The 277,817-nt window shown below is 52.6% G+C and overlaps 9 protein-coding genes and 1 non-coding gene across 18 annotated transcripts; 4 read left to right on the forward strand and 6 right to left on the reverse strand.

Annotated features, from left to right (window-relative positions):
- Positions 1–31,386: 31,386 nt before the first annotated feature.
- Positions 31,387–71,722, reverse strand: TMEM40 (transmembrane protein 40). Of its 3 annotated transcripts, XM_072941892.1 has the most exons (12): positions 59,734–59,810; positions 59,247–59,410; positions 45,405–45,476; positions 44,627–44,758; positions 40,042–40,095; positions 37,719–37,754; positions 37,303–37,341; positions 36,875–36,922; positions 33,410–33,481; positions 33,256–33,330; positions 32,719–32,781; positions 31,387–31,968 (listed from the first exon to the last, which is right to left on the reverse strand). In XM_072941892.1, exons 3-12 carry the CDS (start codon positions 45,466–45,468, stop codon positions 31,949–31,951), a joined length of 603 nt encoding a protein of 200 aa, XP_072797993.1. In that variant the 5' UTR covers positions 45,469–45,476; positions 59,247–59,410; positions 59,734–59,810; the 3' UTR covers positions 31,387–31,948. The 3 variants fall into 3 exon arrangements, with proteins under 3 accessions (XP_072797993.1, XP_015096882.2, XP_072797992.1); XM_015241396.3 differs by lacking the exons at positions 59,247–59,410; positions 59,734–59,810 and adding an exon at positions 71,286–71,722; XM_072941891.1 differs by lacking the exon at positions 59,247–59,410 and having other exon boundaries at positions 59,734–59,860.
- Positions 71,723–71,966: 244 nt separating this feature from the next.
- Positions 71,967–97,650, forward strand: CAND2 (cullin associated and neddylation dissociated 2 (putative)). 2 transcript variants are annotated; one of them, XM_072941894.1, is made up of 16 exons: positions 71,967–72,092; positions 77,055–77,198; positions 79,821–79,975; positions 80,698–80,821; positions 82,777–83,042; positions 83,709–83,814; positions 83,996–84,138; positions 85,860–86,152; positions 87,278–87,419; positions 87,763–88,079; positions 88,251–89,265; positions 91,225–91,320; positions 92,873–93,042; positions 94,131–94,295; positions 95,233–95,340; positions 96,638–97,650. In XM_072941894.1, the coding sequence occupies exons 1-16, from the start codon at positions 72,025–72,027 to the stop codon at positions 96,863–96,865; spliced, it is 3,540 nt and encodes a 1,179-aa protein (XP_072797995.1). In that variant the 5' UTR covers positions 71,967–72,024; the 3' UTR covers positions 96,866–97,650. The 2 variants fall into 2 exon arrangements, with proteins under 2 accessions (XP_072797995.1, XP_072797994.1); XM_072941893.1 differs by having other exon boundaries at positions 87,763–89,265.
- A 1,036-nt stretch (positions 97,651–98,686) lies between these two features.
- Positions 98,687–103,422, reverse strand: RPL32 (ribosomal protein L32). The gene is made up of 4 exons (XM_006206794.4): positions 103,351–103,422; positions 101,924–102,024; positions 101,149–101,330; positions 98,687–98,864 (listed from the first exon to the last, which is right to left on the reverse strand). The coding sequence occupies exons 2-4, from the start codon at positions 102,017–102,019 to the stop codon at positions 98,735–98,737; spliced, it is 408 nt and encodes a 135-aa protein (XP_006206856.1). The 5' UTR covers positions 102,020–102,024; positions 103,351–103,422; the 3' UTR covers positions 98,687–98,734.
- Positions 102,093–102,234, reverse strand: LOC116284069 (small nucleolar RNA SNORA7). Its single transcript, XR_004193853.1, has one exon. It is a non-coding gene; the product is annotated as a small nucleolar RNA SNORA7 (small nucleolar RNA).
- A 1,342-nt stretch (positions 103,423–104,764) lies between the features above and the next one.
- Positions 104,765–122,810, reverse strand: EFCAB12 (EF-hand calcium binding domain 12). Its single transcript, XM_006206793.4, has 9 exons — positions 122,695–122,810; positions 117,327–117,775; positions 114,569–114,751; positions 112,695–112,851; positions 110,365–110,561; positions 108,921–109,134; positions 107,605–107,764; positions 105,948–106,007; positions 104,765–105,272 (listed from the first exon to the last, which is right to left on the reverse strand). The coding sequence occupies exons 1-9, from the start codon at positions 122,741–122,743 to the stop codon at positions 105,014–105,016; spliced, it is 1,728 nt and encodes a 575-aa protein (XP_006206855.1). The 5' UTR covers positions 122,744–122,810; the 3' UTR covers positions 104,765–105,013.
- A 2,938-nt stretch (positions 122,811–125,748) lies between these two features.
- Positions 125,749–134,150, reverse strand: MBD4 (methyl-CpG binding domain 4, DNA glycosylase). Of its 2 annotated transcripts, XM_015241392.3 has the most exons (8): positions 133,873–134,150; positions 132,134–132,364; positions 130,863–131,716; positions 128,311–128,385; positions 128,095–128,229; positions 127,289–127,438; positions 126,744–126,847; positions 125,749–125,833 (listed from the first exon to the last, which is right to left on the reverse strand). In XM_015241392.3, exons 1-8 carry the CDS (start codon positions 133,959–133,961, stop codon positions 125,756–125,758), a joined length of 1,716 nt encoding a protein of 571 aa, XP_015096878.1. In that variant the 5' UTR covers positions 133,962–134,150; the 3' UTR covers positions 125,749–125,755. The 2 variants fall into 2 exon arrangements, with proteins under 2 accessions (XP_015096878.1, XP_015096877.1); XM_015241391.3 differs by having other exon boundaries at positions 125,749–126,847.
- A 159-nt stretch (positions 134,151–134,309) lies between these two features.
- IFT122 (intraflagellar transport 122) lies at positions 134,310–197,673 on the forward strand. 3 transcript variants are annotated; one of them, XM_006206788.4, is made up of 30 exons: positions 134,314–134,474; positions 140,757–140,823; positions 142,159–142,243; positions 146,566–146,644; positions 148,258–148,334; positions 150,445–150,511; positions 151,459–151,605; positions 152,662–152,838; positions 154,670–154,745; positions 159,670–159,861; positions 160,019–160,157; positions 160,391–160,593; positions 161,498–161,635; positions 162,936–163,100; positions 165,200–165,397; positions 169,878–170,018; positions 173,481–173,534; positions 176,302–176,463; positions 180,223–180,389; positions 182,754–182,925; positions 184,287–184,389; positions 186,092–186,232; positions 187,282–187,376; positions 190,583–190,683; positions 192,610–192,775; positions 193,682–193,793; positions 194,548–194,673; positions 196,210–196,289; positions 196,589–196,753; positions 197,230–197,673. In XM_006206788.4, exons 1-30 carry the CDS (start codon positions 134,434–134,436, stop codon positions 197,317–197,319), a joined length of 3,726 nt encoding a protein of 1,241 aa, XP_006206850.1. In that variant the 5' UTR covers positions 134,314–134,433; the 3' UTR covers positions 197,320–197,673. The 3 variants fall into 3 exon arrangements, 2 of the variants coding, with proteins under 2 accessions (XP_006206850.1, XP_006206851.1); XR_012060805.1 differs by lacking the exon at positions 197,230–197,673 and having other exon boundaries at positions 134,310–134,474; positions 194,548–194,732; positions 196,177–196,289; positions 196,589–196,725; XM_006206789.4 differs by lacking the exon at positions 152,662–152,838 and having other exon boundaries at positions 134,315–134,474.
- Positions 197,674–198,405: 732 nt separating this feature from the next.
- RHO (rhodopsin) lies at positions 198,406–210,645 on the forward strand. 3 transcript variants are annotated; one of them, XM_072941898.1, is made up of 7 exons: positions 198,406–198,500; positions 202,704–202,789; positions 204,272–204,663; positions 206,348–206,516; positions 207,828–207,993; positions 208,100–208,339; positions 209,187–210,645. In XM_072941898.1, exons 3-7 carry the CDS (start codon positions 204,303–204,305, stop codon positions 209,292–209,294), a joined length of 1,044 nt encoding a protein of 347 aa, XP_072797999.1. In that variant the 5' UTR covers positions 198,406–198,500; positions 202,704–202,789; positions 204,272–204,302; the 3' UTR covers positions 209,295–210,645. The 3 variants fall into 3 exon arrangements, with proteins under 3 accessions (XP_072797999.1, XP_072797998.1, XP_072797997.1); XM_072941897.1 differs by lacking the exon at positions 202,704–202,789; XM_072941896.1 differs by lacking the exons at positions 198,406–198,500; positions 202,704–202,789 and having other exon boundaries at positions 203,012–204,663.
- A 5,183-nt stretch (positions 210,646–215,828) lies between these two features.
- Positions 215,829–224,341, forward strand: H1-8 (H1.8 linker histone). Its single transcript, XM_015241344.3, has 5 exons — positions 215,829–215,931; positions 220,490–220,749; positions 222,481–222,844; positions 223,634–223,698; positions 224,111–224,341. The coding sequence occupies exons 1-5, from the start codon at positions 215,829–215,831 to the stop codon at positions 224,339–224,341; spliced, it is 1,023 nt and encodes a 340-aa protein (XP_015096830.3).
- A 3,657-nt stretch (positions 224,342–227,998) lies between these two features.
- On the reverse strand, positions 227,999–277,015 carry PLXND1 (plexin D1). The gene is made up of 36 exons (XM_072941899.1): positions 275,526–277,015; positions 260,178–260,354; positions 257,498–257,629; positions 257,099–257,199; positions 256,876–257,005; positions 255,384–255,558; positions 255,162–255,270; positions 254,666–254,768; positions 249,379–249,483; positions 246,770–246,859; positions 246,492–246,585; positions 245,393–245,547; positions 244,534–244,685; positions 243,600–243,699; positions 243,364–243,503; positions 242,474–242,641; positions 242,303–242,393; positions 241,856–242,119; positions 241,624–241,773; positions 240,650–240,764; positions 239,101–239,208; positions 238,899–239,011; positions 237,973–238,077; positions 237,322–237,452; positions 236,775–236,973; positions 234,678–234,824; positions 234,432–234,588; positions 233,945–234,048; positions 233,809–233,872; positions 233,157–233,191; positions 232,786–232,890; positions 232,074–232,237; positions 230,873–231,020; positions 229,644–229,784; positions 229,409–229,483; positions 227,999–229,183 (listed from the first exon to the last, which is right to left on the reverse strand). Exons 1-36 carry the CDS (start codon positions 276,840–276,842, stop codon positions 229,067–229,069), a joined length of 5,781 nt encoding a protein of 1,926 aa, XP_072798000.1. The 5' UTR covers positions 276,843–277,015; the 3' UTR covers positions 227,999–229,066.
- Between the last annotated feature and the right edge of the window lie 802 nt (positions 277,016–277,817).

Raw genomic sequence — 277,817 nt, forward strand, 5'->3', positions numbered from 1 at the left:
TCAGAATAGATAATGACAGGAGTATGTGAACCAACATGAAAATAAAAGCAGGAAGTGAGGAGGGTATAGCTCAAGTGGTAGAGCACATGCTTAGCATGCAGGAGGTCCTGGGTTTAATCCCCAGCACCTCCAAAAATAAAGTAGACTTAATTATCTCTGCCCACCAAAAAACATTTTTTTTAATTTAAAAAAAAAGAAAAGCAGGGGAAAAACTGGAAGGCATTGAATATGGAGGGACCACGAGGAGATTTTTGTTTGTTCTAATTAGGAGTAATAACAATAATACCTACCTCACAGGATTAAATGAGATAAGACAGGGAAAGCCCTTAGCATAGAGCCTGGGAGTTGAGGCTGACTGCGAGGCTCAAATTTGGACTCTGCCACTTCCTCATCTGTGACTTGGACAAATCATTTAAACCTCGGTTCCTCAATTTCCTCATCTGTGATGAAAAAGTGATGGTACCCACCTCTTAGAGTTACAAGGATTTAGTGAGTTTAAGGTGTAAAGTGCTTGGAACAGTGCCTGACTCATATTAAACATGATAGAGGTGTTAGCTGTAATTATTATGATTATCTCTTATCATCGCATCATTACTGCTCAGGGCAGAGCTGCAAAGCCACCCTTGCTGACCCCTAGGGCATTCCTTCCTTCAGCCGCCCCCAGCTGGTGTTTGCCCTGCACTTCACAGCTTAGGCAGCTTAAGGAGCCTGTGCCTCACTCAGACCTCCAGTAAGAGTAGCTACTTCATTTTTTCAAAAATAATTTATCAGGGTGAAGTACACATAACATGAAATTAGCCATTTTAAAGCGAACAACTCTGGCATGTAGTACATTCACAATGTTATGCAACCACCACCTCTAGTTCCAAAGTAAAGCCCCTTACCCATTAAGCATTGTCCCCCCGGCCCCCTCTAATCCCCACCCAGCCCCTGACAACCCCCAACAGGTGTTCTATCACAATGGGTTTATCTGTTCTAGATATTTCATATAATGGAATCATATAATGTGTGACCTTTTGTTCTGGCTTCTTCCACTTAGCATAATGTTTTCCGGTTCATCCAGGTGGTTGCACATAGCAGTACTTCATTTCTTTTTATGGCTGAGTATGTAAGTATATACCACACTTTGTCCATCGATGGACATGCGGGAGTGGAATTGCCAGACCATCCTGCCAGCTGGACCAACACCACTGGGTTGCATGTCCCCTGCTGTGGACATCTCTGGTTTGGTGGTAGGTGGTCAGGAGAGCTAGAGTTATTCGGAAAGGTCTCCGAAGAGGAACAGAGGAAAGGAATGAGTCAGAGAAGGCCTGAAGGAAGAACAGATGTGCCCTGATCTCAGGTCAAACAGGAGAGGGAAAGAATGGGAAGGGTCTGTTGGTGGGGGGAGGGCACAAGGTGGGGCTAATGTGGAAATTCTCCTGGGTGTCGGACTGTTGGACTGTTCTGCTTCTTAATTTGAGAAGTGGTTACATGGGTGTGTGTATACACATATATACATAAGTATATATACACATACATATATGTAGAAATCGATGTGTGCAGTTTTTTATACATTTGTTACACCTCAGTAAAAAAATTCTTTTGAAAGATGGCAATAAGGCCTTTAAGCCTGCCAAAAGGGATGCATTTGGCAGATGAAGGAAAGAAAAACTGCACAAATAAGACCTAGCACTTTGGGAGCTTCTTCATGTCATCAGGCATTTCACATCATCTTCAATACACATCACAACTTGAAAGGCCTGATCGTCACATGAGGAGCCCTTCAGAGAGGGTAATTAATCCCAGGACAAAGCTGGGAAATGGGAGCAGGGGTCTGGTTCAGCTGGTCCATTCATTCTTCATCCAGGATGAAGGAGTGAAGATTCCTGTTGTGCCTAATATGTGCCAGGCCCGGTGCTTGCCCCCAGCCCACAGCAGCGAACAAGCCACAGTCTCTGTCCTTAAGGAATGCAGGGTCTAGCAGAGGTGACAGGCAGCTCACAAGTAATCCAAGAGATGGATGTGAGACTCAGAACTATGGAAAATCTGAGAAGAAATGGGAGGGGCTGTGCCTTTAGACCCAGCAGCCAAGGAAGGCCTCTCTCAGGAGGTGATCGTTAAGCTGGGCACCGAAGTGAGGAGCCCGAGGAAGAACGTTCTGAGCAGCTGGAACAGCACGTGAAGGGCCGTGGAGTGGGGAAGGAGCGCAGGCCAGCGTGGCCGCAGCGCAGAGGAGCGGGGGGGAGCTGCAGCCAGCGCGGTGGGAAGAGGATAGAGGATGGAGTCAGACTGGGTCTGACTCCCACACCCCTGACCTTTCCATGCCATCCTGCCTCTCCAGCGTGTTTAATCTTAGTCACAGATGAGTCTGAAGTGTGGGCCCAGCCTGGGCTGGGTGCTGGAGAGAGAGAGCCATGTAAACAAACAATTACCCCACAGGCTGGTCCCAAGGTGCTCTAATGGGGGAGGGCACTCGGGGGAGGGAGGGAACGACCAGTTCTGCCAGGGAGGGTCAGGGAGGCCTCTGCAGAGGCAGCGCTTAAGCTGAGTCTTCAAGGAGGAGTCAGAATTTTCCAGACTGCGAAGGGAGGGAGGGCAGGGCAGGAGGTAGGAATAATGGGAAACAGCAAGCAATCCTCCAGGTTGGAGATGACCTCCCTGGGGCAGGGAGCCCAGAGAGAATGGTGAAGGGGAGGCCTGCAGGGGATGTCTGGCCAGGGCCAACCTCCCTCCAGCCATAATAGGGGGGTGAGGGGCTAGCTCTCGGGGTGCTGACCACACTTCATGCTGTGGTATCACATGCAGGGAAGCCCAGGGCAGTCATGCAGTTACAAATTCAGACCTGGGCACTCTCATAAATTACTTGGGGCTTATAACCTGGAACAGTGTCTATGGGAGTCAATTTGGCAATATCAAAATTATAAATGTGTAAACATTTCGCCCCAGAAATTCTCTTTCTGAGGATTTATCCTGCAGATAGACATGTAAAATGATGTGAATGTGGAAAGATGTCCAGGAAACACTGTAGAATGAAGGAAAACAAAAAGAACCAAGGGACAAAACAGTCTGAACTATACACCACTTTCTGTGGAAAGGAAGGAAAACATTTGCTGGTCAGGCTTAAATTAACTCTGAAGGACACACAAAACGCTACTAATGTTGATCACAGGCTAAGGGGAGGGTGGGAACCAAGTAGATAAAGTGCTGGAGTGGAAAAAATAATTTTCACTGCCTAACTTTTTATGATTTTTATTTACTTATTTTCATGTTGGAGTGGGGTTTTTTTGTATTTTCTTTTGAATTTAATTTTTTTCTTTTTTAGATCTAATTTGTATTCATTTAGTTTTCTTGCTTGTTTCTTGAACTTTTATAACTTTTTTAAGTTGGAAAACTTTTATCATTTTAAATTGTTGAACCACATGAGCGTGTTAGCCACTCACAAATTTAATAAACAAAAAACAAAAAACAAAAACCCAAAAACAAAACAGGCCTGGAGGTCAAATGAAATGGTCCACACTGGACAAGGAGGTTAGGGATGAGGGAGTAAGAGATGGAGCAGGGTCTATAGTCCATCCGGTGGCACCCTGTCCATGGTTCACCCCCCTACCCACAAACTCAGTGTGATCTTCACCAGGACACTAACCACCCAGGACTCCAAGGGCTAGGCCTCAAGCAATGCCCTCTGGGTTGCCTGGGCCCCTGGGTACCTGGCCAGCTTCTCCACGCTTCCCAGGACCACATTTCTTTCTACTCTAGCTGCCCAGCTACAGGGCCCAAAGATAAAAGGTACCCTGACTGGTCAGCCCCACCTACAGGGGCTGATGGGGGCCTCGAAGTGAGCTGGCCACTGGAGATATAGAGATGCCAGCATGGTCCCTGCCCTCAAGGGGCTCACTGAGCAGAAACAAAGGAAGTACAGCCACGTGCAAGGAACTCAAACAGGACAGTCTGCACAGGGCTCAGCCCTTCCTGGAGCATGGGAGTCAGGCCTGGCCAGAGTGGTATACGGCCCTGGTCACTGAGATTGGTTCAGGGATGAACACATGACCCAGCTGGAGCCAATCAAAGTGTTTCTCAGGATTTTGGGGGATTCTCCCAAATAAGTCTTCTGACTTGAACCCTGGGGTGAGGGAAGGCTGGGGCTGCCTCTGCTTCCCTCACACCATGAGAGCTGGGCCTGGATCCATGAGGGCCCTACTGACCTCTGCTGAGCACTGAAACCAACCAGACCTGCGCTTTTCAGTTCCTTGTAGCATGACATTCCTTTTTTTGAACTTAAAACCACTGAGTTGTTCCGGGGAATAAATTAGGAGTTTGGGATTTGCAGATACTAACTATATCAAAGATAACAAGGCCCTACTGTATAGCACAGGAAACTATATCCAATATCTTATAATAACCTATAATGATACAGAATATGAAAAATAACATATGGATGCATAACTGAACATGCTGTGCACCAGAAACTAACACAACAATGTTAATCAACTATACTTCAATTTAAAAAAAACACATTGAGTTAGTTTTCCTATCACTTGTACCAGAGTCCTAACAGATGCTAGGGTGATTACCTGTGGACTTCCTCTCTGGCAATACCGACATCCAGTTAAAGTCATTTCTCTTCCTTCTTCCGCAGGGAGATCTCCTAGAACGTGGAAATCACTGGGGGCTGGTGCACACACTTTCAGTGGGAGAGTGTCTGTGAACTGAAGTACAACCGAGGGAGAGGTCACCCAGTGTCCTTCAGCCCTCTGATGCTCTGTGCGCTCGGATGGCCTGCTTCACCCCTGCTGGCCTCTGAGGCTCTTGTGGATTCATGGTTTGGTACTGGAGAGGCCAACTGGCCATCTTCGCCAGACTGGGTCCAGCATGTTGTGAGAACTGGGGTATTACTATCATTATCATCAATATCTGCGTCCTTTACAAGTAGTCATTGGCCTTATAACCTTGAGTAGGTTGGAACCGAGGGGCTGTGTTCAGTAGGTGGGATGGGACCCTCCGGTACCTGTACCCCACCCCCTACCTCTCCAGAAGGGAAAGCCCTAGAGATGATACAAGAGGTCAACCTTAGCTAGAACCTTCCGACACCAGATTGAGAGCAATCAGGACTACCTGTGCGGCCCTTTTCTCGGCCTCCAAAACACTGTGCACATTTAAAATTCTAGAGATGGTTTTCTCTCAGTTCATTTCTTCATTATGGTTCTAGGCAACTTGGCTTTATCTTCCTCCTCGGGCTCCTCCTCGTAATGTTGGAGTCCTGTCCACATCTGCTCTATCAGGAAAGTCAATGCTTTTCTTTAGAAATGATTTTGGAAGGCAAACCAACTCCAAAGCAGGTTGGTTAACATAGAAAGGAAATGAATACTGACAGCAATAGCTAACAGTGATGGAGCACTAACTATCTATCAGGCACAATGCCACAGGCATATGGGAGTAAATCATATGAGTGGATCCTGTAACAACCCTGCTAGAGGGGTAACAGCATCATTCCCTATCACAGGTGAGGGGCCTGAGGCAAGGACCCACCACTAACAGCAGGGCTATTACAAAATATTGAATATAGTTCCCTGTGTTCCCAGTCCTTGTTGTTTATCTGTGTTATGGTAGTGTATATATGTTAATCCCAAACTCCTAATTTATGCCTCCTCCTACCACACCTCCCCCTTTATTTTTAAGAAAATAACTATTTATTTTGACATCATTTCCAAGACAAAATTCACAATAATACTACAAGAAACGTCCACACATAGAATCTGCACTTATAACCATTGGAATATATTTGTTCACTGAACAAATAGGTACTCAAACATAGCAAGTAGCTAATCTTAATTAAGAAAACACCAGTATACCCAAAATGAAAATCCAAAACAAAGATTAATCTTGGCTGAAAGTCCCAAAGCTAGAAGGGGGAAATGAAGGGTGTCTAATATTTTCTGTACAATTCTTACTCATTTCTGGTTTTATCCTTCCTGAGGCTTACTTGCAGCAATAAATAGATTTACAAAAGCTCAGCACTTAGAGAAATCTTAGAGACCCTCGTGTAAACCTCCCCACCTCCCACATTCAGCAGATGGGTGCGTTGGCTTGACAGCGGCGCTGGGGTGCTCTGCCTGCCAAGCCCCCTTGGGGAACTGAGAGCCCAGATGAAGGCCGGGCTCTGTCACTTACAGGCTGTGTGACCTCGGACAAGGGCCTAACCCCACAGAACCTTGGTTTTCTTGCCGGTAAATGGAGCTAAGAATGCAGACCTCAGGACGTTTCAGAGAGAATTCAATGAGATAGTCAATGCAAAGATCTCCGCATTTAGCAAGGATCCAATGATTGTTTCTTTTCTCTACCTTTTCAAATAGCTTTTTCCATTCTTCAGATGATTTTCCTAGACTAGAGTCCCAGGGGAAAGCATAACTCAATGGTAGAGTTCATGCTTAGCATGTGCGTTCTTGGGTTCAATCCCTGGTACTGCCATTAAAGAATCAATCAATAAACCTAATTACCTCCCCTTAAAAATAAAAAATAAATAGAAATTAGAATAGAGTCCCAGAGGTAGGATTATTGCCTCAACTGGAAGAAACATTTTTATGACCTTGGGTCTCTATTCCCAACTTGTTTTACAAAAGGATGCTGCCCCTGGTGACATGTGGCCTTGCCAGTTTCGCCACTTCTTTGCCAGTGTAAGATTTTTTTTTTCCCTTTTGGATATTAGAAAAAGAAAAGCTCTGTATCGCTGTATTAAGTTGTATATCTTCAATTAACCGGCAGTGAATATTTCTTCATATCTGTCTTCCCTGTTTTCTGGCTGATTTGATCAGAACCTTTGACCATTTGTGGCACTGGCGTGTTTTTTTTTTAATCAATCTGTGTGAATTATTTTTTATAATAACAAAATTAACTTCTTTTACAGTGAGTGCAAATGTTTGTTCCAAGTCTTTTGTTTGCCTTTTATTTTGAAGCGTTTCATTTAGTTTTTAGAGATTTCTGTTGTTATGGTGGTTGTGGTGGTGGTGGTTTGGGAGGTTTTTAAGCCGCAGAAGTCTTCCATTTGTATTTTGATGTTTTTCTTTGCAATATATTCTTTAACTTCTAAGCTGTCCTGTCTAGGGATTAGAAACTTCTGAGGAGCCAAATGTTATGGGTTGAATTGTGTCCCTCCAAAAGGGATGTTGAAGCCCTGACCCCCCAGAACCTGCATGTGTGGCTGTAGTTGGCAATGGAGTTTGCGGGTGTAATCAAGCTGAGATGAGGTTACCCTGGAGGAGGGTGGGCACTAGCCCAATATAACTGGTAGCCTTAGAAGAAGCAGAGAAGACAGAGACACGCAGAAGGCCATAAACTGGAGGCACGCAGCCACAAGACAAGGAGCGCCAAGGACTGATGGAAACCACCAGAAGCTAAGGGAAAGGCGAGGAGGCATTCTACCCAGAGTCTCAGAGGGCACTCGGCCCTGCTGACACCTAGATTTCACACTTCTGGCCTCCAGAACTGAATAACTTTCTGTTGTTGTAAGCCACCCAGTTTGTGGCACGCTATTATGGCAGCCCTGAAAACTAATACACCAAATTAAGGCCATATTTTCCTATTTAAATTGGACCCAAGGAGAACTGGACAGAAACTAGGCCATGCTAAAGGTGGACGTGCCAGGCACGTAGAAGAGAAGTGCTGTTTTCCTACCGTCTAGAAAAAAGGGAGGCAGTTTGAGCTCTACCTTGCAGATTCCACAGACATAAAACCCAAATGAGTGAGCGATTTAAATGTAACACATGAAACCACAGGCATACTAGAGGAAAGCATGTGGGGAAAAAAACTGTTTTTCAATGCAGAGAAGGCATTTCTAAGTATCATACAAACACCAGAAGCTGTAAAAGAAAAAACTGATACATTGAACCACATAAAAGTCAACTTTCTGGGTGGTAATAAATACCTTCAGCAAAATCAAAGGTCAAATGGCACCCTGGGAAACAATATTTGCAACTCAATTCACAGACAAAGGACTGGTCTCTTTAATAGAGCTCCAAAAATCAGGAAGAAAAAACCAAGCACCCAACAGAAGAACAGTCAAAAGATACAAACAGAGGGTTTACAGGAGGGAACACGCAAGTAAAGCAAACAAATGGAAATACCGCCACCATCACGGTATGAGAAACTATGCTGAGAGACCACTTCTCACCTACCAGGCTGGGCAAAGTCAAAGTGACCTCCCCAGTGTCTTCAATGTGCTCTTGACTGAGAAAGGCAGAAAGTCAAGACTGCAGTTGCTGACTGACGTCTTAAGTTCCTTTGCAGGGGTGGGGCCCTAAGGCCATCATAATTGTCCTTGTCATTGTTTTCACCTGTTAGCATTATCTGAGGGCTAAGACATCAGTTGTATTTGAAAAGGGAACTATAGCCAGATGGTTAGCTAAAAAGTGTAACAGTTAACCGCCTGGGTATGCTCCTTGGTTCTCCCATTTGCTAGCTGTATGACCCTGGGTAAGTGGTTCAACTCGAGCCTCAGTTTCCTCGTCTATAAAATGGGGATAAAGTAGTGCCTACTTTATAGTGTTGTGATGAAGAACCAATGAGTTGATATACAGGAAGCATTTTAGAGCAGCGCCTGGCACGGGGTAAGAACCACATAAGTGCTAGCAATTATTATCACCACAGGGTGACCCCAAAGTCTGGAAATTGATCATTTTTTTATGTTATCTGAAAAACACCACTTATTCTGAAAATTCCTGTGCTTCCAGATTTGGTGGCCACTGTATATGTGCTAGATGCTTCTAAATGCATTATCTTCTTTCATCTTCCCTGGAGGACTGTAAGGTTTGCTTAATTATCTCTATTTCACTAATAGGAAAACCAGGGATCAGAGAGATGAAGTTACCACCCCAGTGTCACAAAGCTAGTAAGAGCCAGGGCCAAGATTCAAACTTAAGTCTTCTTAGGTTATTTCCACTCCCCCTCAGCCCATCCCCTCCGGAGTGCCTTTCTCAGTCCCCGGGCACACTTTGGTTCACTGAAGATGGAAAATTTCGGCCTAGTTCCTCCTGGCAGGTTCAGTCGGATGGCAGGCTCCTCCCTGGCTCTGCTGACTTATCGAGAAGGTGGGGAGCATTCCCCGTATTCCAATCCCACCCTGACCCGGGATTCCTAAGGCGGGGAGAGAGGCAGACTGCTGGCTCCGCCCCCTGAGAACCCGCGGGGTAGGGCGGGTGGCGGGAGGGCGCAGGCCCGGCGGGAGACGCCAGGCGTAAACAATGGCCCGCAATCCTCTCCCGCTCCGCTCACCGGCTACAGGCCCCAGCGTCTCTCAGACGCCTCCATCCAGGCTCGTTCTACCGGACGATCAACGCGTGCAAAGTGTGCAGGGCGACCTGTTTCTAAATAGATCTCATTTGGGCCGTGACTTTGAATGCGAGCCAAAGGCCCCAACCTAAAATAGTCAGCCTACTGCCCTGTTATTTTCAAGGCTTAAAAAAAAAAAACCCTTCCAAAGCAAAGCAAGTATTTTTATCACAGGCCTGCTTAGAATAGCAACACCTATTTACTTGGAGGGAGGAGGCTGCCAGGCGAGTTTCAGCGCCCGGGTGACTCTCCAGGCCCAGAGACCGAGTGCACTCAGTTAGACAGAGTCCTCCCCATCACAGGGCTGACTGCTAGGTCTTTACCCCAGCGGCGCCCCCAGCCTCCACCCCGACCCCAGGACATAGTCCATATCTGGGCAACTTCTGAACAGCGCCTAGACCTCCGGGTCCTGACCACAGGCCTGGCCTTCACTGCTGGGTGCCTCCCCTCCGCAGCCTTCACCCTTCACGTCTCTCCGTGGCCGCAGTGTGGACCATCTTGGCCCAAGACTCACCACCTAAGGAGCAAACATCAGTCATCAAGGGTCATCATCACAACTAAATTTGTAGGGAGTGCTCACTGGCTGCCAGGAAGTCGCCGAAGCATGTTTCCCGTATCATCTGGCTGAAATTTTAGGCCTGTTCTCTGGGGTTCCCTTCAGGGAACACTGAAGCTGAGCTGCCCTGCCCAGGGTCACCCAGGCAGAGGACAGGCTGGAGATGTGAGCCCAGCTGAATGGCCCCCAGTGTGAGCTCTAGAGCATTCTCTCCCCGTTGGAGGTTCTTATCACATTTGTGTGGCATTATTCCATTTTGTATAACGTGTATTTTTGCACATCCGCTGAAAGGACCCCCAGGTGCTAACTGCTGGAGACAGGCGCGGAGCGGAAGTTGGAGCCATTGTTTACTTGCTTCTCTAAACTTTCCTGTATCTATTTTTTATGTGCATCTATTTTGTTTATTGTCAGAAATACAAACGCTAATTTGAGAAAAATAAACACGAGCAAGCGCTCAACGTCTCTGGCAGAGGCAGTGTGTAGTGGTTAACAGAGCGCAGGCTCAGCAGCCAGATCACCCTGGCACTTCCACTACCTGGCTGTGTGACCTTGGGTAAGTCACCTAGCATCTCTGTGCCTCTGTTTCCTCACTCATGGAATGGAAGCTTATAATAGCATCGACCTTATGAAGGACGGGCAGGAGGAGAAATGTGTTTAAAGTGCTTCAGGCCGTGCTCAGGCACACAGGAAGGACTTCAGGAGAGCCTGCCGTCATTAGACATCGCAGACTGTAGAGAAAAGACAAGGAGATGCAAAGGCCCCCAGGAGCCCAGCAGGCGTGGGGGAGAGGGGTCAGTAGAGCAGGCTTCCAAGGGTAAGGCCTATGGCCATCAGGAGAGTGCAAAATTGTGGATGGAGGGGGCAGCAGTGTTTTAAGATCCAATGCATTTTCTGAAAGAGCTATAACTACAGGATTTTATTAGAAGTCCCTTAAAGTTTAATGTTCGCTCATATTGAACAACGACAAGGAGGGTCTGCAGGCCCTTGGGTCCCAGGCTGCTAGCCTGCAGCCTTGCTCTCATGGGCCTCCTGCTTCAAAGGTTCTGGCTCCCAGGGGAACCCTAACACCCAGCAGCGAACAGTGAGAGGCTGAATGAGTCACAGACACCCATGTTTGGAGGGAGGTGGCACCTAGGAAGAGATCGTCACCTCCATTTTACAGATGAGGTAACAGAGGCTCAGAGAGGGGCAGCGATTTGCCAAAGGGCATACAGCGTGGTGTCTGATGGAGTCAGGATTCAAGGCCAGGCATTTCTGATTGCAAAGCCTGTGCTTCTAGGACTATTTATGAGTCTAGCAATTTCCTTCTCTAACAGTTCCTCCAACTTCAGCGTTCTGACAGCAGTCATTAAGAAAAACATTTCTCTCCCTGTAGCATTTCTTTCTCTTTTAAAAAAAGTTTTTGCCTTGAAATAAAAACTGTCAACTCCCAACATCGTCTTTAAATCAAATGAAGTTTTTCTCCGCAGAGCACACAGATGGTTGGATTAAAGGGGCAGCTGGCCCCATGCCCTGGCACTGGTCTGCAGTCATTTGCCTCCACTCAGCATCTCTCTAGACAAGTCAGCAACCTCTTGAGGTGCCCACGCTCTGTGAAGGACCCTGCTAACTGGTAAGAAACCAATCAGAGCCCTGCAAGGAGGGGAGGCTACAGCCGGATGAGACTGGATGAGATGGGGAAGGAAAGAGAACATTCAGTCAGCCCCTACTATACGCCAGGCACAGTGCATCTTCGCCACAACCCACTTTGAAACTGCTGTGTAACTTCCTGGGTGTTACCTGTGATGTGGGTATTACTAGCCCCATTTTATCACTGATAAATCAAAAGGTCTGAAAGAAGAAGAAATTTCCCCAGGGTTATGTGCATTGTTAAAGAGAAGTGCTCTCTCTCTGGATTCTCCCTGTTCCAAGCGTGGTCCCTGGACCAGCAGCATTGGAATCACTCACCCGAGATCTTGATAGAAATGCAGCCTCAGGTGCACCCCAGATCTGCTGGTCAGAAGCGGCGTTTTCTAGGACCCTCTGATGGGTCTCGTGCACAGGGAGTGTGAGAGGTGCCGCCCTAACCAACCCCTCCTGACCTCTGGCTCCTTTCTGCTCCTCGCGGTGGGGGGGGGGGGCTGGGGGGGAGGTGGCTTCACTGTGCATTTCAAACTCTGCTGAGATGCCCCAAGCCAGCTGGGGTACAGTCAGCAGCATTATGCTCTTTATTCCCTAAGTTCAGAAGTACTTTGGCTTCACAGCTGACACTTGAGGGAAAATTCTAAGGAGAGGCACCACAAATCAGCACTTGCGTAGCATTTCCTTGGTGGGCGGGCCAGTTTGCCCCGCTGTGAAGGGCGTCTTGGGATGCAGGACTTTCAGCGCTAAAACTGGGGCAGTTCTAGGCAAACTGGGATGGTTGGTCACCACACCCTTCTCCCAGACTCTCCAACACAGGTAATTCATTTAGTGGAGTAGTTCTCAGCCCTGGATGCACCTTAGAATTACCTGGGAAGTTTGGAGAAAAATGAATGCCTGCTCACTAACCCAGATGAATGGAATCAGAACCTCTGGGGGTAGGTGTGGCCACTGGTATGTTAAAAAAAAAAATTCCTCACGTGATTTGAATGCACAGCCAAGGGTTGAAAGCCACTGTTCCTGCCAAAAGTTATTTTTTGCTCTGAGTAGCACATTTTTTCAGGAACATAAAGAATTGGCTGAAGGAAGGAACTAGCCCTTACCGGGTCCGTGCCTCTCCTGCCTGGTCAGCACCCAAGTGCCAGAAGCCAAGCTACCCGTGCAATAGGAGTTATTTGTGTCCATTATGCAGATAAGAACACTGAGCCTGAGAGAAGTTAACTCGCCCAAGTTCACACAGCTAGGAAATGGTGAACTGTGACTTCAGGTCTGTCTTCTTTTATAGCCCAGGGAGGGTGTTCTACGTCCTATCTCCAAGATATCTGGGCTTTAACTTTGCCACTGATCATGATGAAATTCTGGGTGCCTCCCGGCTGTGAACGATCTTCTGCAGAGAAGATGAGGCCGAGGTGTACAGGTGGACTGTCTTCATGCTGGAAATCCCTCCACCAGGGAGCCTTTCCCCTGGACCCTGTAAGACCCAGGTAGACCCAGCAATTCCACTCCTAAGTGCCACCCCAAGAGAACTGTCCGCATAGAAACCTGCACACGGATATTCATAGCAGCATTATTTATAACAGCCAAAAGGTGGAAACAACTCAAATACCCATTACCTGGTGATTGGATAAACAAAATGTGGTATCGCCATATAATGGAATATTATTTGGCAATAAAAAGATGAAGTACTGATACATTCCACAACATGGATGAACTTTGTAAAAGGGCTCTATTTACTTAAAATAGTCCAGAAAAGGCAAACATCCAGAACACGCAAACAGAGACAAACAGTAGATTAGTGGTTGCCAGGGACTGGGATGGGGAGGGAAGAAGAGAGGAATGGACGTCATTGCTAATAGATATGGGGCTTCTTTTTGGGGTGATGAAATGTTTGGGATCAGTGGTGATGGCTGTACAACTGGGAGGATACTTAAACGGCTGAATTGTACACTTTAAAAGGGTGGATTTTAGGGTATGTGAATTATCTCAGTCTGCTAGTAGGAGCTCTCATTGGTGGCTGGTGGGAATGTAAAATGGAGCAACAGACTTTAGAAAACTGAGGTTTCTAGTCAGGTTAAATTTATACCTACCCTGTCAGACAGCAGACCTACTCCTGCATCTACTCCCAAGACAAATGAGTGCTTAAGACCATCCAGAAACATGAACGAGAACGTCCGTAGCAGCTTTGTTCATAATAGCCCCACACTGGGCGCCACCCAAATATCCACCCACAGGAGAACAGATAAATAAATTGTGCTGCATTCACACGCTGGAACAACACATGGCAATAAAAAGGAACCACTTAACTACTACTTGCCTAACTAGAATGAATCTCACTGATACAATGTTGAGCAAAGGAAGCCAGACCTAGGAGTCCATCCTTTGTGATTTCACTTCCATGAAGTTCAAGAATATGCAAAATGGATTGATGACAATAGAACAGAGGAGTATCTGCTGGGAAGAGGCCCGAGGGAGCTTGTTAGGGAGCTGGAGGTGCTCTACATCTCCATCTGCACTGGGGTTGTTGCACTGGGTGCACGTATGGAAAGATCACTGAGCTGAACAGTGAAGACGAGTGTGTTCCGTGCACTTCACCACATGCACATTATACCAAAAATATTCCATAAGCTCCTCAGCCGACAGTGACTTTGTCCTGGGGCTCCCTGACTGACCCTGGACATCTCGATAGTGAACTGAGGAAGCTGAGACTGGAGTCAGATGTACGTGGATTTCAGTCCAGCTCTGCCCCATCTCATCCTGTGACCTGGGGCAAGTCACTTAACATTTCTCAGTTTTATGAAATAAGGAAGCAATGCCTACCTAACAGGGATTGCCTTGAGGATTAAGAGAAAAAAATACGTCATGTCTGGAGCACAGGGCTCAGCCCAAGACAGGACAGACGAATTCCAAGTGTCAGGAAATGGTGGCTCAAACAAGACGTCTGCTCTGCCAGGAGGAGGCAGAGTTGAGCCTTTGTGCGGGAACAGGGGCAGCTGGGGAATGGGGCCAGCCAGGGACAGGGTTTATGAAACTCGGCCGGGTTGTCTGCCCTGTTGAAGGGACCACCAGGAGACATCACATGAAGAAGCCAAGGAGAGAGAGAAGAGAGGCCCAGTGTCCCAGGGCCCCCAGCTAAGCCCTGCCTCTGAGCTGTCCCCACCAAGGCAGCCATGTGAGTGAGCCATCCTGGGCTGTCCAGCCCCACTGAGACCCCAGAGGACTGCCACCCCAGCCACCATCATGCAAGACTGAGCCACAGTCAATCCACAGAACTGGGAGGTCATAAATCGTTGCTGTTTTAAACTTTGGGGCGATTGCTGTTCAGCCAGATACCTCCAGTACAAGAATTGCTGTCTAAAGGGGATTCCAATAACCAGCACTGAAAACACGGGACGTGGGCTCAGGAGCAGGGCCCTTGAAGAGATTGTTACTGGGACCTAGAAGACTGTGAGGGAACTGTTCCAGGAACCTGAGTCCAGGGCACTCGACTTATGTATTGACAGTACAATTTAGTATAGCTGTTCCCTGTAATAACACAGAAAACAGAAGATACAGTTCATGAACTTGTTGCTCTGGCTGAGGAGATTTCAAGGCAGTATGTTGAAAGAGCCACCTGGTTCATTTTAGCTGATTTATGGCTGGAGAAGGATGAGCTAAAGAAAGAAGCACTCCTTACTGCCGAGAGATCTAAAGGAAACGCTTCTCACTTCAAGTGTGTTGGGTTGAAAAATGAAACTGTTTCTCATTCCCAACTTCTAAAGCCCAATAAAAATTCTCAAAGAAAATAAGAACCTGACGGAGGGAGAGAACCTGGTTAGCATCACATCCAGGGTGCTCCCCATGAATGTGGCCTTCGGGTCAAGATCAGATCAAGAATGCAGTTGTAAGACCTTCTCTGGAGACCTACGATGCGTTTCAGGGTGTGTCAGGTAGACCCTCTCAGCTAGACAAAAGGCTTCTAAGAATCTCTGAAGACGTGTCCCTTAGCAGCCTGTATGTGGCCCAAGGGGTCTGTTTTGGGAAGAAATGTGGCCTTCGTCTTATGTAGTAGCCAATTAAACACATAGGAAACACATAAAAGTTTTCATTTTACTAATTTGGACTGAGGGGAAGAGACATTATATACAGTTTGTATACAGTTGTCTGTTGGTGTCTATAGGGGATTTGTTCTAGGACCCCTACAGATACCAAAATCTATGCATGCTCAAGTTCCTTATACACAATGGCTCAGTATTTGCACATAACCTACACACATCCTCCTGTATACTTTAAATTATCTCTGCATTACTTTTAATACCTAACATAATGTAAATGCTATGTAAAAAGCTGTAAATACAATGTAACACTATGCAAATAATTGTTGGAGGGGCAGTGCACTGGCAGTCCCCCGGATGTCTCTAGCTTCTACTATGTTTGCACCAAACAGAACCAGGGACATCCCTTCCTCCAGCCTTGACCACCCTCCAACCTCTCTTCCCATCACCAACCTGTCAGCTATCCTCTGCCTCCGGGACCAGCCAACACCTTCTTCTGAGCTTAGCTGCTAATTGCGGATCAGCCATGAGCTCCCAAATCCATCAGAATTATTCCACCGCAGTGGAGGCTGCCATCAACTGCAGGTCAACATGCATCTGCAGGCCTCCAACACCCGCCTCTCTCTGGGCTTCTATTTCCACTGCAGCCATGTGGCTCTGGAGGGCATGGGCCACTTTCTGCATGAGTTAGCAGAAGAGAAGCGGGAGGGCTCAGAGTGTCTCCTGCAGAGGCATGGCTCCCAAGCACTCTTCCAGGACATGCAAAAGCTATGGAAGCCACCATGGCTCTGGAGGAGGACCAGAACCAGGCGCTTTTGGATCTGCATGCCCTGAGTTCTGCCCGCACAGGCCCCAGTCTCTGTGACCTCCTGGAGAGCCACTTCCTGGATGAGGAGGTGAAATTCATCAAGAAGATGGTGACCACCTGACTCACCTCTGCAGGCTGGGCTGGGCGAGCATCTTTCTGAAAGGATCACCCTGGGGAACAGCTCGGAGCCTCAGGAGCCCAGCGGACTTTGACCAGCCCCTCTGGCAACCCCCCTGGTGTCAGGGCTTCTGCCTGCAGCCACTAAGCAGCTTTTTAACCACCCTTGGAATCCTCTCCCAAGCTGTGGATCAAATGGAAACAATAAAGCTTTTTGCAGGAAAAAAAAAAAAGTTATTGGAGTGCATCAAATTCAAGTTTTGATTTTTGGAATTTTTTTTCTGAATAATTTGGATCCGTGATTGGTTGAATCTACAGACGTGGAAAATGTGGATATGGAAGGCTAACTGTATGTGTGTATCTATACATCCACATGTATATGTATATACACATGTATTTTTTATGGGTAAAGGGGGTCAAAAGGTTAAAAAAACCCAACTTAAAATAAAAAAGAGAATACAGACGTTATAAAACAAAAAGTGGCCTTTGTGACCCCCAACTGCTTAAGGGCAGGAATCAGGCAAACATGAGCCATTTCTTAAGGAAAAAAAGGATGACTCAGAGGGTGGGGCCCAGAGCTAAACAGAACCAGTCCCAGAGAGTAGACCTGGGCCCCCATCAACAGGCATTCCCTACCACTGGGGCAGAGAGAATTGTACCTGGCAGAAGTTCAGAATTGTGACGGACCTGTGACTTCTCTGCGTCTCCCCTTTTTGAACAGGAGTGTATATTGTGGTGGTGCAGTTCCTGTCTCATCTTTATGTGTTGTGTACAAGGGGGCAGATAACTTCTTAGTCCACAGGTCTTCAGATCAAGAGGAGCCCTGCCCAAGTGCCTCATCAGCAATTGGATCAGAAACTGGATTTCCAGCCTGCCCCTGAGGCCGAAATGGGATGAGAGTTTGGAGGGTGTGGGACGTGGGGGAAAGATTCATCCTGCACGAGGGAGGCAGCTTGGGGACGAGACTGTGGCTAGTCTCCAAAGATGGCCCCGAAGGAATCATGCCTCCCAGCGTTCCTGCCTTCGTGCAGTCCCCTCCCACGTTGTATCTGGGTGGGTCCTGTGACCTACTTTAACCAGCAGAAGGCAGCAGAAGCGATGCCACGCCAGCTCAGGGCCCAGGAATTAAGGGGGCCTGGCAGTTTCAGCTTTTGCAGTTTGAGGAAACCTGAGCTGCCATATAAGCAGTCTGGCTCCCTTGGACCAGAAGGACTGTGGGAGGGAAAGGCCTGAGGGAGAGGGAGAGGCCCTGAAAAGCCTTGGAAAGAGAGAGAGTTTCAGCCTTCCCAGTCCTGCTGAGACCAGACTCCTAGCAATCCCCACCAAGCTGCAGACATGAGCGCACCATCTTGGATGTCCTGGTTGAGTCCCTAGCGGACTACCTACCACTGCACTGACGTCAGGTGGAGCAGAACTGACCCCAGATGATCCCAGTCAACCCGAAGAATCATGAGAGATAATAAGATGGTGGCATTTTTCAACCTCTCAATTAGTAGGTAACCTGTTATGCAGTAAAAAACTAAAACACCACTGGCCCAACCCAGTCAGAAATTAAAGAACACGCAAGCCCACTCAAGGTGTCCATGTGATCGGCTCTCCGAGGCAGAGGGCAGGATGGTGAAGGGTGGAGAGCAGACCTGGAAGACAGAGAAGATCAGGTTAAGACGAAAAGAGGGCCAAGGACTATGCCACGAAGAACCCCAACATTTTACAGTTAAGCCTTTGCAGGAGGTCGAGCCTGCAGAGGAGACAGAGACGGTGCAGCTAGAGAGGCGGAAACTACTAGGTACATGCACTGTCAAAGAAGCCAGGAAAAGAAGGTGATGGAGGGAGGGAGTGGTCCGCCAAATCTCACACTGCTCAGATGCCAAGTCAGAGGAGCGCGAAGGCGTCATTGAGTTTGCTGGACTTCAGAAAAGCCATTTAAGCTCTCCTTGGGCTTAATCCTCCACTCTTTCCTTGGTAGACAGCCTTCAATGAGGGGCTCTGTGAAACCAGAACTGAAAAAGGAGCTGGGGCTGTTCCCAAAGAGTGAAAACCCACATGGCCAGTAAACCCATGAAAAGGTGCTCAGCCTCATTAGTCATCAGGGAAATGTAAATTCAAACCACAATGAAATTCCATTTCACACCCACTACACTGGCTATAAATAAAAAGTCTAACAATACCAGGATTTGGCAAGGATGTTGAGCGAATGGAACTCTGATGTGCTGTTGGTAGGAATGTAAGTTGGTACAACCATCTTGGTAACGGTTTGATATTAACCAGCGTGGCTGGGGATGTGCACAGTGTATTGGGCTACGTTCCCTGGGAAACAAATTCTAAGGAGGTTTGTATGCAGGAGCTTTCCCGGGAGAAGGGGAGGGGAGGTGCTCTCAGGAACAACACCGGCAAGTGAGTGAGGACAGCAGATTCCATACAGGGAGAAGATGAACTGTGATGGAGTTGTCACAGAGACCTCAGTCACTGGGGGCTCTGAAAATAGGCTGGACCAGAGCTTCACAGTTGTCCTGACTTGATGGCAGAGGGTTGAGCCCTTGTACCCCTGCTTTGGCTAGTCATTGGCTGGGGCTGCCCCCAAGGAAGGGTCCTTCCCTTGGACAAGGCAGCCCCATCCACTAGGGGCAGGACTCCTGGCAGCTGGGGAGTGGTGGTGCCTCGGTCCTGCGGGAGACCTAGATGCACATACCACAGCATCACTACAGTTCCATGCCATCTGGACCTCCTGCTTCATAAAGTAAGTTAACACCACTTGAGAATGTCTCCGCCAGGATTCTGATTCACCTCTTTTTCTGGGGAAACCTACGGTTAGTGGAATTAGCTACAGCTGGCAAACTCATCAGCTCCCTCCTCTACTACTCATTCTAGACCCCTAGGCATCAGCTGGCTCCTCTGCTGGTCTCAGCGGCTCACCTAGCCACGTGACACAGACCCCCATCCTTGAGAGGTCTGATGCCCTGGTCACCATGCCTTTCCTAGTTGTGGCTGCTGCACCTGTCTATTTGGCATCAAAATTGGTCAAAGAAGAACCAAGAAACACTCAAGAGGGTCACCTGGAGTGTCAAATGTATTCTTCCCCCTCCTGTTGTGTAACGACCCCGTCTCCTCCCGATGTCACGGTCAACTCGCCTGCTAGGAGGGTGACTCCTCTTCTTGCTTGCTGGTCTCTTGGCACAAGCAGCCTGAAGCAATCCAGTAGCAGCTAAGCTTACAGTTTCATGCGACTCTTGTGCATCCTGGTGGAAGCATGTGCCTGCTGGGAACCCAGGCCCCGAGACCTATAGAGCCTGGAGTTGTGAGGATGGGAAGCCCAGCTTCTCCCAGTGGCTCACTCAGTGCGGTGAAAGGAGTCACTCTCACTTCTACTCCGATGCCCAGATGTGCGTATTCCATTATTGCAGGCAGGGCCATCCGTGGCTTTTGGCTTAAGGTGAATTCTGGGAGATGATGCTCTGTCCACGCAGAGTACCATTCCCCAGGTTGGTGCCTCAGTTGCGTCTCTCTTTCTAGCTAAAGTTTTTTACTTTTAGGCCTATTGAACATTTTTAATATAACGGTAATTTAACATACAAACTTCAATCACAACTGCATCCACAGAACAGGGGGAGGGAGGGCGGCGGGTTTTTGGGTCCCTGACCGCTTCCCTCACCCACGATCACCCTTGTTGCCTGAGAGAACATGGTCTTAGCAGAGGACAAGGCAGTTCAGCCAGAGGCTCGGGGCCGTACAGCCCACTCGAAGGTGGCCGGAGTGCAGTCAGCCCCTCCAACACGGCGTCATTGCCACCTCTGGGAAAGCCAAATCCAATTAGGAGACAATAGGAAAGTCATTGCTCCCGAGAGGAACCTTATTGTCCCTCAGTATTCTGCCAATCATGCCTTTTGGGCACAGAACGGAGTTTTCTGGAGACTGCTCAACTGAAAAAAGCTAAAACCCACCTGGGAGAAGAACAGAAATGAAATGTGAGCCTACCTGCTACCAGGACTCCTTGCCTGGGACTCTAGAAAGCCGGAGTCGTGGATCTGCTCAGATGTCTGAGAAGCGAAGGAATGACAGAGCCTTTGGCCCAGCAGGGCTGGAGCCTTGCCGGGTAGTGACCGAGAAAGCCTGCAGGCAGGCTGGGGAGGTTTTAGTGGGAAGCAGCTTTTAGCCAATTGTTCTCCAGGGAGCCTGGTGGTACAAGAGCTTTCAGGCAGAATTTATTGCGTGTGTGGAAGAGAGAAAAGATAAAAGTCAGAAAGAATTAAGAACTAAAGTACCTGCTTCTTACAGGTCTGCGGGGGTGGAAATAAGCTGATCCTTCTGGGTGGGGGGAGACCCCAAACCTGTTCTCTTTTAGGGGCCCAGTTTGACTGGCTCAGATGTAGGTGTTAGCCCCAAAGTCCTCATAAGTCCAAAGTTCCCTCAAAACCAGCAGTTTCCGGGCAATGTGGTGTGTGATAAGTCAGTGGACCCCACGGTCATATGCCTCTGCTGCACCTTCTTTGCTGTAAAGTGAGTCCTTTGATCTAATGTGATGTTTTCTGAGTCCAGATGGCAGTGGGTCAAACACTGTGAACCTTTAGATGGACTGGGACCTTGTCACCAGGCAGGGTAAGCCCATACCCAAAGTACGCGTCAGCCCCAGTCCGGACAGGTTGCGTCCTGGTAGAAGGTGGCCAGTGTAACTGACTTGCCCCCAAGTGACTGGGGGGGGGCGTCCTTGCAGGATGGTGCCATGTTGACAGCTCCATGTTAGTCTTTGTTGCTGGAAAACTGAGCACCCAGCAGTGACAGTAGCCGATCATTCTTAGTGAACGCAGGCTTCTATCCCTCCCTCCCTAACTTCTCCATTCATGAGCCTGTTGTGCCAAAACTGGGGTGGCGGATAACGGAAGCTGACTGCTGGCCTAGCTGAGTCACTCTTTGTTTGGTTGCTTAGTCCCTTTTCTGTGATGAATGCTTTCCGGTGGACACCAATACGTGGTGCAAAGATCTTCACATTTTGTATCCATTCTTGTGGGTCCACACACATCCCTCTTTCCCAGACCTCCTTGTCCCTGGTCTTCCAACATTGATCCTTCCTTTTTTTGCCACCGCCTGTAAATCTGTGTTTATTCTCACCTCTGGCCACTTCTCTGGCCTGCAGAGTGGACGCCCACATGCATTGCCCAAGCCCTGCCTATCGGGAAGGTTCTGCCTCATCATTGTCTTTAAGGGTCACTGTGGAATGAGCTGTAGTGTGGCCACCCTCCGTTTCCAACTCATCCCCATATACCAAACAGATCCACCTATGGGTCAAGCTTGGCCTTTTCCCTCCTTGTCAGGTGGCCCTAGGGACATGAGATGGAAGCGTGCTGGCGCAGCACTGGTAGTTGACACGGGATGGGGTCTTGGCCACCTGCTTGTGCAGCTTACTTGTGCCCTCTGCCCGGCTTGTGCCTGATCCCTGGTGTGCCGCCTGACCTTATGACATGGTGAGTCTGATCCCTGCTTGGGAGGGGCTGTTTAGGCTGCAGGATCCCTAATGTTCCATGGTCAGATGCTCCATGTCTACCAGGGCCTACCCCAGGAGGACTTTCTCAGAAGTGAGAATTCCCTGCTGCAGACTGAAAGGCCTCGCTCCAGAACTCTGGGATCTAGATTGTGATTATCTCGCTGGGGCTTACCATCAAAATGTGGCGTCGTTTCCCTCTAATACCATAGGTTCTTCCGGGTCTTAGGTCCCAAGAGGCAGAACTGCTTGGAGTACAGCCTGGATCTTCTGCAGAGCTCTTTTCTGCCCAGGACCTGCTCAAAGCTGGCAGCCTTCCATGTCACTCACAAGATAGGCTGAACAGAGTTCTCAAGTATCCAAGATGCTAAGTCCAGCCTGCAGAGGTCTGCCAGGTGCTGTCTTCCTTCTGAATGGTGGGAGGTACAAGATACAATCAGATGTCCTTTACTTTGAGGGGCTTGTCCCAGCATGCCCCAGACCACCAAAGCCCTCAAAACTACTGATGTGGTGAGCCACTGGAACTTAAGAGAGTTCATCGACCATCGACCTTGAATTCTTTTTGTTTAATTTTTCTTTTTTAATTTGGCATCCTTGAGTTCTTGTAGGGTTTATCTCCTACCCTCTGGAACCATGTCTTGTTCATCCAGTCCTGCGAATGCTATTTCACCAATAGAGTGGAACAATGTGATGTTTTGCAGACTGCCCAGAAGGACAAGTCCCTTTAGGCTGCATGATGACAGAGGACAGGAGAGTTAACATAGGCTGAGGTAGATCGTAAATGTGTATCGCTGTCTGCTCCACATAAAAATGAGCTGTTTCTGGTCCTTTTTCCTGTTAGGGATGGAAAAGAATATATAAGCCAGGTCAATGGTTGGGTACTGTGAACTTGAAGCTATGTTAATCTGACCAGCAGAGGTACCACAGCCAACCCAGCAACGGCAATTGGAGCTACTACGTGGTTGGGTTTGCAGTAGTTCAGTGTCAGCCTCTAGGATCCACCAGGTTCAGCTGGTTTTGGGTTTTTTTTTTTTTTTTTGGCCTGGTTTTTGCCTGGGTCAGATTCGTGAATTAAAGAGGGGACAGATGGTCAGATGGTGACCACTATCCCTGAACCCTTTAGACCTTACCTAGAGATCTCTGAAGAAGGTATTCTTAGACCCATTTGGCAGATGAGAAAATTGAAGCTTTAAATGAAAGCTTTGAAGGAAGTTAAATCTTTAAACTCTTAAAAGTTATAAAAATATTTTATTTTTTATAAAACATTCTGCTTAGTCAAATCAAAGCATTTGCACTTAACCACTAAGCTACCCAGCCAAGAGTTGTAATTAGAGTGCATTTAGGAGAGTAAAAAACAAGATCTCACCGAATCCTCACGTCCACACACACCAAGCATGATTTTTGTTAAAAGTTTTGGATCAAAGGGGGCTCATTTTACCTAATTCTTAAGAGTGGGAAATCAAACTCAGTCAAGAAAGTTTTGTTAGCTTTTATGCCTGGCAGCTTTAGGATGAGCTTTATTTCCAAAGCTGTACGCCAGGATATTTCCTCATTTGATTTTTCCAGGAGTGCGATGAAAAAATAAAAAAAGAGGAAAGAGTTGCCACCCCAAATTAAAATATTCCCTTCCAATGGGAACAATGCAGTATGAGGCTGTCTAGAGCCAACAGATGATGTAAATGATGAAGCAGCCCTGAGGTATCATGACTCTGTGTCGTCACAGGCAAGTCACCGGATGGGTCTCAGTTTCCTCATCTGTACAACGGACATAATGAGCAAATCTACCTCATAAGACTGCTGTGTCTTGTTCACCTCTGAGCCCCTAACATGTAACTGAGCAGGGTTAACTCAGTTACAGACCCTTCCAGGGTCAGACCCCTCCCCCATATCCCCTGCTATACCTTTCCTCTGAAGTACCCAGATAATAGTATCTCATGCATATTTCCTGAGTTTTTCAGATGCTAAAAACCACCACCAAAAGGAAGAATTTAACTGCTTGATGATGGAGAGCATGTGGCCCCCAGGCCTTCTGGTGCCTAAGGGTTGATGGTGTTGACCGCTCTGTTCCCTCAACATCAACCAAGCAGAGCATTGTGCGCAGGCTGATCACGCATCCTGCGACCCCCTCCCTCACCTGGCCTTTAAATATGCTTTGATGAAACCCTCTGAGGAGTTCAGGGTTTTCTTGGGCATGAGCCACCCAGTCCTCCTTGCTGGGCCGTGCAATAAGTCTTTCTCGGCTCCAAACTCCGATATTTCAGTTTGTTTGGCCTCATGGTGTGGCTGGCACATGAACTTGCCCTCAGTAACAAACATACCTAGTACAAAGTAGCGTTCAGTGAACGTATGCTGAATGAATGAATGAATTTTGAAGATTAAATGAAATGACACATTTGCCCAGCACATGGCAAACATTAAAATCTACAGTGGCAATTTGACAACAGATATTAAAAGCTTGAAAAACACACAGGTCTTTTGACTCAACAATTCCACTTCTGGATTTGGAAACTTAACTGTAACAATTTTAATAATTAAGATAATGAATTAATAATGATGACAATCTTAATTATTCAGATAATGAATAATTAAGGATGCACCAAAACTACAAGAATACTCTTGGAAAAACAACCTAAATGTTCATCATTTTTCAGTGAGGCATCTAGACGTGTGACACAAAGAAAGACTTCATAAGGCTACACACTAAGGCAGTGGTCCTCAAGGTGTGGTCTGGGGACCAGTGGCATCAGCATCACCTGGAAACTTGTTAAAGATGTGAATCAGAAATTCTCAGGTGGGGCTCAGCAAACTGGTTTTTAACAAGCCTTCCAGGTGATGCACCTTCCAGTTTAAGAACCACTGCTCTAAAGTGTTACTAGAGACGGTTTCTTTGTGAGTGGGAGCATTTCAGCGTTCTTATATTTTCTAAGTTTCCTGGAGTAAGTAAGTATTACATTGCCAACTGACATGAGAAAAACACTCCACAATAGAAAAAAAAAAAAGGAAAAGAAGAAAAAGGAAACTTTGAGTGGAAAAGAAAGGGGAGAAAAGTTATGGAAAAAACAAAATTAACCAAAAAAAATTCCCACCTCCCTTGTTTTTTTCCTTTCCCCCATCTTCCTTCTACCCTCACACCAATGGGATGTTATGTATTTACAAGCTTAATTAGTGTCCAGGCTGTTTTGTAGCTGCTTTTTTATTTTCATTTAATATGAGCAGCATTTCCCAGGCTTCAGAATTATCATTATAAAGTGGAGGCATTAATGTTAATTATGACTGTTCCCTTGGCCACCTAAGTGTTCTGCTGTATTTTCAATTTTTTGCTCATAAATAATGCTGCAATCAATATTTGCACATACACTTTCCCCAAATTTCAAATTGATATTCAAATAGGTTCTCAGAAGCGGAGTTGCTGGAACAAAGGGTAGAAACATTTTTATGACTCCTGCTAGGTGTTGCCCGACTTCACTTCCAAAAACTGGCTGCTGGTTTCCACTGCCACTAAGTATTGTAAAGACTGCCAAACTCCAAACCACCTCCCTCGTGTGAGGGGTTATGATTTTAAATAGCTTTGTGAATTTAATGGAGAAAATAAGTTATCTTCCTGTTGTTTTAATGTTCATTCCTTTATTAGAAACAACAGCTTCCCCTCTTTAAAAATAAACTAGTAAATATTTATTCTTTTGTGAACTGGATTAGGAGGAAAGCTCTGGACGTCTCACCACTTAACATATTCGGGCCTCGGTTTTTTCATTTATGAAACCGACTGATTCCAGAGTAACTATGAAACCAAGTGAGACAAAGTATGGGAGAGCTCTTCTTAATGTATTCCTTACTATTACCCACCCAACTTAGCTTCAAGTGTTCCTATTTACCGATTTATTTTAAAACGTTCTGTTTTGTCTACAATCCAGAAAACTTCCATTACACCACAAATCTTGAAAGCTTTCTTTTTTGCTGCCTGGTACCTTCGAAGGCTCTGGACAAAGCCCCTTGTTAACTTCCTCCGTTTTTTGAGGGAAACCCTACAACATGTTTGGAGTTTTCCGGAGAAGAGCCCTCAGTCCTTATCTGACATGAGCAGGAAAAGAGCTTGGCGATGTGAGATCTCACCTTGCGTTTGGAGGAAGAGCCCCTCATCAGGAAAGGTCAAGGATGCTCTGAGACCCAGCAGAGACGCTCCGGGTGCCAGAAGCAGGGCTCGGGCACACCTGGCAGGTGCAGGAGCCGGAACGCCCGAGTTACCTGCTCTCAGGGAGTGTCCTCCTCAGTGTTTTCTCCGTTGCTAGGAAACCTCGCCTCACGGAGGCTCACTGGTTAGAGCCCCCCTGGTGTCCGTACCCCGTAATAGCACCTCAATCAGTGACTGGAACGTGCCGGTGGGCTAAAGTTCATCGGAAACCACCGGGGAGATGGTGGTGGCATCAACCCTCCAAAATCCGTTAGGTTCAGGTTTTTGTGGTGTGTGTGTGTGTGTGGTAAAACATACATCACATAAAACTTACCATTTAACCATTTTTTAATGTATACTTGTCATTTGTAAATTCACAAGGTCTTCTAACCATCACCATTATCCATTTCCAGAACCTTCTCATCACTCTAAATGGAAACTGTGCCCATTAAGCAATAACCGCCCTCCCCCCCTCCCCCAGCACCTGGTAATTTCTATGATACTTTTCGTCTCTATGAATCTGCCTATTCTAGTATCTCATGTAAGTGGAATCATACGATAGCCATTATTTTATGACTGGTTTATTTCACTTGGCATAATGTCCTTCAGGTTCATCCATGGTGTAGCAGGTGTCAGAATTCATTCCTTTTTATGGCTGAATAATAGTCCATTGTGTGTGTTGAGCACATCTTTTTTATGCATTCACTCGTCCGTCATTGATGGACAGGTGGGCTGCTTTTACAGTTCAGCTGCTGTGAATAATGCTGCTGTGAACATGGGTGTGCAAATATCTGTTTAAGTCCCTGTTTTCAATTATTTTGAGTCTATATCTAGGAGTGGAATTGTTGGGTTCTTTGTTTAACTTTGAGAAACTGCCAAAACTGTTTTTCATAGTGGTTGAAGCATTTTTTTTTACATTCCCACCCTCAATGCACCAGGTTTCAATTTCGCCACATCCTCACCAATACTTGTTATTTTCCCTTTTTAGAAAATAAAAGCCATTCTAATGGGTGTGAAGTGGCACCTCATTGTGGTTTTGATTTTCTTTTCTCTAATGACTAACAATGTTGAGCAAAGCCGACTGCCGTCCCCAGTGTGAGTAAGCCTCATCCAATCCATTGAAAACCTGCTCTCTTGTGCTCATTGGCCATTAAAAAAATAACTTCTTTGGAGGAATGCCTATTCAATTCTGTTGCCTTTTTTATCTCTCATTTTTGAATTGGGTGGTTTATTTTGTTACTGTTGAGTTGTACAAGCTTTTTTTAAAAAAAATATATTCTGGATGTTAAACCCTTATTGGATGTCTGATTTGCAAATACTTTGTCACTCTACAGGTTGTCTTTTCACTCTTGATCATCTCCTTTGATGCACCAAACAGTACAGGTTTATTCTTCAAAGGAAAATTGTGCGGGAAAAACACCGGGGCAATTAGCAAATATTGACTATAACCATCCACCATTTGGTCCAAAATGGAGCTCTGGGATCATCCTCGACCCCTCTTTTTCCCTTCACTTCTTTCATTCACTCACTCATTTATTTATCGAACAGACTCAGAGGCTGGCTGGGGAGACCAATATGGACAGAGAGGGTTGCCCTGCTGCATATTAAAAACTCCGACCACGGGGAAAAAGCCGGGGGGCTGTGGGTGGTGCACACTTCCAGTCAGACTGTGGGCTAGGCTTCAATGCCTCTGAATCTACCTTCCCGCGCTGCTCTCGGGGCCCTGCCTCTCATCTTATCCCGCTAGCTGCGCCTGCTGAGAAGCCAGCACCAGGATGAGACGACATAGGGAAGGATGTCATTAGGGAAAGCACCTGTAGCAGAGAAGACGCCACAGGAGTGGCAGGCTGGGAGGGCCTCAGGCAGATCCGGCCCCAGGTGAAGGAGAGAGGGAAGGAGGGCTGGGGGAAGGGCTTAGTAGGCCAGCCAGGGAGTCTACGGACGGTTTGGCAGGTGTCGGGGAGTCTAAGGGCGGTTTGGCAGGTGTCGGGGAGCCCTCAAGCCAAAGTGTGCTGTCAGAGGCAAGCCGTGCCTCCCAGGAAGGGGTCTGCTTAGCGTCCCTCCCATCTCACTAGGTCTGTGGCTGGGAGCAGGGCCTCGGTGCAAACACAGATCCAGGCACCTCTTGGTCAATTACCATTCCTGTAGCTGGAGGTCATGCTCGTCCTCATGGCCCCACAGGGCCACCAGAGGGATTTTTCTAAAATGCAACCTCACGGTGCCACTCCTCTGCTCGGACACCTTCCCTGGCTCCCCAGTGTCCTCAGGCTAAAGTCCCAACTCCTCATCCCAGCTCTCAAGGTCCTGCTGGGGGAAGGGGGCCATTTCCCCTGGGTGTGCCCTGGCCCGCTGATCCTCGCTCCTCCTCAACCACGCTGCACTCATACCTGTTGCCCCCAGACGTGCTAGCCTTTCAGTCCTCCCTGCCTGCGTCCTCTGCCTGCAAAGCCCTTCCTTACATCCTCCTGGCAGAGCCCAGCCCCCACGTCAAGCACTTTGCCCAGCTAGCAGCATTTCTGGCTCCATCTCTGGTCCCGCCCGCCCAGGTCCCCTGGAGTAGACAGAGGGCTCCCGGGCCACAGCAGGAGAAGCAGACAGCAACTGCCCCAGCCCTCCTGACCTTCTCTCCTTTCTCCTCTCAGCGCGAGGGCTTGGATGGCCTCGAAATACTCCCACACCCGTGTCCTCCCTCCGCTGTGGTCACAGCAGAAACCAGCGCAACCAGAGACAGCCGCCTACTCCACCCAAGCCCTCCGCCCCCCTCCCCCCGCGCGTCGCAACCCTGCCTGCCTGGACTCAGGATTCAGCGCTTTATTTTTAGACTGCTTGTTGGACTGGGGCTCCCAGAATCTGCTTGACGCCTGAGGTGTAACCAGACCCCGCTGGCACTGGCCTTGAGCTGTGGCTGGGCAGAGAGGTGGTGAGGGGGTCCAAGGGCAGTGCTGGGGGCTGGGGCCCCAGGGTGGCAGCGCACTCGAGGGGGCAGACCCGCTGCTGTGATCCTGGATGGGGGGCTTTCTCTGCCGGGGCCTGAGAGGCTCCTACAACCTGATCCACCCGAGCCCCTCCTTTAATAACTGGGCCCAGAAAGGCAAGGTTACCAGCAACATATCCCCACGAGGCAGTCGGGCTGCCCAAAATTGGAAGGTCGAACAGAAATGACGGTGGCCTTCATCTTGCCCTGGCTTTCTCTTCCATTGCGTGCACCTCCTTCGGCTGCTGTCTCCAGCTTAACACTATGGAGAGCCCCCCAGGGCATGGTTTTATCTGACCACCAATGATTTGAAATGTTTTTTTAAATCGTGGTAACATACACGTAACATAAAATTCACCATCTTAACTGTGTTTAACTGTACCATTCAGGGGCATTAAGAACATTCACACTATTGTGCAACCATCACCACTGTTCATCTCCTGGACTTTTTCATCTTCCCCAGCGGAAACTCTGTCCCCATTAAACACTAACTCCTCATTCCCCATCTCCCAGCCCCTGCACCCACCATCCTGCTTCCTGTCTCTATGGGTTTGACTCTTTAGGGGCTTCATATAAGTGGAATCATCCACATTTGTCCTTTTATGACTGGCTTATTTCACTTAGTATAATGTCCTCAAGGTTCATCCATGTTGTCGCATATGTTGGAATTTTATTCGTTTTAAAGGCTGAGTAATATTCCATTGTGTGCATAGACCATATTTTGTTTATCCTTTCATTCATCAATAGACACTTGGGTTGTTTCCATCTGTTGGCAACTGTGAATCATGAATTACGAACATGGGTGTGCAAATATTTCTTTCGATCTCTTTCAATTCTTTTGTGTATGTATCCAGAAGTAGATTTTTTGGATCATAATGTAATTCTATTTTTAAATTTTTTGAGGAACCACTATACTGTTTTCCATAGCAGAATTTGGGATTTTAAAAGATTAGTAGCAGGGGTTGGGTATTGCTCAGTGGTAGAGTACATGCTTAGCATACATGAGGTCCTGGGTTCAATACCTGGTACCTCCATTAAATAAATAAATAAATAAACCTAATTACCTACCCCCCAAACAAAAACAAAACAAACAAAAATAATAAAATTTTAAAAAATTTATTGTTTAAGAAAATTAGTTGCCAACATTAAAAAAAAAAATCTGGGTTTCCTGCTTCTGCTGAGAAATTGGAGGTCTGACATCACTGGTCCTGCATTTCTAGAACCAGCCTCATCAGGCTCCTCTTAGAGACATTCCCCAGGCAGGGCCCCTCCTCAGAGGTCAGGGTCCTAGCTCTGTGGGGCCCTCTCCCCAGCTTCATAGTTCTCTTTCCTTTGTTCCCCCAGCCCCAACTGGTGGCTGCCTCCCTGTCAGGCTCTGTGATTCCTCGGTGGTCCCTTTTTGCCTTTTCAAAGATCCTGCACCCACTTAACATACCCACTATAAATAGATCTCTCTGTTAGAACACCTGCCAAGTTCTGTTTTCCTGGCTAGCCCTGGCTGGAAATCCCTCTGGTCAGGGATCGGCTCTCCTGCTCCCTCTCTCCCCTGCTCCCCATTTTCTACATTGGGCTGACTTTGCCTGACTGACCCTAAAGGCTTGGATGTGGCCTCTGCCCAAATCAAGTGCCTCCCACCTACTGAGCCTCTACTATGTGCCAGAAAGGCAATTATCTCCCAGAACCCTCACCATGCACTGTGAGGTGGGCGCTACTGTTAGCCTATTGTCCAGATGAGGAAACTGAGGCTGGACAGGGAAGGCTACCCTCACCGCCCTCCAGTCAGCAAGTTTATGTTTCTATTGTGAAACCTTGCATTCTATTTGTACATTTGGTAAAAATCTTATCTGTGCACTCCAGGCTCCCTTTTGAGGAAAGTTCCCACTTCTTCAATTATTCTTTATATCCTTACTCTGGTTTCTTTTGTGTATTCTCTAGTTTGTCATTGTCACTCTTGATATGCAACTCTAGAACTGAACAAGAGAACCTACTATCACCTCCTTCAGTCTAGACTCTATACCTCAATTAATGCAACCCAAGTTTGCAATGGATTTTGTTCTGTGCCCTTATCTCATTTCTTTGGTATTTGTTGAGCTTCGAGTAGTACCTAACAGCCCCCGATCTTTTTCACAAGAATGTTTGCGAAACCCTGTCTCACATTCCAAACCTATGCAGTTGAAGTCGTGGACCTAAAATGAGGGGCTTTTTTACATTTATTCTCTTTTATACTTTATCCAGTAGGACAAGGTACTCTATCTGACAAGATAGGGTCAAAGAAGACCCCAAATGTATCCTTGCACTCAAAAAACCTAAAGAAATACTTAGCTGACTCTTTTTAGTCCAGGGAAGAGAATGTTTATTTGAATCTTGATAGAGTCCAAGGGTAGCAGGGCTGGCACCAGGTAACAGGACTGAGGGAAGATGCCTGGATACTGTGGCTTTAGTCCTCAATATCTCACCTGTATCAGGTTCACCCCAGGGGCCCGATATGGTGGTTCTCTGCCTCTGGGCAGTCTGTCTGTCCCGGGATAGCCTGGGGACTTCAGAGAAATCACAAGCCCAGACAGATTACAGCTTGCAGGGACCAGGGGTCTCCTCCCGTCTCCTGAGAGGAGTGACGTCACAGGGTCGTCCTGCTGATCCAGGTCCCGTGAAGGGCGCAGGCCCGCACCCCTCCCGTCCTTACATCCTGCAGCTGGGTTGGGGCCAATGCTGCCTGAAGGGCACCTTGGCCAGGCTGGTGCCAATGTTCAGACCACATGGAAGAAAAAGCGCTGTCTTTATTGCTCTATCTTGTCCCGCCCACGTGTCTCCTGGAACGTTGCGCCATCCTCATGTGCTGAGAGGAGGTAGGGGTGGTCACGCAGAGGCCTGGCCTGGAATGCCCACCCTGCACTGGCTTCAGTTGGTCCTCCTGAACCCTGGAAGGCAAAGCCCGCAGGATGGCATGGGATTCTGAAAGCAGCCAGGACTCCTCCCTACCGTTACCCCAGATGCCCAAATACCCCTCACAGCTGGGATAAGGTAGTCACCCCAGAGGCCACAGGTCTCCATGCCACAGCTATGGCAACTAATCACCCCTTGATGAATGAGACGGATGAAAGGAGACAGAAGTCCCCGGCAGAGACACACAGCCCCTGGCCTCTCAGGCACAGAGCTGCTGGTCAAAAAAGAGGATGTCCTTTAGCCCCGCCCAGCCACTCTGGCTGTGTGATCCTGGGCAAGTCGCTCTACCTCTCTGAGCCTCCGTTTGCTCCTCAGCCAAGTGTAAGATAACTAAAACCCACTCTCACCCCCAGTTGTTATTAGGGAAAGAAAATCACAGAGAGGATATTGTTTGGAGAAGTGCAAAGTTCCATGAGAGAAGGAGGAATATCAAGATTCCCTCTACTTCTCTACAGTGGTCCAGACTTAAGGACTTCAACATCCATTCCTCACTTGATTTTCACAACACCTTCGTGCTGGAGGTATTATTACACCCATCTTCCAGGTGAGGAAACTGAGGCTAAAAGAGGCTCCAGGGCCCCAGAAATGGAAAACTGGAAGAGGAAGGACTGGAACCCAGGCTCCGACCGCAGGCCCCGTGCTCTTTTCTATACGCTAAGCCTCTTCTGCAACAGAAGACTCCGTCAGGAAGGGGAAAAGTGAACACAGGAAAAACGTAGAGTTACCTATCAGCCTAAACTTCTGCAAAAGAGGGATGAAGCCATGCAGGACGCTGTGGATCCGGTACACTGCTCAGAAAAGAGAAAGGTGGTTGAGCTTTGTACCCCGTGGGGGGAGCCGGGGTCAGCCCTCCCGCCGCCCACCCCTGGACAGGGGCCCAGTCCACGCAAACAAAGCTCTTCAGCTTAGATCATAGTACTAGGCTTATTATTATTAAAAACAACCACGAACAGCAGTAACAATGCCAGGAAACTCGGCGAATTCAGGACCCAACTCCACCGACTGACTTGTTTTCAGTATCTGACTAAGTCTGTTGGTTTGCCACGTCAAACTGTTTGGGTTGTATTTTTATGGAGCAGCCCATTTTTTCCCCCGGGGGTTTTGCCAACGACCTCACACTGACCTCGAAAGCGGTCAGGAAGAAAACACGAGCATAAAGAAATCTTTACAAAATGTTTAGGCCGTGGCCTTCTGGTCCCTGCTGGGCCCTGTGTGGCCGGTCCAACCACCGCCCTCCCAGAGTCCCTGTGTGGGGGCCTCACCCAGGCCAAAGTAGATGCCGACGGTCTCCAGCGAGGCGAAGGTGAGCAGGCCGACCCCAAGGGACATGAACCAGTCTGCACGGGTGGCGAGGACAGAGCGGTCAGCCGGATGGTCTGGCCCCCGCCCCGTGTGCCCACGCGGCCCCCTGCTCACCTGTGTAATAGTGATAACACACGAGCAAGGCCCCGATGGCAAAGCAGAGGAGGATGAAATGGAAAAACTCGTCTGTAAAGGCAGAGAGGGGGGTTACTGTCTGCTTCCCTCCCTCTGTTTTTTTTTTTAAATAATTTTTAATGGCTGCACGATAAGTTATTATTTTTTTCTTTTCTTTATTTATGTATCCTTGTTTGGGGGGGCTAGGGGAATTAGGTTTATTTATTTATTTGTTTGACAGAGGTACCGAGAATTGAACCCAGGACCTTGTGCATGCTAAGCACGGGCTCTACCACTGAGCTCTACCCTCCCCCTTTTTAACTACTTAAAGTATTGCTGCCTCTGCTCAAACGGAACTTTGTTCAGAGAAACTGCTCCTGACCCTGAGCCCCACCCCTTTCAGCTCTTATCTCTCGTTATTTTTTCCTAACACTGATCACCACTCAACTTGTTAGATTTTCATTTCTGTTTCTTCTCTGACCCCTTGGTTGGACGCTCAGGGACTTGGCCCAGGCTTGTGGGAGGTGCCTGATGCTTTCTTTGGTGAATAATGTTAAATACAATTGTAAAAGGTGCAAATGTGTCTAGTTTAAAAGTTTCACATTGCTCCATTCTCCCTTCCTCATCGAACTCCTTAAAAGCAAGCAGTGATTGGCAAAATGTTTCCAGGCATATAGATGCACTTGTTTAAAAAACAAAAGCTGGATCAATTTGTAAACCTGCTGCTCTGTCATTTGCTTTTTTCCTCTCAGTGATAGATTGGGGCCATCTTCCCATCTCAGAGCATATAGATCTGCTCTGTGCTTTTTGATGGCTGCATAGTATTCCATGGTATAAGCTTATCCTAATTTATTTAATCAGTCCCCTATTGATGAGGCTAGAAGTGTCTGATTTTTTGCTCTTACTGCAGACAGTGCACTAAACATCATGACACATGAATGTGTCTGGCCCTTGTATGTGTGTTTTTGTGGGACTGCAGGCTCTTCATCATAGTTAACGGAGGTAGAGAATGCAGTTGGAGGGCAGGGCCCATGCCTTGGGCAGGAATTTAGGGGTGGTTTGAGGACTCCCCCCACCCCGGCCTTTTGTCAGGCATCAGGGGAGAGAACAAAGGGGACTTGACCCAGACAAAGGGCTGCGATTAGGGGAGATGCAAAAAAGATTTCTAAAGGAAAGAAAGAAAAAGGGAAAAAGTGAGGACAATTCAGAGACGGTTTCCTGGAATGAGGCTGGCTCTCTGAGTGGGGAGCAGAGGCTGCTGGGAATGTGTCCTAGTTTAGGCCAGTTTGGTCACTGATGTGCTGTGAAGCTTTGGACAAGTGTCCTGGCCTCCCTGAGCCTCAGCGTTTTCATTGACAAAGTGAGGAGAGCACCCTCTCCACCACTGACAGATGGACGGGGGTCTCGGATGGGGAAGTGCTTTGCAAATAGTAAAAGGCAGAGTGGTATTACATGTCACTGCTGTCAAGGGCATTTGGAAGGCAAGTGAACAGACGTGAGGAGGCTATTTCTGGTTTTGATTTTGTTGTTGTTGTTTTCCCCCTAGGGAAAAAATAATCAACAGAGTATATCTAGAACATTCTTGGTTCTGAAATCAGTTTATCCTTTAGGGAAAAAAGTACATTATGCAGAACTAGACGTAGCAGGCTTAGGTCTCTTCAGAGTTGTGACAGCCTAGGGGGGAGGTGGACTGCAGAACTCTTGCCTCACCAAAATTTTCAGAAGTGCAAAATGAATCTCTAACAGAGAATTTCTCCCTGAATCTTTTCCCCATTTCCTTATGAATAAATATTTAGAAAATACAAGTGTTTTTAAAGACCGAGAGACAGCAACAAAATGCAAGATCAGAGGACTGGATGGGTAGGACAGCTTAGTTTGAAAGAGTGAAAGAATTAGAAATAACCTAGAAATCTGTCAAGTGGGGGATGGTACCTATACTGTGCATCATAAGGTACCTATACTGGGAACTGGATGCAGTTGTAAATGTCCTAGATATTCAGGAGTCACCATATCTGGGGCAGTCCAGGAGGGCTTCCTGAAAGAATGAGAGTTTGCACTAAGCCTTAAAGACTGTCAAGGAAGCAGGAGTTGGATGGGGTGGGGAGAATGTGTGTGCGTTCACCTACCATGTCACGTGGGAGGCAGGGAGGCACAGTATGAGACAAAGTTAGAAGTGAGACCAAAGCACAGACCCAGGACAGCAAAGGGTTCCACCAGGTGAGTGGAGGGGCTGTTGGGAACTAGAAGTTTTGGGGGCTGAAGAGATCAGGCCAGGATAAGGACTCCGAGGTGTATTCAAACCAGGAGGGACCTAGGGGGTCACTCTCATCTGTTTTCTCAGCTCTCAGCCATCCACACACCACCTTTGTGGGTTCTGGGCTCTGCCCTTTCTACGCAGCACCGCTCACAGCCTTCACAGCTTCGTGCTGTCCAAGGACCATCTGTACTAATGTTTACTTAAAGTGTTTCTTTAAGCAGATTCCTTTTTTCCTTAAATAGATTTACCTTGGAAAGGAAACTTTATGTCACAACAGTCAGTGGAAAACTAGGATCCCATGTCTTAAAAGCAAACACAAGGCGCACAAAGCCAGACGGGGAAGGCCTCGCCGCCCGCCGCCCGCGGAAGGCTCTGCACACAGGACAGGCCTGCCCTGTGTCCGAAGGGCAGTGAGCAAGGGTCAGAGAGGCATTAAAGGCACGGGGGCTCCAAGCAGAGACAGAGACTGGGAAAGGCAGTCACCTTCTCCACTGGGGGTGTGACACCACATCCTGAAACAACATGGACACGGCCCACGCTTTGGGAATCTCGGTTTCAGTCTGGCGAGGCTCACTTCTCAGCCCGGGATGGCTGACACGTGCCCAGGCTGTGTCTAGCTGGACAGAGGCAGCGCTATCCAGCTCGACACAGGCCCAGGTCGCCCCCTCCCTAAAGGTGGGCTTTTGCAACAACTCAAGATGTTTCTAGAACAACTGCCATTTGTTTAACCAAAAACCATGGTCTCCCCACCCCCCACCCCACTGAAGCCCCCACAATTCCGGGCCTGAAGCAGACGGGGTCCCTCTGGTTCTCATGGCTCCTTCCATGGGGTCCAGTCGGTCTAACCTCACGGCCTCCTCAGCCCGGCCCACTCCCAGGTCCCTATCATGGCCGGGAGGCCTGCAGGGCCTTATCACACTAGGGACTCCGCGCACAACACGGAGAGCACAGGGCCAGGGGCCAGGGCCCAGTCCCGCCGCTCAGTAACTGGGAGACCACTCCCCACCCTGGAGCCTCAGCTTCCGTATCTGCAAAACGGGAATCACTGGACTGCTTCTCAAGGTGGTTCTAAGCGGAGGCGTTTGCAAACTGCAGGGCACACGAGAAAAGGGGGACGGTTACTGTTGGTCCAGGCCACCAGCAGACTTTCCGCCCAGAGGAACCTGGAGCAGACCGTGCAAGCGGCTCTGGAGCACCAGTTTCCTTACCATCCTTCTTTATATTCAGTCTTCTTAACTGAGAGGCCTCCACTTCTCCTGAGGAACAAGAAAGAGACAGGCGTTTACCTTTGATGTGGGACAGCAGGTGGGGTTCTCTCTCCCCCGCCTCGCTGAGAACGGCTCTCCTGGCTTCTGCTTCCTGGGTCAGAGGGCGCCCACTGCAGGACGGGTCAGGGCAGAGCTGGACGGTGGGGTGGCTGTCCTTGGACCCCGGTGACTCCCTCCTGCACAGACCTGAGTCTGCTCCGTTCCATTTCCCCCGAGTCCAGAGGTGCCTTTCCTGAATTACAGTGACAGTCTGGCTGGTGATGGCACCGCTGCTGGGGCTGTCCCCCGCCTTAGACTGTCTGTGGTCCCGTCCCAACCCCCGGAATCCAGGTCGCCTCCCGCTCTCCCCTCAGAGATTGTGTATTTACCGCTGGCTGGGTCAGAGCCTCTCCTTCGGAGTATGAGTCCTGGAAATTAGAAAGTCAGCATTAGTGCCCAGGCCAGCTTGGGTCCTTACAGGTGCCTCCACCCCACAGAGGGACGCCACAGGTGGCCTCTGAAAATGCCCGTGTCGAATCTCCAGCCCCCAGGGGACCTATATATAGCTTGCTATTTACCATCTCTTTGCTCTTGCCTGGACTCCCCTTCTAACCTCCACAGGTCCCCGGCCTCATGCCACAGCCAGCCCTGCCTGTTTGCTGAGCCCAGGGCGGAGCCCCCAGCCCCCGAGTCATGTCTCTCACAGCCGTGCACCTGGCAGCAGCTGGCTCTCTGAGAAAGGGATGATGCCCAGACCTTGTTCTACACCAGCACCATCACCCCCGCTCCCCTAACAGACACTCACCTGATTCTCCGGAGGGCACCACCTCCCCAGGGGCACCTGTGCAGAAGGGAAACCAGTGACCACGTACGCATTATCCTCTGGGTGGGGGGGTGGGGGGAAGTTACACCCCAGGGAGGGTGAGCCTCTCTCACTCAGAGACTTTCCATTGATCTGCAGTGGGGACTGGGGCAAACTGAAGGGTTCCTCTCCCACCTAAAGGGGCAGGTGCCACCGAGCATCCCTGAAAGCTGCCGTAGGAACGCTGCCCCACGTTACAGGTCTTCTAATTTCCCACCAGAAGCCAGAAATCCTGCTTTTTATATAAACTTCTTTTTGAAAAAACTTACTTATTTTTATTTATTTTATTTAAATTTTTTGGTGGGGGAGGTAATTAGTGTATTGTTTTTTTAACAGAGGTACTGCGGATTGAACCCAGGACCTCGTGCATGCTAAGCATGTGCTCTACCACTGAGATATACCCTCCCCCTCATATAAACTTGATTATTAAAAAGTTGGCAACTCATGTTCCACTGAATCAAAGACGTCATGGTTTGTGAGAATGACATTATTTGATGCAAGAAAAACTACTGCCCATTATTTAAGTGGCCAGTGATTTTAAGATGCATCCTGAGATCACAGATGTCCAGACGTGAAAAACTGTTAGTCGTAGAACTGATGAAATGTACTAGTAATAATAATGAAGACACTCTGTGAACCAGAGAAAACACATCGGCACGCACAGGCCGCCAGTCTGCAACCTGGGCCGGCCTGCTTACTCCTATCCAGATGCAGGGGCCACGTGGCCCCAGCCCCACCAGGCCTGTAGCTTGTGGGAGCCACGCTGGGCTGTACACTGGGGGCCTCAACCCCCACCCTCCTGAGTGTCGAGCTCTTGTCTGGGCTGCCAAGGGCAAGCTGAGCCCTGTATACCTGCCCTGAGCTGCAGCCTCCCCTTTAATCTGGCCTGGAGGGGGGGCCCTCACGCCTCATTCACCTCCTGGTTCCTGGGCCTGTTCTCTTCCTAGTGACCTCTCTCCTAGCCTGTCATCTTCCTGCCCTCGAGGGCAGGCAGGAGCGCCCACTCAGAAGGGGACACTTGGCTCATGGCAGTAAACACTCAGTAAGATGAACTGTCTTTAGGGCTAATGTGCAGATGGGAACCACCCTCTGCTGGTGACCCAAGAGAGCCCAGCACCGAGGGTACAGAAAGCGGTATGAAATGAGACTCCAGCAGTGCCATTACCAAGTACCTCCAACGTCTTGGGGGTAATTCATTACCTGGGGGAAGTAATTCACAAATACATGAGGATACCTACGCTTTCTACAGTGACTTTGACTTACTTTTTGATGAGAAAAAACATTTAAAAATATTATGTATGTATGACTGAAACATTATGCTGTACACCAGAAATTGACACAACATTGTAAACTGACTATACTTCAATTAGAAAAAGGTTAAAAAAAGTATATGTAACAGTTTTTTTCTCATTTTACACCCAAAACCTTCCTTATTTATTCCTTATTTTACACCTTTAAACCTTCCTTATACTACTTGAATAATTAAAAACATTTTTCTGAATCAGGAAATGTTTTAGGTTAAAAAAATTAAAAGAAAGAAAATAAGAAAATTCAGATCAACACAGTATAATGACTACTTACAATGCTGCCACCCAGTGGCAGCCACTGGTAACATCTGGATGCAGAATATTAAAATACTTCATTTACATTTCTTTGAACGCATACCTGTTTCCCATTGTTTCTCTTGGGTTATTATCAGGCGTTGGGAGGTTAAGCAGAGTTGGAAAAGTGGGGTTAAACAAAGTGAAACAGGTTTTCTTTCTGGCAGTGTGCATTTGTGAGGCTTTCTGGCAAACTGGTTCATTCCTACAAATTCCCCCAGCCCAACAAAGTGCTCCCAAGCAAAGGGCCATACTATCCCCATCTCCTTGCTGTAAAAATGACGATGCCTGGAGGCAATTATTCCATAAGATGAATTCTGTAGAGATCAGATCTTTAATTTTCCCTTGCACGTGTCAACAACCCAGTATTCCAAGAGCAACGGTACTGATCACATCCCACTTAGCTAGTTGGGAAGCTGAGACCTAGAAAGGTTGGGGTTACAGTTCTGGAGAGATCCCAGGACAGTCTCAGTGGGGGAGAAAATGCCTGCCCCACCTCCACCTGCCAGTGTCATAACCACTCACCTTGCAACATCTCCTGGATCTGCCCAGGACCTTCAGCTCAGGAAGCACCCTCATCACATTGTGTCCCCCCAACAAAGCCCTAAGCCTTCACATCCTTTGTCTAATTCTGTTTCTCCCAAGGCCACTGGACAATCAATTACCTCCATAGAGTTGAAGCTCATCCTTCAAAACGTCAGGCTCCCCGTGCTCTGCACCTGGGTGGAGACACACCCCATTAGTCAGCTCTCCCCAGTCACCACACCTCAGGGTGGTTTCCTTCTCCCAGAAGGTTTGAAATCCTAAAGAGTGGCACAGCCCTTGTGCTGGGGGTGAGGTGGTGGTCTTCCAGAGGCAAGGCAGCCTTACAAGAGCTCTCCCTCTACTCTGTCTGACACCCCCCCAATAACCCCAGGTAACTGTGTTCAGTTGACTAAGAAGGAATTGGGGGCCTGAGTGGACCTGGGCCTCATAAGAAGTCAGTAATAAGACTCGCCATTTATTGAGCACCTACTATATACCAACACTGAACTAGGTAATTTGTAGTTAATGCTTCATTTGGTCCTCATGGAAATGTTGTGAAGCCGGTATTAGTATCTCCTCCTCCCCCATTTTACAGATGAGGAAACTGAGGCTCATAAAAGTTATTCCCTGAAGGTCACATAGCCAGGAAGTAGCAATTGTAGGGTTCAAACCCAGGTCGGTCACCAAAGCGTGTATTCCTAATTATTTATGTCCAGAAATAGAACCCAGAGGGCAGCTCCGGTGTCATGGGAACATTTATTAAACACCTCATGTGTACTGAGATCTGTACTAGGCATTAATCCAGGCTCTTTCCCTCCCAAGCTCTTTTCTTTCCACAATCAATTTAGGTTGATATTTATCAAAGTTGTTTTTTCAAAAAACAAAATTATATTCTCCTGGTTATAAAAATAAAACATGCCTAGTGTAAAATATAAAGATAGATACTTTAGAGGAGAGCTTAAAGAAGTGAAAATAAAAATCAACCATAATTTAACCATCCAGAGATAACCAGATTTCCTTCCAGTCTTGTTTATAAGCAAGTATGTGTGAATTTTTATAAGGTGTAGATGAGATCAAGCAAATTCTAGATTTGAATCTCTCTTTTTCACTTCAGAGGTGTATGAAGACCAGAGCTCTAACCCGGACAGCTGGCAGCATCACTGATCTATGTTGATGTTGTTGGACGTTGGGTTCTCATTGCCCTACTATAAACAATGCTGCAAGGGACATCTTCACTTGGACGTGCTCAGTCCCACTGAGAAACAACCGTCAGTCAAGTGGCCAAAGAAGAAGTGGTGAGGCCTTCTGCCTACTGGATGAGCCGTCCCTGTGGGGGTGTCCAGCCCCCTGGCTCTGCTGACGTTTTCCGTTTACTTGGGGGTGCTGGTCCTCATCACTGCTCTTTGCAGGGAACAAACACAACTGTAGGAGAGCCCCCTTCCGGAATGAGCCTGGAACACCTCGTTCTGGTGTTCGTTCTCAGAATTATTTATGTGAGGAGTGTGGTCTGGGAGAAAGAGTTCTGCTTTGAGGGCTGGGGGACAAGAGATCTGCCATGAACTTTGTGTGACCTCAGACAATCACTTACTATTTCCAACACTGCTTTCATGAAGATCAGACAAGGTCCTATGAGGCTTTTCGAGTTACTGAGGTGGTTTCCCTCCCACCCTGTGCAGGGGCTGTGTCATCTCCGTAATCCCCCTAACGCCGCACTGACTCTGTTCATGCTGTGTCTCCCGCCTGGAGCTCTCTTCCCACCTGCTCCCTCATCCTGAAGGTTAAGGTGATGTCACACCTCCTGCAGAAGGGCTTTCTGGCTGCCCCAGCTCACACACGTCTTGCCTACCCTCCTCTGGGGTTGCTATAGCATCATCTGTCTTTGCTTGACACAGCTGGTCCCTCCAACCACCTTGAGCTCCTGAGGGACAAGTCCTGGTCATCACTGTGCTAAGGTCCCCAGCCTGGAGCAGGAGCTTGATGAAGACTTGAAGAATGACTGCATTGTGGGGGAGGGCATAGCTCAGTGGTAGAGCATGTGCCTAGCATGCACGAGGTCCTGGGTTTAATCCCCAGTACCTCCATTAAAAAAAAAAAAAAGAATGATTGCATTGTTTGCACTCTTGAATCAGTCAGCGTCCCAGGGATTCAGACCTAGGAGTTTTTTGGCTTCAGGTCCGGAGGACTCCATTTTCCTCAGGATGACCAAGACGGCCTCTGTAGTCCTCATGTCCCTCAAGTGTGCTTGGGGACCTCCTGGTCTATCCTGGATAGATTTTAAAATGCCAGGAAACCAAGTTAGCTGTGCTTGAAAATGAGTGCCTACGTGATCTCAGCTAGGTACAGAGAAAGGTACCAGGAGGTGCGTCAACAAGGTAACGCTGGTATTTATCTCAGGAGCTAGGATTGGGGGTGGCTTCTATTTTCTTCTTTTCTGTAGTTTACAAATATTAATCAATGCCCCCAAAAGGCTTTTTCATCACATTTTGCAAAATATCAAACAGTACAGAAAATAAAGGAAGCAAAAATGACTCCAAATTCTATCAGTCAGGGATGACCTCCACCAACATGCAAATGAACGTTATTTTAGCTTTCTCTGTGATATATTCGCAATGTATCTTTTTAAATCAATATGTTATAGAATTATATGCTGTCTAAAGTGAGGCTAATTTCTGTATGTGCTCTCTAATTCAACTATTTAAAAAATCGATCCTGGCCGAAGTATCACTGTCTGTTGCTGGGACCCCAGTGTCCGTCACAGAGCCTGGCACATAATTGGCACTCAATGAATATTTACTGAATAAACGTAAGGAAATGCACTAATACATGTTTGGCGGCTAACAGAGCAACGTGCCCAGGTGTAATCTTTTACAATAAAGAAGTTTTAATTAAAAAAAACAAGATACATTACGATAAAAAATATACGGAGGGAGAGCGGTGCTGGATGACAGACGAGGAGTTAGGGTCCTACGTGTGGAGGACGGCTGGGCTGAGGACTAACGGTCACGGTCACCATCTGAGCCTGAAGACGGGTGGGGTCTGAGTTCCCGCAGCAGGCTGGCCGCGGCAGGATCAGAGACCAGGATCCTGAATGTCAGTCTGTCTCGATGCTCCCTGGACTCCGTGGTTACTTCCCTGTTGCTTTCTTCAGTGTTCAGTTTTGCTAACTACAGCCAGTCCCCTGTGTGCTGTGGAGACCGGCGGGGAAGGGGCTTATGGCCACGCATGGGGCAGAACGTTTGTGGGGGAGCAGCACCTCCTGAGGATCAACCAGAAGACAGAGCGTCCCCTCCCACCTGGGAGGAGAAACAAAGGGACAGAGTCCCCCTGCCAGAGCCCCCCACCTCTGGAATCCCTTCTTCCGGAGCTAGACCTCATAAGGGTGGGTTTGTACACTTTTTAAAGAGGACAGTGGCTTTCTTTGAAGTCCAGAGAGGAGACTGGCTACAAACCCCAGGACCACTAACCACTTTCCCTTCTCTCTCTGCTGAAATTAGCATGGATTTCTTGACCTTGAGCCTCAGTCTTATCATTTCTGACACAAGGACATGAGGCCAGGGCTTTGCAAGCATTTTTTTTGTTGCTGTTGAGCCCGAGAACTCTTTTCCCAGATGAAATCTCAGGCGCAGGCCCACTGTGTAAAACAGATCACAGTGCAGGAGCTCTGGTGGAGGAGGAGGAGACCAGAGCCCACCCCTTAGCCTCCCTGGTCCCAGAAAGACCTCCAGGGAATCCCAGGTGGGTTATTGAGCCCTCTTACAACAGGTCAGTTAGCCTCACTGGCCTCAGGTTCCTCACCTGTAAAATGGGATTAATAATGGTACCTTCCTCATGAGCTATGAGAATTAACTGAGTTATTTCATGTCAAGTGCTTGGAACGGTGCCCGGCACATAGTGAGTGCTCAATAAATGCTCTCTCTGATGTTGCTGCTGCAGCTGTCAATTCAGCCTCACATTTTGAGTTAAAAGAATAAAAGTGGAAGAACATTCTGCTTTTTATCAGAGACTAACGTGCCACTTTGTAATCAAGACTCAGTGAGAGGTGCTTATCCCTCTAAACCCGTCACAGTGCTTGTGGGGAGTCAGTACTTGGGACCTGATTTGTATGAAACATACAAAAAGCAAAAGCTTTTGTGCCAGGATGCTCACGAGGATGACAAACTGGGTGGGGGGGTCGCTGCTCTTAGCAGGACCAGTTATTTTCAGAGCTTTTCCTGTGTGCTGGGTGCTAAGCCTCGGCATGCGTAGAGTGCAGTCCTCACGGGAATGCTATGAGGTAATAACTACACGCGAGGACCCAGGGCACACAGGGTTGAAGCGACCTACCCAAGGGCACAGAGCTGGTTAGCGGCAAAGAAGGGACATGGACCCAGGCAGATGCAGTGCCTCTGGCCGCAGAGCGTCCCTAGGAAACTTACACGTTCCTTCCCACGAGATGCGGTCGCTATTCGGGAAGCATGAAAAATGGCTGCAAAGCTATTACGGAATAACATGGCAAAATGCTTAGGATGAGACGGCAAAAAAGTTGTAAACTGAGGACCAAACTGACTATGTGCTCAGTTAGAACTGTGTACGAGTTATGTGTACAGACGGGCGGGCCCAGGAGGGAAAGCAGAGAAACAGAACTGAAGTATCGAGGAGGCAGGTCACAGGGGATTGCTTTCTTCCATGTAAATCCTTCTCTTGAATGTGTTGATAGCTATGTATTTAATTAAGTCATTGCTGTACCTGAGGACGAGGAGGATGAGGAGGAAGAGGAGGACGAGGACGAGGACGAGGAGGAAGACTTGTCTCTCTCATGTTGTTCTTGAGAAAAGAGTCTGGCCTCCCGGTCTTGCTTGTGGAAGTCCGTCTCTCCATCTGGGAGGCACATATAGGCGAGGATGAGTGTTTCCTGTCCACCCACCCAGAGACCACGGAGGCCTCCCAGGGGTCTGCTTGGACTTGGGAGCCAGGAGTGGCAGGATTCCCAGGGATACTCTTCCCAAACGCCTAAGCCCAATGGCATGTGCAGGGGATCAGGGCTCTCAGAGGCCCCAGGGACTCTAGCCGGGCCCAGGGCAGACATTTCTCTGCTTATGGAGCCCTGAAGGGGCTTTCTAAACCCACCCTTCTCAACAGACCACTAGGCTGTGTAGAGTAGTTGCCGATCTAACATTCTCTGTAAATTACAGGAAGGTGAGATCTGATCGAGCCCTAAACCTTCCCACACACATTCTGGGGCCACACAGGACCCTTCCTACCTTCTGGGGACTCTCCCTATTGCCAGTCCAAGCCCCCAGAGCCTCCTTGACATTTGGGGAGCAACTGAGGGTCCCTACAGCTAGTGTGTGTGTGTGTGTGTGTGTGTGTGTGTGTGTGTGTGTAAAATCACTACTTCTCTAGAGGTTTCAACTGTGACTTGGGCCAATGTGTCACATGTGCTGAGCAGGGTCTTCTGTTCCACCCACTGCCAGACTCCACCTCCCATGTGGCTTTGCCCAGAGGGTCAGAAGAGCAAACATACAGTCTAGATCTTCTGCTTCTCCGTGGACTCGACTGTGCTCTTGAAGTGATTCTGAAGTCTCCATAGCTTTCCCTGGAGGAATAACAATAGTTAGTAATTAATATCAACTTAGTTGACATCCTTAATATATAAAGAGCTTGGCAAATAAATAAGAAAAACACCCAATATTCAAAGACATAAGAAGAACAATTTACATTAAAAGAAATACACAAGTAGGGAAATGTGAATAATGATCATCTTTTGATATTATTAAGAACTTTTTAAAAAGTAGACTTTAGTTTTTAGAGCAGTTTTAGGTTCACAGCAAAATTGAGTGCAAGGTACAAAGATTGACCATATACCCCCTGTTTCTAAATATGCATTGCCTCCCCTGTTATCAACAGCCTCCATTAGAGAATTAATTTTTTAGGTGTGATATTTATATTGACATTATATTTATTTAAAGTATCCTTAAATTTAGGGCTAAATACTGAAATATTTATGACGAAATTATATGATGTCTGGGACATGCTTCAAAATAATTTTATTTGAATAAGGGAGTTGGAGGGCATAGGTAGGGGTCCAAACAGAACAAATATGTCCACGAGCTAATAATTGTTGGAACTGTATTAAAATATAAATAGTGGTTATCTGTGGGTGGTAGCATTGTGGATATCTTTAGTTTCTTATTTTTACTTTGCATTTTCTAATTTTTTAATAGTATTGCTTTTGTTATAATAACAATAATTTTCCATTACTTAAAAATGTAACATGCCATCTCGTACCAGTACAGTACTTAATAGTTTTACAAAGTGCTTTTGTGTCTGTAACTCCACCTGAGCCTGATCACAAACCAGTCTGGTGGGGATTGGGATTAATTACTCCACACATCTGAATTGTAGTTTCTAGGCAACAAAACTTCCAACAAATTGTAGTTTCTAGGCAACAAAACGAGACAACAAAAGATTGTCTATTTGACTCTCATGAGAACCTTGTGAGGTAAGTTTTATTATCCCCATTTTAGAGAGGAGGAAACTGAGGCTCAAAGAGATGAAGTGACTTGCACAAGCTGGGGCCCCAGAACCCATATTCTGTTTAATGGATGTTTTATGGTTCTAGGGGGGAAAGTATATACACACACACATATGCACGTACATATTTTTGTTATTAATTTTACTGATGCAAAGAATGTATAGCACACAGTTTACAAATAACCAAAATACAGTACTCTTTTTTTTTTTTGGAGGGGGAGGTAACTAGGTTTATTTATTTAATGGAGGTCCTGGGGATTGAACCCAGGACCTCATGCCTGCTAGGCATGTGCTCTGCTGCTGAGCTGTGCCCTCCCCCCAGTACAGTGCTCTTTATTGTGAATTTCATCCTCCTATAACTTCAGTGTGACTTGGAATTTCTTGCAAAGTCTACCGTCAGTTTTCATATATCTATCATCAACAAGAGTGTCACGAAATCAAACTACAAATAAATGCTCGATTATTACCAAATTCAGCAAAGAAGTCGCTCACATCACTGATGAACAAGAGTGCATCCCAAGTGAAAGTTGGCTGGTGTTTCCCTTCACGTTAACGAGTAAGAGGAAAGGAAAACAACAAAGGCCTCTGTGGCCATAGTTTGTCAGTCACGTGAGCAACTTCTTGGCTGAATCGAGTCACAGTTGACCAATTCTGGAAGAACACTTTGTCAGCTTCTCATGCTGTTCACAATGAAATGGCAACAGGTGTAATGTACCTCCTACAGGTTTTAGTTAAATCAGCATTATTAACATTTGCTTGGTCACTTTCTTAAATTTAGAGACTCATCAAAGTGAACCATCAAGCTCTGATTTGTAGAGTTTACGGATTTCTGTGATATAAAGACTCCCACCGTGACTGGTACCGATGTGAGGTCACTGAGCGCAGTCGGGAAGAGACGGGCAGTGGGACAGAGCATGAGGCAGTGTTTCCACGATGCAGACAAAACAGCTGTGAAAATCCCAGGGCCCAGGTAACAGCAGAATGTAGTCAAATAAATTAGGAAGCGACACATTTCGAGTACTTACGAACCTTGTTTTTAATATAATTTAGTGAATTATATACCTATAGAATTTAATTTAATAATGGCTGTGTTTAATGACCAGCTCCCAAAATTCCTAAAGATTCAGCCATCAGCTCTCCTGCGTGGTAACCTGGTTCCAGCTCTGGGCATATACTCTGTGCCTCCTGCTTCCTCTTTCCTGCTTTTGGTACACTGGAACCCAGACACTGGCAAGCCAAGCCAACACCCCAGGGAATCCCTGAGCAAAGAGGCAAAGGAAACCCCCACCCCAGCACCGCAAGCCTGTTCACCTGGACCTGCCTCTAGTGGGTGACAAGATCAGGAAATGAGCTTCTCTCTTACGTGAGCCCCGGGATTTGGTCTCTGGTCCAACACCAAAGCCAAGCTGTGCAGGCTTCATTCTGAAGCCCCCAGTTCTTCCCCCAGCTCTGAGTCTAAAGCCTCAGCTCTGAGAGGAGGTAGATTCCCTGCTCTCTAACTAGTTAAGACCTGGGTTCCAACTCGCGCTGGAGACCTACGGCTCTGCCGGCGTAGACGCTGCGCTGCGAGGTGTTTAGCATCCTCCCCGCTAGATGCAGGCAGCCACCCTCCCTAGGCATTGTGACAATCAAAAACGTCTCCAGACGTTGCCAAGTGACCCCTGGGGACAAAAGTCTCTCCTACCTGAGAACCCCTGGTCTAGAGAACCTATACTTCAAAAAGTTTTAAGATTTAATTTAAAAATTTTATTGCAGTATAACGGTCATATAACACATTAGTTCCAGGTGTACAATATAATGACTCAACATTTATATACATTGCAAAATGATCACCACAGTGAGGCTAGTTAGCATCTGTTTACCACATATAGTTACAAATTTTTTTTCTTGTGATGAGAACTTTTAAGATCTACTCTCCTAGCAACTTTCAAATATACAGCACAGTGTTACTAACGATGGATACCAGGCTGCACATTCCCTCCCCGGGACTTATTTGTTTTACAATTGAAAGTTTGTTATCTTTTGAACATTTTCACTCATATCGCCCACCCTCAAATTCTGGCAACCACAAATCCATTCTCTGCATCTGTGACTTGTTTGTTTGTTTGTTTTTAGCAGATAATCTATTCTTAATCCACCACAAGACCTTGGTAAGGCAGCATCCTTCCCTGTGCCTCAGAGATGGACCACCTGGGTGTGAATCCTAAATGACACTTCCAGCTGTGGGAGCTTGGGCAAGTCAGTTACCCTCTTGCTGTGCCTCAAGTTCCTCTTCTGTAAAATGGGGGCAATAATAGTGCTTCCCTCATAATATTGTGAAAATGGCATGAGTTAAAACCCATCAAGCACTTAGAACAGTGCTTGGCATAGAGCAAGGGTTGAATAAACTACCGTCTGAGATGATGGTCATTATTATGATAGGGGTGGGAAGACGACAGCTTGTGCTCTGGGGTCAGACTGACCAGGGTCCAACCCTGGTTCCATCAGTTGTGCAGGAGATGACCTCAGGCAGGGCAGTCCCCTTCTCTAGGCGTTAGCTTCCTCAGCTGTGAACTGGTGATGGTGGCACTTTAGAAGAGAAAGATGGCCAGCGCCTGCCCATAGCAGGGCTCAGTGAGCAAGAGTTCCTTCTTCTACAGACCTACTCCCCTTGGACACGCAGTCTCCACCCCCATCTCCTAGGCCCCAGGCTCCAGGCCCCATCACGCCTTTCTAGAATAAAAATCCCCATTTTTCAGAGCAGAATTCAGCTAAGCTTTAGGAGGTCACTAGCCAATAAAATGGACTGATATCCAGGTACGAATGACCGACGACCACAAGCTTCCAGGGCGTATCTGCATTTTGAAAAAGCCTGTACGTAGCAGGTGTCCAGGGCATGCTCATTGACTGAGATCATCTTTAAGGGCGAAATTTCAGGGAGCAGAGGAAGAGATTTAGAGCCATAAGGCATAAAGAGCTGCTAGGCTGTTGCCAAACACATCAATAGTTGGCCAAGCTGGTCCTACCTCTTTCCTGCTCTAGCTGTCTTGGTCACATGGCAGCCCCGGTCACACTCAGCATTTTCAGGCCTCCAGATCTAGGCCATTCTTCCCTGTTGTCAAAATTGCATGACTTTCCAGGCACAGCGCAAACACCACCTCCATGAAGCCCTACGCTGGCTGTCTAACCAGTACTCGCCTTCCTTCCCCTGAAGCCCTTAATCCTTCTCCCCCTATCACCCCTGGCTTCTTTCTTGCTAATAAAGCTGCAATTTTGTTCTTCCAGCTCAATTAGATACTTGTTTTCCCAGCCTCTCTTGTAGCTGAGGGTGGCCATGTAACCCAGTTTTGGCCAAAGAAAAGTGAGTAGAAGTTGGCTATGGTCCTGGCAAGGGTTTGCTTCTCCTGACAAAAGAGGCCAACAGTGCTGGTGCTGTCTTGCCTCTCCTTTCTTCCTTGAACATGAATGTGACATCAGGAGCTTCAGTGGCCATCTTGTGACCATGAGGAAAAGCCAAAGCAAAGGCAAAGACACTGAGTTGCTGAGCTCTTGACAGCAGCTGCCTGCTTTCCTGTTCCTTGAAAAACATAAAACCTCATTTTGTTTAAGCCGCTATAGTCAGATTTTCACATTTGTAGCTTAACACAGTTCTGACTGATGAACCATTCCTCCTATGTTCATACATTAATTGGCCACCTACTGTGTGCTAGCACCGAGGATACCGCGGTGAACAAGATGCAGCCCTTCCTCAAGGAATTTCACGGTAGACAAGGGGGACTGTAGGAGTCCAGGGCCCAAGTCAGACCAGGGTCAGTCAGGGAAAGTTCCTGAAGGAGGGAATGCTGGGGGTGAGTTTAGAAGGGCCAGACGGGACAGTGTGCAAAGGCAGAGAGGCGAGGGGTCTTGGTCCATGTGAGAAACAGTTGGCAGGAAGCAACTGTAAGAAGAATGGCATTTGGGGGAGTCCCAGAGGATGCCCCTGCCTTGTCCCGGCACATTGCTCTTCTGAGCCTTAGTCAGCTCTGCCTTGTTCCAGATTCTTCCTTCTCAGGTAGGTGCCTTCTTACACAGCTCCCAGGGCCACCGTTTCTCTTCACCTTCAGATCTCTGCTCAGGGCCGGGCAGAGGGTCTGACACACCCAGGGTAAGACTCCTCCACCAGATCATGAACCCAGCCAGTGTAGGGCCTAGGGCTGATTCATAAAGCAAAAATGATGACACTGATGATGATGACAATGACAAATAAGTGCATACTATCTGCCAGGCAGGGATCCGAGCACATTACACGTGTTATCTCATGTGTTCCTCATCACAACTCTATCGGGGCTCCCTGTGATTGTGCCCATTTTATAGGTAGAACATTGAGGCACAGAGAGGCTAAGAAACTTGCCCAGGTCCATAGAGCTAGTAAGTGGTTGAGCAAGGGTGGCTGCTTGTTCCATGTGGATGCTGGCATCTCTTCCCAAGCCTCTGTCATTAGTACCCGGAAAGAAGCCACTAACAGTCATCAGAGTGTTATGCAAATGATGCTGACTTGGCTTCTATTTAGCCTCTGGGAGCCCTGAGCGGTGTCCTCAGAGCCAAGGGAACTTCCTGGAGCAATTCTTCAGCACACTGATCCACCAGGAGGGGATCGAGTGAGCTGGGACTATCACAGAGGGAAGACCTGAGATAGCCCTGTTTCTCCCCTTAGCGTCCTCACCCCATGCCTCCTCCACCCGTATTTCCAAGATGAGAAAGGATAGATGTGTAAAAATTAAAAACTCTAACATCAGTGTGCAGGGTGATGCTGAACACAAGAGGACAGTGTGAGTGGTGGGACATCAGGCACCGGTAGAAGGATTGCTGCAAGGGACTTCTGAAAGTCTAAGTTCACAGCATGTGACCTCCTTTGAGCCAAGATGGGCCACGAGGAGTTGAGACAAGGAGAAGTGAAGAAAGAAGAAAGAGGAAAGAGAACATGGCGCGTCCCCCCCATCTTATTTCACACATGCAAGTTTTATTTCACACAGGAAGAAACTGAGGTTCACAGAGACCGAGGGACTTGTCCAAGGTCTCCCAGCTTACAGACAGACTTGAATCCAATCCCTGCCCCAACAGAGAACCCCCACTCCCTGGCCCTGGTTATAGGCCCGTAGGCCCCCCTCTTTCAGGTGGCCCCACATCTGAGGCTGATCCTACCAGGAAATGCAATGTCTGACTTTCGGGCACTTTTCTCCAAAAAGTCCAGCCCTGCTGAGTCACCGGTGGTGCTGGGGCCGCTGCACCCACAGGTTCTGCTAAACTGGATTTCCACTTCCGTTCAACCCAGATTTCCTAAGCTCCTGCCATTACAAGGGCTTGGGCCCAGGGTGGGAGGGATGTTAGGGGACGTGGAGCCATCACAGCCTCACAGCGCTTCCCCTGCCCAGCTCACTCGATCCTCAAGCAAAGTAGGCAGGAAGCAGGTGGGGACCGGTGCCCTATTTTACAGACAGGGCGACTGAGAAATGGAGAGGAACTTGCATGAGGTCACGCAGTGATTCAGGGGCGAGGCTGGCTCCAGAACCCTGTCTCTTGTTTCAGGGGCTGCATATCTTTCTGGGTGTCCTACCCGGCAGGAGGGGGCTGACTAAGACTGCGGCGGATTTCAACAGGTGGCCAAAGTGGGGTGAAGGCTTAGCTGGCGGTAGGTGGCGGCAGGCAGGGGAGGGGCAGGAACCCCGAGACGTTGGGGAATCAGCCTGGGCCTTGGGTGCATGGCTCATGGCCACCTTTTCCTATAGGTGGATGGGTAACAGTGTGTCTGGGGGCCACAAAGGGAGGGCCAGCTCAGCCAAACAAACCCAGGGCAGGAAATGGGAGGGGGGGCACTGGGAGCAGAAGCAGCAGCTGGGAGGGGAGCAGAGGTGACAGAAGGGTGGACGCCTACTGTTTTGACCACCTGGCATCAAAGCCCCTTCTGGTGATTACAGCAGTGGGGGGGGGGACAAGTCAGAGCCCTCCAAAATCTGCTGCAGGTTCTCAAGCCGCCCCAAACAAGCAGGCAACCTAAATTCATGCATATCTGGCCAGGCAGGTGCAGCTCCAGCACAAGCACACGGGGATTCTGGAGGGCGGCTGCCGCTACCCAGCCTCTCCCTCCGGGAATCTGGCTGTGACGTGAGCGACAGAGCCGTCCACCAGCCGGGGCCGATCTGCCCAGAGACAGAGCCCTGAAGGGGCTGTCCTCTAGTTTCCGCTCCTGGCCACCACCTTCTCTGCAGTCTGCTTCCTCACAAGTTCCCTCTGTTCTGCGAGACCCCCATAAGCTCCCTAGAAAATCCTCTCCTGGTCGCCTGTGGTGGTTTCTGTTACTTGCAACCAAAGCACTTCAGTTGAGCTGAAAGTGTGGGGAGGGCTCTGAGAGTCTGGGCAGAGCCAAGCAGGGCTTGCCGGGTAGGCCGGGGTCCACGGGTTTCACTCCAGGCCCCGGGGCGAGACAGGCCCCCGCCTCTACGAGGTGTTGTGTGTCAACTCCAGGCTGGGCTGGGGGTCTCCCGGGTTTCCACAGCACCCGCCGGCCCTTCCTCCCCCAGCGCCGTAACCGCCCGAGCCAGCCGTCCTGACGATCTTACCCTAGACATCTGTACACTTGCTGAGGACAGAGACCATCTCAGAGCTAGTTCAGCTCCTCACTGGTTTTCTATTGCTTCTGAGACAAACTCCCACAAACATAGTGGCTTAAAACAACACACATTTAGTATCTCAGGATTCTGTAGGTTAGAAGTCCAACCCTAGTTCACCGGGCTAAAATCCAGATGTCAGCAGGGTTGCCTCCCTTTCTGGAGGCTCTAGGGGAACCTCTGTTCATTGCTGCTGCTTTTTCTCCTGCCCTCTACCCCCTCCTCCACTCCTTCATTTCCTTACTTTGTCCAGCTTCTAAAGGCCACCCGCATTCCTTGGCTTGCAGCCCCTTCAAGAAGCATTTTCAAAGCCAGCAACGTCAGGTCACGCCCTCACATTGCACCGTTCTAACCTCTTCCGCTTCCCTCTCTCACATTTAAGGACCCTCGTGATTACACTGAGCCCATCCAGATCATCGGGATCATCTGGGATCATCCCCTATGTTAAGGTCAGCGGACGAGCAACCTTAATTCCATCTTCAAGCTTCGCTCCCCTCCTCCATGTAACCTCAGTCACAGTTTCCAGATTAGGACAGACATCTGGGGGGCTATTTCTCTGCTACCAGTCTCTCAACCCCAGTGCCTGCCACAGCCTGGAGCCCTGCAGGTGCTGAATGTCTTCCTTCCTAAATCAGGTTCCCTCTCTGACTCCACCATGCTCCTTGGTCTCCGAGGTCCAAAGGCAGGAAGGATGACGCGGCTCCTCCGTCCCCAGCCAGCCAAAGCCCAAGCCTGTCCCATTTTCCCTTCAAGAGAACCCAGTTTCTCTACTCCCGCTGCCTCCCTCCCAAAAAAGACTATAAGGGGAGGGAGGGCTTTGGAGCTGGTCCTCGCTGTGTTCTTGTCCTTGTCTCTTTGCTGCCTGGCTCCTCTCAGCTTCTATAAAATGGGGTATTAACATCTATCCCCTAGAGTGTCATGGGGATTAAAGGATATCATGCCCGTGACAAGCCTAGAATACTGGCACCTAATAAATGAGAGTCTCCCCTCCCTTTCCCACGCTCAGTGTCTCCCAAATTTGGCTAATGGTCAGATTTCCCTGGGAGCAGTGCTGGCAGTGCAGGTGCCCAGGACTCTCTGACCCAGAGCATCTGGTGTAAGGAGCAAGGTTAGGGTTCAGGTGTGGCTCAGGGAAATCTGTATTGTTGAGAAAGACACTACATGCATAGCAGAGTGTGGTCCACTCAGACCACCAGAACCTCTCCCCCCGAGTGTTACAACAGTCTCCCAACAGGTTTGACTATCTCTGCCTCCCTCCTCCAAACACTGGATTGCCCTGGGTTTCAGTTTCCCAATTCACAGCAGCTGGGCTGCACCCTGCAAGGTTCTTCCAGCTCTGATGTGCTAGGACACTAATGCTCGACTCCTATTAAAGCCTTCAGGGGTCATCTACTCAATTAGCAAAGGCACTCAGGGTTGATGTGACTTGTGACCGGCGAGAAGGCCCAGGACAGCATGTTCTAACAGTAAGATACACATAGTATCTTGTGGGGCCCTTGAAATACTCCAAGAAAAAATGGATTTTGTGTTGAAGGAAGTTTGGGCAGCACTGCTTTCCAGAGGTCCCCCTCCTGGAACTGCAAAAGGTGCAATTGTATGTTAAAGGCTCTGAGAAGGCCTGCACAAGAGAAAGTTCTTTCACTCTAATTAATCCAATCCTTCCCAAAACTACACAAGAGCACAGTTCCTTTCCCCAGAATGAGGTTCAGTGTCTTTTGGCCCAACTTTGAGAAATGCCATCTGCTTCAATCCCTGATGTGCCCGGGGTCAGCCTTTCTGCCCTGGAACCCAGGCCTGAGCACTCTCGCTGCCCACTCTGGACAGTTGTGCTGCATCACTTGACTGCCCAGACCCATGACTTTGGGCAAAGCACTTTAAACCACTCATTCTGAGCCTCAGTTTCCCTGCCTGTGAAACAGGGATAGTGTCACCATCTTGCAGGGCCGCTGTGAGGATTGAGATAAAAAGGATTTCGAGTCTCAGCTCCCTGGGAAGAGGAATCATGTTTTTCTTGCTCTCTGCTATGTTCTAGCCTCTGGCTGAGAGAAAGTGCTTCATAAAAAGAAGCCATTGTCAGGGGCGGAGGGTTTAGCTCAGTAGTAGAGCGTGCGCTTAGCAAGCACCAGGCCCTGGGTTCAGTCCCCAGCACCTCCATTAAAATAAAAAATAACAAACAAACAAACAAACCTAATTACCTTCGATATCACCACACACACACATACACACAGAGCCATAAAGTGCTGTATTTAAGAGCTTAGAGAAATAAAGTTAGACCAGCCAAATCCCGGCACCCGCCCCCTTCCCTTTATGATCTTCTGCTGGCTCACACCTCTTCTCTTCCTCAGCTCCCTCCCCCTTCCTACCCCAGGCTCACCCCCACCTCCCAGGTCCCCAGGCTGGGCCCTCCCTCCCTTTCCCCAAGCTTGGCAGCCAGGAGATCCAAGCTGAGGCCCAGAAAGGGAAAGGGATTTGCCCACAGGCCACACAGCAGGGATACAGACTCAGATCTAAAGCTGAAGGCCAAGCACGAGCGAAACTTTGCAGAGGGAAAGAAGGAAGATACCACGTTTCCACCTCCTTGGCCATTTGTCCAACCAGGCAGTTTAATGGTAGGACAACCACCCAACCTGCCCAGCCAGCTGCCCACAAGCTAGAGGGACCTACGATGAACCTGGATGAACCCTGCGGCCACAGCACATCCAAGGATGCCGCCAGGGCCGGGGGTTGCCCCTGAGGAGCGGGGATGGCACCTAGGCTGAAACAAGAAGGTAAAAGAGCTAAAATCAAGTCTGTGCAGAAAGAGGATGGGTGGGCCCAGCTTGGAGGCTGTTTATACAGAAAGATCTGGGATTTTTGAAACATGCTCCGAAAGATAAGTAAATGGTAACACAAGCGCCTAACCTGGCATCTAGCAGATAGGAGGTGCACAGCCAATGTTTGTTAAAGTCTATTACGAGCCCACAGGTGATAAAGCCTCAAAGCAAAGCTAACACAGCCTTGGGTCATGTTAACAGGAGCACAGAGTCTACAGTGAGGAAGGTGACCTTTTTCTTACCATCTCCTATTCTAGGCTCAATCCTGGGTCCTGAAGAGAACAGAGTCTGGACAAACTGAGGATGTGTGTGTGGTGAGGGTGGAGACCACACCCAAGAGAAGTGGCTGGAGGAGCAGGGCGCTCAGCCTAGGATGAGCACTGCATGAACAGACCTGGTTACCGTCCCCATGTCTCTGCGGGGCTCCTCCAGGGCAGGGGGACCAGGTGGGGCTGTGGCTCAGAGGGAGGGGTCCGGACCTTGGGGAGTCACCAGGGCAGGTGCCAGCTCAATATACAAAAGGATTTTTTAAAAATGACAGCTGCTTTGGGTGGTCATGAGCACCTTAGAAGTCCTTAGCTCAGAATCTATTAGTCTCTCAAATAACAATCTCCAAAGTACAGAAGAAAAATACTGGTTCATCTATTTCTATTTAACTTTGAGCTAAAAATAGTTAACAGTATATAGTTCAACCCTGATGTGCACCGTTGGGCATAAGTCAGACCCCCAGCGCCGTATCCACTAAGTGGGGGCCCCAGAGGTCAATGGGGGCCCGCGATACAGCCACATCTTCCGTTCCCCTACAGTTCAGCCTATCGTCATATGTTGCGGCTTCCCGGTGGCGTGTTAGGTGGATTTGAGGATCAAATAATACAGCTTTAACTGAATCGGCCCCTGGTGTGGCCAAGAGAAACGGCGGATGGAGATAACGCTAATCACGAAAGCACAAGCCGGCGACAGGAAAAGTGCGGGGCAGGCCCGCCGCCGCTCCTAGTCCCGCGTCAGCCCCGTCGCCACGTTGAAAACAGTAATGAATGGGATCTCGCACACATACTATGGCTAACAGAAAAAAGAGAAGTCTCCTTGAAAGGTGGACTTCAATGCACTATTGTCAGTGATGAAATTCACGCCGAGTATACATTGGGTCTTGAGACATTAGCTGATGGTCACAGTGCCTGTATGTAATTTCTAAATCCATCGATCAATCAATCAATCTGTTGGGGATACCTAAATATTTTTCCGACGAGTGCACCATTAAGAAGCGTGACAAGCAGAGGGAGGGGACAGCTCAGTGGCGGAGCACGTGCTTAGCATGCATGAGGTCCCAGGATCCACATTAAAAAGAAGAAGTGTGAGGATCCCTGCTCTGGATCCTCAGACCCTGCTAGACACTAGGGGATGCTCTTCCCTGTTTAGGTTCTGGGGTCTAATCAGACTTGTTTCAGATTTAGGGACAAATTAAAACTAGGGGGGAGTTTTCTCCCCAATAAACTTTTTTTGAGGTCCCCAACATGTTTAAAGATTAATGGGAAGAAGCCAAAAACTCTGAAAATGTTTTCCTTGGCTCTGACCCTCCAAGGTAGGTGTCTAGTTAAACAGCCAGAGCTGGTCCTGCCTCCTCTTTCTCATCCTCTCATCCCAGTGCCTCTCAGTTTCTCTGCCTCCCTGTCTGTCTCCTCTCTCTTTCCCATCTTTCCCCCTCAGTCTCTCACATTCTCTCTCTGTCTCTCTCTCTCACACACAGAACTGGCAACAGCAAAAAAAACAAAAAAACAAAAACAGAAATTAGGCATCCAGTGCAAGAGAAAGAGCTTGTTGGCTCTTGAACGTCAGACAGACCTGGATTCAGTTCCCACCTCTCCCATCACTGACTTCAGTGAGATCACTGAAATCCCGGCCATGCTTGGCATCTCAGAATCCTCCCCTGGAATGAGCACGCCAACAACTCAACAACAGCATGACGAGTAACCCAATTCCTACATGGTCAAGGGTGTCAACAGACATTTCTCTAGAGAAGATCTACAAATGGTCAATAGCCAATGGAAGAGTATTCAGCATCATTAGTCATTATGGAAATGCAAATCAAACCACAGCGAGATACCACTTCACACCCACTAGGATGGCTAAAATAGGAATACAGACAATAACAAGTTCTGGAGAGGATGTGGAAAACGTGGAGCCTTCACATACCGCCGGTGGGAATATGAAACGGTGCAGTCACTTCAGAAAAGTCTGACGATTCCCCAAATTGTGAAACATAGATTCACCCTAAGACCCAGCAAGCCCTTGGTGTTACAGCCAAGAGAACCAACGGCCTGCACCCACACACAGACCTGGACGTCAGTGTTCACAGCAGGATCATGCACAACAGCCCAAAAGTGGAAACTACCCAAGTGTCCACCAGCTGCTGAATGGGACAGAATCATACACTGCAATGTGACTCAGCCGTAACGAGGACGGAGTGCTGACACGCTAAAACACGCGTAACCCTTGAAAACATTATGCTAAGTGAAATAAGCCAGTCAGAAGAGATCCCCTATTGTGGGACTCCATTTACAGAAAATGTCCAGAGTAAGCAGATCCAAAGAGACAGAAAGTAGACGAGCGATTGCCAGGGGGAAGGGGAATGGGGAGTGACTGCTGAAGGGAACAGGGTGTATTTGGGGAGGATAAAAATGTTCTAAGTTAGATGGTGGTGATGGTTGCACAAGTTGGTGAATATACTGAAAACCACTGACTTGTAAACTTTAAAAGGGTGAATTTTGTGGCATGGGAATGGTATCTCAGTATAGTTTTTTTTTAAAAGAGGACTTCCTCCACAGGGCTTTTGTGAAAGTGAAATAAGGCCTCGGGTCGGGGCGATGCCCTGCGGGGTCCCTGGTGTGTGGCCAGTGTGTGGGAGATGTCTCTCTAAGAAGGTGGCCTGGTGCAGATTCCCAGGCACAGGGACCCTAGTGTTTCAGAGTACCGCCCCGGCCCCAGTTCTGGGAATTCCGGAGAAAGGAGGGGGTCTCATTATTATAGATCTGCTTGGTTTGGCCCTCAAACAGGGCAAACACACACTCCTGACTTGACTTTTTTGTCAGTTTCTAAACAAAACAGATCAAAATGATAGGACATCACCATAATCTTTCTCATCCCCCATAAAAGGAAAATGGATAGGCTCCTCGCCTGAAGGCTGCCTCTGAGGAGAGGCAGGGACGCTCTGAGCAGAAGTGGCCCCTCCAGACTCAGGATGACGGCCTGGGGGACTGGGGTGGCTGGGGGCCCCTCTGGGCGGCACCTTCCAGTAAGCCTTTAACACCAGCAGGGCTCCCCCCTCCCGTAGCTCTCTGCTCAGCACTTTTTCCCCAAAGATGCCTTTGAACCCGAGGCCAAGGAGATAACAGCGTTTACCAGGCCGGCTGGAGGACCAGGGTGGCTTCTTGGGGACAAGAGGGCGGCTGCCTTCCCTCGCTGGTCAAGGCACAGAGGCCGGGATGTTTGTGGGAAACACCCTCCGAAGCTGTCAGTCCCACAAGGGCGGAGTGGGAGAAGTCTCGGAGATCCAGTCAGAGCTTCTGTTTCACAAATGGGGAAGCTGAGGTCACAGCGTTTTCTGAAGGTCCCACAGCAAGTCAGGGACAGACCCAGAGCTGGTCACCTGCTGTGGCCAGGTGTGGGTGGCTGGAGCCTCACAACAACCCAGGGGGGTGAATGTCACTCCCCCCATTTTACAGAGACTGAGACGGAGGTGCTCCCTGGCCTGGGAAACCAAAGAGCTGGGACTCAAATCCAGGATCAATGGGAACCACAAAACATCAGGCCTGTTGAAGAGCCTGTTTCTCCCGTTTTCTTAAAAATTAACCCCCACCTCGCCCCGCACACACTCCGTGTCGCTTACCTGTGTCCCGAGGCCCGTGTGGGCTGGAGGCGAGCCGTGTGTGGACTGTGTGTTGCCTGATGCTCGCTGGGCAGGGGAAGAGGGAGGGAGGCCAGGCCGCGCCCCCGTGACAGGCAGGGGTGGGGTGTGACGTTGCCCGGGCCCCACGCTGGCTCAGCCGGTGGCATTCCTTCCTGCCGGTGCTATCAGCCTCAGGCCTTCCTGTCTGACTTGACTCTTCTCCTCGACGTGCCAGGAGCGGCAGATGGGGCGGCTGCACCCCCAGACCCGCCCCTGGGCCCTAGTCATGCCCTCTGACTTCAGTGATGTGGGGGCGGCTGGACCACCCCTGCTGTGCCCAGCTCTGGGCAGGGATGAGGTGGGGTGTCCCTGGTCCCCCCTGCCCCCAGGGGTGAGGCTGACTCAGGGCCCAGCCCTGAGTGTGGGTCAACCTGATGCTCCCTGGAGGAGTGAGATTGGGCCGGCAGCAAAAGAGGAGGCCCAGGGCTGGGGTGGGCTGGGGGACTCCTGGGGATGGACTGGCAGTGCCCTCTCCTGGGGAGGAAACTGGGCAAAGGCTAGCACATCCACTGCTTTGTGCCAAGGGGAACACGGAGCCCAAGGGGTGGGGGATGGGGACTGATCTCTCAAAGCTGAGGCTAGGAGTAACCCCATCTCAGCCAGCCTCTGTCTCTCACTTACCTCTCAAACACTCTGGAAGCAACTCCTACACTGCCCTGGGAAGCACCCCGAGGGTGACAGGCCATGACAGCCCCCACAAGGGCACGGCCCAGGGAGCTGTGGGTTCCCTGGAGGGCTTCCTGGAAGAGGAGTCAGCTAAGCTTCGGACTCATGCTTGGAGTCATCCTTGACTCTGCTCTCTCATACTCTGTTTCTGATCCACCTGGAAAAGCCTGTTGACCTTGAATGGCTTCAACATATACTGAATCCAGCCTCCTCTCCATCTCCTTGGCCACCACCCTGGTCTCTATGTTCCTGCCCTCCACCCAGTGTCTGTTCTCATCATGGCAACCAGAGGGATCTGGTTAAAACTCAAGTCAGCTCCTGTCCCTGCACCGCCCAGCACACTCCCAGGGCTCCCATCTCACTCAGGATAAAACCCACGTTCTTACACAGCCCTGCATGGTCTACCACTCACTCCTTGCTCTCCCTGACCTTAATCCTTACAACTTCCTCTCTCACTGCCCCAGCTACCTTGGAATGTGCCCCAAACATTCCAGTTAGGCTCCCTCCTCAGGGCCTTTGCACTGGCTGTTCCCTCTGCCTAGAATGCTTTTCCCCAGACAGCCAGCTGGCTCCTTCCCTCACTTCTTCACATGTTTCCATTCAGATGTCACCTTCTGTAAGCAACCTTCCCTGACCACCATGCATACAGTAGTAACCGCCAGCACCACCTCTCCTCGTCCCTCTTTATTGCTTGTCATCTGACACTATTTATTTTCTTGTTATGCACATTTCCTTGTTATATACTTGTTTGCTCTACGATCTGGGACAGTGTCTGACACATAGTAGGTGTTCTATAAACTTTGTTGAGTGAATGAGTGACCTGAAAGGGTAGCCCAAGAAGTATCCCAAGGGCCTTCCAGGCAGAGGGAACCAAGTGTGCAGAGGCTTAGAGGTGAGAGGCACTCCTGTGTTTAGGATCCACGAACAATTCAGCACAGTGGGGGAGTGGGCGGCGTGGGGGCTGGAGCGAGGAGAAGGGAAAGCCAGAGAGGCCTCAGAAGCCAGACCAAGGAGGCTGGATGTTATGCTGAGAGTGGTGGGGACACGGTCAAATCTGCGTTTCAGACAGTGATTTGGCTGCAGTATCATGGATTAGTGGGCAGGATGTGAGGGGCAGGAGTCCTGGTGGACACAACCCAAGGCAGGGGAGTGAGGACTAGGGACAGAGTCACTTCACTGTCCAAAACGGTGGCCACCAGCCACATGTGGCTATGCCGCCCTTGAAATGTGGCTGTCAGAACTGAGATGTACTGTTGGTGTGATATACACACTGGATTTCCAGGTCTTGGTACAAAAAAAAAGCATATACGATAGTTCATTAATAATTTTTGTATTGATCACCTGTTAAAAAGATAATATTTGAATACGCTGGGTTAAAGTATATTATTCAAATTAGTTTCGCCTGATTCTTTTCGCTATTTTTAATGAAACTACCAGAAAACGTTAAAAATGTTGTCCACAGAGTTCACAATATATTTCTATTGGACATCGCTGACTTAGAGGGTGGAATGGATAGAGCTCAGTGGCTCTGGCCTGTGCAGGTGAGTTTCCTCTCCCCTCCAATTTCTCCTTTCTGATGAGATCATGGAATCCAGAAGCAGAAAGAATGAGCCACAGAGGAGAGCTGAGAGAGTCAGTTTTCATCTTCACACAAGCACATGTGAAGAATTTACATCTTCACAGTAACAATTAACTAGAAATTGGGGGAGGGTATAGCTCAAGTGGTACACTGCATGCTTAGTATGCACGAGGTCCTGGGTTCAATGCCCAGTACCTCCTCTAAAAATAAAGAAACCTAACTACCCCCCACCAAAAAAAAAAAAAAAACCCTGAATAAATAAATAAATCACTCTTTAAAAATATTTTTTAAAAAACTCTAGAAATGAAACATGTTGGCAGAATAGGCAGTGAGCCTTCCATCCCTGGAGGTATGTAAGAAGAAACGCGAGAGCCACTATTAAGCAAGGGAAAGGAAGTGGAACTAATTAGTTATTCCCAAAATGTGGTCCCTGGACTGGCAGCATCAGCATCACTTGGAAACATTTTAGAAATGCAAATTCTTGGGTACCCCTTGGTGATTTTTTTTCAATTAAAAAACAATTTTTTTTACTTACTTTTTATTTTAATTTTTGGGGGGGCAGGATAGGTAATTAGGTTTATTTATTACTTTTTTAAGTAAATAATTTAAGAACATTTAAGAATAACTGGACTAAATAATACTTCTCACTATTTAAAGGTTTCAGTGACTGGCACATAGTAGATGCTCACCAGACCAGGCACTACCTTGGGTTTGCCACCTTCTAGACCCAGGTTAGGGTACTTCCCCTCTCTGAGCAAGTACGAGTTTGCCTCCGACAACACTTGGTTGTATGTGAACCTGGCACAGGGCGGAGGCACAACCTCAGGGCATTTCCCCCATGTCTCTGCAGGACAGATCTGCAGGGCCATCACAGAGCTGCCAGAGGCATGTGTGTGTAGGCGGGGGGAGTGATTCATGGGGCAACTTCCCACCATACCGTAAGCACAGCTAACAGCCGGCTGGCCAGGGAGCCAGCTCAGCAGCTGAGCATGGCATCCGGCTTCCCGGCATTCCAGAATTGACGGGGTTGGGGGGGGGTGCCTGACTCAGCAGGCACATGAACCCTGGAGACAAAAGTTTGGCAGCTTGGCCTCAGTCTCCACATCCATAAAAGTGGGGTGACGGTGGTCCCAATCCGTGGAGAGACTATTTGAATGAAGTGCTCAGAGCAGTGTCTGGACACAGTGAGTCCTCACTATATGGTGGCGTTCTTGTGATGAGGGTCTTGGGATCCTTCAGGCTGGTGGGAAATCCTCAGTGACTGCTTGGGTCTGAGGACGACACCCTGTGCGTGCAGGGGCAAAGACTGTGCACCTAATATGGGCCTGGCTGTTGACATGAGTTTTTACTTACTCACCAAATGCATGCCTGTGAGGGCGGGGCCTGTCTTAATCATCTTAAAACATTTATTAAATGAATGCTCTAAATCAGGGACTATCATCCCCATTTCATGGATGAGAAAAGTGAGAATTAGAGGGCTGAATGATTGGCTCAAGGTCACATAACAGGGCAGTGGCCCAGTCAGGACCTGAACCCAGGTTTCTCTGACTTCAAAGGCAGGACTTTTTTCACTCCTCCAGGAAGAAACTCCAGTCCAACTTGGTTGAGAAGCCTCTGTACGTATCATTTAAATCCATGTTTGAAGAGGTAGCCTCTGGCTTAGACTGGAATCTTTGCAACTCCATGTTCTTTGAGAAACAGTGGGTGGATCTGATGCAATTTGAGGCAGAGTTTAAAATATTCCCAAATCTAAATTAAGCCTGACTCACTCTGAGCCTCCAGGCCTCAGTTGTTTCAACTGTAAAATGGGAGTAATGAAAACCTGTATGGCTGAAGGCAGACATTTGACTCGGCAATCCTGAGAGCCCTCTGACTCTCAGATGCCAGTGTCCCGACGTCTCCTCTAAAGAACAAGGACTAAAGTTAAATTAAAAAAATTAAAATAAAGAGGTAGTGGAGAAAAAGTCAACCCTATCTCATTCTGACAAATGTAAAATGAGGGATTCAGACTCCATTTAAGTGGCTTTCAAACTTCCTATTCTTTTTAAAGCAGAAAGAACCCTTTGGCAAATAAAATTCAAGACATTCTACCAGATCATGGACAGCAGCATATAAATCAATGAAGTCAGAACACTCCCTCACACCATACACAAAAACTAACTCAAAATAGCCTGAAGACTTAAATATAATACAGACGGTTTCCACCACCACATGGACCCCTCCTGTTGCCTTGTTAGAGCCATGCCCACTCTCCTTCTCACTCCTCCCCTCCCTGACCCCTGGCAACAGCTAATCTCTAGTTCTATAATTTTGTCATTTCAAGAATGTGATATAAAGGGAACCATACAGGCTGTAACCTTTGGGGATTAGCTTTTTTCACTCAGCACAATTCTCTGTAGATTCATCCAGGCTGTGTGTATCAGTAGCCTGTTCCTTTCCTTTCTTTAAAAAAATTTTTTTTAATTGAAGTATAGTTAGTTTACAATGCTGTGCAAGTTGTCTTTTGTGGCTTTCATATATTTTTTTTTATATGGAAGTACTGGGGATTGAACCCAGGACCTTGTGAACACTACGCATGTGCGCTTACCACTGAGCCACACCCCGCTCCCGCTTTGTTACTGAGCACTACTCCGTGATGCGGGCACGCCACAGTTGGCTAACGGTTCACCCAGCAGAGGACTTCTTTTTGTTTCCAGTTCTTGATTATTATGAGCAAAGCTGCTATAAACATTGATATGCAGGCTTTTGAATTAAAATTTTATTCCTCTGGGAATAAATGCCCGTGAGTACAAGTCCCAAGTTGTATGGTGGCTGCTGCACGTTTAGTATCTTAAGAAACTTGCCACTCTCTTTCCCAGAGTGGCCGCACCATTTTACATTCCCACCAGCAATGTCTGAAGAATCCAGTTTCTCCACATCCTCACCAGCATTTAGTGTTGTCACTGTTTTTTATTTTAATCATCCTGACAGGTCTCATTATGCATTTCCCTAGTGGCTAAGACACTGGAGATCTTTTCTTGTGTTTATTTGCCGTCAGTATACACCCTCCCTGGTGAAATGTCTGCTCATGTTTTTCATTTTCCAATTGAATTGTCAGTATTTTTTACTGGTGAGTGTTGAGTTCTTGGGAATTCTCCTAAGAGCTCTGGGAAGTGACTCCCCTGTGAGTGGCGTCTGGACCGAGCACAAACCGGGGCAGATGTCATACGACACACCTGTCCTGTAGGTGTGGGGACAGGCGGGCCCAGGGCACCCGATGATGCAGCTGGAGGATGCGAGGATGCAACGCCGGCCTGGTTCTCCGCTAGGAGGACACACCTGCTCCTCACGGCCTGGCTCACATGCCCACCCCTCTCCTCTGTGTCCCCACAGCCCTTCCCTTGACCCTTGTACATCATGTCTCCCCTGCAAGGTGTAATGATAATAAAAACAACTAACATCGATTGCCCCCTGCAGGTTTGCCACGTGCCAGGTATTCTGCCAAGAGTTTTACCTCATGAGGTGGGAGCTACTGTTTCCATTTTACAGATATGAAAACTAAGGCTCACAGGGACAGTCACTTGCCCAAAGTCACACAGCCAGACGGGGACTCAGATTCAGCTCTGTCTTCTCACAAAGTAGTCATCCTTAACCGCATCTCCGATCGGCATGCCTCTCCACCCCAGTGAGCCTCGCAGACAGCCTGGCTCTTTGACAAGTGCTGACAGGAATACTCATCACTTTGCTCTGTGGCTCCCCCGACAGGCTAGGGGTCTGCCGCCCTCTCCCAGCAACCTGCCTGCCTCGGTTACTCCCAAATGATGTGACAGAACAACAGTTCAGCCTTGTTTGCTCCAAGCCACCGACATCTTTCTCCTTCCCAGAAAGAAGTGGCTTAGCCTTATAAACAGCCCTGAGCTGGGAGCTGGAAGACCCTAGTTTGAGTCCTGGCTCTAGCTGTGTGACCTCGGCCAAATCACTTAAACTCTCTGAGTCTCAGCTTCTTCATAGGTCAAATGGAGAAATCACCTGCCCCTTGCAGGTGTGGGGTTTACCTCCAGGAACCTCACTAAGTTCTCATAGTTAGTGCGAGGGGACACAAAGAGTAACCACTACAAAATACACCCAGAGTTTTCTCCATAACAAAAACCTGTCTTTTAGGGAAAAAGTCTTTACAAATTCTATTCCACTTGGAGGAAGGGCATTTCTCCCCCTCCAGCTCCCTCCAGCCTTCCTGCCTCACCTAAAGTAGGGGAAAAAGCTAAGAAACATACATGAGTCACAGCCCAGGGATACAGACCCACTCAAATACTGAAATTTAACCATAAGGTTATACAATGCTTCTCCTCTTGCACACCTTACCACACAACAACAGGGGTCCAGGGTAATAATAGTAGATTACAGTTGAAAGTGTTGCAAGATACAGATTCTCTGTGAGGAGGAGAATATAGGGAAGCCAAAAGTCAACAGGGGATACAAAAACAAGGACTCCAGGAGAATAGGAGGTCCCTGGCACATACACTACAGGAAACATTAAGCACTGCCCAACTTCCAGCCAGATCAACAGAAATCCTTACATAAGAGGCTCAGTTCTGATTAGCCGAAACAACATGCTCAGCTTTCAACAAAAAATCACAACACATGCAAAGGATAAGGAAAAAAACACAGTTCTAAGAGACAAAGCAAGCGTCAGGACTGGATTCAGATATACCACAGACGCTGGAATGATCAGACAGGGTATTTAAAATAACTAAGATTATAAACAACAAGTTTCTACTGTACAGCACAGGGAACTATATTCAATATCTTGTAATAACCTATGATGAAAAAGAATACGAAAACAAATATATGTTTGTTCCTATATGACTGAAGCATTGTGTTGTACACCAGAAATTGACACAACATTGTAAACTGACTATACTTCAATAAAAATATATTAAAAAATAAACAAAATAACTATGATTAATATGTTAAGGGCACTAATGGAAAAAATAGACAACATACAAGAACAGAGGGGTAATGTAAGCGCAGAGATGGAAACGCTAAGAATGAACCAGAAACAAATGCCAGAAATCAAAAACACTGTAAGAGAAATGAAGAAGCCATTGATGGACTCATTAGCAGACTGGACATGGCTGAGGAAAGAATCAGTGAGCTGGAGGACAGGTCAGCAGAAACTACCCTGATTTAAATGCAAAGAGGAAAAATATAGGGCAGATTATGCAAGAAATGTGGAACAATTTTTATATGTGACACATGTGTGATTAAAATGTCAGAAGAAAGAATGGAACATAAGAACTGTTTTGAAATGTAGGTTTTATTATTATTCAGGTCTGATGAGGCTAAGAGGTCAGAAGATGACTGCCATTAAAAAAAAAATAGTTCATTACTCACAGTTCCCAAGAGAAAGAGGCATGCACCACAAAGGGCCACGTGGAGAAGCACCAGGGTCCGTCAGGAAGTAGAGGGAGCAGGAGGAAGACATGGGCAGGAGACTTCACTATGGTTTTCAAGGGAAAAAACTGGTGAAGCAAGTTAAGCAGGTTTAGGATTCACTAGTTTGAATGACTGCAGGGGACACAGGAACTGTCCTGAATTGTTCTGTACCAGGCCCTGGGTGATGAGGGCAGGGGAAGAGTGGCCTTGAGGTGAGAGCCCAATAGAGGAGGTAGTTGGCGGGTCTGGGCTCTGAACTGATTGGTTTGCATATAAAAGTTGCACTCCTGGGTGAAATGTTTGCTAGCTCTAGGAATCAGCTAACCCTAGGAAGGGCAGTCTCACCCCAGTCAGAGAGGCCCCAGATGCCAAGCATCAAGAACACAGAAAATAAGGAAATATAGTTAATACAAGAACTATTTGAAGGAATGATGGTCAAGAATTTTTCAAATTAATGACAAACCCCAAACTACAGAGCCAAGAAGCTCAGAGAATACTGATTAGGATAAATGCCAAAAATCTACACATATGCATATCATGTTCAAACTGCAGAAAATCAAAGACAAAGAAAATCTTTAAAGAATCCAGAGAAAAAAGAAAACATTACCTACGTTACCTATAGAGAAGCAGTGATGAAAGTCGCAGGGGACTTCTGTCAGAAACCACGTTAGCAAAAAGAGAGGAGTGAAATATCTGATGTGTTGAAAGAAAAGAAACGCCAACCTTGAATTCTACATCCAGAGAAATTATCCTTCAAAAGTGAAGGAGAAAGAGATTTTTTTCATACAAACAACACCTGATAGAATTCACTGCTAGATCTGCCCTGTAAGAAATATTTAAAGAAGTTCCTCAGGGAGAAGGAAGATTATATAGATCAGAATCTGAGATCTACATAAGGAAAAGAAGGAATAAGTAAAAGTAAATCTCTTATTTTTCTTATTCTTCATTGATCAAAAGATAATCATTGGTTGAAGTAGTAACACTAACAATGCATTGAGTGATTATAGCATAGAGATAAGGAAAATGAACAGTGGTGATAAGAGAAAAGAGGAGATTAAATGGAATTACAGAAAATTCTTTGTTTTATTGTGGTAAAATCTAACATAAAATTGACCACCTTAACTATTTTCAAGTGTACAGTTCAGTGGCATTAAATCCATCTATCACCTCCATAACTCTTCATCTTACAAATCTGAAATTCTGTGTCCATTAAACAGTAACTCTTTGTTCCCCACTCCCCCCAGCCCATGCAACCATCATTCTACCTTCTGTCCCTATAACTGTGACTATTCTAAATATCTTGTATAAGTGGAATCATACAGTATTTGTCTTCTTGTGACTGGCTTCTTTCACTTAGCATGAAGCCCCCAGGTTTCATCCATAGGGTAGCATGTGTCAAAACTTCCTTTTTAATGCTGCATAATATTCCATTGTATGTACAGACCATACTTTGTTTATTCATTCATCTGTTGGTGGACACTTGGGTTGCTCCCACGTTTTATTGTGAATAATGTTGCTATGAACAGTGCTGTACACATAACTGCTTCAGTTCCTTTGGGTACATACTTAGAAGTGGACTTGCTGGATCACGTTGTAGTTCTATTTTTAATTTTTTGAGGTACTTCCTTACTATTCTCCACAGTGGCTCTACCATTTTACATTCAGCAACAGTGCACAAGGGTTCCAATTTCTCTACATCCTTCCAATATGTGTTATTTTACGCTTTTTTGATACTGGCCAGCCTATTGGGTATAACAGTTATCTTTTTATTTGTGTCTGTACCCACTTTACTGACTCCTATCCTTCATTGAGGAGTAATTTACATATAGTAAGTCCACCTTTCTTAAGAGTACAGCCTGATGAATTTTGACAAATGTATATAGTCGTGTAATCACCACCATAATAAAGATACGAAATATTTCCATCCTGTCAAACAGTTCCCTCTGACCCCTTTGCACTCAGTCTCCCCTGGCAACCACTGATCTTGATAGTTTTGCCTTTTCTGGACATCTCACAGAAATGGAATAAAATACTATGTAAACTTTTGTACCTGGCTCCTTTCACTTAGCATAATGTTCTTCAGATTTACCCACTTGCTGTGTGTGTTAGGGATTCATTTTTTTCTATTGCTAAGTATAATCCCTCTCTGTGGGTGTGCCACAGTTGGTTTCTCCATTCACCAGTTGATAGACATTTGAGTTGGTTCTTATTTTTGGTGATTACAAATAAAGCTGCTATGAACATTTACGGACAAGTATTAGTGTGAATATACGTTTTTATTTTTCTTGGATAAATACCCATGAGTGTAATTGCTGGGTCATGTGATAAACATGCTTTGTAAGAAATTACCAAACTGTTTTCCAAAGTGGCTATGTCATTATTCACTTTTTTTTGACTTGTAAAAATATATTCACTGGCTTTTAAATTATTCCAAAAATACTGTTAAAAGAGAAAAAAAAACTTGTTAAACTCTGTATTTACTTCATTTCCCTTCTTTTTACTTTTTATTGAGGCACATTTGCATATAGCAAAGAAAAGCTCAGTAAATTTTTATATATGTATATATACATAATTATCACCCAGATCAAGACTGAGAATATTTACAATATCCCAGGAAGGCTACCTTGAAGAAGGGACCTGCCCAATCAGTACCCCTCTGGTAATTACTCTTCTGACTTCTATCATCTTCAGACTAGTTTTGCCTAGTTTTGAACTTCACATACAGTATGCATTCCTGAGTCTGGCTGCTTTTACACAATCTAATTTCTCTGAGGTTCATTCACGTTATTTTGTGTAGCATTAACTCACTACTTTGCATTGCTATGCAGCATTGCATTTTATGAATATACCATAGTTTGTTTACCCACCCACCTGTTGATGAACACTTGCGTTGTTTGTAAATTTTGTCTATTCTGAATAAAGCTGCTCTAAACATTCTTTTGTTGAACACATATGCATTCATATATCCTGGATACATGCCCGAGAGTGAAAATGCTTATCTGAATCGCTTATCTGAATGAATAAGCAGAATAAGATTGGATCCAGTATCTCCATTAAAAAAAATGTAAACAAAGTAAAGTCAGTGCAATCAAAAAAAAAAAGTGATGGGAGTGTACGAGGATGGACAATATTAAGTGTTACTGAGGATGTGGAACAGAGTTCTTATACCGTGCTGGTTGGAGCTTTAAATTGGTGAAACTACACTGGAAAATTGCTTGACAATATTTACAAAAGCCACGCCTGTGTCTACCTTGATCCACTCTGTAGAGCTCTGATTTTCCTTATCTAATCACTTACTTCCTTAATCCTCAAGTCCTCCACTAGAATGTATGGTCCCCAAGGGGCAGGGGCTCTATTGTCCAGAACTACACTGTCCACTATGGTAGCCACTACCCATAGGTGGCCATTTAAGGTTAATTAAAAGTAAACAGAATTAAGGATTCAGTTCCTCAGTCACAGTAGTCACATTTCAAGTGCTCAAGAGCCACACGTGACCAGTGGTTACCATAATGGATAGTGCAACACTGCAGAAAATTCTGTTGGACAGTGCTGCTTTAGAATACAGGTACCCATAATAACAGGTACTCAAGAAGCATGTTATAAAATAAAGATTTCTTTATCCCCATCTTATGAGTGAGAGGAACATAGCTCAGAGAGGTTGTGTAATTATCCTTAGATCACAGAGCCAGGAAACAGCCTCGCAGGGATTTGCACCCAGGGTTGTTTTGCAAACGCTACTCCCTTTCCCAGGAGCCAGCAGCCTCCTGCTGTTTAGAGTTCTGCGGGTCTCCCTGTCCTCCTACACATCCTCCCACCCTGAGCTTGTACCTACCTGCGGAGAGACAGCACGCAGCTTCATGTAAGGATTGTGGGGTCCGTCCTGATTCCATCCCAGATTCACTGGCTGTGTGACCCGCAGCGAGTCCCTTTGCCTCTCTGGGCCTGAGCTGCATGACGATAAAATGAAGAAACTGACGGTGGTGACCTGCGGGTTGCAGGTGGCAGGCAGGAGGCCTGGTGCGACGGGGTATGCATTCCGCATCCTGTTTGGCGTCGGGGTAGGCCAGTAAGGGGAGCGCGATGGGGGTTAAAGTGCTTTGGTCGGTTTGACCTACAATAGTAGCTCCTGTTTCTTGAATGTACAGATGACAAAGCTGAGGCTCAGAGGGGTCGAGTAACTTGGCCAAGGCTTCACAGCTGACAGAGCTGGGGTTCGAACTTGAGACTCTCCGCTACCATGGCTGGTCCCGCGCGCAGGGCCGAGGGGCCCGGAGGCAGAGGCAGGGCTGCGGGAATCTGAAGGCTGCGTCGGCCGGTGAAAGGTGGTGAGCGGCCCGTCTGTGGGAGCGCCCAGGCCGGCGGTGGGCCGGCCGCGGGGCAGGGGCAGGCGCGGGCCCCTTCCGCCTCCCGCAGCGGCGGCGCGAGGCGCGAGGCGCGAGCGCGGCGCGGCGGGGGCGGGGCGGGGGCTGCTATTTCTGTCCGCCGAGCGCAGCCCGCGCCGCGGGGCGGGGGAGGGGGCGCCCGCGCCGCCATATTCGCTCCCGCCGGCGGCCCCCCGGCGCGCAGCCACCATGTGCACCGCCGCCTTCCACATCTCCAGCCTCCTGGAGAAGATGACGTCCAGCGACAAGGACTTCAGGTGCGCCCCGCAGCCCGGCCCCCGCCTGTCCGCCGCGCGCTGAGAGCCCCAGCCTTCCTCCCGGAGCGCCGGCCCTCCCCCGCGTCGGTGCAGCCCCTGCCTCCACCGGCCGCCCCGAGCTCCACCCCTCGCCCTCGACGCCCCCTCCCCGCCTCCGCGCCCCCGCGGAGCCCCCGGCCCCCTTCTCCGCAGATTGCTGCCCTGCCCTCCGCGTGGCTCCAACCCAGCTGCGTCTCCCACCGCACAAACTTCAGCCCCCGCCTCTTGTGCCGCATCAGAGCCGCAGCTCGCCCCTCTGCACCCTTCCGCGGCCTCTCTTAATTCTGCCCAGTCCGCATCGCTCCCCGCATTTGATGGTCCCAGGCCCTCCTCTTAAGCCCACACTGAAGCCCTCGGCCTGTCCTTGGGGATCCCAGCGCCTGCCGCTGCTTCTCCGCATCGAAACCCACCCCCTTCCAGGGCTGACTTTTACACTTGTGCCCTCGGTTCCGCCCTCTTCTCAAAATCACCCTGGGCCTCCTCCCCGCACTTCTTCAGGGGACCCTCTCCCAGACCCTCCTCTCCAGGGTTGCGTTGGCTCGGACTCCGCCTGAGGGAGGGGGCTGGGCTGAGTGGCTTTTCTGGCATAGGTAGGTGATGGTTCGATGAGGGCTTCTAGGTTTTGTGGGCCACTCCCTTTCTGGTCCAACCCCCTCCTCAGGGGAAACCGAGACCCAGGGAGGGAAAGAATTGGTCGGCGGTCACCCAGCCCCGTCCAGACCCTCTGAACTGAGAGGAGCCCTAAGAGACCGACATAGCCACGCCCACTCATTGAGCATGCTATCACATTATCCCCATTTTACAGATAGGGAGAGTGAGGCTCAGAGACCGGAAGAATCCAGGTGTAATCACAAAGCTAGGAAGTGGAGCATCGGGGTCCATATCGATGTTCAGGTCACTCTAACATAGAGGCTGACATCTTAGCCAGGCTGTCCCTTTTCAGCCCCCTGACAGGTGAGGAGACCCAGGCCCTGCTCTCCTGGCCTGACCCCTGCCTTCTACAGCTCATTCCTCAACACCCCTCGAGAGCTCCTGATAGTAGAACCTCTGAATCACAGTCCTGGGTTCAGATCTTGGCTCCAATCACTTATTGGCTGTGTGACTGTGGATAAGCTGCTTAACCCCTCTGAACCTCAGCTTCTGTTTCTGTAAAAAGGATTTAACAACAGAACCCACCTCGATGGTTGGTGTGAAGACGAAATGGGTTAATACATGTGGGGTACTTAGGTTAGTGGCTGACGCTAGGTAAGTGCTTAATAGATGGACACTGTTGTGATTCTGTGCACATCAGAAATCTGCCAGCCCTCTCCCAGCTCCGGGGAAGTTTACCTGGAAGTTATTTGTCTGCCCCTTTGTGTCCCCCCTTCACCTCCATAGCTCCTACTCAGTTGTCACCTCTTCAGGATGCCTCCCTATACCCGGGCAAGGTTAGGCACCCCTCCGGCCCTGTGCTTCTGCTGCATCGCTTCTTACCCCTGGGAGACCCAGAGCTCCTGGACCACTGGACTGTGCACGCTCCTTCTGTGTCCCAGGGCCTGTTTTGGGTATACAGTAGGTGCTCAGTGAATGTTTTCTGTGTCCCAGGCTCCCTGCCGTGCTGTCCCGTGTAATCTCACTCAGTCCTCTTGTTCACCTGGGTGCGAGCGATTGTTCTTCCTATTCTCTAGAGGCTTGGAGAGGTGAAGCGACTCGCCCAAAGTCGCACTGCCGGCTGGTGGCTGGAGGGGACTGGCACCACTGTCTCCGGGGCCTCAGGTCCAGGCTCCAGGAGAGGGAACTGGTCCTGCTGACTAGAGCCTGGGAAGCCCTTTCAGCCTGCTCTGCCAGCGGCCCTGAGAACACTTAAAACCACCCCAAGCATATGAGGATGGTGTCTATTTTTAAAGTCCAAATACCAGGGGGGCTGGGTCCTGCTGACCAGCTGTCCAGGCACCCGTGTGGCTGAGTGTTTCAGCTGAGTCGCCTCTAGGGTTTCTCTGGAGTGAAACTGAGACCGTGTCCTCTGGCTCTTGGAGGTGGCTGGTGACTGCAGGTGGGGGTCCCTGGTTGGGGAGGAAGCCTTTGATTGCTGTTGTTCCTAGACCTCCACTCTGTGGGCAGGGGGCTTCTCTGTTTCCACTCAGACTTCAACAGTGAAATGAGTAAATGGGGGTCTTGCAGAAATTCCTACATCATTTCTTGAAAACATAGAAGTTTTGTTTGAGGAACCAGGAGCCCTGACTGGTGGGCTGATTCGCTTTCTAACTCGCTGTGTGACCCTGGATGGTTCTTGCAACCTCTCTGAGCCCAGTTTCCTCATCTACCTCATCCTAAGAGCTGGTTGTCCTATTAAAGCCTCCCAAGGATGTTATGGGGAGGGGGCAAAGAAAATTCCCATTTTATAAATGGAAAAATTGAGGCTGGGAGAGGAGTCAGTTGCTCAAGGTCACCCAGGCAATAAGTGGCAAGACCAGTATATTTATTTAGAGCCAAAGTTTGGTGCCCAAGCTCTTATTTACCAAATCATACCCTTTCCTGTCTACCTGCTACCACCACCACCACCACACACATAGGCACGTCTTTATCTCTGAGAGTTGAGTATTGGCAGGAACTTGGGTGTGGGAACGCTGAGGTGTACTTAAGAAGGATTGGTTTCTTTTTTTTTTTTTTTTTTTTTTTTTTTTTTTTTTTGCGGGGTGAGGTAATTAGGTTTACTTACTTATTTTAATGGAGGTACTGGGGATTGAACCCAGGACTTCATGCATGCTAGTCATGCACTCTGCCACTGAACTATACCCTCCCTCCAGGATTGGTTTCTGAGTTTGAATTTCCATTCATCTGTTCGGTTCTGAGCTCTGTTAGGGGCTGGCTCTAACCAGCTTTCCCCTCTTGCTCTCAAACTCTTCCCCTGCTGCAGTCCTCTTTGGACCTGTTCCTTGCTGGGCCTGGAGCCCCAGAGATGAACTGACAGGCTCCTATGAGTTCACAGTTTAATGGGGGAGACACTGGTGACCAAGCTTGCAGTGCAGTGTGAGAAATCATGGAGGGGTGCTGAGTACCCTGAGAGGGTCCTATCCAGGGGAACCAAGTGTGCTTACAGAGTATGGGTGGGGGACAGGGCAGGGTGGTCAGAGGAGTCATCCCTGAGACAGGGACATTTCAGCTGGGCCTTTGATGGATGGATAGGAGTTCAACATGTGGAGAAGAAAGACGGGAGCAGGAGGCCCATCTTGAGAACATCCCCTGGGTTGCCAGGCTGAGCTGGGTCTCCATGGACTGCAGCAGAAATGCAGGTTGGAGACCCCGCCTGCCTCCCCTGAATATCTCCTCAGTTGGACAGACTTAGGAGTGTGTGTGCCCACACCAGTCCTTGGCCTGGCTCTGATCCAAACCTCCTCCTTCATCTTACCTTGGCTGCTTCTCCTGCAGTGGCCAGGCCCAGAGGTGGGCATGCTCAGCCCTGCCAACCCCTCCTTGCCTCCAGCCCAGCCTCCTTCCTCCTCTTGGCGGCTTGAGGCTTATCCCAGCTGTTAAAAATAAACAGTTATAACATCGACAAGTGCCTTCCTGCTTAAGGGGCCCTGGGGGCTGCTGTGACATCCAGCGGCAGGTCTGAGCCTGCAAAGATGAGGCTGGAATCCCAACTGTGACCGATTTTGCCATAGGAGGCTTGGAGGGGTGGCGGTGGTTCTTGGTTGCCTCGCTCAAGCTAGAAGGCAAGGCTGGTGTGAGGAGGCTGAGTGGCCTGGTGGGTCAGCAGATTTGGACGCTTTCTTTGGGGCCACCACACTCTATCTAGACTTCCCAGCGTCTCTCCTGGCTGCTCTCAAAGGCCAGCAGGAGCCAATAAATGGTGCATTGGGCCTGGGGAAAACCTGGAGACCTCAGTGTGCATCCACCTACAGAGGGCAGCCTCGCCGGACTCACTCAGCCAGTTGTCGTCATGACTGCAGGCCCAGTTGGGTTCAAATATTCTGTTTACAAGAGATTCTGGAAATCAATACTTTCATGTCAATTCTTCCAATTTTTAAAGGTCAATAAATAATTCAAAATTTTGAAAAACATTTGCCAAGTGGACACAGCCAAGGGCTGCCAGTTTAAAGCTGCACTCCCCTCCTGATCTTGGCAGGAATGGTGCTCCGTGGCCTTCCAGCTCTGACTCCACTGCAGCTTCAAATGCCCGGGCCAGGGTGCCAGGCCACACGGATCTGCCTGCCTGTGGGGGGTGGTCCTTGACTCCGATGCCCACCCCAGCTCAGGGAGCTGTGGCTGGGGACTAGGCAGCTGTTGCTGTCCGTATCTAAGATATGCCCGTTGCCCATCAGCCTGGCCTGGGGCATTTGTTCTCAGAGTGTGGTCCCTGCCCCTCAGCCCCATCCAGGAACTTGTTAGAAATGGGAAATTTGGGGCTGCAGCTCAGACTTTCTTATTCAGAAACCCTGGGACCCGGCAGCATTTACCAAGCCCGGCAGGTGATTCTGATGCTGGCTGCAGTTTGAAGACCGCTGGTCTGAGGGCAGGGCTGGGTGATTCTGTCAGATGGGCGTGGGCGAATGCTCACCGTGTGCTACGCACAGCACAGATGTTATCTCATTATCTTCCATACAGCCCCACTTTTCAGACAGGTAAACTGAGACTCAGGTTAAGTCACTTGCCTGAGTTCATATTTGCTTAAACGGCAGAAGCAGGAGCCACCTGCTTTGAAGCCCTAGGCCTTTAGCTGGGATGCTCTGCCACTCTGAGTCCGCCACATTGGGGCAGTCGGTGTCGCACACATGGGTCTCCTTGTGGTTGCCTGCCTGTGCCCATAGCCCGGATCATCTATGTACCCTAGATGGTCCTTGACTCTTTGTATCAGGGTAAGCTCCTGGGGGATCTCTGAGGTACTGGCCAAATCACTGGGGCCCAGAAACTGCTCAGCATTACTCTGCCCTCCCTGCCCAGGTTCATGGCCACCAGTGACCTGATGTCAGAGCTGCAGAAGGACTCCATCCAGCTGGATGAGGACAGCGAGCGCAAGGTGGTAAGAATGCTGCTTAGGCTTCTGGAGGACAAGAATGGGGAGGTGCAGAACCTGGCAGTCAAGTGGTAAGTGTTGACCTTGGCAGGGATGGGAGGGAGCCTGCCCAGCGTGGGAGTACCTAGGGGTCCCTGCCCCTTTGGGGTGCAGCCTCGGAGAGAAGAATTACTGAGCAGCTCTTGGAGCACCTGTGGAGCTGGGCAGTGCCTTGCTCTGGCTTCCCCTAGAAGTACACCTGGTGGCAAGGGTTCAAGTGTAAGTTTATTAGGGCAGTGATCCCAGAAGACTCTGGTAGCAGAACAGGGAAGTGAGGCAGGGAAGGAAGAAAAGCAATGAAGCCTGTGTTATCAGACAGGTTACTGCTATGGGCAAGTGGGGCTTAACCCTGCTGGGGACCTGTGGGACACAGTGTAGGACATGCCCCTCAGAGTGTCCCTATCTGCTATGCGGTCACTCCTTGACTGAGGGCTGCACCTGGGGTAGGCGGAGGGCATGCATTCCCCGGCACCTCTAGCGAAAGAAAGCCGTAGGGCACAGATGCAGTTACTGGCAGCTGGAAGGTCAGCCTGACATGCACAGTAGTGAGGGCTGGAAGGGCATAGGAGGCCCCCAAAAGCCTTTGCCCTAGGCATCACGAGGTTGTAGTCCTGAAACCTTTGCCAGTCACCTCCAGAGCTGAAAAAGCAAGATGGGGTATGCGCAGGGCACGTGTGTGTGTGTGGTGGGGTGGGCAGGGGACCTAGGAATGGCAGGGGTCGACAGAGAACTGGGGCACTGCTTCTCAAACAGTACTCTGAGCTGGATCCAGGCATTCTGGGCTGCTTGCAAATTTCAGCTTGATCCCAAAGCTGAGGAATTCAGTAGAGCTTCATGCAGGAACAAGATGTGCTCAGGTTTGCGGTCTGGGAGCATCCCTCTGACAGTGGAATCAGGTGGACTGGTTTCGTAGTAACAGAACTAACAACCCTGTTTTTATAACACATGGTCTGAAATACGTAATAGGACCTGCCTCCACACGTGATTACGAAACGATATATATAATGCCCTAAACTGAAGCACAGAGAGCGTAGTTGAAGGTAAGACAGTTCATGTTTCAGCGTGTAAATGCTCGGGCACGTGGACGGGAGACGTGATGATGACGATGTGAAAGCGCGCACCTGAGCGTGGGCTCCCTGTGCGCACCATGGCAGTGAGCAGGTGGGGACAGGCGTGGATGCTGATACCACAAATGGCACTGCTTTTATGAGATTTTCTGAAATGGTGACCATCTCTTGGTCAAGTTTCCCAGAAAAAGAAAGTACAGTCTTCCATCAATTTACCTGCTAACTACATTTTCGGAAACTTCAGAGTATATTAGAACAGTGCAAAAAGGCATTTTGTGTTTATATGTGAAATGAAAGTAGGTTTTGGACTCAGATGATTATAGAAAGGCTTTTTACCTATATGAATGCCCAGTGGGATGTTAGAAACTCCAGCAGGACATGGAACATGGTTTCTTTTGCAGTATCATCTTCCTCTCAGCCCCGGCTTCCCCCTGTGTTCTCAGTAAAAGCCAGAAGTGCCATCTCATTAGTGAGGATGACCATGAAAGGCTCCCCCCAGTACATTTCCAGAACGCCCCTGGGGGCAGTATCACCCTACGGGGAACTAGTGCTGTAGGTAGACTGGGAAGACCTGTCATCACTTAGATGAAGAAAGAAGTCAAGAGTTTGCAAACTGCTGTGTGCTGCAGCCACCTGGGACTCTTGTTTAAATTATGTGCGCCCCACCCAGGGGTTCTCATTCAGGAGGAGCTGGGGCAGGCAGATGAGGATGTAGCACCCGGCAATCTGCATTCTAATGCACACCATCATCTTGAGAACCACTCTTTTAGGTCAGGATCTCAGGTGTGACTGCACGTTAGAATGACCTGGGGAATTAAGAAACACTCCCAGAGGCCAGGCCGCACCTGAAACCAATTACCTCTGACTCTCTGGGGCTGGCACCCAGGTAACAAGTTCCTGAAAGGCCCCAGGTGGTGGCAATGCACAGTTAAGGCTGAGAACCAGTATGTCTGGTGTGGTTTTTAAATTTTAACATGCATTCGAATCACCTAGGGATTTTGTTGGCATGCAGATTCTGGTTCAGTAGCGCTAGTTGAGGATCTGAGCTTCTGCATTTCTGACAAGTGCCAGGTAGTGCTGACAGTCTGATCTGTGACCATACCTGGAGGAGCAGGGCTCCAAGACAGAGGCTCTCAAAGTGTGGTCCCTGGACCACCAGCATCAGCTTCTACTGGGAACTTGCTAGAAATGTAAATTCTCAGGCTCCACCTGGAGCCCCCCCACCTCCAGTCTGAAAATCTGGGGTGGTGCCCAGCAATCTGTGTTTTAACAGGTCCTTGAGGGGATTCTGATACACATGCAATTTTGAGAACCCTGCTCTTGGATCTTCCTTGATTTCCAGCTGAGGTTTCTGGGTTCGACAGTTTGGCCGTATACTGAGATGCAAAACCCAGGAGGAGATGCAGGTTTGGGAGGTGCCAGGAGTGATGTTGGTATCTCTCTTTCTGGCAAAACAGGGAGTCCCCTGTTGATCTGGGGCCTTTTCCTCAGCACATGTGGCCCCACGGGCATGGTGGGGGTGCATAACGGGCAACCTAACTCAGGCTGAGCCTAGGTTTTTGGACCCCTCCCTCTCTTCTTGCTCAGCCTGGGTCCTCTTGTGGGCAAAGTGAAGGAGTACCAAGTGGAGACCATCGTGGATGCCCTCTGTGCCAACATGCGGTCAGACAAGGAGCAGCTCCGGGACATCGCCGGCATCGGCCTCAAGACCGTCCTGTCGGAGCTTCCCACTGCAGCCACAGGTGCCCAGGTCCCAGGGGCTAGGGGCTCTGTGATTTGTCCTAGTTTATGATTCAAGAAGCTGAGGCTCAGACTGGTGACGGGACTTACCCAAGGTCGGCCAGCTAGTAAGTGGCAGAGAATTCAGACCCAGATCTGTTGACGTTCATGGCTCTGTTTCAGGGATGCTTTTAGCTGTAAGTAACAAAAGTCTAACTAATGGTAGCTTGAAGAAGTAGAGGGTTGCTTTTCTCACATAACTCTGGAGGGAACAGCCACTCCATTCTTGTAGCAATTCATTTAGAAGGTCAGTTAGGACAGGGCTGAGGTCTCTGGCCATGTCTCTTGCCCTTTATAAGAAAAGCATGTTTCCCCAGATGCCTCGAGAAGACTTTGACCTGTGTCTCACTGGCCAGAATGGGGGCACTTGGCCCCTCCTAGCAGCAAGGGAGTCTAGGAAAGATGTGCTTGACTTTTCCCACCTCTGCAGTGGAAGGCAGAAGGCAGAGGGGTTGGGTGTGGGTGAGCACCAGACCAGCCAGCAGGTCGGCCCTCGGTTCTTCAGCTCCTCGAGCTGTCTCTAGTTTGGTTGGACTCTGGGTCAAGCCTTGGACCACTCAAGCCCTAGCTTCCCTGGTCATCAGTTTTCCAGGGATGTGGGGTCAGGAACACAACCAGAGCAAAGGCTGACCATAGGAGGAGGCCAGCCCTGAGCCTCACCTTGCCCACCTTGTGCTCTGCGCAGGCTCCGGCCTGGCCACCAACGTATGCCGGAAGATCACAGGCCAGCTCACCAGTGCCATCGCCCAGCAGGAGGACGTGGCCGTGCAGCTGGAGGCCCTGGACATCCTCTCTGACATGCTGAGCAGGTGCAAGAGGCCACCCAGGGCAAGGAGGATGGGGTGGCGGCCGGGGGACAGGGAGGGACTCAGGTTCACAGAGCCAGCATTTACTGCACACTAGGGCTCCTTAACAGTCCCAGCAGTGTCCCAGAACAGCTGGTTTGTCACAGTTTTTTGGGCTCTGAGAGGCGATGTGGCCTGCCTGAAGTCGCAGTCAGTCTGTGGCAGAACTTCACACTGAACTTGGGTCTCCCCATTGCTGAAGCCCACGTGTGTCAGTCCTCTCCCTTACCCCTTCTTCCTCCTTCTTATCTTCTCTTGGATTCATATAGTTGGATGGGCCTTTGTTTTAAATTTTGCACTGCACATTTTTAAAGGCTTCATTTCTTTTACCTCCCAAGATGTGAGCACCTCCCAGAAAAAAAACCAGGTGCTGGACTAGTGCTGGGAAGATGGAGTTGGCTCAGTCTTGGCTGCTCATGAGGACGAACTCACAGATGTGACCCTGAATGGAGGCAGAACAATAGGGATCAGAGCAGGGCCCGTAGGAGCGCAGAGGAGGAGCCCCAGCCCAGCCAGTAGGGTGGGGAACCTTCCTAGAGAGGATCCAGCCAGCTGAGCCTGCAAGGATGGGCAGGATTTGTCCAGGTGTGGGCGGGCACAAGGGGGACACTGGACAGGGAGGCGGCCCCCAGCCCAGAAATTAGAGGCCGGAGAAGACACGGGGCCCCGAGGGTTGTGTAAGGTGGTCATGGGGCTGGGGTGTAATGAGGAGGGGCCGATGTGGAGAGATGAGGCCCAAGGACTGGGCGAGGGTAGAGTGGATGGGGTTAGGGACTAAAGATTATACTGAAAGTGGGAGGAGCCCACAGAGGGGTTCTCAGCAGGGGCTGAGAAGAGCCCTCGGCATGTTTGTGTGTTTTACACTGATCTTTCTACAGTGTGCGTGGCAGATGGGAGGGGTTGACCAGGCCGGGAGATGGGTTAGGAGGCCTCTGCAGGCAGGTGAATTCAGGTTGTGTTTAGGAGGTAGACTCCACAGGGCCTGGAGTGGGTGAGAGGCTAAGACACAAGGGTGACACCCAGGGGTCTGGCTTTCCTAATGGGGACACGGACACAGGGCCATTGGCTTTGTGGATCCATTTCAGGAGCAGTGTGTGGGAAACAGGGTGATGGATTCCAGGTGGGGCGTGTTGAATCTGAGGTGTCTGGGAGACACCTCACCAAAAACTCCATAGGGTGGGCCTGAGGGCCAGAGCCTGTCTTGCTCACCCAAGCTTCCAGTCCAGGCCCTGTCACATAGTAGGTGAACAAATAAATCAATGAAACCCAGGAAAGAGGTCTGAGCTGGACAGGGAGACACAGGAGGGTGAGGTCAATGTGTTTGTGTGGAGTGAGAGAAGTTTTGGGACATGTATGGAATGGACAAAGCACAGGCCTGGTCTGAAGGTGGGATGGAAGCTGCTGAGGTGGGCAGGGGCTGTGTTCTACCTGAGCAGAAAGCATTCCTTGGTGTTACCTCTTGCCTTGAGCCCAGAGCTCAGCTTATCCAAAGGGCCCTGGGGAGCCATTGAAGGAGTAAGGCAGAGGTACCCTTTAGATCACTGGCTTCAGTGAGGGAGGATGGGCATTGAAGTTAGGCCTGGGATCCCAGGAGATCAGGACAGCTCACTGGAGTCCCCCACACCCCAGTACCATCTGGCCTTCTCCCCGGGCTGGGGTCCTGGATACCCAGGCCCAAGTCCTGGCTTTGCACTTCTGGCTGGGTAGGCCTGAGAAATCCCTGCCTCTCTCTGCTTCCTTTCGTGTAATAATAATGAGTAATTACTTCACACAGTTGAGGGGCACATTTCGGTTTACCAAGGGCCATTGGGTTGTCATAATTCCTGGGAGGAGGCCAGGAGACGATGGGGAGGGGGGAGGTGCCTGGCCCAGACTGCCTGCCGCGAGGGCCTTGCCCGACGCCCCCTCCGGCTCCCCAGGCTGGGCGCCCCACTGGGCGCCTTCCACGCCAGCCTCCTGCACTGTCTGCTGCCGCAGCTGAGCAGCCCACGCCTGGCGGTGCGCAAGCGGGCAGTCGGGGCACTCGGCCACCTGGCGGCCACCTGCAGCACCGACCTCTTCGTCGAGCTCGCCGACCACCTGCTAGAGCAGCTGCCTGGCCCGCGTGCACCCGCCAACCCCGCTGCTATCCGCACCTTGATCCAGTGTCTGGGCAGCGTCGGCCGTCAGGCCGGCCACCGGCTCGGTAAGGGGGCGGGGTCCCACGGCAAGGGGGCGGGGCCGAAGCCGAGAGGTACGAGGAGAGGGTTGATCAGGGCTCAGGAGGCGGGGCCTGGACAGGCCACCTCCTTGGCTAGGGGGCGTGGTTGAGGTGGGGAGGTGCTGGGGAGAGGGGCGGGGCCAAGGTAAGGAGGAGTGGCTGAAGTACCTGGAAGGGGCCAGGCAGGCTCAAGAGGCAGCCAGGGGGACCAGGCAGGGGCCCCCCTTGCCTGGTCTATAAGGACAGTGCTTGCCTCCCCTCTTTCCTCGTCCAGCGCTACAACCTAGCACAGGAGATAAGGCAAAGACACGAGTAATAGTTTCAACAACAGATGTTACTTTTTGAGTGCCTGGTCTGTGCCAGGACCTGGGCTGGAGCTCTTTATCTGCATCTTACGACTAATCTGGACAAAAGCTTTGCCTGGCAGGCTTTGTTATCCCTACTGTGAAGATGAGTAGACTGAAGTTAAAGGAATGTGGTGTGCCCGAGGCTCTGTAGCTTACAGGTGTCCGAGTCATGGCTAGCACCTTTGTCTGCTTGACTGAGTTTGCCATGGTCAAGGCTGCAGGTTCAGGCACAGGCTGAGTCCCTTGGGCTGGGGAAGCCCAGGAGAGGGTCTGGACTGGCCTCACCTCAGTGACCCACTTACAGGGGCCCACCTGGCCCGCCTGGTGCCCCTGATGGAGGAGTTCTGCAACCTGGATGACGATGAGCTTCGAGAGTCCTGCCTCCAGGCCTTCGAGGCCTTCCTGAGGAAGTAGGTGCAGTGGGGGTGCCAGAAGCCAGGGGCCCCAGGCTTTCTTTGGGAGGTTGGTGGGGATGGGGTCAGGGCGTGATACTGACCTGAAAGCACTCAGATCTCAGGACCCACCCCTGGGCCCCACCCCCCATCCTGTCCTGCCTGGGTCCAGCAGAGCCTCCCCCATCCCACCCTACAGGTGCCCCAAGGAGATGGGTCCTCACGTGCCCAACGTGACCAGCCTCTGCCTCCAGTACATAAAACACGACCCCAACTATAACTATGACAGTGATGGGGATGAGGAGCAGATGGAGACAGAGGACAGTGAATTCAGTGAGCAAGGTGGGTGGCCAGCTTGTCCTTGGGCTTGTGGGTGGAAATGGGTGCAGCCCTCCCCTGAGTCCCCCAAAGACAGGGGCCACATTGGGTGCCCCATCCTGACCCCAGCTCTTCCACAGGCTCCAGCCGCACCCTCAGAAGCCTGGAGCCTCTGTGGTCCCTGCACTCTGGCTGCACAGATCTCGTGACAGCAGTTGTTGCTGTTATTTATTCAGCATCTACTGATGTCCTCCTATTTCATGTTCCTTACAGTAACCCTAGAAAACCAGACATTTATCATCATCCCCATATTTCAGACAAGGAAACTGAGACTTAGAGAAGAGATTTGCCTGAGGTAACACAGCTCAGAAGTGGCATAGCTGGGACTCGGGGCCATGTCTCCCAGACCCCTCCATCTCTGTAACCTTTTAGCTGTGGCTTCCAAGAGCCAAGGCTTTAGCCCAGCAGAGTGAAGCTCTAATGGTGGAATGATTGGCGCTGACAGGGGAAAGTTACCTGGACGGGGAGTGGACTCAACGGCTTCTTTCCGTCTGTGCCCGTGGTCCTGTCTCACTCAGGTGGTTGCCCCCGGACCTGGGAGGCGTTGATGGAGGCGAGGGACTTAGGTCTTGATGAGGTACTCGGAGCGAGATGCAGTAGGAGATGTGTTTGGACAGGCATGTTGGGGCCTCAAGTGCCAGCCAAGGAGATGAGGCTTTTTCCTGTTAGTAACAGGGAGCTCTGGATGTTTCTCCATGGGTGACACAGGGTGGAGATGACAAAGGCCCATCAGAGGGGACATCTGCCAAGCTGACGAGATGCATCTGGCGCCATCCACGTGGCATGTCCAGAAACAGTGCCCTGAGAGTCTGAGTTATCCACAGAGCAGTGTAGGTAGGAACATGTTGGCCTCTGAGCCTGTGCCTGAGAGTGTCCCTAGGGAGGCCTGTCCCCCTCCGAGCCTCATGTGTGTCCCCCTTGGTGCGTGGGTGGGCCTGACTCAGCTCTGCTGTTTCTAGCTGTGTGTCCTCAGGAGGGTCTCTCACCCTCTCTGAGCCTTATACTTGTCATCTAGAAAAGGGGCTCAAGGCCCCTTTGTTCCTGAGGTGTGGTCGAGACTTGAGCTCTGGCCTCTCCCGGGAGCTTGGAGAGTAGAGAGCCACTCAAACGTACCTTTTCCTTATTAGTAGCCCTGCTTGGAAGCCGGAATCAGGAGAGGTTGGGGGTGGGGGTGGGGGAAGGGAGGCCCTACGGCCTCTTCTCCCTGGGATCCCAGTAAGTGAAACATCACACAGCCTGTCCTGAAACCATGGGATGGGTCTTGTGTGCCAAATGGATTCCCTAAGTCCTCACTGGAGGCTTGGGAGTCTGTTTTTTCCCTGATGTAGTCAGAACTACAAAGGATCTGGAGGCAGAGGGTGGACCCTGGCTTACCTCTGGCCGTTCTGCGTCAGTGACTGGAGCGAGCACTGGCCGATTCCCTCATTTCCCTGGGGGAAATAATCTGCTTGTAAGGTGTGAGGCTAAAGTGAGGTTGTGGATTTGAGGCACTTGTGCCGTCTTAGCACACAGCAGGTGTTGATTAAATGGTAGGTCACCTCCCAATAGTTACAGTGACACAGAAAGAGGGGCCCGCAGCGCGCTCCTCTTCGCCCCCTCCCTCTCACTGCTCCGTCCTGGGTAAGGACCTGGGAGGGGCAGGTGCTAGGTGTGCAGGGCTCCACGGGTGTCTGTTCCTGGTGCAGAGAGCGAGGATGAGTACAGCGACGACGACGACATGAGCTGGAAGGTGCGCCGCGCGGCGGCCAAGTGCCTGGCGGCCCTGATCAGCTCGCGCCCGGACCTGCTGCCTGACTTCCACTGCACCCTGGCGCCGGCGCTCATCTGCCGCTTCAAGGAACGTGAGGAGAATGTCAAGGCCGACGTCTTTGGGGCTTACATCGTGCTGCTGCGGCAGACGCGGCCCCCGAAGGGATGGCTCTTGGCCGTGGAGGAGCCCACCCAGACCCGCAGCAACCTCCACATGCTGCGAGGACAGGTGTGACAGCCTTCACTCTCCCTCCCACCTGCTCACCGCCCTTCTGTGGTCCAACTTCCCTCCCATCCACCCACCTCTGCATCTGTCCACCCGCCCGCGCGTGTATCCACCCACTCGCGTAGCTGACCACCTGCCTGTGTGTCCTTCTACCCAGCGAAGTGTGGTGGAGTGTATTGAGCACTTGCTACCTGCCCGGCCCTGTGTTCCAAGTGCAGGGGCACAACCAGTAGCAAAGCAGATGAAGTCCGCGTCCCTGGACCACAGTCTTGGGGCAGATAGACAATGACACAAGTAGGGTTCCAGGCCACAGGAAGGGGGTTCACTTTTGTTCTAAGAGGGTGGAAACCACAGGAGGGGAATTATGGGATCCCATTTGTTTGAAGATGCCCTTTCTAGCTGCCTGTGGGGAGTGGGTGGTAATGGCTTGGAGACACAGGAGGCGGCTGCAGCTGTGCAGGGGAAAGGGATGGGGGGGGTGCCTTGGGCCCCGGGGTGGAGAGGAGCATAAGACTTGACAGGTAGTTTTGGGATTTGCTCATGGATGTAGAGGGTGAGGGTCAGGGAGTTGTTCTGTGACTTCCAGGCTCTGCTGAAACACGAGGTTCAGTCCCCCAAGATGGCAGGGTTGGTGGGGGAGGTGTCTGGAGTTCTGCTCTGGACGTTTACATCAAGATCCTCACTGGGTGCCTGAGCCGAGATGCTGAGCAGGCAGCTGACACAGGAGGTCTGGTGTTGGGGATGTAGATCTGGGAGTCTCGGCTTCACCTGAATCCGAAATCTGGGGAGTGGATGAGCTCATCTGGGGAGAGCGTCTGGCCGGGGAAGGGAAGGGGCCCCAGCGTTAGCCCTCACCGAGCGTAGGAGTGAGGAGCCACACTGCCTGCGTGGCCTTAAGCAAGGCTCTTCAACTCTGGGCCTGTTTTCCACTTGTAAGGCGGGCACAGAAGTAGTCCCTACCTTGGAGGGGTAATGTGGAATCAGGTGCAGGGTGTGGAGTGAGTGATGGGGAAGTCATGATGGAGCGATCCTCTCCATGATGGGAGTCCTCCATTGGCAAAGCCCCCCAGGATGGGCGGGAGGTGGAGGTTCCTGGGTGGTCACTGATCGCCCCCCACCTGCCCACAGGTGCCCCTTGTGATCAAGGCCCTGCAGCGGCAGCTTAAAGATCGGAGTGTCAGGGCCCGCCAGGGCTGCTTCAGCCTCCTCACGGAGCTGGCAGGTGTCCTCCCGGGCAGCCTGGCGGAGCACATGCCGGTGCTGGTAGCAGGTAGGATGGACCAGAACTGGGTGTCTGCTGTCCTGGGCGTCTTCCAGAACCCAGCCCCCAAGCCCCGAGGGGACCCCTGTTCAGAAACCTATGGTGGCTCCCCACTGCCAGCAGTGAGAACACGGCTGGGGTGCAGGCCGTACTTCCTGATTTCAAGTGGGTTTCCTGGCCTGGGTCCTCAGCAGTGGCCCTGGCCAAGCCCTGACCTCTCAGAATTTGCTACATAAGAGCCTGGGTGCTGGGGTCCAAACTCAGACCTCTGGAGGTGCTCCACAGCCCCATCCAGGGAGGGCTGAGTTGGGTGAGGGTCTGTGGCCCCTTAACTTCTGCGCCCACCCCACAGGCATCGTCTTCTCACTGGCTGACCGCTCCAGCTCCTCTACCATCCGGATGGACGCCCTGGCCTTCCTGCAGGGGCTGCTGGGCACAGAGCCGGCTGAGGCCTTCCACCCACACCTGCCCACTCTCCTGCCACCTGTGATGGCCTGTGTGGCTGACCCTTTCTACAAGATTGCAGCCGAGGCCCTGCTGGTGCTACAGGAGCTGGTGAGGGCCCTGTGGCCACTGGACCAGCCTCGGACATTGGATCCTGAGCCCTATGTTGGAGAGATGTCTGCAGCCACCCTGGCACGGCTTCGTGCCACTGACCTGGACCAGGAGGTGAAGGAACGGGCCATCTCCTGCATGGGTCACCTCGTGGGCCACCTGGGTGACCGGCTTGGGGATGACCTGGAGCCGTCGCTCTTGCTCCTCCTGGACCGCCTGCGGAATGAGATCACCCGACTTTCTGCTGTCAAGGCGCTGACGCTGGTGGCCATGTCCCCACTGCAGATTGACCTGCGGCCCATCCTGGCAGAGGCACTGCCCATCCTGGCCTCGTTCCTGCGCAAGAACCAACGGGCACTGCGGCTGGCCACGCTGGCCGCCCTGGACGCCCTGGCCCGGAGCCAGGGACTCAGCCTCCCGCCCTCCGCCGTGCGGGCTGTCCTCGCTGAGCTGCCCGCCCTGGTCAGCGAGAGCGACATGCATGTGGCCCAGTTGGCTGTGGACTTCCTTGCCACCATGGCCCATGCCCAGCCGGCCGCTTTGGCTGAGGTCAGTGGCCCCGTGCTCTCAGAGCTGCTGCGGTTGCTGCGGTCGCCCCTGCTGCCGGCAGCGGTGCTGGCCGCCGCCGAAGGCTTCCTGCAGGCGCTGGTGGGGCCCCGCCCGCCGTGCGTGGACTACGCCAAGCTCATCGGTCTGCTCACTGCACCCGTTTACGACCAGGCGGCGGACGGCGGGCCCGGCCTGCACAAACAGGTGTTCCACTCGCTGGCTCGGTGCGTGGCGGCCCTCACAGCCGCCTGTCCCCAGGAGGCAGCGGGCACAGCCAACCGCCTGGTCTGCGATGCCAGGTCACCCAACTCGAGCACGGGGGTCAAGATCCTGGCGTTCCTGTCGCTGGCCGAGGTGGGCCAGGTGGCCGGCCCGGGCTCCCAGCGGGAGCTGAAGGCAGTGCTCCTGGAAGCCTTGGGATCGCCCAGTGAGGACGTGAGGGCGGCCGCCTCCTATGCGCTGGGCCGTGTGGGCGCCGGGAACCTGCCTGACTTCCTGCCCTTCCTGCTGGGGCAGATGGAGGCCGAGCCCCGGCGGCAGTACCTGCTGCTGCATTCGCTCAGGGAGGCCCTGGGGGCCGCCCAGCCCGACAGCCTGAAGCCCTACGCTGAGGACATCTGGGCCCTGCTGTTCCAGCGCTGCGAGGGCGCCGAGGAGGGCACCCGGGGGGTGGTGGCCGAGTGCATCGGGAAGCTGGTCCTTGTGAACCCTCCATTCCTGCTGCCCCGGTTCCGGAAGCAACTTGCTGCAGGTAGGGGCTCGGGGATGGGCAGAGGCAGCCCAGCTTGGGTGTGGGCACTTTGCCCTAGCATCTTTAGGAGCCCACACAAGGGGAGCTTGTTCAGGTCATGGGGTCTGGGAGTCACGGTGTTTCTAAGAGTAAATGGAGAGGTGCCGTTAAAAACAGTGTTTCCTGAGACTTCAAGGCCTCTTCCCATGGTCCCCTCAGGGGCGAAATCCTTGGTGTGTCCCGACAACAAATGAGCTTTGCACAGTGCCGCTTTAATCATCCTTGCTGTGTTCAGAAGCCTGTGGCCCAGGGGAAGGTTAGTAAAGGCAGTTCTCTGAGGGGCCAGAAACTGCAGCCGGACAACTTGAGCCAGGAGCAGATGTAATTGTGGACTAGGATTGGCTGCCTGACCCCAGGGTTTGGAGAGGGCCAGGCAAGCAGGGCCGGAGCAGGTCTTAGCGTTGTCAGGTCAGAGCCCGATGGAATGTGCTGCAGCTCAGGGAGGAAGAAAGCGGGCAGGTGGGGCTGAGGTCTTGGGCAGATGAAGGCCCTTGAGAACGGAAGGCCTCTGGGCGGGCAGCTGGTAGGCTGGTTCCCAGGGTCAGTGGTGTGTGAGTTGGCACAGTGCAAGCGAGAGTGCTTGGTGTGGTGCGTGGTGCGTTGCTGCTGTGTTAGTGATCATGGGTCAGCCCTTCCTGGGCCGCCGGTGCGTGAGCAGCAGCTTTGGGCCCTCACCGCTGTGTGGACAGGGAGACCACGCTGAGGGCATCACCCATTAGACTGCACAGGGCTCTTCACGAGGACCCTTGAGAGGTGAGAGCCTCGGGATGAGGGGCAGCCCTGCCTTTTCTCAGCTCTGATTTGTTTAGGCCTCCCTCCCTCATGGCCACTGTTGAACCAGCTAAGTGGTCACTGGCTGCTGGGAAGCTTAGTGCCAAATCAGTGGCGTCCTGGCAAGTTCACGGGCCTGCGGGACGCCTCTGCCTGCGCAACCTCACTCTGGTCTCCATCTCACTTCCTGCCTGTTGTTGTCCTTGGCCTCATTTGTCTTAATTGACTTAATCCTGTTCTGTGGGTATTATCTCCATCAGCCGCCCCGAATCTTCTTAGGAGCCAGTCAGGATGGAAAGAGGGAAAAACTTCACGTGTGAAGCCAGTAACTCTTTCATTCATTTGAGCACCAGATCGTAGACCTTCTTCTGAGTCTTGAACTAAATCTGCGGTTAGAAACAGGCTTAACCCCTTCACTGCAGTGTGCCGAGGGCGCAGGGTGGCCGGGGGAGAGGAGTGAGCAGCTGATGTGTTGCTTCACCCTAATGGGAACTGTATTGCCCTCCCTTTCTGCAGCTTTCCTACTCAGAAAGCAAGCAGAAGAGCAACATTAAGTGAGGTCAGCCTGCTTGAAGCACTGCTGCCCCTGCTTGGGGAAGGCAGGCCTGAGGGGCCCCGAGAAGGCCAGGAGCAGCGGGTGAATTCTGGCCCTGCTGTGTGACCTTATATATCAGTTTAACCTTCCTGGGTCTCTCTTTCCTCATCTGTAAAATGGAGATTAATAATAATTTTTATTAATTACTTTGATTAATATTATATTCCCTATTATTATCAGTTAATGGATAGGATTGATTAATCCTGAGGATTGAGATAACGTGTCTGGAAAACAGCATGCAGCCCAGGGCCTGGGCAGGGGTCTGTCTTGGGTTGGCCATGGTCTGGGGTTCTTGTTCTCCGTTTGCGTCCTCGGCGTGGTTACCTGAGAGCGGGCAGTTTTACCCTCAGCTGCAGCAGAAGGATTCAGGGGAGGTTCTGGGCTGCCAAGGGGAACAGGAGCATTGACTTCATTAAAGATGGGTGGGGGTGGTTTCAGGCGGGTAGGGAATGCGGTTCTGTCTCCCATGGAGGCAGAGAGGCCTGGTGCCGTCTGCCCTATGGGTGTCTGGGACTGGCCGTGCCCGCAACCAAGCGCGGCCTCTTGTCCTGCAGGTCGACCGCACACCCGGAGCACGGTCATCACAGCGGTCAAGTTCCTCATCTCGGACCAGCCCCACCCCATCGACCCCCTCCTGAAGAGCTTCGTCGGTGAGCATCCCCCCAGCCCTCGCCCCCTTCAGTCCCTCCACCTTGTTCTTTGGCTTGAGCTGACTTTTCTTACACCTTAGCTGAGGGGAGTTGGAGACCTGGGAGACTGTCTCACCCTGGGACAGGCCGCAGGGCCTGGGTTCAAATCCCAGCACTCCCCTTGAGTTGCTGGGTGAGCCCAACATGTCCCTTTTCACCCCCATGTGTGCCTGCGGGAAAGCACTCCGTGAACACAGTCTCTTAGAAGCAGAAAAGCACAGATCTGACTTGCACTGGCTTTTTCGGACACCAGGCTGGGAAGGGCTGCACCAGGGCTGGGGAGACCGGCTGCCCGGCTCCTGCCCTGCCTGAGGGGCCCAAACAGCCTTGCCTCCGGGCATTCACCCGGACCACACCGGAGTCTGGCCCTCCTCACCCCAGCAGGCCAGTTGAGTGTGGAGAGATTTTGGCATCTTCTAGCCTCGGGTTCGAATCCTATCTCTGTTGCTCTGGCTGTGTGAGCCTGGACAGGCCATCTCGTCCTCAGCTAGGAAACGGGGTGCTGATCCCCACCTGCTGGGGCACTGTCTTTTGTGACCAAGGGGTCAGCACTCTGGACTGAACGTGTCCAGATGCTGGAGCAGTATCTTCAGCAGCAGTTTCCTCCACGTCCTGACCCAGCCGGCACTCGCTGCCCGCAGCCCTGGTTGCCCACCTCTTGCCTGAGCTGCCCGTGGCTGGCACCCCCCAGGCCTCCCCCTGGGTGTTTGGGTTTGTTGTACGTTTCTGAGCTCTCTCTGTAGATCGGGTACCACGCTAGACCTTCTAATCTTCCTGATCACAGTTCATCCTCACAGCCCTGTGTGTAGGCAGTAGTCCCGGAATGCACACAGGTAGTCTGAGAATTGATAGCCCTTATGTGAGAAAAATCAGTGTTTGTTTGTAGTTCCTTTGTCGTTGGCCCGAGGGCATCTTGCCACAGTGCTTTGAAAGTGACTCAGGTTAGCTGTTTTCTCCTTTAACCTGGGTGGTTCTACTAACCATTTGAAATACAGTTAGATTTTTTTTTTTAGGGATTCCTCTCATTATTGATTTTATTTATTGAATATATAAAACAGTAACACAGTTACTAAAAAATCTAACCTATGCAAAAAGGTATATTCAAAGAAGTGCTGTGTGACTTTGTGTAAGTCCCTTCACCTCCCTGACCTTTGTAATAGTACTGAGTTGACATTTGCGGGGTCCTCACCCTGTGCTGGGGGCTCTGTGACGTGCTTTATAGACATTACCACATGCTTAATCCTCAAACCAGGCCTGCAGTGTAGGTCCTGCTCTTGCCCCCATTTTACAGATGAGGGCCCATGGTTAGGAAATGGTTGAGGCTGGATTTGAACCCAGGAGAGACTCAAGTCCACATTCTTATCTGGACCTTGGAGGTTTGTTGTGTAAAGTAGATGCTTAGAACATGTCAGTCCCCATCCAGCCAGGTCTGCAGGGCTCCTATTAACCAGATAACCAAGGCAGGGTGGGGTGGGGTGGTTTGTGGTCACACCCTCTCTGATCTTTCTGCCAGGAGAGTTCATGGAGAGCCTGCAGGACCCAGACCTGAACGTGCGCCGGGCCACCCTGGCTTTCTTCAACTCCGCCGTGCACAACAAGCCGTCGCTGGTCCGCGACCTGCTGGATGACATCCTGCCCTTCCTCTACCAGGAGACGAAGATCCGCCGGGACCTCATCCGAGAGGTGAAGCTGGGGGGCGTGTGGAGCTGGGAGTCCTTGGGCCTGACCGCCAGGGTGGGGCAGGGATTAGGGACAAGCTCGCCAGAGCAGGTGCCAGCCACGTGGTCACGTCTGCCTATCCATGTCCCGCTGTGTGACCCTGGCCGGGCCACCTGACGTCTCTGAGCCTCAGTTTCTCCTCACAGGCAAAGGGAGGGCAATAATCATGTCCATATTATAGGGTTGTTGAGATTTGATCAATTAAATCCTGCAGGTGTTCAGAACTGCTCCTGGCACACAGCTGGCGCACAGTAAATTTCAGCAAACGTCTCATTCTCACTCCTCACTCAGCAGGTGTTCATGGAGCACCAGCTCTGCATTTGGGCATCACGACTCAGGTGGACTAGACATGAGCCACCAGGGAGCTCATGGCCACCTGAAGGAGAGGGACACCTTCCCTGCTGTTGATCTCACTTATTTGGAGCCCACTTGGTGAAGTTAGGATTTAAGGGGCAGAGATCAAGTGATGTAATGGCCGAGTCATCCCACAATATGAGAAGGTCTGAACCACCTGGCATCACTGAGGAGGATGTGACTGTTCAGAGGGGTTAGGAGAGTTTTCCCAAAGGAGGGGACATTTGAACTGGGCTTTGAGGGGTGAGGAGGAGTTTATCATTAAGAGCAGATCCTTGTGGTTAAAAACTTCAGAGAGACCAGGGTTTTTAATTCAGGTTTAGCCATTTACTAGCTTGGGCCAGTGTCCTTGGGCTAGTTAGTTAAACTTCCTGAGTCTTAGTTTCCTCATATATTAAATGGAGTGAATATTAACACTGTCTTCTTGGGACTGTTGTGATGATTGAGTAAAATGCCATCTGTCAAGCACTTAGCATAGTGCCTGGTACATCATAACTGCTCAGTAGATTACAATAACTGTAATTATAATGATTGTTACTATGATTATTGTCAAAGGGCATCGCAGGCTGAGCAAAGGCATGGAGGCTTGAGAATCTAAGGCATGATTTGGGGACAGGATGCAGTACTGAACAAGAGGGGAGGGGTCCTTATACCCTGGGGTCACAGCCACCACCCTTTGTCATCCTGGCCTCCTGCAGGTGGAGATGGGGCCCTTTAAGCACACAGTGGACGATGGGCTGGACGTGCGGAAGGCGGCCTTCGAGTGTATGTACTCGCTGCTGGAGAGCTGCCTGGGCCAGCTGGACATCTGTGAGTTCCTGAACCACGTGGAGGATGGCCTGAAGGACCACTACGACATCCGGGTAGGACGGGTCCCCTGCTGGCCCGACAGCCAGCAGGCGCGGGCCCACTGCTTATGTGCCCCGCACCCCCGGCACCCCCATGAAAATGGCGGCTTTTGTTCTTTTCCAATAAAAAGTACCTACCTCACACCTCTTGCGGGCATCTACACCAGGCAAGCCCTTTGGAGGATGGTGTGGCAAGGAATAGAAAAATGTAGAATTTAGGAAATTTTTTGAATTTAGAATTCTTAAGACACTCCATGAACAGAGCCTTTGGACTGACTCCTCAACGTACATTCAGAGATTTACGTTAGAGATGGTTCTCCACAGCTTTCTGGGAACTGGGAAAAGCTGACAGCTACCACTAAATATCCGACTGTGGGCAGCTGGTTCAGGAAACTGGGTACCCCAGTCACGGAGTCCTGGCAGCACTAACAAGACTGAGCCGGGTCTCTGTGTGCTGGCGGGAAGGGGGCCAGGAGCCACTGTTGGGTGAAAAGCGAGTTGCAGAAACTTGGGCTATTTTACTACCTGTAGGGGTGACAGGCAGGTTTCACCTTCTGTCCTTCTTGTAGCTTTTAAAAATATATGCAGTGAGTATGAATCACTTTTTATAATAAAAAACCAATGTAAAATAATCAAAAGTAATTTTGCTTGTCTTAAAAGATTTAGACAATAGAAAAGTGAATAAAGCAGCAAGTAATGATCACCTAAAAGTTCCACTCCACCTAGAGAACCGCTGTTGTCAGTCTCAGGGAGTTTCTTGGGACAATGCACAGAAATATTCCTTAATTCAGTCAACCAGGACTTGGTGAGTGCTGGCACATGAGGTCAGGGTAACAGACAGGGTGGATTTGAGCTCCGGGCAGCTTGGGCCCAGAGCCTCTGTCTTCCCCAGAGCCTGCTCCTTTTGGCCCTGGGGCATTTCACCAAGAACTGTCTCCTTCCTCCTGCGCAGATGCTGACCTTCATCATGCTCGCGAGACTGGCTACCCTGTGTCCTATGCCTGTCCTGCAGAGGGTGGACCGCCTCATTGAGCCCCTCAGGGCCACCTGTACCGCCAAGGTAAGTCGCCTGCCCACCCCTGGACGCACCTGCCGGGTCCTCTGCAGATTGTCCATCGTTACCATTTACTAAGAATCTGTGATACAGGTGGTGTTTGAAGTGCTTTGTTTAATTATTATCGCTGCCCTATAAAGTACTTATTTTTACTGTTGTATGCACAGGGGAACAGAGGCTCAGAGGTTAAGTTATTGACTGAGGCTGCACAGCTAGTAAATTGCAGAGTGGGGATTAAACCTAGCTGTCTCTCTCACTGATTAACATTTCCTGAGTGCCGGGCCTTGTCCAAGGTACTAGGATGCAACATTGAACGTGGTGGATTCCCCTACCTCACATCCTAACTGGGAAACTCAGTCAGATTCTTAGAAAGCTAGAAATCATTGCTTGATTAATTGGCTGACACAGGGTGGAGTTGGTGCTAAGCTGGCGTGCCTCAAGGTCCCAGGGAGGATCTGGGGCACAAGGTCCTCGGAACAGAGCCTGTCACACCCAAGGGGTACCCAGTAAATACCTACTGAATACAAGAACTAATTTGCATTTTGGAAGGGTCAGAATTAACCAAAAAGAGAGCAGAATATCTTAGATGGGAGCTTGAAGCAGGGTCACAGCTCTTACGGGGTAGTCATTTGCACCCAGGACTGTCCAGCCACAATGCCAAGCTCTTAACCTTTACACTAGCCTCTTTAGGGGAAGAGCCTTAGTGTTGTCTGGGCTGAGTTGCAGAGTGTCCTGAGAGCAGCAGGAATCTAGACTTTACTCCATAAGCAGTGGGGGGGGGGTGGAATTCTTGATTTCTGCGTAAGTAGGAGAGGTGGGGCATAAAGAGCAACAAAGCAGGCCAGGCAGCTTCAGACGTCTGTCCCCAGCTGCACCTGCAGAATGGGCTGCAGAAGCAGCGACTTGAAGAGGGGAGAGGCCAGCCAGAAGGCTGTCACAGCCATCCATTCACTAAGTCCAAGGTTGCCGATCATTAAGTCCAAGGTTGCCAAGAGCCTGTTTTAAGCACAGTAAATAAAAGGTGTGTGATTCCTGCCTGTCAGGGGTGGGAAGACAATTATGTGAACAACTGTCACCATTACTTATTAATAAAAAGAAAGATTGGCTGGTCAGAGGCCCCTCAGGTGACACTGAAACCAATTTGAACGACAGCAACCTGCGGGGAACCAGGAGGCTGGGACCCGAGCAGACTGTGAAGCAGAGAGAGCACGGAGATGGGGTACAAGCTGGGGAAGATGACGGGTGACCAGTGAAGGCGAGGCCAGCTCAGTGAGGACGACTCATTTACTGTTTCCCACTGTAGGTCAAAGCTGGTTCTGTGAAGCAGGAGTTTGAGAAGCAAGATGAACTGAAGCGCTCAGCGATGAGGGCAGTGGCCGCCCTGCTGACCATCCCGGAAGTGGGGAAGAGCCCCATCATGGCCGACTTCTTGTCCCAAATACGCTCCAACCCCGAGCTGGCCGCCCTCTTTGAAAGCATCCAGAAGGATTCTGCTTTGGCCCCCAGCACAGACTCAATGGAGCTCAGCTAGTGCTCCCCTCCCCCGCCCACTCCCTGGGGACCCCTGCTCACAAGGAGACCCACAGAGCCTCCCCCTCCCCCACCGCAGGCCTCTACTTCTGCCCTGTATTCATCTCATGGGGGCCTGGCCGGGGCTTACAGTGCCTTCTCCAAGGACCCCAGCACACAGCCCCCCAGTCAGAGCCACAAGGCTGCCAACCTTTGGGCTCCTTAACTCAGGACAGTCATTCAAAGAGACAGGGGAGGGAGTTCTTCTGAGCCTCCAATGGATGTGACTTCACACTGTGCAGCCTGGCTCCTTCAAACTGGGGAGTCCCTGCCTCACAAAGTACTTAGGACTTAAGACACCCTTGTGCTCACAGCTGTGGAAGGTCAGGAGGCGGCGGGCTGGCCTTCCCCCACCAGTGTCCCAGATTTGTCGCTCACAACACTCATTTCTTCAACTTGATTTGATCTGCCAAATCAGTGCTTTGGCTGGGCATCTTAGAAACTCAGATACTTCTGAGTTATTCACATTTTAGAATTGGCAGTAATAAATCAGAAATGTGTAGTATTTTTGCAGAGGGAGTTGGGTGGGGTAGGGAATTAGACCTAATTTTTTTCTAATTCCAGAACCCTTAGGTAGCGAACTGGGAAAAAGTACAGACCATCTTGTTCATGTTCCCCAACCTAGGCGTAACCAGGTGGTTTGTGAACATGTCCTAGTTTTGAGAACCAAGGGCACAGGAACTTGCAACAGGCCAAAGAACTTTCTGTGCTATCCCAGGTTAATAAACAAGACATCCTAAACTGTTACTTTTTCTCTGCGTGGTTCCTCTACTCAGTAGTTAAGACCAGCAAGATACTTCCCAAGTCAATTCAAAGAAATCTTGAAGTGACCAACAGTGTACTCAATCCATGTTTCAGACTAGGATTTCAACAAAAGGCAGTCAATCTTAAAACATTTACCTACTAGAACCAAGGAACTTGAATCCAATCACGGCTAGCACACCGAGACAGTTACAACCAGTGTAGTGTTTCTGCTCAGTTGACCGGGATGCAAAAAACAAAAAAACCCAGAAATAGCCTCTAAGCATATGTGGCCCTAGAGTACCACACGTCATGTCCCACGTGACCTGTGCTGACACTCAACACCGTTTCTTGGAAAAAAGGCCTCATAGCCTTTAAAACTGCTGCCTTCTAGAAGCGATTGTCGCCTGAGGTCAAGGGCTACAGTTGAAAAGGGAACTTAATTGTTAAATTCTGAGTTATCAGAGGCCCATTATCACCAGGTAAGGACCCTACACCTTCAGAAACCATTAAATTGTGCCTGAAGCAGCAAGCTGGGGGAGGGTCACAAAAGGAGACAAAACTGTCCTCACACATCCAAGGCCAGTCATGCAGTGGAGAGATCTGTGTCATCCTGTTGTGTGTTCTTGGGCAGAAGCAATAGGGTAGTATTTTTAGTATCAAGTAAGAATTTAAGGGAGAAAAAGATTCATCTGGATCCTTGAATGCAAACTTTCACAATCGTCACAAGAACCACATGGGGTAACTTTTCTTCTAAGTTTACAAAGTGAGGCTAAAACCCACCACCTGCTCCAAGGTGCAAGGCCCTTCAACCAGGGATCTCGGAGCCCACCTTGGTCCGAGGATCACATCTCCCCCTCGTCCCAACTGTAGCTGACCAGGGCTGCTCAGGTCCTCAAGCCTGTGCCCTATGAAGAGGCAAGAATCCTTTATAAGCCTTCCAGACAGAAAGTTCCAGAGCACGAACAGGCAAAAGAACAATCTCTTGTCACAAGCTGTCAAAGAAACTGAAGAGTAAAACCAAGGAGGGAAATACCAGATGGCCGAGTTTCATGGTTTTATTAACACAAATACAATGTGCACGGGCCGGCTACTCGTTCTCTTCGCTGCGCAGCCGGGCGCTGGGGTTGGTGACTCTGATGGCCAGCTGGGCTGCTCTCTCCACGATGGCTTTGCGGTTCTTGGAGGAGACGTTGTGAGCAATCTCAGCACAGTAAGATCTGGAATAGAATTGGTCCGTGGGTACTCACTCATTTGCTCCACCAGGAAGGCAGTGGCTCTGGTCACTTCTCCAGAGCCACAGCACTGGGCAAAGGGGCTGCTGACCACAGACCTGAATGTCCCCAAACCCCGACTCCCCTAACTCCATGGTACCAGCAGCAAGGTTCTGAAGTTTCCCGGGCAGTGACCCTCTCATTTAACCCTCATAGCAGCCTTCCAATCCAGGTATCACCTTCCTTTTACAGACAAGGAAACCAAGGCCCACCAAGTGGAAGTGAAAATTCCCAAGTCACTCGCAAGGCCAGGATGGCTCAACCCCAGACTCCAGGCTCAAAGGTTCTCCCTCAGTTCTCTGGGCCAATCTGCCCAGCTCAAGGCAGCTTCAGGGAGCCTGGACCTGCCCATGAAAAGTTTAGGAACTTTCTGTAAAGTAACCAAGAGCAAAATTTAAGTCTGAGTAAGCCAAGGGCTTCCTGGCCCAGACCATAAACATTTTACTTGTTTCCCGCAAACAAAATTCAAGTTGAAAAGTAACACTGCCTGAAGTCACCCATGGGGCGGCAACACCCAACACTTCTGAGCACGTGAGCCAGGTCCCGTTCTAACTCATTCATTCCTTCACAGCCACACCACAGCCCAGCCTGACAACTGGCCCAGTGAGCACATTTCAGTAAGGAAGTGATTTATGACGCCATCAACAGTGGATTAAGACGACACTCCACCCAGAGAAATTTCAGCAGAGAGAGAAGACTCTAAAGAGTAACTAAATAAGGCAACAAGCACAGTTCTTTTCAAAAACTCTAGAGGAAGATGGCTTCACAGCAAAAGACAAGCCAATCCAAAGAACCTTTTCTGTTTTATAAGAAGGAGTCCACTCAAGCTCAGTATCTGAAAATGTTCCCCTAATCTTTGTTTTCAAGGAGACTTAAGTTGTATCACACTTTTTATCTTTTCATTTTTCAAAAACTCCCCAGGTCTTCATCCATGTGTGTATTCAATAATCGCAATCACACTACATATTTTAAATACTTTCCTCTTTACCCGGGCATTTTCCATCCATGACAACAGTTTTTAATACATGCACAACTTCCCACCTGGTGCTTGAACCCTCACCACTCACCAACTATATGACCAACTGCTGAGTTACTGCTGCAATGATCAGCTTATTCTTTCCCCTGCTTTTCAATTATTTAAGGGTAAGTGCCCAGAAATGGATAATTGTGAATTAAGCTTGACCACAGATTCAAAGTATCTCCATGGTTCTTGATACAAACTGCCAGGCTACTATTAAAAAAGACTATCTCTGTGGCAACCAGCAACACGCGCACTGCAGTCACCCTTGCTACACTGAAGGTGTCTCCCTGCATCTTTCTAGCGCAATTCTGAATCAATCTTCTTACTGCGGTCTGGGCATCCACCATCAATTGCTATGCTCATCCTTATCTTAAGGATATTTCCAGCATTTCAACACCTGGTTAAATTTCTGACCCAGAGAAACTCAACCAAAAGTGAGAATAATGGTTGTTTATTTTTATGACTTGTGTCTACAATTAGTATAGGTATTTGTGAACCTACATACACACTAGTTCATCACCCTCTCTCCACGTAATTTCTTAGAAAACGCAAGTTTTTAGCTTCTGTTTAACAGGAAGGGAAGAAAAGTTGTCCCCTGCCTAACCAGACAGCATTGCCTCCAACCCAGACTGAAGTTGTGTCGAACCACTTCCCACGGGGAATCTTTTCTCATACCACTGCCTTACAGACTGGGCCTGAGCAGACCAAGCCTCTTACACGCAGAGCTCACCAAGTGTCTGACTTTCTCAAAACACTTGGAAGTAATGCTGTGGCCCCTCCATGCCCTCTTGCACCCCTACAACTGTGTACCCTCCCGCCTCCCTCCGCCTCAGGCAGCAACTCCTCCCCTGTAACCTTCTGAAGACACCTGTGTGCCCCTTAGGTCTGAGGCTGAATTTCATGCCCCTTCTCCCCACACAATGTTCTGAAAATGACGGTCAAAGGATACCATCACAGGGCCTGCAGTGTAGGCAAGGTCACTCCTCCTCCTTCCAGGTCCCGAGTCTCTACACTTTTCAGGACAACCACCCCCACCTCCGCCACCATCTCTTCAGCAAAGAGAACATTCTTAAGTTCCCAACAAGCATTCTCCAAGCTCCTGAGGATACACGGCTCCTCCAGGTGCATTCTAACATGTCTAGGGTCCTGCCCAAACCGCTCACACACGCAGGGTTCTGACACGGAACCCAGAGGCGGGGCCCAACTCACTTGTTGCACATCAGTAGCACTTCAAGCTCCTTGACGTTGTGGACCAGGAACTTGCGGAAGCCGCTGGGCAGCATGTGCTTTGTTTTCTTGTTGCTCCCGTAGCCGATGCTGGGCATCAGGATCTGGCCCTTGAACCTCCTGCGCACTCTGTTGTCAATGCCTCTGGGTTTCCGCCAGTTCCGCTGAAAGAAAACACATGGTTAATGTCCGTGGAGATTGCCAACTCTTCCTGTTGGAGAAAAAGTGGAGCAGATGAAAAGGAAATATGCCAGATGGGTAACTGTCTTTGGGTAACAGGATTTCGCTACCTTTTTTTTGCTGGAAAAGAATAGGGACTTCTGCATTTGACCAGCACCAGCCTTCTAAGCAAAGCAGAAGCAGCAGACTCCATAGAGAGGATTGTGTGGTAAGATGAGGAGCAGGGGTTTCAACAGCACACTCAACACCTAAGTTTTCTCAATAAAACTCAATCCTCTATAAAATGAGGATAATCTCTTATACTTCATGAGGCCACCAGAAATATAATACAAATATAAGCCTCTAGACATCTCAAGACAGGCAAATGTCCCCTGTCATTTAAATGTCAATTTACACATCAAGAGACCAAGTGCCAGTATGGGAAACTCAGGGACACCTGGTTTTCTACAGAGCTCTTCCACCAACCACAGACCAGTTCATCTGCCAAATGTAACCTGAGCTGATGTCAGAAACCCAAGAGCCTTTTTAGGAATCCCTTTCTTTACCCCAACGCACAGTTCCAACTCGGACCATATACCTTAATTTTGACATATCGGTCTGACTGGTGCCGGATGAACTTCTTGGTCCTCTTTTTGACGATCTTGGGCTTCACGAGGGGTCTGAGGGCGGCCATGATGCCTTCAAGAAAAAGGCAGAGGACGTCAATGACGAATCTTGGAAACAGGCTCTCTCGCCCAGGACCTGAACATTGTTGCAGAGTGTCTTCCAATCACCAGCTACTGAGCAAACTGGGAATGGAATGGGTATACCTCTGCCAGCCTTGTTCTCCCTCCCGACTCCGAAGCTGGCAGAACACTAGCCATTCTCCAGACGCGATCCTGGGAGGTTAGGGTTCACCTCGCCCACTCAAAACCAAGAAAGAATGTCAACAGGTGACCTAAAACAAATTAACCCCAAAGGACAAACACACCAAGGACTGGTAAATCCCATTCTACAAAGTGTCCCAACCCCAAGATGGCCCAAACCCCTTTTAGCGCTGCAGGCCTTGGGGCAACCTACACGAACCTGAATCTGTTTTCTCCCCTGTAAAATGGAGGGACTGCAAATGGCCCACCCGCAGTGCCCGGACCAAAGCAGAGGTTCAGTAAAGAGAATCGTGTAATTCCCCCGGAGTGCTGCCGCTCCGTTAATACCCTCAAAACATACACAAAACCGTGCTGTGCTTCTAAAATGTCTCCAGGCCTCGGAAGACACTGTTCTACCCCGACATCATCCGAGTACCAACTTTAAAAAGTGACCTTCCTCAAGGTGGCCTTTCCGGCTGCCCTCTTTTTTTCAACTGCAGCACCCTTTTTGTTCTCTTCACGGCCATCAATTTCTTTGCTCGGCACACTGTAGGTACCCAATGAATGTGTTCAATAAACGAACAACCCCCACCCTCAATGACTTCCAAGACCAGGAAGCTGCTGCACGTCACCAGAGATCCCGACCCGCTCCCAGAATTTCGGTTAACTGAACAAGCCGACTTGCAGCTCGACTTGGGGTGTGTGTGGTTTTCCTGGCGGTCTCGCCGCAGGAGCAACTCCAGGGCCAGAAACTGGAGGGGAGGGAGAACCGAGCAGCAGAAAAAGAATACACGTGGGCAGACATCGCTGAGCGAGGTGATCCCAGGGCTGGAGCCCAAGGTCAGAACCCCTAGGTCCTCCACGGCCCCCAGGAGCCCCCTTAGTTTGGCCACAAACGGCGCCAGCGCCCCAGGGCTCAAACACGTTGTCCGCAGCTCTGATCGACCCCAGGAGGCCTCCACAGGAGGGCAAGCGGCCCTGGGAAGCGAACCCCCATCACCCGGCGGGCCGCTCCGCTCCGTCCCTGTACGCGCTCCAGCCAGACGACAAGGACAATGCCCACCGAGACGACCACTCGGAAGGACAGGCCTCCTCAGCAGGGAGCGATGGAGCCAGATGGAGACTGCAGGGACGTGGATGGCCAAAGATTAAAACTTACCGACTAGGAGATGGCTGCTACCTCCGTAGGTAGCGCCGAGGAAGAGAGGGGGAGGGATGGTGCGCGGGGGCTGATGGGACTTCACCTTTGGGTCCTGGCAGGGAAAAGGCGAGAACTTTCGGCAATTGGTCCTTCGAAGAAACTAATTGATCCTTCGAAGAAACTAAAGACACTTCAGAGAAATAACATTGAAAAATGTCGACTGTGTTTTCCTAGACTTTGATATTTAGGAACACTGAAAATTTTCATGCTTGTCGTTGGGACTACGTAGAAAATTTGGAATTCTTTTTGCGCTTCCAAGACCCGGTTGGGGGGGGTGGGGGGGGTGGAATCCACTTCCGCCAGGAACTGAAGCCGCCGCTACGCAGGATAATCCAGTTTTTAGATGACTTCCGCCCGCCTTTCTTTTTGCAAAGTGTGCCTCTTAGTGGCCAGGAGGAACAAAACAGCGACTTCCTAATAATTCCCTCACGTGAATTTATAGAGCAAAAAGCAATGAGACTATAACAGCTATCATTCAATGGGCTTCGCACACTTCTACCAAGAGAGTAGAAGTTTCCCCATTTTACATATGTGGAGAGCGAAGTTTGGAGATCTGACGCCAAAATCCACACTTCTGATCATAAGGCTAGACTGCCTCGTCATTCTTGATTTGTTTTGTTTAAGCTTTTGTTTTTAAGATTATTGTGAAAATCAAATTTCAGGAGAGGAAAAAAAAAAACGCCCCTTGATTCCACAACCCGAACACAATACGGTTGTCATGTCACCAGTGATCTTTGGTAGAGCAGTTCCAGGGCTGAAGTGGATGGTGTTCTGGACTGAGTGATGGCTGAGGAGGGACGGGAGCGGGTGTTGACCACGCACTTCTTGATGAGATTCTGACCGTGAAGGGGAGTTTGAGGAGACTCAGAGAAGTGAAGCAGGCCGTGTGAAGTGAATTGGCCGAAGATCACAGTGGCAGGCAGTAGGGCTGAGACTGCGGGTCCTGTGCGTCTGCAGGCTGTGGGAGTCAGCTGACGCGAGACTCTGGGCGAATGGCAGCCCACAGGGTGTGGGTCATGAGGAGGGGTCTTGAGGGGGTCACGTGGGTGAATGGGTGAAGGGCTCACAAACCAGAGAATGTGCTTCCAGTTGTGAAAGGCCCAAGAAGTTTGGAAGTAGTGACCCAAATGGCTCAGTCTTTGGGGGATGAGGGACTTGCTGCCACTATTTCAGGGGGAGGGCACAGGGGTCCCACACTGCCTGCTGCTTCCCCGTGGGCACCGAGATCCCAAGATGAGAGGCTGGAGGTGCCATGCTGGCATCTCTGTCATCATCCCAGGGAAAGTGCCTGCTGTATCTTCCCAGGCTAGGACCTCCGCTTTCCAACACCCCTCTGGCCACAGTTCCTGAGCAAGAAATGGCATCAGCTGGGTCACAGGGGACATAAACTCCAACTGGTTTATTTAGAAAGGACAGAGATCAGGAAAGGGAAACACTGAGAACCACATCTTTCCCTTGACACTTCGCCCTCTGAGACGCTGGTCGCTTTGGGTCTGGAGAGAGCTGGCCCAGACCCTCTCACTGAAATGACTTCTCTTGTCCGGCTCTTTGGTAGCTCCAGGCTGCTAGCTACGCTGGCCTCAGGCCCAGGACGGCCAGATTTGGTGACACCTGGGCCACTCTAGTCGATGTGGTAGATCTTGCGGGCATCGTAATAGCCGTAGGTCATGTAGTGCGTGTCCTTAATGGGCCACCGGTGGTTGGGGCAGTAGGTGGCCGAGCAGGCTTGGGGTCGGTGTTGGACACAACTGAAGAGTACCAGGCTCCGGTCCATGGTCACAGTGGGCAGGAAGAGCTGCAGCTTGTCCAGGAGGTGACCCGGCCAGAAGAAATTGGGATGGGTTAGCTGCGGACCACTGGGCATCTTGGCCTTCAGCTTCCTGGAGAACAAGAAGACACAGGGACAATTGTCCCGGCTGACGGGTAGGGGCCAGGGCTCCTTCTCGGCAGAGCCCACTCACTGTGACCAGAGTGGAGGGGTTGCACCATGCTCCACACTCTGGTACCACAGTCCTCCCCACAGTGCCACGTGGTACGCACTGTTGTCTGCTCAGCCTCACCAACCAGGACCCAGAGGCCTAGAGAGGCTAAGTCATTTCCCCAAGGCCGCACACCCAGCAAGGGGTAGGGAGCAGGCTTGACTTCCCATCTGCTGCCTCTCAACTCAGACTCTTCAGTGTACCCCATCTGTTCCACTGAGGCATTTTAATGTGCTGTTCAGAGAACAGCCTCTGGAGCCAGCACAGCTGGGTCCAAATCCCTGCTCCACCTCTTAACAGATGTGTGGCTTTGACCAAGATATTTAACCTTCTTGTACCTCAGTTTCCTCTTCTGTAAAATGGGTATGCTAAGAGTAACTTCACAGGGCTGTTGAGAGGATTCATGCGTTAACACATGGAAAACCTGCCTGGCACTCTAAGTGTTGTTTGATTGCTTCTCAGCCCCTGGGCCCTGAGTCCCAAATGCTGTGCTACCCCGTGTACTGTGCAGCGTGCAGAGTCCTGGCACCTCCCCCCCACCCCGGCCCCTTCCCGAGTTGGGTGATCGCTACAGACCTGGTGAATTCCTCAAACTCCTTAAACGGTATGTTCTTGATTCTCTTTGGCATTTTCCTACAGAAGAAGAGAGAGAGGTATCTTGTCAGGAAAGGGGAAATCTAGGTCCACGGGGCCTTGGGCCACAGGGGTCCCACCTCTAAGTCCAGACCAGAGCCCTGAAGGGAGAACTTCTACCTGGTGGAGCCCTGACTCTGTCCCCCACGCTCCTGTGGATCTCTCAGTCCCCCACCATGGGTCAGATAGACAGTCCATGAGTCAAAGCCCAGGATGGCAGCCTTGCGCTCATAACCTGGCTGGCTGGGCGACGTGGGGCCAGTCACCCACCTTGTGGAGCCTCGGGGTTCTCATTTCCAGGCACAGAGACCTTCCAGGAGGTTGTGAGATGTGCCCACTGGTCTGAATCCTTTGGGGGCCCCTGACTCCCACTTGCCCCCCGGAGCTGAATCCAGCCTTGAGGACAAGGGTGGTGAAAGCTAAGGTCCCAGCCTCAGGTCTGGCAGACACCACTAATCGTGCACAGCACTCTTTTCCCAGCAAGCCTGCATCTGGCCTCAGAATCTTTCACAACACAGTAGCCGAGGAAATCAGTCCATCCCTGCCCTGGGGGACTTCTGTCCTTTACAAATGTGACCCCCCTGAGCAGGATAAAAGCCACTTTCTCAGGTTCCAGAGGTTCATGGCTCAGGAACTGGGGGCAGCCACCCCAGCTTGTGCTCAGCTCTTCCCAACCAGGGTTGGGGACAGGCCCCCCTGCAGACCTAGCCCACTCCTGCATTTGCAAACAACCTGACAGTGAGGGTACAACAACAACCCTCATGGCTCGAGTGCTAACTGTCCGTTAAGAAGTTTACATGCATTTCTATCGTGTTGGGGGGACTGTTATGCCCATTTTACAGATGGAGATGCTGAGGCTCGGGGAGTGAAGTAACTTGTCCATGTAACCCGTGGCCTGTCTGATTTCCACTCAGCTCCACTGCATCCCACCCAAGCTGTTCCGGCCACACCATCACTGGGGAGTGGGCAGTGATCTGCAGTGTGGGCAGGTCCTGGGCCCCCCCCCCATCATGCTGTCTAGTCAGCTGCCTCCTCCTCCCTCTGCAGAAATGCCTCCTGCCCTCCAGTCTGCAGTCACCACTGATGCTGGCTCACAGCCTGCCCACGCGTCTCCTCCTGCCAAAGGAGGACATTTTCTTAGAGAGGACTCGGGTTGATCTGAGGGGCAGGGGCAGGGGTAGGCCCCACTGCAGAGTTCTTCTCTCCTCTTAGGGGTCTGCAAGCCCACCTCTTGCTGGAGAAGGCAGGGCAGAGTCAGGGCTGCCACCACTGTCTTCTGCCAGGCCCCTGACACCCAGCCCATAATTTGTGACGGGGCCTCCCGCGTATCTCTAAGAAATCCCTCTTTTAAACCCTTTCCAGAAAGCTTGGGATCAGGTAGGGTGTGGTCAGGAGGGTAGCGGCATGGGAGTGAGGTGGGAGGCTGCGGAGACTCGTGCCAAGGGTGACACCCAGGACTGGCCAGTCTGTGGACCAGCTGGGTTGGACATGCCAGGTTAGGGCACAGACACTGGCACAATGTGACACCCAAGTCCCAGCAGTGAAGGGACAGCAACGGGGCAGGAGCAAACGGCAGGGAGGGAGCGATGTGACACTCAGCTTGTCAGTCTTCTTAGCCACAGGCTCGGGGACGCCCTGAGATCTGAGCAGGGTCAGGTTCTGACAGAGGATCTTCAGGTCTGAGTAGTAGCCCCCTGGCTGCCGGATCGGGCGCACCTGGTCTTTCTGAAAAATGATCTTGTCCCCCGGGTACAGCAGGGCTGTGAGCAGCAAGAGAAACACGCCTGTGAGTTCAAGACCCCTCCCCACCCCAAGTCTTTGGGGCAGAGGGGGACTTTCTTTTTTTAATTCACATTTTTGTTTGAAAGGATTTTCTCTTATATACCTGTTTTTGACTTTTTACTTTTAAATGATTGTAGATTCACAGCAAGTTGCAAAAATAGTGCAGAGGGTCCCTCAGACCCTTCCCCTAGGCTCCCCCAGTGGTGGCGTGGGGACCGCAGTGCACTGTCAGGAACTGCTAACCCAAAGGCAGAGGAGGGCGCCCGTTCAGAACCAGGCAGCTGTGGCCCAGAGGCCTGGGTGCAGTTAGGACGGAGTGCGTGCGGCCCCCACACCCAACTCTGCAGGGGGCATCCTGGCCTGGAGTCCCAAGAGGAGGAAGGTGGGGGGGTCACCTGAGACTCCATTAGATTAAGTCAGACCCAGTCGACAGTTTTCTGCTCGTGCAGAACTTACAGAGCACTGGGGCGGGGGTGGGGGTGGGGGCATAGCTCAGTGGTAGTGTGCTTGGCATGCATGAGGTCCTGGGCTCAATCCCCAGTACCTCCATTTAAATAAAGAAATACCCAATTACTAATACCCCCCCAGCCAAAAATAATCAAAAACAAAACAAAAACAAACACTGGGCCAGGGGTTGAGTCCTGTCTCAACTGAGCAGAACTCCAAGTCTGAGCAGAGAGCCAAGGGCCTTAGCAGAACCTGTCTCCTGGTGCGTTCTTCCCTCTGTATCATAGAAGAACCAAGAAACAGGTCTGGCCTAGAGATGTGGTTTGGGGACACGTGATGCGTCATAGTGGTTACTGCCTCTAGTCAGTCTCCCTCTTTGAAATTGGCATTATTTCTTTACGCCCAACCTCAGGCTCCCGCACCCAGAACCCCGGCCCTGGCGCTTTCTGCTCTGGGCTGGGGAACTCGGGCCTCCAGGCCTGTGAAGCCCGCGGCCCCGCAGGGCTGTAAAAGCCCAACCGGGAACCAGGGCTGTTCCTTCCCCACCTCCTTCCTTCTTCCCAATGTCCCCACTACAGCCACAGTGGTCTGTCTGGCTGTAAAGGACACATCTCAGGTGGACGCCACCCTTGCCCTCGCTCTGGGCCCCCTTGGCACCTTCCGAGGACCGGCCACCAAGGCCCTTACCTCTCACGAGGATGTCCTCTGTCAGCGGGAGGCCGAACACCTTGCAGAGCTTCCAGCACTGCAGGTAGACCAGAAAGCAGTCCCTGCGGGTCGCGTTGATGATCTCCGTCATGTCCCCATGGATGGTGGACGGCAGGCAGTGCTCGTCAAAGTGCTTGTTCCCGCTGCGCACCAGGCGGCAGCACTCAGAGTACTGGATGGAGGGGATGGCGAGCTGCGGGGAGAGCAGGGGCCGGCGCTCACTGCTCCTCACACCCTCTCCCCACCCCGCCACCCCGAGGCCCCCATGAGGGGCTGTGGCACGTTCTGAAGCCAGCGACTTGGGAGCGAAATCACACGCGGTCAAGGTGACCCCCTGACGGGCATCCTAGCCGAATGGTCAGCGCATGCGCAGCCCCTTACTCGGACGTGCACACGTGACTATATTAGGCAAACGTAGGCCCTAGAGGCGCCCTATTGAAACGTGCCATTCACGTGTCTGGCTGCGTGGGAATTTAAATTAGGTGCAGCCTCCTGTGACTTTGGGGTGGAGGCCACATGTTAAGAACGGCAGGACAAGGTAGGACAGGCCTGGGGAGTGCAGCCACTTCTGGCCTTCTTATCTCTTTATAAGGAAGAAAAAAAGCTTCTAACACCAGAAGCAGCAAAGTACAGCTTATAGGTCAAACCTGGCCCATCACTTGTTTTTATAAATAAAGTTTTATTGGCACACAACCACACTCATGAGACCACACAGCCTGCAAAACAGAAAACATTTACTGTCTGGCCCTTTATAGGGAAGTTCGCTGGTCCTTGCTCTAACATTTTGGCTTTTCTCATCAAGCAACTGAATCAGATCTTAGCCAATATATTGCTTACCAGTATCTGACATTTTATTATATATAATTTTAAACTATTAAAAGTATATAGTAGAAAATGTTTATTGACGTATACTATTACGTCAGTCTTGTCAGCCTCCCTGACCAGACTGTCAGCTTCCTGAGGGCTGGACTGTTTTGTTCTGGGCAGCGCACAGGACAGTGCCTGACACATCACAGGCGCCTGAGAAATACTGATTGGATGAATTCGTTCATGTCATCAGTTTTCCCTTCTTTCACCCACCATGTATTTCTGGAATGTCTGCTCGGTGCCGGGTCCTAGGCCAGGTGCTTGGATTCCAGCTCTGAGGAAAGATGCAGCCTCGGTCTCAGGATGCCAAGTCATAATCAAAGAACAGGAGGAAGAGCACTCGACACTTTCAGAGACGTCATCTCATTTCGTCTCCCCAGAAACCTTGTGAGGCAGGTATTGTTCTTGTACACAGAACAGTGGGCAGAGAGGTAAGGAAGCCCACCCCAAAGGGCTCTCTCGGCCATAAGGTGGTGCAGCTGTAGCGGTCTGAGCCCCAGCCTGTCCAGTCACCAAGCCCCGTTCCTGCCTGTCCCTCCCTCTTCGGTGGGGGTACCTTGCTCTGCCGCTTCCTTTCGCGGTACCGCTTGCCGACCTCCTCCATCTCCTCCAGGGTTGTGGGTCGTGCCTCCACCTTGGTGTCGACCATGGGTACAGTCAGCAGGTCCATCCTGGGAGGCCCTGGGGCTAAGTTCACTTTCTGCTTCTTGGACTGACTCTGCAGTGAGACGCCATGCTTGCTAGATCTATAATCTGGGGTCGGAGGGAAGAGACGAAGGAAGGAGGAACTGAGAGGGCGCCCGGCCAGGGAGTCAGACAAGCAGTTAACCAGTGTCACCAAGCAGGCGCCCAAGTGTCCGGTCAGTGCCGCCGTCTGACATGCGACTTGGAGGTGTCCCTTCCTCCGTCTCCACTACGGCCTCCTCGTGCAGGACGCCTCCTCCCTCACCTGCAGCACAGCCCCAGCCTTCCTGTTGCCAGTCTCATCTCCATCATCCTCCTTCCAAACAGCCAACAGGATCTTTAAAAAACATCAGTCAGATCACCTCGTCCCCTGCCCAGAACTCTACCCTGGCTTCCCACAGCACTCACACTATGACCCACAGTCCTCTCCCTGGTCTGCTAGGCCCCGCAGGCTCAGCCCCGCCTTCTCTGCTCGCCCCTCACTCACTCCTCCCAGCCTCCCTGACTTCTTTCTGTGCCCTGAAGACTTCCTGCCTCAGGGCTCTGCCTCCATCTGCCGAGGATGCCCCTCCCCAGACCGGCTCCCCATCGGTCACTCAGGCGTGAGCTCTGAAGGCTGACCCTTTTCAGAGAGACCTTCCCTGAACACCTCTCCCTACTCTGTCCTGTGTCTTCAGAGCATTCATAACTCCTGGACATCGTCTTGGCTAACCCTTCACACAGAAGCTCATTCAAGGCAGGGGCACTGTGTTCCTGGTTCCCAGAATTGTGCCTGACACGTAGTAGGTGTTCAACAGAGACCAAAACGAATGGGGGCATCCATCACCCTTGCCCTAGTTCAGGCCTCTACCGTCCCAGGCAGAAATGCAATCCTGGCCCTGCCACCTGACCACAAGTAGTCAGCCTCTCTGAGTTTCAGCCTCCTCCTTACAAAGTGTGAATAGCAGCCCTGACCTCCAGGGACTTAACAGGAGAAAATGAGCTAATGCTGTGGGTCTTTGCAACCCAAGGGGCGCCCCCAAATGCCGTCACCTTCTCCCTTGTAAGCTGGGCGCCCAGATTCTTGTTGCTGCTACCCCTTTAGACAAAGCAAGAGCCAAGAAGGGGTGGAGAGCACTACTGTGGGGTGCTCAGGTTCCCTGGGATTCCGAGAGGGATGGAGACCCTGCCTGGGGGGACGGGGCCTCGGCCCAGAGGTTTGTTGAGACTGGAGGTGGGAAATCTGCCCTCTGAACTGTTGGACCAAGGAGGGGATGGTCTAGGGAGCCGCCTCCAAAAGAACCAACCAGTGAGGACACTGAGCACCCAGCCGCATGTGACTGTGAACTCCAGAGGCCCGACCCAGATCTTCACCTCTGCTGCCCTCCTCCGGCTCTACCACGTCCTCAGGGAGGACAAGGAGGCTCCTGCCCCCGCAAACATGTCTGAAATTAAATTCCTGCCAACTTGGTGGGTGAGGCAAAGCAAGGTATGCTTCATTTAGAAGGAGAAAGATGTGTTTATATTTGGGGAGGGCTCCGGAATGGTGGATGGCGGTCAAGGGAGGGCTTTAATTATATCTATAGTTCAATTTTTATTTTTACAAAGACTCTAGCTATAAGGAAATGACATGCACCCTGGGTTGTAAATTCATAGACGGAGCTATGGCTGGTGCATTTCTAATCTGCCTCTGTGCTTTGTCTGGACAGACGTGGCTTCATAAGCACACAGCTTGCCAGATGGACCTTAAGCCGTGCACAACCTATCCAGCTGTTCACAGCAGCCCTGCTAATATTCCTGATAGCAGAATACCAAAGTAGGTTTTCCTGTAAACTCTAAACATGTGTTAATTCTGGTTTCTGAGTTTTAGTTAACTTTTTATCAATACTGTGTAGATTAATAGTAGGAAGGCCTTGGACCCACACACAAATGGAATGGCTTGCCATTTGGCTCAGTTCTCAGCCTGTCAGATGGGCTTTGGTGGGCTAAGACCACCCTTGACAATCTTCCTTTGAGGGCAAGGGCTGGGCCTCATTCATCTTTGAATGGACACAGTTGCTGGGCACTCAGGAGAATATCCACTCCGTGGTTGACCTCTGGGCCTGGCCCACCAACAGTAAGCCAGAGCTGGAGAGCACACTCCGGAAGTAAGCCAAGGCGCCTCCACCAGGCTGGCTCCCAGGATGGGGACATGGCGGCATGCGGGCAGAGGTGGATACATACACTCTGCTGCGGTTGCCAGGGTGCTTTTCTGCTGAGCCAAAGACCACTGCTGGTAGGTGTTGGCCAGGCTGCCCATGGCGATGCTGTTGTCCTTCCCGAGGGAGCTGAGATAGATCACAATATCCTCCAGCTCCTGGCTTTTCAGATGGACCTCAACCTGAGGAGAGAAGCCCCAAGGTGGGTGGGCTCCAGCCCAAACGTCCTGCCAGGATGGTGAAGGCCTTCCCAGCCTGGCCCCACCTCTCAGTCTAGTTTCCTCCTCAACCACTCCCAACGCACATGCAAGGTCTCTGCCACAGGAGCTCAAAGCCCTGTCCCGGGCCCTGAACACACCCTACGCGTTCTCATCCTCTGCCTTTGCCCAGGCATTTTCCACTTTCTGCCTGAAAAACTCCTACCCCTCCTTCAAAACCCAGTCCAGATATGTCACCATGTGAGTCTCTTACTTCCTCCTCTGGGCTCCCTCCCCACTCCGTTCTAATCTCAACAGCGGCTTTCTCGGCTTTCTCTCGTGCTGGACTGGAGGAAGGATTTCATGTCTATCATCCTTGCCAATGAGGGACACAGCCTCCCTTAACTGAAGCAAAATAGAATCAGAAATCTCATGCATGTTACCCTTTTGGGACAGTGAGCAACTCTGGGAAAGTATCTTGCTTGCCAGCAATGTCAAATATTCGAGAAGAAGAATTTTGAAAGAAAGAAAACTCTGTTCTTCAGCTTCAGCTTCTGGAGACATTGTTCACTGAGCGTTCCTTAAAGAAGATCAGAACTCTCCTGGTGCTAAAGGATTTAACGTTTTATCTTTCTGGTTATATTGATTAATGGCCCTTCATCTTTTTGTTGTTTTAAATGCCTTGGACTGTTGTTCAGACAATTACATGTCAAAAAAAAAAAGTGTGAAAACTGGTGATGATTTAAAACCATGAAAAATGTTGCATTTACCTTCCTAAAGTTTTTTTTTTAAATCTTTTTTTTTTTAGGTGTCTTTTTTTTTAAATCTTGTATTCAAAATATATAAAAGCTTAATTCATTCAGACCAGGAGTCAGCAAATTTTTTCTAAAACGGGCCAGATAGTAAATATTTTGGGCTTGGGAGCCATGTGGTCTTTGTCATCACCACTTAATTCTGCCCTCATAGCATGAAAGCAGCCAGGACGAGACACAGACAGATGAGTGTAGCTGTGTTCCAATAAAACTTTATTTACAAAAACCGGAGACAGGCTGGATTTGACTCCTGGGCCATAGTTAGCAGACCAGTAGAACTTTCTATCACGATGGGAATGTTCTCTGTCTGTGGGATCCATTGGAGGAATCACTCACCACATGTGACTACCGAGCCCTCGAAATGTGGCTGATGTGACTAGGGAACTGGATTTTTAATTTTACCTATGATGAATTTGAATTTTTGAATAACCAGTGAAAGCGTGGTAGTCCAGGGACCAGTTCCATGAGCATCACTGGGAGCTTGTTAGAACCCAGCATCGTGGGCCCTACACAGAAGTACTGAGACAGAAGCTGCATTTTAACAAGACCCTATGTGAGTCATATGCCAGTGACAGTTTGAGGAGCTCTAGAAGGTTCTAGAGGCAGGACTGAAGGCCCAGCTCTGTCTGTGCCCAGTTCTGCGGTCTCACTGACCAGACAGTGATTCCCCAAGCAGCTGGCCGCTTACAGAACTGGGTCCACGGACTTCCCACTCAGGTAGGGCCTTTCAAGGTCAGACCAGTGCAGGGGTGGCCTTAGGGGTCTGATGGGGCCTCAGGTTAAGCCATGTTTCAATCTGGCTTTACGAGTAATAAGGCTGAGAGGTGGAGCAGAACCTGGGGAGGGGGCAGCAGTTGGGGGCCAACCTGGGGGGACCGGGAGGCCCTTACCGACTTCAGAACCCTGATGAACTCCTCCCTGGAGATCCTCTGGTTCTCGCCCCGGCCCGCCTTGTTAAAGAGCTCCAGGATCCTGATCCTGCGGCTGCGCAGGTGGGAGTACAAGGCCGACAGGGCGGAGGGGGTGGGCAGGCGGAGCTGGGGCACTTGGCGGGAGGGCTGGAAGCTTTTCTTCTGAAAGAGGCAAGATGGGGGGCAGAAGGGAGAGTTCAGGGGAGACAGGCCAATGGAACGGGATCCCCAGAGTTGGAGAGAACTGGGAGAGACAGAGGCTGAGCCGCTCTGCGCAGACAGCAGGGAGGAGGGCAGAGTGCTGGGTTGCGGGCAGGTGTCTCCGGCCGCGGTCCGCCTGGGAGACTTCCTTCTCTGGGCCTCGATTTCCCATCAGCAACCAGAGGCTCAGACAATATGAGAACTAAAATTTCACTCTTACCCACATCTCTCCTGTCAGATCAGACAGTATATAATCCCATGGCGCTGTCAGCAGACCAACATATATGCCCCTGCCTGGAGCCCAGCGGGGCTCCCATGCCCCCCACCTCCCCGCCTTTGTTCCTGCTGGGCCTCCTGCCTGGAATACCTTTCCTTCTCTCCCTACCTGTCCAAGCCCTCCGAGGCCAGGTGAACGGGAATACAGCCTCACTCTATGTGAGTGAACTGTATGAGTGAATATATATATGAACTATATGAGTGAACTACAACTGTATGTCCACAGACTCCATATCCACAGATTTAACCAGTTGTAGATGGAAAGTACTCAAAAAAAAATTCCAGAAAGTTCCAAAAAGCAAAACTTAAATTTGTCATGGCTGGCAACTATTTATGTAGCATTTGCATTGTATTTATAACAACTTACATGGCATTTCTATTGCATTAGGTATCCTAAGTAACCTAGAGATGATGTACAGTATAAGGGAGGATGTGTGTGGGTTATAAGTAAATACTCCGTCACTTTCTTTAAGGGACTTGAGCATCTTTGGATGTTGGTACCTGTAGGGGACCTGGAGCCAATCCCCCTCAGATACCGAGGGAGACTGCTTAGAAATAATGCTCCTTTACTTTGGTGCAGCACTTGACAGTTTACAAAGGGCCTTGCTGTGTCCTAGTTAGAGTCCCCCTGTGTCCTGGAGTCACACCATTACTCTGCTGTGCCTGCCTCCCCCACTAACATGGGAACACCTTGAGGGCAAGACCGTGCCTTATTTAGCTGCATACCCCGCCTCCCACCCTTGTAGTGAACAAGTCCCCGGTCCCTTGGCAGGTAGATAGTAATTGTTTGCTGAATGAAAAAAAACTGCTATGAATTTGGTATTGGGTATTACTTTCTCTTTTTACAAATGAGGAAGAAGGGTCAGAGAGGTGAAGAGACTTGCCCAGGGTCACACAGCAGATAAGCAGGACAGTTTATACATAGATGCTGAACTGCTGGCAGGAAAGAGTGTGTTAGACACATGAAATCTGGGTTTTGACTATAATTACACCAAGGACTGACTCTGGAGTATGGGGGCCAACCCAAATGACCCCAGAAAGACTGCAATAGCAATAAAAATGGCATTTATTGAGTGCTCACTGTGTGTGCAGCACTGTCTCAGGCACTGTCTCATCTAATTAATCTGTTCAGAAGTCACAGAACCCTAGGAAGTAGGTACAGTGGGTCACTCCCATTTAATAGATGAGGAAACTGAGGCTCAGATCATACTAGGAAGTGGCAGAGCTGGGTTTAAACCTAAGTTATCTCTTATGCCAACTTTATCTGAAATGGGAGAAATCTCAAGTGTCCGAATTGCAAGGAAATGTCACAGAGAGGCAAGCAGTTGCCATTTACTATGTCTATGGGCTTGGACAATTTATTGGCCTTGCTGAACTTCTGTTTTCATATTTATAAAAGAGAATATATATATACATATAAAATATATGTAAATACATAAAAATTTATAAAATGTTTTCTTCCAACCTCATAACTGTGGTCCTCATAGTAGCCCTGTGAGCCTCTGCTGGTACATATAGACCCTCAGCAAACGAATGAACAAATGAATGAAAAATGAGTATTTAAAATGCCCCGCAGATCAATGCCAGGATTGATTCCTCCCAGGGAATCAATATAGCCACAAATTCTTCAGCTGTCCTCCCTTCTAAGGTGGAGCCCAACGCCCCTCCATTGGAGCACGGGCAGTGCTTAGTGACTTGCTTCTGACAAACAGACCACAGCGGAGGGGATGGTGTGAAACTCCTGAAACTGAGGCCTCCTGAGACGAGGTCAGAGACAGCACCGCAGCCCCCTCCTTGCTCCCCTGGACTGGTCGCTCCGGGGGAACCCGCCTGCCCTGCAGTGAGAACCTCGAGCAGCCCTGGGAGAGGCCCATGTGGCCAGAAACTGAGGCCTCCTGCTAACAGCCAGCTTGCAGGGGGTCCTCCTGCCTTGACAAGCCTTCAGATGTCTGTGGCCCAGGTCAGCATCTTGAGATGAGAGCCCGAGCCCGAGCCACCCAACTAAGCTCCTCCCAGGTTCCTGAGTCTAGGAAACAGTGAGATAACAGACAGCTGTTGCTTTAAGTCACCTTGGGGTATTTGTTATGCGGCAATGGATAACAAATGCACCTCCCTTCCAGGACTTCTGCTTGCTCTCTTGGGACTGGGGTGGGGGTAGGGTGGGAGTGAGCAGTCCCCATCCTGCCTCACTGGAAGGGATGAAACCACAGCACGCCCCTAACACCCTCAGTGTCTGCATTGGGCCGAGGAGGCTGCTCACCTTGGTGGCTTTGGCAGCAGCCTGCTGGGCCGTTCGCTGGACCTTGTGCTCCTTGTGGATCTTGTGCAGGACCTTGGCCTCTGAAGGCGTGAGCCTGGGCTTGTTCTGCAGCCACCTCTCTGTGTTGCCGAACGACTCCAGGTCCTGCCGGAGCTTCAGCCTCTGGCTCAGCCAGGCCTTCAGGTCCTCTGGCTGTTCTTGGACCTCCCTGACTCCCAGGGTTTTGAAGCTGGGGGTGGGCTGGGGAGGAGCCTGGGGTTGGGGCGGGGCATTGACAGGCATCGGAGCCTCCTTCTGAGGCAAGACGATGATCCGCCGGCGACTTGGAGGCAGGTGGAAGTCCTTCTGCTTGAACCGCTTGAAGCAGTGGGTGATGACCAGTTCAGGGTTGAAGACAGGGCCCTTGCTGCCATTTTCATCGTCAGCCAAGGACTTAGACTGGTAGGGCCCTTGGGGAAAGAGGGTTCAAAGGGGAGTCCCTTTCAGGATGCGCACCGACTGAAGGAGTCAGGAAGGAAAAATGCTCTAGCACCAGGCTGGGCATCAGGGCAGCTGGTTCCAGGCCTGGCTCGATCCTTGCCTCGTTATAATGATGAAAATAATTACGTCTACCGTGACTGGACGCTCTCAACGGCAGGCTCTTGCTAAGGGGTTTATATGCTTTCTCATTTAAACTTCTTAGATTCTAATCTTACTCCACCCCACTCCCACCCCGCAATACTCCTTGGCAATCAGAATGATCTTTTAAAAATGCCATTCTGGTCAGGCCTGATCATCCGAGGCAGCCTAGTGCTGAGCCCAAGAGCAGAGGCTTTGGAGCCAAAATGCTCCAGTCTGAGTCTCGGCCCTGCTGCTGACTGGCGGCACGATCACTTACGCTCTCTGGGCCTCAATATCTTCATCTGTAAAATGGGGATAATGATGGTACCTACCTTACTGAGTGGTGGAGATGTTTAGAATCAGTCCAGTTTAGAGCTGCTTTGTTCATAGTCAGTGCACTGTTATTATTTTTTTAAAATTCTCACCCTCTACCCATTTTGCAATACTTCCATGACTTTTCATAGCCCTCAAAATAAAGTCTCATGACCTTCCTCTGCCAGCCTTTCCTGCCTCATCACTTGCCTGTCTTTCCTCGCTCTGTCCAGACGCCTTGACCTTCTCTCTGTTCCCTGAGTGATCCAAGCCTCATCCAGTCTAAGGGTTTTGCACGTGCGGCTCCTTCTGCCGGGAATGCTCCCTCCCCCCTCCATCCCCTCCCACCTCCTCCTCATTCTCTGGGTCTCAGACCAAATGCTACCTCTCCAATTCCAGACTTCTGTTACCTCTGCATATCACAACTGATACTTTTCCTTTAGGCCAATTATCATATGTATGTAAATCAAGGGCTACAAACTGGCAACCCTCATGCTGAATAAAGCTTAGGGTCCTGTCTTGCTTAATACATTTGTTTGCTTAAAAATTTCCAATTTTCAAAAAAAAAATTCCAATTTGCATTCTTCTAGGCTGGGGCATGCCTTCTGCAGCTTGCCACAGGCCCCACCATTCCCTATTGTATCACAGGCAGCTCATTTCATTTATTAAGGGCTTGGTTCAGGCAGACATTTTCATTTGAAACCCCTGGTGAAATTACTTGTTTGATGTTTATTTTTTCCAATACACTGTGAACCAGGACCTTATCTCTCTTGTTCCCTGCTGTCCCAGAACCTCCAGGGTGCCATCATAGAGTGGGGGCTCAGTAAATATTTGGTGAGTGAGTGAATGACAAGTGGACAGACCCAACAGGCTGGCACTATGATTACACCCATTTTACAGATAAGGACACTGAGGCTCAGAGAGGCCCAAGGTCATACCATTGATTAGTAGCAGAACTGGACATGAACTTTGGTTTCCCTGGCCCCAGCACTCAGCTCTTAGCCATTACTTGATATTACCCCAGGCTGAGGGTCACCTAATCCTGCTGACTTTCCATTCTTTTATGTTTAAAATGGTATGAACTCTGCTCTAGCAACCTCCTGAAGCCGTTATGAAGGTCAAATGAACAACGAGTATGGAATATTCTAAAATTCAGAAGGGATATAATGTTATTTTAAAAAATATTGTCACCATCATTTTCCTTCTAGAACCCAAACTCTCCTTAAAACCCTTCTACTGCTCCCAACTGCCTCCAGAATAAAGTTCAATCTCCTTAACTTGGCCCACTTGCCCCACCCACACCCACCAGGCCCTCTGATTTCTCCATCTCCTCTCGGCCCTTCTGCCTCACCGTGTATTTGTACTCAAACTAAGCTGACTGTGGTTCCTTGGTCCCTCCTCCCAGCCGCCCACCAACCATACTCTTGCCTCTCCAGAGTGCACTTCTCTCTCCTCTGTCTCACTTGATTATTCTCTATTTAGTCTCTGAGGCTCAGCTCAGGCATCACTGTCCCCTGAAGCATCCCAACCCCTCTCTTGTGTGTGTCCGGGTCCCCACAGGCCCCAGGCTTCACCCCACCCCCCAGCATTTACCATATTTTACTGGATGAAGATGGTTCTCTTTCCCAACATCCTATGACTTTCCCAATGGCAAGAACTGTGTCTTAGTTTCTGGGTCTCCCCAGTGCCCAGCCTGGCACAAAGTGAACATTCAGAACATTTGTTAAGTCTCTACAATGCCCATGTGCTCCTTTCAAAGTCAGAAAATAATTAAAGTATGTATATATCAGTGTGGGCAGTAGTAAGCACCTCTCAGTCCTCCATTTATCATTTCTCTGAAGACAAGATGCTGGGTACCACTGAGAATTTAGTCACTCGTCCAAATGGCATTTACTGAGAATTAGCCAGTGCTTGGCGCTGGCAGTGCTCTGGCACAGAACAAGGTGGGGTAAGCAGAGGGGTTACAGGTGCTTTCAGTCGGGGGAGAAATGCTGATGGAAGGGTCTGGGAGGTCATCACAGAGAAAGGGACATTGCGGGTGACGTTTCAAGGGACAGAGGGGCCAGCATGGGGAAGGATCAGGGTGGAGTTTAGGGACTTTAGGGTTACTAAACAGCTCCACAGAGTGGAAGCATGTTAAATGTGACAGAAGACATTAATGGGAAATAAAGTTGGAGTCATCTCAAATGCCAGGTTAAGGGGTTTAAACTACCCTGCAGACCACAGGAACGTTCAAAACATGCTCCTCACTGGTCTCGCCTCTTCCACTTGTGCCCTCCCTCAACCCCAAATCCATGATCTGCCGTTAGCCGGAGGGTTACTTCCCCATTTGAAGCCCTTCAATGGCTTCATTGACATGGCTGCTCAGTGCTCTTGGAATAAACAACCCTCTTTCACATTGGCTTACAAAGCCACCCTCCCCAGGCCCGGCCCCTCTCCCCTCCCTAACCTCCTCCCACTCTCCCTCCTCCCCTTGCTCGCTTTGCTCCAGCTGCACTAGCCTCCCTCCAGTGTGTCCAGCTCTCCTAGCTCTGTCCTGGTTATTGGTTCTGGCATGGGAGTCCCGAAGATTTCCCCCTGGCTGAGTCCTCCTCGTCATACAGTTCTCAGCCTGGTGTCACCCCCGCAAAGTCACCCTGGCCTCCCTCTCAAAGGCTGTGTGCCCACCACACCATGGAGCTTGCATCCTAGTGGACTTTGGGGTGCTGTGTCCATTGATAGGAAAGTGGGGTGGGCTCTTATAATAAAGAGGTCACCGCGTGGTTGTGGGGAGACCGTGTGAAAATGTTCCTGCAGGATTGGTGAGGAAAGCTCTCAGAGGCCAACTAGTCCCGTTGCCCGCCCAGGGCAGGGAACTGTTTCTACTCTGCCCCTGAAGACTTCGTGTCTGTTTGTATACCTCCGGTGACAGGGTGCTCTCTGCGTAACACTGTGGATGTCTAATTCTGACCGCTAGAAAAGACTTCCTTATATTGACCAAGAATTTGTCTCTCTGAGATTTCTACTCCCTGGTCCAAGTCCTCCCCACTGATGCCCCAGAAAACAGATGCCTCTTTTCTGGGACATCCCTTCAGGTGTCTGGAGACAATTCAACTCTTTCTTGAAATTCTCTCATTTTCTCTTGGCTCTGATTCAAATCTCTCTGTAAGTTCCATCCTACCTCTCTGGCCCCCTGTTCTTGGGCCTCTCTTTTCCTACCCACCCTTCAAAAGTTGGTGGCTTCCAGGCTTAAACTTGAGCTCTCTTGATTTTTTCCAGCCTCCACTCTCATGTTTGGCTGTCTATATGCAGAGGACACCCATACTGATATTTATGACTTGGAATTAGCTCCAACTCTCTACATACAGTTGCTCCTAAAGTATCTCCACTTGTATGGCCTGCAGGGATCTCAAACACAACCAAGGCTCAACTTGTCTCCATGTCCCTGTCCCACCTATCCTGCTCTTCCCGGTCGGTTCCTTATCTCTGTGGAAGGCGCCTCCATCTCCCAGGTCCCCCTGGATACCAACCTGGGCATCATCCTTGATTGCTCTTTCTGAGTTCCCCATCCAATCAGCCCCCAAGTCCATGTAGTCCCCTCTAGCCTGGCGCCTTTCCCTCACCTCCCAGATCTTTGGCGTGGGCATTTGGGACAGCTGCAGATCTATCTCATCTCCCTACTCCCAGCATTCTGGGTCTGCCAATTCAGTCTCTGCATTGCTGACGCTCCCAGTCCACTCCTGTCATTCCCAAAGGCTTCTCCATCTCCTGGCTCACAAGATCTCTTGTGATCTTGTCCCTTCTGATCCCTCTTGCCTGTCATCTCCAGCAACACTCAAACTACCAGCAGTTTCCCGAAGATACCATGTCTCTGGGCCTCTATGCATGCTGTTCCCTTGGCCTGGAATGCCTTTCCTCCCTTTTTTCCTTGGAGAATTCCTTGTATCCTAAACTTAAGCCCCAGTGTAAAGATCTCGTCCAGGACCTGGGAACTGTTCCTCCCCATCCTCTGCACTTAGCAGATCTCTTACTCCTGGATGTCACTCTTGGACTCAAGATTCACCCCTTCTTCCTCTGTAATTATCCGTTTATCTGTCCTTCACCTCTGAAGCTGCAGTGTTTGGCAAGGACGTGTTCCTCAGCAGGCTATCGCCAAAAGTTTTAGGAAGACTGACGGTCTTCTCCATGCCTCTTCTCCAGTACCGAACACACTAACGTCCAGCGGAGAATGAGGGCCAGCTGGAGGGCCTGGACACCTTTCCCGGGCGCACGGGTTGGGCCTCTGGTTCCGGACCGCTCCTCCAGCCGAGGCACGGAAGTCTGGGAAACACGCACGACCTGCCGCCGACTGCCTGGCAACCGCGCACCCAGAGAAGGGACGGCACAATGAGGTACCGTCCTAGCCCTCACCCCACTTGCACGCGTCCACCCAGGGGTGAGAGCTTCCTGTAGGCGGCGTTGATTCCCGGGAGCTTACCGAGCAGCGACTGGTTCTGATCCTCGTACTCTTCACAGGAGTCGTCCATGGTCGCGGCGCCGGGGGGCGTGCGTGGATGTGTGTGTGTGTGTGTGCGTGCTTGCGCGCGCGCAGGCGGGGCGGGGGGTGTCCCAGAAAAACAGTGACACCAAGTTTGCAAGAGACGTGCGACTTGCAGGCTTGGACGCCACTGTTGCCAGGACTACGGACGCCCCGCGCTGATTGGCTGGACGCCGCCACGCGGGGAGAGGCCGGCGGGGGGCGGACCAGTCCCCCTGCCCCGCCCGAGCCCCAGACTGGCTGGCCCGCGCCCTAAGCGGGTCTCGGGAGGGGTTGGGAGGAAACGGCGGAGCTGCAGAGCGTCTGGCTCTACAAAAGACAGGCTTCCTTAGCCTGGCCCGGTGGCCCCTGAATCTGGAGTAATAAATCCCCGGTTTTCCTGTAATCTGTAGGGTCTTCCACCGGTCTCCAATCTTTAAGGCTCAGGGTTCTCATCCAAAGAACAGGCCCTACCTCGTCCAGAGGGGTTGCAGGAACCCATCTGAGTCGTGGCCAAACAGACAGGGTTTTTGGTATGCTCTGCCCCGTAACACAGGGTGCCGTGGTTTGGAATGACAGAACCCGAAAGCTGGAGTATTAGTAATAAACATTTGAAATGTCCATCAACTGATGACCGGATAAACAAAAGGTGGTTTATCCATACAATGGAATATTTAGTCACAAAAAAGGAATTAAGTATTGACACCTGCTGGACATGGATGAACCTTCAAAACATGCTGAGTGAAAGCAGCCAGGCACGGAAGGCCACGGGTTATATATTTAGGAGAAATGCCCAGACAGGCAAATCCATATAGGCAGAGAGCAGACGAGAGGTTTCCAGAGGCTGGGGGAGGGAAGGGACATCGGGCTTGCTGACAGGAAAGGGGGCTCTACTCCGGGTAACAGAAGTGATGATGGTTGCACAACACTGTGAACGTACTAAAACCCACTGTATTGTACACTTTAAAAACCGTTAAATGAATTTTATGTGACTTTTGTCTCCATAAAAGAAGTCAGAAAAAACCCAAACACTTGAGGTACCACCTTTACTGGGATCCATTATTTCTGACTCTCTCAACAACCTAAGGTCATCACTCAGACCATCCTGATGGGCCACATTAACGTAGGACTTTTGTTAAGCCAGGATCCATTTAAGCAATTTCATGCATTAACTTAATAATCATAACAACTGTGTGAGGTAGGTACCACTGACCCATTCTAAAGAGATGAGGAAACAGATGGGAGCCCAAGTGTAAGCCTGGAAGCCACCAACTTTTGAGGGGTGACTAGGGGTGGATATGGCCTGAGCTGCCCTGCTGTGTCCACAGGCCCACAATCCTGGAGAAGCTGGGAGGGGACCTGACATCAGGCCCCGCCGCCCACCACACAGATGCCCCAAGCTTGGTGCTGGCCCTACCCTCCAGCCCCAGGTATGGCAGGGTTGCAGGGCTCCTCCAGACTCTGTGCTGCAGTGTTGGGCACCCTGTCCCCACACCTTACCCTTTTGTTCCCTTTCATTATCATGTGTACCTTTCTCTCTCCTGTGAGGGTCTCTACAGAGCCTTTTCTTCTTTGTGCCCCTCCCCAGCACAGAGCTTTGCACTTGGTGAATGCTACTTTGATGTCTGTTAAATAAAATGTAATCGGAAGTTATGAAGTGGGTGTTTTCCTTAGGGGTGGTTGTAGCCAGTTTTCCTGTTCTCTGGTCAAAATCCATCCTTCTCTTAAAAAATGAAACTCACTAAAGTGGAAACAACCAACTAGCTCTGCAGCACACTGTATCCTGGTTCTGTTCACACTCCACCCGACAACAAGGGTAATCTTCCTAGCAATTTATTTTTCATTTATTAAATTAATTTAGTTTTCAAATGGCCATTGATAATTGAGGCTTAACAATTTAGGGTTTTTTTGGTTTGTTCTGTGAGTTCTTGATAAGGTAAACATTTCAGTATTTGAGCCATACCAATATAGTAACTGTATTAAAAAATGGCATACAACTTAAAAGGTCCTGTCCTCCAGCTGGAAGATGAGAGATGGGTAAATACTTGATTTTTCAGAGGGATCAAGGCAAATGCATGAGCTGAAAGCCAACACCCTGCAACAGAACTGCAGGCGGATATTCACATTAGGTTATGAAACGGATGCTGGGGTTAAACCTCCAATTCCTAAAACCCAGCACAGAGTCATCAAGCACATATGATGACAAGATAAATACTGTGTGATACTGTTTATATGTAGAATTTAAAAATTACAACAAACTAGTGAATATAACAAGAAAGTAGCAGACTCATAGACAGAGAACAGACTAGTGGGTACCGGTGGGGAGCGGGGCGGGGGGCAACATGGGTGGAGGACTGGGAGGTATAAACTACTGGGTGTATGACAGGCTCAAGGATGTATGTACATCACTGGGAATATAGCCAATATTTTGTAATAACTGTAAATAAAAAGCAACTTTTAAAAATTGTATAAAATTTAAAAATTAAACAAAAAGAATACATGATGAAAGAATCTTACTTTTCTTTGTGGGTTAGCAGTTTTTAGTAAAAATAATTTTATTAATTAACTGCCTAATATACCCTATACTATCTTTTCTTACATGTGTGACTGAAAACTCTTTGATTGCTTCTTCATACAACAATTGTGTGATACTATTTTCCATAAAAAGACAATAGAAAGTCTAATTTTCCCTTACACAAGGTTGAAAGAAATTTGTATTATTGATAATTTAGAAAAGTTTTTTCATCTTCAGATCACATTTCATTATTGGAAAAGCCATATACATCTTTAGGATTGTTGTCAAATAACAATTTATTAAAAAAAAAATCTCTAAACATGATCCGGCACGTGCAGTAGCAAAGGTCTACTAGTGGCACACATTGAGAAAACAGACATCAGGTTTCTAGTTGGGCTCATTAAAATCTACACACCTGGAAAGGTAGTTGGTTGTGCTTAATGGAATTGTTAAGAATCAGAGGACAGAGCAATGTACAAATAACAAGTTTGAAAACTTCAAAGCGTTTTAAGATAGACTTAATTTTTCATGATTTTCCCAAAGCCAGTCATGATATTTATTTAACTTATGGTCTTCAGGGTGTACCTGGAAGAAACACAACCATTAGGAGACAGAGGTCTTTATGTAAGTTAGTCAGAAATACACTTTTTAAATTGGCTTTTTAAAGATACAGTTGGGGAACAGTGCCTTATGAGAATATACCTGAAAATTGTAACTTTTAACCTAATGGGATTCATGAATCCTTAAAATTATACCTTACATTAAAGTATTCCTTTACAGTTGACAAAGCATTTTCCAATCTGGTACTAGTCTTCACCAGGACCCGGGGCTTGGGGTGGTGATAATGTGCATCAAGTGTTAATATGCTATTTTCCAGAAGGAGGTTATAGACCCTGAGAGTTAAAATGGATTGCTCAGGTCACAACAAATGGTGAAGCAGGAATGGGATTGGACAGATCTACCAGCTGAATGCTTCAGGGCAAGTCACAGACTAAGTGGGCAGTGTAAGCAGGCTAAGTGGGCAATGCCCACGGCTGCGAGGATGCCACCTGGATGCCTGTGGGCTGGGCACAGCACACTCAATAGAATGGCAGCCAAAGTCGGACCCACTTAGTACAGAAGTGGCCTGAGACCACTAGGAGAAACCCAACCAGTGTGCACCCCACGCCCAGACCTGCCTGCTTCCCTTCAGTGCTCATGACGGGACAGGGGAAAGCCCCATCAGGCCTAGAGACGGCATATGAGTGGGAATGACAGGAACCGGGCCAGAAGCGGCAACCGATGGAGGTTGGTCAGCATCTGCAGACTTGGGAGCATCTGTGGATCCCCTCCTGCTGTTAATAACCCCACTCAGCACTTCCCTTCAAGCCTGGAACAAAACTGGTTGTGACTGTAAAGGTGTGTGTGTCCAAGGAATAGTTTTAGCCCTAATGGTGGACTTACTCTGTCTTGGGGACAAAACGTGCTGGGGCATCATGTCTGGGAGTGGCCTTACCTGCTTCCACTCATTGACACAAAAAATCCGGTAAGAGTCGTTGCCGTACTTGCCAATCCCGTGAAGCTCGATCGGATACTTCCACTGCTTCGTCAGATACTCATCTGAGAACACAACACCCACCTATCAGGCCAGCCTCTAGAAAAACACTTCCCTAAAATGGAGAAACAGCAAAAGGGAGGGGAGAGAATCTGCTCTCCTCTGCGTTCCTGCAGTGCCCGCCCCTGAATGGACTGCTCACTATTACTGTTTTGTGTTGAGCTGATGAGACAGAGGTAATGTCCTTGAGGTCAACTGGGCTGTCTGCTTCACTGACTTCTTCCTTGAACCCTGCCCACAGGGCCTGACCCAGTGCTAGGCAAAGATTCATTGCCTGGGTCAGTGGGAGACTATGGTCTGGGGCAAGCGAGCTATTTCCAAACGGCTTCGGTGCTCGAGCTGAATGATCTCTACTTATGTAGCGTCTGAGGACATTAAAGTTCAAGGTGTGGCGCTCTTGCCCAGGCACAGTTTATGCTTTTCCCTTTAGGTACGTGGGAAGGTACCTGAGAACTTGATAATGGTTTTTGCTCGAAGATCATAGAGACCGAGGGGCTTCAGAAGTTCAGAAACATCTCTCCAGTCTGCCGCTCTTGCCACCTCAGCTGAAGGGTACTTCTCCAGGAACTGCCAAAGCACAGGGATCGCCATCCTGCCTGTGAAGTAAAAACAACCGTGTGATGGAGGACAAGCCTCCAGATGGGCTGATTTTAGGTTTACGTACTGCCTTATCTAGAAATCTCATATAGAGGGGTCTGTCTGTCTGTCTGTCTGTCTTCCTTCCTTCCCTCCCTCCCTTCCTTCCTTCCTTTCTAAACCACTGATGAGAAGACATTACCCCAATCAGCAACCACTCTCAGAGTCAAAAAATAGCATTAACCTATTTGGCTAACAGTCCAAATTAAGCTGAAACCTGGCCTTGCATGATACCAGTTTTTAAATAATCAGATTATCAGATAACTGGCGTTACCCAAAAGCACATGGAACACAAGGTGCCAATGACATTAAAGAAAATATCCGGTGAAAAAGCAATGCTTCTGTACGTGACAGAGAGAGGAGGAATGTTAACTGATTTTCACTGATGACCAAAATGAATTTGGAAGTAGAAAATGAATGAAAATCTGCTCCTTAATGCTCAAAAGGCTGTTGGACGTCATCTAGTCGAAGCCTCTCACAGGTGAAGAGTTTGAGGGCTGAAGGAAGGGCTTATCTGAGGTCAAAATCAAACTCGAGCCCAAGGCCTCCTAATCGGTCAGTGCTCCTCCTCATCACACTGTCTCTACCGAGGCAAAGATGAAGAGAATCCACAAACCTGAGGTCCGATTGAGAAATATAGTCGCGATGAGCAGCTTCCACGGATCGTGAAAAAGTGTTTCTTGGACGAGATTAAAAGGTGACCGAGGAGGTGTCCACTTCTTAAAGGCCTTTCGTCGTGGGGGGCTAAGAGCTAAACAAACACACTGCGTCAGAGCTGAACGCCGGGAATAGTTAAATTTAAAGTCTGGTTTTCTGACTGGAAAAGGGATACCTTCTTTGTTATATTTGCTGGAAAAATACAGGCTTGTTTTCCTTTTTTCTATTTGTGTCCGTGGGATGGTATCTTCTGAAAAGGAAGAGTGAACACTGTTTATAGAATCTATGGTTTAGTGTAAAGAAATATTCAGGGGTGCAAATAATAATAACACCATCACCACCACACTACTACTGTAAAGCATTCAGTAGGTGTCAGGCACCTTTCCAAGCAGTTTACAAAAATTAACCAATTTAATCCTACTAATGACTATGAGCTCAGTAGGTACTATTTTACCTCCACTTTACAGATAAGGAAACTGAGGTACAGAGAAGCTAGGTAACTTGCCCAAGGTCACAGCTAGTAAGTGTCAGAGTTGAAATTCTAATCCAGGCAGACTGACTTGAGTTCATGCTTTAAACCATTCTGTTATACCAGTTCTCTACGGTTTATGTTAGAGTTCACTGTAATGAAAAATTGGAAATAATACAGAATATTTTATTTTGCCAGGGGAGGTAACTAGGTTTATTTATTTATTTTAACGGAGGTACCGGGGATTGAATCCAGGACCTTGTGCATGGTAAGAAGCACTGTACTACTGAGCCATACCCTCCCTCTAGAGTATTTTAAACTGCGACCCAGTTGTACAATGTGGTCATTGAAATATTTTGAGACTATATCATGAATGTTTTTCCCATGTCATTAATTTTCAACTGAAAAAAGCAATATTCAACATATGATCTAAATTTAATAAAAAGAGAAAAAATATGATACAAAGATTAGAATGAAATAAACCACAATGGTATAATGGCTGTTGCTGATTTTTCTTTTCTCCTTTACTTTTCTACATTTTCCAAATATTCTTCAGTGAATACTTTTACCAAAAAAACCCCCAAAAAACAAACAAACAAAAAGGATAGATAAAACAGAACCTGCAGAAAAACCTAAGATCTGGACCTTTTTACATCTGAGGCCACTATCTCCTGGGAAGTTTAGTGAATTCACCAGACTCTTTGACCACCATTATTAGGCTTCTCAAGGTTCTAAAATCATCACATTTAATACTCACTATAGCCATACCCTCTAAATTTGAATGTCAGTTAGTAATACTTTGCATTTGTATAGTGTGAAGCCACTTTTTCACTTCTCATTTTACAATATTCATGATGTGAAAAACAGGACTGGTGAGGGTTATTACCTGTATTTTAGATGAAGACTCTAAGGCTTAGAAATTAAGCAACCATCCCAAAACAACAGTGGGATTACAGTAGACTGGGGTAAGTATCCAGGTCTCCAGATAATGAATCTAGTGTCTTCTGCTATTCTAGTTTGAATAGACAAAGCCCGTAGAAGGTAAAAAAGGGTAGAACAAAAGAAACTGCCCTTACTGGGTACCTGATAATTTCTTCTGTGGGTTCCTATAAATAACTACGGACTAGCCTCCTTTATTGCTAGGAGACTAAGCTCTGTTTACTCAGCAAATTCTGAAGTCTACCATTCCATTGGATGTCTATTAACTACAGCAAGCGGACCATCTTATGTTGAGAACTAGACTTCTTTATGCATAGGATGAATAGGATACTTCCATTTTAGTCACAAAAGGATGTTTTTGATATTTTATATGCCCATTATACTAGCAATAAATCTCAAGGCTTTAGGAGCTCAAAGTCTTTAAAGTACAGGCTTGAAGAATTTTAATACAGTTCCTAGGTCAATACGGTCCCGTTCTGTTCAAGTTAGAGAAATTCCAGGCACAGCGAAGACATAAAGTCATGAGGGGCACCAAGAGCAGGAACCAAGCCTAACCCCCTGTTCCACCAATTTGTCCAGCTGTCTCCCCACAGGACTTCAAGTAAAATTACTATCCTTTTTAAAGGAGTTATTCATTATATCACTGTGGCACAATGAATAACTAATACAGGGCTGCTCAAAAGGTCTCCTTTTTATTTCTTATTCACTGAGGTATTATAAAGGCAAAATTGCTAAGCTCTGAACTCTGTATTAAGAGCATATTACAAATAATAGATGAATTATGTGATTACCGTTTTGAATTATTTAGAGCTCTGAAGCATTTTAGAGAAGCATTACATTACAATAGAAGGTAAAAATGACTAGGATATATACAAAATTAAATTGGAAGCCACACATCATGTAATAAGTAGCAGGAGGGGTGCAGAGAGACTATTCTCAACCAGTTTATGTATAAAAGGAGTCTCCCCCAAACCTTTTCACAAGTGAAGCCTTTTCCTGCCCCCTAAAGTTGTAAGATTACTGGCTGGAAAAAAGGGAACAAGGAAAAGCACCGCTGAGGACAGTCCTGGGTGTTGCACCAGGGAGCAAGGGTAGCAGCTGTTAATAGCACAACTGTCCTCTGCTGGGGGCACCAAGGCAGTAGCCAGCAGATTCCTCCTCTGCCATAGAAAGGGCTTAAAAACCAGTTAGATCAACTGGTAGTATGTATCTAACATGTGGCCCTATTTCTTTGTTCTAGTCCCACATCCTAATCAGGTTCAGGTATGAAATGCAACATCCTCATCACATATTTAACAGCACTCCAGTGCACTGAATACCTTGAGACGGTTCCACAGAAGTGGAGTCTTTCTCCGTTTGTGAGCAGCTGTCCATTTCAGAGCCACATTTTGAAATGTCAACATGCAAATGTTCCTCCCTTTCCCCAACTTCTACTTTTGTTCTTATTTCCTCAGAGTCTAAAAAGGTGTCCTTGCACTTCCTGTTGTGTTCTGCTTCTTTGGTTGAACATGATTTGTTCGTGATACCAGAAGTGATTTGTTCAAAGTTTGATCCTGAACTCGGTGATTTTTCTTTACCAAGCCTCTCTTCCTCGTAGGTCACACTGAGGGTCTTGTCACTCTCTTTGGCATCAGAAATGCAACAAGCTCTATCAAGCTGACTTCCTTGTGCAACGGGTTCGTTCTCAGCATCCACTGCCTTCTTATGCACAGATTCTCTTTTTCTGTTACTTTGGACAGGATCTGGAAGACTCTTCCGGCACCTGGTTTTAGCTTTCTTCTTTTGGGTTCCTTTCAAAATAGTCTCCTTTCCTTTGGACTTTCTAACCTTTCTGGAGTCAACATCATTAACACCCTCATCTTCTTTCAAAAGCAAATGAATGGAAGTAAAGTTAGATAGTCCTCTGCCATCTTGCAATTCCAAACTACCACTTGGCAGAGGAAAGACATCTTTTTTCCACCTGCCTCGTGTCCTGAGGTTCTGGTTTGAACTGTTACTTTCCTTTAGCAGTCGGGATGTCAGAGCTGCCGTGCTTCGATCTTTACATCCTGACTTGGTGCCCCTTTTAGGAAGTACAGTAAAATCAAAATCTTCTGGTTTAAGAGAAGTCTCTCCACTTTTGTGAAGATAATTAGCAAGTGAACTTTTGGATCTGAACTTCAGTCCCTGTGGGCTAGAAAATGATATTAAAGAAAACTTATTGCTAGTAAATAAAAATGTCTTTTAAAAAGAACTGGACCACAATTTCAGATTTTTTAATTAATAATTCCGAAACTCTGCCATGGGCATTTGTCATTTAAAATAAAAAACAGTGATAAAATGATACTTTTAAGTTGTTTCCTCTATGATAATATAACATAATTTTACAAATATAACTTAAGTGCAACCTTACCATTAACTATTCACAGTAGGAGAAAGTGTATTTGCCCCCAAATCACTTGGTATAACTAATCAGTGACACTCGAGAAACAGAATCCATTATGGTTTTATGGTAAAAATGGAAGAAAGCCAAGATTCCTGCTATGCTTTCCCGCCACCTGTCTAGACAAAATGATTTGGCTGTACTATCTTTATCACCTTGCATACTCACCTTATAAAATAAACGTCATATCTTCCTGCTGTTTTCCCAGATAACCGCTGCTTCACCACTCTTTCCCATCCGCATGGGACGGACTTACGGCACTCTGTCACCGCTGTACCACTAAACTGAGCAGGAGCAATTGGTTCTTGTGGCAGGGGGTTACACTCACTGCAGCTTTTTATCATCATTTGCTTCTCGTCTTCTCTCGCTCTTCCTGATCCCAGAGCAACACCTTCCTCCCTGAAAAAAGGAAAAGACAAATTACGCATGCTTAGCTCATTTAAAATTTATGTGATTCTGCTTATTCAATTTCAGTCCATGACAGAGAAGAAACCACATGGACTATTCGGACTATGGGAGAGATTAAACTCAATGTGGACCAGTCTTGCTATGAGAGTATCTCCCTGCCCTCCAATACATTCCTGTCCTCCAACATGGGTTAAAAAGCATTGGAAATTTCTGCACAGTGAAAAGCTCAAACTATTTGTTAGAAACTTTTTGTTGTTGTTGTTAATCACTGAATAGGGCTGGTATAACGATTTCTGGTGACACCTGGCGTAAGTCTAAAAATATGAACCAACAGCTGAGCTCTTAACCGGGGGATCAACAGAACGGCTTAAAGGAGTCAGTGAGACACCCTCCTCCTCCCCAAACAAGTGACATAAAATTTTTTTATATTTGTGCGTTTTTCTAGGGGGACAGTGTCTACTACTTTCATCAGAGGTTGTAATCCTCCAAAAGGTAAATAACTTCTAACACAGAATTTTCAAATTCTCTTTCATTCTTGATCTGATAACCTTGTGAGGTAGGTAGGATAAGGGTTACTCTCATTTTATTGATAAAATTGAGTGACAGGGAGATTAAGTTACTTGTAGAACTGATACCAGAAGTTAGGTCTACTAAATCTTGGTCTAATACTTCTCCCCTGTACTATTGTTGAAAACTTCAGTAGAGTGTATCCTAATCACTAAATCACACATTTTAAAAGTTGGATGGGTCTAACCAACTTCTTACCTACAAGTAGGGAAAATAAGCAAGAGCTAGTGATTAACTAGAATTAGAATCAAGGATCTCTTTTGTAATTGGGGTTAAATAATTTTGGGGAGCTGGGTGGATCTTAAGAAATTACATGGTTCACAATTTTGGAGACAAGGAAACTGAATTCTGGTGAAAACAGTACAAACTTTAAAATCAACAGACTGGGTTCAAATCCCATCTCTGCCATTTACTAGCTGTGTCCAAGAGCAAGTTACTTAACCTCTCAAAGTCTGTTTCTCCATCTGTAAAAAGGAGGTAGTATCTCTTAAGGTAGTTCTGAGTAAATTTTGGGAGTAAAAAAAAAAAAAAAGGTAAATCATCTTAGCCCCATACCACTCATACACAAGTACTCAACAAATGACTGCAGCCTCGTCTGTTCTCAGAGGACCCATTTCTGGGGCAGCTCTGGCTGCTTAACATGACATCTCCAAGGTCTTCCTAGTACTCTCCAACCCAAGCAGTCGTCTCCTGCACTGGAAACCTCCCTGCTCTTCCCAGCTCCCTGGTCATTTCGGGAAACGAAGTTAGGAGCAGCCACGACCGACCCCACCGGGAAGGGTACCTGAGCTCCAGCCCATGCTCGCAAGAACTAACCCTGCGGGGCCCGATGTCTCCGTGGATCCTAGGTGAGAAAGGCCCACACACCTTCTACTCCCCCGCTCCCATTTACACGTGGTGAAACTGAGGCCCGAAAGGGGACAATAACTTGCCGGAGGTCACACGGCCGGTCTGGGACTGGGCGCTCACTGGCGGTGAACGACGGGGCAGCTCCGCAGTCGTCCAGGCTCGGACTCTCCATCCCAGCGGTGCCCCTCCAGCGGGCTGCGCCTGCTGCAGCGGACCAAGAGCGTGCAACGCCTTAGGTGTGGAGTGGAGTAAGACGCGAAAATTTCCTTAGCTCAGAGCGCGGGGCACAAACCAACAGCTGAAAACAGCGATAGATGCCTCATCAGCTTTTCGGCCGCCCCCCCCCGACCACAGCCGCCATTTCCACGGCTCAGCCAATCAGATCCTTGGTCAAGGAAGACGCACCGCCCCCCGCCTGTTCCAACCAATCGCGCGCGCCCTAGTTGGGCGGAAGCCTTCCGGGCTCCCGCTCCATCTTTCTAGCCCTCCCTTTCAGACGTGCGCACTTGGAACTCTCGGCCCGCGCGTAGCTCACTGCGCATGTGCGTTGCCAGGGGCAGCGCAGGTAGCCGAAGTGGCTTGAGGAGTGAGGAGGCCTGTTGCTGAGGCGGGGAGGAGGGGCCCGAGGCGTGAGGGAAGCCGAGATGAGGGCCGTTCTGACGTGGAGAGATAAAGTCGAGCAGTGGTGAGGAGCGGGGCGGTCCGGGAGGAGCGGGAGGCCGAGCGCCAGCAGGGTGGCGGGGGCGTTGGCGTGAATCCCCGGGGTAGCCGAGGGCAGCGGCCTGCGGCCTGGACTGAGGGCACTGGGCCCCGGGTCTAGGGGCCGCAAAGTCGCCCCCGACCCCTGTGCGGTGGAGAAGCTGGGGCCTGGAGGGGGAGCCAGGGGGTGTGTGTACCTCGCGTGAGGTGCTGGCCTGTCAGGCGGTTTCACAGGTAATCACAGTCCGCTGTGGTTCCCTCACCCGGAGCCGTCCTGGGCTCCTCACCCCCACGGCTGCGTTTCTCCAACTTCAAAACTGTTTCATTGGTTTTCTGTTTGTTTTTTTCACCTTCACAGCTTTTGCCACATCTAGTGTTACCTATACTCTTGTTTGCTTAATTTTATCCTCTAAATTGTCTCGTACTTTCGTTTAAATATGATTTTACATTCTACAAGGAAACTTTATTACTCCGTTGATGAAAATTCGTATCACTTGCGCTAAATGTCAGCTGTAGAACCTCAGGCAGGGAGAGACAAAACAGTGCTAACAAGCCGTCGCTGTCGCTATACCTCTTGCCAGGGAGCTTGCTGTCTCTAGAACTGGAGATTGGCAAGTGAGGTCGGAGAGGTGCTTGAGATGAAGAGCATCAAACCGAGACTGTCTCCTCAGCTTCATTAGAAGATTTGAAAGAGAATGACTTCCTCACTTTATGATTCAGTGTTGTTTAATGTCCTGCTCCATTTTGTTCTATTTTGTTAAGAATAGTTATTTTTGGGGGGTACAATTTATTTGGGGGGGAGGTAATTAGGTTTATTTATTTATTTTAATTTTTAAAAAATGAATATACTAGGGGTTGAACCCAGGACCTTGTGCATGCTAAGCATGTGCTCTGCCACTGAGCTATACTCCCCCACCTCCGTCCTGTTCCGTTTTTTATCACCTAAATCCACCATATAATGATACATGTTGGGAGGAATGCTGACTTATTTCCGTAGTTCTCCTCAGCCTGACTTTCAGATCTTCTTGCATGATCTTTTCACCTTCATTGTGATGCCTCTGTTTTGGCTACTGAAACAGTCATTCCCTCGCTGTCTTTTCTTAAGCGCTTCTGTGTGACGAAAGCTCGTGTTCATCTCCTCACACTGATATCCTAAACATGCCCAAGGTTCCCTTTGGAGATGGTTGCTCTCTGTCTTTTGTATTCTGCACTACTAATAGCTAACGCTTACTTTGTGCCAGGCAGTGGCTAAGAGCTGCATCTTTTATCTCTTTGTCACCTCCCACCAGCCCTCTGAGGTAGGAACTATATTCACCAGTGTTGGACATATGAGGTGACTGAAGCACAGAGAGGGTAAATAATTTGCCAAGGTCACACAGTGAGTGAGTGGTGGAGCTAACTTTCTTCCTTAATCCAAAGCCAATACTCTTGGCCACTACATTAATTATTCCTAGTGTTACAGAGGCTGCAGACTCAAATGCCTGCAGGAGTCAGGCAGGCAACATAACTGGGAGATGTTTATTTGCATCTTAAACAGAAAGAATTACCTGTTTACCCTGGGAATATTCGTCTGTTCTACTCCACTTTTCTTAAACCATATAGTCCTACCAGTGTATCTTTCACTTCTACTGTTTTTTTTAATGGCGGTACTGGGGATTGAACCCAGGACCTGGTGCATGATAAGCATGTGCTCTACCACTGAGCCTTGCCCACCCCGCTTCTACTTTTAGTAGAGATTTGAATTAATTTTTTTTTTAACTTTTCTCTTAACTCTTTGTAAAAGTCCTCATAGCACAAGCTGCTGAGAACCAGCAACTGAGCATTTGGCTTTGATGTCAGAGAGCACAGGGAGGGCAGGGAGGTGGTGAACTGGAGAGCTCATGCTCTGCCTGAAAGGGGCTGCTCCTGCTCAGCTCCCTCCAGTTACCACCCTGCAGGAGTTCGGCCCAGTGTGGTTCAGATCTTTGTTTCCACCAGAAACTAGGAATCTGGGTTTTTTTTTTTTTTGAAATGTCCTAATTTTTATATGTTGGCACCTAATCTAAGAAAACCAAAGCATCATGTGGGCCAAACAAAACGTTTGCAGGCCACATACAGCCGGATTTGCTCCCAGTTTTCAACCCCTGGCATAGGATTTTGTTGATTCCTCTCTTGTGGTACTTAGAGTCTGTCAAGTGTGAGTGTTTATGGGAATCTGTGTATCCCAGAAGTCTATAAACCCCTTAAAGGCAATGGCTGCGTCTTATTCATTTCCAAGGCCCATTCCAGAGCCTCGGCAAATCAGTGGTGGTTGTGATTATTTGCTGGACAGATGTATTTGTGGATGGATGAAGAGGTGAATGATGAATAAAGACTGGTTATTTGGTTTTTGGCCAATTACAGCTATTCTAATATTGGGGCTGTAGGGGGTCTGTAGACAAGCAGTCCTGCTGGCAGCTATGTATGTGAACTGATAGCCCAGAATGAGATTAAAACAAAACAAAACAAAAAAACTATAAAAATACAGAGTAGAACGCCGAAGTCCAGATGTCAAAGAGGAGTCCTCCACACCTGAACCAGCCTCCGTCTCCTGGTCTGCTCTTTTGCTTCCAGCCTAACCTTCAGGAATCTCCTTTTCATGACCATTGCTGTGATCCGTCACTCTACTTCTCACCAGCCTGGAGTGACTCCCAGTTACCTTCCACGTGACGCTGTGTGCCTAACTAGGTGGTCCTGCTTACTCTGCCCCTCCACTCGCCCCCACCCTGCCCCCGCTTGCTAACATTTAAACGTACGCTTTTCAGTTCAGCTGCAAAACTTCATTTTCCTATCCAAAGGCCCTTCCCAGATGCTCTCTTACTCTTCTCTGAACTCCCTCTTTTCTCCCCTAAAAGTCCTGCTCCAGGTTCATGTCTACCGTGCTGCCTTATTTATCTAGCCCGCCTCATTCCAGTCAGGCCAGCATCTGCTGTACCCCCCATTCACACCAGCTGCCATTTACTCAGTGCTTGCTGTGTCATCTTATTTAATCCCTGCAATACCCCGTGAGGTTGGAATTGTTACCCCATTTACAGATGAAGAAACTGAGACTCAATGAGGTAACAGTTTGCCTAAGATTAAAAGCAAATAAGTGGAGGCTGGGTCAGATTTCACAAGGTTTGGAGAGGCATCTTGGGACTTCAGTTTACAGTGGAGTGAGCACTTGGTTGGTAGAGGACAGTTTGTAGGACTCGCCATCTGTATCTCTGCTGTGGACTCTGACAATGTGTCTTTTTCATAAAAGGGGGCAGATAGGGAGAGGGAGCCATCCTATGGCACAATAGACTGTCTGCAGACAGGTGAGCTCCCCAGCCCTGGGAGTGTCCCAGCCGAGGCTGGATGGCCATCTGTAGGGAATTCCTGCCCTGGTTGGGGAGTTGGACTATATGACAAGGTCTAGGGTCTTTCCCATTTCTGAGTTTCCGTGGTCTCGTGATGTAATTAAAGCCCAAGTGGTTCAAGATAAAATCTTGTCAGGTTGTCAACTATAGTCATTTTGTATCTAGGACAGTGCCCTGTGCTGTGGGTCCACAAATGTCTAAATTGGGGCCATTACCCTTAAATTGCATATGACTGTAATTAAGGGGACAAGACAGTATCTGAAACAGTGTAAAGCACACAAGATTATATAATTCAGAGATAAATGTCATGAATTGTGCAGATGGTAAGTACAGTGAAAGTTTAGATTGAGGTAAATTAGACATGTGTGTTATACTTTAGAAGGACAAAGGTCAAGTTCAGAGAAAATGAATCTGAGAGGTAGATAGTTAAAGGCTTGGTTCAAATGAGACATTCAGAAATGATTTTCTAATAATTCAGCCCAAGATGATCCCTATGAAGAAGAAACCACACAGGAATCACTTTGATGAGCTCAGATATGTACAAGGCAAGAAGGGAGCCACGTGATGGAGATGACTGTAAAAGACCCCTCCCAAGCCTCAGGGCTCAGCGGAGCTCAGCCAGCAGGTCAGCTCTTCTGACCCCAGCTCCCTCTGCTTCTGCTCAGAGTGTGGGACGCACCAGGTACATTTCGCCCCAGGCTCCGAGAAAGAGAGCCCCAGAGCCAGGAAGGCCCAGATCTATTACCACATAACAGCAAGGAAGCTGAAGGACTCAGGGTCTGTGTTTGCTTGTCTCATGAGGGCTGTCCACTGGAGAGGGGTAACAGTTTCTCTGTTCCAGTTTCTCCATCTGCCAACTTGTGACAGCAAACAAATGGCTCGGCTCTGAACTTGAATTTCCTCATCGATAAAAATGGGCTAGGAGTGCCAGCCTGTCTGTGGCATTACGTTAGTGTAGGGTCACTTGAGATCATATAAGTTTATACTCTTCAACAACTCTTAACTCTTGAATATATGTGAAGAATTATTTTTATTAAAGGAAGTGTCTAAGATCAACGGAGCCTGTATAAAAAACTCTGAATTCTACATGTAATGTCTTGAGTAGATGATAATGCCTTTTTTCCTGCTGATAAAACATGGAGACTCTTACTAGTTATTTTGTCAACTGTGGCATATGCTAATAATAATGGTAAAGAAGGCCACAAAGCATAATGGTTAGAGCCTGGGCTTCAGCGTCACACTTCCTGGGTTTGAATTCTGGTTTCACCTCCATTCAATAGCAGTTCATTCTCAGGCAACTTATTTAACTTGTCTGTACCTTAGTTTTCTCAGCTGCAAAATAGGTATATGGTTGTTGTGAAGATTAAGTGAGTTAACACATGTAAAGCATTTAAACTGTATTTACCACATACAGTAAATGAAAGTGCTTAATAGATGCTGGACACTGTTTTTAAAGTATTAGGGTAGCAGAGATCTGTTATACTTGACAACAATTCAGGGGGGTGGAAGGCAGACTAGCACAGACTTAAGACAGATCTGAGTTAGAACTCTGGCCCTTTTACGTGCTGACTGTGTGATGTTGGGCGAGATGCTTGATGTCTCCGAGCCAGGGTATCCTCACCACAAAACTGAGTAGTAATTCTGACCTCAAGGAATTGTGAGAATGAAATAAAATAGTGCCTTTGAAGAGTTCGGCATGGGATGTCTCTGTCACAAATGCTCCAAATGCTGTTACCAGGGGTTTGTATTTTCAGATCACACACAGGCATCAGGTGAATTTATCCCATGGTGTGCGTTTATGATAGGCCATTGGACAGAGCTGTCCAGCACATTCTTACCAGGGTCACCTGCGCTAATGAAACCCTCTGCCTGGGGCCTTGGAGAGTCTTTGTAATCTGGCTCCAGCCTGTTTTCTCTAGCTTTCTCTCTCCCTACTTCCCTGCACACAGTCGAATGTTTCAGTCAAATTAGATTATTTAGATATTCACTATTCCCATCTTCATGTCTTTGCTTGTTGTTTTCTCTGCCTGAAATGCTGCACCTTCCCACTCTCCTGCGTGTCTCCAAGGCCCTGCCTGTTCCTTCCTTTATTGTTGTCTTCCTGAAGCTTTTCCTGATCCTCTCTGAATCAACACCATGCCTTCCTCCTTGGACTCCTGCAGCATGTGCTTTAATGTATCTCCTAAAGCCTTTATTACAGTATTATTCTGTATTTCATCTAATCTAAGAGGTCACTGATTATAAAATATCATTATTTACTTGCGATTAAGAAAGCAAAAAATGCAGCCAGTTAAACTGACTGTCATCATTTCTAAGACGCATCCCAACATCAGAAATGTTAAAAATGTGAAAAACTGTGTGCTTTAGAGTTGATGCCATATGGTTCTTTGTGAGTGTGTCTGCGCCTTACCTTCCCACAGGAGGGTAATTTCCTTGAGGACAGGGAGGTACTGTGACTTACTCATCTTGTATCTGTTGGTTCCTAGCACCTAAGTGACACTCAGAAAGTATCGGATTAATTGGAATTAATAACAATATTTTAGTAAATGATCAATTTTTCAGAGACGTGTGGATTTACCAGCTCTCATGCATTCTCTCAGCTTGTGTAGCCTTTATGGCATTATTAGAAGGGTCAGTGCCCTCGGCTGTTGACTCCTTGAGCCTTCTCTGGCGTCTGGCTTCTGGACAGGTGGAAACTGGGACGTAACGCTCACTGCCGGGTAAATTGTGATCAGAGGTGTGGGGATGGAATGGAATTTGCAACCAGATGCAATTCTTAGCCGTTATCTTTCTCCCTCATACACAAGCAGTGTTTCATAATGGAAATAAAGTTTGCTTTCCTGGCCATTAGCAGACCGCATCACTTTGGTTCCTAATTGTCCTTTTATCTTGTCTTTTCTCCTGTTTAGTATATATGACCTCGCATTTAAGCCTGATGGAACCCAACTGATTTTGGCTGCAGGAAACAGATTACTGGTAGGATTTTGTCTGAGTTTCCTTTTTAAGTGCTTTTTTTTCCTCTCCCTCTTGTAAGTGCTCTGAAATTTGACCCCCCCTTTTTTTTTAAGATGAAAAAGGCAAGGGCGGAAAAAGCAGTCATTACTTTTTAATAGGGAAGGAAATGGGCTATTTAAAACAGGTAAGTAAACTGTCTGTCAGATAGAAGCCTGTGAACACTACCTCCTTTGGAGTCATTAATCTTTCCCTCTTTACTTAGAGACACCCATGAAAGAGTTGAAAATAATTAATCAAAATGCCTTTGAAACTGAGCTGTTGTCAGTTCACATTTTGTCCCCCTGAAGAATTCAAGCAACGGAACTGAAGGGGCTCCCTCCACGAGAAGCCAGATAACCTGACCCCGACTTTGAGGCACTGGCCTGCCTAAACAATTCCATATGGATGCTCTCCTAGTTTTTATATTTTCGAAGAATATAAGCTCCCTCTGGAACCTATCCTAGTGTATAAAAGTAATTTTCAGGGAACCCTTTATGTTTGACCTGAAAACCTTTGTATGACCTCCCCTCCCTCCTGCGTGAGTCCACTTCCTCCTGCTCTGTTGTCTCTAGATACACAGACAGCCTGACCTCCATTCTCTGTATGGCAACTGCGTAATCTTAAAGCCGTGGTTAAATTGTTCTGCAGACTTCTTCTCTCCAGGGTAAACAATCCAGATCCTTTTAGGTTTTCCCCATAGGTTATCTTCTCCAACACGAACCGCTTCAGGAGGGTTTTGCCTTTATTTCTCAGATGGTGTGTTTTTTGAATCTCCACATGTTTATAGATGTTGCACAGCTATAAAATCCTAAATCCACACTGCAGCTGAGTGTCACAACACCCCCTCCGGCATGCAAATCCAGAGTTCAGGTCTGTGGCTTTCAAACTCTTAGTAGCAAATATAAAACGTCACTCTGTGATGTTGGTATTGGGACAGGGCTAGCACTGAGATTTAATGGTGGTGTAGCTGCGATCTCTGTGCGGCTTTGTCTGGGAGGCCTAGCTTGATTGGTCGTATATCCAAATTCACATAAGGGGAATGAACTTTGTAGAGAAGTTCCGCGGAGTGAACTTTTGTTTCTTGAGCATTAATGGCATGTTCCTGGCCATGGAACGGACAGGATCAGGACCTCTACTTCTTGGGTTTCACAACTTTAAGTCACGTTCTTTCTGGTTTCTCAGTGCAGTTTTTACTTGATGCACATATAGCATATTGACAGATGTTTTGTTATAAAAACAAAAATAGCAGCCGCAGCCCACAGGAACCCTGGCGGATGGAGGCCATGTGGGTAATCTGTATTTTTGTCTCTTTGCCAGGTTTATGACACCTCTGATGGCACCTTACTTCAGCCGCTAAAGGGACACAAAGATACTGTGTACTGCGTGGCGTACGCAAAGGATGGTAAGAGACCCCTTTGGATTTACAGGCTCTGTGTTGGCCTCTCTCTCCTTAGTCGCACCTTAATCATTTTTTGTAAGCTGAAGTACAACTTGGGATTTCAGAAGATAAAGTCTTGTAGGCATCAGTTCAGTCATTCAATCCAACAAATATTTATTGAGGCCATCTGAGTGCCAGGCATTGTTCTAGATGCTTGAGATACTTCAGAGAACAAACCAGACAAGATCTCTGCCTTTATGGGGCTTATGTCTATGTGTACGGGGGCGGGGGAGCTGGAGAGAGAGTATGAGGGAAGACATACAATAAACGTGGTAGTGTATGTGAACTAAACAGTACGCTGGAAGGTGATACATGTTAGGAAGAAAAAGGAGGGCAGGTGAGGCGGATTGAGAGCGCTGGCTGGGCCAGGGATGGGGTCCGGTATTGAATAGGGTTTGCTTGAAGGTGGGGAGGCAGTGAAATAATGACAGTGAGCATCTGGGAGAAGAGAGCGCATGGAGGGAAGAGCTACTGCAGGGGCCCTCGGGTGGGCGTGTGCCTTCCTGGGTCTGGGATAGAATGAGGGGAGCAGTAGGGGATGAAGGGAGAGGGGTGGCAGGTGTGGGAGGGCCAGATGATGTCGGCTGTCGTAAGGACTGTGACTGATTCTCGCTCAAAGTGGGGAACCACTAAAGAGTGTTGAGCAGAGGAAAAATCTTTCTTTTCTTTTTTTCTTCCAGTTTTGTTGAGATATAATTGGCATACAACACTGTATATTTTTTGAGGGGGAGGTAATTAGATTCTATTTATTTGTTTAATGGAGGTACTGGGGATTGAACCCAGGACCTTGTGCTTGCTAGGCACACACTCTACCACTGAACTATACCTGTCCTCCCCAGAGGAAAAATCTGATATGATTTATATTTTAAAAGGATCCCTCCAGCTGCTCTACTGGGAATAGCCTGAGTTGGGGCAGAAAAACAAGTGAAAAAGCATCATCCGGGTAAATTTTATAACACTGGTGATGGTGGCTCAGACCTCTTTAGGCACAGAGGAAGTGGTGAGTAGTGGTCAGATTCCAGATATAGTCTGAAGGTGGAGCCGGTAGGATTGCCTGATAGACTGGATGTGAAGAAAGGAGTCAGGGGTGACTCCAGAGCTTTTGACTTAAGGGACTGAAAGGATGGAGTTGCCCTCCCCTGAGGTACGGAGGGCTGCAGGCAGAGAAACTTAGAGTGGCAGATTAGGAACTCAGTTTTGGACGTGTTGAGTTGGAGGAAGGTCGAGGCTGTAGGAGAGAGGGCAGGGAACTGCAGGAACAGAGTTGCTGAGTGGGGAGAGGAAGTGGGATCCAGGGCAGAGACGGGCATGGTGGGAAGACAGAGAGCACCCCTGCAGGTGCTGCGGGGGCCGGCATGCAGTAGCAGGAGTCTAATGGGAGTTCTCTTCCATTCTTTCAGTGAAATGAGGAGCAGAACATCTGAGAGTGAGGATAGGGAAGGAGGTGTCTGAGAGCTGGGGAGAAAGGAAAAAATGTAAATCACAACCTAGTTGAGTGGCTGAGTGAATGACCCTAGGAGGTGCCCAGAGAGCCTGCCTACACGGAGAGCCCACCCAAGCTGATGATCATGAACTGAAAGTGAGGTCAGTTGATGTGCTTGTGTCTTTTTTGCCACCACTTTGAGCTACGCAGATGCAGGAGGTGGAGAGTTAGATTTAAGCAGAGTTGGGGGTTTGCCAGTACCTCTGAAGATGAAGTAAGAGGGCAAGGAGCAGAGGACGTACGCGAAAGAATGATGATATACATTGACCTTGAACTGTCAGCTGAGTAACAAGGGGTGAAGGGCAGTGGCGGGGAATTAGGAGTTACTGGAGCTAGGGCACCAGGTGGGGTGAGAACGAGGAGAGGTGGTAGTCAGACAGTAGGTGTGTGAAACTGATCCTGTGAGTAAAAATGAATCCACGCTCCCTGCAGCGTGGGATCGGGGGAAGAGTGTGGGCTTTGTGATGAGACAGTTCCAAGTTCCAACCCCAAAAGCTCTGTGAGTTTGAGGTGGTGACTGACTCTCTGAGTCTCGTTTCCTCACGTGTCAGATGGATGTAGGGTTAGAGATGGTGTCCCGTGGCCGCAGCCGAGAAGTCACAGAATCAGGGTGGTGCAGTGCTTGAGTGAACCTGGGAGATCATACAGGCTCCAGGTTTTTAACTTCTTTTAGGTGACGGACCTCTTTGAGAATCTGATGAAAGCTATAGACCCCTTTCTAGGAAAATGCACACACTTTACATATACACACAATTTCGTGCACGCAGTTTTAGTCTGATCTAGCCCAGCTGCTTCATTTTAGACTTACATAGAGACCTAGAGCAGTCATGTGACTTGCTGAGGTTATGCAGCAAGTTGGTGGCAAAGACAATGCTAGTAATTCTTGCGTGGTGGTCAGGTGTGCTCTGCCACAGCGGTTATGTTTTTTATGTGCATGTTTGAGTTCAAGTTTGGAGTAATATTGTGGGGAGAACTGTGGGGCCTCGGAGTTTCTAAGCCTAGGGCCTCTGGGCTGCAGCACCATCAAGGCCCCTGAGGAAGTCACAGTGAGACCTGCCATCAGTGGCATTTGTCAGAGTCCTGCCACACACATCATCTCATTTGATCTCACAGCAGCTTGGAGCAATTACAGGTGACAGTGGCAGAGCTGGGCCTGACCCAGGTCCCCTGACTACAGAGCCCTCATTCTTTCTAGTGTATCACGCTGTCCCTTCCTGACACGTAGTGGTGATGAGGTCTTTTGATTCCTCTGCACTGGTCTTCCCCTCTAGGGTCTGGAAATGAGGATGCACGCAATTACGGTGTTGTTTGTTTCTGATTCCTCCCTTAAGTTTATTAAGTATTTAAGGAGTAACCATGATACACAGGTGTGTAAGGACTAGGTTTTTTTGCTCAAGAGAAGCAATACTAGATGCTGAGGAAATTGTAGTAATAATAATAGCTAATTTTTTTTAAGCATTGAATCCGTTCCAGGCACTGTCCTAAGTACTTTACTCTCATTTGCTCTTCTAAAACTCCACGAGGTAAATACTGTTGTTGCCTCCATTTGTCAAATGAGGAAATGAAAGCCTAGAGATGGGCACGAGCTCACTCTGGGTCCTGCAGCCGGTGAGTGACGTCACTGGGAATTCCAGCCCAGATCCAGCCCGGCACCCACACTCTTCAGCCCCTGCCAGTGTTGGGGAGGCAAGGCAGAGATAACAACAGATACAAGCAGCTTCTGTTTGTGTAGTATTTGCAGCAGCGTCATATGGCTCATCCTTGGATCTACTGTGTCAGCCTTCATGACAGGTGCTTAGTTGACCTTGACAGAGAGCCTCTGATGAAGGTGTTACTACCCTGTTCTGTTTTAGATGAAGACATAGAGGCTCAGAGAACAGTTTTGCCCAAGAATAAAGTCTATGAATCCTGTGCAAGGTGTACAAGGGCTGGCCCTTGCTCACCTCTCAGTTGTCATCTCTACCTGGAGTAGGTGAAGGCTCCCTGCCGTCTGCTGCCGGGATACCCTGCTCCACTTCTAAGCACTTGCAAACTTGTGACAATATATTTAATAAGCAATTACTTGATATATGTTTCCTCTTTCCAGTCCTTTCATAAAGCCCAAGGAGTGTGAAAATGAAGATCTCATCTGCACTCTTTTGCTGATAGCCTTTCTCTGAGATAAAGAGTAGGGTCTTGCTGTGGCTCGGAAGCCCCTAGAGAACCTTCCTCACCCACCTCACCCCTTGCTCTTGGTGTTCCATGCTGCTGCCTCTCAGCCCCTTGGACGTGTAGGCATTGCCTGCCTCAGGGCCTTTGCACATCTGTTGGATCCTTGTGGATGGGTCTATCTCTCTCTTGCACCTGGCTAAGCTTTGCTCAACATTTAGGTCTCAATGAAAGATTCCATCCTCAGAAACTTCCATCACCGAAATTGGGTCCCCAGGCATTCTCTTTCATAGAGCTTTTTTTTCCCCCACATTATATTTTAGTTGGATCAATTTAACTTAATGCCTACTTTTCCCACCAGATGAAACTCTATGAAGGTAAGGATCATATATATTTTAATCACTATTTGATCCTAATACAGAACGTGATGCCTGGCAAGTGGTGGACCCTCAGTACATCTTTGCTGGTGCCAGACAGAGCAGGATATGAACCCAAAGTTCCTGACTCCAGGCTCACCCAGTGCTGGCAAGAGGATGGAACAGAGAAGCAATGACACTTATTAGGTTCCTTAGTGAACTAGTTTTCTAAGAAATACTCTCTGCAAAATGCTGACTTCAAGTAAATGTGAGAATTTTCTTTTTAAAAACACTTGTAGGCAAGCGCTTTGCTTCTGGATCAGCTGACAAGAGTGTTATTATCTGGACGTCCAAGTTGGAAGGCATTCTGAAGTACACGTGAGTAACTGGCTAGCTGAACCGCATTGTTAGTTTGACTCGTATCTTATTGAGTGACTGTAGCAAAAGCGCCTTGGAGATGTGGGGAAGGACTTTTTTCTCTGTAACTGAACCTACAGTTAGGTTATGGGGATACGGGCTGGGTGCAGGGAGGTTAGGGCTTGAGTAAGTGAAGGCCAGCCCTGGGCTGGGTGTTCCCACGTAGCTCAGTTTAGTTCATCTGACACTGCAGATTCCCCCGACCCCGACCTGTCCGCTCCAGTGTCCCCCTCTCAGGGAAGGGCCTCGCATCCGCCCATTATCAACAGCCTGAGCCTTGGGGTCGGTGCGCGCCAGCTTCTCGCGGTGCAGAGGCTCTGCTCGTGCCGCCTCCCACGCCCTCCACCTGGTTTGGCCCTGCTCGCTCCGCAGGTTTCAGGTGCTGCTGCCCCATGAGGCCCGCTGCGGTCTCCTATGTGGTGTTTCTCACAGCTGCAGGCTTACCTTTATCCTGGTGCAGGTCATTCCACACAGGCAGACATTGCATCCATTTGTCTGGCTCACCCTTGTGTCGCTGATGCCTACTGCAATGCCCAACCTGTAGTTGGTGCTCAGCAAATGATTTTTTTCTTTTTAACTGATAAATTACACATAACATAAAATTTACCATCTTAACCATTTTTAAGTTCATTTATAGTTCAGTAGTGCTAAGTACATTCATGTTGTTGGGCAATCAATCTCCAGATCTCTTCTCATCTTGCAAAACTAAAACCCCATACCTGTGAACAACCACTTCCACTCCACCTCCCCCGGCCCTTGGCATCAGCATTCTACTCTCTGTCTCTATGAATTTGACTACTCTGGGTACCTTGTATAAGAGGAATCTTATAGTATCTGTCGTCTTGTGACTGGTGTATTTCACTGGGCATAGTGTCCTCAAGGTTCATCCACGTTGTAGCATGCATCAGAATTCCCTTATGTGTTACAGCTGAATAATATTCTAGTGTATTGTATAGACCACATTTTGTTTATCCATTCATCTGCTGTCAGTGGACATTTGGGTTGCTTCCACCTCTTGGCTATTTTGAACAGTGCTGCTATGAACATGGGTGTACAAATCAGCAAACAACTTTTGAATGAATGAATGAATGAATGGAGTTGTAAGTAAAGTATTACCCAAAAGTGAAGGAATAAAACTGAGGCTGACATGCCGTGTGTGGTACATGACTCACTCAGCTTTCATCCTTATCTCAGATGCTTCCAGATCTTGGTCTGATATCTTCGTTGTACCTCCATCCTTTATTTCCAGGCCTCCACAAAGCCACAAGAGTAATGGCCATTAATACAGCACTTCCTATGCACTGGTGCCAGGCTGGGTGCTTTACATCGTTATCTTACCAGCTGACAAACCAGAAGTGTCCAGCACGCTAGTCTTGTAGGTGGCATTTAAGTTAGGCCAGTCTGATGGGTGGGTAATGTGTCAGAGGTGAAAATGGTGCTTTTCATTTGTCACTTGCGTCAGGGCTCACGGTGTGTAGTCAGCAAGACTGTGGGCTCATGATTGAAACCTTCAGCTGTAGCACTGAAACATTTGTGGTTTGCTGCAAAGTAATCTGCAGTTCTTTACTTCCCAGGCACAATGATTCTATCCAGTGTGTCTCCTACAATCCTGTTACCCACCAGCTGGCATCCTGTTCCTCCAGTGACTTTGGTAGGTTCTGATTCCCAATGTCTTGTCCTGGAATAAACGAAAATTGGCAAAGAATGCTGAAATCCATCCAGAATGTGGTGGCGGTGTTCTGAGAGAGTTAATGCTACTTCTCTCCCTTCAGTGGCCGAGGGGAGGCTGACAGCTATTCTTTAAATTGTGTAGGAACCGAGAGAGAGAGAGAATGATGACTTTGGGACTGGTGGGAAATCTGGGAGACGGCCAGGAGGCCCGGGGAAGGAGATGGTAACAGGGATGGAGAGCACGGGCCTGACTTGGTGTTGCCGCCTCTGGGAAGCCTTCCCGCCTCACGCTGACAGGGACGTTCAGGTGTCCCCACCTCTGTGTCCCCCAGAATCCCCAGAACGGTGTGTGTGTGCTTCAGCTGTGCTTCTTGTGCGGCATGTCACCATTGTAATTGTTTGGTGGCTGCAGCTGTCATCCCTGAGGTACTGAGTGCCCCAGAAATTCACCCCGCACCCCCTACCACGGCACTGGTGTGGTCCTGGCACAGAGGAGAGGCCGGGAGCCATCCCCCAGGCACAGCAGGAAAGCAGGCAGAGGCTTGCGGGTTCTCCGTTCAAAATCCATTCTGGTTTTTGACTCACGAGTCCTGTCTTCCTTGCTAAGAGTTAGTGGCCACAGCAGAACAGCCAGTCAGAGTCAGGGAGTGAGAGCCCTAATCCCTTTCAGTGTTTCCCGCCCTACCCACTGTCCATCCACTGAGAGCTCTGAGGCTCAAAAGAGAGGATGTAATTGAAAGTACATTGTATAAGTTAAAGGGGAAGGGACTGTCATTCATTAAAAAATTTAGTATTTTATCCACGTGAGGCACTGGTCTGGGCCCTTACTTCTGGGGTTAAAAAGACAAAATAGAATCCCTGCCCTCAAAGAGCTTGTGGTTGGGAGCAGGTAGGGAGGTAGAATTTATAAAAATACAATAATAAGTAATAATATTTGTTGAATGTTTGTGATGTGCTAGGCATTGTGTTAAGGGTTAGAAATGAATTCGACTTGAGCTCTCTGACAACCCCTCAGGTCTCATTTCCACTCCATTAGTGAAACAGGACTGGGGCTTAGAGTGGTCCCGGGACTCACCTGAGGTCACCTGCGGGTGAGGGGTGGAGCCAGGGCTTGGAGCTCGGTGTTGGTTGCATCTAGAGCCGGCTCTGGTCAGCCCTGTCAGGGGGACCCTGGAGGAGAGGCCTCCAGTCTGGGCTCTGGGCAGGCGCCGTGGAGCAGGGAGAAGGTGTGCACAGGCAGAAATGTTGGGGGCAAGCATTCTGGAGCAGGGGAAGGGGAAACAAGTAGTTTGATGCTGCGCTTTGCTATGTAAATGTGTTTCTGCCCTAGATTTGCCTTCTTGGCCACACTTCACGGCTCTGGCAAAGAGGAGAATTTGCTTATGTTGCCCACACCTACACCTGGGGCACTGAGTTCCTGGCAGGAGGGAGCGAGCCGAAGGTGGCCAGTGTGCTGTGGACAAGGCACAGCCCAGATAGGCTCAGGAGAGGAGGCAGGATTTTCAGAAAGCATCATCCGTTACTTGGAATGCTAAGTTGTACTCTGGTTGCAGTGTCATAGTTATGAACAGTGAAGTTGCCATTTCTTTGAGCTAAATCCCTGAAATGTTGGCTAGAAATTCACCAATATATTCTTCTCTTTTTTTTCTCTTGAAATAATTATAGATTCACAGTAAGTTGTAAAGACAGGAGAGGTCTGATGTACCCTGCATCCTATTTCCCCCGTGGATGCATCTTATGTAACTGTTGTGTAATTTCAAGCCAGGAAACAGCGCCTGGCACACTGTGTGTATATAGTTCTGTCATTTTGTCACCTGTGATTGCATCACCGCAAAGATACTCCCTTATCGTCACCTCCCCTATCTCCTATTATCCCTAACACCTGGTACCTGGTAACCACTAATCTGTTCTCCATTTCTGTATAAAATGGAATCATACAGTATATGACCTTTTGAGACTGGCTTTTTTTCACTCAGCATAAAGCCCTGGAGAGCCGTCTAAGTTGTAGTGTGTATCAATAGTCTGTTCCTTTCTGTTACTAAGTAATATTCCAAGCAATCTATCTTCTTTTGTATTATTTTGCATTGAAGGCTTGTGGTCTCCTGAACAGAAGTCAGTCTCCAAGCACAAAGCCAGCAGCAAGATCACCTGCTGCAGGTGAGTTAAGGGCAGCTCTGAAGGTCGCTTTATGTTCCCCGCTCTTCAGACAGACTCAAAGCCCAGGTAGTTCACACAGCAGTGGAGGTCTCGTGTCACCTAGTTGGTTTGGGCCCCGTGTCTCCTCTTTTCTTCTTTCATGGTCTCCTTGATGGGAAGAGCCTGTGCCTTTGATCATCAAGAAAAAGAGAACTCCAGGTTGCCTTGTGCGATTACCTAGCAACAGGCCTCCCCAGCCTGAAGCTGTGCTCGGGGAGAGGGGTGCTCCCTGGAGATGCAAGCCTGTCGCTGTCCAGGCAGCATGTGTGCTGGAGAAGGTACGGGCTTTGAAGTCAGACCTGAGTTTGAATCTAGATTCAGTGGCTGACAGGCTCTGTGACCTCAGGAGGGTCCTCATTTGACAAATGGGGATTAAAATGCTGACTTGATAGGGCTGTTGTAAAATGCACACAAACAGCTGAGTTTGAAGCAAGCTGCACGGCGTCTTGTGTATGGTAGACTCTCAGATGGCAGCTGTCCTTGCTGGGCAGCTTCTGAGTGTAGCCATTCTTTCACTCAGCTTCTGTTAAGCTCCTGTTCTAGAGACTGGGAGCACACCAAGACGTGGATTCTCTTCTTAAGGTGCCCTTGAAGTGGGAGGAGGTAGAAATGGCTAGTGGGAATGGAGGCTGCCAAGCTGCAGGCCAAGCTGAGGGCTGTGGTGGAGGTGCAGACAGAGGGGCGCCAAGGGGAAGGTGCTCCCGCCTTCACATCTGACTGTCCATTCCAGGGCCCATTCCAGGGAGAAGTGGGGCTCTAAGTTTGGCTCTCTGGTTTTTGCATCAGGACCAGGGTGAGCCCAGCCACTGCTGCCTCATCAGACTGTTTCAGTCTAGGCATCATCCTCACTAGTTTTACCTTCTCTGTGTTCATCTCCCCTCCCCGGGCCCTCTTGCTTTTTTGAACAGCTGGACAAATGATGGTCAGTACCTGGCTCTGGGGATGTTCAATGGGGTCATCAGCATACGGAACAAAAACGGCGAGGAGAAAGTGAAGATCGAGCGGCCCGGGGGCTCCCTCTCCCCGATATGGTCCATCTGCTGGAACCCTTCAAGGTGACTGTACAGCTGTCCTCCTGGGGCAGACACTCCATGACGAAGGCCTTCCTCAGCGGCCTGAGTTCTTTCTCTCTTCTTCCTGAAGGCTCCACGACTCCCAGGCTCCTCATCCCATTTGACTGATCTGTTTTGGAACCTATTCCATTTGAATGGAATTTTTTAAGAGCCCATCTTGAGTTTTGGAATGAATCCCAGAAATTCAGCTAAGCAGATGAGCTATCTAGGCCAGCCCAGAGTGTGTGTGTGTGTGTGTGTGTGTGTGTGTGTGTGTGAGAGGGAGAAAGAGAGTATGCGTGTGACACAAGAGTGCTGTTTCCTTATAAATCATTAGCTCACCTCTCTGCTTTGGCTTTATTTTGGTTTTTCCCCCTTTTCAGTTCTTCCCTCCAAGTCTGGGTAGAACATTTGCCCACCCAATAATAAATAACATTTTCATGAGCCTTTTTTTTTTTTTTGCTGCCCATGCCAAAAAAGTCAAAATTAGGTATGAATGTCCCGAAAGCCTATAGTTCCACAAACAGTTGGCATCTGCCTTCTCAAACCTTTCCTTCCTATGCATTTGTGACTTTGACAGTGGACTGATAGCTTTAGGTCTTCTTTGTATAATCCTATAATATTATCAAACCACCCATATCCCCTGCGCCCAGTCCTCTGAAGGTAAATTAAAGGATTTAATTGTTTACCAGTCCAATGTCATTATATAGGTGGTACCTACTTGATTTAGAAGGTTGTTTAATTTCCTTGCCTTTCTTACATCAGATTATTTTGCTTCTTCCTGAATAATTTTGTCCAGCCCAGAGCTGTACCATGCGTGTCTAATGCCTTCAAAGGCCATTAGCCTACCCCAGAGTTCCTGCTGTTTGATTTTTGTGACCACAGATGACTTTGTGGTTTCAGGGTACCATTTTTAATTCATGAAAAGCAGGATGCCCAGTGTACTTGGTTGCTGTCCTCTTCCGGGCAGGGTTCAGGGACTCCTTGACAGGTTTTGAAATTATAGCTTTAGGGTAGTTCTAGGCAACGTGACTGTGAACAACCACTTACTGTCTGCAGCCGGTGGGAGAGTTTCTGGATGAACAGAGAGAACGAGGATGCCGAGGAAGTCATTGCCAACAGATATTTTCAGGAAGTCCCTTCCACTCTGAAGTCAGCAGTGTACAGTAGTCAGGGTAGTGAGGCAGAGGAGGAAGAGCCAGAGGAAGAGGACGACAGTCCCGGGGACGACGACTCGTGAGTGTGTCCTGAGGAGAGAGAACCCTCCTTCCTTAGAGGGTCTGGCCCCCAGCAGAGGCCTGCCAGGCAGGTGCTGCTCTGAAGCCTCTTTCTAGAAGGGGCCGCGGGGTGTTGTTGGTGAACGGTCCTCCACCAGGGGGAACACACCCTTAAAACGTGTGTGGGTTAGAAAATTCTTCTTTGAGAAACTTTATGAAATACTGAGAAGTCTAAAGGAGAAAATTTGACTTTTCTGTAAAACCCTGAGGGAGTCGCTGTTGGCATGTTAGTGTATTTCCCCTCGGTCTTTCAGTGCCTTCACGTAGTAAGTGAAATTGTACCCAAGTTCCTTTTTTCCCACCTCAGCGTTGTAAATTCTTTCCAGTAACATTTTTAATGCCAGCCTAGAGTTCCCTGGCTCACCAGACACTCCCTCTCTCACTGGACACCTTTCTCAACCTGTTCCCACACTGGACCTCACCTTTTGCTCAGACACATAGTAAAGAGGAAGCCCCACCTTCCCCACCGTCCTCAAGCCAGTCCTCGCCATCCAGCCATCCTTCCTGCTGTTCAATCGCGATTTCTTGTAGGAAAACATGGGCAGGCTGAAGGGGGGGGGCAGGATATTGCGACTGGACAGAGGTGATCTAACTTGGGACTTTTTGAACTGTGGTGCCTGGGGTTCCCTGGAAGAAGGCGATGGAAGATGGGGGAAGGAAAGGAGGAAAGGGTGGGCGCCACTTCCCCATCTACGCTTCAACCAGAGCAGACCCTTTAAATGGTTGATACAAGTTTTTCTTTTGGTAAAGAGTCCCACTGCCGGGGGAAAAGGGATTGAAAACCACCCATCCAGCTCATGGGGGCTGAATCCATCCCAGAGCCGTCTGTGGCCACCCCAAGAGGGCTCACTGCGGCCTGGGCCCTGGATTGTGCTTGGACTTCAGTGCCACTCACACAGTGCACGTGCGGGCCCCTTCCATCCCTCTCCACTTTTGTCCTTTTCCTTTTAGTTATGAACTAGTGTCTATGAGATTTGCCATTTTGCCACTCTTGGCTGAGTTCTGCAGGTAGGGCTGTCCCATGCTTTGCCTGTATATCTGATGGTCCTGCCAGGTGACCACAAAGCCCTGGGCTCAAAAAGCTGGAGTTACTAAACAAAGAGGACGCAACAATAGGTGGATGAAGACCAGGACTCGGGGAATGGGGGCGTCTCTCTTGAACTAGATTGCTGAGTGCCTAATCCCCAGCCTCAGCTGAGGAGGTCTCTCCTGGGAGCTGACGCTGCAGCCCTACTCTGAGACGCGTCCTGCTGGGCACTCAGTGTCGGAGGCAGTGGCTGGCCTTCGAGAGCCACGCTTCTTTTTCATTAAATCCAGTCAGAAGCCATTTCACCTGGGCGAAAACCCCGACTGTGAGAGAACCTAGCTTTAGGTGTTAATTTCCCCCTTGAAGAGCAAGCAAGATTCCCCTCTGTCTGTAAAATCAGACAGTCCATGCCTTCCCACTACAAAAGATGTGTTTTCTCCAGCACCTGCCCACACGTTCTAGTACGTAAGAGATGAGCACTCCTGGGTCTGCAGCCTTGCTCTTCGGTTTGTTCCCAGGAGGCTTGAAATGAGGGGTTTCATCTCTTCATTGTGGCAGCGGCTGAACCTCACCTCGCCTTATCCCCTCAGGCTGATTGGTGGGCAGGCCCACATTACAACTTTGGGCCTCTGTGCTCCTGTGCATTTGGCAATCTGACAGCCTGGCCTGGGCTTTCTTTTTCCTGTTGTTTGTTAAACCCTTAGGGCTACGCTCATCAGCAGACCATGGCCCCACATAACCTTTTTTGTCTTCTGTTGATTAGAGAGGAACATAATGACATCCTGGCTGTAGCTGATTGGGGCCAGAAACTTTCCTTCTACCAACTGAGTGGAAAACAGGTATGTAGCTGTGTGCAGACCCCAGTGGGAGATGCGGTTGCAGTCATGCCTGTTTTAGTCTATTTTCATGTTTGGAAATTGTCTTATTAGCAATTATACATTATTTTTATATTGTATAATTTATACTCCTGTTTATTGAGCATTTACTATGATACCAACTTCTGTGCTCAGTGCTGTGCATGCTTTATCTCATTTAATTCTTACAAAACCCTGTGAAGTAGGTACTTTGATTATCAGCTTTTCAGAAAAGATTAGACAAGACTCAGAGCAGTGAAGTAGATATGCCCAGGGTCCCACACTGCTGGCAGTGGTGGCACTTGGGATTGAAACGCAGCTTGGTCTGTAAAGCCTTGGTCTTGGTCATGACCCTACCTTCCTGTATTGCTTTATTCGTCCTGCAAACATTTGTAAGCACCCACTTGGGCCCGCCCTTCACCTGTTAGGAGCTGCACACACGGAGCTGTGTAAGTTAATGCCTCTGCTCCGCAAGAGCTCCCGGGCTGGTGGGGACATACTGGACGGCCAGAAGTGCCCGTGCAGTGTGATCTGTGGCGTGGCGGACTACTGTGCAGATAGACAGCTCCAGGGACCCAGAAAAAGGTGACAGTGCCACTTGGTGGAGGCAGGAGGTTTTGTCGAGGTGGCCTTTGAGCCGGACGAGCGGGGGTTTGCTGGCAGAGGACACTGGCAGTGGTGCTTCAGGAAGAGGAAACAGCACCTGCAGAGACAGGGAAGGGTGAAGATGTGGGACAGTCCAGGGTGACAGGACCCCAGACTGTGGACAAAGATGGAGCCAGAGAGGGAGACGGGGACATGATTTTAAAGGACCTGAATAGTGTGAGTCAGGAGCTTGAGCACGGTATGCTGTAAGTGTTCAGGAGCCGCAGGTCTAGCTAGGGAGTGAGTGGGGCAGATTCCTATTCCGGAAGAATTTCTTGTTTCTCTGGATGGTCGATTAAAATAGAGCCTTGTAGGAGGAAAGCCTGTTAGTAGGCGCTGAGGCGCTGTGGGGCGGTTGTACCACCTGTTCTGTGGCGCCTTTGTTTAATAGCTCCCTTCTTCCTCAGAAAATGTCATGCTGGAGGGGACGGGTTTCAGGTATGTGTAGCCTGCCTTTGGGGCCATTTCTTCTACGTCATCTTACTATCAGTCATTTCATTTGTGATTGAGTAAAGAGAAAATAAAGGTACTGGATGGTGAAGTGTTTTCTCTGTTTCCTGTGACTGATTTCCCAAGCCCTCATTCTCATTCTCTTGCACCCAGCCCTGGTGCTGTCTCCTCCTCCAGCTAGTGTGCGCGTCATCATTCAACAGGCGTTTACTGGCGTGTCTACTGTGTACCAGGCAGTGGGTGTGGGCGATGGAAGTTCCTGGGAACAAAAAAACCATGTCACACAGGGAAAGAGTGGGGTCTTGTTGCTATAGTGACGACACAAAAGAGCTCAATGTGGTGGTCAGGGCCGCAGGAGGTATCTTGTGTACGCAGCCCCACAGCTCATGTTGTGGCCCAAGGTTTTGAGTGGTAAGCAGCCTCACTCTGCTGAGATAGCTCAACTTGTTTGGGACAGTAAGATTATTCCCTCAGTGGGCAAGTGTTTTCTAAGTCTGGGAAGATTTAGAGTTAAATACAAGTAAATCCAAGCTATGCTTTTGTGTTAGGTTTACGGATAGTATATATTTTTGCCATTTTGTGTTTGTAATGCTTAAGGGGATCTGGCTTAATAATAATAATAGCTAACATTTACTGAGTTTCAGGTATTGTATACACTTTAAAGTTAACTCTTTTAATCCTTATAACAACTCTACAAGGTAGATACTATTATCACCACTTTACATGTAAGAAAAATGAGGCACAGGACGAGTGTACAGCTCAGTGGTAGAGCACATGCTTAGCATATACAAGGTCCTGGGTTCAGCCCCAAGTACCTCCTTTAAAAAAAAGAAAACATTTTTTTAAAATGATATAAAAAAAATTGAGACACAGAGTGGTTCAGTAACTGCCCAAAGACACACAGTTTACCTAGTAGTCAAGCTTGGATTGGAACCCAGGCAGAACCTGTGCTAGATTCGATATTAGAATCTCTATCAGATTTGTCTTGTGATGACCATTTAAAGGTTGTAGTTGAGAAATTAGTTTTATTCTTCCAATTTTAAATGGAAAGATGTAAGAAATTTTTAGTAAGTACCCAAGGAATATTGGAATGTTGAAGAGATTTCTTATATTTTCTGGCTTGAGATTGTGGAGGAAGTCAGTGAACTTTTTGAATCAATATATTTATGTCTTTATTCTTTCACCAAATGTGGAAATTTTTTGGTTATTATTTCTTCAAATAATTTTTTCTCCATTCTGTCCTCCAGTTACATATGTTAGACCTTTTGATGTTGTTCTCCAGGTCACTGAGGCCCTGTTCATTTTTTAAATCTTATTTTTCCTCTCTGATCTTGAGATTGGAGGATTTCTGTTGCTCAGTCTTCAACTTCACTGACTTTTCTGTCATCTCTAATATTTCTGTTAAGCTCATCCAGTGTATTTTTGTTTCAGTTATTATCTTTTTCAGTTTTAGAATTTCCATTTAGTTTTTCTTTCCTCCTTGTTCATTCATTACAAGTATATTTTCCTTTATATTCTTGACCATAGTTATAATAGCTGTTTTAAAGTTCTCGTCTGCTATTTCCAGTATCTGAATCATCTTGGGGTCAGTCTCTCTTGATTGTCTTTTCTCTTGAGTATGGTTCGCATTTTTCTGCTTTTTAGAATTTTGCATTATGTTCTAAACATTGTGAATGATAGGGACTCATTTCTGTCATGTTCCTGTGAAGATTAGTGTATAGTTTTTTTTTTTCCCTTAAGTAGTTAACTTTGCCAGACTCAACATTCAGATTCTGTCTTTCTAGTGTGGGCAGCAGCTGGAGTCTCTGTTCAGTTCTTCAGCCTTTGCTAGGCTGCTTGGCATCTGTCCCAACGTGTATAGTTTAAGGGGCTCCAGATATTCAGCAGTGTGTGCAGAATTTAGGCTCCTCCTCTTCTCTCTTTTCTGGATTTCCCACCTCCTGTTCTCGTCCATCGGGGTGCTGATGGGGCCTGCCCTCAGGCAAAAGCCGTCAAAAAAAATGAAAAACTCACCTAATGCCATTCCTTTCTTCCAAATGCATATGTGTTTGAAATTTCTCTCTGCTTCTGGTTGCTCACCAGTGCCTCCAGGTGGTTGTAATTTCTAATTGGTCCAGAGTTTATAGCTGTGACCTGCTGGTCCAGTGGGAACTAGTGAGCGTTACCAGAAGCGCGAGCCTCCCATGTCATGATTCATAAGCTTTTTTGGTTTTCTTATTAGAGTTACTATCATTATGCAAGCATGAGGGAAAGTTTTCATTATCAGGTGTTTGAAATTCTTAAAAAGGAAAGTTAAATATATTAAATTAATAATTGTAGTTTAAATTAGATTAAGGGAATGAACTAAGTTGTAAATGAGGCTGACTGAGGGGTTTTATGGTCTGTTCAAAATTGAATTCAGTAGACATTCATCAAAGGCCTCTTTGCAATTGGTTGTTTACTTCTACTAGACTTATAAATAGGAAAATCTTTGTAAATTGAAGTTAAAAACTTAAGGAGAAATGAGGTTTTTAGAGTTATTTCTTTAATAAAGTGATTATTAGTTTAATAAAAGTAATCAAAAATAGTTTTTTTAGTCACAGAAGGTACACTCAGGGACCGCCAAAGGGTCTGGTGATGATAAGGATAGAGATAACTTACAGAATGGGAGAAAGTGTTCACAAATCATGTATCTGATAAGGACTTGTATCTAGCATATGTAAAGAACTCTTACAACTCAATAATAAAAAGACAACCCAATTTAAAAAAGGAGAAGGGATCTGAATAGACATTTCTTCAGACAAGATAGACATGTGGCCAATAGGTACAGGAAAATATGCTCAGTATCGTTAGCTTCCAGGGAAATGCAAATCAAAACCACAGTGAGACATTACTTCCCACCCACGAGGGTGGAGAAATTGGATCCTTTGTACACTATTGGTATGAAAATGAAATTGTACACCTAAAATAGGAAAAACCCAAATGTCCATCAGCTGATGATTGGACAAATAAAATGGGGAATATCCATACAATGGAATATTATTCAGCAGTGAAGATGAACGAAGTACTATTCATGCTACAACAAAGGTGAACTGGTCACAAAAGACCACATATTGTGTGATTCCATTTATATGAAATGTCCTGAACAGGTAGGTCTGTAGACTTAGGTGGAGCAGTCGTTGCCAGTGATGAAAAACGGGGGACTTGAAATCGACTGTAACAGGGGTAGATTTTCTTTCTGGGGTGTTGGAAATGTTCTGGAATTAGTGATGATGGTTGCACAACTCTGAATATATTAAAAGTCAATGAATTGTACACTTTCAGTGGGTTAATTGTATGGTATGTGAAATACCTCAGCAAGGTTACTAGAAAGATAAGCAGGATGGGTGTAGTTTCAGAATGAAGGACAGTTTTTAAAAGTTGAATAGACTTAGCTTTGTGAAATATAAAATAGAAAGAAAAGAAAAGAAGATAAAAAGGAAGCCAAGGGGAGCCATGATCCCTCAAGGGCTCTGTGCGGAGGAGGGCCTGAGGGAGAAAGAGCGTCCCTGGGTCCGGATGGGCTGAGGAGCTGGGACACCCACCAGGGCAGGTGGGGTGGACCTGGGGGTGACACTGCTGGTGGGGGACCTGGCTGTGTGGTGCGGAGGGGCACGATGTCCCAGGGGAGACTGGCCTGCGCTCATGATGGAATCAGTCGCACAGGGGAGAACGCCAGCTAACTCCCCTGTCCTCCCAACTGCCCCAGTAAAAGTTGGAGGGACAGGCCCTTCATTGTATTGAGATTATAATGGATTCAGAAGTGAATTTCCCTTGGTGTGTTCTCTTTCCTCAGATTGGGAAGGATCGGCTGCTGAACTTTGACCCCTGCTGCATCGGCTACTTTACTAAAGGGGAGTACATTTTGCTGGGGGGATCAGACAAGCAAGTGTCCCTTTTCACCAAGGACGGAGTGCGGCTCGGGACTGTTGGGGAGCAGAACTCCTGGGTGTGGACGTGTAAAGTGAAACCCGATTCCAACTATGTGGTAAGAAAAGGAAGTTCATTCTGCTGGGCCGTTGCCTGAGTAGTCACTGACCGTCAACTGTGTTTACCCAGTCCGATCGTGATGTCCGTCCTTGACAAGCGGGAGGGGAGACTTCTCCGCAGAGGGCTGGGAATTGACACTCTCTCTTTCCCTGCAGGTGGCAGGCTGCCAGGATGGCACCATTTCCTTCTACCAGCTGATTTTCAGCACGGTTCACGGGCTCTACAAGGACCGGTACGCCTACAGGGACAGCATGACCGATGTCATTGTGCAGCACCTGATCACCGAGCAGAAAGGTGAGAGGCAGGTAGCATGCAGGGATTTACTTTCCGTAAGCTCTGGACCACAAAGATTGTGTGCCACTTTGGGTCTTAGCGTTCAGCGGAGCTGATTGTGCGTATTAGACACTCTAAGGGTTTTTTGATGAGACTGTCTCCTTTACTTGCCAGTAGCATTAAGTGAATGATGGCTTTTAATTTCTCTGTCTTGCTAGAGCTGTTTTATTTTATTTTATTCTTCTCTTTGACAGTTCGGATTAAATGTAAAGAGCTCGTCAAGAAGATTGCCATCTACAAAAATCGATTAGCTATCCAACTGCCAGAGAAGATCCTCATCTACGAGTTGTATTCAGATGACTCATCAGACATGCGTTACCGGGTGAAGGAGAAGATTGTCCGGAAGTTTGAATGCAACCTCCTGGTGGTGTGTGCCGACCACATCATCCTCTGTCAGGTGGGCTGCACCTGCTTCATGCCTCCCCTGAGGATGGGGCACCCCTCTCGCCATTTCACAGTTGGTCCCTAGGAAACAAGTCCTTTTCCATCAAGCTCAGTGGCTCTTCGTTGCTTTCATTGTATTGCCATCTAAATGAGTCAGACTCTACCAGAAGGTCACGGACCATAGCCTGGAGAGCACTTTTTTCTATTGCCAAGCACTTTGTTAACCTGGGATTACATATATTTTAATGACTGAAAGCATACATTGATATCCCACAAAATGAAGGTTAGGGGTTTTTTGGTAAACATATACGCATAAAAATTTATATCATCTTTCAGTTAACACCCAAAAAACTTATGATATCAACTCAAAATAGTAAAGGAAGTTTTACTTCCTGAGAGTTTTTTATAAACAGAAAAAATGTTCTCAGTTTAGATCTTCCTAGAAAATGTCTAGGTCAATGCCAAGAGAAGTTTGGAAAGACTGAGGGCAGGCCAGCCCAGTATCTTTCTTGGAAGTAGAGGTGGATTTGGTTCCACAAAACTAGGCCTACTGGGAGTAATAAGATGAAAGAAATCCTTTAGGAATCACTGTACGTAAGAGTACTATTAAAATCTCTCAAAAAATCTAAAACTTCAGGCAGGTTAGAGGTGCCACAGGTTACAGGCAGAAAGGTGTGCTTTTGGAACTGCCTGTGTCTGAGGCTGCCTGGGGGTCGGCTGACGCGCTGAGGCCGAGCCAGGCCCCACGGGGAAGACTCGTGTGAAGGAGTAACAATGCCTGTCACGGGGTCTAGACAGGGGTCAGTAGACGCTGAACGTGTAGGTATTTTTCGTCCCGTCGGTGCAGGAGGACCTCCGAGGGAGGGCTGGAGCATGTATTCTGTTGACCATCACTCAGAGCTGCGCTTGCTTTCCAGGAGAAGCGGCTGCAATGCCTGGCCTTTAGCGGGGTGAGGGAGCGAGAGTGGCAGATGGAGTCTCTCATCCGCTACATCAAGGTGATCGGTGGCCCCCCAGGGAGGGAAGGCCTGTTAGTCGGCCTGAAGAACGGCCAGGTGAGCACTCCCTCTGCCTCCCATCAGCCTGATTATGTGCCTGCAGTCCCTGAGATGGGTTCCCCACCTCTCCCACCACCACTGGCATATTGGAGGGCAGCCCAGAGTTCTGTTTTATGAGGACAGCTTCAGGCCAGAGACGCAGTGGTCCCCAACTCTGAGCATACCGCGTTCTGGCAGAGTTGGTGCTGCAGACTCTGGGCAGCCTGCAGAATGGGTTAGTGGATTAAAGTTCACCCAGAAGGTGGGAGATTTGTTAGAGACGCAGTTTCAGTGTCCTGCTAGAGAGGGAGGCAGAGATCATTCTTTAGGTCAGGTCCCCACTAGAGCAATGGCTGGGCTAAGGCAGTGTGTTCTGGCTTGTGTCCCAGAGGGTGCTGGTCCTCAGACTATTACTAAATGTTTTAAGAAAAATGGGCCCTTTCCTCAAATAGATGTGGAAAATCTAGGTTACAGAAAGTTTAAACAGATTTGTGTATGTGTGTGTGTTCTTTGCTCAAAATAAGAAAAGTTCTAAGTGGGTTACATGGAAATTTGAAAGTGAAAATATAACTGTGTTAGCCTGTGAGCCAAGCTGTCTAGCAGGTGGCTGTGGCTGAGGCTTGTCAGTCCTTTCCTGGGGATGGAAGTCATGGTGTAGATTAGCAGAGGCCACAGCCTAGTAACACCACATGTGGAAGGAAAGCTAGCTTCTTTCCCACAGTCAGCTGTCACTTCCAGTGCCAGGCCAGAGAGCATGGACTTTGTGGGCAGGTGGACTTGGGGTCATGTTCGACCTTAGCTACTCAGTAGCTGTGTGACCCTGGGCAGGTCACTTCACCTCTCTGAGGCTTAGGTTTTACAAGTGAGGATAATCCCACGTGTTTCACAGGGTTGCCAGAATGGTCACTAACTGATAGCTGTCTTCATCTTCATCATCGTCTTGCTGTGGTCACACCAGATGTCTTGTTAGTGTTTACAGTAGCCTCTTCCTATGTGAGTTTGTGACTCAGATCTCTCTAGATGGTGTCTCCTAACTCTGCAGTTTGGGTAATGTTAACAAATCCCCGGTCAGGCAGACACTCGAGTGAGCTGGTCGTGTCCTGGGGCCTGCTGTGACTTTGGTGACCTCAGATGGACTGCAGTCTGGTCTCCCAAGGGTAACCGCCTCTCTTTCTTCTGATGAGTCCTGTTCTCTGCACGGAGCCTCTGGTGAAGTTAGTGGGAGTTGCTGTTCCAGAACACATGTTCTGACAGCCTGGTGGTGTTCCAAGGTCTTGTTGCCATGGTGACTCACACTTTTTCTCTGACATTTTGCCAGATCCTGAAGATCTTTGTGGACAACCTCTTTGCCATTGTCCTGCTGAAGCAGGCCACAGCCGTGCGCTGCTTGGACTTGAGCGCCTCCCGCAACAAGCTGGCTGTGGTGGACGAGAACGACACGTGCCTGGTGTATGACATCCACACCAAGGAGCTGCTGTTCCAGGTGAAGTCCCAGGGTGCTCCGGGCCTGTCCTTGGGTTAGAGACCCTCCCCTAGCTTCCCAGTCCCTGCGGGAGGGTCTCACGCTCTGGCTCCCAGGTGGTTCTCTGGGAGGAGCAGCGAGGTGCAGGGTTTGGGGGCGGAGCAAAAGCGCGGAGTCCAAGAGGCCTGGCGCAGCACCCCCCCTCAATGAGCTGCCAGGGCTGGGCCAGCCTCGTGAACTTCGGTTTCTTCACAGGAAAGATTGGCAAGTTACACTTTTCTTGTGAGGTTCCTGTGAGCAGTAAATGAATAATAACAAATCTCAGTGGGGCGCGGGTGGGCTCTCAGTACGTGGGTTAATATGAAAATGATTCTTTTGGAAAAGTCTGCTTCTCACCGGAGGCCAGCCTGTATCCGTGAGTACCCTGAGACGCAGTAAGGACACAGGACCGGTTGTGTCCCCTGAAAGAAGGGAAGGGATGGGACCCCTTCCTCTCCTTACTTCACAGGGGTGCTGTCAGAGCCAGCGAGACATGGGTTGTTGGGGGTAGGCATTGCTTGCACACCATTTGGTTCTGTGGCTGGAGGAAGGTGTCACCGGAGGAGAGGGCCCGAAGGCTCCATACCCGGCGCCCGGCCGGCTTCCTGCCGGACTCAGCGCTGCTCTTTGCCTCCTTAGGGCTTTGTAAGTGGTTAGGGCCTGAAGTGAGTTCCCCGCAAGGCTGAACCCTGCCCTCGACTGGCCTCCTTGGCCACTACAGGCTTCCCTCTGTGATGGGCAGTCAGAGGTCCCTTTATCAGGGCCCCTCCCCGTCTCCACAGCAGAACCAGCGCGGCAGAGGGGTGCTGCCTTAGTCACTTGGAAGGGGACACCTGCTTACCACTAGCCCAAGGTGATTCCCTTGATAGCAACCTGCCCGCATCCCTGGGGGGCAGAATGATGTAGAGAAAAAAGAGCACAGGCTTTGCCTTCAGACAGACGCGGCTCTAGTCCTGCCTTCATCACTTACTGCGTCATCTTAAGCAAGTCAGTGAGCCTCTCTGAGCCTCAATTTCCCCTTAACTCTGAAGTGCAACTAGTCTTTGCCTCCTCGCAGAATTGTTCCAGGGCTAAACGAGATACCATAGTGCCTAGCTCAGTGCCCGGCAACAAAATAGGGCTCCCAGTGTCGTATCTCTTCTGCCCAGACTCAACACTCACCCCTGGAGGGAGGTTAGCAAGCCCCAGGTGTGACTCTGTGTCTGAGCCTTGAACCTTGTAGGAGTGGAAGTGGGTGTGCCCTGCCCAGTCCCCCACCCCCCACCCCAGGGTTCTGCAGGAGGCTGGGGAGGGTGGTTCTCCGAGCGTGCCTGGAGGCATGGCACTCCCAGCTATCTTCCCCTCCTTTCCGCTGCCCTGGCCCCCTGCGAACAAAAACAGCTATACTGGTTTTTTTCTCATTTTCTTAAAGTAGTCCATGTCACTGTGTACGATTCAGGCCATGTAAAAGATGTAGGCAGAAAGGTATAAACAGCTGCTGGTCCCTGGGGCTCCAGAGCTGAGCAGAAAACTTTGAGAGGAGGTGGCGGGAGGGGGTGCCTCCCAGGGTAACTATGATTTTGCATGTGTGGATTGTAAATACAGAGACAATATATTAGTTTTTATTTTTAAAAATAACTGACTTTTCTTTTTCTTATTTTTATAATAAGATGGTCCTGACCAAAAGAAAATTTCAGGCAAACAAAAAGTTATGTGCAGTTCCACCTGCCCCCAAAACAATCACTGTTAATTCTTTGGAATATATCCCTTTAAACCTTCTATGCTTAGCTGTGCTTACTCATTCTTTGATAGAACTAGACCCCACTTTGCTGAGTTTCTCACTGACTGTGTAATGATTAATATTTGGGGATAATAATTTTTTTTCAAAAGTAATGCTTGCTTATTAAAAAAATCCAACACACGGTGCAGAGAGGAACTTACCTGTGTCCTGTCCGTGACTTCTGATCCCCTGCTCCCCCTTTCTCTCCATCCCACTGTTAGGAACTTAGTGTGGTTTGGGCTTTGGAAAGAGCACCGAACCGAGTGTAGGAATGGTGCCAGAGCCTGGGCTGTCACAGGCCCCTCACATCCCTGTCCCTCAGGAGCCGAACGCCAACAGTGTGGCCTGGAACACCCAGTGTGAGGACATGCTCTGCTTCTCGGGAGGAGGCTACCTCAACATCAAGGCCAGCACCTTCCCGGTGCACCAGCAGAAGCTGCAGGGCTTCGTGGTCGGCTACAATGGCTCCAAGATCTTCTGCCTCCACGTCTTCTCCATGTCGGCCGTGGAGGTGCCGCAGGTAACCTGGGCGGTGACCACAGCTCTCAGCGGTCGGGGACGAGACCAGACAGCCAGGCTCCCCGCTGGTGCTTGGAGTGGGTGGCAAGGAGAGAGGGAAGAGAGATGAGAGTGGCCGCCATGATGTCATAGGAGGCACTCTGGACTTGAACCTGCACCCTGTCTCCACCCTTTGCGACCTGTGTGTCTTTGGGCAAATAGCTAAACCTCACTGAGGCTCCGTTCCTTTCTGATCCTCCTTTCCTGTTAGGGAGGGGAGGGATCTGCAAGGTCGTCTGTCAGCAGAGTGTGTGTCACTGAGAGCCAAGCGTGGGGCAGAGGGGAGCAAGCCGGCCGAGTGGGGCGCCCAGCAGGTCATGGGCCCGGGTGCGGGGGTGATGCTTGTGTGTGAAAGAGAATATGGGCAGACTTAGTGTGGGAGCCGAGGTCTGCAAGCCAAAAAAGGGAGCAGGGGGCCGTCTGTACACGCCCTCAAACCAGGAGGAGACAGAATGGGTAGGGAGCTGGAGTCTGGAGCCACAGAGTGGAGGAGGGCAGAAACACAGTCTGCAGGACAGAGATTGACAGTCCGAGTCGCGGCTGACCTTATTCTGGCTGCTCCCTGAGTGAATTGCGCCTGCTGTAGAGCTGTCACAGCCTAGGGACAAGTGCCAAGGAGAGTGTGGCACTCAGAATCCCATGCTTGAGAGAGACTCACTCTTAAATGCTGTGGAATGAATGCATCCACCAGACTTTTGTATAGGCACATGTAATATGTGCATTAATATACAATTATGAGTATATGGTCTTTTGGTAAACATTTTTAAACGAAAGTGCAACCATACTATAAATATTGTTTTGTGACTTGTCTGTGAGTATTGCTCCCATAGGTGAAACCTCAGATTTACTGTACTGTACTTTACTGAATGTGGATTATAAATAAGAGAGACTTTTAGTCACCTTCCATCTCTTAGGTACCCTACTATTTACACATCGCAGACCCACCACTTTTTATGAATTATGGGCCATCAACTAGCAATCTGGCTTTTTTCACTCAGCAATCTACTGGAGATATGGCTCCACATTAGTGAATCTGTCTCGGTAGCATTTTATAGTACCGAGGTGATTGTAGATTCACGTGTAACTGTAAGAAATCACACAGAGACCCTCTGTACAACTTGTCCAGTATTCCCCCCTGGTAACAGTTTGCAAAACTGCAGTACAGATTTATCACCTGTGCAGGTGGGTGCTACCACCGCCACCAGCCCTCCACATCCCTGGTGTTGGGTTGCCCTTTTATTGTAACCACAACCCCTTTTCCTGCTCCCCGCCATTGTTTTTAATGACTGCTTTTTGTCCTTGTCACATGGATGTTCCACAGCTCAACCAGTACCTATTGTTGGATAGTTATGCTGTTTACAGCTTTTTTGCTCTTGTAGATAGTGGACATCTTTCTAGCTAAGTCACTTATCCCAGTTTAGCTCCTTGGAATAAATTTTTAGAAGTGATTGCTGGGTCAAAGTTCAAGTCCATATGAAAGACTAATAGAGGAGTCTCTAGATTGCCCTTCCACTAGGCTGGGCTCCATCAGTCTGCGCCCCTCCCCCCCCCCGACACCTGGCCTTCCCTCGCTCTCCCGGCCTCGGCTTCTTGTAAAGGGTGGGGCTGGGGTCCACTTGGTCATCTAAGCTGGGGACACCCGTGTTACTTATTGCTGCAGGGGTTATTAGTGCCTGACACAGAGCAGTTATGGGAGTAGAATTCAGGTCTGAGGAAAAAGGAAAATAAAAAGCCAGAGAAAGAAGGGAGAGAGGTGTGTGGAAGCAGGGCAGGAGGAGGGGCAAGAACAGCCCCCGCTGGACTGTGTCCTTACTGTCTTCGTCCGCTCCCATCCTGAACCGGCACCTCATCATGCCAGACAGGCTGTGCTGATTGAAAGTTTTCCTCCAAGACCGCCATCCTGACCTCAAAGATAAACTCAGTTTGCTGGCCCCTGACTTTGGCCAGCTGAGAGGAGCTGGAGGGGCAGCCCGGGGCTCCCTTGCCAAGGCCTTTAGATTCAGAAGCCGGAGCCCACCCCCCCCCCCCACCGTGGCTGCACCAGGGTCATCCTGCTGATGCAGCAGGTCAGCATTGCCAAGGGTTAGGAAAGGCAGCCTCGAGACAAAGGCTGTTTATCCTTCGCCTCTGCCTCCAGCCATCCTGCGGTTTTGGCCTGGAGGGGAGGGAGAAAGCATCAGACCCACTCTGGGGATTTCTGGTTTCCTTTCGAAATTTACATCATCTTGTGCAAGAGTTGGTGAGTCAGGGCAGCCAAGTAAGGCGGCAAGCCCTGCGCGGGCTCCTGAGGGCAGCGCTGACTTCATGCTTGGAATGCAGCAGTGGGATCAAGCAGCGCCCTGAGGGCATTTGTTCGGTTAGGATATTTTTAAAACCCCCGATCTACCCCCAATCCCCGTGCTCCTGCGCCAGCCCGAATGTTAACTGTTGGTTGCGCGCTGGATTCTGGGGCAACTGTCCGAGTTCCCGTCCTCCTGGGGCATCACCCTGGGGAGCAGCCACACAGTTGAGGGAAGGAGCGCTGGCCCTGGTGCCTCCGCCAGCTGTGACCTTGAGCAGCTCCCTGTGCTCTGTGGGCCTCACTTTTTTGTGCAATGGGTTAAATGTATCCATCTTTCAGGTTTTCTCTAGTCCGATTCCTCAATCTTAAAATAGCAAAAACATTACCAAACAGAACTAAACTGGAGCAAAGGACGCTCGCTAGGAGAGTTTAGAAGGAAAGCCCGTGCGTGGGGAGTTTAAAAGCTTCCATGAGGTGGTGACACCTAATCTGAGCCCCGAAAGAGCTGGCAAGACAGACAGGAGCAGTGAGTGTGTTTCAGGCAGAGGGAGAGGCAGGGGTGGGAACAGGTCTGGGGAGCTGGGGGACAGAGGAGCTGGTGCAGGAAGGCGCATGGGGATGGAGTGTGCTCCCCTGGCCTGGCACCGTCCTGTTTTCAAAGCACTTCTCTGGTTTGCCGTGATCACCAGTGGGCTGGGTGGGGCATTGGAACAGAATTTAATCAGTTTACCCCAAATCACACAGCTCAGGTGTGGCTGAGCCAGGCCTGGCGTCTAGCTCAGCTGCTCCCCAGTTCACACGCTGCGGCCGCCTTGGAGGTGGAGGCGGCAGGGCAGGAAGGATGCGCATTCAGAAGCAATCCTGCCCCGTGCTGAAAAAGAACCAAGTTTCCTTTAAAGCTAAAAAATGGACAGGAAATTTCAAAGATAAAGGCCCCAAATGGAGAAAACAGCACTTCCAGCTCCACATTTGGGAACCATTAGCCCAAAGGTACTGGCTGATTGATCTCCTCAAGCCTGGGAATCTAGGAGAGGTGTCATTCCCTCTCCCACACTCACCAGCCAAAACAAGGGCAGGGCCTTTCGTAGTGAAGGACGCCCACCCAGCTCAGACTTGTTTTCATGTGTGCGTGAGTGCGCGCGCGCGCGCGCGCGCGCACACACACACACACACACGTCCCCCACCCAGGAGGCAGGGAGGAGCTCAGAACCTGGTCAGGTTGCCCTGGTCCAGCTCCAGGTCTTCCATGTGCCATTTCTATGTCCTTACAAGTCATTGCCCTCGGTCTCCAGGCTGTAGTCAGGGAGCAGTAATGCCTAGTGCACAGCCCTGTCGGGACTGACCCAGAAGCACTTTACAAAGTTAATTTTTTTTTTAAATGGAGGTACTGGGGACTGAACCCAGGATCTCTTGCATGCTAACCACGTGCTCTACCTCAGCTATACCTTCCCTGTAAACCTAAAGAGAGAAATTGTTAGGAACCGTGCACAGGTATCAGGGCGAGGCAGCCCTAACTGGATGGAGAGGTGGTAGGAAGGTTGCCAGTGCCAGGGAACTAGGAGAGGGTCACCTTTCTTGGGATAAGAAGGTTTCTCTCCCCTCTTCGTAAGAAGCCACCCCAGGCCCCTTCCTCACAGCAATGTTCATTCCTTCAGCAAACGTAGGCTGAGGGCCTGCTGACCCGGGTGAGTACAGCCCGCCGCCACCCTCAGGTTGTGTGCAGCCTTGGAGGGGACAGGCTTGTAATTAAAATACCACCCGAGGTCGAGACGGGGCTGAGGAACCCGTTCCCTTGATGGGTCAGTGAAGACTTTCCAGGAGAGGTGACATTTTAACAGGGCCTTTAAAGTCAAGTAGATGCTTTGCAGAGGGTGAGGAGGGGCAAAGGCATTCCAGGTAAGGGTGACATCTTGGGATAAGGCCATCCTGGCGGTGGGGGTGGAGGGGAGGGTGGGTGGAAGTTGGTGCTGCAGAGCACAAGGGTTCGAGGGTCTGGCTGTGGAAGGGGGAACAGAGCGGGAGGCGCCAAGGGTGGGCTGGTTGAGGCTGAGCTGTGGGGCCTCGATCGGAGGTCGCAGGAGTCGGTGCACACACCTGGAGTCCGGCTTCACGTGAACCTGACTGTTTCCATTGCTTCTTTCCTTTTGATGAAATCCTACAGTCTGCTCCGATGTACCAGTACCTGGACAGGAGGATGTTCCGAGAAGCCTACCAGATTGCTTGCTTGGGTGTGACAGACACAGACTGGCGTGAGCTGGCCATGGAAGCTTTAGAAGGATTGGAGTTTGAAACAGCAAAGAAGGTAGGCATCAGTTAGCATGAGCTGCATGGTCCTCAGTGGTCCCTTGAGGAAGCAGAAGGTGGTCCGAGTGATATACAGAGAGGCAGATGCAGGCTGTAGTGGGCTCTCGAGTTAGACTGACTTGGACTGGGATCCCAGCTCAGCCCCCTACCGACCTGTGAGCCTCAGCAGGAAACAGCCTTTCTGAGGTTGCTCATCTGTAAAATTCGGGTGATGACAGGCCCCATCCTCAGAGACGTTTAAGGATCTATGTGATAATGCCTGTAAAGCCTGACGCACAAGGGGGATCCGAGAGCTTCTAGCCATCAGTCTTACTAGCTCTCGCTCATGCCCGGCACCCAGCCAAACCCTGGCACGTCGTGGGCACTGAGTAAGTGGTAGCTTTTATTACTGGCATGAGCACTTAGTGCTGTGAGGCCATTTATTACACAGTGCTGTTTTTCTTGGCACTCTGCTAAGTACACTGGAAGAAATGGTCAAGTTCTCTGCTTCTGAAAGCAGTGTCTCTCCGCACATACCTTCCTGGCATGATTATTCATGGTGTCATTTCCTGGCTTAGTCTGTTAAAGCTACAGAAATGGCTGAAAACATCTGACCCCTTTCCACACATTAGAAAAAGGCCAGCTACGTCCCTGAGATGGGTTTTCATCGGGAACCTGAGATGGGGGAAAGGAGTGGCTTGCAAGCCCCTCTCCTGACTCCTCCCTCCCCTCTTTCCTTCCCACAGTCAGTTAGCCAGGTCCTCACTTTGCCCCATACTCCTGAGCCAGAGCCACGTGGTGCCCACCTGCCCCATGCCGGGCGAGACTTCTAGGCCTGAAAAGAGAGTGGACGGAGACCAGGCCAGGACTCAGCAGGCTGGTTGAGGACCAGCCCTGCCTGCACAGGCAGGATGACCCCGGCAAGCCGCTGCTCTTGGAGCCACTGTCCTCCCATTTCTGCAGCCAGACGGGGGAAACACCGGCTGCCCTGCCTATGTGATACAGTGTCATTAGGCTTAACCCTCGCGTTGCAAAAGGGATTCTAAAACTGTCAATGGTTGCACGAATGCCAGCCATTGTTAAAACAAGTAAAATTACCATTGTATCATAATTACCTCATTATATTTTTAGATCTGCTAAGTGCCAGAGAAGTGGTAATAGAGGAGAGCTTTAAGAAGTCAGGGGAGGGAGGAAGCAGCTCCATGGAGGGAACACCCTCTCCTGCCCCACCCAGAAGTGGTGCCAGGAGAGATGGAGACTGACAAAGGGCTCCTAGAATATGTTGTGTTTGTTTTTAGCCTGGAATGAAATTAAATGTCTTCCTTAGAGAGTGTCATCTGGTTACACCTGGGAACTAAACGTCGGTCTCATCTGCGCATCAGCCCCGCACTGCCTGGTGCGGTGCCGTAGACACGTTAGGTGCTCAGTGAACGTTTGGACAGAAACTATACTGGAATGACCCCTCACTTGTTTAGCACCCCTACCGCAGTGCTGGATCCCCCAAACACTCCCTGAGAGTAGAAATTATTGTTCTAAATCCACAAGATTTTAACCATGGACTAGAACTGATCATTTTGTCCAAATTCTGAATCCCCAGCTTTCTTCTGCTTTGCCAAGTCACCCAGGCACACACGGAGCGGTGGAGGGTGGTTCCTGGAGGTGGACCTGTGTGTCCGCTAGATGGCAGAGGAGAGCTGCTTAGCGGGCAGGCGGCGGCCTGAGCAGAACCACAGCTGTGGCCCTGTTCCCACACTTCCCTCTGCTTGAGGTTATCGCCAGGCCTTGTGACTCTGACCGCTCTGACCATCTGACCAGGGCAGCCCTGACTCTGCAGAGTGTCAGGGCTGAAGGAACTGGGAAACAGGTTTCTCACGGTGGCAAATCCTAAAATCCTAGCAGAGCAGAACTGGAAAGACCAAGGAGAGGGAGGGCCTCGCTAGCTTGCCCCTTTCCATAAGGAAGCGGTTAGCAGCCTGGAGGCGGGGAAGAAGTAGGTCCAGGACCCGCAGCCGGAGGGCTCAGAGCCAGGACTGAGACCTGCAATGCGCCTTCTGTCCTCTGCCATTTTGCCAGATGTAACAGGTTTCCCCTCATGTGGCCTTAAGGAAGCCCAGAGCTAGAAGATAGTTTGTAAGGCCTCCTGGTGGAACATAGGTTCTCTGAGCCACCCTCCACCTGCTCATGTGATGCCTGCCTGACCCTTTCAAGGGTCCCTCTTCAGGGACACTGTCAGGTTCCTACCTTGTGATGCTTCCGTCATCCCTCTTCCTGCCACTGCGCCTGCCCAGACGGTGGTGACCTGTGTTCTCCACGGCGCCCAGGTCATAACTGTCTGGCTCTTAGCTCAGGGAGATGTCATCATCTGTTTAACCTGCCTGCCTCCCCTTTTAGGACATGGGCCCCTGAATTAGGGAGAGGGACAAGGGCCAAGTCATATTCGTCTCTGGGTCCCCAGCCCCTGACTAGATGCCTGGCCCTGCGAGATGAAAAGATGAAGTCACGCCGTGGTCATCTGTGAGGCCGGAGCCAGAGGCCAGGTGACTGGCTCATTTCCCCAAGTCTTTTGAGTGTGGAGGATGCCATGCAGCTAACTAAGTAGGAGCAGCAAGTGGCCTGGGCTGTTCCCTGCACCTTAAATGCTAAGGCTCCTGGACCTGCTGCCCCCCAGGCATGTGGCAGCCCCTCTCGGATGGGATGATGGAGAGAAGCATGTCTGGGTAGAAACTCTGGCAGCAAAGCCTCGCGGGCAATCAGCCTGGCAGGTGGGGTCGCTCCTCTTAAACCCCTTGCGGAAGCCAAAAGCAGCAAGAGAGACTTAGCTGACACCAATCTGCCTGTGGGCAGCTACCTGGAAGTTTCTAGCAGACCATGGGTTAAAGTCTCTGGCTTTACTGCGAGTCCAAAGCGAGAGCTGCACTTTGAGGATTTACATAAGAGTGCCTTCCAGGGACTTGGAGTGATTCATTCTCCACCTCCCCATTCCTTCCAGAAACCATCCTTGTTCCCTCTCCGCTGTCCCCTCCCCCTCCCTCTGGGCGCCCTGAGTTTCTGCCGGTGAGCCTGGCTGTCCTCTCCATCCTCTTCCCCGAGGTGTGCGTGCATCTCTCCTCAGTCAGCGCACAGCCCACTCTCACTCCGACGTGCTGCCTCAGTGGGTCAGACCAGCCTGGTCCTCCCTTGTGCGCAGGGACCCCGCCAGGCGGGCCATCGCCGACTGCAGCATCCCAGTTTTCCTTACCCAGTCCCCAAGTCAGTGATGCTACCAGGCTTCTTTGCTGTTCTTCGTATGGACTAATCCCAGGGATACAGCCGTGCCTCCCCAGGTGGCAGAAGCCTCCCGCACACTCAGTGCTTAATCAGTGTGTGCTGCTCTCCCTCCTTCCTGGCTCACTTTCTGAAGCTTGACTTCCCACCCCTAGCCAGTCACCCACTTTTGAAGCCCAGAAGGCAGCTGATCTTGTTCTTTCCTTTCCTCCCCCAGGCCTTCACCAGAGTACAAGACCTCCGGTATTTGGAGCTCATCTACAGCATTGAGGTAAGAGGTGAAGTGCTCTTCTCCAGGAAAACACGGACGCGTGGTCAGAGGTTTGCGGGCAGCTCTCCTAGCAGGCGGGAGCCTTGAGGGCCCATGAACAGAGCCCATTGGTGTCTTGGCATCTGGGCCACAGCCTCACTCGGGGGCAGGGTGCCACGCTGAGGGAGCCAGCACATAGGAGCAGGGAGCAGTCTGTTGCTGGGTCTCTGGGTGAGGCAGGTGGGTCCTCTCTCTGAGCTTTGGTGTCTTGTCTATGAAATGGGACAAGACCTACCTCGCAGGGTTGCTGGGAGGGTTAAACAGGTTCTCAGTAACTGGATTCATCCTTGCCGTGGCTGTTAGCTAGCTGCCAGCCTCTAGAGCTCCAACAGCCTGCCGGTGCAGGAGGCATGTCCCAGATGCCTGTGGCCTGCTCCCACCCGCAGTGGTGGGACCTGGGGCTGGGGCGGGGCTCAGCTGGGCACCCGCAGAGCTCAGGGTCCTCTTTGCAGCCCGCCGCTCCTGGCTGTCAGCCACACCTAGAGGAGAGGGGTGCGGGCTAAAGAGGCTGGTTCTCCTGCCCCGTTTGCTGGGGGACAGTGGAGGGTATTCTGAATTCCTTTGTGTCTTCGTGCTGTCTGTCTGTACAGAGGTGTACACATTCCTGCCTCTGAATATATTTGTTGTGAGGCTGTGGGACTGTGAGATACGTTTGAATTCACATATGGAATCAGTGAGGAAATCAGCAAATGTCTCTTCAGTTCAGTTCAGCGTAGACACCTGTCGTGGGCCAAGCCGTGCGCCGAGCCCACCGGGCAGAGAGCTGAGCGGAAGCGAGGCCTGCAGGAGCCCGCAGCCCTCTTGGCCTAATAATAGTAGCTGTTTGTTGAGTTCCTGCTCTGGGCTGCCCACGTGATCCTTCCACACACGATGCTGAGTCCTCACAGCAGCTTAACGCGGCAGCTGCTGCTCTTACCTCTGTTTGATAAATAAGGAGACTGAGGCTCGGAAGGGCTGTTACATCCTCACGGCAGAAGGATCGGTTGGAGCTCAGAGGCTGTTCTGTTTTCCAGCGCCAGCTGTCCTTACCCTGGGCCCTGCTGCCCCGGCGCTGGCCCTCCACACCCACTCCCTCCCCCAGCACTGCCACCAGGAGTGGCTGAGTCTTCTGTTCTGTGCTGACCTGCCTGCTGAAGGCACAGTCCAGGGCCCTGTACCCGTGATGCCCAGAGCCGCTGACTGTCGGGGCTGCACTGTACACCAGCTGGCCTCCCTCTGGGGGTCTGGAGCCGTGGAACACAGTCGCCCCCTGTGCAGAAGAAACCCAGCCCTGTGAGGACCACTCTGGCCGTTGACCGTATCTTACTGAGATCATGTGCACTGCCTCTTCTGCTGAGCTGTGAGCCGGGTACAGGAATCTTGCGAGAACTGTCTCTGGAAAGAGCAGAGTGCCTTTGAGGGAGGATCGTGTTGTTTGCTCTGAGGCCTTGGTGGCTTGCTTCTAAGCATTCAGCATTGTTCCCGAGAACCAGGGTTCCTTGCTGGCTCCCTCGGGATGGGCGAGGTGCGACCATGCTGACAGCAGGAGGCTGAGTCTGTCCGAGTGGCTCCTACATAAGGAGTAGGCGGGGAACCTGGTACTCACCCGCTGAGATTCTGGGCCTGGAACGGTTTGGCCTAAGTCCCATGCCTAGTAAAACCTCTGTCTTTATCTCACTGTAAGATTTTAATTCATTTCCTACTATTAAGAGTCAGTTTATTTGGCTGATTAGCCGAAACTATGTGTAGTTTGGGGTTGGTTTTTTTGTTTTGTTTTGTTTTTAAAAATTATTTCTGTCAGTGGGGAAGCATGTCGCCTCCAGCTGTTAGAACTTTCACCAGCTTGTCTCGGAGTTTGATTCAGTGTCTCATCTTCCTCCACTGTGATGCACTTGCTAGAAAACAAGCAAAAGGGAACTGCTGGGGTTGAGGGATTGGGTGCTGTCAAGTGTTTACAAATGCTTGAGCTGTCGATTAATGACTGTTGCCTAACACAGGGGGGGCATGTGCCGGTTACTTCTCTTCGTCAGCGCTGCTGTGTGTCTGGGTGTGTGTGCGTGCGTGTGCACGCGCAGAGGTGTGTTGTTGGGGACCGTCACTAGTTCCGAAGGCAGTATTATGTGGCACAGAGAGCATCTGGAGTCAGACAGACTGAGTCCACATGCCAGCTCTGTGTGATCACGACCTGCCCTGCTTCCCAGTGCGACCCCGGGGAGAGGAGTACCGGCTGCCTCGCGGGTTCTCAGCACAAGGCATCGCTTGCCTTCTCTTTAGAGAAAGGCGCATAGTAAGGCTCATTATCCTATTTTGTTGTTCTTTTTCTTGGGAAGAAACCCTAAACTTGCTCCTTGTCCACCATTAACATGAGTCATAGCTCGGCCGAGCCAGACCTGGGGATTTGGGAGCTCGGGGGAGTGGGGGCCCCTCCGAGTGGGCAGGACGCAGCATCCTGGCTATGCAGTTGTTTCCTTGGAAGAATATACAAGGAAGCAGCCGTGAGGAATTTCCATTAAACAAACAAAAGTTTGCATCTCTTTTGATCTTCCTTCATCTGGAAAGAAAAAAAACCTGCTTTTGTCGTCAAGCGTTCCCACCAGAAAGCTTAGGTGAGAGATACAACAGCCCAGGAGCCAAGCACAGGTCCTGTAGGAAGGCCCAGGAGCTTAACTTGAAATAGCAGCATCTAACCTTTGAGGCTGCTTCCTGCTGGGGCTGTAGAGGCCGTTTCCTGTGCTTCTAATTTTTCCAGGAGAGGAAGAAGCGGGGAGAGACCAACAATGACCTGTTTCTGGCAGACGTGTTTTCCTACGAGGGGAAGTTCCACGAGGCTGCCAAACTGTACAAGAGGAGCGGGCACGAGAACCTAGCACTGGACATGTACTCGGACCTGCGCATGTTTGAGCACGCCAAGGTAGCCCGCAGCCCCTGCGATGCCCGGGCCGCCTACCCCGAGAGGTGGTGCTGCTGGGGAAGCAGTTGTGGCTTCTGGAAGGGGGTGGGCAAACTGTAAACAAAGGAGCCTTCAGTGGCTCCTGGTTAAAGCTGACCTAAAAGCGACACCAGAAGGGGCAGGGTGTGACAGTTCAGACCTTTGTCAGTGACCGAGCTGGGTGCGCTGTGCATCCTTACCAGCAGAGTCCCTTTGTTAAGTGTTCAAGTTTCCATCTCCCACAGATTCTCTCAGACCTTGGTAAGGAGCTGCTGAGAACCCGCGTTCTCAGACACGAGCTGGCCCCGCCATCGCCACGCAGGGCAGCGCGGTTCCCTCCAGCCAGGGTCTCCTAAGCACCCGCTCTGGCTGGAAGGGGACGTGTCCTCTTGGCATTTGCAGGGCCCTGTTAAGGTTAGTCCCCAACAGAGAGTGAGGGGGATCTTCCTGGAGCATCTCTTGATGGCTTGTGTGAGAATGAGTCCCCCTGGGATCCTAGACCGAGACTCTTGCAGTGTTGCCCAGCGAAGAGGAAGAGAGGGTCGGCGTGTGGAGCAGCCAGGCTCTTCCTTCCACTGGGGTGCCTTTGTCAGCCTGCCTCCCGGTAACGTCAGTGAGTCATCAGCCACCACCAATTCGCGGCTTTTAGTGGTAATTAACTAGCTCACAAGTTCAAGATGGAAAACCCTCCCCATTTTCCCTGCTTTTCTGTTCCTGAAAATGGCTGCCCTCTTTTATCGTCTACCTTCTGTGAGATCCAGATCACTGTGAGGTGGCCCAGGAGTTTCTGGTCATTAGTATTTGGCAGAGCACCCGGGCCCTGGCTGGCCTCTCCCCTGGTGGTTCCTTCACTCCATCCCACAAATCTGAGTGTTGCAGGTGTCCCCACTTGGCCCTCTTCAACTTCTGTACCCTCCCCCCAAAACACCCCCCCCACATACACCAGCACCCCCCCACACACACACACACAATGTAACAGTGCGTTCACACTGGGAACTCACACCTACCTAAGTCAGCACATCTCTTTCTGGGGCTAACACCACTTAAACTGAAGACAGCCTTGAGCTAAAGGATTGAATCCTTGGAGGTAGAATTTAGGCATTAGGAACAGCTGATTGTGGTTGTTCTTCAGAACCAACAGCCCTTCCTGGAACCTCTGAGAAGTCCCAGTGGGCAGCTGTGGCCAGGACCTCGCTGTGGTGTCCAGAGAGCCGGCTTGAGTCCTGGGCCTCCCAGTGGATGACCTAGGGAAGGCTGTTCACTTTGCTCAGCCTCCATTTCCTTCTCAGAGGGTAACCTGGCCTAGCTCAGCTCAGTTCTGAGACTTGCACCAAATAACGTATAAGGAAGCTCTTTACAAAGGCCAGGCTTTGGAAGTTTAGGAGAATGAGTGGAGCCAGGCCTGACCACAGAGTGGCTGGCCCTCAGACATCCCCGGCCAGCCCCACCCACCCTGCACTGAGGCCCCCCACTTTCACTGGGCTCCGTGGGCCTCCCACCCAGAAGGGCAGCCCTTTTCACAGTCCATCTGGTCTGCTTCTTCATGAAGGTAAATACACTGGGGGTTATTTTGGTTTCAGTTTTTGATCACAATTCAAGTAGTTTGGTTCCATCTCAGTTCCCCCTTCCTCTAACAGTCTGAATTTGAGAAAATGTGTGCATACACAGTATGGTAGGGGTGGGGACAGGGTAGGGAGATACAGTGCTTATTAACATGGCATGTTTTTGTTTACTTGAAAATTGCTTCCCAAGATTCAAACTGGTTTTCAGAAAATTTTGTAATTACATTCCCACGTACAAATAAATTGTATGCTTTCTGGATAAGTGACATGTTTATATGGTGATAAAGGGAATTATAATGCTCTTAACTCTTATGTAGTGTGTCCTTATCAAAATCACCGAGCATGAGAACCCTGTTTAGTCTCATTCATCACTCAGCACAGCCTCTTCTGTCCACCCCAGGACAGAGGCTTTGCCTTGGCCCCAGATAATGTGTAAATTAGCTTCATGGAATCTAAGAACCCTTGGAAGCCCAGTTTGTTGAGCCTTGAAGGAACTGTCTGGACTCAGCTTGCATGAGGCCAGAGCTCCTGGAGCTAGGCTGTATGCCAGAATGGCCTCCTCGCTGACCACCCAAATCTGTTGCTCTCGGCCTCTGACCCTTCTCCCCACAGACACCGAGGCCCCTGAGCACTCACTCTGAAGGACACTTCTGTTCTCTCAGGACGCTTGCTTTCTCCAGCCGCTAACCTCACTTAACCCGCCAGGTTAGCAGTTTCTGGCTTTCCATTGGCACGAAGGGTAGGCGGCGTAGCTGCCGAGAGCAGAGGCTGTGTCTGTAATGACCCAAACCAGGCACCTCCAGGTAGTCAGTGGCTGCCTTCCAAGCCCCTCCCTGTGAGACCTCGAGGAGCCCAAGGCCAGCGAGGTGTGCTGGTCTTTTATCCAATCTTCAGCATCAGGGCCATGGTGCTCCTTTCCTCTCCTTAAAAGAATCATTTTGTCTTAGCCCAATCTCGTCTGTTATTTTAGGGACTACACAATTATCCTGAAAGCAAATGGAAAAAAAAAAAAAAAGAAACGCTAATTGTTCAAGTGGGGTTTTAGCGTACATTGACTATACTTTTCTGACAAGTGAGTGCTAATCATGGGGAAAGGAGTGCTTTTCTATGCTTTGTGAGGTTGACAGAGCGCACCCTCTGCAGGGTACGTTGTTCTGAGAAAAACCGCTTCTTAGGAGTCAGGAGGTCTGGGCTCTGAGCACTCCCAATTTCCCTTTTCGAAAGCCCCACCTTTAAAATTGTCAGCACTTATCTATGGCCACCCCTACACGTATATTTTGGGTAGCTGTATCCCGAAAAGAGGTGGTGTCCTAAGTCTGTTTCTCACGCGTTCTAGGGCCGCCCAGGGAAACTGGGCACAACCCTTCAGAGGCCCCACCCCCAGGCCTCTCTCCCTTCTCGGGTTCTCTCCAAGTGCCCCGCCCCCTGCCTCAGACCCCCACCTCCACCCCCAGGCCCTGGTGGCCCCCGCCCCTGCAGACCCACTCTCCACACAGGCTCTGATACTGCCAGACTGAGAAGTAATCAACTGAAAACACTGCTCCTTATCTGCTCCAGGCAAACAGCTGGGGCACAGTCCACAGGACAAGGCCCTCAGTTCAGGCAGCAGAACGTGAAGAGTCAGAAAACAGATGCCAGGAATGCTTGCAGTGTGGCGGAGGCCGGGGCTCCCCTAGAACTCTGTAAACTGTCTTGTCTAAGTTCAGGGGACGAGGTACTCGGCCTCACTCTGAGGCCTGTGGTATCATCCTTACTCCCTGAATAAAGATTTTAGGTCTGAGTATTTGACACTGTGTGAAGTCACTGTATAGGAACAGTCATACGTACATCAAACTCTGTATGAGAGTGAGATGGAGTGCCCGATAATAAACCTTCCACACTGCAGGGCTTGTACGCAGAACTCCAGAGTCCGGAAAGCGTTGTTTAGCTGAAGAACAAATGTCCTTAGTGGGAAGGGCAGGGAACGCTGAGGGCCATAGTCCTTGACCCTGTGCGAGTCCCCCCGGAAGCACCCGTGGGGCCTGTGAGCCCTCCTCCCTGGCACCTGGGGCTGCCCTGCCAGCCCTGCGCCCGCTGCGGCCACAAGAACCCGGCCTCTCTCCTGCTTTCGGCCTCCTGACGCAACGCCGGCCGCAGGAAGTTCTCATCCAGAGTGTTTTTGTTTGTCGTGCTTCCTCAGGATTTCCTCGGATCTGGAGACCCCAGAGAAACAAAGATGCTGATCAGCAAGCAGGCTGACTGGGCTCGTAACATCAACGAGCCCAAGGCTGCCGTGGAGATGTACATGTCGGCGGGCGAGCACGGCAAGGCCATAGAGCTCAGTGGCGACCACGGCTGGGTTGACATGTAGGTCTTCAGTCCCTGCCCAAGGGGCGTTCAGCAGCATGTCGCGTCAGCTCTTCGTTTTGACTGACAAGGGAAAAATAGCATGTCTCTCAATATCTAACCCAAAGGTGACAGTGACTAGGTTTTGGGGAGACACAGAGATTGAATGAGGCGGTCGCTGCCTTTGGAAGCTCAGCGAGGCCCCAGGGAAAGGGTGGCGGGGGGAGAGGAGGGCACCTGGTCACTGGAGCGCCGTTCCTGAGCCCTCCCCACGAGCCAGCCACCGCAGTGCCTTGTAGGTCTTTGGTCCCCCACCAAGGCCCCAGCGTTGGCGTTCCCATGCCCACCTTCATGTGAAGCCGGGGTTCAAGGACCAGGTGACCGAGAGCTTCCAGCTGACCTCAGTGCCCACAGCCTGCATAATGGCGGGAACTAAAAAGAACGAGGAAAGCCCTCAGCGTGTCAGAGAAGGAGAGGCGAGTTCTCACTGGGAGGTAGTCTTTGCACGAAGGGCCTTCGCTGACTTTCAGGAGGTCGAGGTGGTGGGAAGGGGAGGACGTGCGGGCGGGTGAACAGACAACAGGCAGTAGGTGTAGAGTGGAGGGGACACTAGGGCGAGGGGGCAGGGAAGTGGCCGGTGCAGTTGGCCCGGGGAAGTGCGGCAGCTGAGGGAGTGGGAGGGGTGTGGGGGTGCTGAGCTGACGGGACCCAGTGGAAGGGGCAGCAGCTGAGCTCTGGGCCCGCTGGTCGGTCAGGCCACTTGTTAAGGCTTGCAGTGGGGCTGCCGGACAGGGGATGGCTTCGGTCTTAGGACTCTTAGTCCGAGGCCCTTCGAGGGGAAGGCTTTCTCCTCCCATAGTCAGGGAGAGTGGGCTTCGTGCTTACACACAACGTGTGTACGTGTGCATGCGCACACGTGTACATGCGTGCAGGCTGCCACAGCTGACAAAGGAGGAGAGGTGAGGGAGCGGCCCCTGGGGTTGGCTCAGTCTGAGGCCTGAAGGCTGCTGGTTGTTCTGGAAACCACACTGTGGTCCACAGGCAGCAGTGGCCCAGAATCTGGGAGGGAGGGAGCAGGTTGATGACCCACCATGAACCCCATTGTGTGGCTGGTGGGGTCCGTCACAAAGGGACCTCAGTGAGTGACCTACCACTCCATCTTTCTTTTGTCCAAGAATAAAGTTTCTTGCAGATAGAGGTGCAGATTTTGCCCTCCAAAGTATTCTTTCCATGAAAGGAGTGGTACAGGAGAGAGCCAGGCAGACTTAGGGCCCCCACTCACCCCTCAGGTTTTCATGTCACTTTCATTTGTAGCTAGTATGTATCAGGTTACCCTGGGGATGTTTAACTAGTTCAGAAAAGAGACATTAAGCATGTTCTGTCCTTTCTCCAGGGCTGGCTGTAAAAGGTGCCTCTCCTCCAGGGACACTAGATTTGATGGGTGGGGCGGGAGGGGTGCCTGTGCCACCTTTCCCTAAAAATGTGTCCTTCCTCTGCTGAGGAGTGTTATTTTTAGACGTCATTATTATTCTAAGTACAGATTGACAGCCTCCCTGAGCTTGCCGTCTCTGAGACAAGGATGTGTTACGGCTGCTTCCCCTTCCTTTCTCACAAAGAGCAAGTGGCGAGAACCCTTCCCCCGGGAGAGCTGGCTTGACTGCAAACCCCGCCCTGGCCAGAGGAAACAGGCCCTTTCCATCCAGCCCTGTGTCCCTGAGCAGTGGGGAGGAGTGGTGAACCAATGTCCCTTGGCCCCTCACCTGTGGTTGGCACCTTGGTCAGGGCAGGAGGCACAGTCCTGATCAGCAGGCCTTTCTTCGAGCTCGGAGCAGAACTCACATGTGCCTCTTCTCTAGGGGTCCTGTCCCTGAAGACTTCTCCCACCCCTGCTTTGCTTTCCTGTGAGAATTCCTGAAACGGTGGTGGAAAGGGCCCTCTGCCACTTCCTGGCTGCAGAGTCTCGGGCAGGTTGCTTCACCTTTCACCCTAGCCTTTAGTCTCTTCATCTGTGAAACGGGAATCACGGCACCACCCCTTAGGGCGGTGACGATTCAGTGAGAGCGCAGCAGGGAAAGCTCATGGTGCTGAGCTGGATGCGGAGGTGATCAACCGACGTTGATTTCTAGCCCCAGATCTTGCTGGATAAATTCGTAACTCCTGTGAAAGGCACATGAGGTGAGGGAGACGGTGCCCTTCACTAGGCAGTTTTCCTCCATTATGTGTTCACTCAGTTGAGAACCTCCCGTGGGGCACAGGGGGCCATGGCACTACACTGTGCCCTGGGGGCGTCAGCGTGGATGGACACAGAGCCTGCCCTCGGGAAGACCCAAGCACCCAGGCTCCTTTCTCGGGGTCCACCTCCTCCCTATGCTCCCGCCTCTCCAGGCTCATCGACATTGCCTGGAAGCTGGACAAGGCCGAGCGGGAGCCCCTGCTGATGTGCGCTCACTACTTCAAGAAGCTGGGTAACCCTGGCTATGCTGCCGAGACTTACCTGAAGATCGGTGACCTGAAGTCCTTGGTTCAGCTGCACGTGGAGACCCAGTGCTGGGATGAGGTGAGCCTAGGGCCCCTGCCTGAGCCCCGGCCACAGTGGGGTTTAGGAGGTTTGTATGGAGAACAGCTGCCCTCATTGTGGCGTGAACGTCGGCCTGGCAGTCAGAGGACTCACCCTCGAATTCCTGGAACCAGAGTGTCCTGGAGGCCTTCCCGGACTCACTGTCTGTGTCGGCGCCTTCATTCATGCAGAGTCTCTACCACTGCCGCTCTGTGCAGCTCTGTGGTCTATTGCAGGGGGCGTGAGTTACCACGACAACCCCCGCTGCCCCTCTTATTCTGAGCTGCCTCTGACCAGCACCGCGGGCTGGCACATCGCTGACATGGCAGCACACCTGTGTCACACTTAAAACCCGCTGCCTGTGCCACCTTTACCTTCCAGGTGTGGACCACCAGAGCCATCTCAGGGGCCTGTGCCTCCTCCTGGCCCCATCACCCCGATGGTAAGGAGATTCAGCGAGGCCAGCCAGAGGAACGGCTGTGGTGAGGCTGGCAGAGCCGTTGTGGGCTGTCCCCTCTGCGGCTTGACTTCCCTTCCAGCTCACCGGCTCCCTGTGCCCTGGATTGAAACTCATCCTCCAGAAGATCGGAGGCTGTGCCCGCAGTCCTCACCCGCCCCACCCTCCTGTTGTGCTCTGGTCAGCAGAGCCGTTGCAAGGCCTCGTCTGACTCGTGTCTCCCCTCTGAGTGCCTCCATTCAGTGGGGTGACGAGGTCACTGATGAGAAAAGGTCGGGCCAGGGACAGAGGCAATAACGGCTTCTCAAGATACGTTTATCAGGAGACTTCTCAAGCAGCATAAATTAGAGCATCTCAGAACCACTCAGTCCTGGCTGTGCGTCAGGCAAGCTTTCTCCCTGCTGCCGCACACTGTCCCTGTGACTCATTTCCGGTCCTCCTGCTCTGACAGGTGGTTCTGGGGCTTAAATCCAGCAGTCACTGTGTCCCCTACGGCAGCACGTCCGCAGCCATCTCTGACAGCTGATAAGCAGTGATGATGATAATGTCAATTCTGTTTCCTTAGGTGTCGCCTGCAATTAAAAGAAATCTGTTTGCAGCGCTACAGGAGCCCACGCAAACTCTCAAAATAAAATGTTTCCGATTCTGTGCCGCTTCTGTGGTCCAGAAACAGACTGTGTTGTTATTGAATCCAGTTGCTTGCATATTGCTGTTAATTGCCTTTTGTTTTCAAAGAGCTGATTTGTTTTTGCGTTTCTGGGGGTGGTGGAGGGGGGAGGCACTCTCCCCCTCTGAGTTGTCAGGCTGGCAAAATCTGACATCCCTAGTGGATTCAGCCAAGCGCTGTGTCTTCCTGGGGGCTGCGGGGGCTGCTTTATTAAGAATGCATTTCTCCTTCCTCTAGGCCTTCGCTTTGGGTGAGAAGCATCCCGAGTTTAAGGCTGACATCTACGTGCCCTACGCTCAGTGGCTAGCAGAGAACGATCATTTTGAGGAAGCCCAGAAAGGTAGGCCACACAGACTGGCCCGTTGCTGAAGGGGCCAAGACACATGTGTGAGGAGGGGGGCCAGTCCCTGCCATCGGGGGCCCCGGGGTAGACGACTGCATCCGGCAGGCGTGCTGTGCTTGGCGGTGAAAGGCCGTGAGCAGTGGAAGGAACGCGGGCTCTGCGTGGGACACACTGGGTCCATCACTCACGGGCCTCAGGGCCTTGGTCAGGTCCCGTCTCCTCGCTGAGCACAGCGCTTGCTCTCTGCTGTATCTTCCCGCTTCCTCCTCACAGCAGCCCTAGGATGTAGGTACCGTTTTGTAGATGAGGGGCTGGTGCAGTCTCCCCTGCCACTTTCCTCACCTGGAAGAGAAACTTGGGTTCTGTTTCTGGCCACTCGAGCGGGTTGTCCTCTGCTGCTCAGCACACCGCGGGTAGAATGGGCCACACACCGGGAGCCGAAGGAAGTGTCACTCTTTAACTGGTCATAATAGCTTTAAAGTGAGACTGCTGCCTTCTCTGTGTCGGGCGCTGACGGCACTAACCTGCCCAACTTTGCGTCTGGCCAGCCTCCCGGCAGAGGCGCAGAGGCTGACTGTGGCCCGGAGTCCCACAGTCAGAGTGGCAGAGCCAGGCTGGACTTGCTGCCTCTCTAGGAAGTGTTCATTGAAGCTGGGGGCGTCACCCTCCATAGCACCCCACTTGCACTTCTCTGTGGGAACACTTGCCACCTCCGGACACATTTCAGAGTGTCTCCCTGTTGGAGCTGAAAGCCGCATTGAAGGACGGTATGTTCTCTACTGCTTCAGCCTCTCCAGAGCACCCAGTTGCTGAAGTATGTGCGTGTTTGGGCAAAACACAGCAACCTATCCATCTGTCTGCGTCTGCCCTTCCAAGAATCCATTGCCATAGTAACTGGGTACTCAGACGAGAGATTGGAGATGAGAGTGGAACAAAGGCCAGACCTCTTCCTTCCCTGCAGCAGAGGATTTGGATCATCTGAGTGCCCACATGTGGGCAAGTGCCACAGCTAGAAGTGCTTCCCCGCCACCCCAAACTTCCCGAGGGGCTGGCCACATAGTAGGGACTCAGGAAATTTCTGGTAAATGGATGTGAGAATGATTGAAACATGTTTTGCTTGTTTTCACAAACGTTTGGTTGCTCAGACTGAGCCCAGTTTTCCGGGGTTGTCATCAAAGAGCACTCAGTGGAGGACACACGAGGGATCGAGTTGGGCTCGGTTCTGTGACCGGGTACGCCACTCTCCCTCCATCTTGCCGGCCCATCGGAATAAGTCATCGTAGGTCTGTTGTGACGTCCAGTGAGGGAATCAGCAACGAAAGCACCCTGTAAACCACCATGCCCGGTAGAGTGCCAGGTCCTGGCAGGGTCCCCAGGGAGTCGCAAAGCTTTGTCCTTGAACCGACGGGGCCCAGCCTCACTGATGATGAACAGCGGTTCCGTCCTCAGACTCAGCCCCTCTGGGTTCTCTTTGCTGCACCTCTCCTAAGTGGGCTGCCTTTTCCTGGCCAGAAAAGAGTGTATCTCACCGTGCTTTTTCAGGATGTAGACTGGGTTATTTATAGCAGCGGCCTGGGAGGCACATCCCAGCAGCGCAGTGCTGCCGAGGGCCTGCCGAGTGTCCTACTTCTGCCGTGGCCCCTTGCAAGCCCCCAGGACCCCACCCCACTCCCCGCTTCATGTGTTTGTGCCCCTCCAGCATTCCACAAGGCCGGGCGGCAGGGGGAGGCAGTCAGGGTGCTGGAGCAGCTCACACACAATGCTGTGGTCGAGAGCAGATTTAATGATGCTGCCTATTATTACTGGATGCTGTCCATGCAGTGCCTCGATATAGCTCAAGGTAAGTAAGCATCAGCCGGCCCCACTCTGGCACCAAGATAAACATCGCAAGAGCTGGGACGTTTTAATTAAAGCCCTGGGCTTGTTTATTGGGTGTATTGTCCATAACCCTGTCTTGCAGCAGCATAATCTGGCATGTCATCTTTTTCCAGTTTGCCCATGAGCGTAAAGGACGGTATGAGGGCCGTCATGGCTTATGTTTGGGAGGTCCTGCCCTTTGTGGCTAATTCAGAACATATCTCTCCCCTGCTACCTGGGAGCCCATGACTGGACCAGCTGAGCACTGGCTTAAAAAAAATGTAATTAAACAAAAAGATGAAAAAGAGATCACTTTACATAACACACTCCAGATTCTCACCCATTGCAGACAGGAAGATGGTTTCAGTGTTGCTTTCTTTCACAAGACTTCCCATGATGCACTGAGGGAGTTCTAGAAGCGGAGGGGACAGGGAGATGTTCTGCCTTGGACCCAGGCTAGCATGCAGCAGTGGGGAAAGCACTGTGACTGGAGCAGCCTGGTGACTCGTAACAAGTCACAGTCCTTCCTAAGCACCACGTCCCCATCTGTAGCGTGGGGGTACCCTCCCCCTGCTTCCTTCATAGCGCTGCTGGGAGCCTCCCAGAAGCCAAGGTTATAGTTTGAAGAAGGTCAAGCCCTGATGTAAGGTGACATTTTTCTGTTCTGGCCAGTGGTTTGTGATTTGATAAGAAACGGCACAGAGGGAGGCAGCTTGAGCTGAGCATGAATAAGGTTGACATCTGTCCATCCTCCCTGCCACGTGGCTCTGGTTTGTCTGGGTACCAGTGATCACCCTCTTGTTGGGGCTGGCCCCTCCTCAGGGAATGACCTGGTAGTGTCAGATCAGGGAGGACCTGAGAGAAATCCTGGTCCTGTGCTCTGCCCACTGAGACGTTAGCTGCCCAGCTCCCACACAGGCAGGGCCCCGCTCCCATCACTGCACCTCTGCCGTTCCCTGGCTTGGGCTTGGTGTCGGGGGAAACTGGCTCGTTCTGACACATCTTCTCCCTCCTGCCCTGCTCGCACCACAGATCCTGCCCAGAAGGACGTGATGCTCGGCAAGTTCCACCACTTCCAACACTTGGCCGAGCTGTACCATGGCTACCACGCCATTCAGCGCTACACGGTATGGTGGCTGGGAGACAGGTGCCTAGCGGGGGCACCACCTGCTGAGCTGGGGGGACTGGGCACGTCCTACAGAGCAGCAGACCTCTGGATGGGACGTAAACTCACCAGGTGTGATGACCTCCTCCTGGGAGGCAGTTTGGAGCTTTGATTTTCTTAATTGGTTGCTTGTTCGACATGCGGCATGTGTGCTTCTGAATTTGCAAGCCAGACCTGGAATGGGCCTTTCTAGTTACTTGCTCCAGGTTTAGGTGACTCGGGCAGACTCTGGATTAGCCGGACAAAGGGCTGTCTCTCCGAGTGATCGGGAGGGAACGTTCCATGGGGCTCTCTCTCCCAGATGGGTGAAGGTCCAGGTCTAACCAAAGGCTCAAGGTCCCCCACTGGTCCTGCCACCGTATGTGACCTTGAACAATTTACTTCCCCTCCCTGGCCATCAGTTTCCCTCTCTGTGAAGAAGAGGGTTGGCTTGTTCTACAGAGACCCAAATAGTTCTCTTTAGTTACTCCCCATTCTTCTGATTATGCCATTTTAAGCCTGCATCCTGACAGTAGGAAATAGCTGACAGATTGTCATCAGCCTCCTTATTTTGTGTGTCTAGAGCCACTCAGCAGTGGGAGCTTATCCTGTGCTGAGAAGCCGGAGAGTAATGTCAATAGACTGCTTTTACTGAGCACCTACAACACGCCAGCAACGTGCTGAGGGCGTTACTGTGGCAACTTACCTAATCCTTTCAACCGTGCTGTGAGATAAGTACTGTTGTCCCCATTTTACAGATGAAGAAACTGAGGCTCCGGACAGAGGGCCTACAGCTAGTAAGTAGAAGAGCCAGGACTTGAACCCAGACAAGCTGTCTTTAAGCCCACGCTCTGGGCCCCTCTGACTTGGAGAAGGCCGAGCACTGGCCTCACGCCCCAGCTCTGCCATGTGACCTTGGGCAAGTCATTCACTGGCCTCTGTGCTTCAGCTTCCTTCTCTGTAAGATGAGGGCACTAACAGTGCTCACTCCATGGGGTTGTTGTGGGGAGGAAATGGGTAGACCTTGGGAAGCACTCGGCAGAGTGACCCTAGTCGGTGTGAGCCCCTCTCCTGCCCCGTGCAGAGGCCTCCAACCAGGTTTCCACCTGCTGCTCTCCCGCCCCGCTGAGCAGTCCCTGTTCTTGGACCGTCTCAGAGGCCCTGCCTCTACCTTGGGCTCCTCTTTCCCCCTCATTTATGCTGAACTCTTGGCACATTCTTTGCCCCTGGGGAAGGTGTGGGCAAACAGCTCCTCAAATGGGTTCTGCCTGGACCAGCCATCAGCCCTGCATCTGATCTCTTCCCACACCAGGCTCTGGGGTCTTGAGAGACCCTGTCTTCCTTTACAGTCTTTTCGGGGCCCCTCATCTCTCTCAGGTGCTCATCTGGAAAGGAGCTCCCCTAATTAAAGACCCCAGACTCAGCTTGGGCTCAACGTCAGGGCCTGGACCAGTCTTGGTTTACCCGAGACTCTGGAGCCCAGCTCCGCCTCTCCCTGCTGTTCGTCATCCTCCACATGTTGGGCAAGGGCTGGGGGCTCCTCTGGAACATCTGAGCCCCAGCTCAGGACCTAGTGCAGCTGTGAGCTTGCGGTAGCTTCACAGCAGCCACGGGCCCTGGCTCTCCAAGCCGGCTGGGCTTCTTCATTGGGCTGTTCCTTCATTCAACAAATGCTTGCTGTGTGACAGGCCCTGGGTGAGGCCTTGGGCACAGAGGGGACCTAGACGTTGTCCCTGCCCCTGAGGAGCTCATAGTCTAGTAAACAAGCGGTTGTAGTGCAGTTGCCTCAAAGGAAATGCTGAGAGGACTAAGGAGACTTCCTGGAAGAGGTGGCCCCAAGCCCAGGGGTGGTGGGAGAGAAGGAAGAGCAGGGCAAGTGAAGAGGAGGAAGAGGAAGGGTGTTCGTTGCTGGCAGCAGTCACGGCATGTGCAAAGGCCTGGAGGTGGGTGGTATTTTAGGGTTTGGCATCAGGGCCCAACAGAGCAGCTCTGATTCAGAGCAGACTGGAAAGGGGAGCACCAGACCTTTCCTGAGACAGTGGCTTCTTTCCCAGAGGAGAGGTGCGAATCCTGAGGGACCCCCCCCCTTTCTGGGACGCTTCTTAGCTTCCACACCTCGTGCAGTATAACCAGAGGCCAGCTTCTCCCTGGCTCCCCCCCAGAGAAGGGCGCAGTCTCAGGTTTTCTTGGGTTCTTGGAACCGACAGGCTGTAGAAATTTCAGTGAGAATTAAAGAGAGTGCTGGGCTCTGAACCAAAGAAGCAGCATCAAGGGAGGCCTCACAAGCTGAGTCCAACAGGGCCTGCGTCCTGGTGGCTCACTGGTGAGTGCGGCCTAGCAAGACGCTTCAGGAAATGCCAGTTTGTTGCCATTTAAGTGATCGCTGGGAGAGTGGTTGGCCTGCTGTCACCGTTGTCATCTAGGGCAGTCTCAGTTTGCACATGGTGTGCCAGAGTCCCTCAGAACAGCACACTCTTAACCTTTTACAGACCCTCCTGATGGAACATTCCCTGTGCTCTACTGTGCTGAGCTTCTGGCAGCCTCCAGGTGCAGAAGACTTGTGCATTTAAGTGCCACGTGCCGAGGACCTGTCTGTGAGGGCCTGGGCAGGGGCTGGGGCAGAGGGTGTGGCCGGGGAGCCCCGCGTTGCGCGTCCGTGGGCGTTGCACGGTCAGGCTGCTGTCGGAGAGCAGAGCAGAGGATGTGATTTTGTGCTATAAAGGGTTAACTGCCTCCGGTTAAAGACATGCTTCTATGGAGGTCACATCTTAAATTGCATAAAGGTCTCCTCTTTTAGAGCTAATTGGAGACAACTTGAGCTGGGGACAGGGAATCATTGCCAGCCCCAGAGGCAGTGAGCTTGGGAGAAAGACATCTCGGGCTTTGGAATCAGACCCGGGTTTGAGTCCTAGCTCCACTCCTTTCTAGGCAGGTAAGTTGGGCACGTCATCTCTCTGGGCCTCGGTTTACTCGTCAGTACAGGGAGGGTGACAGCCTGGGAGGCTCCTCCCAGGGTCGTGTTGGGGACCACACGAGGCGGTGGCTGTAGGCGCATAGCACACAGTAGGTGCTCCCTGGACAGGTCCGCTCCTCTGCTGAGGTCGCTCAGAGTTGCTGGTGTCTGCCCCTTTGCCTGGCCCAGCAGCGGCTCGGTTGAGAAAGTCGACCCATTTGCTTTTCTCACTGCAGGAGGAGCCGTTCAGTTTCCACCTCCCCGAAACACTCTTCAACATCTCCAGGTTCCTGCTGCACAGCCTGACCAAGGACACCCCCTTGGGCATCTCTAAAGTGTATCCTTTCTCTCACCTCACCCTCCGTCCCACCCCTTTTGTCTAATGGCCCTGAGAAGTTCTTTCCAGAGCACTTTACTGGCAGAAGCTTCCTTCTCTCCATCAGCCCTCAGGGAGGGAGCAAGCTTGCCCTGCGCTGCTGTTTGGCTGTAGGAGAGGCTCCTCCTGGGAGGCCAAGGGGCCAGTGCCAAGGGAGGGTTCGTTTCCAGGGCTCCCTGGATGGGCCTAGCAGTGGGTCTCTGGCCCACACACTGTCTGAGCCCTCCTGGAACCCCCAGGTGGGGGTGTGACTGAAATGTCGGAGGCGCCCTACCTTTAGGCTCGGAATCTCGGCCTTTAGGCTCCGGGCACTTCCCTGAGGGCTCGAGGTGGGCACACTTGTTCAGCCCAGGTGGGTGGAGCACCTGCTGCATCCCAGGCGTTGGGCCAGGTGGTAGGTGACAGGTGTCAGGGCCTGGTTCAGAGGGACATGGGCTGTGTCCAAGCATGAAATGCAGCTAAGGCCGGGGCTCTGGTCAGAGAAGGCTGCCTGGAGGAGGTGACGTCCGTCCTGTAGGCTGGGGTAACCTGGGACGATGCCGAGTGGGTGTTCTAGGGCGCGCCCAGCCCACGGGAGGGCCTTGGCGGGGAGGGGAGTGAGGTGACCAAGGGTGGAGCTGAAGCCCCCTGGGTGGGAGCCAGACTGCTGGGGCAGCAGCCTGAGGCCTCCCTAAGAGCTGGACTTTCCTTCTCTGGCTGGTGAAAGCCACAGAGGGGCCATAAGCAGAGGCGAGGCCTCAGAGCTGTGCTGCCAGAAATTACCAGAAAATGACAAAAATCCTTTAAATCCTGAATGTGATGAAAGTTATAATTATCCCGTCTTCTTCTAAACCTCACTATTCTCTCAGCCCCTTCCCAGCCCCTACCCGGCCTTCTTTCTGTGAGTAAAAAGCCCTCCCAGTAGAGGCTGAGAGGTGCCAAGCGGTGAGAACGGCTCCTCTGTGAAGGGTTTCAGGTCGGTCATGTACATTTCAGGGAAGCTGCCCACGCGTCGGGGGCGCAGCACCTGCACCCAGCCTCTGCAGCAACTTCTGCTCCAGTCACAGAGTCTGACTGAACCCCTGCTCTGAGTGCGCCTTTGCTGTCCCCTGGGGACATGGAAACGGCTCCTGACATAGTCCTGCCCTTTGAGGAGTCACAGTGGAGACACAGACAGGAAGACTCGCCTCCACATGACCGCTAGGGCTGTCGGGGCAGGAGCATCGGGTGAGGGGTGGGGGGAGAGGGGAGGCGGCTTGGGACACTGGCCTCACACAGTAGCTGAGGCTTGTCGGGGAGAAGTCCGTTCACAGGCCGGGAGGGGAGGAAGGACTGGCCCGGCCTGGGCACAGCCAGTCTTTGAGATGACCTGGGGTGGAGCACAAAGGCTTGTCAGCCCCAGGCTGAGGAGCTCAAAGGAGAGCCTTGAAGCAGGGGAGGCTGTGCTTGGGACTCGCCTCGGTCCTTGGTAAACTGCAGGCGGAGAGCAGTGTTGTGCACCGGGACAGGCCTCCAGGCGGTCTGGGGCCAGGCTCCACCTGGCGGGGCTGAAGCAGGAGGGCACTTGGTGCCAGGCATTCTAGGGCCTGGCTGGCAGGCTGGGCCAGGTGGGGAGAGCCACCTTGGCCTGGTCAGGGTACAAGATGAGCCATCAGCAGACCCAGGGAACCTAGGCAAGGGTGAAATATTAATGGAAACTGCACTGCTTCTATCTCTGGAAAAATCTCTGGGCCTTAATATCTGAGAAATACACTTACATCCCACAAATGAGCAGAGCAGTCCTCAGGCTCCTTCCCGGGCCCTCCTGGCACCAGCACACGCTGCATTCCAGCACACGGCTCTCTCCAGGGCTGGGCAGTGCCAGCTCTCGGGCCTGCTGTGGCTCTTCCTTAACCCTGTCTTTGGCAGGAACACACTCTTCACTCTGGCCAAACAGAGCAAGGCCCTGGGCGCCTACAAGCTGGCCCGGCATGCCTACGACAAGCTGCAGGGCCTGCAAATCCCCGCCAGGTTCCAAAAGTCCATCGAGCTGGGCAGCCTGACCGTCCGCTCCAAGCCCTTCCACGACAGTGAGGTGAGAGCGCGGCCCCCTCAGGCAGGAGGCCTCTCCCGACACCCCCTTGCCTGGCCTGCCTGGCTCCGTTTGAAAGGCGGCTGCCATACTCTTGGGGCTCTGCACCCCAGCATCTGCCTCAGTGCCGGCTTGCCAGCTCTTTCTGCTCTTCCTCTCTGCCTCTGTTTCTCCTCGCAGCCCCCAGCCCCCCTGAGCCCACGGCCCTGCCCTCCCTTTCTTCTGAGCCCTCCCGAGGCTCCAGATCTGGGGCGGCCCAGCCCACACTGCTCCACCCCAGCCTCTGCGCCAGGTGACCCCGCGTTCACGTCCCCTAGGAGCTCCTGGCCTATCCCACCAGCTTCTGGAACCAGCTTATCACTCACCAGTAAACCCACCCCCCTTTCCTCCAGCCCAGCCAGCCACTGTCTCATTCACATTCTCCCTCCTTTAAGCTCGGACAGATCTGGGTTCAGATCCCTGCTCCACCATGTCTGAGTTGTGTCTCAGTCTTCCTGAGCCTCGGTTTCTCCTTCTGTCAAATGGGCATGTGCATAGTAGCTTTCCCATGGGTGGCTGTGAGGGTAGGTGAGCTGCGTGGGTCACGGTCATGGCACAGCCCAGAGTGCAGTGACAGGTTGGAAAGCAGTGGTGCGCTTCTTGTCCTTCCTGCCGGGAGACCGAGCTGCCGAGCCCTGCCTGAGAAGGAGGAGGGCAGTGGGCCCCACAAGCCAGAACCCGCGGCGTCTCTGCAGACCCTTATCCTTCTTCACCAGCACAGAGCTGGGGGCGCAGAGTCCCCTCCCCACCCACCCAGGTGGCCTTTCCTCTTGGCAGCCAGGCCCCAGGGCACTGAAGCCAGAGCCCAGGGAGGAGGTGATGAGTGTGTCCGGTTGGGCCCGCGGGCAGTCTGGCGCTGCTGTTTTGTAGGAGCTGGTGCCCTTGTGCTACCGCTGCTCCACCAACAACCCGCTGCTGAACAACCTGGGCAACGTTTGCATCAACTGCCGCCAGCCCTTCGTCTTCTCTGCCTCTTCCTATGGTGAGTGCCGCATGCAGTGGGGCAGCCTGCGTCTGGCTGGGCCCCCTGTGTCCTCACTGTAAATCGGGGACAGTGAGATGCCCACCTGCCTGACACAGAGTCACCCAGGGTTCCCAGAGCAGGACCCAGTGCTGCCCAGACCTGAGGCGCCCACCCCTCAGGACCCCGTGTGCAGCTTTGCCTAACGAAATGCCTGGGCAGAGGCGGTAGGTCAGGTGTTCGGTCTGGGAGGCTGACATGCCTCTCAAGTCCCAGCTCCTTCCGTGTTGACGAGGATCAGGAGCCCCTTCCCAGCAGCGGGCCAGAGGCCTCTCCTCTTCCCTCGGAGAGGAGCCCATCCATCCACTAGGGGGACGCAGGAGGGCTGAAGGCCCCCAGTTCTCACGCTTGCACACAAACACATGCAGTATACACACAGTGTGCACAGACACGCAGCACACATGCAGTGCACACACAGTGCACACAATGTGCAATGCAGCATGCTGTGCCCACATGCAGTGTGCACAATATACACTGCACACACTATCCATGTAGTGTACACACCGTGTATAAACCCACAGTGTACATATATGCAGTGTACACACACACGCCTACTTCCCATAGACGTGAGGCGGGTGAGGGAGGCAGCCCTGCTCACTGCTGGCTCCCGGGGCAGCCGCGCCGGGTGAGGAGGGGCCTCTGTGACCCCCACCCCATCTCACGCGGCCCAGTGAGAGCAGCCCAGCCCCCACCCTGCCCTGTGCTGTGTCTACAGAGGTGCTGCACCTGGTTGAGTTCTACCTGGAGGAGGGGATCACTGATGAGGAAGCCGTCTCCCTCATTGACCTGGTGGCGCCACGACACAAGCGTGAGAACAAATGGCAAGAGATCACGAGCAACAGTATCCTGGGCGCCAGCCTGGGTGCCTGGCAGGAGGACCCAGGGGGACGGCTGGGCCAGGTGAGGCAGGGACGGGGCAGGCCACTCTGCTTGACGGAGAGGCCCATATGGCAGCAGGGATGAGGCCAGAAACGGCAAAGCTGCCCAGGTTACAGAGGTGCAGGAGGGGACAGTATGTTCCCACAGGCCAGACGTGGCACATGGAAGAAGAGACACCACTTGGCCTGCACCCAGGGGGGCTTCCCACCTACCCCTGGCTCCTAAAAGGCACTGTCTGTGGTTCTGGCCACACGGGATGGATGAATGACCAATGTTGGTGGCGCCAACTCTTCCAGTCGGGTCACTCTTACACACAAGGGGTGGAAGCCCAACTTGGACAGGTCGAGCAAACAAAAGGGTGTGGAGAAGCCCAGTGTGAACGGACTCTCAGCCTCACCCGGGTGCTCGCTCAGTGCTGGCAGAAGTCTGTCTGCCGTCCTCTGGCCCCTCTGTCCTCTGGGAGCTCCGTTCTCGGGCAGAACCTGCGCGTCCCCCACCAGCAGTGCCCGTCCTGCAGCCCTTCAGCGTTCTTCCTAGCGAGTCAGCATAAATCCTGGGACCCGCCCCGCTTCAACAGCCTGGGCCCAGGGCCACACCTCAGGTGTCCCTGTGGCCAGGACCACCATCACGGTCCCAGCTGAGCAGGGGAGGAGGGCCTGGTAGCACAGAGCAGCTGGGCCGGGTGGGCTGGGTGGGCTGGGGGCCTGTGTTTCTATAAGCTTTCAGGCATTGCTGATGTCACTGGTCTGTGCACCACATTTTGGGGAGCAGGATCGAGGAAAACCCAGGCAGGGGACAGAAACCATGTCTGCACACATGCCAGCCCTCTGCACACACGTGTCAGGTACTTAGGCTGGGTCGTGGCCACTGTGTGGGACCACATCCTGCACCTGGTTCAGCACCAGCAGCCTCCCTTCTCCGGGGGGCCTCCCTCATTGGAGCCCCACTCAGCCTAGCAGGGGGAGCGGCTCCCCAGGCCCCTTCAGCCCAGGCTGGCCACCCTCAGGATCTGCAGGAGCTCTCACCCCTCCTCTGTGAAATGTGATCTTTGAGGCCCCCTCAAGTGCCTGTGGACCACCCACAGCTGCCGACTGTTTCTCCAGGAATTGCTGGATTTGCTGGCCAGAGTTTCCAGCTGGGCCCACATTTCTGTCCCACACACCAGAGGCCCACAGACCTCTGCTCACATGTGCTTCTCGCCCGCAGGCCTACGTGAGCTATGCCTGGTGTATGTAGGGCGCAGGGGGCCTGTTAGAGCCCTTCCCTCCTCCTTTCCCACCTGTGCTCAGGGCGTGGTCCAGGCCCCAGGTGACCAGGGCTGTCTCCTCTGGCCTGTGTTCCCTCTGTTCCTCCATCCAGAAAGCTGTTCCACACACCTGCTGCTCTTCCCGAGCCTTAGGGAGCAGCTCACACAAGGGAGCTCCCGTGAGTCTCAGGAGGGTGGACGGGGCGGCCTTTACCTCAGCCTCAGGTTCCGTCCTTGACCAGACCCTTCCAGACTCCCAGACTCTGAGGCTGGATGAGACTGTGGACTCAATGGGTGACGATGACCCCTTCACAGCAAAGCTGAGCTTTGAGGTGAGCGCGCTGCTGAGTGACGGGCTACTGAGGCCTGTCAGGAGGGGAGGGTGGTCTTGGGTCGCTTTCCTGCACACGCTCCTCAGCGTGAGTAAGAACTTGTTCCCTGTCAGGGCCCCCCAGAGATGGGGGATTCTGGCTCCCTGTCCCCAGAGATGGTTGGCCGAGTCCCGCGGCCTGGCCGGGTTCTGTTGAGGGCCCTCTGTGGCCACCCCCAAAGACTCTGGGATCGTGACCCACATAAACGTGTCCCCATGGCTGAGTGAGGGCACCGGTGCCTTTTCCTGCCTGCCCTGCAGCAAGGCGGCTCGGAGTTCGTGCCGGTGGTGGTGAACCGGTCGGTGCTGCGCTCCATGAGCCGGCGGGACGTCCTCATCAAGCGCTGGCCGCCGCCCCTGCGGTGGCAGTACTTCCGCTCGCTCCTGCCCGACGCCTCCATCACCATGTGCCCCTCCTGCTTCCAGGTACCCGCCCGCTGCCTCAGCGCTCCTGTGGGTCCCAGTGTCTTCTCCCCACTGCCTTCCCGTTCCTGGGTGTCCCCTTGGGGAGCCCGGGCATCTGGGAGGAGCACAGGTGATATCCCCCAGTGGCCAAGGCTCCAAGGCGGAAGGAGAGACTGGGCCGTCCTTGGGCCCCAGCTCCTCTCACTTGCGTCCCATGGCCTGTCTGCAGTGGACTTGCCCAAACTTGTGTTCTCTGTACCTGCCCTTGATCCAGGAGGGCCAGGCAAATGTGCACTTTTGAGCTTCATCTAGGAAAAAGGGCCTTAGACCGTCTCCCCCTCGCTCCCAGCCCTTAGACAAAGGTGTCCTGCATCTGGTGTTTCTTGCCCTGACTCACTGCCACGCCACCTGCCCTCAGAAAGGCAGTGGTCCCCGCCAGGCTCGGGGCTGACAAACGCCCAGAGCTGCAGCCTGGGGTCATGGCCACCTCTCCCCAGATGTTCCACTCGGAGGACTACGAGCTGCTTGTGCTTCAGCACACCTGCTGCCCCTACTGCCGGAGGCGCATGGACGACCCCAGCCCCTGACCAGCACCTTCGGGACCGCCTGCTCCTCCAGGCCGCCTGGCATCAGCCGGGCTGTGGAAGGCCGCGTGAAACTGTCAGGACGTGTCTTCTGCCCAGATCGAGTTTGTCTGTCAGGGAGGGGCCTTGTGTAACCACGGATTCCTGTTTATGGCATTTCATGCCTCGTAAATAGCACCAGGAGATGGAGAAGAGAATGTACATACATTTTCTAAGAAAAAAAATCTGTTACTTCAGAACGGCTCTGAGCTGTTCATGGCAGCCTGCTGGAGTCCACAGATCTGTCAGACCATTAACATGTACACTTTGCGAACAGATTGCCTCAATAATTACAAATAAAAGGGCTACTTATTTTCATCAGTGTCTGCATTTTAGCAAATCTTCATATTGTCTGCAACTTAACTTCCTTATGCAAAAGTGCACCTGTTTCTAATTTGATCTGAGAGGAACATTACATTTGTGTTCTCTTAAAATTTAATCTAATCGACATGGCAATATGGGAATGGTAGGAGAACAGGTTTTTTTAAAATTCATTTATTTATTTTGGTTTAATGGGGCTCCATCTTGAAGAGAAAATAAGATACCTGGCTCTGAAGAAGGTGGCAGAGAGGACCCCTCCCTGGGGGCTCTGGGGTGGGGCCAGGCCCCTCCCCCACTGCCTCCCCCCCAACCCCGACCTGAGGCCCCCTACTTCCTTCAGCCCCTGGAGCGGGTGGCTTCCACTTGAGCTTCCAGGAAGGTCCTTTCCCCTAAGCATCAGCAGGGTCCGATTTGACAGTTCAAGGGCAGATGGGAAGCTGGGGAGGGGAGCTGACATTTATTGGGGACCTTTTCTGTGCCAGCCACGCTTCAGATGCCAGCTCAGTTCTCACACAGCCTGTGCCGGGGGTGATGATTTCCATCCTCCAGCCGTGGGGGCGGGCGGACTTGCTGGGGTCCTGGCTGGGAAGCCCCTCCTGCCCTCCCCTGGGGCCCCACTCCCTCCGCCTCCACTCTACCTGCCCGAAGTCCTGACAGCAAGACGAGGGGAACTGGGCCGCCAGGGCATGTGTGGAAAACCACCCTGGTGATTAGACATTGATACTTTCCAGGGCATCTGTGAAGTGGGCTGAGCGGGACAAACGTCCCCATTAGAGGGGTGAAGACGCCGAGGCCTGGAGAGCGGCTGCAGAGGCCACCCAGTGGTGAGTCCAGAGCCGGACCCCTGCCCCAGCCCCTCCTCCCTGCCTCCGTCCCCATCTCTCTTAGAAGCTGACAGGGGAAATGAAAGGCAGCCAGACAGTTGTGCCAACAGAACTCCTCCGTCGAGCATCTAATTACTTACGATCATGCGTGCTCTCTCTCTCACTAAACATTTATTAATGTGTTAGGATTTCCATTAGCACGTTACTTGAACTGAAATCACTTCCATGTGGTGGAAAAAGAAGAGAGGGAGGAAACAGCCCCCGCCACGTAACAGGCGTCAATCAGTGACAGATCAGATGGTCCAGGCTAGAGGCAGGGGGAGGGGCCCGGCCGAAACCAGCGTGCATCCTCTCAGCTGAATGACACAGAAGTGAGAGGGTGCTGTGCCAGATTCTGCTGTCACAGGGAAGCGGAGCCCCAGAGGCCCAGATCTGGGAAACCGTCCCCAGTGCTCCCGTTAAGTCCGGCCCAGATGCCGTGCCAAGCACTTCCCACGCGTCATCTTCTGTAACCCTCAGCAGTCTTCAGGGATGCCCGTTGTGCAGATGATAGGACTGAGGCTCAGTGACGTTCTCTTTTCTTTTATTCAGCAAGTATTTATGGAGCCAAGACAGGGTTCCCAGGCAGGCTCGGCCTTGTGCATAAGCACTGGGTTCCGCTGCTCCCAGTCCTAACCTGGACAGGGCCTTGGCCAGGTCCAGCCCTCTCTCCAAGGCTGTTTCCCCATCTGTACAAGAGGCCCCACCAGCTCTGACACTGACGTTTGAGCCTCAGTCTCTGTCTGATGAGCCTGACGGCCCCTCACATGCTGCAGTGAGGAAGGCACCATGGGGATCTTGAGATGCCTGTTTTGTAAGAGGAGTCCAGGGCCTGGAGAGAGGAGTGGCTGCTGGGGGCTGCACAGATTGAAAGTGGTTCAGGCTGCAGCTAGACCCTGACGCCTCGTCTCCAAGTCCTCAGCACTGGTCCCGTGTCCTTGGAAGGAGGAAGGAAAGGAGGGGGGTTGGGCGGCCCAGAAAGAGCCCCGGGCCAGACCTAGGTGTGCCTGGCTCTAACCCAGCCCCAGCCAGCTGGAGTCCGCATCTACCCCCAGCGAGGCTGCCAAAGCCAGGAGCCTCTCATAGTCCTCAGACAGGTGAACAGATGCCCCTCCTCCAAGGTTGCTGCCCATGGTGGATACCAGGTGATCTCCCACTGTCACCAGCCCTGCCCTCGGGGCAGGTTGGAGCACCAGCAAAGACCACCAGTGGGCCAGCTCTCTCCCTGGGCCAAGTGCTCCCTGATACTGCTCCACCCAGACTCCAGAGCAGCTTCCTAGAACGGGAACCCTCCCCTGTTTGTAACCTCAGTGGCCCCCACTGGCAGTCAGCTAGCACCCATCTCCTAGGCCTGCCTTCCTCCCCTGCCACCCATCTTGGGGTCCCCACACCTCTGCACCAGCTGCCCCTTCCCTCCCTGGGCCTTGGCCCAGCTGTCCTGGCCTAGGCTGGAGAGCTGCCCTCCCTCCCCATCCTGCTCCTCTGGGCTCCCGCAGCACTCAGGCTGGTGTGTATTCCCACCTCTCACGGTTATTATAATGTTTTTCCCTTGTCTGGTGCCCCCTAAGACCGGGAGCTCCTTGAGGGCTGGGACTGTCTAGGTTTCATCTCAGTGTCACCAGCACCCAGTGCAGGACAAAGGAAGGGTGGGAGGGAAAGAGGGGAGGGGACTGGGGAGGAAGGGAAAGAGAAGGAGGTGGCGAGGCAGGAAGGAGAGGAGAGGCGGTCTGTCTCCTTCCCTCTTCCCCTCGACATTCTCAGCTCATCTAAGGCCTCACTCGGCTGTGACGACACAGCCGGTGGGGCTAAGCCAGTGAGGGAGGTGGGAGGTGGGAGAAGGAGGAGGAGGAGGCTGCTGACCAAGCAGCACCTCCACACGGAGGCTTAAGAGCTATTTGAGCTCTGCCTGCTAAGCCCTAATCCTCCACGGCCAAGTCGAGCCCTGCGGCTGGCGTCTCAGAGGGGCTGGGGGGGGGCCTGCACCTCGCGGCTCCTTACAGCTTGGTGAGAGGGAGGCCTAGGGGCAGCGGCTCAGGTCACCCGCCCTCAGGGTGTGCTCTGTGCCCCTCTCTGAATGGCCTGACCCAGGAAGTGAAAGGGCTCAGGCTGAGGGCTGGACTCCTGGCCTCCATTCTGGCTCTGTGAGGAGCCTCTTGTCCCCAGTAGTCAGAGGGGACTAAGGCCTCCTCATGGGGCCAAGAGGAGATGTTCCTTCACTGGACAAATATTTATTGAGCATCTGCTCTGGGTTTCGAATTCAGCTGTAGCAAAGAACAGGCCGAGCCGGCCCTGCCTTCTCGAGGGAGATGGGCAGTCAGTCTGGAGACACACAAGACAGTTGCTGGCAGTGATGCGTCCTGACGGCTGGGGGCCCGGGTGTGTAGCGCTGGGGGCGAGGGGTCTCTCCAAGGCTGTGAGTTAGGCGCTGAGACCTGAACGCGGTTCAGAAGAGGATGACGCTTTCGGCAATGCTCACTGATCACTTCCAGGGAACTGAGGCACAGGGGAGGGCAGCTGGGCTGCACCCAGGCCTGGTGGCCGCAGAGCCTCAGTCCGGGTGTAAGGGGAGGTGGAAAGGTGCCCAACGAAGGAGGATGGTGAGACCTGCACTGACAGGCCTGAAGGTCCATGAGCCCTGGTGGGAAAGCAGGGCAGGTTTCCCCTGCAGGTGGGCATGGATCCCCAAGTTTCCTTGTCCCGGAAAGCTGAGAGCCCTTCCCGGGCTCTCATGACCGAGAGCCACAGGCTTGAGCCCACTGCCACCCCCAACCTCACCACTGCTGCCCAGGCCTGCGGACTCAGCCCAGGGCCTTTTCCACCCCCCAGCGCAGCCCTCTTTTGGGGTGGTGTGGATGACGCAGGCCTTCCTGAGTGCTGCCTTTGGTGCAGGAGGGAGGCCAGGCAGGTTGTAGCTGGGCTGGCACTGGTTTGTCACGTGACCGGGGCACTTCCCTGCCAGCTCGGGGCCTTGATCTCCCTACCTGCAAAATTCAGCCAGGAGGGTCAGCGTAGGTGACTTCTAATGACCTTCCAGCTCACTCCGTGAGCCTGTTCCTCTGAACAAAGAGCATTATTTGTTTAGAAGAATTCTTTGTCGTGTGTTACAGAACAGGGCTCTGTCACCTCAGGGGTGGCCTTTTACTCCCCATCTCCTCTCCCTGTGAGGGAGGGGTTATTAGACTCTTATGAATGAGGAATTGTTGACGAGGGAAGCACTTACTGACGTAACCCAGATCCATTCTGTCAGTCCACAAATACTTACTGAGCACCTACTGTGTGCCAGACTTTGGCATTCTTCAGTGAACAAGACAGGAGTGCCGGCTCTTTCTACTTCAGAGGAAAGGTTCAGATGCACCTGCTGTGTGCCAGGCTGGGGGTCTAGGCCTGTGGTGAGCAAGACAGACCCCATCCTACCCCCGGGGACTCATACTGCAGCCTGGGAGATGGACAAAAACACACGAACAGAATATGAATTAAAAGCTTCCAGGCTGTCATAAGCATTAGAAGGTAACAAACAAGGTCCTGAGGTTGAGGGTCAAGGGCTCAGCCCGGCCAGGGTGGGGCTCTGTGGGCCCCTCTTGACCCAGGGTATCCAGTGTTTCTCCCTCTGGCTGGCCACCAGGGGCCGTGTCAGAGTCAAAGGCTTCACCTTGACCTCATTAGCGATGGGCCTAATCACTGGGTCAAGCGCCTTAAACTTGGAGAGGACGCACCCCACCCGCCCAACTTCCCTGCCTCCTGCTCATTCCTCCAACACACGTTTCACCAGGCTTTGCGGTCACACCCTGACACTGCCCAAGACAGGCAGGGCTCTGGAGCCCCAGGTGGGCTGGAGGGAAGGGGCACTTTTCTGAGCAGATAGGTACAGGCATCCCAGGTGGGAAAAGAGTCAGTGCAAGAGAGCTTATGGAGTGAAATCTCAGAGGCCGGGACACTTCCTGGCCAGCCTTGTATTCTCAGCCTCCGGGCCTTCGCACTTGCTGTTCCCTCTGCCTGGACATCACCCCCTAGATCTCAGTGGGGCTGGCTCCTTCCATCACTGTGTTCTCAGAGAGGCCTTCCTGGGTTGCTCTAGGCAACAGTGTGTTGGGAGTGAGTTACCATCTGATCTTATCCTGTTATTTGTTTCATTACTTTTTTGTGGGGCCCTTCCTGCGCTCACAGAAAGACACTTACACTTCCTACAGCCAAGGGCTTGGTCCTTCTTGTTCGCTGTGGCTCCCAGAACTGAACACCCTGTGTGGAACAAGGTACAAATTTATGGTGGTCCTCAAAAACCCCACAACTGGGCTCCCAGCTACCCCATTTCACTCCTGGGAGGTGTCCTTGTGCTCCTGTTATAGATGGAGCCTCCATTTGCCCCTAGAGCTCATCCCACTGTCCTGGGCCTGCCCTCATGAGGTTGCATCCAAGGCCCGTGATCCCAGTCCAGCCTGACCAGACACCCCTGGTCCTTCCCTGTGTACAGGGTCCAGCCAGTCCCGTTGCCTTCACTCCCCTTCACCAGGAGTGTCCAGGACCACACCTGCCATGCTCACTGCAGCGGTCTGGTGCCCAGTACAGGCTTGGCACAGTTTCCATCCTGGATGCAAGACCTTGCTTAGGAGCCCAGAGAGCCTCTGTCCTCTCCCTGCTTCAGTCACCCCCACCCTTGGTCCCCTCCTCCATCCTCACGCTCTTCAACCCACCTTTGGGGGCTTCTGAGCCACCTTTCTGTCCCCGAGATCTGCCCAAGGCATTGCCCACAGCCCCTGGATAAAGCCCCTGGCATTCAGCCCCACCAGAGATGGCCGCAGCCTTCACGCGGCCACACCCCAGACAGGCCTCAGGCCTCTGCCCAGCCCTTGCCTTCAGTCTACACTTTCTTCCCCACTTGGCAACCTGGCAAAGTGCCCCCCTCCCTCAAAGACCCTAACGTGGCCTCCCTGGACACCTCTTGCAGGTGGGCAGCCTCCCTTCCCTGGGCTGGGAGCTGTTCTCCCCACACAGAAGTCCTCTGCCTATAAGCTGCTCCTTCCTCTAGCTTTGTGTCCCCAGTGGCCTGCACATAAGTGATGAATGAGTGAGCGAGTGGATTTTAATTCAATGCAACAAATGGTTATTGAGCTCCTGGGCAATGCTGGGCTTTGTGTCTGGCACAGGGAGCGCCCCAGCTGGCAGGACGTCCCTGCCCTCGTGAAGCTCATAACCTGGCATATGGGTAGCATCCGTATCCACTGAGCCAGTGGGTGACTTGGTGGGGAAGGAAGAGGAGAGGGGCTGAGTGAAGGGATGAGACACAGAACAGCCAGAGCCTCTGCCCTCTGGGAGCTCGTGGTCCAGTCGGGAGGAAGATGAAGTGTGTTGCCCTGGGCCAGGGGAAGTGGGCGTGGAGTCAGAGGTCCCAACACCAGGCCAGGGCCACCAGCCTGAGATGACAGATTCCTCGGGGACAGGAGAGTTGGGGGTGGGCCTCCTACCCTTTCCCAGGGTCCCCTGCCCCTCCCCTCTCCAAGTGCAGCCTCCCACCTAGAGTCACCTTGGCCCCTCCTGGAAGCCAATTAGGCCCCTGGTTGCGGCAGTGGGGATTAATATGATTAATAATGCCCCCAATCGCCCAGGTGCTGATTCAGCCAGCAGCTTAGGGAGGGGAGGTCACTTCATAAGGGCCTGGGGGGGGTCAGAGGCTGGAGTTGTCCACCCGGAGCCCTGCGTGGCTGAGCTCAGGCCTCAGCAGTATCCTCGGGTTGCAGCTGCCGCGGGGCAGCCACACAGGCCGCAGCCATGAACGGGACGGAGGGCCCGGACTTCTACGTGCCTTTCTCCAACAAGACGGGCGTGGTGCGCAGCCCCTTCGAGTACCCGCAGTACTACCTGGCCGAGCCCTGGCAGTTCTCCATGCTGGCCGCCTACATGTTCCTGCTCATCGTGCTCGGCTTCCCCATCAACTTCCTCACGCTCTACGTCACGGTGCAGCACAAGAAGCTGCGCACGCCCCTCAACTACATTCTGCTCAACCTGGCCGTGGCCGACCTCTTCATGGTCTTCGGCGGCTTCACCACCACCCTCTACACCTCTCTGCATGGATACTTCGTCTTCGGGCCCACGGGATGCAATTTGGAGGGCTTCTTTGCCACCCTGGGCGGTATGAGCTGAGGCAAGGGTGGGCGGGGGGCACAGGAGCCAGAGGCGTGTGGGATTGGGGTCTGGGAGCAGCCCCGGCCTTGGGGATGGGGGCCCTGAAGCCATTATCCAAAGCCCTCCCTTGCGCAATTAACAAACACTGAAGTGATGGTGAGCTAGGCTGCCATTTGTTTAGGGTACGCTTTAGCCCCGTGGCTCCCACTTGGCGTGGGGCCATTGTCTTGCTTTCCAGCAAGGAAACAAGATGGGAGAAGTCAGGGGTCTTGCTGGGGTCCCGTCGTGGCCCAGGCAGAGCTGAGTTTCAAGCTCACATCTCTGTGGCCCCTCGGGCCATGTTCTGTTTCCCTCGGAGCAGCTGTGCTGGGTCAGACCCACAACAGGCACTGGGGATGGGGCCGTGCTCAGGGCTCCCAGCCTGGGGCAGGACCAGAGTCTGAATCCTCCAGTCACTGGACTTTGCCTGCCTGGGGCGACGGGCTTGGTCCCTCCCCCAGCATCTATCTGACTCCCTCCCAGGCCACCCCCCGCCTCTCTGCCGCGCTTGAATGCTCTCTGTGTGGAGAAGTCCATCCGTAGGGAGACGCGAGAACTGTGTAGGGGCCTGCAGCTTTGAATGACATTTTAAAATATTTTCTTTAACCGAAAAACTGATGAGGGTGCTGCAGAGAGAACAGATCTCGTTTAGCAGATGAGAGGCCTGCGGTGTGGAGAAGGGCAAACTTACTTAGGGATGTGGCAGGGGAGTGACCAAAGCCTCGGTCCCCGGGCCCAGATCTAGGCATGTCCCCTCTGGGGACATGCAGCCGCTCAGGCAAGCAGCAGGCACGAGAGTTCATTATTACAAAGGCTGGGTGACGGGGAGAGCCTGGTGCCAGCCACAAGGATGCTCTGCCTCCTGTCTTCTCTCTCCCATGTGTGTCCAGGACGCTGCCTCAGCCCCCTTCCCGGGGACTCTGGCCATCACTGGTTGTTTGTCACCTTCAGTGACCACAGATCACCCAGCCTCAGGCCAGAAGAGAGCCACACGCAGGCAGACACGTGTCTGGTACAGCTGCTGTCCTGGGGTTCTCACTAGTGTTCCCTTTCACCTCAGAAATGGCCAAGCTTGGTCGATACGTTCTATGGCCACCCTCCCTCTTGAGTTTCTTCGGTGCCGTGCAGAGCAGATGTCTGAATTCCACCATTGTTTCCTCCTCCTTCCTTGGAGCAAAACATTATCCAGCTTCCTGGCTCCTAGGAGAGGGTCCCCCACACCCAGCTCATTTCACTTCCCTGAAGAGGGGAGGCCCCTGCCCAAGAGGGAGGGAAGGATTTCCCACCCTGGGCCTCCACTGCCTCTGTGTTGCCTTTTGACAGGAACTTTGCCTTTGCCCCATGAAGGACGTATTCTGTAAAAACTCCCTCCAGGACTCCCAGTCCAGCCGGGACCCCAAGACCTCATCTCCGTGTCCCTCACGAACCCGGAGCTCAGAGTGAGCTGAACGTCCTGGGAGTTACTCGGCATGGCGTACCAGCCCCTCTCCCCGCAGCGCCCCTTTCTCAGGCCCCTTTCCGCCTAAGGCCTCGCTCCAGGACTGCCGTGGGTGCCTTCCTGGACACCCTCTCCCCGTCAGGGAGGAGCCCCCCTCCTTAGACAGACAGGGCCAGGCCTGCGGCGGGCTGACTGACGGGTGACTGCCTTGCAGGTGAAATTGCCCTGTGGTCCTTGGTGGTCCTGGCCATCGAGCGGTACGTAGTGGTGTGTAAGCCCATGAGCAACTTCCGCTTCGGGGAGAACCACGCCATCATGGGTCTCGCCTTCACCTGGGTCATGGCTCTGTCCTGCGCCGGGCCCCCTCTTTTCGGCTGGTCCAGGTAATGGCACTGAGCAGAAGGGAAGGAAGGGTCTCCGGGGCTCTTCACAGGGTCCCCCAGCCAGGGGGGCTGTCTGGTTCCAGGCCCCAAGGTGGCAATTGTCAGGGGGTTGAGGTTTAGGGCGGGAAGAGAGGGTCATCCCCTAATGTTGCTACGGGGCTGGTCCTGCCTCCTGAGTCCCCTGGTCAAGGAGACTCCGAGATGCCCCAACTCTTCACCTTGGCTGTGCCCCTAATCTTCGACTAAGCCAGGTCCAGATTGCAATCCTCTGATCCACTGCCCCATGGACAGCTCCCTCTGACTTTAAGCCTCCACCCTCCTACTGCACGTGTGACATTGGAGCCCCCGGGAACAGCTCCTGTCCAGCCTCTAGGCTGTTATCTCCAAATGGGGATGAGATGAGACCAGAGTGGGGAAGACAGTGCTTTGGGAAATTGGACTAGTGACTCTGTAGGTTCCCAGAGGCCTCATGTCCCTCTGCTTCCAGGAAACCCCATTCTCTCTCCCCTGTTGTCCTCTCTTGGTCTCCCTGGGGTCAGGTTTTTGCCCCTTGCTGAATTTCAGCCCATCCACCTCTGGCACCTGCCCTGTCTTCTCCAGTCGGCCCAGTTACGTCCTGGTGGGCGCAGCCTTACAGGGCTTCCAAGGGCGGCCCAGGGTCACCGTCCCCTGAAATCCCTGAAGCACCCTAACAACATGCCCCTGGGGCCTCTTGTTCACAGAGCCTGTACAAGGCCCCTTAGCTTCCCCATGCGCCCCTCTTTGGCCTAGAAAATACTCTCACCCTGTGGTTAGTAAGACTCGGATTTGTACCAATGGCCTCAAGTACAGAGCTTGGGATCTTTTCCCTTCTCCCCACCAACCTCTGCCTGGCATGGCCCGAGGCCTGGCCTCTGGCCTCTAGGGGGCGACAGGCCTGTTGAAGAAGCCCCGTGTGGGTCAGCAGGTCAGTGGGGCGGCAGTGTGGGCGCAGGAGTGAGAGACTGGGAGAGACTGGCGGGGGCACCGGGGGAGGGGTGTCTCATGATAACATGGCGCCAAATGGTGACACAACTTTTCACGGGTGCATTTGAATCCCTTATCTCAGTTGATTTGATTCTCACAGTCACACAGCCAAGGAGAGGTTTAATTATCCCCATTTTACAGGAAGGGAAAGTGAGGCCCAGAGTGAGACCAGCCCCAGAGCAGGCATATTGGCCGAGCCAGGACTCTGGTCAGCTGGGCCTGTTCCCCAGCCCCTCACGCATGGGTCTCCCTTCGCGCCTCGCTGTCCCGCCCCGCCATCCCGGCCCTGCCCCCGCTGGTCCTCAGGTATATCCCGGAGGGCATGCAGTGCTCATGTGGAATCGACTACTACACGCTGAAGCCGGAGGTCAACAACGAGTCGTTCGTCATCTACATGTTCGTGGTCCACTTCACCATCCCCCTGCTCATAATCTTCTTCTGCTACGGGCAGCTGGTCTTCACAGTCAAGGAGGTAAGTTCCTGTGCTGGGCGCTGGGGACGTGCACCTTGATTGGGTCGAGTCCAGCCCCCATCTCCGAGGAGCCTCAGTCTGGACACCAGGCCCTGTGTCCCTGCAGGCAGCTGCCCAGCAGCAGGAATCGGCCACCACACAGAAGGCCGAGAAGGAAGTCACCCGCATGGTCATCATCATGGTCATCGCGTTCCTGATCTGCTGGGTGCCCTACGCCAGCGTGGCGTTCTACATCTTCACCCACCAGGGCTCTGACTTTGGCCCCATCCTAATGACCCTCCCGGCATTCTTTGCCAAGAGTGCCTCCGTCTACAATCCTGTCATCTATATCATGATGAACAAGCAGGTGCCTGTTGGTGGGGCGGGAGGTTCCAGGTCCCTCAGGCTGTAGGAAGACAAGCTATATCCTTGACTGAGCCTCAGTCTTCCCACCTGCAAATGGGCAGGGGAGTTGGTCTCCCCAGGGCATCAGAATCATCTAGGAGAGATGCAGATGCCTGGGCCCTGCCCAGACCTGCTAAATCAGAAGCTCAGGGTGGGCCCAGGAACCTGCATTTCTAACAAGCCGTCCAGGTGACTCTGATGCTGACTCAGGAATGAGAAGCGCCAGTCCAGGTGGTTCAAGGGGCCCACTTTAAAATTTAAATGGCCAAAGTCCCAAGCCTGGGAATGGGTGCCAGTCTCTGCAAAGCTGAACAGGGAGCTAAAAAGTCTTGCTCTGAGGGATGAAGGGACAAAGCGATCCTTTAACATAAACCAGTAGTTCCTCTGCAGAATCCAGGATCCAGTGGGGAAAACATGGAGTCAGTCATGTTGGCTTCAAATCCCAGCTCTGCTAGTTTCTACTGTGTGACCTTGGGCAAGTCACTTTCCTTCACTGGGCTTCAGTTTCTTCATCCACAGGAAGGATGAAATCCTAAACTCTTGGGTTAAATGAGATAATTTACAGATAGCCCTTGGCACACAGAGGGCATCATGGAATGTCACCAGTGACAAAGACTCTGTGGGTTTGGTCCTGGCATCTCCAGGTGGGGTCGAGGATGCTTAGTGAGTTCCTCCAGGGAGCCATCTGCGGGGGGAGTGGAGGCGGGAGGGCCAGAAGCGGGAAGCGGGTGGAGGCAAATCTCTGACCGCGCCGGTTTGCCGCCCTCACCTTGGGGGACCCTGACCTTGACTCATGCCATTCCTTCCAGTTCCGGAACTGCATGCTCACCACCCTCTGCTGTGGCAAGGTCCCGTTTGCTGAAGAAGAGGCCTCCACTGTCTCCAAGACAGAGACCAGCCAGGTGGCACCAGCCTAAGCTCGGCAAGGACTCTGTGGCCAACTGTAGGAGTCTCCCAACCCCGCCCCACCCCAGTCACCAACGCCCCACCAGGAGCCATGCCTGCCGGAACCAGGTCACACAGGCTCCCTGTGTTTAAACAAACAAAAAAAAAGAATTAATGAGAGAAAAATAAGGCTCCTCAGCTGGCGGGGGATGGCCTGATCTGCAGTCCTGATTTCCCAGGGGCGGGTGGGGTCCAGACCCCTCGTCTCCCTAGCTCACTTCTCAAGAACACAAGAACTCTTGCTCCAGAAACATGCTCCAGCTTAGGGATAAGTGTCTAGTGCAGAGTGGGGCACACAGTAGGTGCTTAATAAATGCTAACTGGCTAAAGGAAGGAATGAGTGGAGGAATGAGTGGGGGGTGAGTGAGCAGGGGAGCATATCCATCCCCTCAGAGCCACCTTAGCAGCAGCAGCTCATCCTGGCTCATGACCTCGAGCGGCCATCTCCCTCCCTGGGCCTCAGAAAATGGAAATCCCAAATCCCAGGCCCAGCCGACACACAGCTGCTGTGAAGATCCAGTGAGATTGTGTGTGTGTACACGCTGTAAATGGTAAGGAGCCGTGCAGGCTGTAGTGAACATTATGAATAGTGTCAGTTAATGTAATTAATTCATTACGATGATCATTTCCTCTGGGTAGTGACCATTTTGAGATTGGGCAAGGCCCCGAGCATCCAGCCTCAGCAGGTTTTTAAAAATTAGCCGGGTGTCAAGGCCAGACCAGGGCCGGAGGTTGGGCCACAGGGAGGGACAGTTAAGGAAATGCAGAATGCAGTCATCAGGCCTGAAAAACAACATCGGGGGACTGGAGTCTGGGACCAAGGCCTGGGGTCCCCCCTCTGGCAGGAGCCTCAGGCCCGGGACACCCCTTGCCCACATGGCCCAAGGAGAGACAAGCCTTTCTCCCAGCTTCTGCAAACCACTTGCTCTGCTGCCCAGCACCCGGGCCGCAGCATCTCGGCCAGTACGGAGCTTCTAGAAGCCATGCTCACCTCCCCACATTTAATGAAGAGCTGAGCCCACAATGCCACCCTTGTCTCAAAGAGCTTAGAAACAAAGAGTGGGAAATCCAGCTGGTCCACCTGCCATGGGCATGTTCAGAGGTCTCAGATTTCAGCCCTCTTGCTGGGCGAGCCTTCGGCAGTCCATTCTCCCCTCTGGGGAGTCCTTGCTGAGAATCAGGCTGGAACTCTGGGCTGTCAGAACTGAGCTGCCCCAGTCACTACCCATTCCTCCTCCGCATAACCAAAGCTGGAAGCTCTCCTTCCCCCCAGCTCTGCCGGGAGACCAAGCAAACTGGGGCATTAAAAGCTCAGCTCCTGTACTTGCTGTTCGTGGTGGTGGTTTTAGTTGCTCTCAAGCTCTTTGTCTGCAGGATGGATTGGAACTGGGCCATGTCCACCCGACCCTGACTCTGGGCTGCCTGGCTGGGCAACCAGCAGAGCCCCCTGGGGGTATGAGGTCAGGGGAGCAGGCCTGAGAATGGGAAAAGCCCCAGCTTTGGAGTCACAGGAGACCCAGGTGACCTGTGAAACTGTGAGCAAGTTTTGTCACTTCTCTGAACCTCCTTAAAACTGGAGGAAAAGGAATCTTAAAACTGATCTTGGCGGGTGGACGTAGCTCAGTGGTAGAGCACATGCTTAGCATGCACGAGGTCCTAGGTTCAATCCCTAGTACCTCCGTTAAAAAAACAAAACTAAACAAAACAAAAAACTGACCTTGACAGGATTTGATGAGATCTCAGACTTCACATGGCCAGCCTACTTCCTGGCACACAGCAGACAGACGGGAGACTCTGGTCATTACTGGGGCCTCGGCTCAGAGCTGACAGTACCAGGGGCGTCATCTGCAAGGGGAACGGGATGGAGATGTAGTCCCCGTGTTACCCTCATCCTCCAGGTGGGAAAGGGCATCAGGAGCCCGAGGAGGAAGATCCCCCAGGTCCATGGAGGGGCTGAGGCAGCTAATAGCCAGGATCTCTGTCATTGCCCCTCTGTCTCCCTCCGTGAGGTCAGTCAGGATTCCTTTGGCTGCAAGTGACAGGAAATCCAATTCAATAGCCCTGAAGTAAAAGGGAGAAATTATTGGCTCCCATAAATGGAACTCTCAGGGCTTCAGGCACAGCTGGATGCAGGTGCTCAGATGATGTCATCTGGTTTCCATGTCTCCCCTTCTGGCTGTACTTTCTTCTGTGTTGGCTTCATGCAAGGCTGCCTGTTTCCAAGAGGTGGCAGAAAGGCCACCAGCAGTTCCAAGCTCAGCAAGCCCTGCAGGAAGTGGGGCTCCTCTTTCCCGTCTGCTCCTGCAGTGGCCCCAGAGAGGGCTCTCACTGGCCCGGCCTGGGTCACCTGATTGCCTCTCAGCCTATCGCCCCGCTGGGATGGGGATTCATCCTCTGATTGGCCAGGCCTGGGTCACCTGATTGCCTCTCAGCCTATCACCGGGCTGGGATGGGGATTCATCCTCTGATTGGCCAGGCCTGGGTCACCTGATTGCCTCTCAGCCTATCGCCGGGCTGGGATAGGGATTCATCCTCTGACTGGCCAGGCCTGGGCCACGTGATTGCCTCTGCAGCACAAGGTAGAGTTACCTCACATAAACCAAGTGGTGCGAGTGTGGGGACAGACAGGAAGGAGCCCAAGGAAACCCTCAGTCCACTTACTCTGAGGAGTGGGATGTTTGTCTCAGCCTCACATGCAGAGAAAAAATTTACTCTAAAACCAGAACATTCTCCGCTTTTCCTGGTAGAGAGAAAAGCCGCCTTACTTCCCTAACGTACTCCTTACTCACACCAGATGGGACGCTGCCGGTGGGGAACCGCCGTATGTAAAGGGGAAGGGCTGCTGCCTCAGGCCAGCGAGAGGGCATTGCCCACCTCAGCTCCAGGCTCCAGGCAGCCACCAGGGGTATGGAATGCTGTTGTCTACAATTGTATCTCCGCTCAACCCAACCTAAGAAAGCCGACCCTGGGCCAGGACGTGCTGGGGACTCAGAGATGGACTGGAGGGAGCAAGTCTCTGGGCTGTGACCTGGCCAGTCTCAGGGCCACAGAGCTCTCACCCCTGACCTTGCCTCTGGGAGGAGAGAGCATGAGCCCCCACCCCAAGCCAGCAGAGCCTGAGGACAGCCTGCCCCCTGCCCCTAGAAGAGTCACCCACTCCTGACACCCAAGGTGTCCCAGGGGCACAGCAGGTGCCTCTTCCAGCTGTGTGACCTCGAGCCCAGTCCCTCAACATCGTTAGACCTCAGGCCCCTCAGCTTTAAAGGGGAGAATCATTCCAGTTGGTGGACTCATCTAAAGGGGCTGAGATTGTTGGTACAAAAGATGAAGTGCATAGTAGGCATTCAATAAACGTGAGCTCCCTTCCCAGGGACATGAGCCACGTTCAAAGCAGCAGCCCCTGGAGACAGATGTGCAGAGAGAGTAAAATCATGGAGGGGTCTCAGGAATGGCAGAAACAAGTACTAACTGGCCCCAGCATTCATTCTCCTTCTTTCTATTCGTATTAGCCCCCAAGTTCTAGCTGGGCATCTAGCTACCCAGCACAAGACTGCCTCTCCCAGCATCTCCTGCACCTGCAGTGACGTTTAGGTGACAGTAAATTCTGGCCAAAGGAGTATCATCAGAAGAGATATGTGCAGCCTCTGGGCTGTGCCTTTCAGAGAATCGTGGTGTCTGCCCGTCTACTCTTCTTTCCTTCCTAGCGGCTGGAATGTGGTCATGACGACCAGCACTGCAGCAGCTTCTTGGAACATGAAGTAGAATCTGCGGGCAGAGAATGGCAGAGAAAGGAGGAGCCTGGGTCTCCCATGTTGCCTCACCAGCACTGCAACTCAGACTTGAAGGGTTTCATGAGAGAATGGTCTTGTGGCTTCTTAGTGAAGCCACTGGTGTTTTGGATTTATGGCTGGTTCTCAACTATAACAGAGGGCTTCCAGGTTGCAGGCCAGGGTCTGGCCTCAGTAAGATCTAACATGGGTCCTCTCTGATCTTTTGCTTTTTCATGTGTAAATACAACAGTGAATATAAAATATGTATATGGACCATCAACACGGTGGCTCTTTCTAACCTGCCCCCTGTGCGTTTATTGATCTAGAGTCAAGGATGTCCTTGGGCTACAGGGGCCAGAGTTACACAAAACAGACTCTGCTCCAGAGAGTTTAGGACGCTAACCTGCAGAACTGGAAGGTCCCGTGTAAGATGGCCCCATTCAATGTCCCAAGGTGGCAAAAAAAGGTTTTGGCAAAACTTAAATTCCAGACAGGCCTCAGTGAAAGCGCCTCACAGGCACTCCAGGCAGCCCGTCCTCTCCAGCAGGCCGATCCTCACAACCATCACTTCCCTGTGAAAAGGCAACCCTCTGGGAGAATTTTTAGATCACGCAGCACATTTGAGAACATCTTCCCTCAAACGCAGAACTCGCTCCTGGCACAGCCCTGGAGCAGGGCTTCAGATGAAGCTTATGGGAATGTTTGCATCACCGAGTCTTTATTTCTCAGTTCTTGGAAATGTGATCAAAATTGCTGCCCTGTTTGCACCAGCTTCCACGTGTCTCTTTGCCTTTTCTCGTCTCCTCATGGTTTCCAGGCCTCCCTCCACTGAGCCGAGCTGGGCTCTGGAACCGGGGCTTCCACAGCAGTGGGTGCTGAGCACCTACTGTGTGCTGGGCCCCGTGCTGGGCACCAGCGAGACCTCTAGGGACAAGACAGACGCAGCCCCACCCTCCCCCATGCCCTCCCAGAGCTCAAGGGCTAGCGCCGAGACAGGTGAGGCAGAATTGTAACTCGGGGTGCTGGAGGCTCCCACACAGCAAGCTGAGGGGCTGCAGCAATCAGAAAAGGGGCCCCTAACCTCCTGGGGTGTCAGGGAGGGCTTTCCTGGGGAAGCGACATCTATACTGAGGCCAAAAGGATGAGTGAGAAACAGTCCAGGGAAGGTAGGTGGGGGTAAAGGAGGCCCTTCTAAGAAGAATGTATCAACTGGCTTGTTCTGTGTGACATACGACCCCCGAACCTCACGCTTAAAACAACACACCATGTGTTGTTGCTCATGACTCTGTGGGTCAGCCGGGCAGTTCTGCTGATCCAGACCAAGCTTGGTTTATCTCTTCTGGGCTCATCTAAGTATCTGTGGTCAGATGGAGGGCTGGCCAGTTGGCCAGCTGTGGGCCAGCTGTGGGCTGGGCAGCAGGGGTGGCTGGGCCATGGGCCCCTCAGCACCCAGCAGGCGTGCTCACATGGGATTGGGGCTGGCATAACTTAGTCACTTGCACCGTCCTCGGTTGGTGAAAGCAGGTCACAAGGCCAGCTCACATTTAAGGGGCATGGGAGGAGCTGCAGAGTTACCCTGTACCCGGGCATGGATCCGGGCATCTAAGTGGCTGCCAATTCACCTTCCCAGGGGCTGTGCATTTCTTTACACCCTGGACGCTCAGGATCGATGGATATTTAAATATTTGTCATCCTACTGGGTGTGAAATAGCACGTCGTCCTTTTAAATGGCTGCAGAGTATTCTACAGTAAGGGAGTAATTCAGCCAGGCTCCGAGTGATCCATTTGGAAGTTAGTTCTTTTTTTTTCCTATTTCCAAATAACGCAGCAATTATTTTTGGTCTAACTATTGCACTTCTAGGAGAGAGAAGTGGAGTTGCTAGGTTCAAGGGAATACTTTCAACATAGGCTGCCCTCAAGTTATAAGCCTTGCAGAGACAGTGAGGGCCTGACTCCCAGCATCCTTGCCAAAAGATAAAAATTTGTCTTCAATTTTTATCAGTTTGATGAGAAAATAATATTGTTGTTTCCATTTTAATTTTCCTGAGTACCAAATAAGTCAAGAAGATTTTCTAGTGTTTATCAGCCTCTCTGGTGAATCCATATTCTTTGTCCATTTTCCCAGTGGACATTAATTTTTTATGGAGATGTTTGATAAGTAATTTTATTTAAAAACTGCTCATTTATCCCTTTAAAATTGCTTCTTATAAAACAAAAAGAAAGAAAAGGAGGCTGCAGGTTGACCTGATAGTGTCTGCTCCAGGCAAATCCTCTGGTTGGTCCCCAGCTGCTACTTCTTGAGACGCCGAGGCCAGCAGTGGGCCAGGAACAAGAGGGAACACTGGGGCAGTGGGCTTGGAGGGCCTCGCTGGGGGGCGGGGGCTTCCTCCACAACCCAGGTGTACCTAATTCTCCATCTGCATCTCTAGGCTCTGCTGGGCAGAGGGCCCAGGAAGGATCAAGCGTCTCAGCCCCCTCATTTTTCCATGGGGGCCGAGACCCAGAGAAGTCGAGAGTCTCACCCAAGGTCACACAGGAGCAGGTGGCCAAGCTGGGGCGTCAGCACACAAGGCAGGGCTGCAGGGCCCTCTCCAGCCCTCCTGCCCAATCAGCTCTGAGCCTCCGGCCCAATCAGGGGCTAATTGGAGTAGGACGGCTGGGCCGCTAGTATATAAGAGGAGCAGGCAGGCCTGGGAGCACACGCCTGGGGACGGGTCACCAGCATCTGCCTGTGCAATGGCTCCTGGGAGCATCGCCCCCAGTGATACCTCCTCAACCTCCTCGGCCTCCTCCGCCCCCACAGTGGGGCTGTCCAGGTCATCTGGGTCTGAAAAGCCAGGTGAGCAAAGGGAGTGGCTCCTCCCTCAACCCCTTGAGCCTGTTCCCTGGGTGTCCTGGACCCTTCCTTTCCTTGCCTCCTCCCCCTCCTCCTCCTCTCCCAGTCTGGCCCAGGCCCCCGTCCTAAAGGCAGAAAAGCTGATGCCAGAGGTTGCGGGGCCGGGGAAGAGGGCAGAGCGGGGACTCCCCAGCTGGAGCCCATATACTGTGGGCGGAGGGCTGCTGAGTGGCTGCACCTGCAGGGCAGCTAGTTGTGGGCTCAGACTCGGAGCAACAAGCAAGCAAGTGAGCGTTTGACATGGGGCTGGGCTTTGGATTTAGGGCTGCGTCCCAGTTTTCAGTAAACAAACCATGCCTCAGGGATTCTCTGGACATGGGGTCCACTGAGGCAAAGAGACCTGATTCGTCCCTCCAGGACCTCCCAGACCAGTAGGCAAGCCTGCCTCGTTAACAATGCCATTTGATAATGTGGTGTGTGCTTCAGTGGAGGGAACCCTGAGGGCTGTAGGAGCTCAGAGGAGTCGGCTAACCCCCTCTGGGAAGCCAGGGAAGGCTTCCTGGAGGAGGTGACCCCTGAAGGCAGGTGGCAGGGACAAAGGGGATATAGACAGAGAAATGTTCAGCCCAGGGCACAGTATAGCTTGGGATTGGCTGAAATCTAGTGATATTTACGGTAGCTGCCTGCTGGGGCCCTTGCCCTGTTTGTGGGCCGCCCCCTGGTTTGCTCCTACCCCCAAATCCCCACCTTATTATGAGTACCCTCATCTTGATTTGGGAAGGGGAGAAAGGGAATTCTGGGTCTCCCGCCCCACCCTGCGGAGGAGGGATAAGCCTCACCCAGGAAAAAATGAGGGCAGGGCAGAAATGTTCTGTTCGCAGAGGCCTCTTTTGGAAGAAGAGGGGGGTTCCAGGTGCCTGGGGTGCACAAGGCCGAGTTGCTCAGCCTGACTTGGGAAGTCAGGACCGGTGTTGAAATCGCGGTGCTGTTTGGGCGGGTGACTGAGAGCTGCCTGGGCAACCACGGAGGAGAAAGGCTGCCCACCCAGGTCGAGGGAGCAGCATAGCATGGGCAAAGGCCCGGAGGGGAGCAGGCCCATGGAGGCTAGGGGCAGAGCTGGGGGGCAGTGGGGATGGCACAGCCACTGATTAGATTGGGCCTCCAAGGCTGAGGTCAGGTGTGTCTGCCCTTGAACTGAAGGTGGGCACCTTCCTGGGGGAGACAAGATGGAGCAAAGGTTTAGGGGAGCCGTGAGTTCTGTTCTGGACATCTCGGTAGACAGCAGGCATTGAATAACTGCGGAATAAGGGATTGAATACAGCTGGAGGGGCGGGGGGGTAGGAGACTTGGGGCTGGCTCCCTGGGACAGGGCAGGGGTCAGAGCTGTCCCCCCAGGCCAGGAGCCTCCAGAAACTAACACTGCGGCTGGGGGTGCTCAGACCTCCTTAGGGCCCCCTCCCCACTGTGGGAGATGCGGGATGGGAAGGCTGAGGCCCGGAGGGGAGAGTGAGGCTCCTGAGGTCCTCACTGACCTCAGACTTACCCATACACAGGCTTTGGCCCTAAAATGAATGTCCTCAGGCATTTCCTGGCCAGGAGGCAAGGGACGTTGAGTTGGATTAGGTCTCTTTACAATTTGTGCTGAGTTCCAGGGTTTACAGGTGGGGTTCTTCCTACTTTAAAATGTGTTTTTTTAATAAATATATGTGTATTTTATTGAAGTACAGTCAGTTTACAATGTTGTATCAATTTCTGGTGTACAGCACAATGCTCCAGCCATACATGAATATGTATATACTTGTTTTCATATTCTTTTTCACCATAAGTTACTACAAAATATTGATATAATATAGTTCCCTGTGCTATACAGTGTGAACTTGTTGTTTATCTATTTTATATATATTAGTTAGTATCTGCAAATCTCGAACTCCCAGTTTATCCCTCCCCACCCCCTTCCCCCCGGTAACCATAAGTTTGTTTTGTAAATAAGTTCATTTGTCTTTTTTTTTTTAGATTCCACATATAAGTGATATCATATGGTATTTTTCTTTCTCTTTCCGGCTTACTTCACTTAGAATGACAATCTCTAAATCCATCCATGTTGGTGCAAATGGCATTATTTTATTCTTTTTTATGGCTGAGTAGTATGCCATTGTATAAATATACCACATCTTCTTTATCCAGTCATCTGTCGATGGACATTTATGTTGTTTCCATGTCTTGGCTGTTGTAAATAGTGCTGCTGTGAACATTGGGGTGCATGTATCTTTTTGAATTAAGTTTCCCTCTGGATATATGCCCAGGAGTGGGATTGCTGGATCATATAGTAAGCCTATTTTTAGTCTTTTGAGGAATCTCTATATTTCTCTTAACGGCTGCACCAAACTGCATTCCCACCAGCAGTGTAGGAGGGTTCCCTTTTCTCCACACCCTCTCCAGTATTTATCATTTGTGGATTTTTTACTGATGGCCATTCTGAGTGGTGTGAGGTGATACCTCATTGTAGTTTTGATTTGCATTTCTCTCATAATTAGCGATATTGAGCATTTTTCCACGTGCCTGTTGGCCATTTGTACGTATTCACTGGAGAATTGCTTGTTTAGGTCTTCTGCCCATTTTTGGATTGGGTTGTTTGATTTTTTTTTTTAATTATTAAGTTGTATGAGCTGTTTATATATTCTGGAAATTAAGCCCTTGTCAGTCTCATCTTTTGCAAATATTTTCTCCCATTCTGTAGGCTGTCTTTTTGTTTTGCTTATGGTTCCCTTTGCTGTGCAAAAGCTTATAAGTTTAATTAGGTCCCATTTGTTTATTTTTGCTTTTATTTCTACTGCCTGGGTAGACTGCACTAGGAGAACATTGCTGAGATTTATGTCAGATAATGTTTTGCCTGTGTTTTCTTCTAAGAGGTTTATAGTGTCTCGTCTTATGTTTAAGTCTTTGAGCCATAAAATGTGGTTTTTTTAAATACATATTTTAGCCACTTGATTACTTTAAGTCTTCAGTTTGTTTGCAGATTGATTAGAAATTAACATTTCTAAACACTACATTTAAATTGGGTTTCATATTTAAACCAATTGTATACCTTTATCATGTGACAGCCACTTCTCACCCTTTCTCCCTCTTTGCCCCTTCATCCTATTCTTCTTGGCAACTTTTGGGGAAAAACAGCCTATTGAGATTTCTCAGTAATTCACATGCCATGCGATTCGCCCACTGGAAGTGTACAGTGACATTTAGCATAGTCACAGTTCTGTACCTGTCCCCACAGTCAACTTTAGAATATTTTCTTCCCCCTAAAAGAGAGCCTGTCCCAGTTAGCAGTCACTCCCCATCCTCACCTGCCTCCCAGCCCCTGGCAACCACTAATCCACTACCCGACTCTAATTTGCCCTTTCTGGATTTTGCATATAAACTAAATCACACACTTGCATGACTTTTCGCGACTGGCTTCTTTCACTCCACATGATGTTTTCAAGAAAGTACTTCATTCCTTTTTTGGCTGGACAGCGCTCCACTTCATGGCTGTACCCCATCGTGTTTATCCACCCATCCGTTTATGGACTTCCGGCTTTGTTTCTGCTTTTGGGCTTTTAGAGAAGATGCTGCTATGAACATTGGTGCACACATTTTTGTGTGGACGTATATTTTCTTTTCTCTTGGGCATATACCTAGGAGTGAAATTCTTTTGTTACTTTTTATGATGAAAACTTTCAAACGGATACAAAAGCAGAGTGGATGATACAGTGACCCCCCCACCCCATACTCCACCCCCTGAACCCATCATCCGACTCCAACAGCTAAGTACTCATGACCACCCTTGTTTCACCTACTGCTCTGTTTCAAAGCAAATGCCAGACCTATCATTTCCCCTATAAACAGTCCAGTATTTATCTTGAAAAGATAAGAACTTCTTACAAAATAATTGCAACACCATTAGCACACCGGAAACAGCATCATCCTTAATACCATCAAATACGCCAGCGTTCACCTGTGTCCAGGAGCCTTTTAGTCCCCAGTTGGATTGTTCGCGTGGAGCTCTGAGTCTGAGCAAGGCCCCCACGCTGCATTTGGTTGAAGGGTCCCTTCCAGCTCTTTCCTCTCTGGGCCCCTCCCACCTTCTTCCTCCTTGTTTATTTGTGGAGGAAACCAGGCCGTGCATCCTGGAGAGTTCCTCACAGTCTGGGTTTTGCTGAGCTCATGCCCATGGCCCTTGAATTTCCTGCAAACTTGTGGTTAGATCTAGACAACTGAGCTGATTTTGGTTTGTTTATTAAAAGAAACCTTTAATGCTTCCAGTGAGCTTGGTGGACTGTGGAGCCCAGCCCCTCGGTGGCGCTGGGAGACAGTGGCCGGCCAAGCAGCGCACCCCGCCCTCTGCTCCCAGGCCAGCGGGCAGGGGCCTGACCTGGGCCAGGGGAGGGGGGCATGTATTTGATTCCCTGGGCTGCTTGCCCTCACCCCACTGAGGGGCCTGGCCAGCACCGGGTGGGTGCGTGTGTCATGGGCCCATCCTGAGGGCGCTGTGGGCTGCGGGTGATGTCCTGCTGTCTGTCTGCAGGCCCTGCCCGGAGCGTCGCCCGGTTGCCCCGCCGCCACCCTCCGGTGCTGCGCATGGTGCTGGAGGCGCTGCAGGCCGGAGAGCAGCGCCGCGGCACCTCGGTGGCCGCCATCAAGGTTTACATCCTGCAGAAGTACCCGACGGTGGACGTCCTCCGGCTCAAGTACCTGCTGAAGCAGGCCCTGGCCACCGGCATGCGCCGCGGCCTCCTCGTCAGGCCCGCCAACTCCCGGGCCAGGGGGGCCACGGGCAGCTTCAAAGTGAGTCGCTGGGCGGGGGGCAGGGGCCACAGGGTGCGGCGAACTTGGCCCCGGGGCTTGAACTGCAGCCCTGTCTTCCCAGCCTCTGTGTGCTGCTCCCCTGCCAGGAGGCCGCCGCCTCCTGCCTTCTCTTGTTCCTCCTCTGTCTTCACAGAGGCTCCCCCTCCCCGAGGAAGGGTGGAGTGTGTGCCCCATCTGAGCCCCTGTGTGGCCCTGGTCACCCTGCGGCGGCCACCGCTGTCCCTGTGGGGTGTGTTGAGTGATCAGAGACCATCTCGGCTGTGTTTGACTTCTGGGTCCTTGGTGTCCATGGCCCCTTCCTGAAATTCCTTACACGGATGGTGCAGACCCAGCCTTGGGCTCTAGAAGGTCACAGAGTTGGGGCTTGCTCCCCAAGTTCTCTGGCTCCAGACCTGACGTATCCAAAGCAGGGCTAACACCAGCCTGAGTCACCACATCTCCTGCTTCAAGGGGGAGGGCCCCAGAGGCAACCTGTCCAGGGTCACCCGGAGCTAAGGGCAGATCTGGCACAAACTCGAATCCCAGCATTGTGACTGCCAGCTGCCCCCAGGGAACCTTGGGGGCCCAGACATGAGGTCTGTCTTGTCACGACCATGCCCCAGCATGAAGCAGTTCCTCTGACAGTTACCGTGGAACGCCGTGGAACATTCTAAGCCTACGAATTACAACCCCTGTGATAATGGGGTGGCTGAGCACAGGGAGTCCCCACTCCTGGAACTCAGGGGCACTGGTCAGAGCTGGGACACCAGCCATGGCAAGGCCAGGTGCACAGGGCGCAGTGGAGGAGAGCAAGAGAGGCGCCGGGGGTGTGTGTGACTGGGAGCCAGTCACGAAAGTGGGCCGGGGGATGGGAGACAGGGAAGGGTCAGGAGGCTGTGTGCTGGGGGTGGGGGTTGTTTCTGGTCTTGGTGGGTCACGGGGAGCCGTGAGGGGTCCGGGACGGCAGGGAGCAACGTCATCAGAGCCGGGTTCTAGAAGGGCAGGGACCATCTGTTTGCCAGGGACCCTTGAATCCCCTGCTTCTCACATCCCCCCAATGGCCCCATCATTAAGATGGAAGATTGAGGGCGGGGGAAAAAGAAGACTTGGGTGGCTACATGGCTAGTGTCGGGGGGTGGGGGACGGGAGGAAGCTGTGCACTCCCAGCTGTCTGACCTCTAAGTTTTCTATATTCAGCTGCACAGAAGGGAGGCATGGGGACCCGGAGGTGTGGGGCGGGGAGGGGGAGTCAGAGCCACAGTCCATGCGGAGATGGGGGTGGTGGGTCAGAGGAGATTTGTAGATTAGCATCTCAGTGGCCCCAGTCAGGGCTCACACTGTGCACAATTTGCTCCCAGAAGCCTGGCTGTGAGGTTTCCAGGGGCAGGGGTATGGGATGTGGGAGGGAGTGTTCCTGCCCCCCTCCCCCGAATCAGGAGGAGCAACTTCAAGGCCGCCTGCGCAGGGAGGGAGAGGAACTTGGGTGAGTTTTGGAGACTGAGGTCCCCTAGCTTTGGCTGGGAGCCCCCTCCCTCAGGGCGCATGAAAGTGTGGAAGGCATGGCTGGCACTTGGCATTTACGAGGCGGTTTTGCGTCTTCTCCCCAAGCTCGTGGCTGCTCCTTCACCCCCTCCTTTAGAATGGGGTCTTCTCTGAGCCTCACGGAGGGTGCAGGAATGTGAGACACCTGGACCTCTGCTTTCAATCCCACCCTGTCCTCTCCCTCACCAGTTAGTTCCCAACCACAAAAGGAAGATGCGGACCAGGAAGGCGGCCACCGTAACCACCCCCAGGAGACCTGCTCAAGCCAAGGGAAAGGACCCCAAGAAACCTAGTGGGGCAAAGAAGGTCCCTCCCAACCCAGGGGATGTGAGAAAAGGATCCAGGAAGCCAGGAGAGGAGAGGACAGCTCCCCCCAAACCAGGTGCCACTAAGGAGAAGGTCCCCAGGAAAGACCACCAGACCAAGGACCAAGAGGCAAGACGGGGTAAGGCCAGGACGTCCTCCCAGCAGCCAGACAAGACCGCGCAGGCCCCTCCCAGTGCCAGGGGGCCGGGCGGGAAGTCAAAGGTCAAAGGCAGAGGAAGCCTCCAAGGTAGGGGGGTGAATGGAGTGAGAGAAGGGCATGGGGATGGGGTTTCTGGCAGCCGCTGCACACCAGGTGGGGTGGAGAGACCAGCTCAGGAGGAGTGGGTTTCTAGTCAATGTGCCCTGAGCACTTTTCTGGACTTGGACAGACTGTGAACGCATGGTAGCTCATAGTGGGTGGGTCTAGGGAGGAGGAGCCCGACACACCTCTGAGGGGGATCAGGGGAGGCTTCCTGGAGGAGGTGTCGAAGACAGCAGAACAGCTCGTGCAAAGACCTGGAGGCGTGAAGAAGGTAGAGGAAGTGCAAATCATTCTGTCTATGATGAGGGAGGGGAAGTGGAGGGGAGGCTGCGAAGGGCAGTGGGAGCCTGGACTTGATCTGGAGGAGTAGGAGGAGCCACAGAAAGTCTGAACAGAGGACAGCTAGGGCCCGGGGTGTTTTTAAAAGTGTATTCCGGCCACCGGTGGAAGATGGGCTAAAGGCTAGAGGCTGGTCCCCTTGTGAGGGGCCTTTGGTGTGGGCAGGTAAGGAGCTGTTCACCGTGTTGGGGGCTGGTTATTCACGGTCCAGTTCATCCTCCAACCATCCTGGGAGAGCTGCTGCTACTCCCAGGTTGCAGACTTGGGCACCCAGGCTCAGAGAGGCTAAACAACTTGCCCCAGGTCACACAGCCTGCAAGTGTCCTAGTGGGGACTGGGCCCCGGGCAGGACGGGGGCTGCAGGGGCCTGAAACTTCTGCCTGCCAGCAGCTCTTCCTGAAAGGGGTCCTTCCCCAACCCTGTCCCCTCTTCCAGCAGATGTCGAGGTCCACACGAAAACAAAAGCTGGGAGTCAGAGTTCAAAACCCGCAGCCACCAAGGTAGGTGCCTGGGCGACTTCCCTGGCCCAGGTCTCCAGCGTGAACAGCCCAGGGCTCAGGTGTCCCCTGCTCAGCCCAGGATGGGTCGGTTGGCCAGAGATGAGTAACAGTTCACTTTCCTCTCTGGCTCGCCAGGGCCCTGAGGGTCACCACTCACATTTTATAGATAAGAGACTAGGGCTTAGAGAGGTGAGGTCACTTGGTTTAAAGCCACTCAGAGCTGGGATTTTAACCTGAAGTTCATGGGCTCTGGGCTGTGCACCCTGCCGTGCTCAGTCACCTTGCTCCTGGCTTGCTACCTTTTATTATTATTTTTTTTAATGGAGGTACTGAGGATTGAACCCAGGACCAGCACATGCTCTACCACCGAGCTATACCACCCCCACCCCATTCCTGGATTCCTTTCTTACAGGGTGAGAATGGTGTTGCTTCCACAGACAAAAAGAAGATGAGGAACAAGGTCCCTAAAGAGGCCGCTGCCCAGGGGGCTGGGGAGAGGCCAAAAGCCAAGGCCCCTGCTCCTCCCAAGGGCGGTGGGTCCAAGATGGAGCCGGCACGACTGTCCAGGAAGGCAGAGGCCCCCCAAGGTCCCGAGAAGGCCTGGTGTTCCCACCAAGACCGCATCGTCCAAAGTGGCCAGTAAGAAGGCAGAAGGCGAGAGCTAGGGGCGGGGTGGAGAGAGACTGAGATTCTATTTTTTTATTCCTCTAAAAACCTATCACTCTATTTATTTCACAGTAACTTATTTATCAATAAAGTTTTTTTTCCCACAAATTTGTGAGGGAGGAGGCTGAGGTCCAAGGATTGGACCATCCAGGGCTGGAGCCCAAGTAGGCACTCCTGTCCTGGGGGATAGGGATCCAAGGGCACACGGGGCCGTGGAGACGCAGGAGAGGTGTTTAAGCCAGCCTGAGATCCGGGACTGCTTCCTGGAGGAGGCAGCTTTTGGTCTTAAAGGATGAGCAGGAATTGCCAGACAGTTGAGGGGGAAGGCATTGCAGGCAGAGGGCCTAGCATGTGGGGTGGGGCTGGATGGAGGGGGATTTGTGGCTTTGAGAGGAGCATGGGTCAGGGAGGGGTGACAGGAACCCCTGGGCCTTGGGGGATGGGGCAGGAAGGTGTGGAGGGGCAGACGAGGGAAGGCAGACTTTCTCTTGGGGCAGTGGGGAACCAGGGAGTGTTATAAGCAGGGAAGAGACTGATGTGTGTGTTTAGAAAGAGCCCTGTGGCTGCAGAGAGGGGGATTAGAGGAGCTGAAAGGAATTGGAAATCATTCAGCTAGTTACTGAGCGTGATTGTGGGCCCTGCGCAAATCAGAACAAAGAGGGTGCAAAGGCCCTGGGGTGGGAACACAGAGGACAGGCTCGAGGAGCTGCAGGGAGGACCTTGTGGATAAAGCCCAGTGATGGAAATAGTGGCTGGAGATGAAGTCTGGGTTGCTTTAAAAACATCTGTGACACTCTCCCCTGTGGAGAGGTGGTGTCAGTGTGCGTCCCTGCCCTTTGGATCTGGACTGTGTGGTTGACTGACCAAAAGAGAAAAGTAGAAACATAAAGACAGTTTCTGGGCCCAGGGCTCGGGAGACTGGCAGCTTCTACTTCCTGTGTGTGGGTTTTTGTTTTTGTTGTTTTAATGCTTGCTCAGAGGACTCAGCCCCCATGCTGTGGGGAAGCCCAAGCAGCTGGTGGGGACAAGTTGAGGGCCCTCATCTCTCAGCCCCAGCTGAGCTCCCTGAGCAGCCAGCACCAGTTTGCCTGCATGGGAGTGCACCGTCTTGGCGCCGGATCTTCCAGCCCCGGTGGAGCTGCCCCACTGACCCCACGTGGAACCAGGGCAGCCTTCCCTGCTGGTCCCTGCCCCAATAACAGATGCCGGAGTGACATAAATGTATAGGGCTGTTTGTTATGCAGCAGTGGATGACCACGACATGGGCTGCAGAGTAGACAAGGGCTAGATCTGAGGGACTTGTAGGCCACGGTGGGAATTTGGGTGCCATTTTAATTGTGATGAGAAACAATTAGAGGACAGTGAGCAGCAGAGTGACCACAGGGGGACACGGGCAGCAGCAGGAGCCCGTGAGGAGGCCCTGCGACGGTCCAGGGGAAGTGGGGCTGGTCGTGGAGGGGGTTAGAAGTGGTGGATTCTGGGTAGGTGTTTGAGCAGGGTGAGTGGGATTTGCTGACAGATGGGATAGAAAGGGGTCAGTGATGAGCCCACAATTTGGGGTCCACACAGCTAAATGCCTGCACGTTGATTCAGGAGGCTGCAGAGAGATGGTCCAGACGGCTGAGTCAGGGAGGGCAAGGGGGAAGGACGTGGAGTTGAAGGGCGTCGCAGGCAGACTGGGTGGGACTTGGGAAGGGGGCATTGGATGAGGCACAAAGGGAAACTGAGGCAGCCCAGCGTGGATCATCAGACTGTTCCCTTCCTGCCCCTCCCTCAATGCCACCCTCTCCTTCCCAGTCCCACGCGAGGCTGTCTAGCTGTGCTGATGGCTTCTCTGGAGTGTCTGTGATGTAACTGCCGGCAGGGCTTTGAGGGGCATGGGGAGCAGATGGCTGGGTGCTGGGCTGGCGCGTCTCACGAAGGCGGTCTGGCTGTGGGAGGCCCCCCGGGCAGGCTCTGGGCGGGGTGAGCATCCCTGGGCATCTTGCTTCCACAAGCTGGAGGCAGGCCGGTAGCCCTGACCTGGCAGCATCCAGCACCCATGAGACTCGGGAAAGGCTCCTCCCGGCTTGAGGGAACACACTACGCCAACGTTCCCACCTCCAGTGACCCTGCGACAGAGCCAAGGGATGCCTGCGGCTGAAGGCAAGTTTTCAGGGCCCCAGCCCAGGACTGGGGGTGGTTCACAGAAGTATGGCAGCTTCTGTGCTGAGAAATGACCCTGGAAACTAGAGATCTCCTCCATTTGCAAATGTGTTTTTAAACTTCAAGAAGGAGTCTCATGTTAATCAGGCATTAGAACAGGCGGTGGAATATTTAATGCCATAGAAAGATGTTACTGACGAATTGTCGCATGGGGGAAAAGCCAGTTGCAAAATGGTGAGCACACCCTGATCCTGATTTTTCACTCCTCAGCCCCCAGCCAGGCAGGCACGAGATCTGGAGCGGGGAGTGGCATTCTCTGAGGTATTAAGTTAACCCTGGATGGGTTAGAGGAGTTTTATTTTCTTCTTGCTTTTCCTACTTGCTGACATTTTGGCAGAAAACGTATTCATTCTAGAATCACACCCTCCCCATCTTAAAAAAAAAACCATCAAATGTGTCAATAACTTAAATTAGAAAATCTGCTGCTTAATAAAAAGGCATCAGTGATCAGAATAGAAAATTTGAAGAGATAAAGAATCTCTCTCCACCCAGAAGGCACTACAGGAAAAGGCTATTTTTAAAGCTAAAAATTGTTTACTTTTGTCTTCTCACTTTTCTCATTAATGCTAGAACTGGTATTTGGGGGATTTTGTTTAAATTGTATGGATTTTTCTGGCCTAGTTCTTACTCCTGATAAATGTGTGTGATTATTTTTCCTTCATAAAAGGAAAAAACTAACTTAAGCCGCTTCCAATTTGGATAGGGTCTTCTAGTGACCTTTCCCCGGGGTCAGGGGTGAACTGCCGCCCCAGCTCAGGCCGAGAGGCAGCTGGGTGGCTGGGGGGTCTCTGTGGTATCTGCTGATCCCACATCATGGGCTGTGAGTCTAGGGTTACACCAGCCTGGGGGAAACTGCCTGCTTCCTCATCTGAAAAATGGGGTGATCGATACATGTTTTTCAAGATCCCTGACAGATTCAGGGCAAGGGTGTCAACACCAGCTCTCTTTCCAGGGCTGTAACCTTGGGGCTCCCCACACATTGGAGGCAGCACGGAACAGAGGAATGAGGGGCCTTGCAAGCTGCTCTCTGTCTTCATTTTGCTGTGACCTGGGGGACTCCTCGACTGTGCTAGAGTCAGTTTCTGCAGCTGTGAAATGGGGACACTGTTGTGTTCCTCACGGGCTTGTTACCAAGGTAAGTGAGCAGCAGGGCCCACCCAGGGGAGGGTGGCACCCAGCAACTGTGACACCTTCCGGGAGGCCCTGTGCGTGCCCACAGCCCCGGGAACGGCGGGCAGGGCCAGGCCCGAGGCAAGCAGGCAGCCCGCGTTGCCCCCGAACCTTCTCAGAAGTGGAGTCAGCATCTGCCCACCTCACAGGGCGGGCTGGGCAGGGATCTCGGCCAGCTCCCCTCCCTCCCTCTTGCTGTGCGCGTGGCCATCTCTTGCCTTGGCCACCACAGGACAAAGGCATGGAGCCCACGGCAGGATTTCCCATCAGGCTTTTATTACAAAGAAGGTTCCAGAGCATCCCAGCCTCCCACTCCCGCGCAGCCCCGAGCCTGTCCAGTGCCAGGTGGGTCTGCGCTGGTGGCCGGGTCAGCACAGACGGCGCTTCTGACAGCTCAGAAAGGGCCACTTTCCTCCGAGCGCCGCGGGGGGTCTCTGCCAGGTCTGCCCGTCCCTGGAGCAGTCGTTTCCAGTGTTGCGCTGGGAGCCCCTGGGGACCCCTCCCCGGGTCCTCCGCACGAGCGGCAGCTATTCACAGTTGGCGCGTGGTAAGTTTTTTAATATAAAAGCTTTTTTTAAAAAAAAAAAACAAAAAACAAAAAACTGGTGCTATCTTTAGAAACACTTCCAGCAAGATCAAGTAGCCCAGCTACAGCCTTGGTGCTGCACAGCCTCCCCCCTCGAGGCTAGGATCGCCCAGCGCCTGTCCCCTCGTCCTCCGCCTGCCAGGCTCGTGGGGCGGCCTTGGAGCCTCCCCGCGGGCAATGGGCGCGGCCCTGCCACCAGCGGCAGCTCTAGCAACCAAAATATGACACTGCTTGAACCCGTCCGTCGCAGGTCCTCTCCGGGTGAGGGGAGATGGGAACAATGTTTCGGTGGCTGAAGCAGAAACCAACCGAGGGCTGGTTCAGGGGGCCTCCCCTCCGCCAGGTTGGATGAGGTAGTGGTTCCGGCTGCGGCCTCTGGGCCAGGTGGCCCCGTGGCCCGCGGGTTGGTTCACCGGCGCTGGACCGCGTGGGGCAGGGCCCTCGGCCGTGGCGGGGGGAGTGGGGGCGCCGTCCAGGCTGTGCTGCGTGGCCGGCAGGAGCCTCACCCGGGATGGGCTGCGGCGTTCGCGTTCTCGTCCCAGAGGCCGGGTCTGGGGACAGGTGGGAGGGGACGGTGCCTGAGGGGCCAGGGCCCGGGGCTCCTCCGCCTGGCTCAGAGAGGCCCCTCGTCCCCCACCCTAGCTGCCTCTGCTCAGTCATTCCCCAGCCGGAGTCAGAGGCACTGGGAGCAGAGAGAAGCAGCGGGTGGCGCTCCTCAGCCCCCGCCCCACTGCTGCGGGCTCAGGCCTCGCTGCAGCACTCGTAGATGTTGTCCTCCATCAGGGCCACCACCTGCTCGAACTTGTGCTGCAGTTGCGTCCTCCGGGCCGTGGGGTTCGCCTCCAGGGCGGTCATGATCTGAGGGGGAAGCGAGGGGCAGCTGGGCCACAGCCCAGGTCCTGGGCCCCACGGGTCCCACTGCAGATCATGGGGGAACACACAGCCTGCATTTCTACTGCTGGTGACACCCCTAAAGCACAAACGTCCTGGGGATGTGAGTGCCTGAGCAGGTGGAGGTGGGCAGGGCTGAAATGGGGGTGTCGTGGCCCCGACGGTGGGGGCCTCACCCTGGGGGTTACTCACCTGTGGGCGATACCTCTTGGCATATTTATAAATCTCTGCCATGGCCACGTTGGTGTTGAACTCATTCTGGTATTTCTATGAGGAAAGACGAGGCAAGAGTTGGGAGGGTGGTTAACCCCACGGTCAAAACCAGGCCATGACCTGCTGCTTATGTACATCCGCTCATGGATGGCCAAGTCCTGGGACCACCACCCCCACCCAGTGCCCAGCAAGGCCCCCACGGAGCCGGCCGCACCCGCGACTCCTCCGCCAGGTGCGCGTTCATCTCCTGCTCGCTGAGCGGGGTCATGTCGTGGATCTGTTTGTAGTAGCGCTGCACGATTTTCCGGTACTCGGGAATCTCCTTGGCGTAGAGGAGCTTGTTGGTTGGCGAATCCTGGGCAGAGAGGAGAGAGGCAATAAGAACTGGGTGGAGCCAACAGATCGGTCTTTTCCTGGATGCAACCTCATCTCTACCGCCACACAAACGGCCCCTTCACTGCACGGCCCTGCCCTGCGGGCTTGGGACCAGGAGCTCCCCACCCCCTCTTCTCTGCCCTTGTACATGGAACCCCTGCCCTATTTTCTATGCGGCCGTCAGGGTGGAACTTGAGGGGGATCTACTTTTAGGGGCAAAGTGCCTGGGCTCATGCCAGCTCTTAGACACGCAGGCTATTTTGTTTGCATCTTTGCTTAGGGTTATGGGTCTTGGTGGCTAAGATTTCTGGAAGCCTGATTGCTGTCTCAGTGGAATATTTCCCACCACATGTTTCCTACGCCTGAAAGTGCAACGTGCCAAGTATGCTCCCAGTTCTTTGTCTGCCACGGGCTTCCTGCCTTCTGAGATAGTATGTGAGAGGTAATGGCATTTTCTGTCTCTCACGGCCTGTCCCTGAAAGTCAGGGGTAAACGCCAGGCCAGGTCTAACTCTACCATCATCGATGCTCCCAGCATCCGGCGCCCTTTCGTGCCTCCGTGCCCCACCCCAGCCCTTCCCTCTGCCTGGAACGCTGCTCTGTCCTCCCCGCCCTCTAAAGCCAGCTGGCTCCTCTCCCTGCAGACAGATGCCTCAGATCTCCCTCCTGCGTGTACTCAGAGGTCTTGGTCACCTGTTCCCCCTCTGCCCACCCCTCCACTCAGTGCCCACTGGATGTCTCTTGACCATCAGGGCCGCTGCCTGGAGCCCAGCTGGTTCTCTGATGCTGTGCCGGACCAAGCAGGCTTTCCATGTTCACGCTGGCTTCTCCCAGCCTGGCTCTGTGGCCTCAGTGTTGGGAGCTGGTGGTGCTGGGCACACCTGAGGCAGGTGCGGCTGGCCTGCAGCCATGTAGTTTCAGACTGTAGGTGCCAGTTTCTGGGAGTCTTCCCCCCACCTGATGACCCCATTTGTCCCGCATCCCCCAGACCTGAGCTCCTTTGGCTCCCCTCCCGTAAAGATCTCCGTCCTCCCCCGTGGCGGAGGGTGACCCGCCCAGTGCCGCCCACCTTGCCCAGCTGCAGGTCGGAGATGGAGCAGGCGTCAATGAAGGCCTGCGCGATGACCGAGAGGCAGGCGTCAATATGGTCTGTCTTGTCGATGTCGAAGACGAACTGCGGGTTCTTCAGGATGTTCACCCAGAAACGGAGAGGAAGGCTGTAGCCGGGTGGGGGGAACAGAGGCAGCGTGAGTCCATGCCAAGGGCGGCAGCAGAGAAAGGGCCACGGAGGAGGCTCGCGACAGGGAGGCGGGCAGGCTCAGAGGACAGGCTGGCTTCGCCCCTCAAGCCAGTGTAGATGAGTCAGTTTGCTCCTCCACAAATGGGTTGGTGACCATCCCTGGCCACTGGGGCGGCAGAAGGGCTGGGTGCCAGGTTCCTGCATGGAGCAGGGCTGGGCTGGGGCGTGGGAGCCCGAGTTCACCCTCACTGCCTGCCCCCACCCCCTGCAGAGCCACCCACTCTCACGCAAGAGCCCCAAGCTAGGTCCTGGTTCTCATTAGGAGCCCCCCGCCTCCCCCTGCCCTGCCCGGCAGCCCACGGCTCCTCCTCCAGCCCTCGCTCAGCTGCAGGAAGTCCACCACCAGCCGGGTCACCAGGAAGGGCTGAGGGAAGGCACGGCCTGGATCCTCGGCCTCAGGAGGCCAAAGCCTTAGTAACCCCCACCCCAGTTACTAGGTGGCCTGGGACTTAAGGACCCCACCCCGCAAGGGCTCTGAGAAGCCTCTGGAGCTCCACAGAAACTTCTGGGTCTATGGCATTTTTTCCCCTGAGGGTCAGGCTGAGGTTTTCAACAACTTCTGGTTGGGGTTTGTGATCCCCCCAAAAGCTAAGATGTGCCTCAAAGGAGGGATGCGATTGGGGGCAGGCATATCTCCACAAACCTCAGTATGTTCATCTGTAAAATGGAGCTGACGGTGCCCACCCAAGACGGGTGACGGGAGAGTAGTGATAAGGGCAAAACTTACATAATGCTCACTTCTAGTTAATTCTTAGACTTCATGTGGGTTACATTTATTGCCCTAGTTTTACAGCTGGGGGAAACGAAAGCACAGAGAGGTTTTAAGTCACTTACCCAAGACCACACAGCTTAGAATGGCATAGAGGGATTGAACCCAGGCAGGTGGGCTGAGATCAGGCTCTGAGCCCCTGCACCACTGCTGCCCCCAATGATACAGTGAAGCAGCACAGCCCCCCACAATGGCCCCCACCTGTTGGTCTTCCAGATGTGTAGGGTGTCGGGGTCTGAGATCCCCCTCTTCTCGGCTTGCTCCTCCAGAAAGTCAAAGAAATACTTGACGGCCAGTGGAGGTTTGTCTTCACGGATGCTCAGAATGGCCTTGAACAAGTCATCTAGAAACTTCTGCAGCGTGCCCTGCACAGGAACCAGATGGCCACCATCCGCTCAGGACCATGTGTAGGAGGTAAGCAGGTACCCCTGGCAGCTGTGGGGAGCCCAGGTGCTGGGACTGAGGAGTGCTGGGTAAATGGGGATGCTGTGTGGCATCAGGCTGGTCATGTAGCCTCTCTGGACTTCAGTTTTCTTGTCTGTGAAATGGGCCAGTGAAACCTACCCCACAGGGGTGTTAAGGACTGGGACAGAGAGTAGGGAATTGGTGGGCCAGGGTGTGGGTGTCTGGTGTGACTCTGCTGTCTGAGCTGTGTGGCCTTGGGGCATTACTGGCCCTCTGCTGCCCTCTCTGTCACACCGGCTAAGTGATGTCATCAGTAGGCACCCTTCATGTTGGGAGCAAACCCCTCCTCAGGTGAGACCCAGGGCCCTCAGCCTCTAATCCCAGAGCTCATCGGGCCCCACAGGGGAAGAACTCCCCTCACCCCAAGGCCCCTAAGGTATGAGCTCACAGATGACCCCCTGGAGTGAATGGCAGCCTCCTTAAGACGCAGAGATGAGGTGGGACCCACCTTGGTGGACAGCAGGCGGGTCAGGTAGATCTCCGGGAGCACCTTCTTGCGGTGGCTCTGCCGGTGGGACTTCTTGGGCTCTGCCAGCTCATCCGTGGGCAGCACCTGGGAAGCCGGGGCAGGGGGCAGTGCTGGCACCACCCACAGCCGCCCCGTGGGAGGTCCTGTCCTGCACCCATGGGCACCTGGCTCTAGGTGTGCTGTGTGTGCACAAGAGGCTCCCTGCTTCCCTCGGACCCCTTCCCACCCCCCACCCCAGCCTTTCCCAGCATTGGGGAGCACGGCCCCCAGAGGCCCAGGGTGGCAGGAAGCCAAGCCCACACCAGTGTGGGGCGGACATCCCCAGGGCCGGAGGGAGGCAGAGCACTCACCAAATGGAAATACTTCTCTGTGTCCAAGTCTTTCACTGCGGGAGGAAAAAGACACACAATAAATAAACAAGAAAAACACAAATGGAGATGAAAAGATGAAGAAAGGAACTGAGCAAAATGCAAAGCGCCAAAGAGACATGCGGAGAGAAGGCAGAAAGAGACCCAGAGGACGAGGCAGAGAGAACGCGAGAGGCACTGGGACAGACTGACAGACAAACCTATGGTGCCAGGAGGGAGAGGCAGTCACAGAGGGACACGGGTGAGGCCCTCAGAGTGGGCAGGGGCCCCTCGCCCATGCACCCCCAGCCCAGACCTCCCAAACTGCTGGGAGAGACCGAGACCCTGATCCTGACCTCAGGAGGGGACCCCAGGAACCCAGGCCCGGGGCATCCGAGGGTGTGGATGGGGGATGTGAGGCAGGGACACGGCCCAAAGCCCAGATGGCCTGGCAGCCGCCCAGAGCTCTGGGAGCCACACCCCACCCTCCCGGGGCCTCTCTCCACTGCCCGCAGAAAGCAGCCCTGAGGAGGCCTGGCCACAGGCCCTGCCCAAGCAGCTCTGCGGCGAGGAGGACTGGCTCGGCCCCTGCCCCCACCACGGAGGCCACAGCCCGGCCCAGCCTAGACACCCTCCCCACGTCCACCAGCGCTACCTCGGCCCAGCGTGTTGTCCTTCTTGTCTGTGAGGCTCATGGCCAGGGAGGCACCTTCAGGGATCTGAGGGGGGAGAGGCGGAGGTCAGGGGTCGGAGGTCGGGGTGGGGGGTGGGGGCGGCAGGGCTGGGCCCACCTTGTAGTGGGCCAGCGTGTTGAGCTTCTTACGGCCATCCTCCACCACCGAAGTGTCGTCCAGGTCCCGCAGGATGTAGCTCTGCGTGCTGGAGGCGAACCACTCTGGGGGGGAGCAGGGCATCAGGGGGGGCCTCCCAGGGAGAGAACCGGGGCACCCGCGCCTCTCTCTGAGCCTCTCCTCCCCCAGCTGCAAGATGGGGGTGGCAGAGGGTGGCCGGGCGGTGGGCGCAGAGCAGGAGCTCTGGAAAGTTCTCACCCTCAGGGCTGTCGTGGGGACATCAGAGCTGCTGGGGCAGCCACTCCCCACCGCCTGGCGTCACCTGCCATGTCCTCACACCACAGGCCCCGCTTCCCCCCAGAACGGGAGCTCCTGGCTGACGGGCACCTGGGCTGATCGCCCCCGTGTCCCCAGCGCCACAGTGAGGGCACAAGTGGCGAGTGGCAGCAGCCCCGGCCCACCGCAGCAGCGCGCAGCCCCGGCCCACCCAGGTCGACGTCCTCGGCGCGCGGCCACTGGGAGTAGGGCACGTTCTTGCAGAAGGCTTCCAGAATCTTCTCCTTCACCTGCGTCAGCGTGTCCGTGTCCATGGCCCGCACACTCAGCGAGTCCATGCCGCAGCCCTGGAAGGACACGTTGAGGTTCTGCACGAGAGAGAGGGGAGGGTCAGGGGGCGCCCCTCGCCCTGCCCCGGGCCGGTCCGGGGGCGGGGCCGGGGGCGGGGGGCGCTCACGCGGGGCTTGGCCTCGATGTTCTCGCGCAGCAGCCACTCCTCGCTGAGCGTGTAGCGGGCCTTGCCGGTGATGGCGTCAATGGAGCCCTTGTTGACCTGCTGCTTGATGGCGCACAGCAGCAGGAAGAACGGCTCCCCGACCGTCTCCTAGGAAGGGCGAGGGGCTGTCAGAGGCCGAGCCCCGCTGCCTCCAGCCCGCCCACCCTCCAGATTCCAGTCCCCAAGCCTTTGGCCCCCACCCAGAACGCCCTCACCACCCTCCTCTACCGTGGCTGCCTGTCTAACATCCTCCCTGTGGGATCCTTGTGCCGCCCCCTCACTCCCACCCTCGACCCCAGGGGTCTCCACACACTATAAGGTTGAACACCGCCAGCTGTGGGCGGCCTCATTCCTTTCATCATCCCAACCACCCTTCCAGGTACAGGGTGTCATCCTCATTGCTAAGGCTCAGAGAGGGCAAGCAACTTGCTCAGGGTCACCCAGCAGGGAAGTGGCAGAGCTGGACTCGAACCCCAAATCAGCTGCCTCCCAAGCCTGTGACTCTGCTAAGACCCCAGAATGAGCTTAGATGGAACTGGAACACAGACGTGGCCTTAGAGAACCCAAATCACAGCCTGGTGAGTGTGGAGAGCCTCGAACATCCCTGCCCCCACCAGGCTTCCTTTCATGAAGTGCACACAGTCAGAAAGGGCCCGGGCTGCCAGTCACAGCCGTGAGGTAATTTTCACGGCTTTTTTTTACAGCAAGTGACCCATGTGTTCCATTTATGGAGGATATTAGGTAAAAACGGTGAGCTGATTGTCTTCTTTAAATCAATTACATAATAGTATTAGGCAAATTTAGCAAAGACTGTGAAGGCAGCAGTTCTCCAGGTCTGGGCGTGGGAGTCCCTGATGCCCTACTTTGTGGAGTTCCAGGAAACAGAGACTCAGAGGGGAGGCTTACTGAAGCCATGTAAGGGCCAAGGGAGCCGGGTCCCGAGTCCACCGCAGCTCGTGTGGTCCCTGCGGCAGCCTGGTTCCCCGCGGCGGTCCACACGAGGCAGCCGGCAGAGACTGGAGCACCCCCATGCCCCTCCCCAGGCCCAGTCTAACGGGGCTCTTCCAGGCTACCTGGCCCTCACGAGCTCCAGGCGCAGAGGTCCCATTTGACAGAAGAAAACCAAGACCCAGAGAGGGCAATGCCATGTGCAGGGTGGTAAAGGTGGAACTAAAACCCAGGACATCTGAGGCCCTGGTTCTAGCCAGGCCTGTGCCTTTTCCCCACAATGTCCAGACAACTCCCTGGTCCCTACCACACAGGGCAGCTGGACAGTGGGACAAGACCAGGGGCTGAGCAACTCCTGTCCTGCAGGAAAGCCCTAATGGGGGTGCTTCTGGCAGAATGTGTAAGGCCCTGGCCCCACTGGCCTTCTCTCTCCTCAGAAAGACTTGCTGGATTCCTTCTGTTTCTTTCATGAACATTCCCTCCTCTCTGCCTTTCCCATGCTGTCACCAAAGCCTGGAACACCCTCCCCACCCAACTCTTTACCTGCCTTGTTCCTACTGAACCCTCAGGTCTCACTTAGGGTCCCCTGCTCTGGAAGCCCCTTTGAGCCCTCCAGCCAGGTCAGAGGCCTCAGTCAGTAGCAGAGCTCTGCTGTGAGGCATTCATCACTTGTATTTTTAATTTGTTTCCGCACCTGTCTCCACTAAGCCTGGGAGAGCCTCTAGGACCAGAACTGGGTCTGAATTAGCTCCTGATCCCAGAGCAGCGGCCCAAAGGCACACCAGGGAGGCTGAGGGCTGAGAAAACGCTCTTCTGAAACAAAGGCCCTGACACGTCCTCTGTTCTGTCCTGGGCTTGCTCTGAGCCCCTGCAGGAAGCCAGTCTTCCTCTGAGCTGCAGTTCCCCCATCCGTATAAGGGATCCTATGGGCCTGCCCCTGCCCGCTCTGAGCCACTCTTTCCACATCTGCACTAAGAACATAATCCCTCCTGGAAGTCAGCAGGAGGATAAAGTGAAGTCAGATTTGGGGGAAAGGCTGGGGAGGTGGTGGTCCCTCTGGCGGTGACACAGCTGCCCCGCGCTCAGGTGCCCGTCCCCCAGCGGCCTCACCCGCAGGCAGCTGTACATGCAGATGGACATCCAGTTGGTGAGCATCTTCTCGACCACGGACTCCGTGCGCCGCAGCATGAGCTTGGGGTTCTTGGCGGCCGAGGCGTCAATGAGGTCCACCAGCAGCTCCTTCATTATGCCTGTGTAGTACTCAAGCTTGCTGTGGAGCGCGATGGTCAGCAGGGAAGCCAGGTTGCACCTGTGGACCGGCCATACCATGAGGCCCTGGGATCTGAGGACCATGCAGCAGGGGCTCAGGTGCCACCTCGTCGCTGGACGCGGATGGGTGAGTGTGGCTGAAACCTCCCTGGAGAAAGGGCTACCTTCTCTAACAGGCATGGCAACCACAAGGCCCCCGAGCCATGTCCTGGGCACCCAGGACCAGGAAGGGGAAGAGTGGGGGTGGGTCTCAGGACCTCCAGGGCCAGATGCTGGGGAGATGCCAGCTGCCCAGAGGACACAGTGATTTGCAAACTGCCCAGCCTTGGAAGTGGCCAGGCAGACCCAGGACTGGCTGTATGGCCCCTGACAGGCCCCACCACCTGACCTGTCTCGCACTGCGAAGTCCTTCTGTTGCTCCAGCGCGTGGACGAAGACGATGAGGAAGTGCTTGTTGTTGAGCAGGGAGGAGAACAGGCTGATGCCCTCTTCCATGTTGGGCCGGCAGCTCTCAGGGATCTGCAGAAGCAGTCAGAGGCGGGTGTCCACAGAGGTCCAGGGTCTCTGCCTGGCCTTGGAGCCAGCACTTACGATGTCCTGAATGGCTCCTTGAATGCTTTCTGGGATGGGGAGTTCATTACCTCTTAGTGGTAGATGCCTCCTAACTTCCTGTGACTGGGAACAGTGGCTTAGTTGACGTGAAAAGTGGGGCTTGGGCAAAAGTGCCTGAAAGTAACCCAGAATCCTTGAGTGGGGGACCCTCTCACCTTCCATTCTCTAAGCAGCAGGTGGAGTGGAAATGTCCAGGGTGACCCAATCCTCTCCCCTCTCTACCTGGCCTGGCACTTAGCACACCCTGAATGACACTTGAATACTTCCTGGGACCGAAGGCTCACTACCTTTCAATGGCAGGTTCCTCCCAACTCCCCATGATTAGAATCAGTGGATCAGATGAGCTGGACAGTGGGGCCCAGAGGCAGGCAGGGCTGTCCTGAGGCAGTCCAGGATGTGTGTGTGCAGGGGGTGGGAGGATACTCACCTTCCACTCTCCCAGCAGTGGGTGGGTCTCCTGCACCGGGGAGCTGCCCTGGGAGTTGAGGGTCTGGGAGGGCAGCACGTAGCGCTCTTCATAGAGGGAGGAGCACTGTGGAGGTAGACCCCGAGCGTCTCAGCAGGGCTGCAGGCTCCCCTGACTCCTGCCAGGGCCGCTCGACAAATGGAAAAGCCCACTTTAAAGGAAAGAGAGGCAGAGGGCGCCCCCAGGGCCACAGGACTCTGAGGCGAGGAGGGGAGTCCCAGGGGGCTTCCTGGAGGAAAAGGAGCAGAACCAGCCTGAGCACAATGTGGCAAAGCCGGAACGCATGGGGCTTCAGGGGAAGCAAAAGCAGCTCAGTGTGGAGTGGGGAAACGGAGGCAGAAAAGCCTGCAGGGACCACTCCATGGGCTCGCTGTGACTGCTGTGTGGAGAACGGTGTGGACAGGGCAAGAGGAGGGTGCTGGCCAACTGCACATACTCCCAACAGGCCTGGGAGGGTGAGGACAGGGCAGCGGCCCCTGGAACAGCAAGGGGCGGTGTGGAAGGGAGGGATGGAGTAGAGGGCAGTGGACAAGAGTCGGAGATGTGGGGGCCCACAGAGGCCTGGCTGGGAAGGGACCCAGAGAAGAGAGAGGATGGCTGTGAGCTGGGGCCTCTGCTCACCCCTCAGTGAGAGGAGAGGCAGGCCCGGCGCCCCAGGAGGAAGGTGGGGCTGGCAGCCGGCTTCTGCACGGACCGTTAAACATCAAAGGAGTAGAGGAGGAAAGCAGGGAGAACCTGGACGGGGTGTGGGGTAGGGCCAGGCTGCCACAGGCAGGTGCGCAGGTTTCGCTCTGCTCCAGGGGCCACGCTGCACATGCCAACTGTCCCCACCGACATGAGAGTGCCCCCTAGGTCATCAGAGCCCAGAGAAGAGAAGTCAAGCTGACCTTGGGGAAGAAGGTGCGGGTCACAAAGTGCTTGTACTCCAGGAAGGGGATGCCCTGGCTGCGGTTCAGCTCCTTCGTCAGGTCCGTCATGTCCGTCTGCAGCTCCGCGAAGCCTGGTGGATGGCAACCGTGAGTGGCCCTCAAACCCATTTCCTGGGGGGGAAAGCTGAGGCCCAGGCCCCACGTGGTCCCCAACCGCTACCTTTACGGATTTCCTCTCGGATCTGAGACTCCATCTCCTCCATCTGCAGCAGCGTCTTCTGCCAGTAGCGCTCGGCACGGCGACTCTTGGTGCAGAAGACAAACAGGGCTGTGGGCAGCGGAGAGGCAGCGGATCAGGCGTTTGTTGGCACCTGCCGTGGGGAGGGCCTGGGCCTGAAGGGAGGGGTCCTGCCGCTGCCCTCAGCCCCACTTCCTCCCCTGCTTGCGGGGCTGAAAACTACAGGGCCCAAGGCTTGGGAAACGCCCAGGAAATCAAGGCTCCCTGTCTCATTCTTATAAGAAGTGTTTCTGTGTATTTAAAATCATAGTAAACAGACGATTTCCCTAGATGAGAAAATTGTGAGTGATTTCTGTTTTCTTTCTTTTTAGTATTTTCAGTTCTTTCTACAATGACCGGGTATTACTTGTGACTTAAGAAAGATTACGAATTTAAAAGATTACAAAGCAGTATTGTATTCTAATTCCTTTCTGGGACGTAATCTCATACATATGATATATATAAAAATATATATATATAATTAATATGTATTTTACCCCAGTTTGCCCCACAAGTGTCTACACTGAATGTGTTACTTTCTAAAAAGCAGCCTTATTGGGATATAATGCACGAGCCGTGTACTCCATCCATGCAGAGCTTACAATTCAATGGCTTTTAGTACATTTATAGGATTGTGTAATTGTCACCACTGTCTAATTTTAGAACATCTTTACTGCCCCAAGAAGACTCATAACCACAAGTAGTCAGTACCCATCCCCCTCCTCCAGCCCCGGGCCACCACTAATTTGCTTTGTCTTTATCGATTTACCCATCTGGACATTTCACAGAAATGGAACCCTACGGTATGTGGTCTCTTATGTCTGGCATCCTTCATTTCAGATGACATTCTCAAGGTTCATCCATGCTATAGCAGGTGTCAGAACTTCATTCTTTTTCATGGCTGAATAATATACCGTTGTGTGGATAAACCATTTATCAGCTGATGGATATTGGGGCTGTTGCCCCTTTTGGGCTATTATGAATAATGCTGCTTTGAACCTTCATGCACAAATTTTTGTGTGGGCTTATGTTTTCATTTCTCTTGGACAGATACCCAGGAAGGGGGCTGCTGGGTCACATGGTAACTCCGTTTAACATTTTGAGGAACTGCCAGAGTTTTCCACAGCAGTTGCTCTAATTCCCACCAGCAGTATACGTGGGCTCTAATTTCTCTGCTACATTGAATATATTACTTCTATGACCATTATTTTAATAGTGGGATAGCCTACCCCATGTGTAAGTTAATCTTCCCTGAACAATCCTCTCCTAAGTACCTTCAGTAGCTCCCTATGGACTGGAGAACAAGGTCCCAAATCCCTCTGCCTGGAACTCGTCCCTGGGCGTACGCCTCACCCCACTCCCGCTCCTACCTCCACGCCCGTGTTCAATGTGCCCTGGCCCATTCTGCCTTCTGTCTACAGATCTTCAGAGGGCCCGGGGCAAGGGCGGGTAGGTCTGCCTTGCAAGATGTCAGGGGGGTGGCACTCCTTACCAACCACAGACAGCAGCAGTAGGACACTGCAGATGACGATGGACACAATGATGGCGGTCTCGCTGCCCCCCAGCTGCAGCGTGGCAATGGTCTGGTTGAAGTTCCCCACCTGGATCTGCACAGAGGTGCGGGGAGGGGGTTGTAGGTCCCCTGGACTTCCCTTGCCTCTTCTCCTCCCTCGCTGTGTAGTCTTGAGCAAGTCCCCTAACCTCTCTGAGCCTCAGATGCCACAACTATAAGACAGATAAACCCACCCATCTCTTGGGGATGCTGCGAGGGCTAAATGAGATGCTTGTTAAGCCCTTTGTCCTGGGCCTGGCACAGAAGGGAGACTCAACAGATATAGGTGACTGTCATCATTAGTACAGCCTGAGAGGAGCCCGAGGCCGAATAGTTCACAGGCCCTGGCCGCTGTCCTCAAGAATCTGGAGGGCTGCCCGAGGACCAAGAGTGTAGCTCAGTTCTGAGGACTCAAAGGGCAGACAAGGGTGCAGGTGGAAGGGAGCTCGCCCAGTCAGAGCCATCTTGGGGTGGCATGTGCTGCCTGGGAGGAAGTGAGCTCCCCATCCCAGGAGGCATGCAGGCAGGTACGGTGCAGAAGAGATCCCACTTTCTGGGCTCGCTCTCCACTCCTCCTGCCTCCCTCCCTCCCTCCGTGACTCTGCATGGGGACCGGCAGCCCAGACTCTGGGTAGAGCAAATGGAACAGGGCAACGTCTTACGGCCTCTGAGAGTCCAGCTCCGTCAGGCCTAGCTGGGGCCAATCACTGACCCTGAACAGGTCACTAAGTCCTTGGGCCTCAGTTTCCTCATCTACCAAGGGGGGAGGTCAGGCTCTGCTTTGTTCCCCGAGTCTAAGCTTCTGAGCAGGAAAATGCTCAGCTGAGACGTGCCAGGTAGGGGGCAGGCACTCGGGCCCGGGGGCAGGGCTGGGGGCCAGGCCTGCCTCTGCCTCCAGTGCCCCGTTCACTCACTGTGATGGGCAGCTGGCCCTCAGCTGTGCCCAGGGACTCATTGACCGAGCAGTGGATGACTCTCTCGGAGACGATCTGGATGTCACAGGCCACCTGGCCTATCCTGACCCGGTACTCGTGGCTCTCGAGGCCCAGGCTGTCCTGCTCCTTCTGTGGGAGCAGAGGGGGTGCTCGTGAGGCTGGTGGCTGAGCCTGGCCCGCTCCGCCAGCCCAGCCCCTCAAGGGCACTCACGTGGATGACCAGGGTGAGGGGCTCCCCGGGATGGTGCTTGATCCACTTCTCCCTCTTGGCCGTGGAGAACTGTGGGTCTGGGAGGTAGTCCAGGCGGAACCGGCTGCCCCGCTGGGCCTCCTCGGGGTCCAGCAGCTCCTCAGCCACCGCCACCTCGTCTGCATAGGCCCGCCCATTGATGAAGAAGATCACGGGGGCTGACGCGTTGTTCATGGCCCCAGGTGATGGGCAGGTGATGAGGGTGGAGTTGAGGACCTTGCAGAGCTGGTGGGCGGGCCCGGGCCAAGGTGGGGGACGGGGAAGGACAGCCAGACGTGGAAAAATGAGAGATTGAGTTTAATGAGATGGAGAGAGAGGCAAAGAGGGAGAGAGAGATAAGAGAGGCAGCGGGGTGAGGCTGGTCCGTCGGGGCGCCGGCCACCCTGCCCACCTGGGCCCCGCCCTCACCGTGGGCTCCCGGCCGATGTGGTGCACGGCCATGGACACGTTCTGCACCATGTGGAAACGCTCGCCAGCCACTGTGATGGTCCTGCCACCGCTGTGGGGGGACAGCAAGCCCTGTCAGCCCACCTGCGGCCCAGAGAGGGCCCTGGCCTGGGGGTTGGGTCTGGGTCTCACCTGACGGGGCTGCGGCGGGGACTGATGGCCGTGATGACCGGGTTCCGCATGTACCAGAAGGTGAGGTTGCCACGCACGCAACCCCGGCGCTCAAAGCGCACACACACGGGCACGGGGGCCGGCAGGGTGCCCCCAGGCACTGTGCAGGTGATGCTGGTGTCCGTGCGCCTGTGGGGGGACAGCAGGTGTCATCAGCATGGCCCCTGCCTCCCACTGCTCCCCCCTGCCCAACGTTCCACTGCCCCGGGGCACTGGGCCGGGGTTCTGGGCCTGCTCATCCGGCCCCCACCTCATACAAAAATCTTGTTCCCACATCCTCGTGGCCTCATCTTTGCTCCAGCTGTCCACCCTACATTGAACACTTTCCCTTCTCTGACTCTGGCCCAGCCCTCCTCCTCCAAGAAGCCTTCCCAGAGGTGCTCTCACGACTCCCACCCTGGGTGAGAGCTCTGCCCTCAACAGCCCTGAAATCACTGACTTCTCCCAGTCCCGACCCCACGGGGCATTCCTAGTTCCTGTGGGAGTGTGTGCAGTCCCCTGCGGGCTGAGACTGGTGGGCTTATCTTGGTGTCCACAGCAAGGCCTGTCCATAAGTGCATAATAAAGACAAGGATTTCACCAGGAGGTTCTGGACCACACCCCTGGGCCAGCAGAGGGCTCAGAGTGTGTACGACCATCATCATTAGTGCAGCTTAAGGCCACTGACAGAGCACCAGCTGTAAGCTGGGCACAATGCTCCCCACCTCTCACTGATACTGCTCCCAGATGAGTAAACTGAGGCTCAGAGAGGGGAAGGGGCTTGGCCAAGGGGACACAGCCAGTGAAGACCCAGGTGATGCTGGTACAAGCACCTCACCCCCGGTCCCCAGGCCCTCCACCCAGGGGCTTACACCAGCTCCGTGCAGGGCTCCGTATCATTCACCAGGACCTGCAGCTCGGAGCCCACGTGGAGGTCGTTCCCATGGATGGTGACCCTGGTGCCGCCGGCCTTGGGGCCCACAGCAGGCTCCAGGGAGTGGACAAGGGGGAGCTGTGGGGCAGAAGGCAGGTGGTCAGGCCTCAGGCCAGCCTGGGGCGAGCGTGGCGGGTGGGCGGTGGGCAGGGGGCAGGCTGTAGCCTTCCTTACCACATAGGAGAATCGCTCCCGCGACCTGCCCTCCTTGGAGGCGTTCACTGTCACCACGTCCGAGAACGCGCCTGGGGCTGGCCCTGTTGCACACACGATCCTGGGGGAGGCAACTCTGGTCAAGGAGCAGCCAGGCACCAACTGGCTTCTCCCTTGAACAACGCCCCCAGCTATACCCCCAGGGAGTGAGTGTGAGCACCCTACCTTGCACTCAGCCACCCGCCCTCCCACCCACAGCAGGGCTGGCATTTGGCCAGGACACCCAGCGGCATCACCCACACCAAAACGCCAAGACAATTCCCTGTCAGCTGGAGAACAGCCCTGAGTCCCCAGGTGTCACCTTGCGGGCAAGCTCTTCCCCGGGACGACCCCCACCCTGACTCCCCCTCCACTCTGCAACTGTAAGACTAGGGGAGTGGACATGATGGTCTTTGGGACACTTGAGAGTCCTCCAACAACAAGAACGTTTGTGGGGCTGGTAGATGGACGGCCTCCGGACAGGAAATCCAGCTCGTTTCCTGCTCACAAATGCTTCCTAGAGCCTCTCCAGGCCCATCCCCACAGCCGCAGGCCCAGATCTCCGCCCCACCGCAGCAGCCCCTACACTTTCTTAACATCAGAGCGAGGCTTCTGTGGAAGGAGGGCTGGTCTAGGGGAACCCAGGAGGGCTTCCTGGAGGAACAGGCCCCAGAGTGGGAACCTGAGGTGTAAGAGTGGTGTCCCGAGCAGGAAAGGGCATCGTGTGTGGTGGGAATGGCTTGAGGAAAGTCCGGGAGCCCTGGGAGCAAGGGACTTCTGGGCATCAGAAGGGTGCCGAGGAGGGTGGGACGGCAGAGGGGAGTAGGGAGGGGAGGGCAGAGAGGCTGCTGGCACTTCTGGGTGGGGTGAGGCCTAAGGTCACCCAGAATGGCCGCAGGGACTGCCCTCTACTCACTCCTCTGACACCGTGTATCTGTCGGCCAGTGGCTCACAGGCCACGCTGCCAATCCACACGCCGTGAGCCACGTCGCTAAGCCGCCGGCCCAGGTTCCTGCCGCGGATGGTCAGCAGGGTCCCGCCGTCCAGGGGGCCACTCAGGGGCTCGATCTGCCAGAAAACCAGAGAGCGGGGCGAACCGGGCTCTGAGGCTGGGACCCGGGCAGGCTTCCCTGCCACTGCCACAGGCACCCAGGGAGGCAGGGCCCTGCACGCCCGCCACTGAGAGGGCTCTGACAGTGCCGGCCGGCAGGTCACTGGGGCTGCCAGTGAGGATGTGCGTGTGTGTCACTGAGCCCACTGGGGACACCAGTGCGTTTGACAGTCAGTGCTGTTTAAAGGGGGCCCAGTGGCCACGTCTGACCACATCAACCTTCATCCCAGCCAGAGCTGACCGGGCCTGGGATGGGCACCTGACCCAGGCTAAGCCAACCCAAATCCTTCCCGAAGATTTTTTTTTTTAAAGTTAAAACTGAGGCTTGGGAGTTACTGGTAGCCCCAATTTTCACCTTATCACCTTACCAGGGTCCCCTGAGCTCACTGTGACAATCAGAGCCACTTACCCGGCATCTCTTCCATCCCAGACCCCCAGGGCTCCCCGCTGCTCTTCTCCATAGCTCTCACCACCTTCTCCACATAAATTATTCCCTTTCTCATTACTGTCTGTCCCCCACCCCCAACTAAACATTAGCCTCGTGCGGGCAGGTACTTGGTTCGTGTGACGTAGGTGTGTGCAACTGCGTGTGCAGCGGGTCCACCAGCCCGTGTGCGTGTGCATGTTCAGGCGTGTGGGTGCAGTGGGCCTGGAGGGTGCTTACCGCTCGGATCTCGGGGGCAGGGCAGGTGCCAGGCAGGGGCGGCAGGGCCCCCCGCAGGCGGCAGCCGTCACTCCACACACACAGGTGGCCCAGGTCCTCCCGGCCCAGGCACTGGGAACAGTCGGGGCTGCCCATGGCACAGTTGTAGACCTCCACTGCGGGAGACACGCAGGCAGCCTGGGTTAGCCGGGTCCTGGTGCTTAGGGTCAGGACTCCACGAAGCTCTAAGTACCTTCCCCAAACTCCCGGGGGGCTGTGTGAGCACAGTGCAGCGGCAGCCCCATTAACATTCATCCTCACTGTGATCCCATCAGGTGGGAGCTGATTAAGCTCCATTTCACAGATAAGTGATAAGGCTCAGAGAGGTAGAGTGACTTGCTCAGGGTCACACAGCCTGTGAACAGCAGAGTGGGTTCATACCCAGGCCTGAGCAGGTCTCCTGAGCCTCCAGCGGAGCTCCAGGATGCTGGGGAACCACTGAGGCTCTGCAGACCCAGCCCCTCGGAGCAGTCAAGGAGGAGTGACAAGCAGGCTCTCCAGGGTCCCACTGGGTGTGCGCAGGTTGGTTCTGGGGCCTGTGTCTGGGACATTTGTGGTGCAGTTGTGGGGGACCCCATGTTCACTAGGGATGTCTGGGACTCCCCACGAACAGACAGGCCCTTCGAGGGTTGATTCAATACACATAAGAGCAAGGACAGCACCCACCATTCGGGGGCGCTGACTGGGCCCCAGACACCCCACCAGGCCTTGCGGGCACCATCTCAGCAAATCCTCACCACACCCTCTGCACAGGGGCCTGTGCCCTCGCTTCACATGACGACAATGAGGCTCAGGAAGGGAAAGGTCAGTGCGTGCCCAGGGTTGCCCAGCCACTGGCGTGGGGATGCCCCAAGGGTATGGTGCCTGGCCCAGAGTCGCTGCTTAGTCAATAAGTGCTGAGAAAGTGACCAGGGATAGAAGGGCGGTGCTGGGACCTGACAGGGTGTGTGTGTTAGGGAACGGGAGGCTGGGACACCTGTGACTGCGGTAAGCACTGGAATGGGTCCCACCCACGGTGGCTGGGTCACCTGCAGCCACTGGGGTGAGTGGGGGCTCCCACCTTTCATGGGGTCAGGGCTGTCCAGGAATCGGGCTGGCTGCCCCTTTAGTTGGAGGCTGAGTGGAAACATCTGGCTCTTCTGGGTCGTGTGTAGCTACAAAAGGGAAAAAGCATGAGGGGTGTGAACCGTGTCTGGGTCTCTGCTGAGGGGAGGGGATGTCAGGGAGAGAGATGAGGACAAGGCTGGTGGGGACAAGGGGATCAAAAGGAAGGAGCGCAGTATCCGGACTGGGGTGGGCCTCTCCTGCGCTGCCCCCCGTCAGAGCCACATCACTCACCACCACTTGGTTGCAGCGTACGGCCGACTCATTCACCCACACAGCCTCGAAGAGCTCCTCGTGCCCGAAGCTGCATTCAAGGGCTGCACCCTGCGGGAGACCGTGGGTCAGTGCGGGAGAGTCAGGTCAGTGCTCACTGGCCCCGACTCCATCAGGGCACCCTGGGCTGCTGTCCTGAGGAGAGGGCCGGGTCCTACTGTCAGGCCTTCGCCTGGGCGGCACCTCCTCCACGACATCCTTCCTCGTCTCCACGTTCAATGTTGGAAAGAGGCAGGGAGGCAGGGAGGACGTGAACTCCTGGACTCTCGGCCTGTGCTCTCAATGCCACCAGAAGCCTTGCTGACATCCCCTAACGGTCTAAACCTGGGCCCTTCACTCAGCTCGGAATGTTCTGACGCTTCAGCATGACTGAAGGTTCATCTTGTTGAGACTCCACCTGGTCTTAAGCTCAACAGCCCCACCTCCGCCCCCACCAGGCCCAGGCCCAGCCACACAGGACACCCTTCCACACAGCACAGGCCGTCCTGCCCTCAGGCCTCTGCCCGAGCCAGTCTTTCATCGCCCAGCAAAACTCAACACAGCCTTCAAAATCCAGCTCGAATGTCCCCTGTTTCAAAGCCTTCTCAGATGCCCCTCAAATCCAGGGGGGCCCTCTCAGTGATCATGCATCCAAGCGGCTGTGAACTTTCAGGTGTGTGCTGGGGGCTCTATTAAGTGCCTAAAGCCTGTCCCTGACCCTGCATGCCAAGGACCACCCTCACCCCAGGCCCGGGCTCTGTTTACAGCTATCATCCCATCTCCTGGGGATGGCTGGGGCTGGGTCTTGGCGCCTCAGGCACCTCCTAGTAGTTCAGGCTGCCCCTCACACAGGCCTAGGTTCAAATCCCACATCTGCTACTTCTTAGCTGTGTGACCCTGGGCAAGTGGCTCCTCCTCTCTGAGCCTTGGGTTTCTAAACTCCCCAATGGGAAGAGGCTTCCTTACTCTGCAGGGTTCTGGGGAAATGAGATTGTGCATCTTTACTGGGTGGCACACTGTGGGTGCCTAATATATACTGTTACCAGTATGCAGGAGGTGCTCAATAAATGTTTGGTGAATGAAACAGGGCCAATTCCTCAGTCTCATCTTGCTCAGCCCAGCACAGGCCTCTGCGAGCAGCACTGATAACTATTTGCTGATTGAACAAATCTGGGTTTTCAGTGTGTTAGGCCTGCTGCATGACAGGACTTCCTGCTCATGTCCCTGTCATTGGCAGATGTGCCACCCTGAGGAGAAAGCCGGACAGCGACCCCCAGCCCTGCCCCCTCCCATCCTTCGCTCTGAAACTAACACAGGAAAGCCGCTGTTAATAGGGCTGAAAGCTGATTTGTCCCCTGCCACAGTGGGCTGGGAGGTGGGTCTGTCCTCTGAGTCCCTGAGCTCAGGACGGCAGGTCCAGCCCGTCCTGTGGCCCTGCAGGGCATAGGCTCAGCCAACAGGGCTGCTGCAGGGCCCCTCAGTGTTCTAGAAGCAGGCCTGTGGGAAGGAGGGCCGGCATCATCGAGGCCCCGTGAAGGCAGACTCGTGCATCCCCGCTGACACATCTGGAAAGTAGCAGCGAGGACCCAAATCCAGGACGGGGGCCTCCCCTCGCCAGGCTCTGGTAGCCCAGGGGAGCATCACAGAACCTCCACCCGGGCCCAGGCTCCTTGAGCGTCCTGGAGGCTCCGCCCCAAATGCTGCAGGGAGGGGCTAGGCACTGAGGGCTGAGGGCTGAGGGCTGAGGGCTGAGGGCTGAGGGCAGGGCCCTGCCCATAACCGATCTGCAGTCCCGCCACCAGGCTGCCTGACACATCCCAGATGCCCAGCACGTGGCCACCACGTGTGACAGCCTTCACAGGCTCCCCCGTGGAAGCAACAGATGGCGAGTCCCCAGGAGCTGGGGAGGGGGTGGCTGGCACGCTTCCAGGACGCATCAACACTTCCCACCCAGGACGCTCCTCCAGGAGGGACCTAGAAAGGGGCTGCATCCCTTCCCCCAGGCCAGACGGGAGCAGGGGAGGGGAAGGCCAGCCATAGTGAAGAGCACTGGACAAGGAGTCCAGGGCTGGGGAGCAGGGCCAGCCCTACGTCATGGGACCTGGAAGCATCTGCTTCCGCTTTCTGGTCCTCACTTTCCCCATCTGGACGATGAATAATAGGGCGGCAAAGGGGTGGGCTCTCTGAACATCCTCCAGAGAAGACATGTCAGTCACGAACTGGGGAGGTTCGTCCAGGGTCACAGCTTAGCCCGGGGTGGGCCAGGCACATGGCAGGCAGTGTTACCCATGGGCTGTGGCACTGGGCAGGGGCTGGGCCCGGCTCTGTCGGGGGAACTTTAGAGGGAAGGGGGTTCTGGGGGTCCTGGCCAGGCTGTCCTGCAGCAGCTGGGGGAGGCCTGCTGTCCCCAGGGCCCGGCCCTCACCACTCGCTTTCCCTTCCTGCAGCTTCGTGCAGCGGAGCTTTCTCAGCGCCTGGAGACTCAGAGGAGGGAAGCAGAGCACAGGTGGTGGGCCTGGAGCAGGGGCCCCCGCCCGGGGCTGCGCCCTCCCAGCCCTCCGCCACGCCCCCGCCCTGCCCAGCCCCGGTACCTGGAAGAAGGCGGCGTTGGCCAGATGCACTGGGAGGCTCTGGGAGCTGCCCGTGGGCATGGGAGCCAGGGCTGAGGGCACGATCTGCGGGCAGTCCTGAGGGCTCTGCAGTCAAACACAAGGAGGTGGGGGGACACTGGGGCATCTCAGAAGACACAGGACTCACGACCACCCCAGCCAGCCTGCGCAGGCCTGTCTCCCGGGGAGGCGCCAGTCAGCCTGTGTCATGAGGAAACTCTGCTAATAAAACAGAACAGCCACAACCACCGAGGGCACCGTGCCCAGCGCCGCCCACACACCGTCTCACTCGGTCCTCACAGCAAGCCCACGCGCACGAGGAGGTACTGGCCCCATTTTACAGACGAGGAAACGGAGGCACAGAGACGCAGTAACCTGCCTGGAGGAGCCGGATCCCCGCGGCCGCCCCACGGCGGGCCTCTCAGGGGCTGAGGCTGAGAGCCAGACCCGCTCTCTGGGCCTCGCCCTTCCTGGCGGTACAATGAGGCCTGCACCCACTTTCTGAGATTCCACCCAGCTCCAGAACGCCTGTTTCTAGACTGACACACGATAAATGACTCAGAAAAGAAACCCCAGACTTCTAACCAGCCTGCAGGAAACAGGCTGTGAGGGTCCTGGTGCCACCAGGCTCCAGGCCGCTCCCCACCGCCCAGGACAGCCACGGCCTCTGGGGGGCGGAGGGCCAGCTCCGGGGGAGCCGGGACAGCCTGGGCCTCGGGATTCCCACGGCGGAGGTGGGGCCGCTGAGACTGCTTCAAACAAAGGAAAGAATCTGGGGAGCGGGGAGGGAGAAAGACCCCAAGGTTCAGAGAGGTGGGGGGCAACTTGAGGTCAAAGGCTGAGCTGGCTTTTCAACTCCCGTCTGTCTGACTCTCAGGCCAGAGACTGGGGTCTGAAACCAAGGGCCAGGGTGGGCACCAGGGATCAGGGTCTTTTCTCCTTACTGTTAATCAGACGGGGAGCTCTGTGAGGGGGGCCTCACATAAAACCAGAGCTCGAGGGATGCCAATGCCAATAATAATAAATAATGGCCGTGCCAGTGACAGTGGTGGCACCTGGACAGTTCCGAGCACCATGCACTGTATTAATCCGCCAAATCCTCCTCCCAGCAACCCTGAGTAGGTCCCCTCCTTACACCCATTTCACAGACTAGGATACTGAGGCACAGAGAAACAAAGTGGCTTTCCCAAGACAGAATGGGCACACAGCGGGCTCTGGCTGTCCAGACCGTTCACTGACCCCTGGCCAGAGACCTTGCCCAGACTGCTGAGTTTCCCTGGGAGTCGGACCACAGGGGCCTTGGCCAGAGAAACACGGCGAGGCCCAGGTGAGGCCCCCTGAACTGACCACAACTGCGGGGTGGGGAGGTAGCAGCTAGTGTCCAGCTCGCTGTGACACGCAGGCCTGTCCCTCTCTGAGCTGCTGTCCTACGCCATCTCATGCGTAAACCTCACGGAATTTCAGGGAATGGAACCCATATGTTTCTAATTGGGTTTCCCAGCTGCTGCCAGTCCACTTCACAGCTGGTGGGGGCCCTGCGGCTCTTGTCCTCCCGGCTCCGCCCCTCCCAAGGGTAGGTGGTCAAAAGGGGGGACTAGAGGGGTGAGGGTCGGAGAAAGGCGAGCTTCCACAGGAGTCGGGACCATCCTCGAGGGCCCTACGCCCCTTGGTCATTATAACCCACGGCCACCTGGGTGCTTGTACCCATTCTACAGAGTGGGAGCAAGCCTAAGTGCTGGCCCGACTCTGCCCCCCTTTGGTGCCTTGCTGGGGTCAGCCGATCCTTTATGGGGAGAGCTGGTGTATCTGCGGCCAGCCCCCAGCCCTGGCCATCTGCCTCCAAGTCTGCTTTGGCTTCTGGGGAATCTCCCCTACCCTGAGGCCTGTGGTTTGTGAAGACTGACCTACCCCCTAGCCCCCGGGACGGGGGGGTGCCCGAGCCCGCCCTGGCCGCAGCGCTCGGTGCAGGGGGAGAATGTGGCCCAGTTCCCCTGGAACTTCTGCAGAACCCGTGAGACAGAGCAGCTCCACCGGTTTCCAGGGGCTGCCGGGGCGCCGGGAGCAGCCGGCCTGGGGCTGCTGACCTTGCTGCCACGAGGGGAGACCTGCCTGAGCACGGAGGCCACTCAGAGGGGCGGGGAGACCCTGATGACGTTGTTGGAGCCCCTGGGTTCAGCTGTGCCTGAAATGGGTGCCACCCGTCAGACTACTCACGTGAGCCAACTGATCATGTTGGCGCTGGGGCCAGTTTGAACCAGGGCTTCCCTGCTTAAAACCAAAGGATAGAGGCCTCTCTGTCCCATCCCAAGCTGAGTCATCACAGAGGCCAAGTGGCTTCTTCCCTCTGCTAGACAGAGCGTAGCCTGCAGGCTCAGGAAACCACGGCCAACTTACCAAACTCCGAGCAGAGCTAAGAAAGCAGGAGACCACGAGTGGCGGGGACAGGCGCCAGGGCAGCGACGCCAGGAGCCCAGTAAACCTGGATGTGAGCCCAGGGTATGCCATGTCACAGGGGGCCTCACCAGTCTCCCTGCTGGAGTTTACAGACTCTCCCAAGGTCTTTCCAAGCTCAACGGTCAAGAGATGGTGTCCCAGTCCAGCCGGGCACTGAACCCACCTGATCTGTTCTCTCTGCCTCTCTCTCTGCACCCCCACAGTCCCCGGAAACGGCCCCCTGTTTCCCACCAAACCACTCTTTCCACTGGCTCCTAATGAAGCCACCTCCATGGAGGTGTCCACCCAGGCTCTGTGCCCAGGGAGCCCGCCCTCCCATTGGCCCAAACCCTTCTTGCCTCTAAGGCCTGAAGTCACACCACTTTGGGGGAGCCACCTCGGGGAGGCCACACCCTCCTCTGACAACAAAGTGGAGGACGTGGCCGCCTTCCTCACTCTCCTCCCCTCCTGGGAAAAGCCCGAGTGCTTCTCCCAGCACCCTCCACTCCCTTGCTTCCTTCCTCTGGGGCCCACGAGGGGACAGGAAGTGAGAGAAGACACCGCCCCTAGCACCTGCCCCACCAGAGACAGCTCCCTGGCCTGGCCCAAACCCTACCGCCTCCCCCGGCTCCCGAGGGGTCCAGCAGGATGCGCGGACCCCGCTGCCCGCCACCCACCCAGAGGCATGGCGCCTCCTCGGCTAACTGGCACTTAATTAAATGCCAAATTAAGCATGGGTCCTGCAGGCCCAGGGAGGGGGCTGCCTCTTCTCCTGCCAGATTATCATAATCCTCCAAGACAGGCCCTCCCTGTGCCCTGAACCCAACTCATGAGCCACAGAGCCTCAGACCTGGGAGAGAGGGGTTATGGAGGCGCCACCACGGAAACCCCTCCAGGCTGGTGAGCTCCTGTGCATCTGTCAGGGCCCGGCACAGGGTTCCCCTCCCGGAGCAGTCTTCCCTGTCCCACCCAGCAGAATGGCCACCAGCTCCTGACGAGCACAGCGGTCTTGGTGAGCACCTACTGTGTGTCAAGTACGAAGCTGGTGCCTTACTGTGTAATTTCAGACCTCCAGCACAGCGTGTGGAACAGGCCCCGTTTTCCAGACAGGGTTAACAGCATCAGAGCCACAGTCCATCCCTCAGGCTCTTGGTTCATGACAGGCGGTGGGACGGGGCAGAACTATGTCTAACCAGGTGCTTTACCAGCACAGCACACACAACCAGGCACACAACAGGTGCTCAATAAATGCTGGATGAACAGTGTTGAGGCTGGGTCCTCCTTGCCCCAACACTCCTCTAGGTTAGAGCACAGCAGGCAGGCTGCTGGCATGAATGCTTCCCATTGACATTCATTAAGTCCCTACTGTGTACACAGCCCGGGGCTGGGGCTGGAAGGAGATGGGGCTCCAGAGGAGAGCAGGCGTCCTGCCTGGCCCAGACTGGAAGTCCCCTCAGAGGCTCGGAGCCTCCCCTGCGATCTGGCCACGCAGCCTCGACTGGGCCCCTCCCAGTCCTGGAAACCCCACGCTACTGCATCCCTGCTTTCAGTTAAGCACCGCTCCTGCTGGACAGCTCTTCCCCCAGGCCGTTCTGAGGCTCCGGCAGGAGGGGCCGAGACCAGAGGATTCCAGGTGCGGCCATGGAGCCGGAGCCGCTCATTGGCACCTGCGGGGGGAAGACTGGCTTCACGGACACCTGACGAACTTCCCTGAGCCCAGGGCCAAGAGGCTGGGGCTTCAGATACTCTGGGGACAGGGCATGCTTCCCTGGGATTCAGGCCCAGGGTGGGGCCGCAGTCACATCCTTCAACTGGGAGTCATACTGACTGCCTCCATCATCTGAAAAATGGGCAGGGACATCCCTTTTCTGGAGAGATGAGCTGCAGGCTGGAATTTGGTACTTCACCCCAGCCTCTCACAGCCCTGATCCGAGACAGAGGGCCCAGTGGGCAGGTCAGACAGGGGATGAGCTGTGATGGGACCCTGGCCCCTGCATCCCCTGCCCCAGGTGCTACCACCCCAGCCAAAGTCTCAGGAATCCCACTTGGTCACCCCTAGCACAAGGCTGGGGTGGCCTTAGAGGCTCTTTGGGCAGAGGCGAGAGGAACTGGGGACTGTGGGGGTGCAGAAACCAGCCAGCAGAGAGGCACATGGTGCCTCGGGCTGTGTCTTTCCTCCAGTTCCCCACCTACTGATTACATCCAGCTGCCCTGGAGCACTGGGTGGGATCACGATCCCACCCAACAAGACAAGGACCCGGACCAGCACAAGGACTTGGGAAGGTGTGGTTCCGGAGGCCGCTGGCCCTCTCCACGCAGGAAGAGCCGCGGCACCCCCGGCCCCGGACATGTGGGGAGGACACTGGCTCCAAGCCAGAGGCGCTCGGATTCAAGGCCTAAGTCTCGTAGTCCCCGACCTGCAAGGGTTGCTGAGAACGTTGAGGGTAAAACTGAAAACTAGCACCATGTGCAGAAAGGGGGCTCCTGCAACAAGAAGTATAAACTGGCTCAGGCTTTCTGGGGGTCCGAGGAGAAAGTGTAAAAACATGGCCAGGCTTTCACTCCAAAATGCTATTGTGAAGAACTGGTCTTCGGGGAATGATCCAGGCCATGCACAGCGCCCCGGACGAATCAGAATGCAAAAACAAACGGGGAAGTGAGCAAGATGTCCAACAACAGGGGACTGGTTAAATGCACCGTGATGTGATGAGCCTGGCATGGCTGTTAAATCTGGTGCCGAGGAAGAGAATTTAACGACATGGAAATGTTCTCAACATATTAAATGGGGGAAAAAAGGAACAGTGGAGGCAGAGGGCATCCCCCGGGCCTGGCTTACCGTGGGATTTGGTGAGGCCTCACACCGAGACTGGTTGGAGACGCAGGTGTGCTGCTGGGTGCACCAGAAACAGGGCCATTGTGCTGACAGGCAGCTGGTGCAGCTGGAAGACAAAGGGGGCCCTCAGCTACCTGACTTCCAAACCAGGGTGCAGACCCCAGAACGGGAGAAGAAGGTCTTTCTCATCATCAGAGCTGCCGAGAGGGGCTGGGCACTTTGTAAGGTAGTGAGCCCCCGGCTGCAAGAGGTATGCAAGGAGGAAATAGGCAAGCAGGGCCATTAGGAGACTATATTAAGTGTAGTCAAAGCACTTCTACTAGTCTGAGTGCTCACAGAGGCCACGGACTGGGTGACACAAGTTTGTTGCACAAATGAGCTGGCGGGTGAACAACCAAGGGTCCCGTCTGCCTCAAGGACACCGTCATTTTTCTCCCAAAGGCCTCCCCAGGAGCAAAACCTCCTCCCACCCCCGGGAAGCAAGCCCCGCAGCACTCACGCCGTGTGTGGGTACACTTGTCCCACGCGGCTGCAGTCGTAGATGGCGAAACTGGCCCTGACGATGTTCTGCCCGTTGACTCGCACCGACATCTCCACGGTCACGTGGTCTGGAATGGAGCCGGGAAGCCAGGGAGAGAAGGAGAAAGGGGGCAGGGGTCTCCATTGACATCAGAGACCGTGATATCAGGACTCCCCACGGCTTGGGGAGTGAAGTGCTTACCTTGGTGGGGCGGGAAGGGTGGGAACTGGTCCCTTGGAAGGAGGTTGCAGTAGGCGATCTGGTGTCCAAAGGCAGGGCCTGGGACCCGGGCCACAGTGCGGATGTTTCCATAGTCACAGGCCATCTCCATGCCGCTGAGGCTGGGCAGGCTCCCTGAGATCTGCAGGATCATACCCTGGAGGCCAGGGACCCTTAGCTGGGGGTGGGGGGACAGGCCACTTCCCTCACAGCCCCACCCCCACCCTGCAACTTCAGGCCAGAGGGCTGCAGCCTATAAGTGACCTTCTGGGCCTCAGTTTCCCCATGTGCAAAACAAAGCTGATCATCTTACAGTAGCCAAAGATGCACTGCATGATCTGGCCCCCACGACCTCAGACCCCATCCCCTAATACTCTCTCAAATTGCGAATCTTGTTCCTACCTCAGGGCCTTTGCACTGGCAGTTCCCTCTGCCCAGATCCTCATCTTGGCTCACCTACTTCTTATCTCTGCTCGGATGTCACCTTTGCAGTGAGCCCCTGACCCCAACCTGTTCTAAAATGTCAGCGCCTCCCCCAACTCTTCTCTACCCCTCTCTCTGCTCTGCGTTTTCTCCACAGTATTTATCACCATCTGGACATTTTATCTTGCTGTTCTCTCCCGGATAAGTGTGTCAGCGCCTCAAGGGCTGGGGTTTGTCTTGTTTACTGCTATGTCTCCACGTCTAGAACTGTGCATGGTACATAGTAGGTGCTCAATAATATATTTGATGAATGATAAATGAATGAACAGATGGATAAACCTCTGGCCGGTCTGCCTGACCAGACAAGGTGAGTACAGGACTCAGAGACAAGTAAATGGGGAGTGGGGCACAGAGGAGCCCAGGCCCTGTCTGAGACATCAGAACCATCATCTCCTACCAAGTGACAGATGAGGACACGAGCCTCAGAGACGTCACTGAGGGCAGGGCTGGGGGGGACCTGAGCCTGTCTGTCCGCCAGCCCCTGCCCCTGCCGGGGACTAGAACCTTCCCCTTGGCCGGCTAGAGGGAAGCAGAGGTTTGGGCAGCTCTAGGCGCTCCTGGATGTGGGCGAGGGGGGAGCTACTTGCTCCAACGCTGCAGATCCATCTGTTTCTCAGCATGAGAAGCAGCAACCTGGCACTTGGTGGCCCCTCCCTTGTGCAAGGGCCGGAAAGGTAGGACGTGAGGTGGGGGGACTCCCCTCCCACAGCCTGCCCCTTCCCTCCTGGCACTCTGAAGCCCACTCACTTGAATTCAAATCCCAGCTTTGTCACTCCCTAGCCTTGACCTTGAGCAAGTCATTTTACTGCTCTGAGCCTCAGTCTCCTCATCCGTAAAACCTTCAGGGATGTTAATCAAGAGCCTCCAGTCATCCTCACTGTTTTCATCATTTGCCTCCAGGTCCCCAGGGCGTCATGGGCAGGAGTCTCCACTCCTCAGGGTTTGGGTATCAGGTGAAGGGCAGCTCTCCACCCATATCCCCGACACTCACCGGGTACTCCTGGTGCACGTCGATCTCGGCCGGCAGGACGGTCATGGTGGGACAGCGGCCGGGGCCCTCGCTGGCACTGGTCCAGAAATGCGGCTGGCTGGAGTTGGCGCAGTCCTGCTGCAGGGTGCACCTGGGGCGGCAGGGCGCAGGTCAGAACCCGGGGGGGGCTCCCCCACCCCCATGGCCTCCCGGGCCCAGCCCCTGCCCTGCCCCAGGGCCTCACCGGGTTTCCAGGGCGCACCAGCCACAGTAGGCGTCGGCCGCACCCACGCAGTCCCCACAGGTGGTGTGCACGGCGCACGCAGCGACTTTCACCCTGGCCATCTGGAGGCAGAGGCGAGGGCCCAGCTCAGTGGGGCTGCCAGCCTCCGCCTGGGGAGTCAGCATGGTGAGGGCCATGGGAGGCTGAGGAAACTGAGGCTCGAGGCTATAATGGGGGGGAAACACAGGGAAACAAGGCTTCCCTGCAGAGGTGATGTCTGCATCAGGAGGTGACAGGTGAGCAGACCAGGGGTAGGGGAGGAGGCGTTCCTGGCAGGAGGAGCAGCAGGTGCCAAAGGCAAGACCAGCAAGAGGGCTCAGCTCGGCCTGGGGCCTCATCAGGTCCAGGATCGGGCCTTACCTGGTAGGACGTCATCAGATAGAGGTACCCAGGGTCTGCGGGGTCAAACTGCATGACGTGGTGCACGGGCTCCCCATAGGCCACCGTCACCACCCTCCTGCTCACCACCTGCATGCTCTCATTCAGGTTGATCTGGGGGGAAGAGGATGGCCATCAGGGGATGGGGCTCACGGCAGGGGGAGGCCAAACACCGGCCTGACCTGGGCGTAGGGTCTCAGCCTCCCTCTCCTCTACTGGGCCCTTCCAGAACTGGTGGGAAGTCAGAAGGGTAAGGGCAATGGGTCTGGCCTCTACACTTGTGCCTCTGCTGTCCCCCACCAGGACTGCCCTCCCTGTGAACACGTCTGAGAGGCTGTTGGGCACTGTGTTGACAAGCAGGGACTTGGGTGTGAATTCTGGCTTTGATGTTTCCAAGCTGTACAAATGTACCAGTTGTCCCAGTCCCTTCCCCTCTCTGAGCTAATGGGACAGAGGATGGTACCTGTCCCCCACGACTGAGGGGTGCCCTACAGGAGAAGACAGAGGCCAGGCACTGACAGAGCTGGGCCCAGGAGAGGCCCTGGGCCCCCATCTCATTCCTCCTCTCTCACGCCCATTTTATGGATGAGGAAACTGAGGCCCAGAGAAGCCAAAGGACTTGGCAAGAGTCCTAAAATGAAGCTGTCCCAGGGTCATGAGGCAAGCTGAGGACTCTGACCCCCCAGAGCCCAAGGTGGGGCTGGGGTGTGGGGTCCAACGAGCAGGCAGGAGAAGGAGCAGGACGAGAGGGGCCTGGAAGCTTCTCTGCCTGAGGGCCCCTCGGCCTGTCCACCCTGAGAACCGACAACACCCATCAGAGTCTCATCAAACTGCTCTTCTCCCACTGGCCTCACATTCCTGACACGCTGCCTGGTCAAGGCCCCGCTAAGCCCTGAGCTGGGACCAGTGGTCTGGCTGCCTCCCTGGGCCCTCCCGCCGCCCAGCCCTCCTCTGTGGGCTCTGACCCCTTAGGGGTGCTTCCTGCTGACGGGATCAGCTTGTTCTGGCATTCAAGGCACTGACAATCCACCCCAACCTACTCTGCCAGCCTCATCACTACACCCAATTCAGCATTCCAGCCCCCAGGCCTTTTCCCATGCAGTGCCCCCCTGGAATATCTCCCTTTCCCCCTTGGGCCAAGATCCATCCTCCCCATTTCTCCAACAGAAAAGCTTCCACACACGCCTGAGAACCCCCTCGTCCCCAGTGGCCTCTTGGCAGAGTCTGCCCCAGGCAGCTCGGCCCCACCCCGACCCCTGGCATCCAGCAGACACTCAGTTCATTTCCAGTCCTTCAGAAGTTGACTGAGCACATCAAGGGCTGGGCTGGGTGCTACGATCTGAGAGCAGATGGGAGACGACATGGCGCAGCACAGGGAGGCGGGTGAAGGGGTCCAGGTTGAGGGGTGGGGTGGGCCTCTGGGCCAACGGAACCTGAACTCAACCCCAGCTCTCACTGTGTGACTTTGGGGCAGTCATCCTCCTCTCAGTGTCCTCATCTGTGAAAGGGGATGAGTGGCTCTGCCTCCCTCAAAGGGATGTGAGAATTAAACAAGATGATGCCTGTGACATGCCTGTTAAGGCTGTGTAGACAGTGGTGCCCAATAACTGCAGCTTCACAGGCAGGGAGTGGGGGAGGTGCCTGGGCAGATGAGGAAACGGAGGCTCGGACAGGGAAGAAACCGCCCTATGTCACACAGCTGGGAAGGGAGGAGCCAGGATCCGCATCCAAGTATCTGACCCCAAAACACAAGCCCCACTGTCTGCGGACCCTCAATGGAAGCTTTGAAGGCTGAGGAACCCCCTTCCTGCTCCCACGCCTGGCATCTCCCCAGAGATGTCAGTGGGCCAGCCAGGGTCTAGGGGCCAGGCGGGCTGGGACTCTGACCCCCACTGCACACCCCCAGCCTGCAGCATCTGCTCGGGCAGCTGAGGGACTTGGATTATTGGCTCTGAATCAATTAGGCCAGGCCCTGGTGCACGTGGGAGCCCTGCCAGGCCACGGATGCTCTGACAGGCCGGAGCGGGAGGTAGGCGGGGGCCGGTCCATGCCCTCACTCCAGGGCCCCTTAGTGGGGAAACCAGGTTCCTCTCACCCCTTCCCAGCTCTCAGCATCTCAGGGCGGGCACCACTCCCTCCAGAAACCAGTCACCTTGGCTGGAGGTGGGGGGATCTGCAGAGGCGGCCAGCAGGGTGGAGGAGGACATGGGCGGGTGGCCCCCACACGCTAGGCTGTGGCCTCCCCTCTCCTCCCTCCCCCGTCAAAGCCCAACAACGGTTTCCAGAGGCCACACCTGCAGCCCCTAACAGATGGGGAAACCAAAACTGGGAGAGAGAAAGTTCGGTGCCCAAGGTCAAATAGCCAGCAAGTGGCAGAGCCCATTAACTTGAACTAAGATCTGCCCTGCTGCAAAACCCAGGTCCCGGAGACCTGACAGCAGGGCCCTCTCTCAGCCGGGGTCCCTCTGCTCCACCGGACACTTGCTGTTGTGAGCAAGTGTGAGAAACAGGTGTGGAAAATGCCTTACAAACCATGAACGCTAGGCCAGCAGGAAAGGATGGAGGCTAGCACCGGCCCTGCTGAGGCTCGTGTCCAGCCGGGCCCGGCCTGGGCCCTCCCCAGCCCCCCGGCCCCGCCAGGCGCCCCCAGCCCCAGGCCTACCTTCAGCAGCCGCCCGCTGACTGTGCCCAGGAAGACTACCGTGTAGCTGCCCACGCTGGCCACGGCCACGGACGACAGGCCCGGGGCTCGGAACACGGGCGTGGCCTTCAGGGGCTGCACGATGGACAGCGGGTGTTGCAGGTGGGCAGCCCCGCAGTCCAGCTGCTCCGGCTGCAGCTGCGAGACAGAGAGCACGTCAGACCTCGGCTCCAGAACCTTCTCTGGCTCCCTGTCCACACGGCCGGCTGGGGTCTCAGGCCCCAGAGCTTTAAAGCCATACTCCTGCTTTTAATGCCCAGCTCTGGGCTCAGGCCCAAACACAAGCAGGACCCTGTCTCTGACCCCAGATCAACCCTTGCCCTCGGCCTTAGTCACGGAGCCATCCCAGGGGATGACTTTTCTGATTCATAGGAACTGGACAAGGGGAGTCGTGTGAGGGAGGCAAGAAGGGCCGGTGAGGCCAACCTCTGCCTCACCCCACCTGCTGACACCCAAGAGGTGACCTTCCTGTCCCTGCTGTGTCTCCACAGCAACCACGGGCTTCCTCCTCCCAGGCCCCTGATCTGAACCCAGCACCTCCCCTGCCAATTCCCAGCGGCTCATCAGATCCAGGCTGAGGCCTCCCCAAACTGAAGCCCCTCTCTCCTTCCCCAACACACATCCCCCTAATCTGCCCACATTACAGGTGGGCAAACTGAGGCCAAATGTGTCCAAATGCACAGCCCCACCAGCCACATCAGCCTCACCTCACGGGAGCGGGACAATGGCAGTTCCCTGGACTTGAGACCACCTTTCCCATCTTTCCCTGAGTTTCGCTCGTCTTTTCAAATTTTCCTCCTGCAGTTTGCGCAAATACAACATAGGCCTCCAGGAAGTGCCTTTGAGAAGATAACTGCAAATCCACAAGGATGACAAGACACGGGGTGGTTTAGAAGAGAGGATAGCAGGGACACAACCTCAGTGTCCCCTAGGACTGAGCACGTCATCCAGGAGAGCCGCCCCACCCGCTGGCGACCCCACAAATCTGTAGTGATTATGAAGAAAGACGTCTGGCTGAGAGAAGTCACAGGCTGTCATGGGGCCATTCTGGTAAAACTGGCGCACACACATTACAGTAACAGTCACGACAGCAAACACAGTCACAGGCCACATCTTCAGGGAACTGACCAGGCCTGTGCACTGACTCCCTGAGGTCCCATGTCACAGACGGGGAGAATGAGGCTCAGAGGAAACATGGGCCGCTCAGGGTCACCAGCGGCAAATGCTGTGCCACCAGGGCTGAGCGGGCAGCAGACTGGAGCCCACGCCTCAGCCCCCACTCCCACCCCGCAGACGCCAGGATGTGGGCATTGGAGGCTCCGAGCAGAAGGCCACCAGAGTGCAGCATCAGACACCCAAGAGGTACCACTTTAAGGTACCACTAGAGAGAGGTTATTTTCCCTTAGCCGTACTTTTTGCAAACCAAACCCACTGACAACGTGCCTGTGTGGATTCTGCACAAAATCTCAGCGAGTTTCCAAAAGCAAACCATCCAAACTGGCTCCTTCATCTCTGGGAAAACAAACACAGCTGAGCCTGAGCCCAGAGACGGGGTGGGGCTGGTCAGTGCCCTGGGCCACAACTGATGACCAGGTGGCCTTCTGCAGGGTGGCCAGGGGCGACCCAAGCCAGTCACTTCATTCCTGGGAGCCTCGGTTTACTCATCTGTAAAGTGGGTGCATGCAGAGCACATCCCTCACAGGCACTCGGGCAAGACAGCTCATCATAAAGTGCCTGCATAGAGCGTGGCCCACGGTACATGCTGCAGAAGTGTGCACTGATGCTTCGCTGTTCCAGACATGAATGTCACTAAAATCATGAAGTGGAATTTAGGACAAATCATGCTGCCTCAAAAGCTTTCTAACTTGCCTGCCTCGAACCACCTTCAGGCACCATCCTCTCACCTAGGAGGCTCTCCTGGGCCCCTCTTCTCTGGGCCGGCTCTTGCCCTCTATATTTTCCCCTTAACGTAGCCACCAAGTGACCCTTTAAAGATAGGTCCCCCCTGCTTAAAACCCTCTGATGGTTGACACCATACTGAGAACAAACCCTGAATCCTAAACCTTCCTATAGGTCCCTGGCACCTTCGGAGGCCATCCGACATCCTCCTTGCCCTCACTCCTCCACTCCAGCCACACCGGCCTCGGCCTCACTTCTGTTCCTCAAACGTTCCAAGCTGGGTCCTGCCCCAGGGCCTTTGCTCATGCTGTTTTCTTTGCCTGGAGCTCCAGTGCCCAGACTGTCTTTCAGCTTCAGGCCTACTCTGCCTGACTTCATCCTCTGTGTTCATCGCTGTGCCCGAGTTGGGGGACGGCCCTGGACAGTGGGTGCTGACCCCTCTCCCCAGCTGCTCCCCCAGGCTTGGGCCCAACCCCAGCAGTCCTGCAGCTGTAGGGAAGAGGTGAGGTGGCTCCCCCAGCGAGCAGCCAGGAAAGCGGGCGCCTGGGCCCGAGTCCTGCCATGAGGACACTTTTCCCAGGGGCTGTATAACTTTTCTCTACTGAATATGGATGACTTGCGTCATTAACTAATATGCTATTTTAAAATTACAATTGTAAACCCTCGCCCAGGGAGCAGGAGCTTCCTCCTTGAGCTCTGGGAGTTGAGGGAAGGCAGGAGGGGGAAACCTGGCAGGCCCCACGTTGACACCTTTGGGGTTTTCTGTCCTGGGCTCTGTGATGGGAGTTCCTAGGCAGCCAGAGTCGCGGGTGCTGGGAACAGCCAGACCCGGCGCCCAGATCAGGGTGATTTGTGGGCTGGAGCGGACTGGGACTCGGCTCTGGTCTGCCCGCCCTGACGCGCACAGTCATTAATTCTGCACCGAAGGAATTCTCTAAAAAGCCTTTCCTCCAACTTTTTTTTTTCCTTATCCTAAAAATAAAATTTAAAAAAATTTTTTAAAGGAGAAGTAACCCATTGGCTGCTCTGCACGATCTGTGCTCTGAGGGGAAGCTGACTCCCAACCACCAGGGGAAATCACAAGGCTGCAACTGACTCAACGAAACAGAGGCCGGACACACGCCCACGGGGCGGGAGGGAAAGGCCTCCCCTGTGGGGGGACGCAGGACAGGGGACAGTGGGCTCGGGGGATCCGGCAGCCGTCCTAGTGTGGCCTCAGCTGAACTCGGTCTCCAGGGGCAATCAGCTCCAAGGCCCAAATATCACCCTGACCGTGTGACACTGCTTGAAATTCCTCCATGAGCACCGGCCTGCCTTCAAGCCTCACTCAGCCTTGGTCTTTCAACACACATTCCCCAGAGAGCAGGGGGAGGGCTGGCCTCTCGTGGCAACCTCCGCTGATCCACAAGGACCACCTGCCCAAGCATGAGGCTGGTGAGCCCCTCCCTGCTGTGAAACTCGTCGCTGGCTCTTGGCTGTCCTCGGGGTCAGTCCTGGCATCCGAGGCCTCCAAGATCTGCCTCCTGCCCCATCCTCTGCTTTGACCACACCAGTCTACACAGTTTCTCAAATGTGGCCACACTTCCCTACTAGGGTGCCTGAACCTTCATAATGTTGTTCCTTCAGCAGCCAGTTCTCTTCCCACACCTCCGAGCCACTCACATTTCTCCTGGCTCTCCAGTCCCCACTGTCTTGACCCACGCTGTGCCCTTTGCCAGGCATGCCCAGGCAGCAAGTCTTTAGCCAGCCTTCAAGATGCGACTCCAAAAAAAAAAAAAAAAAAAACCAGCCCTCCCCTCCTCTGTGATAGCACCGTGCTGATCACCACTTTCCTTTATCATAGTGGCATGTGCGTGAGCTTCTCCAGGGTGGAGACTGTGCTTGTGGGAGTGTTTACTAAAGAAATGAAACTAATTTTGACTAAAGTGTGAATGCCTGTATTCAGCTGCTTCCTTTCCAAGCAGAAATATTGAGAGTAACACTGCCATGCTGGGTGCTGGAGAACCGAAGAAGTATGGGTCAACTGTATGTCTACTGTGTGTGTGGCAACATAGTTGAGGTAAATGTCCAGGGCCAGGCAGCACCTGGCTGCTACTTTTGGCTCCTCCAAGAACCTCAGTTTATTCCTCTCTAAAATGGAATGAGCAAGGAGCAGCTGCTGGTCTCAGCTCTCTTCTAGGAGCAGGATACCCTCTCCCTCTCCAGCTGGCTGCCTCCTGGGGCCAAAGCTCAGCTCTGCCCACTCTCCCATTAAAACTCTGACATATTGATTTCACTACCAACTATAATTGTGTCGACTTTCTCTCCCCAGGAAGCCAGATGGAGCAGGGGCTTCAAAAGCCTGGCTCCTCAGGCCTCCCGCCTCCTGCCCACAGACCCCACCAAACCTCAGTCCCACCGCAGGTGGCATTCCAAGGAGGGTGAGGCATCAGCAGCAGGCTACAGCCCCAGTGGTTCCGTCCCAGATGCAGGCGGCACCGGCTGCTGGGGCCCTGTGCTTGGGAAGTGACCGCACTTTCCTGCCTCAAGTGTTTGACTGTTATCGAACCCTGAACCCAGGAAAGAGAGATTTCACTACCGAGAAGCTGAAAGTACATGATCACTTTTGGGTGTTAAGCAGACTTTGGGGTGTGCCGCTCACCGCATGGGGAGGGGGCGGGGGCTGAGCTGAGCCCCTCCCAGTCACCTGGCACAGCAGCAAAGCACTGCATGCAACGTGGGATCCTGGAAAAGGAAAAAGGACATTCGTGGAGCAAAGGCTGGAGTTTTGTTGAGAGTAAAGGACCAACGTTGGTTTCTTAGTTTTGACAAATGTATGCTCTTAGCAATGGGGAAAACGGAGGGTGGAGGATGTACTAGCTTTTATACTTCCCTGTAAATCTAAAATTATTTCAAATTAAAACGTTTATAAAAAAAAAAGAAAAATGCAAAGCAGGTTATAAGCCACCCACAGCTCAAGAGCCTTCAACAGATCCCCAGTGCCCTCAACGTAAAGACTAACTGCGCCTGGGCCCTCAAGGCCCTGCTCGATCTGGCCTGCCCTCTGTGGCTTCTCTCCATCCCTGTCCCGGCCAGCTCCTATCCCTCAGCGTGGACAGGCATGGAGGGGCCAGGAGAAGGCCCCAGATGGGACAGGAGAAGAGTGAGCCAGCAGCACCTGGCAGGGGAGTATCAGGGTCTGACAGTCTTCGGGAGGCCTCAGAAGCCAGGCCTAGACAAAAGGGCACTAAATTCTGCCAGCTTGTCGCTTCCCAGGTGAGTAACCCTCCCCCCAACCCTGGTCCAAAGCTCTGAGGTTGAAGAGGGAAGTGTTTTCCAGGTCCCCAAGGGCACAGGTCAGGTCCAGATTTGAAACCACACCTGTGACTCCAAACCCAAACTCCTCCATCCCACTCCAGCCCGAGACAGCAGCTACAGGGCTGTGGCTCCACCGGGCTGACCCCTCCACTGAGGCATGGAAATGGCCGACTGTGTGCCAGCCCTTGGAGGGGACAGGACAGACTCGGCTCTGGGGGGGCCTCTGGCAACGGCCCCCACACCAAGGAGGAAGCCGCCGGCTGCCAAGAAAGGAAATACCAGCGCCTCCCAAGTGATCAAGACGCTCACTTCCCGGAGGGGCAGCAGCGGGGCAAAGGAGGGAGACAATGGCCAACCAGGCCAGAGAACAAGTCAGGAGGCCTGGCTCTGAGCTGGAGGGGAAAGCAGTGCTTTGGGGAAACCAAGGCACAGAGAGGGGCAGAGGCTTCCTCAGGACACACAGCACAGTAATTCCCTCCCTGATCCCAGGCTGCCTAAATCGGGCAGGAAAAGCCAACCAACCAATCAAGCAATGGACGCAACAGCTTGGGCAGACCCTTCCAAAGCTTCAGAGACCTGCCTCGGTTCCCCTAGCCCCTACCTGGAGGAAGTAGATCGCCCAGCCCCCGGTAACAGAGGTCACCTGGCCCAGCTGGGCACCACCTGGAAGGACCGTGTGAACCTGCCAGCCAGGCCACTCTGAGCATGATGCATCCACCCACCCACAATTAGCACTCCTGGTCAAGCTGCCCAGCCGAACACAGCAGGGAGGGACAGCCCCCAGGCTGAGGTCTGAGCCCTGGCTGCACAGAAGACCTGCTGGGCTCAAGCAAAGAGCACATACCCTCATTGTGTTCCCATTTAACAGAGGAAATGAGGCTCCTGATATGCCAAGTCTCATAGCTCTTAACTCACTGTGGGTTAGCCAGTCCTCACTGAGCCTCAGTCTTCTTACCTATAAAATGGGGACAATCCCTGCACGCACCATAGAGATTCAGCTTACAGCAGCCCTCAGTACCAAGCACTGCAGATGTTCAACAAATGTTCCCAATTAGCTCCGCAGGCTGTCGGGCAGAGGCTCGGGGACACCCGAGGATGGGAGGGCCCCCAGGACCAGCCACTCCACCACTCCCCGAGGTCCAGCATCTGAGGCTGGATCCGCAGCACTGCCCTGACAGGGGGACGGGGAGCAGGGAGCTGGGCGCTCGGGCCGGGGCGTGCTCTGCTCAAGGCCGGCCTGGGAACGGCTGCTGTGGCCGCTGACTCAAGCAGCCGTTGTTTTGTTAGCTGGACGCGGCCCCCAGACACCCAGCTCCCCCTTCTCGGAGCTGCTTCTCATTCCGGCCCAGCCTGGCCCCGCTTCCAGCCCTCCCCCTCGGTCCCAGAGGAGCACAGTGTGGGATGGGCAGCGGGACTCTTCCCTGGCCGGGGAACAGCCGCTCCCTCCCGCCAGCTCTAACGGGGCGGGGGCGGGTGGCAGAGCCACAGCGCCAGCCCCTCCTCACCCTGGAACATTTCAGTCCCAGCTTTTTCCCCTGAAGGGACGCAGGCAGGAGTAGCTGAGAGCACAGCTGCCTCTCCTGGGGAAATTCGGACTTCCTCCTCTGGGCTGAGGGGCCCTGGGGACTGGAACTCACACCCTTCTCGCGGCCCCCTGGGAGTGCTGGCCTCAGTGCCAGAGTCCTCTTACAACAGCTTGTGGCCACAGCCCAGGGGCCCTCAGCAAACATCTCTGGGCAGGGTCCCCTGTGCTGGACATTGAGGCGACAGGGGCCCTTTCTCTAGCTGCTCATGTGCCAGTTCAGAGATCATCCCCAAGTTGGGAAGGGACAGCTTTATAGTAACAACACAGAAGAATCAACAACACACAATAAGTAGCCACAGTTTACTTTGTGCAGAGCCCTCTGCCTGTACAACCTCATTTAACTCTCACTGTACCCTCATAAGTTACTGCTACTTTACAGCCAAGGAAACTGAGGCACAGAGAGGTGACATGACTTGCCCTGGGTCACACAGCCAGAACAGTCAGACATGAGCAGTCCTAGGCAGGCTGGCTCGAGAATCCTCGTCCTAACCCACAGTCCCTCCACCCACTGCTCTGTCGGGCGCTGCCAATAGCTGCCGGGGGCTGGAAAGGCCCTGTGTTGCAGGCTGGGGAAACTGAGGCCTATCAAGGCTCTGGCCACTTCTAGTGGGCTCAATCACCCCAAATACAGATGGCAGACGAGCTCTGAGAGGGGCACAGTGGGCAGAGGTGACCAGCGATCCCTGTTCAGCTCCTTTCCCGGCCCGCCTCCACCTCAAGGCCTCTGCCCACAACCCCCCCATTATTTACCGATCAGAGCAGAGAGCACTCCATGATTAACGCCCCTGGGGCCCCGCTGGGCCTCGTAATGGAGCTGCGAGCTTCCTCCCCGCAGCGCGTGATTTATCGTGTTTCAGAGGAAAGGATGGTGGGCTGGGCGGGGCGAGCCTTGCTGGCCGGGCAGATCTCGGCAGATCTCAGTGGCATCGAGTATCAGCGGGAGTGGGCGGTGCAGGGGCCCTTCCGGGAGGCCTGCTGGGTTCGGCCCTGGCCCAGCACGGGCTTTGGAAAGAAGAGAACGGCCGAGCTCTGGGGGTAGCCAGGATCCAAATCCACGTGGCTGGTGCCAGGAGACTTTCTGGGCCTGTCCCCACATGGGGACCAGCTGGTTTCCATGGCAATCCCCACACCGCCGGCAGAGCTGGAGAGGCCCTCGGGAGTCACCTGGTCCAGCCACAGTGGGGGCTCTGGGAGAGAGCCTCCTGCTCCAGCCAGCACCTGGCAGGACTACTGTGGGGCCAGCAGCCACAAGGTCCCTTGTAAAACCAGATCACTATGTCTCACTCTTCCCTCAAGGCCTTGCCGGCTCCCCACAGCCCACAGGGCAGCGTCCAAATCCTTGGCCTGCACCCTAGACCTCACATACTCTCAGCTTCATCTCTGCCTGCTACCCAAACCATGTTCTACCATATCTCTGGGCCTTTGCTCCTACTGTGTCTTCTGCCTGGAATGCCTTCCCCAGCCCCATCTGTCAAAGTCCTGCTCCAACGTCCCCCTCCTCCAGGAAGCCTTCCCTGACTCCCTCAGACGAGGCTTGTCAGTGAGCAGTTCCGGCTACGGTATATTTTCTGTCGTTATCTCCTTGTTGATGGTCTGGGGGCTCCTGGAGGAAGGGGTGGGGTCTGATTCATCGGTTTCGAGGGGCTGCCATGTAACACAGCTGAGCCCCCTCCCTGCCACACTCCAGAGAACCCTCCACCAGCAGCACAGACTGACACGAGATGTGTCCCAGGAGGTCTGGGCTCTGGCGGGCAAAGGTGGAGATGGCTGCAGACCTGGGGCACAGGAGCCCAGTACCAGGGGGGCCGGCCCCAGCCTGGGACATGCTGGGCATGGGGCTCAGCAGCTCTGCAGGCCTCACTGGCAGGATCTCACTACACCCCACAGCAGCCATAGCAGGGGAAGATCCATGAGTCTCAGTTTCTTTACCTTTCAAATGGTCCCATTCACCCCTTCCCACTGTGAACTCGAAGGCCCCTGTGGCTCACACCCCTTCGGTCAGTGTTCTCAGAGGAACTGAGGAGCAAAGGTGATGAGCACAGGCCCTGCAGCCAGACACCTGCTCCACCTTTGACCCCTATGTGACCTCAGGCAAGTCACTTATCCTCTCTGGGCCTCTGTTTCCCCTTTCTGTAGACTAGGGATAGCAGTCACCCCATTCCATTTTGGGGGTGTCTAAAAGATACACACTATATGTAAAGTGTTTTTGCAAAGTGCCCAACACAGAATAAGTTCCCAGGAAAAAACAACAGTAAAATAACAATGCTGATGGAAGCTGTTCTGGAGACAGAGTGAGGGCTTTCTTGCCACCCCACAGCCCAACTCAGACTGGGAAACTGAGGTCCAGAAAGGGGAAGGGACCCATTATGCCCCCCAGGGGCTCAGGCCTCATGCGGTCTTCCGTATACACGGTGTCCGTTCTCCACCCTCTAGCAACCAGAACCGGAACCCGGCCTGTCTCCTTACCCTCCGTGAAAACCAGCAGCCATGGCAGCGGGCAGAGACTCCTGTACAGGGTGTTTCTGCAGCGGCCGCCGCACACGCAGCGTCCGCCGAACGCCAGGCTGCCCTGTTCTTGTCTGTGCTGAGCCCACTTTACAGATGGGGAAATGGAGGCCCAGAGAAGGTAAGCGACTTGCCGGAGGCCACAGCTAGGAAGGTGCAGTGCTAGGATTTGAATCCAGGGAGTTGGCGCCAGGGTTCAACCTGGGCATGCCTGGGTGTGACAGGCTTAACTGTGGGCGTGGCCAGACCATGACAAACTCTCCACCCTCCTAGCAAATGCTGGACAGTGAGGTGCTGTCCCGGAGGTGGCCTGCCAAGCCCCAGGACCCAGCATGGTCAGGGCGGGGGTCCGTGTTGAAAGCGACTTGTCAAGTCATTCAAACTGATTACATCTCTCATTCTCGCACCCAAAGGGCCTGGGAGCTCCCAATCACTTTTCAGAGATGAACACAACTAGGTGCCTCCCTGCCTCCCTGCCTCCCTCAAGAGGCCCAATCAGCCCCAGCCCCCAACTTCTGGGCCGGCCTCTGCAGAAGCCCTAGTCAGCCTCACCCGGCTTGGGAGCTGAGTTACTGCAGCGGCAGCTCCCAGCTTCCACGCCTGCGTGGAGGTGCCATCACAGAGGTGGTTTTGTACAAAGGGCCCCGCCCAAATCTCCATGGGATGTGGGTCACTGCAGGACCCCCAGCTGAGAGTCCACAGCTAACACCAGCCTTCAGCCAGGGGGGACTCCACAGCCAGTCTGCAGCCCCCTACTTCTGTTAACCAGCTGTGAGACCCTGGGCCTCAGTTTCCCCACCTCTAAACTGGGGATAACAGTGCTTCCTGCCTCACAGGGTGGGGGGTGAGGGTGCCGCAAGATCAAATGCACTGGTGCTTGTGAAGGGATCGCACAGCATCCCTGCTCAGAACTGAGAGCTCGGTGATGGCTATTATTCAGGCCTGGAGAGAGGGCACCCACCCCACCGTCCACACACCCCTCAGGTCCACCAGATGCTCAGCGTCTGCACCATCACAGCAGCAACGCCAGGCCCGCTCTCTGTGCCTCCCCCACCCCTGAGCTCGGCTGGGAGGCACCAAACACACCAGCTCACCTTCAGGACCTGGTTCTGTCCCATCTCCTCCAAGGGCCCAACCCTCCCTCCTCTGAGCGCTTCCTGACCCCCTGGCTGTTCCACAGACTGAGCACACTTTTCTTTTTTTTTTTTTCTCCTGGTACTACACCTCTACCTGCTGTTTCCTGGGCAGTTCATGTGAGATTTCAATCTGCCCACATCCTCAGAAGGAGACGCTGTCCCATTTTACAGTGAGAAAGCATGAGGCCCAGAGGAGGCAAATGACTCACCCTGGGTCACACTGCTTACCCTCCTGTACCTGGCAGTCAAGACTGATGACATTCCCAGGGTAGGGAGGAACGTCAACCGTCTCCTGGCCCAAGACCTGTCGGTCTCTCTAGGCTAGAAGGTCGTCCTGGCCAATCTTGCCAGAATCCCCTTCTCCTAAGTCGCACAAGTATCTCTGCTCATACCCTCGGCCACGGGGAGTTCACTCCCCGCCCCCAGCCCAACTCCAAACTGAAAGCCCATCTTGGAACCTGGCTCCCTCCACCTCCACCCAGCATTTCAGCCCCTAAATTGGTTCAGAAAACGCCTTCTTGACACCCACCCACCACATGCCAGTTTAAAACCGCCTGAGGGTTTTTTCTCCACCTTGACTATAAAAAGACACCTTGAAAATAAAACATTAACATTTCCCTGTCAGTTTTCCTTTCAATTTAAAAGTGCAAACATTATGGTCATTCATAGGTTGAGGAGAAAGACTTGAGGAAGGGAGTCGGACTACCCTCACCTTCCTGGGTGGGCCTGTGCCTCAGTTTCCCCACCGACACCACACGCCAACTTCCCAACTCACTTTCACCTCGTACGTGAATTAAAGAAAGGGACCCAAGCCACACACAATGGTGGCTGATTTTCTCACTCACTTTCTCTCTCAAAATAGGCCAAAGGCCCCAAATACGCCAGAAACAATTAGGGACAAAGTGGAGGCCCTCTGAAGGCTGCGGGGGAAAGGTTTCCAGCGCCTTCACCGTCTTTAAGGTGGAGAGCAGGGGACAGAGCCTGCAGGGCGGGGAGATACCCAAGACCGCCCCGGCTGGGGCTGTGGAGCAAAAGCACAAGGCTGGTTTCCAGAGGCCTCGCTGAGCCGCCCTGCTTGGGGGTCAGATATCCCTGGAGAAGAGAAGGAAGGGCAGGGTCCTGTCCCCCATGTCCATCCCCACCAGCCATCTGGTGCTGAAGAAGTCTGGCCAGATGGGGCTGGAAGGAAAGGGGATTCCAGGCCCCAGTACTCACCCCCGCCCCCAACCACACTCACCCACTTTCCCAGTAGCACCCCGTTGCACCCCTACCCCAACTCCCAATGCTGGGCCAGACTGGGCGGCTCCCTTCTCCTCTATCCCGTCCGCCCCTACCTCTCGGGCTACACCCCGGCCTCCCAATCTGTCCCAAAGCCCTGGCTTCCCTCCGCGCCCTCGGACCGGCCCGCCACATTCCCTGAGCATGGGCCTGGCCGGCCGCCCCCAGTACCCGCCACAGAGCCTGGCATACAGTAGGCGCTCAAAAAATACTTGCAAATGAAGAAGTGAATCTCTCGCCTGGAAGGTAGCACCAGCTTCCCACCGACTCCCCCGTCTTTCATCTTTCCTTCTCATCAGCCACCTAAGGGCTTTCCAAACTGCTTATATTGAAAACGATCAGAGTCATTGCAAACGCCTGTGCAGGGCACCTACTAGCTGCTCACCTGTGGTACTCCCTCCCGCAGTCCCGTGAGGTCGGCGCTAGGATGACTGGTCCCACTCTACAGAGGAGGAAACTGAGGTGCTGGTTCAGATCAGATCACTTCTGTGGCTAGACCCCTGCATGGCTCCCCATGTCCCCAGGACCCGGTCCTGACTTCACAACATGGCCTACCTGCACTCGCATCCACACCGCAGGCCTACCCTCCTCCCCCGCCCCCACTCATGCCCCCTGCCTACCCCTTCACCCCCGGCCCCAGCCACACTGGCCACCTTTCACTGCCCCAGCCTGCCTTGCTGTTTCCTACCTCCAGGCCTTTGCAAAGGCTGTTCCCTTTGCCTGGACCTTTCCTCCTGCCAGCTTCACAGGGCCGGCTCCTGCTCATCCATCGCCTCTGCTTTGCTACCACGTCCCCCAGAGGCCTGGACGCCCCTCTCTGGGCTCCCTCTACCCGGGCCTCCCATCACAGCACCCATCCTTCTGGGCTGTAAGTGCCTGGCCATGTGCACAATCCCCGAGAGCAGAAACTGAGGGAATCACCATTGGTCCTCAGAGCCTAGCACAGGGCTGGGCACACAGGAGGGGCTTAAGAAATGTTTACTGAGGCTTCCATCTGGGGCTAGAGGTGGGGTCTTTACTGTTGCAGGACAAACCAAATAGGTCACTCACTATTTGCTGTCCAGGACCAAGCCCAGACCTGTGCTAATAAGGCTCCTGGGTCAATAAGAACAAGAGCAGCGGGCATCTACAAGGCACTCGTGACGTGCCAGGTGCAAGTGCTTTACGTTAGCTAATTCATTCAGTCCTTAGCAGTCCGTAGAGATGTGTTTTCATTGTCCCCACTTTACAGACGTGGAAACTGAGGCTAAGAGCAGTTAAGTCACTTGTCAAGGTCATACAGCTGGGAAGTGACAGAGTAGGATTTAACCCAGGGTGCAGAGTCCAAGTTCTTAGCCTGTAGCTGACAACAGCCTGGAGCACGAGTAACCATCACCCACCCACCCCGCAACCAGAGGCTGTTAGGGGTCCAGACCTGAGGCCTTGGACACTTCTGGGAGATACTGCTCAGCAGCACTGGCCTGTGCCCACAGCCAGGCACAGGGGAGGGGAGGAGGGAGGATGCAGGGAGGGTGGCCAAGGAGGGCCAGGATCCACCCCACCTTGGGGTGGGGAGGAGGCCGTTGGCCACTCTCTCCCTAAGACTGTGTCCCTGGAGAGGCCCTGCCCCCTAAGGAAAGGGAAGCCCCGGCCCCCTTCAGCAGAGTGAGTCACTGCACCAGGCCAGGCTGGGGACGAGGGACCGTGGGAATCAGGACGGTTCCTGCCAGAGGGGGAAGGGAGACCGCGGTGGCCTGAGGAATCCCACAGATCGCCTCACACCAAGGGCCTGGATGGACACACAGGCCTGGAAAGGTCCAAAGAAGGCCCCAGGGGCTGACCCAACCTCGGCCCTGCCGACAAGGTCTCCCCTCCATCAAGCAGGGGCTGACTCCCCATTCACCTCCTCCAGCCCTGAGACCCCTGGAAACAAAAGCTTGTGCCACAAAACACAGCCAGTGCTGGGATGTGGCTCTTGAGGGGGCGGGGAACGGTGGATGTCCCAACCACGGTGCTGGGCGGCCCCCGGCGGGTGGCAGAGCCGCTCCAGGGCCAGTGTGCCCTGCTCACCCACCGCGACCTCTACTTCAGGGCAGCTAGCCAGCCGGGTGGTGGGCAGTGCAGGGGCCCAGCTGCAGGCGAAGGAATCTGTGTTTTCTCAAAGCCCCAGTGTTGGGCACACCCACAGAGGATAATGAATCTCATGAGCTTCTTGCCAGGGCCTGAGGATCATGCAGAAAAGATGGGGCAGGGCCATTGGGGATCTGGTCCCAAGGAGAGCTCTGTAATCCCCACGGGAAGGCTGAGTTCTGCATTTTGCTGAGGGAGAGATTGAGGCTTCCAAGGGGAGTGGCCAAGGCTGGGGTTGAAACAAACTCCCCAGACTCAGCCCGGGATGGAGAGTGTGGACAAGGCACAGAGACCTTCCTCCCAGGGCCCCCTGAAGAAGTCACCCCTTGCTGATGGGCTTCCTTAAGTGGAACCACACAAAATTCCCTCCTGCACCCCTGTGTCACATCCCCCCCAAGATCAACTCACACCCCAATCCCCCAACCTGGCACCCCTCACCCCTGCCCAACCCCAGACACCTGGGCCCTTTACCCACCCAGCTGCCTTTGGCCCTACACCTGGCTCTCATTCCCTCGTGAGCTCCATGGGCCTCCCCGGTGCTGCACAAGGTCCTGCTCAACTCCCTCCACTCTCCCGGCACCGGCACCTCCCCACCCCAGCCACCGAGACTCCTCCAACACACACATACACTCTGAGCTCCATGGCTGTTAAGGCAGCAAAGGCTTGGTGGCATTAAGATCACAGATGCTGAGGTCATTCAGCCTGGATTCAAATCCTATCTCTGCTAGTTCTTGGCTGTGTGATCTTAAGTAAGTTACTTAACCTCTCTGTGCCTCAGGTTCTTCATCTGTGAAATGAGGATGAGAACAGAGCCTACCTGAGAGGGCTGTTGTTAAAACCTAGAGTTACACCAATGTGATACGCTTAGGAAGCATTTCACAAGTGCTATTACCTTCCCCGCAGCCCCCATGTCTGGTACATGTCCCAGTTCAGTGACACACAAGTGTGGGGCACACATCTTGCTGCCAGCCCCTACACACATCTGCAGGGCCCTGGTGCATGCCTCCCTGCGCACCTGCCACACCTGCACACATATGTGCCAACTCCCAAAAGCAGTCCTGATGGGCTCACACAGCCAGCCTAGAACACACCTTTGGTCAGACGCTGCACTCACTTGCTCAGCCCGTTCTTTTGACCCTCACGTGCACACCTGGGATGTATATGAACCTCTGGCTCTCTTCAGCGCACATCTGTGTACCCATCCACAACCCAGACCCCTCATGAACACCTAGGTGTGAGTACCTGTAACCTAGCGCACACCTGGGCCATATTCACGCCGGTGCCCCCATTCCGCTGACATCTGTACCCTCGCGAGTATGCCTAAGATACCGAAAATGAACCTGTAGCCCAGAGTACACAGTCGGGTCCCCATGCACGCACATCTGGGCCCCCGCACGCTCACACCTGCGACCTGCTCAGTGCACAACCTGTCCAGTTACCCGCACACTCTTCCTCCGGCGCCCTGGGATGGTCCCCGGCACCCCCGCTACCTGGGCGTACCTGGATGTTGCGCTTGCGCTCGCAGGCCGGCCCGGTGCCCTGCACCACGCTGTCGAGCACGGCCACCACGTCGGGTGCGGGCTCCACGAAGCAGGCGGTGCGCGCTGCGCGGATTGCGGCTTGCACGTCGGCGAAGCGGAAGGCACAGAGCGCGGCGGGGGTCGTGCGTGACGCTGGGGCCCCCTGCGGCCGCTCGAAGACCGCAAAGAGCAGTTCGCCCGCGGGGAAGACGGACACCAGGCGGCTGTAGAGGTCGCCGCGGCCCGCGCCGCCCGCGCACTGCAAGCCAAGTTGGATGTAGGACTCAGTGAGCTTCTTGGCGTCGCCGCCTGCGCCGCGGGGCAGGCAGATGCGCGCCAGCAGGCTCTGCGCCTGGCTTTCCTTGTCACCCGCGCGCGCCTCGCTGTTGAGCGCCAGGTACGCGTAGGACTGGGCGCCTGGCTGCGGGTCCGGTGGGTGCAGGAAGGCGCGCACGAAGCCCAGCTTGTGCTGCTCCTTGGCGCCCTGCTTGATCTTGAGGATGTTGTCGTCGGAGGGGTTGAGGTCGAAGGTGAAGAGCTTGGCCAGGTCGCCGCGCGCATCCAGGGAGCGGATGGCGATCTCGGGCGTGTTCTCGAAGCGGTGGTCCTCCAGGCTGCGGTTGCGCGGGAAGAAGGCGCTGCCGTAGCCCGTGTACGTGGCGCCGACGAGCAGGCGGCTGCCCCCGGTGCCTGCGGGCGGGGGCAGGACCAGCCCCACGGTGGACGCGTTCGGGTGGTTGGCCGCCACGTTCAGCATGCTGGGGAACACGGTGACCGGCTCCGCCGGCGGCGCGGCCGGCGGGAAGTGCACGGCCACCGCCGAGATGTTGCCCCGCCGACGCAGCTGGCAGAAGCCCTGGTAGATGGAACCGCACACGACCACCAGGCCCTGGCTAGGGTCCAGTTGCAGGATCTTGTTGTAGTTGTCGGTGAGACGCCGCGGGTGCTCGCACGAGGCCTGAGGCAGCTGCGGGGCGTGACACAGCGGGCTGTCGGCCACCGGGCCCACGGCCGCCTCGGCCTCCAGGCTCAGGTTGGCGCCCGACAGCTGGTAGAGTCGGTTGACGGCCGCCAGGTACACCGTCCCCGCCGCGCCGTCCAGGGCGAAGTTGTTGGTGGGCGTGGGCGAGGGGAACCGGCGCTGGATCTCCAGGGCGCCGGCCCGCGCCGCCCCCAGGAGCAGCAGCAGCAGCAGCGGCGGGCACGACGGGGCCCGGAATGGCGGGCGCGGCCGCAGGGGGCTGGCCGCGGCGGCCCGGGCGCTAAGGGGTGCGCCGCCCGCGGCGCGACGAGCCATCCGGGCGTGCGCGGGCTGCGCGGCGCGGCGAGTGCATGGGGCGCGGCGCGGCCGGGAGCCGGGAGCCCGGAGGCGGCAGGAGGCGGGGGGCGGGCCCGGGCCGCGAGGCGCTTCCTGCCCGCGCCAGCCGCCCCCGGCCCCGGCGCCCCGGCCGGGCTCAGCCGCTCCGCGCAACCCGGGGGCGGGGCGGGGGCGGCTCCGCTGCAGACACGCCCTCGCGCCGCGCCCCGCCCGGCCGCGCCCCGCCCCCGGGCCCCCTCCCGCCCCGGGCCCCCCTCCCCACGCGCCCCGGGCCCCCGCCCCCGGCTGCCCGCCGGCCCCGCCCCGCCCCGCCCCGTCCTCCGGCCGCCCGGCACCCGCTCCGCTGTCGGTGGGTCTCGCCGCCCCGCACCCTCCAGGACCCTCCCGCTAGGCGCCCGCGGCCCGAGGCTCCCTTCCCGGCGCTGCCTCTGCCTCCGTCACTGGTTGCCTTAGTTCTTTCCACCTCTTGGCTACTTGGCCTGTCTCTCGGGCTTGTTTTATTTTTTCCTTCCTCTTTTCTCCCGTCTCTCTCTCCTCTGTGTGTCTCTATGTCTCCCTGTCTCTGTCTGCGTGGCCCGCCCCCCAACCCAAACTCCGAGGGTGTTGTCTCCCCTTTTCTCTGTCTCCGGTTCTCCTTCTCCCTGTGTTGCCCCCACCGCCACCCTAGCCGCCCAGTTTTCCGCGTTATTCTCTCTCCCGCTTCTCTCCTGCTCTTCTGTCCCCGGCTCTCTCCGTCGTCTCTCCTGGCTCCCTCTGCGCCTCCCCTTCGGACGCTCTGTCTCTCTCTCCATCCCTCTGACCTCCTATCTCCTCCACCTCTGTCCACCCCCGCCTCTCCCTCTCTGCCTTCCTGAACCCCACAATCCCGCCAGCCCCTCCCCACCTCACACTCCACTCCCTTTCACAGAGCACTGTCCAGGCCTTCGACCCAAGGGCCTGGGCACCCCTAGGGTC

The sequence above is a fragment of the Vicugna pacos genome, chromosome 17 (assembly GCF_048564905.1).
Source record: "Vicugna pacos chromosome 17, VicPac4, whole genome shotgun sequence".
Lineage (NCBI taxonomy): Eukaryota > Metazoa > Chordata > Mammalia > Artiodactyla > Camelidae > Vicugna > Vicugna pacos.

Excerpts from the sequence above, each read along its gene's own strand:
- TMEM40 (XM_015241396.3), bottom strand. The coding sequence starts at position 71,406 with ATGCAGCTCAGGCCCAGAGAGGCAAAGGGACTCGCTGCGGGTCACACA. Across the intron at positions 45,477-71,285 it reads TGCGTGCTGTCTCTCCGCAG|GGAAAGCTATGGAGACTTCA; the intron begins GTAGGTACAAGC and ends TTATTCCTCCAG. Across the intron at positions 36,923-37,302 it reads AGGCTCTGACCCAGCCAGCG|GAGAAGTGGAGGCCTCTCAG; the intron begins GTAAATACACAA and ends CTTGTTCCTCAG.
- CAND2 (XM_072941893.1), top strand. The coding sequence starts at position 72,025 with ATGTGCACCGCCGCCTTCCACATCTCCAGCCTCCTGGAGAAGATGACG. Across the intron at positions 80,822-82,776 it reads CTCTCTGACATGCTGAGCAG|GCTGGGCGCCCCACTGGGCG; the intron begins GTGCAAGAGGCC and ends CCGGCTCCCCAG. Across the intron at positions 84,139-85,859 it reads CAGTGAATTCAGTGAGCAAG|AGAGCGAGGATGAGTACAGC; the intron begins GTGGGTGGCCAG and ends TTCCTGGTGCAG.
- RPL32 (XM_006206794.4), bottom strand. The coding sequence starts at position 102,019 with ATGGCCGCCCTCAGACCCCTCGTGAAGCCCAAGATCGTCAAAAAGAGG. Across the intron at positions 101,331-101,923 it reads ACCGATATGTCAAAATTAAG|CGGAACTGGCGGAAACCCAG; the intron begins GTATATGGTCCG and ends GTTTTCTTTCAG. Across the intron at positions 98,865-101,148 it reads GTGCTACTGATGTGCAACAA|ATCTTACTGTGCTGAGATTG; the intron begins GTGAGTTGGGCC and ends ATTCTATTCCAG.
- EFCAB12 (XM_006206793.4), bottom strand. The coding sequence starts at position 122,743 with ATGGACGACTCCTGTGAAGAGTACGAGGATCAGAACCAGTCGCTGCTC. Across the intron at positions 107,765-108,920 it reads AGAGGACATCCTCGTGAGAG|CCCTGCTGTACCCGGGGGAC; the intron begins GTAAGGGCCTTG and ends TGCTGCTCACAG. Across the intron at positions 106,008-107,604 it reads GTGGCTAAGAAGACTGACAA|TAGGAAAATGCCAAAGAGAA; the intron begins GCTGAGTGTCAC and ends TCTCTTCTTCTG.
- MBD4 (XM_015241391.3), bottom strand. The coding sequence starts at position 133,961 with ATGGAGAGTCCGAGCCTGGACGACTGCGGAGCTGCCCCGTCGTTCACC. Across the intron at positions 131,717-132,133 it reads TATGACGTTTATTTTATAAG|CCCACAGGGACTGAAGTTCA; the intron begins GTGAGTATGCAA and ends ATCATTTTCTAG. Across the intron at positions 126,848-127,288 it reads AACCATTATCAAGTTCTCAG|ATGAGTATCTGACGAAGCAG; the intron begins GTACCTTCCCAC and ends TTGTGTTCTCAG.
- IFT122 (XM_006206788.4), top strand. The coding sequence starts at position 134,434 with ATGAGGGCCGTTCTGACGTGGAGAGATAAAGTCGAGCAGTG. Across the intron at positions 165,398-169,877 it reads CGGCCGTGGAGGTGCCGCAG|TCTGCTCCGATGTACCAGTA; the intron begins GTAACCTGGGCG and ends GAAATCCTACAG. Across the intron at positions 176,464-180,222 it reads GCATGTTTGAGCACGCCAAG|GATTTCCTCGGATCTGGAGA; the intron begins GTAGCCCGCAGC and ends GTGCTTCCTCAG.
- RHO (XM_072941898.1), top strand. The coding sequence starts at position 204,303 with ATGAACGGGACGGAGGGCCCGGACTTCTACGTGCCTTTCTCCAACAAG. Across the intron at positions 207,994-208,099 it reads TGGTCTTCACAGTCAAGGAG|GCAGCTGCCCAGCAGCAGGA; the intron begins GTAAGTTCCTGT and ends GTGTCCCTGCAG. Across the intron at positions 208,340-209,186 it reads ATATCATGATGAACAAGCAG|TTCCGGAACTGCATGCTCAC; the intron begins GTGCCTGTTGGT and ends CATTCCTTCCAG.
- H1-8 (XM_015241344.3), top strand. The coding sequence starts at position 215,829 with ATGGCTCCTGGGAGCATCGCCCCCAGTGATACCTCCTCAACCTCCTCG. Across the intron at positions 220,750-222,480 it reads GGGCCACGGGCAGCTTCAAA|TTAGTTCCCAACCACAAAAG; the intron begins GTGAGTCGCTGG and ends CTCCCTCACCAG. Across the intron at positions 222,845-223,633 it reads AGGCAGAGGAAGCCTCCAAG|CAGATGTCGAGGTCCACACG; the intron begins GTAGGGGGGTGA and ends CCCCTCTTCCAG.
- PLXND1 (XM_072941899.1), bottom strand. The coding sequence starts at position 276,842 with ATGGCTCGTCGCGCCGCGGGCGGCGCACCCCTTAGCGCCCGGGCCGCC. Across the intron at positions 245,548-246,491 it reads CAGCCCTGACCCCATGAAAG|TGGAGGTCTACAACTGTGCC; the intron begins GTGGGAGCCCCC and ends TGTCTCCCGCAG. Across the intron at positions 242,394-242,473 it reads CCCCGCCGCAGCCCCGTCAG|CGGTGGCAGGACCATCACAG; the intron begins GTGAGACCCAGA and ends GTCCCCCCACAG.